This window comes from Eleutherodactylus coqui, chromosome 5 (assembly GCF_035609145.1).
Source record: "Eleutherodactylus coqui strain aEleCoq1 chromosome 5, aEleCoq1.hap1, whole genome shotgun sequence".
Classification (NCBI taxonomy): domain Eukaryota; kingdom Metazoa; phylum Chordata; class Amphibia; order Anura; family Eleutherodactylidae; genus Eleutherodactylus; species Eleutherodactylus coqui.
This window is the reverse complement of record NC_089841.1, coordinates 238,118,399-238,386,550: the sequence shown is the minus strand read 5'-3', so window position 1 is coordinate 238,386,550 and position 268,152 is coordinate 238,118,399. Positions and strand designations below refer to the sequence as shown.

Genomic DNA, 268,152 nt, shown 5'->3' with positions numbered 1-268,152 from the left:
TAGGTAGATATAAGATAGATAGAAGATGATAGATGGATAGATAGATATGAGATAGATAGATAGATAGATAGATAGATATGAGATAGAAGGATAGATAGATAGATATGAGATAGATAGATATGAGATAGATAGATAGATAGATATGAGATAGATAGATAGATAGATAGATAGATAGATAGATAGATAGATAGATATGAGATAGATAGATAGATAGATAGATAGATAGATAGATAGATATGAGATAGATAGATAAGAGATAGATAGATAGATAGATAGATAGATAGATAGATAGATAGATATGAGATAGATAGATAGATAGATAGATATGAGATAGATAGATAGATAGATAGATAGATATGAGATAGATAGATAGATATGAGATAGATAGATAGATAGATAGATATGAGATAGATATGAGATAGATAGATATGAGATAGATAGATTTGAGATAGATATGAGATTGATGGATAGATATGAGATAGAAAGATAGATAGATAGATAGATAGATATGAGATATATAGATAGATATGAGATAGATAGATAGATAGATAGATATGAGATAGATAGAAGATGATAGATGGATAAATAGATAGGTAGATATGAGATAGATAGAAGGTGATAGATGGATAGATAGATATGAGATAGATAGATTGATAGATAGATATGAGATAGAAAGATAGATAGATAGATAGATATGAGATAGATAGATAGATAGATATGAGATAGATAAATAGATAGATATGAGATAGATAGATAGATAGATAGATAGATAGATATGAAATAGATAGATAGATAGATAGATAGATACATAGATGCATAGATACATAGATATGAAATAGATAAATATGAGAGACAGAGATAGATATGAAATAAATAGATAGATAGATTGATATGAGATACATAGATATGAGATAGATAGATAGATAGATATGAAATAGATAGATAGATAGATAGATAGATAGATAGATAGATAGATAGATAGATAGATAGATAGGAGAGAGAGATAGTTTAAAACTGATACAAAAACCTATTATCATAGTAGTGCTGGAAGTGCATATATATACTGAAAACTGTATACATTCACCAATTTGTAAGAGATTATTGAAACCAGTTTTCATAAGGGCTCACTCACATGGGCGTATCTGAGCTATGTATTATGTAGATATTTTCCACATACATAATATGCAGGACACAGTAAGGCTATTTTTACATGGGCGAGAGTGAAATCGGGTCATAAAACATGGCCCAATATCGCGTTCACCAGTAAGCGATTTCACTGCAGATGCAAGTCTTGTATTACTTTGAGGAAGTAGTCATCCTTTGCCATTTTCAATGGAGAAACCTTGCATTGCATGCATCTAGCACATAGTGCGATGCTGTCGCCAACCCCATAGAAAATAATGGCCAATGTAATGCGAGGATATGCCCAAAGATACACATGTAACATGTATATTTAGTGTGTGTTTTAAACACCCATAAATTACATGGGCAGCTTAAGACGAATATCAGTGCAAAAACCCTTGCGATAGCATGACTGTTTGCGCTGCAAAGGTCGCGGAGAATATGCAATATTTAGTGTATTTTCGACTGAAATATGCATAAACCCATGTAAATGCACCCTAATCTATATAATGTACTTATAAATATATATTTATAAAAATAAAATGTTACTAATGTGTATTATTCATGTTAAGGCCAAAAGAAAATAAAGCAAAATATTTAATGAAATATCTGCAGTTTTCTGTTAATGTGTACCACCCTATCACAACTTCACTTACTGTTTTAGCGCTCATCTGGACCAAGACGTAGGACTTCAATGTGATGTGGATTCATTCTCTCGACTAATTGGAACATATGTTGTAGTTGTCATTGGTAATGGAGCAACTAGAGATGAGCGAATGTACTCGTCCGAGCTTGATACTCGTTCTAGTATTAGCGTGTTCGAGATGCTCGTTACTCGTAACGAGCACCACGCGATGTTCGGGTTACTTTCAATTTCATCTCTGAGACGTTAGCGCGCTTTTCTGGCCAATAGAAAGACAGGGAAGGCATTACAACTTCCCCCTGCGACGTTCAAGCCCTATACCACCCCCCTGCAGTGAGTGGCTGGCGAGATCAGGTGTCACCCGAGTATAAAAATCGGCCCCTCCCGCGGCTCACCTCAGATGCGTTCTGACATAGCTGAGGGACAGTGGTATCGTGTTGGAGCAGCTATCGGGAGAGTGTTAGGAGTTATTGTAGGCTTCAAGAACCCCAACGGTCCTTCTTAGGGCCACATCTGACCGTGTGCAGTACTGTGGAGGCTGCTTTTTGCAGTGTTGCACATTTTTTTTTTTTTTTGGTATATCGGCTGTGCAGAGCATTGCGCCCTGCAGTAATTAGACATAGTGCAGGGCCAGTAGTGGTGAGGCAGAGACAGAAGACATATATTGTGAGGCAGGGACAGAACACATATATTGTGAGGCAGGGACAGAAGACATATATTGTGAGGCAGGGACAGAAGACATATATTGTGAGGCAGGGACAGAACACATATATTGTGAGGCAGGGACAGAAGACATATTGATTGAATATAGGCAGTGGGCCTTTGCAAAAAAATTTGTGGGAAAAAATCTATTTGGGCTGCCTGTGACCGTCCTCAGTGTACTGGGTCTGTGCTGGGTGTAGTAGTTCTACAAATTCATACGCAGCTAGCTAAGTGTTACAACAGGCTTGCGCAAAATTATTTCCTGGCGTTCCGTAAGCGAAGTCAGCCTCCAACCACAGGCCAATAAGCGGCACATTTAATTACAGCGTTCTGTTTCTGCACTACTGGTAATACAGCATGCTGAGGGGTAGGGGTAGGCCTAGAGGACGTGGACGCGGCCGAGGACGCGGAGGCCCAAGTCAGGGTGTGGGCACAGGCCGAGCCAGTGCGGTGGCCAGGGGTAGAGGCAGGGCCAGACCGAATAATCCACCAACTGTTTCCCAAAGCGCCCCCTCGCGCAATGCCACCCTGCAGAGGTCATGGTGCTCTACGGTGTGGCAGTTTTTCACAGAGACGCCTGACGACCGACGAACAGTGGTGTGCAACAATTTTTTGTCGCGCCAAGATCAGCCGGGGAGGCACCACCACCAGCATGGGCAGGCATATGATGGCCAAGCACCCCACAAGGTGGGACGATGCCCGTTCACCGCCTCCGGTTTGCACCACTGCCTCTCCCCCTGTGCCCCAACCTGCCACTGAGATCCAACCCCCCTCTGAGGACACAGGCACTACCGTCTCCTGGACTGCACCCACACCCTCACCTCCGCTGTCCTCGGCCCCATCCAGCAATGTCTCTCAGCGCAGCGTCCAGACGTCGCTAGCGCCACTGTTTGAGCGCAAGCGCAAGTACGCCGCCACACACCCGCACGCTCAAGCGTTAAACGTGCACATTGCCAAATTGATCAGCCTGGAGATGCTGCCATATAAGCTTGTGGAAACGGAGGCTTTCAAAAGCATGATGGCGGCGGCGGCCCCGCGCTACTCGGTTCCCAGTCGCCACTACTTTTCCCGATGTGCCGTCCCAGGCCTGCACGACCACGTCTCCCGCAACATTGTACGCGCCCTCACCAACGCGGTTACTGCCAAGGTCCACTTAACAACAGACACGTGGACAAGCACAGGCGGGCAGGGCCACTATATCTCCCTGACGGCACATTGGGTGAATTTAGTGGAGGCTGGGACAGAGTCAGAGCCTGGGACCGCTCACGTCCTACCCACCCCCCGAATTGCGTGCCCCAGCTCAGTGGTGGTATCTGCGGCGATGTATGCTTCCTCCACTAAACCACCCTCCTCCTACGCAACCTCTGTCTCGCAATCAAGATGTGTCAGCAGCAGCACGTCGCCAGCAGTTGCTGTCGCACGGCGTGGCAGCACAGCGGTGGCCAAGTGTCAGCAGGCCGTGCTGAAACTACTCAGCTTAGGAGAGAAGAGTCAGACGGCCCACGAACTGCTTCAGGGTCTGACAGAGCAGACCGACCGCTGGCTTGCGCCGCTGAGCCTCCAACCGGGCAGGCCGTAACCTGGTGGCGGCTCTGCAGCTCGGCAGCCTCACGCACGTGCCATGCCTGGCCCATGTCTTTAATTTGGTGGTTCAGCGCTTTCTGAAAAGCTACCAACACTTGTCATGCCTGCTCGGAAAGGTGCGCCAGGTCAGCGCACATTTCCGCAACTCCAAGACGGACGCTGCCATCCTGCGGACCCTGCAACATCGGTTTAATCTGCCAGTGCACCGATTGCTGTGCGACGTGCCCACACAGTGGAACTCTACGCTCCACATGTTGGCCAGGCTCTATGAGCAGCGGAGAGCTATTGCGGAATACCAACTCCAACATGGGCGGTGTAGTGGGAGTCAGCCTCCTCAATTATTTACAGAAGAGTGGGCCTGGTTGGCAGCCATCTGCCAGGTCCTTGGAAACTTTGAGGAGTCTACCCAGATGCTGAGCGGGGATGCTGCAATCATTAGCGTCACCATTCCTCTGCTATGCCTCTTGAGAAGTTCCCTGCAAAGCATAAAGGCAGATGCTTTGCACTCGGAAACGGAGGCGGGGGAAGACAGTATGTCGCTGGATAGTCAGAGCACCCTCATGTCTATATCTCAGTGCGTTGAGGAGGAGGAGGAGGGGGAGGAGCATGAGGAGGAGGGGGAAGAGACAGCTTGGCCCACTGCTGAGGGTACAGATGCTGCTTGCCTGTCATCCTTTCAGCGTGTATGGCCTGAGGAGGAGGAGGAGGAGGAGGAGGATCTTGAAAGTGATCTTCCGAGTGAGGACAGCCATGTGTTGCATACAGGTACCCTGGCACACATGGCTGACTTCATGTTAGGATGCCTTTCTCGTGACCCTCGCGTTACACGCATTCTGGCCACTACGGATTACTGGGTGTACACACTGCTCGACCCACGGTATAAGGAGGGCCTTTCCACTCTCATTCCCGAAGAGGAAAGGGATTTGAGAATGATGCTATACCACAGGGCGCTGGTGGACAAACTGATGGTAAACTTCCCATCCGACAGCGCTAGTGGCCGAAGGCGCATTTCCGCGGCCCAGGTAGCAGGGGAGGCGCAGAGATCAGGCAGCATGTACAGCGCAGGCAGGGGACCATTCTCCAAGGCCTTTGCCAGAAAGCTCCCCAGCAAGACTGTGTCACCGGTCCCCAGTCAAGGCTGAGTTGGCGGGAGCACTGTAGAAGGATGGTGAGGGAGTACGTAGCCGATCGCACGACCGTCCTCGGTGACGCCTCTGCCCCCTACAACTACTGGGTGTCGAAGCTGGACACGTGGCCTGAACTCGCGCTGTATGCCCTGGAGGTGCATGCTTGTCCTGCCGCTAGCGTCTTGTCAGAGAGTGTGTTCAGTGTGGCTGGGGGAATCATCACGGATAAGCGTACCCACCTGTCAACCGACAGTGCCGACAGGCTTACACTCATCAAGATGAACAAAGCCTGGATTTCCCCAGACTTCTCTTCTCCACCAGCGGACAGCAGCGATACCTAAACAATACGTAGGCTGCACCCGCGGATGGAAGCATCGTTCTCTATCACCATCCAAAACGGGGACCTTTTTGCTTCATCAATCTGTGTATAATATTCCTCCTCCTCCTGCTCCTCCTCCTGAAACCTCACATAATCACGCCGAACTGGCAATTTTTCTTAGGCCCACAAGGCTCAGTCATATAATTTTTCTAAACAATTTTTATACGTTTTAATGCTCATTAAACCGTTGAAACTTTCACCTCAACCAATTTTTAGTTTTACTGGGCTGCCTCCAGGCCTAGTTACCAATTAAGCCACATTAACCAAAGCGATTAATGGGTTTCACCTGCCCTCTTGGTTGGGCATGGGCAATTTTTCTCAGGTACATTAGTACTGTTGGTACACCAATTTTTGGGGGCCCTCGCCTACACTGTAATCCAATTAATTTTTAGCCCACCTGGATTACAGCTGACGTTACATCAGCTGTGTTGGGCACTGCAATGGGATATATTTATGTACCGCCGGTGGGTTCCAGGGAGCCACCCATGCTGTGGGTCCACAGGGAGTTGTAACTACATGTGTCCACTTCTAAGGAACCCCTGTCTGACTGGGGCACGCAGTGTGGGCCGAAGCCCACCTGCATTAAACATGACATTACCTCAGCTGTGATGGGCAATGCAATGGGATATATTTATGTACCGCCGGTGGCTTCCTGGCACCCACCCATGCTGTGGGTCCACAGGGAGTTGTAACTACATATGTCCACTTCTAAAGAACCACAGTCTGACTGGGGCATGCAGTGTGGGCCGAAGCCCACCTGCATTAAACCTGACATTACCTCAGCTGTGATGGGCAATGCAATGGGATATATTTATGTACCGCCGGTGGCTTCCTGGCACCCACCCATGCTGTCGGTCCACAGGGACTTCACAATAGGGAGTTGTACCTGCCTGTGTCTATGAATTAAAAAGCCCGGTCAGGTTGGGGCATGCAGTGTGGGCCGAAGCCAACCTGCATTTAATCGGATGTTACTTAAGCTGTGATGGGCACTGCAATGGGATACATTAATGTACAGCCGGTGGGTTCCAGGGAGCCACCCATGCTGTGGGTGCACACGGAATTCCCATTGCAGAGTTGTACCTGCCTGTGACTATTTATAAAAAAATGCGGTCTGACTGGGGCATGCAGACACCTTGACAGAATGAATAGTGTGTGGCACATAGGTTCCCCATTGCTATGCCCACGTGTGCAGCTCCTGATGGCGGTGGCACAGGATTATATTTCTCATTGCTAATGTACAGCATTGTGGGCTATCGCCCCGCCCCTTTTAAAGAGGGTCGCTGCCTAGCCGTGCCAACCCTCTGCAGTGTGTGCCTGCGGTTCCTCCTCATGGCAAACGCACTTATAAATAGACATGAGGGTGGCGTGGCATGAGGGCAGCTGAAGGCTGGGCAGGGACAGTTTGGTGTGCGCTGTGGACACTGGGTCGTGGGGGGGGGGGGTTGGGCAGCATGTAACCCAGGAGAAGTGGCAGCGGAATGTCATGCAGGCAGTGATTGTGCTTTGTTGGAGGTAGTGTGGTGCTTAGCTAAGGTATGCATTGCTAATGAGGGCTTTTCAGAAGTAAAAGTTGTTGGGAGGGGGGGGGGGGGGCACTCTTGCCGCTATTGTGGCTTAATAGTGGGACCTGGGAACTTGAGATGTAGCCCAACATGTAGCTCCTCGCCTGCCCTATCCGTTGCTGTGTCGTTCCCATCACTTTCTTGAATTGCCCAGATTTTCACAAACGAAAACCTTAGCGAGCATCGGCGATATACAAAAATGCTCGGGTCGCCCATTGACTTCAATGGGGTTCGTTACTCGAAACGAACCCTGGAGCATCGCGAAAAGTTCGTCTCGAGTAACGAGCACCCGAGCATTTTGGTGCTCGCTCATCTCTAGGAGCAACATAACTATAGTCATCAATGAAATATCCAGGTTAGGTTGGAATCAGGAGAACTTTCAGGAACAATCTGGGTCACAAATCAAAGGTCAAGCCTCTAGTGTTTCTGTAAGCTTTGAGTTGCTAGTCAGGTAGCAGGTAGCACTAGCAGGTTTAAATAATGTAGACTTTCCCTGCCTGGCCTCCTGGTTGGCACTACTTCCTAATGCAGAAAAGCTGCACCAACACAAAGCAAGTGCCTTTTTTATGGAAATAAGCCCTATTACTTAGCCCAAGAACCCTAGCATGTTAGCGATCTTCCTTGTAATTATTAGCCACAGGACTATGTGTAGTGACCGAGAAGGTCCTACAGGGCAGTCCTAAGGTTAATAGGTCCGAACGACCTCGCTATGAGACCTTATGGGGACATAGGAGGCACCTTTTATGGGAAAACCCTGTTCTCCCTGTCAATAGGGTTAAATAAGATCTGCCTAGCAACAGTGCCCTTTGTGATTGGCTGCCTGCAGATAATTTTCCAGTTGGTCAGCCTTTCCTTATGGTAGGTTTTAGGTGACTGTGGGAAACTGTCATGTGACTTAGAAGAGAAACTCTTAAAGCCCTGGTGATAGGAGGAGTGGGGGGAGTCAAAGAAACCAAGAGAGATGGAACTGATGGTGGGATGTGAAGAGAGAAGCAAGTGTTGGAGAGTGCAGAAGCCTTGGGCGGGCAGAGGTGAGAACCCTGAGCAGGAGAGGAGCCCGTTTCAACCCCTGTCAGGAGGCACCTGAGCCAGGGAAGACCCTCGTGTATGCCGGAAAGATACTGCACACCGCAATTGTGAGTTTCAGATGTCCCTGCACAGTCAGGAATTTTCTTCCCCTTAGGAGAGCCTGCACCAAACCCCACATCTCCCCAAAGGCATTCAGCACACCAAGCTAACCCATTCCTTACAGTGCTAATCTCAGTTAGGAGAACAATCCCAGAGTCCAGCATGTGTCCTACATTAGATTAAGGCACTAGCGTCACGAAAAACCTACACCAGTTTCATTAGCCAAAAACCCATTGATAATCCTGCCAGCAGCTCAAGCTACCCTCATAGGCCAGGTAGCCACTACTGTGACCTTGCCACCCAACTCAAGCTACTCCCCATCAACTCCTGTTTGCTGCATATACACAACAAATTCATACTGTACTCTACATCCTGTCCATGTATAAGAGCACTTGGGACTAAAACTCTTAAGCTAGGGGAATGGCTCCAACAAATCCCAGGAACAATATCTAAGTACACTATCCAGAACAGTGCAATACTAGGAACAAGCAAGATTCGGCATAGAACCCTCAAGCTCCCAGGCCCATGGTAGAGGACCGAAGATTGTGGAAGACACATATCACCCATAGGGGTGAGAAAAATAATGAAATATATATATATATATATATATATATATATATATATAATAGCTACTCTGAGAAAATATCAAGATATCTCATACTTCTTATATCTCAAACAGAGAAATCCTGAATCGGATAAGATCCGATATAATGACTGGAGGGCAAGATGACTGGGCTCAGGCTCACAGAGGACAAGATGACCAAGCTCAGGCTCACAGAGGACAAGATGACCGGGCTCAGGCTCACAGAGGACAAGATGACCGGGCTCAGGCTCACGTGTTTTGGCCATGTAATGCGAGCAGAGTTTCTAGAAAAATCTATACTGCTTCGACAGATCAGTGGCAAAAGAAGACCCGGCCGCCAAAGGACACGATGGCTGATACTGTCAAAGCGAATATTGGCATGGATATCAGACAACTGATAGAAGTACGGTAGTATAAAACTGAAAAACATGGAGGGAGCTCACCTTTAGGGTTGTGAATGACTAAACGGTTAACAACAATAACAACACTAGAGTTTCTTGGTAATACATTAGTTTTATATGGAGCAGCTCAACTAACCATTGCACAATAACTACTGAGGGCGTAACTTGTCTATTCTGACTTCTGAGTTTAGTGAAATATCCATTTAAACTTGCACTCGACCTTGCATTTGTACATTATAAGACACTTTAGTTGTTTTTCTGGGTTTATGTTGGTGCTCATTCATTGCATAAAGTAATACATTCCAATTGTTGTTCTGTAATGCTGTATAACAGATGAAATATTCTTCTTCTAGTCTACAAAATATTCTAATTTTTCACTTAATCTTCAAGATAGATTAAATTTCCACTAAGGCAATAATTCCAGATGTGTGATTCTCTCATGTAACTTTCAGATCATTCTCACAGTCTTCTCAATTCCCTGTTGTGTATATTGAATGCAAGACATTTAATTCAAAATGGCTGGGAGAACAAGTGAGTGTCACAGATGCCAGTAACTGTTTGTTTCTAAACATTCAGATAACATCTTGGCTAAAACCACATTTTCCAAATTTTGAGAAACTGATTTCATATATTTCCATAGTTACATAATAACATAGAATTAGAATGGTCATAATGCTAGAAAAAAAATAACGGATTTGTGATATCTGACTGAATCTATTCAACACAAAACATAATTATTCCAGTAAAATGGAAAAGAACCAGGAAAACCATTCTTGGTCATGAAATTACGATTGGGTCTGTTAACTGCTGCTAAACTAATTTTATACAGTGCATGAAATTATCATAAAATTGTTTTTTTGCCAACACCATTCCGGATGGTAATGACCTTTACATAATCATTTGAGTTGGCACAATGCATTCCCTTAGTACCCTGTACTCACATTATAAAATCCCTCCTTATAAAACTTACATTCCAATTTTCTAGTCAGTGTTGAACTGCTAATTATTTGACTAGACAACATCCATCAAAGATATAATTGCAATGACAGTTATCTGTAAACAGTCCATGTGCTGTATCTGATATTTCAGTTTGTTACAATTGACATGGAGAGAATCCCTGGGTCATGGCCCCCAGAATAGTCACCAGTAGGCAGCCAGGTACAGCAGCCATAATGGGAATGAATGACGGTTGGACTGGAGTGAAGCCACAAACTGGTGAGTAAACTCTAGCTAAAAAGTGAAACAGGCTTGCAGTAATCTTACAAGTACGAGGCAGCTGGAGGCTGTACAGGGGGTAGACACAGGAAGTAACTGTGCTGCCTCTTGGGCAAGGAGTGAATGATTGAGATAGGTATAGGGGGTGGATAAAATATGGAAACACCATACAAAATGCATGCCTTAAAATCAATCTTTACATGTCTTATTAAAATATGATTTATAATCACATGTAACTTAAGTACTGGTAATATGACACAGATGCTACCAGGCAGATGTGAACATCTGCCTGAACAACACGGTCAGGGGTTCTAGACACTCAGTTGCTGTAACCAGCTGGCTCCCGAAACCACCCAGAGCAGGGCAAGAGGTGAAGTAAACACAAATGTGTCTGGAAAGCTCTCAGCCAAGCAAGGGTCAAAAGAGCAGCTCACTGCTAATGATTAAAATCCAATGCATTTCGTATGGTGTTTCCATATTTTTGTTCACCCCCTGTATATACAGGGTGTCCACAGAAATACCTATCTGGGGGACAAAAGAGATCTTCCCAGCTTTGCACAAGGGTGTGTCCGTGGAGCATGCCTGTTCTAGTGCTAAAATAACCAAAGCGAATTAATATAAGACAAATTAGCATAAGAATGCATTTATTTATCAGTGGCAATTAAAAAATATACCACAAATGAATTAATGCTATCAGTGAAACAAAATGAATCAGTCAACTAAAAGGCCCGCAAAAAGGAGGAGCTATGCATAAGAACCAATCAGATTTTAGTTTACATCTCCACTGTCCCGATCAACTTAAGCCGGGCTCACACAAATGGTATAGTATAATCTGCAAGGGGGTTTTGGCCGAGGAATACGCTGTACCAATCCCCTACAGGTGGCATGTTGCCACTCACACAAATTGCGTGAATTACGTGTTCTATATTGGCACGTATTACGTGTGCATACACGCCAAGATAGTACATGGCGATTGGTGGCACGCAGCCAGTATGCAATGTCATTGTGTACTGGCTGCGTGCCACGTGCGTATCTCGAATAGGAAGATATAGCTACTTTCTTCCCAAAACTCATCTTTGGCTTTGTCTGGCACTGTGATCATGGCACCTGCGTCCCATGGAAAAGCGTTGCAATGTTTGTGGAAGAAAACAACTATGTTGTTCCACTCTTTTATCCCTTTTACATCACTGCTCAGAGTGTTTGTATTAGCTGAAGTATCTTTCTGTTCATTTTAGGAGATTTTATCTCTAAAACGGTCAATATAACTTTGCATTCTAAGAAACAAGATGACGGATCTTCCAATACATTTTGTTTCCAGGCTCAATGACATGTTTGCTGGGGTTAAGTTACCCTTTAAATATTTGCAGTATTATCCCGGAGTGTTTTATGATGGCCTGTTTATTTGTGGAGGAAACAGCTTGAGATCTAATTATATTGAGTAATGCTGGACCTCATTACCAATAGCTTAACTCCATGATTAACATGGAGAGTGGAGAATATACCGGTATTACATACAATCCACAAGTAGGCTGTGGGGATGTGTGAAGAACAGCTCTAATTATCTAAACAAAGCCAAATATTTAGATTGAGATCTCGGGAGATTCTATATCTCCAAAATGTAAATGCTTGGCTTTGAAGAAAATAATATGCATGCTACGTTGTATAAGATCTTTCCTCTTATATGCGCTTTAATGTGAATGTCCTAAAAAAAATAATTAGAATTGACTATATGGGGGCACTTGTATCTGATGGGTTACTTCTTGGCTATTGATCTATGCAGAGAAAGTCCACATATGAAGTCATGTGCATAAATTGCCAGTTTTTACACCCATTTTACTCTGTATACTTTCATGGAACCACTGGCTCTTAGGACTCAAGCCAAACATTCCATGACCAAGATATACAACAGTGGCGATAATGGGCTTCTCTGTTTGGTCCCACTGCAAATACTGAACAGGACTGGTGTTTGTAATAGGAAGGGAACTCTTACGGAATATCCTTAGTTAAATGTTTTCTACCCTTGGGTTGGGAATGTAAAGGCATTATATACGTAAATTGTCGCTGATCATGGTCTCAGAGATTGTTCTAAACGTTCACCACTAGAGATGAGCGAATGTGCTCGTTTAGAGCAATTACTCGATCGAGCATCGCTTTTTTTTCGAGTAACTGCCTACTCGGGTGAAAAAATTTGGGGGCGGGAGGGTTGAGCCGGGGTTAGCAGGGGGGAACAGGGGGGAGCTCTCTCTCTCTCTTCCCCCCCCCCCCCACTCCCCACTGCAACACCCTCGCTCACCCCCGGCGCCCCCCAAATCTTTTCACCCGATTAGGCAGTTACTCGAAAAAAATCGATGCTCGATCGAGTAATTGCTCTAAACGAGCACGTTCGCTCATCTCTATTCACCACTTTTTTAACTGAACTCATAAGAAAGAAGCTGTAATTTTTCACTCGCGAAATATCTCCAGTGAACTAGTTTACTGACTGATAATCTCAGGTCGAAAAGTTTGGCTAAATCATTGAAAGTAAAGGAATTTTTATAGGTTTAGACTCCAGGAAAATCAGTTTGTTAGCTAGACTGCATTATCTGCAATATTTAGCAATATCTTCTGAACTACTTCTTTTTCAAATGAGATCCTCTTAAAACATATGTCAATGTTCCTTATTGAACAAGATGGCCCGTAGAGTCATTTTTGTGCATCTAGACAAAATCTACTACAGTGACCGACTACACAAGCATTTGCAATACTCCTCTAAGGATGTGCAGTAATCTACTGAAGGTTAGGTATGTGTATTTATGGTGTCTGCTGGTCTTCAGAAAAGGGCATTTTCACACCTTCTCCTTTGGTCTTTATTCTTAAAATCAGACAGAAGTCACATAAAAGTCACCCGTTCCTTTATATGTTTTGAACATCAACTACACAGTTTCTTTGCTGGTGCGATCTTCACATGAACACTTGGTTTGCCTTTTCCAGCATGCTTTTGGTCGTTGGCCACAAAAGAGTAATTAGCTAGAATATTTTAATGCTGGATCAAGAGGTTGTTTGTAATGTGCAGCTTCATCAAATTATATATTTTATATAATACTGTTTTTATGCAACTTTATGTGTGTTTCTATGCAACACCTTGTTAAATATATATTTTTTGTAGAAAGTAAGAAGTATGAACACTGTTTTCTGTTTTCTGACTTAACTCTTTATTCTAGGAGGATAAAGAGGGAATTGAGAGAACTTATTAACAGGATGTAAAATCCTCCGGAATTCGACTAGATGAATTTGGAAAATATTAATTATATACATTGAATGGCAGAGACAACTTTCCTGAAGATTGGTCAAGGTTTGTGTCCATTGTGCAGTAATGCACTAATGCTTTGCAGTGTTGTGGTCCCAGGTTCAAATCTGAACAAGGACAACATCTGCATGGAGATTGTATGCTTAACCCTGTTTTTGTGAGCATTTCTTCATATTAACAATCACCTTTATTTATATAGGACATACATTTATTAAGAAGGAGGAGAAGGAGGAAAAGAAGAAAAAAAATGACATATTTAATGGGTTTGGCCAAGATAAACCACCTAAGGTTCGGGTTTACACTGAACCAAACTTTTAGCAAAGTTCAACCCAAAATAGGGTTTGACAGTTTCAGTTCACTCAACACTAACGCTAGTACATGTAATATTCCATGTACAGGAACTGTGCATATCAGCTATATTTTAGGTGGAATTTTTAGTAACCTTTTCAATATTATAAAGATATTTCCATTCCTATCATTGCAAAAACATTACAATTCTGGAATCTGCTTAACGTAGTCCTTGCATCCCTATGCCAACAAGTTTCTGGCTTAATTACAAGAAGTTGTTACTTTCTTTGTTGTTCGGTGACTTAAAGGGACAGTAAAATTAGGCTAGGTAGGATTTTATTTTATTTTGCTATATATCAGCCATTTTTCATATTACCGTATATACTCGAGTATGTCGAGTTTTTCAGCACAAAAAAAATGTGCAGGAAAAGCCCCCTCGGCTTATGCTTCAGTGAGGTAAAGAAAAAAACAACAAAAAACTGTAATACTCACCTCTCAGTGGGTGTCTGTGTCCCGGCGCGATGCTCTCCCCAGCAGTGCCGCAAGCTGCTTCGGGCCTCTCCCCTCTGTCATTTCCCTGGCTCAATGTTGAATTCCCTCACCACCAGCATTGTGTAACTAAATGCTGGATCATTCACAGCCATTCAGTGATTGACATCACTTAATGGCTGTGATTGGTTTATCAAGCGCTGGCTGCGATTGGCTGGCGCACGATCCAATTACTTTGTTACACAGTGCTGACGGCGGAGGAATTCAAAGCCGAGCCAGGGAGATGACTGCAGGGAGGAGTATGAAGCAGAGTGCCGCACCGCCGGGGAGACCATCGTGCCAGGGATACAGACACTGGCTGGGAGGTGAGTATTGCAGTTTTTTTTTTCTTACCTAGTATTTACTCGAGTATAGCTAGGCTTATACTCAAGTCAATAAGTTTTACCAGTTTTTTGTGGTAAAACCTATTGACATGGCTTATACTCAAGTATATACGGTACTTTAAAGGGGTTGTCTGAGCTAATTTTTTCCTGCTCCCATATCTTAAAAAAATAAAACGTCCTTTTTTACTCACCTCTCCTGGTTCCCTGCACCTTCAGCACCATGGCTCAATTCTTTGCGCCGGGTTAGTGTTCACAGGCTGTAGTCAGCCTGTTTACAGGATATCACAGACTGCTGCAGCCAGTCATAAACCTCAGCGGTCAAGTGCTGCAGCAGCCTGTGATTTCCCACAGTCAGACTGACTGCAGCCTAGAAACCCAGAGTCACAGGACGAATTGGAGGTGAGATACTAAAGCTGCAGGGAGTCAGGAGATGTGAATATAGGATCATTTATTATCTTCAGCCATGGGGAGCAGGGATTAAAAAAAGTAACTCAGACAACCCCTTCAAACTACTGTACTGTAATCATATATATTATGATCAGTTTGTTGTGTGCTATATATTTCCATTCTAATGCCTACTATCCTACAAACATGGGATTTCTATTATTATAAAAAAAAGCCGGGAAGAGGATCCTGTTTGCTTTTGTCAGCCTGACATTTCAGTAAGTAATTCACTATCTCCGTCACCAGAGGATAAGTATTTTTGAATATCCTGTTTGACCCCTTTCACAGAAAAGTGTAGGAAGCGACGTCTAAGGCACACATTTTTAAATGAAATTAGAAATATCCCCCTCTACCACATATATGGTTAGAACTTCACATATAATGACGTATGCTATGGATTCCAAGTTCTAAGTTCATAATGGACAATGTTTAGAAATAGTCTTAAAGGAGAATTGAGATAATGGCGCACTAGGCCAAATTTTTGAGCACAGGCCACCCCACAATGTTTTTATATGCCATGACCCTGTAGCGATCCATGTGTGTCAGTTTCATTTGTCATGTGTGGCATGCTTTTTGGTAAACCATCAGCACTCATAAAAAGTACTATAAGGCTAGTTTCACATGGGCAATCACGATATCACCGCAAGAAAATCACGGCAAAATTGCGACTTTTTTCCCTGCGATTTATGAGCGTCAGTGCTGCTTTTTCTCACAAAAACATTGCTGCCACTTGCAATTCTCCCCCGATTTTTTTAGCAACCACCAACTCAGGCACCCTCCATGGAGGAGAAAGCCTGGTATAGCCAAGGGTACCACATGACTGGCAGGGAATAAATTTGTAAGCTGCAATTTGTAAGAGCGTGTGCCGAAGAGAAATGCAGGATGTGTGGTGCGGCCACCACGAGCGGTAAATTGGTGCCACGGATGCAATCTATTACATTACCCTTATTGCAAGAAGCGGTTTACTGAAAAATACTAATGTGGTAACAAGGAATAAAACATCATTACTTTCATTATCTGATTTTCTGGTTTTCAAGGTCTCTGTTTGCCGTCAGTTAAAGGGAACCTTGGTTGTAACGTCAAGGGGAAAGAGTTTGTCCTGCTGATGTGATGATCACAAACACTGTGTAGCAAGATTTTGTTTAAGTGGATTTTTTTTTTGTTTCTGATTCATTAGGTCACCAAACCATGAAAAAATCCAACATTTTATCTGTGAGATCGTTTTTAGAGTCAGGAGATCGACTTTTCCAAATGTGAGAAAATTCCTTTATTTTCCCAGTTCAAATTGGATTGTGGTGTTGTATAAAAATATTTACTGACAATAAAATTGCCAAAACTTTCTTGAACATGTAAAATATGCATCCGTGCATGAAAAATCACTTAAGGGTACTTAAATGTCATTAAACACATAATAATAACCTCTAAAAATGCAGTTTCCTCCTCTTCCTCTTGTGGGTTAGGTCACTTTCTCTAATAATTCCCAGGATATAGTCACCAAACATTCGCTCATTATACTCTTCTTGGTACCTCCTTTCAAACTCTTTAATGTCTTGGTGGAACCTTCCCCCGTTCCTCTGAATATGCGCCCACTTTGACTTGAGTGACTTTCTACATCCCATCTTGTGGTAGTTGTTAAGAAGATTCTGAACCACATTTTTATAACTCTTCACCTTGTGATTGCCCAAAAACCATCTACATCATTAATGAAGCTCTTCCATGCTTTCCTTTCAATTGGTAGAAACCTCTTCATGAATTTGTCATCATGCATTAATTTCCTCACCTGTAGGCCCCCTCAAAATTCCACCTCTGATCTTCGCTTCTGAAATTTGTGGAAAAACAGTCTTTAGGTATTGGAAAGCTTCAGAATTAGGGTCATATGCTTTGACAAATTGTTTAATGAGCCCCAGTTTTATGTGAAGAGGAGGTATTAATACCTTCTCTTGCTTCACAAGTGGTTCACACTTTATGTTGTTCTCACCAACCACAAAATCATTCCTCGTTGGCCACTCAACAGTTTCATAGTGCCTGGCAGTCTCCCTACTATCCCATAAACACAAGAAACATGGATACTTTGTATATCCACCTTGCAATCCCACCAAGAATGTGATCATTTTGAAGTCACCTATAACATCCCATTAATATTCTTCGTACTGTAACACCTAAAGGATGTATTGGACATTTCTATAGTCGTCTTTGAGATGTGCTGAGTGAGCAGTTAGTATAGAGGGATACTGATAGCCATTATGAAGGAGAACTGCTTTTAAACTTTTGCTAGAACTGTTGATAAAGAGTCACCAGTCCTTTGGATCATAAGGAAATCCAAATTCTCCAAATGAGCTCCTTACACTTTGGCAGTAGCACAGTTGATCTTTAAGAATAAACCACTGAGAGAATGTTTGATGACGTTTTCCTTGCAGCTTTTATCCAACAGATTCCATTCCTTTAGCCTTGATGTTAAAATCTCTGTGTTTGATTTTGTTAGTTCAAGTTCTCGGATTAAATCATTTAAGTCTCCTTGATTTGGGAAATAAGGTTTGGAATCTGCATCTTCAGAGAAATCCTCATCTTGCACATTTTCACAATCTGATGAGTCACTATCACTGTCATTCTCTCTTGGAGTAGAAGGAACAGGAATCTTGTCGCTGTGTGCAACAGGCTTTAAGGATGATGGAATGTCTGGATAGTCGAACACGCCTGTTCGGTGATGAGACACATCAATGATACAATAAGAGCAGTTTTTGAGATGATCTGTTGGTTCGCGCCGGATATGAGGCACCTCGAACTTCATCTGTTGACTCTCTCCTCTATACCATGCCTCAAGAGTGGCCCTGCAACTACCATAAACTACATGGGGAGCCCATTTCTTCTCTTTATTTCCCACTGGCATACCAAAATAGGCCTTGTAGGCTGTACAGAAGTCGTTGGCACCTTTGATTCTATGCTTCACTACTCTGGCACACAGAAAGACACCACAGACGTAGCAAAAGGAGTCTGGATCATGTTTGCATTTTGGAAAAGTTGCCATGATTGAATTAATGAACTCTTAAATGACTGCTACGAATCTTAACTTCACGAACTTTCTATAAAACAAAGAAAAGAAAGAAACTGTTATCTATGTATACAAAAGATTCTGTGCTGTTTTCATATACCAATAAAATATGTGAATCGAACCTCGCAGTGAGAAAAATGTTTTGACGCAGGAGTGAATGCTCAATAAATCTTAGTTGAGACCAGATTAACGCGATAAAACAAAAAATTCACTTAAACAAATCAAAAGGTTTTTTTGTTGCACAGTGTAATTAAAGTGACTACTAAATATTTACAAGAGAAAGAATTACATTGGCTTTAGGGTAAGTCTCACACAAATGGAATCAGTTATTGGACCAGGATGAGTTTCCGGTTGTACGACATGAGGAAACATAAAGCTGGTTCACTGAGGACAGACAACAGGAGGAGGAAATCCTCTTAAATATTGATGTTTTTACAGATTTGTACAGAATTACAATTACTTCAGCCAATTATTCACACAAGAGCTAAAAGAAGCTTGTGAGTATTTGTATACGTTGAGCATTTCTGATAGATAACAGAACTAAATCAAATCTGGACGGATGTTGGACATCTCATTAGAGTTCTAAAACTTGGCTAAGCTTTACTGGGGGTTCATATGCTCCTTGCTCTTGCTTTATCACTGGAAAGTTGGCAAATAATACATGTCTTATCATTATCAACAGCTCATTGCAAACTAATGAATTATAATTAATAACTGTGTTACATAAAATATTTTTTTCCCCTCTGGACTAAACTTTTGTGCTTCTTAGAGTTTTGTGTGCTGATTCTAAATTGTGACGGTCAGGAACAGATTTACAGACAATAACCTTAACAGTAGAATAAAGAAGTGTAGATATAATTGCTATTAACTGTTTTATAAATGTACTTATAAACAGTAAATCCTGAATAAGGTAACATACAGTTATAAGAAGTACATAATGTAGTGACCTGAAGTGAGGCATTACAGTAAAGCCCTTAACCTCAAGTCAAGACCAACTGTCCTAATTACTGCTAATTTAGAAAGGTCAGGGATGCTGGGTTTCAGTTTAATAAGATATGTGGCTATAATAGGGAATTAATGGGTTAATTTAGCGTAGTTATTTTACTTTAGGGCAATAGTTTGAAGACCTGGCAGAAAAGTGAGTATGCAGCAAAAAGGGTCTTCAGCTGCCATTGGTGAACATGAACCAGCAGAAGAAAGAAGCTCTCGCATTGGTCGAGGGGCAGAGCTAACCGCATCCGAGTTGAAATAAGAGTCTTGGTTGGAGGTGACTGGGGAAATTCCCTTAGCCCTGAGAAGCAGCAAAGAAGGAGAGAGTAGAGTTAGAAGGAGGGGAAGGAGGAGGTCTGCAGTTAGAACCGTGCAAGAAAAGATATCCTTCCTGCTGGCATCCTCCCTGCTCTGACACAGAAGAAGATGACTGACCTCACCATGGACCCCTTTATTCAGATGTTCATCCACCCCCATGCTGAGAGAAGCCTGTGTTTGTCTTCAGAGCTGGAAACCCTGCCCAGCTGTGCATTACCTCCGAGCTTCCACCAAATAGCCAGAAAGATACGGAACCACAAGTTGCCAAGTCCAGAAAGTTCTACTACCGACCGGCTAAGTGAGTACTGTAGATTTGGCTTGTGTATCAGGCTGGTTATAATACTGTAAGTTGGGTCAAAGGGGTTCCGTCCTAGTAAGTCTCTTACAAGTTTTTCCTTATCTCAGGTGTTTCCTCCCCAGGGCTTATTTGTCAGAAAATCAAATGTCAAAGTTTGTATATGCAGGTTCCACTGTTTATGATTCCTTTAGGCTACCAAGTTTAAAAGTAAAGTGTATGCCTTAATTTTACTTAAATTCATGTGTTAGTCTCAATGCATAGCATCATTAATCCAGGTCAGGCACTGGCGTCACGACTATCTAATTCCACCTGTATGCAATATTGTTTAGAGAGAGCTGCACTCATTGTCACCGTGACACGGCTTCTTAGCCACCCCTTAGAAACTGCTCTGAATGCGCAGGCCTCTTCCTGCTTGTTGCAGGTTGCAATAAGATCACCAATGGCAAATGTGAAATAACAAAGAACTTCCATAACTGGCATGAAAAGATATGGGAAGTTAGATGCAATGTTTGCAGAAGTCATTTATTTGTTTTATACACCAGTAATCAGCCTGCACCGCTGCCATCAACTTTATTTCAAACTTTTCATTTGCACGTATGTCCTGGTGAAACCTTTCTCCATGCTCATCTGATAAGTCACTGCATCTCTCTGGGAAGTAGTCAAGGTGTGAGTGCATGAAATTTTGCATCCCAAATCTTTGTAGAATTTGAAAATGGTAGTCACAATTTGTTCAAAGTCGTTTGATCTTGTTTTCCCCAGAAATTTGTCTATCACATTCAGGCTTATTTTTTTTATCTCTTGTTGAGCATTAATTGAATCTATTGTCATGTTAAGTGTCATGTTTTCTGATCTACGAACCCATAAAAACACCCTTTTTTATCTTTAATTCTGAAAGATGGGTAAATTTGGTCTTGAGATAGACAAATCCTCTGCCATTTTTATCGATTGCCTTGATGAACAGTTTCATAAGGCATAATTTAATATGCAACGGAGGAAGCAGGATGTCTTCAGGGGACACAAGACTTTCCCTATTGAACATTTTTACCCCCAACTCTCCAAATTCTGGCTGGCCAGTCCATCCTTATGTAGTAAAAATTGCTTGTCATGGCTATCCCACTCACACAGAAATCGGGCATACTTTGTGAACCCTGTCTGCATTCCCAGTATGACAGCAATGACCTTTAAGTCTCCACAGATCTTCCAGCTATGTCCAGCCACTAACGTCATTACAAAAATCTCGGGTCCTATCACAAGTGAAGAAATGCACAAGATTAAGTTCTCTGCATATATAAATGATTACACTTGTTTCGGATTGTAGAAGATTCCATTCTTGCAAGCTGGAGCCTAGAAGCTGGGCCTTCCTTTTAGGCTGCATTCAGACGAACGTATATCGGCTCGGTTTTCACGCCGAGCCGATATATGTTGTCCTCGTGTGCAGGGGGGGGGGGGGAGAATGGAAGAGCCAGGAGCAGGAACTGAGCGCCCGCCCCCTCTCTAACTCCTCTCCGCCCCTCTGTACTATTTGCAATGAGAGGAGGCGGGTCGGGGGCGTAGCTAAGGTCCGCAAATTAGCCCCACCCCTGTCCCACCTCTCCCCATTGCAAATAGTGCAGAGGGGTGGAGAGGAGGCAGAGAGGGGGCGGGAGCTCAGTTCCTGCTCCTGGCTCTTCCATCCTCCCCCCCCCCCCTGCACACGAGGACAACGTATATCGGCTCGGCGTGAAAACCAAGCCGATATATGTTCGTCTGAATGCAGCCTTACTTAGGAATTAATCACAGACTAAATCATTAAAATTGGCCTTTTGTTAAGAAGTGTGGATGTCCTGTAGCTATAAATGTAGGATCATTTCTTTCACTGCTTGATGTAAATTGATTCTCCTGAATTGTCTCATCATCATCTTCAGTTTCTTCACTTGAAGATGGTAAGGGGACAGGAATAGTCTCAGAGTGCGGTACAGGCCTCATTGCAGACAGCTAGTTGGGATATACAATATAACTTTTAGATTCTCTGTTTGTGAAGCCTTGACGTTTGTTAGACAGAAGTAACAGTCTGTCACATGGTCCTTTTATTCTCTCCATATCGTAGGTATCCCAGATGACATTGATGTGCGTGAACCTTTACATCTCTTTATTAATATCATCTACCAAGTGGCACACCAGAACCATGCAGCCCAAGCCTTGTCCTGATCTCTGATTTCACATCCAAAGTAATGCTTGTAGGCCTTCCATATTACAGATGACATCTTCTTCTTATGTATCCCAAATGTTAACTCACCACATACATAGTAATAGCTGTCTTGTTTGTTTTGGCGGGTACGAGATGCCATATTGTTTCACTAGGAAAATACAGGGCCTCATTTATCAAAACTGTCTAACAGTAGAACTGTCTTTGATGCCCATAGCAACCAATGAATATGCAGCTTTCATTTTACCACAGCAGTTTCAGAAATTAAAGCTGAACCGTGATTGGTTGCTATGGGCAACAAAGACAATTTTCCTGTTAGAGAGTTTTGATAAATGAGGCCCATGATTTTAATGGTCAATATATTGTAATGAAATACATTGGTACCTTGGGTTAAGAGTTTAAAGGGGTTGTCCCGCGCCGAAACGGGTTTTTTTTTTTTCAATGGCCCCCCCGTTCGGCGCGAGACAAACCCGATGCAGGCATAAAAAAAACAAACCGTCCAGTACTTACCCGAATCTCCGCGCTCCGGCGACTTCTGACTTACCTTGTGAAGATGGCCTCCGGGATCTTCACCCTCGGTGGACCGCAGGTCTTCTGTGCGGTCCATTGCCGATTCCAGCCTCCTGATTGGCTGGAATCGGCACGTGACGGGGCGGAGCTACGAGGAGCCGCTCTCCGGCACGAGCGGCCCCATTCAGAAGGGAGAAGACCGGACTGCGCAAGCGCGTTTAATCGGGCGATTAGACGCTGAAGATTAGACGGCACCATGGAGACGAGGACGCTAGCAACGGAACAGGTAAGTGAATAACTTCTGTATGGCTCATAATTAATGCACAATGTACATTACAAAGTGCATTAATATGGCCATACAGAAGTGTATACCCCCACTTTGTTTCGCGGGACAACCCCTTTAACTCGTTTCATGATGGAGCTCTTAACCCAAAACACTCGTAAGTCAAATCAATTTTCCCTATTGAAATAAATGGAAAAGCCATTAATCCGTTCCAGATCGTGAAGCTCTCCCATTGATTTCAATGGGGATGCCGTTGCCCCATTGAAAGCAATAGGATGCCGGCACCCCCTCAGTGATTTTTCGGGGAGGGGCTTTAAATATAAGCCCTTCCCTGAAAAATCATCCCTAGCTGTAGTAAAAAAATAAAAAATATATATACTCACCTGTCTGCTGCTGTCAGGACTCAGGCGCATCTAGCTACCACTTGTTCTGCCTGCACTGCTCTGAAGCTTTTCAGCAGGTGGGGATTAAAAATCCCAGCCTGCTGAAAGGGTTGCGTCTGATTGGCTGAGAGCTCAGCCAATCGGCTGAGAGCTCAGCCAATCACTTGCAGCGCTCAGTCATTCATTGAATAACAGCTGAGTGCTGCCTGTGATTGGTCACAGCCTCAGCCAATCACAGGCAGCGCATTGAATTCAATGAATGACAGAGCGCTGCCTGTGATTGGCTTGCACTCAGCCAATCAGACGCAGCCCTTTCAGCAGGCAGGGATTTTAAATCCCCACTTGCTGAAAAGTTTCCAAGCAGTGCAGGGAGAACAAGTGGTGGCTAGATGCGTCTGAACCCCGGCAGCTGTGGACAGGTGAGTATATATTTTTTATACACAGCTAAACATGATTTTCAGGGAAGGGCTTATATTTTAAGCCCTTCCCCGAAAATCACTGCAGGGGTTGCCGGCAGGCCATGGCGGTCCCGTTGAGAGCAAGGCTTGTAACCCAAGTTTTTGCTCTTAAATCAGAGCAAAAATTCGGGAGAGAGCCTGTTCTCAAGTCAAAAACCTTGCAAGCTGAGGCACTCTTAACCCGAGGTATCACTGTAGTACAATATTGAATATCAAACTTTCTTATGATATCTATAGCGTCATTATCTTGCCTGATGGACTATGTTGGTTGCCATATTTAGATTCAGCACCTTGAATATAGGTAAGAACACTGATTTGCACACAGGAAAATGTACCCTTGTATTACAGGGTTATCTTTGTAAATCATTTTTCTCTTACCTGTTTGCATGTTACTTCTTGCCAAATGTGTTCTTATATATTGGAAGAAAGGGAATGAGCTGCTGCCGGCCATCTGTGACAGATTTAGATCTTGTGGCAACAAGGGATCCGGTGTTAAAATTCAACATGCCCGACCCTTCTTTACCCCTAAATCTGCCATAGGTGGGTGGTCTCTACATTAAATCATTAGAGGCTTTGGTTTTATCTAATGTGGATAAGTACTTTAGGACTCCTTGAAATCCAGATATCTGCTATTGGCTTTTACTAGTAGTAGATTTTAGTTATTCTGCATTCTACTTAAGTCTTAGATCTGCAGTGGAATAATTTATCAGCATAATAAAAATTCTTCACATTCCCCAACCAGAATAATTGGTACATATTAAAAGTAGTGAGGGCTAAATTCAGCAATGGTGTGGAGTGTCGTGCTGCATCTAGTATTACACAACACAACAATAAATATGGAAATTACTGCTTTGTCCTGCAATGCAGATCATTGGTTACAAAAGTCTGCATCACAGCTTCCAGTATCGGGTCCGCAGCGGTATCCAATCAGAAAATGTAAGCTTTGGGGGTATAGGGTAAGTCGCGCTTTACATCTTAAGGCACTGAGTAGGTTTACCCAAGAATTGGTCAAGTTACAAAAGTGAAGTTTAAATAAAGTAGTTCAAAATATATTTTTTGCCCTTGGAAAATTGGAATTCCTGTTGTTCGTCTTACCACCCACTTAGGAGCCTTTACATGAGGTTTGATTATAAAACTACAAGTTAAACATTTGCTCCATTATCACTGAACTACTCTGTCTATATTACCAGAGCTGTAGAGTGTGTATGATTAGTGCTTCAAGAACATTTTGTTGAATGCCAAATCTTAAGGAGCTCATAGATTTACTGTAAGAAACTATTTAAAAAGAGCAAAAAAAAAACGTGGACACTTGGAAGCCATTGGCTACATTTATTGGAAAATAGCTGAGACACGCTTAGCAGGCTGCCCTGAGAACAGATATGGTCACCTATGTGATCTTCACGTCTCATAACTCACAAGCTGTTTAAGCCAAACAGGTTTCCATGTGTAAAGTAACATAGTGTGTTAGGCGCAAAACAGTCTATTCCCCTTCAAAGTTGATCAAGAGGAAGGAAAAAGAAAAAGACTCCAATGAGGTAGAAGCCAATTTTCCTCATTTAGGTAAAAAAAAATTCCTTCCCGACTCCAATCAGGCAGTCAGAATTAAACAGATGCTGGTAGAGATCTCTGTATTGTCCTGATATATTTATACATAGTTATTAGGTTCCCCCTCAGCCGTCTTTTTTTCGAAACCAAATAATCACAGTTTTGATGACCTTTCTGGGTATTCTAGTCCGCCCGCATTTGTACCCGCTCAACTTCTGATATGTCCTTCTTGAGTAACGGTGCCCAAAACTGTGCACAATATTCCATGTGTGGTCTGACCAGTGACTTGTAAAGAGGAAGAACAATGTTCTCATCATGTGCCCCTAGACCTCTTTTGATGCACCCCATGATCCTATTTGCCTTGGCAGCAGCTGCCCGACACTGGTTGCTCCAGTTAAGCTGACAGTTAACTAAAACCCCCAAGTCCTTTTCCATGTCAGTGTTCCCAATTGGTTTCCCATTTAGTGTGTAACGGTGACATGTATTTCCTGCCCATGTGCAGAACCTTACATTTATCAGTGTTACACCTCATTTGCCACTTTTCTGCCCCCAACTTATCCACTTGCCACTGTATACTGTCCTCTCTTCTGTTAATTACTTTACATATTTGCAGATGATACAAAAGTATGGATATTTTACTGGGCAATTCTTCTACCAGGTAATTAATAAATATATTAAAAAGAACAGGGCCCAGTACTTCCCCTGTAGTAACCCCTCCAATATTGCCCCCTGTGGTACTCCACTAGTAAGGTTGACCCAATTAGAGTATGTACCATTTATAACCCCCCTCTGCTTTCTATCACTAACCAGTTACTTACCGACTTACACACATTCTCACCCAGACAAATCATTCTCATTTTATATAACAACCTTGTATGCGGCCCAGTATCAAACACTTTGGAAAAGTCCACATACAAAAGATCCAATGACTCTCCCCGATCCAGTATAGAACTTACCACTTTGTAGAGGCTGATCATATTTGTTTGGCAGGAGCGATCTCTCATAAATCTGTGCTGATATGAAGTTATACAGCGGTTTTCCTTGAGGTCCTCCAGGATAACATCTCTTAGAAACCCTTTAAATATTTTACCCACAGTAGAAGTCAGACTTACCGGTCTGTAGTTTCCAGTTTCACTTTTTGACCCCTTTTTCAATACCGGCACCACATTGGCTATATACCAATCCAGTGCAACAGACCGCATCAGTATAGAGTCCTTACATACAAGAAACAAGGATCTGTGTATCACATTACTTAATTCCCTTAAAAACCAGGGGTGTATGCCATCTATTTGTCTATTTTAATCTTTTTAATGTGGGTCTGCACTGATTAATGTCTGAGTCGTTTCTTGGTACATTTAGTGATACAGTTAGGAATTTCCAATCTATGTGAGATTAAGCATCCTGACATACTTAATACGGCATTCATACATTTTAGGATTCTATCTTAATGTAACATTAGAAGTCTCCATTTGTTTGTCACTAAGTTTATTAATTGCCCCAAAGGGCATTAAAATGTATTAATTCCATTTTATACTGTGTCAGCAATTATTATGACACACTGCCATCACTATAATGCCGATGCTGGCATGGATTCAAAGCAAACACTATAGAAGCAGCACTAGATTGCCAGAATGAAAACATTTTGAACAATACAAACATCTGGAAGTAATCTAATAAAGTAGTTGAGACTTTGCCTCACAGGCACATGATATAAAGAGAGTTTGTTTGTTTAAGATGGATGCTCTTTTATCAGTGGCCAAGTTCACAAAGTTGATGAGTGTGAACGTCAGAACTATATTAAAGTTTAGAGCCGTCAATCTTTTAGATAAACTCACAAGTTCAAACACCAACATACGGTATACGGTGACGGTTCACAACATTTTATCACAGAGGAAACCCGAGAAGAAAAAATGTATCTTAAGGATCCCCCATTACTCTCCTAAAAGGGGTGCCACCATGGAAAAAGTTTCAGCAAACCCACAACAAAGTTCTTGCAAAACCTGCATGTGCTACGGACCACTCACACTAAGATTTAAGCATCCGTGAATCATATATGGGGACTAAAGAAAAAATAGATTAAGTTTAAAAAAGTTTTACTAATTATTAATAAAAAAGGTAATGAAAGTTTAAAAACGAAAAAAACCTTTTGCCATATTTATAATAAAAGAATCCAAATGCCTGACGTCACACAAAAATTGAGCCATTGCACAACTATGTTGTTGGAAAAATAAAAAAAAATGTTTTTTTTTCAATTTCACTCAAACTGAGATTTTTTAAAAAGTTTTTCAGTACATTAAATAGTACCATTAAAAATTACATCTCTTCCCGCAAAAAACAAACCCCCAGACATCTACATCGATGTATGAATAAAAGAGTTAGGATTTTTTTTTAAAAGGGGGGAGGAAAACACGAAAATGGAAAAAAAAAGAGCCATGTCCTTGAGGGGTTAAAAAGATCACATGGCACTTGCATGCAATATGATGTGAACGCGCGTGTGATGTGAGGTTTCCTATTGAAATCAATGGGAAACACTTGTGATCCTCTGACGCGTGTGAAACACGTGTCTAAGGATCGCAATTTCACAAAAGTGATGCGAGACATTGTTGCATGAAAAAAGCCTCGAATCAGAGTGCAAAACGCACATTGGAGTCTGTTTCTCAGACCAATATCACACTCGCCTGTGTAAATAGGAAGGAGGTCATATGGCGCAGAGTGTTAAGGCGGTTGAAATGCATTTCTAAGCTCACGACCTGAAGGATGCGAGTTAAATCCCCGCATGGTTCAAGCAGCCGGCTGAAGGTTGAGTCAGGTTTCAATTCTTCCGAGGTCGATAAAATGAGTACCCAGCTTGTTGGGGGGCACAAGATGACTGGGGAAGGCAATGGCAAACCACCCCGCAAAAACAGTCTGCCAAGAAAACGTCACCCTAGGCCAAGGGACTTTACTAGAGATAAGCAAGCATACTCGTCCGAGCTTGATGCTCGTTCGAGTATTATGGTGCTTGAGATGCTCATTACTCGAGACGAGCACCATGCGGTACTCGTCTCGATTAAACGAGCACTGACCATTGAATTCAATGGAGCCGGCTATACAGCCGGCTCCATTGAAAGCAATGGGCTGCCGGCGAGCGCGGGATGAATTTTCGGGAAGGGCTTAAAAATATAAGCCCTTCCCTGAAATTCATCCAGAAATGTGTAAAAAGTAAAAAAAAAAAATACTCACCTTGTCCCGGCAGACGGAGTTCAGCCGCGGCCGGCCATTCTCCTGAACTGCTCTCTGTAGTATTCAGCAGCCGGGGATTTAAAATCGCCGCCTGCTGAATGAGCTGCCTCTGATTGGTCACAGCCTCACCAATCAGAGGCAGCTCTCACTCACCCATTCATGAATGGGTGAGTGAGTGCTGCCTCTGATTGGCTCAGCGCAGGGACCAATCAGGGGCAGCTCTCAGTCATATAAAAAAATGCAGAGCACCAGTCATATACAAAAATGCTCGAGTCGCCCATTGACTTCAATGGGGTTCGTTACTCGAAACGAACTCTCAAGCATCACTGAAAGTTCGACTTGAGTAACGAGCACTCGAGCATTTTGGTGCTCGCTCATCTCTAGACTTTACCTTTACCATGCAATATATCATTCTTTGCTGGAATTGACTAGCAAAAACATTGAAAGTGTCAGTTTTGCTCTATCTTTATTCATTTAGGAGTTAGGTGACGGCAAAGTTTCACAAATTGCTTTTATTGACGTGTTTGATGTGTCCACTAGAGATGAGCGAGCCTACTCGGTTAGGCAGTTACTCTCTTCCCCCCGCAACCCCCCGAGCCTGCTCGGATCACTAAGCAGTTACTCAAGAAGAGGGATGCTCACTAGAGTAACTGCCTTACCAAGTAGGCTCGCTCATTTCTAGTGTCCACCATTCTGCTGGATGCACACGGTTAAATGTTCAATCCAGTCTTCATGAACATGTTGAAGAACTGCAGGAGATAGTTCTTCATGGCACTTAGGATTAGTCATTGCGTATCTTTCCCACATACAAAAGAGACTTTACACATATCTCTGGGGCTAGTTAGAGGTCCAGTAGAATAGCCACTAAGGTTGGTGGACTAAACCCCTTTGGATTTTTATTGGAACTCATCTGTACTTGCATTTCTCAGAAACCACTAATTCTTGGACCATGGGCGAATCAGTGCTGGCGGTGTAGAAACATACCATATTAACACAGGATATGGTAACACACAGTTGTCATCTATTCATACATTTCCAGGAGGAATTGCACAGGAATGATAAAATACAGAACTCTAAAAGGTACCTTTACAGGGACGGTTATGGCACATAAGCACCTGATAGCCATCACACTGATTATTATTCCCGTGCTTTCACACAGAAGTAATGGTCATTCAGAGAATAGAGGCAGAGAGGATGGAGATCTTTACTGGACGCCCACCTCCATTCACCGCAAACAGATGAACAACTGCCTATTTACATAGGTCAGTAGTCGCTTGGTTTGTAGGTGAGCTAAAAGCCAAGTGATTCTGACAGGCGAGCCAATTCTCACTCAATGCCCACGAGATGGCGAGCACCCGAATTTGCGGTTCACAGCGATTATTTGGGCGATAATTGCTCCATGTAAAGGTACCTTAGGCAAAGATGTTCCAGACCTTTTTTGCTTTTTTCCTTGTTGGTTGTTTGTCAATATATCGTATTAAGAATAAAACACCCTTTTTGCCCATTTACTACTGGATTGGCTTTACTTTTGGCTTAAAGGGGTTGTCCCGCGCCGAAACGGGTTTTTTTTTTTCCAATAGCCCCCCCGTTCGGCGCGAGACAAACCCGATGCATGTGTTGAAAAAAAAAAAAGGATAGTACTTACCCGAATCCCTGCGCTCCAGTGACTTCTTACTTACCTTGCGAAGATGGCCGCCGGGATCTTCACCCTCGGTGGACCGCAGGTCTTCTGTGCGGTCCATTGCCGATTCCAGCCTTCTGATTGGCTGGAATCGGCACACGTGACGGGGCGGAGCTACGAGGAGCAGCTCTCCAGCACGAGCAGCCCCATTCAACACGGAGACCGGACTGCGCAAGCGCGTCTAATCGGGCGATTAGACGCTGAAAATTAGACGGCACCATGGAAACGGTGCCAACTTTGTTTCGCGGGACAACCCCTTTAAGACCTTAATACACTGCCATCTTGGATCTACAAGGGCTTCAATATCCTCATTTTACCGCCTTTTCCAAAAAAAGTGTTTTTCCTCTAATTACCTCATTATTGATATTTAGGCGAACTCCTCGAGCGCAGAAGCTTTCTAATTTACACATTTTGTATATACGTCTGTTATTAAGGACTCCTGGAGATTTCTTGGATCCTCCCTGGTCACGCTCTTATTTATGGATGTCTGTTTGATGAAGTGTCCCGTCTGTTCCAGTGCTGGGCCTTTCTTTGGCTAAGCCAGTGTTTCCCAACTCCAGTCTTTATGGACTCCCAACAGGTCATGTTTTCAGGATATCCTATAGTAAGAACACCTGTGGCAATGTCTGAGGCACCGGCAATAATTACATCACCTGTGCAACACTGAGGAGATCCAGAAAACATGACCTGTTGGGGGTCCGAGGACTGGAGTTGGGAAACACTGAGTTAAGCTGTCTTCACCACATTAGTCCTCCATATTTTAGATCTCATTTCCATCCTTTTTTCCGAGGCGCTGTCCTTTCTAACAAAAAGCATTTACCTAACAGATATGTCAGGAGGCGACAGATCCTCTTTAAAGAACTTAGACTAAGTACATAATAGTATTTATAAAGTCAAATTCATGTCAAACCGATGCTTTATTCTTTTTTATTCTATTGCTTACAAAGTAAACATGAAATTTTGAAAAATTGTAAAGTCAAAAATATTTCTTAAGTGCTACAGGTCAGAGTTAAATATAAACCACACTGAGTTACACATTGAACATGAAGACACACTATTCCTATTTACCCCCCTTAATACACACAGAACTGTGTAAGTGTACATTGTCACAGGTTTCTCTTAGGGCAGAGTCCCTCATTGTGGTAAACCGCATGTAGTCAAACCCTGTCCACCTGCGGTGGCCTATGGCCGAAAGACTTCCCCAGTAAGGGTTCCTTCATTCGGGTGTATGCATTTTTGGACACACCTCAGCAGAACATATTTGCACCCTAAACTAGGCTTTTTTGCGTATTATGAGCACATTTGCACACCCCCCCACTGGTTTCTGTGGGCACCTTTGGTGTGCAAATAAGTAGTGCATGCTGTGTTTTTTACGTGCGGACAAAAAAATATATATATATTGCGAACGACCCCATTAAAATTAATGGGTTCTATTTACTGCTTATTGTGTGTACGAATATGCCCATGTGAAGGAGACCTAAAAGAGCAGAATCGCAGGTAGAATTGTGCAAATACTGTCCCAGCCAAATGTGGCAGCTGTAGAGTGGAACCCTACACTTATCCTTTTTGGCTTCTGGGTTCTTAGGATTGGTTCCTACAGGTTCCAAATAATGGCTAATTCATTGTAGAATCTATTACAACAAGCCTTTGATATCAATTAACATACAGATAGGCATCTATAAATCAAACAAACCTATAAATACTGCCAAGTAAAACTACATTTACACGGAATGATGATCACTCAAAATTCACTCAAATGACAGTTTCAGTGACAGTTCTGAGCGATCATTTTAGCATAACTCCAAGTAGCTAATTAGCTACTTAAGAGTTATGCAGGCAGTGCGGGATACCACTGTGATAGCTTTGAGAACAAAGCAGCTATGTTGTATATGCAAACAGCTGCATTGTTCTTGCCTGTGGGATACCAGCTAAAAGAATACAATCAGCACCGCCTGCTGAGAAAATCAGCGTGCAGTGCTGATAACAGTCATTGGTGTTTTCCAGCTTGCTAGAAATCAACAATGAATGAATAGTGCACAATGGCCGCGCTTTTAGACGCAACGATTACTTAACAGACAGCTTTTGACCGAATTTTGAGCGATAATCGTTGTGTCTAAATGGGCCCTAACCCTTTTACGACGACGACTGCTACTGGATGTAGTTAGACCAAAAAGATACTAACATATTATTGGTCACAAGTATCAAAAAGTTTCTGAGAGATAAAGTGTCCAACAAGAAAACGACGCCACGCTAATTTATATTTTTAAAAAGTGAGTTTGCTGATGTAAGAGTGGCTTTTATACTACTAACATTTGTAATATGTGATGCCCATGGTTTCTTACTGGCACAGCTTGAGGACCAAAAAAAAAAAAGGAAATAGTAGACTAGTTCCTTGTACGAAACAAAGGCTACTGAAAGGAGTAGAAAGTAAGAAAAGAGACACAAAGTGAAAGATTCTTTTTGACTTTGTACCTGCCAACCAAGAGTTTCTACCCATAAAACTACAGAATTGTACATTTACGATTCACATCTGTACGGTACACCATCGATTTGTAAGCCATCAGCCTACATCCATCAGTATCATGTACTGTCACATTTAGGCTGTTTCCACCCACGTTACATCTGCAAACTTTCCATAGATCACTTCCCACTTCCTCTCAATTATTCAGAGAAGCACCTGTTCCATCGGCGCCTTCACATGTATTCACCAACATTCGCGAATAATCCAAAAAGTAAACGTCATTTTACAGGTTTTAAATAGGACCTGACACCGGAGAGCTGGTAGGAGTCCTAGAAATACCGAATTAGTAGGCATTATGCAGACTTATTATTGGTCTTCTAATCATCCAAAAGACTAATCTGAATGGTTTATGTTCTCTAGTTTCTAAAGAGTTCAAAGGACTGCTGATAAATGTATCAAGTGGGCCAGTCTTATGGAGAAAACTCCCCTTCCATGTGCCCTATTAGCGCATATGGATGGCATATAGGGGGTCATCCCTCCTCTGTGTGTCAGAATGGAGAGCCGCTTTCTAAGTGTTGCTCCCAATATGGAGGGCTTTAGTTGCCCTTGTATTAAACAAGCAGTCAATTATCTGAATCCTAGCCATAGAATGCTACATTTCCATGTAACTTTATAGTCACTAACACTGCATTATAGAAAGGGACTTTATATTTTTGAACAGTTTTCATTGTAATACGAAACAAGACCGAGCAAAAGAAAGATTTATAATATAGGAGAAAATGTTGGAATTTTTTGTGTTTAAAAGATTTTTAAGATTATCCAAGTACTTGCTGTCAGGCACCAGAAGACATGAGAAGACCACATGAATCACAGAATGGTAGAGTTGGGAGGGACCTCCAGGGTCATCGGGTCTGACCTCCTGCTCAACGCAGGATCACTAAGTCATCCCAGACAGATGTCTGTCCAGCCTCTGTTTCAAGACTTCAATTTACGGAGAACTCCCCACCTCCCGTGGCATCCTGTTCCACTCATTGATCCCCCTCACTGTCTAATATCTAATCTGTGTCTCCTACCTTTCAGTTTCATCCCATTGCTTCTAGTCTTCCCTAGTACAAATCAGAATAGCTCTGATCCCTCTGCGTTGTGACAGCCCTTCAGATATTTTGCATGTTTGGCAATAACGATTATAGCAGAAACAGAAGATATTTAATTATATATTTTTTAATTAAATAACTTTCCTTTAACAGCAAAGTATGCAAAATGTTCTTTAATTACCCAAGCAAGTGTGTCATATTTATACAAGGGACCTTATTTGTCCCTGCTCTCCTCTTGCTTGCATGCTTATAATCCCATCAGCATTGTATTCATGTATATCATACCGTACGACAGAAAGGGAAAAAAAAAGCCATGCCGTGATCAACCACATTTTATCTGCAAACCTTTCATAGGTCACTTCCTACTTCCTCTAAATTATTCATAAACCTCCTGTAGAGCCTCTACATATATCCACCAACATTCTCCGACAAGTCAAAAAGCAACTTTAAATCCTCATTACACGTTATATGATGCTTTCAATCCATTTTATTTTATTTTTTTCCATTGCAGTTTTTGGTGCAAGTTTTTGGCGAAAACTAGAAGTGGATGCAGCAGGAAGGAGAAGTCCATTCATATTTTCAAGTCCTTTTAAACCCACTTCTGGCTTTGGTTAAAATAAACTGCATGAAGAACAGCCACAAAAAATTGAAGTTTTTGCTGATAAACACCAAGTTTGAAACCACCCTATAGTCCTGGAGAAATAAAAATGGCTGAACCGATTCTCTGACTGCCCGATACACACTGCATTAGTATGCATCGGTCGTATAAGACACTAAATGCTGCTCCGACCGGCCGTGTGAGCAGCACCTGTCCATAAAAACAGCAAGTAGTGTATTTGATTGATGATGGATAATAGTGTACAGTTTGCATCAGGTAGTCAGAGAAGTGGTGCGGCCATTACTAGAACAGAACCCTCCCTATGAGGTCTTACAAATGGTGGACTAGTAGGTATAATGGTACCTTCTTAATGGCCTCCCAATGGTGCATGTTAATTTAGTTTCCAATGAGTTTATTGCAGATTGTACCAGAATTTCAAGTTGTCCCCTTTCCGCAGGATAGGAGATAAATTGCTGATCGGTGGGGTCCCACTGATGAGACCCCCACCAACTCATCTCTCTTGTCCCCCTGACTGCAGGTTTATTGCACCCCCAGAGATAGGAGGAGAATGAATGAAGTGTTGGATGTGCAAGTGCACCTTAACTCTATTCACTTTCAATGGGACTGCCGAGAAACCCTGAACAGCACCCGCGTGGGTATTTCCGTCAGACCCATTGTAATAAATGGAGTGCTGACCTTTTAAAGTGACGTCACGGTGGTTAGAGAAGTGACCTCTGCAGGGACAGGAAAGCGGGACATGGGAGTCCCATTCTCGAGATCAGCGGGGGTCTCAGTGGTGAGACCCTCACTCATCAGCAAGTTATACCCTGTCCTGTGAATAAGTGATAACTTGAAATTCTGATACAACCTCTTTATTTTTTAAATGAAATTCTCTTTAAAAACAAAGTTTCTTTAAAGTACATGAAATGTTCTGTAATTTCCCAAGTGCATCGTAGCTACATAACAGATTTAATTTGTCCGTTTTTTCTTGTGTTTGCATGCTTAGAATCACGTTGGCATTTCATTCAAGTCCAAGAAAGGAGAAAAAAAGCCACAAAACATTATATAAAAAGACACAAAGCAAACCACATCATGTTTGTTTTCTCACTAGAAGGCCTCTTTCACACGTGATAAAACGCCGCCCGAAAATCCCAACCATCTGAAGCATTGAACTCCAATGAACTCCATTCAGATGGGCGATCTTCCGATGCATAAAATTGGCCATCCAGAAAAGCTAGCGCATACGGTTATTATACAATAACCATCACAGTACATTAGACACTCCCTTTAACTCCTTCACATTGCTAGTGCAATCGTGTGATCAATAATCACTTGGTTCCCTTTTGACCAAATATGGCAATTCCAAAATGACCTCATTCAATAGAAATGAATTCAAAAACATCCTATACAATATCAGTCATGAAAAAAACAGCGTTTAATGCAAATCCTTACGATGAAGACATCCGTTAGCATATGCTATACTTTGATTAATATATATTACTGGCCACTATGGGATAGAAAATCAAAAGGGAACACGCCAGGTACTTTATGTTGTCCTCACGGAGGGCAGCACATTGTAGTGTCAGGCATGCTGATTCCAGCGGTGTGTCACTTTTGGGGTAATGTGTAGGGATTTTGGAGAACTTATGACTAGTTTCTGAAGCTCCCAGCAAAAGGCGAGTCCAGCTTATTCATAAGGACCTAGTAGACTGGCAATTTTCTTAGTATACAGTGTAATGGCTAGGAGACTGTCAGTAAGGACAATAGGGTGGGGTCTACCAGGTCCTCATGAATGAGCTGGACTGTGTCTGTCACTCAGTGAGCACATCATAAAGTACCCGACCGATTCCCTCCATCAGTCTGTTCCTAAGAAAACGATGAAGTGGTAATATACATGCAAACAACTGTAGTTTATATATTTGGTGTGATTGCTCTTAGCAAGAGAAACTAAGTAATCTTGTAGATATGATAGCTTTTAATAGCTAACAAAAATACATAATGTTATTGCAAGCTTTTGAACCTCTCAGGGTCTTTCTTGCCTGAAGAAGGATTCTGAGAAGATCTGAAAGCTTGCTATAACATCATGTATTTTTGATAGTCATTAAAAGGTATCATATCTACAAGATTACTTGGTTTCTCTTACGGAGAACAATCACACTTTGCTCTACGGGCTAACATGGTATCAAATTCTTCTTTTATATATTAAGTTGAGGTTTGGATAAGTCTACTGCCGAAATTGGGTAAAAAGACTCAGAAGAATGTATTCTTTAGCAAACTGGGTTTGCACATAAAAACTTAAAGAAAGTATGTCATAAATTGATATGAGCAAATGGTCCTGATGATGACAATCATTGCCTCAACATACATAGAAAATTTCCTTGATCTGATCAGCACTGAGTTAATAGTCAGGGACCTCCACATTATAAGAAATACCTTTATTTTGCATAGATTGGTAAATTATGTCAGACTGACTTTTGGGGGTGAAAAGGCGTCTTCCTACAAATATTTATATAAAAAATTTGAAAAAAGAATCAATCTAAGTCTTGCAAAAATCCCAAAACAAATGCCTTTTCTAAAACGCCCCAAAATCTGTTAATTAGGTTTTAATTTTCTTTACACAATACTGTGGGGGACATTTGATGCTGGGCATAGTACACATTTCCCTGCTGCACTTAATACATGAAGAGCTGCATGCCTCTTCGTACGTTAACCATATCCTCAGCACCTCCATGCACTAAGAAATGTATACCAGGTCCAACCTGCTGTACCCTTATGGTATAATTTCCACCAATTTTTGGTGTAAATTATACATAAATCTGTCGATCCAGATGGCCAACCTTCCCAATGAGCCCCTCACACTTTTGAAAAATGTGCTGAAAGAAGAAAGGTCGAAAATATTTGCGCAAATACCGGCTTGTGCAAAACGTTGCAACCTTTTTACGCCACAAATGTGTCCCTTTCAGCTTTAGTTTTTATTGCGTTTACAAGAGGCTATGAGCTAGCCATATTTAGACATATAATACGTAAGATAGCCTAAGAGGATCCAATACTTTTTCGCTCCGCCATTTCAATTTTCCAGGATAAGAAGAAGTGGCCTAAGGTTGGCTTGCTATTGGCCACAAGCATAACCTGAAGATCCTGTACTCTGATGCACAGTCTGTAACAGGACCACCCAACTAGGACACGTATTTATAGTATCGGTCTCCTTACATGGGCAGAAGGATCTTTCGAGGTCTGGGCTTAGCACTCAGATCAGCACTCCACAGAACTATGGAAATAAGATTAGAAATAGACACAATCGATAAATTCACTAAAAGGGTTTTGCCATGACTTAAAATTACTTCACAACCACTCTGTTCTTCCTGGTTGCTGCTGAGCAGGACACGTGACTGCTTCAGCCAATCACTAAGCTAAGCAAAGACCTTCATTGGACAGTGATTGGCTGCAGCAGTCACATGTCCTGCTCAGCAGCAACCAGGAAGAACAGAGTGGTTGTGAAGTAATTTTAAGTCATAGGAACACCCCTGTAAGAAAATACTGACGCCATGACATTCTTTGGCAAACATATTGGAAGATAACTATATGGGTATAGTTAGATTTTAACCCATCAGATAGCCACATAGTAGTACAGTCCCTCAAAAAACATGATGTTGATATATACCCAAGAACGATCATGTGTGCCGCACGCGTAGCAAATACACAATGGCATACATACTTGCTGCGTGTGACCAATCCCCATGCGCTATCTTGGCATATATGAGCATCGTGTGTCGCACGTGATGAGAACACGCCCCTTTCGAGATCAGCCTAATTTAACATCGTTGGACTACAGTTCCCATTACCACATCAACACACCATTCCTGGCTACTGAGAATCCGGTTTATTGGTCTAGAGGTTATGACAGGCTTTGTGCATTTCTTAAAAAAAAAAAAAAAATCATACAAATGCCTCATCTAGGAAAAAAAAAATGTAAAAAATAAAATAACAAAATTATATATTTCTAAATTAAATCCTGTAACAGAGATACGCTACACACAACAACTAGCACAATGCTGTAGTTTATATTAGAAAAATATCTATTTTCTCCTTTTTTTTCTTCCCTTTAAGGCAGTGCAGCTATACAAATGTTAACAAACCACTCCAAAACCGTGTCCATCACAGGCATGCTGATGGGACTAAAAAATGCAGGTTTTATTTCATGGATTATATTGGTTTTTATTATTATTTGTTTTGTAATAAACTAGTTTTCTACGGAAATGGCAGTTTAAAATGTGTTAAAGTTCATAAAGGTAAATCTATGTAGGTGAGCCGCTATGGTGTAGCATTAGACATTCACTGGTTAAGGTTGGAGTTAGCCCGCTTTATGGGGGATAGTAATACAATGGGTTTCTGTCCCTATGCCGGCTCGGCAGCATTCAGCAGGGAGGCATGCACTCCAATATGGCCTACATGGTCCCGACGCTTGACCCGCTCTGTCCCAAGTTCACACAACTGAATGGTCGTTACTGTGCACACCGGCTAATATGGTATGGTTGAGCGAGGATGCCGATCTGTCGGATCCCTCTTGGGGACCATTTGTGTTTTCCGTTCTCTGGCAGCACAGGATCTGTTTGAATGTGGCGCTCATTTCCTTGTCCCGATAGGAGTAAATTATGGGATTCATGGCAGAGTTGAATTCAGCCAGTAGTAGGAAAAACTTCTCATAGTCCAGAATGTTACACTGCGGACAACATACGTCAAGTAGTAGGAGAACCAGGCCGGGGGTCCAACAAATAATAAAGGCTCCTGCAATGGAAAGAAAATAAAAAGTTGGTTAAATATGCAGCTTACTTAAAAAACTGAGAACCTATTTACACCTGCGTTCCTGCAATCAAGCAGGAGCAGGTTGCGTGCTGCCGAGGACCCGGAGGAGAAGGCAGAAGCATTTTTCAAATTGACCATATACAGGCTTAACAAAACTAAACTTCCTCAACTCAGAGGCCTCTGCAGGGCGCTCTACTGCTCCAAATGAGAAGAAATTCAGACAAAGGTCGTTACAGACAATACATTCTCTATTTAGGAGAAAAAAAGTGTTAGTAAAATAGTCGCCGAGAGGTGGCAGATCTATATTTTAATATCTACGGCTGCCCCTATGAAAGGGGGTGAAATGTTAATTGTTACTTCTCCTGTTATTGCAATTGTCCTGTTCTATATAGCGTTTAAGACTATATCCCCAAGCGTTAATAAGGGCAACCCGTGCCTGGCGCAACTTTGCAATTTTTCCCGGTTACCCTGGTAACCAGGGTGTGGTATATAAGCAAGGGCAGGCCAGAAGAGCTGGAGAACAAAAGCTGGACTAATGATGTGAACACAAAGTTTCCCCCGACGACCACATTAGTGTGCTTTTACATCTGTGTTGCAACCTCCCTTAGGAGGTTCCGTCGCAGATCCGGCAATACTAGTAGACAAGCGCTGCATGCAAGGCAGCAGAGCAAATTACAGCTTCTGCTCATCTAAGAGCTCGTGTTCATCTCATCATTTCTATAATATACTTCCATTAAAAATGTTGTTGCTTTACTAATGTAAATCATATTTGAAGAGGCTGCTAATAGGGGTCTCCCTTCCAGCTTCTCTGCCATCCACTCTGTACAGAGCTTTCTCAGTTACAAGGACATAGAGACATTTCCTTATTAATGGGGGAGCAGTTATCACAGGTGGCTCCTGTGTACTCAGAGGCTATAGGTTGACAGATCTGCAGACATTGTGATAATCTCCACAATCTCTGCCTCTCCTGTGATTACAGTATCTGTGTGAGTGTGTCTGTGCATACTAACCATTGGGTATACTAACCATTTGACCAGAATGTGTTTGAATGCCTAAATCATTCTGGGAAAGCAAAGGGGGATGGGCATTCAGAGATACTGACTCCCTGGTGATTGGACTAGAGACAGTGAAATGCAGCATAGGAATTCAGGGCAAGTAAGTGCAGGACAGTGAACTCCTGGCAAAATGTTAGGCTTGCTATATTACATGCCCCCTCCCCAATAGTGGATTACAAACAACAGAGCAGACGAAAAGTGGAGAAGACCACCTGAAAATCATAACTTAGACATGAAACGGGGTACAAACAACAGCAAATGACAAGGTAAAGAGAACTTGTGATATTTTAGAAAACTCAGATATGATTTACAAGTATAAGTCCTATTAGAAGATCTTTAACAATAGTTAACAATAACTCCATTCATTTTCCGAACTTGGTTGCAGTACAAACATTAAAGCACGATGAAAATGCAAGACTGAAACGTCTCCTGAAAAAACTATTCCGTCATTATGCACGCCTGAATTTATTAGCAATGCACGACAGATCCAGCAGAGAACACTTATACAAGAAGTATGTAAAGTCATGGATATGATTCATTTTCATACAAGGTCAAGCAATTTGGGCAGGAAAGCACTAATTGAAAATGATTTTCGAAGACATTTTGGTTCTCGTCTTCTTTCCTGGGGAAAATGTGTGACACAATCCAGATCATGCACGACGCTCGGCAAACACTTGCTTTACATTACTCACACAGTCTACAGATTTGTGTGTTTATCTGGGCATGTTAATCACATCTGAAATATGTTGGCTCATGCTTACAAGAGTCAGTACAATCTACAGTCTAGAGAGTGGAGATCAGGATACAGCGCACAAACCAATGGAAGTAGGCCCATTTGGCGTGGATACCAATAAGGGTTTGTGTAGGTTATGCCAAACTATTTAATAAGTTCATGATGCACTTAGCCTCTTTACATAAACAGATTTTACTAGCTGAAGTGGTTCGACCACCAATTCACTAGGAACCAGCAACAGCATTGTGCATGCAGGGGCAAAATAGAACTCATCAGATTCACCGGCATGCTCCTAGTCCATTTAACAGATTGGACTGCATAAGCTATTAAGTAGAAGTAAGGGTGTTTTCACATCTGCATCCGGAGTTCCCCCTTCCTGCTCAAATCGGGGAGCAGGAAGGGGAATCCCCAGGGCCAAATGGCTCAGTCTCAGGACGAAACCGAACAGCACCAAATGGACCCCATTGAGTAGAATTGGGTCTGCTTGGTTTCCGGACAGTTGCCCGGCTTTTAGAGGGATGAAATAGAGCAGCATACTGTGCTTTTTCTTCCGGTATTTTGAGTTGGATTTGCGGTGGAACATCCAACTGAAGGTCCCAACGCAGATGTGAAACCACCCTAAAACAGGTTATTAGAAGAGGAAAAAAAGTAAAAAGCTCTGTTCACGTATCCATCCTAGTTTGTGTTTGTATCAGAAACCACAATGCATTGCTGGATCCGTCTCATGTTAAATGGGTTGTACCCGAATCACAAATGATCCCCTATGTACAAGATAGGGAATAACTTGCCGATTAGTAAGGGTTTCACCGCTGAGACCCCCATTAGATGTTGCGTAGGGGGGTCTTGTCTCCCTCTCTGCCTGTCACTGTGGGGTTGGTTAACCCCCCGTAGCAACGTCAGAATTAATGGAGCTCTGAACAAGAATGTGCGGCAGCCCCTCCATTCATTTCATTGGGGCACTGAAAGTCCCACTGAAAGCGGATGGAGAGACAGTGAACGTGCTCAACCAACGCTCTATTCTGCCCCCTCATTACTCCAAGATTGACGTAAGCCCGCAATAAGGACAACGGGGGGGGGGATCCCCGTTCTCAGGATAGTAGGGGTCCCACTGATCAGCAATCCCCTATCCTTTAACTTATCATGGGGCCCATTGCTGTATTCAGCGTTATTGCTGCCAGGAGAGTCAATGGGGGCCTCCGAGCAACTCTGACTGCATGAGGAACATAACCAAAGAAGAAAGTGATAACCACAATAAGATCATGCGTAATATCTCAAGTGCTCGTCGCTAGGAAGCCTCCAGATCCTTTAGCTGTCTGGTTCTTTAGAATTTGTCTGGTCGAGCGCTTATCACATAACAGGTGCCCCAAGGCGGAGGTCATCAGGATAAGTGGCTGTCAAGTCTTCAGCTCCCCTGCAGCAACGCAAAGAACATCAGTGCCACAACAGCTGCAGCAGCTCTCCACTCGAGTGCTCCGCGGACGGAGTTATCAGCTGGAGAAGTGCCCTCCATTACATCCACTAAGGAAAGCGTATCAGTAGATAAGCTTTGCTGAACTTACATTCCATTCATTTATATTGGGGAACTAGATTTTATACTACATCGCGAATACCCCAATAACCACTCATATGCTGCGGCAGGGGGCAGTGCAGTAAGGCTTTGGTCATCACACATTTCCGCATGTCAGTAACGTTGATGATTGATTCCTTACTGACATAATTGGTTAATTTAGCTGTAAGATCTAAAAAAGAACATCTATTAAATCGCCAGATCGCACCAGGCCGGCTGCTCGGACTTTGCTATAACCAACTGGGAGGCTTCAACAACAGGTCTGCTGCGACCCATTCATTTTCGGGCACTGTAATGGTCCCAGGACTTGTTCAAACGGCCGTATTTGTACTGCGTATTATGCGCGTGACGTTTGCGTGCGTACTATGCAAACAATAGGGTCTATTGATTTCAATGGATTCATTCACACAAGCGCATTTTTCATGCAATGAATCTTGGTCGCATTTGCGCAGCGCATATCCCAGTGAAATCAATGGGCTTACAAATTTGCGCGACATATGCAAAAAAACCTGCATATTCATGCCGCATAAAAAAATCTATTAGAGTGCGGGAAAATGTTGTGTATTTTCCCCCACAAATACACACTGCAGCTGGCAAAATACACGGGTGTAAGTGCATTTCGGTTGCGCAAACATGCAGCATATTAGCGTGTCAGAAAAGCACTTACACCCATGTGAGCCAGTGATAAAATTTGCATGCGTAATATGCGATGAATAGAGCCCATTTAATTCACATAAGCAAATTTTTTCACACTATCGCGCAAAAAAAATGAGATATTTGCGCAGTGCAAGAGCCCACTGAAGTCAATGGGCATGACATATGCAGAAAACGTGTATTCGCAGTGCACATAGTGAACATGATGTTGCGTGTATTTATTTGTATTCACAAACTTGCGATGTATTCGCGTACAGAAATAAATGTGGAGCGAGCAAAATACACAAACATAAGCGCATTTCGGACACACAAACACGCGACACATTTCTCTTTGCCCCTCCGAGCACTGGATGTCCGTAAGCATCTATGTTTAAATTGCAAGCGGCCTTCACTTAATATACATGCAAGGAGTTTCCAGAATCCACTTAATGAGCAGTAAAATGGTTTTATTAGGCAATATTAGAATCCGCGATGACGCTTAGGACCAAGGTCAACGTAACCCTTGTGCGGTCGACTCCAGACATCTTATTATGGATTTTAATATTGCCTAATAGAAGAAAGCTCATTAAGTGGATTCTAGAAGCTCTTTGTATACTATATCCAGTAGTGCTGATCCCGTATCGTGGACTACAGCAATAGGTGAGCAGCACTTGTCTATGTGTTGCCTTCATTAGATGGCCCAGGGTTATATGTGAATGAGGTCATGCAAGAGCAGCCGGAGGAAACTAGGAATAACCTGGACAGGAAAGCATTTCCTTCCTCCGTTGAGCAATCACCCAGAGACTCTAACCACCAATAATATCGGCAATTCTGCATCCATAGAATGGATGGAACTTCATTAGAATCACTCAATTCATACCATTTCAAGAGGTTCTCCTACAACATGTCATGACTAATAGACCAACAACTCAAGACCAAGAAACTAAGCTTTAGTTCTGCGTGCTATGGTTTGGCATGGACGGTCTCTACGTTAGATATGGATGGGGGTTTTGGAGGTTATCGATTGCTTTTCATTGAGAAGACCTAAACTATGCCTATGAAGAAAACTTTTTTTTAAGGAACCTTCCACTTCTGAACCGCAATTTACTACATGGGGTCTTCAAGAACTTCTTGGGTCAAAGCGTTTTATTCTCCACTCATGTCGAGAGTTAACGTGAATTCAGAGTTCTTCATACTAGAATGCAATGCATTGTCTGATGACTGTTAGAACTTAGTAGATGGATGTAGGAAAATGAAATGGAGCCAAGAATGTATTTGAGACGAACGAGGAGATTTTGGAAAGCAAGTGCAGTAAACCACAGTATATTCAAAGTTGCACATTCTGTAAAGGCTCAGTTACATATATAAGGGTGCATTCACACGGGTTATTTTCGCGTGTGAGTTCCGTCCGATAGCGATAGAATTCCATTTAGTCGGGAATACGTGGGACCTGTTCTCATGATCGAAAAGGGTTCAAGGTAATTGGACACCTGAGCAAGAACCAAAAGTAGTATTTATTTCCATATGTTAATACTTAGTGGGGCTCCTCTGGCCTTGATGACTTTGGATACTCTGTGTCATACTTTCTACCAACATCTCATATAGTTCAGCTGGTATTTCTCTCCATTTATACAGCAAACATCTGGCGAGTTCTCTCAAAGAAGATGGACAATATTCATATTTCTTAACTCAACTTTCCAGTTCATCCCAAAGATGTCCATTCAGTAGGGAGCAGGTCGGGACTCTGTGCAGCCAGTCCAACAGTGGAACATCAATAGCCTCAAACCAACATAAAACAGCATTGGATTTGTGAAAATGCACGTTGTCTTCTTGGAAGTATGGTCACATTGTTGGCAAAACATTATTGTCTAGGATGTCAAGGTACACCTCCATGTTCTTGGTTCTTGCCAATACAGTACAAGCAACGGACCGAGACCATGCCACGTAAACCATCCCAGATGCAACCTCCACCATACGTAACTATTGGCACTACACATGCAGGCAAAAGGCATTCCCCAAGCTCCTCCCCACCCAGGTACATCCATCTGATTTGAATATGGAGTAGATTGATTCTTCAATCAATAAAACGTTCTTCCATTGCTCAACTGTCCAATGGCGACGCTCCTTGCACCATAGTAGGCCACTGTATTCTGCTTTGTGATGGATAGCTTGTGTGCAACGGCATAACCCCTATATTCAAGGGTGTGCAGTTCCAGTCATAAACTACGGCTGACACCACCTATGTAGTATGGTTTAGTATTCGTGGCATGCTAATAAGATCGAATCCATTCGATTGATTGGGGAGTCCGACTACTTTTGGTAGGACAGTGTACAGTGCCTTGTTGTAACATCATTTAAGTGTTGCACTTTTCTCTGTCAATCATTCGGTACATGCCTGATGAAGGAGCCTCTGTGCTCTTTAAGCTTGCAAATAGAATTTTTCCGGTTAGCCAATAAAGGAGTCACTTCTAAAATATTTTTGTCCTTTTTATGCAAATATATTTAACATCCCATAAATCAGGTAGTAGAAGATGAAGTCATAGGGGAATGTTGGAAACCTCTTGGCATGGCCTAAATACATGCCGATTAAATAATATTGGAATATGGAGATTTGGAGTATTACCATGCTGGCTCAGCAGGGCAGTAACTAGACAGAGGGAAAAAAATGCCTCCGGCAAATGAAGAGTCTGTATAGTATCAGTCTAGGAAGAGTGAGTGACATAAGGATCTGTGTCAGGAAGGAGACGCGTCCTCTGTATGATAAGCTACTGTTAGAAGCATCCTCTCATGTATATCTGTTGACGAGACAGAAGACGTTTGGACATCTCTAAACACAGAAAAGGATGTTTTATTAAGGAAATGCATGATTTATCAGCAACTGGAAGTATCAGACTTGACAATACTATGAGACTTGGTGACATCGTAGGGTTAAACTAAAAAGTGTATTTCTTCCCAAATCTAAAGAAATGCCGTAAATTAAAAAGAATAGTGAAAGTGCATTAATTAGGCTTTCTTAATTATATATTTCTGTTTGGATTCAATGGTCAATTTTTCAAAAAATGACATGAGGCTTTGCAGCCATATCAGTTGCCAATGTAGATAGTCAACTGATGGTGAAGAGATGCTTGTTAGTCCCCGAGTAACTATTCAAAAGTGACAACACAAAGATATGGATCCTTATGCAGTCAATGACTCAATGTAACCAAGAATGTCTTCACTCATCTAGAGCAAGTAGAGATGGTGAAGAATTGAAATAGAAGTAGAATGGTAGCGTTGGAAGGGACCTCCAGGGTCATCGGGTCCAACCCCCTGCTCAGTGCAGGTTTCACTAAATCATCCCAGACAGATGTCTGTCCAGCCTTTGTTTTAAGACTTCCATTGAAGAACTCACCACCTTCCATGGCAACTGGTTCCACTCATTGATCACCCTCACTGTCTAATATCTCCTCCCTTTCAGCTTCATCCCATTGCTTCTAGTCTTTCCTTGTGCAGATGACAATAGGGCTGATCCCTCTGCACTGTGACAACCCTTCAGATATTTGTAGACAGCCATTAAGTCTCCTCTCAGCCTTCTAGTTTGCTAGCTAAACATTCCCAGATACTTTAGCCATTCCTCATAGGACATGGTTTGCAGACCACCCACCATGGTGGTAGCGCTTCTCTGAAGTTGATCCAGTTTGTTGATGTCTTTCTTAAATTGAGGTGCCCAATATTGGACACAGTATTCCAGATGAGGCCTGACTAGGGAAGAGTAGAGGAAGATAATTACCTCACATGCTCTAGAATCCATACTTCTCTTAATACATCCCAGAATTACGTTTGCCTTTTTTGCTGCTGCATCACATTGTTGACTCGTGTTCAGTCTGTGAGTAAACCCAAGTATTTTTTTTTTTTAACACATGCTGCTGCTTAGCCCAATTCCTCCCATTCTGTATGTGCTTTTTACATTTTTCTTGCCAGATGTAGGATTTTGCATTTCCCCCTCTTAAATACCATTCTGTTAGTAACTGCCCACTCTTCAAGCTTGTCTAGATCTTTTTGAATCCTCTGTCTTCTCAAGCGTTCTCTATCCCGACTAGCTTTGTGTTGTCAGCAAATTTGGTCAATTTCCCCTCAATCCCCTCCACTAGATGATTTATAAAAATTCTGAACACCACCTGGTCCAGAACAGAGCCTTGCGGTACCCCACTTGAGACATTCTTCCAATTGGATGTGCAGCCATTTATGACCACTCTTTGAGTACGATCACCCCGCGAGTTGTGAATCCACCTAACAGTTGCCTTGTTGATCCCATATTTGGTCAGAGGATCGACAAAACAGACTGTATCTCATTGGTTTCCATTCAACACTTCCCATTGTGGTGCACTGAAAACCCTTGAACAGGTCAGTACTCTAAAATGCAGCCCTATACTTCTTCATTTACGATTCGTGATGCACATGCCAAGGTTAAGTCCTAATGGGAAACTTATTTCATTCATCCGTTCAGCCTTTACCTCAGTCTTATTTACATCGGCATCTCATCTCGCCTGTAACTTTATATACAGCAACGTTTCCAAATGGAGAGGGAAGTCCCTAGAGTTTCCAGTCAGCAGTGCTCATAAAAGGCTCTTTACGGGAAAAAAGCCTATGTTACTCAGGAAGAGAAACTTTCTGCATCCACACAGCAAACACTTTCATTGTGTGCAAGTAGTCCCCCCTCCCAATTTCCATATTCCTAGATCATCGCCACATTTTTACTTTAAAGCCTTTATACAGATACAGTTACGGCACCAAAGCAAGACGCGTCTCCAGCTGAGAGTAGTAGTTTAAAGGGACATCACAGAACTAAGCCGTACTTTGAAGTCTACACTACACTCTCGCTCTGCAGTTATAGCAATGTAGGTCTGCTAGAGACATCTGAAAAGGTGCTTTATTGAAATGTTCTCTAATATGTTGCCACTGGGGGCGCCGTTTCCTTAACATTGTACAACGCAGAAAAGAAAGCGCTCATTGTTTTCTGGCAGCGACATCTTTTTAATATCTTCTTGAAAGAGTAGCTGATCTTCGTACAGGACTAGTGTTCTAGGAGAAGGCGTGTGGCACAGTGCTCATTAGTAAACTAGGTTCTCATGTAGAGCAGAACTACAAGCAACGACAGCTCAATGCGGAAGGACATCAAGGCACTACAACAGTCCACGTTCGCGTCCCCCTTCATTTTATGGGCGATCTGTCAAATACGCTGTAATAAGTATTTTATTTCCTCGTTTTCAGCACCTTCAGCTGGGTTACTACCCATCATTTACAGACTAAGACAATAGCTAATCTACCGAGTTACAATGCTACACCCCCTGTTCCGGTGGCACTGCCTAGCACGGACACTTGTCATTTAGGGGTCAAGGTAAGGTGGGCGACAGCAAGCTCTAATAGTGCTATATTGGTTGTCAACGAGCTTTACTAGACACAAATACATTATCTCCTTAAAGACCAGAGTATTTCAGTCTTAAAGGGCAACACACTCTTTAGTGATTTTACTTATTTGGTGGCTTTTATGGTCCTATTTTTTTTTCCTGGCCTGACAAAATTATTTTTGCTGTGTTTTTTTTTCTCATAACAAAGAGAGCTATTTTTTAAACACTTTTTTTTCACTGAAATTTTTCCTTTTTTTTTGTTAGGTTGAAAAAAAAAATTTTTTTCTTCTAAATTTATAGTTTTTTTACTTTTTAAATTATATTTATGGTAAAATAAAGTAAAAGAAATGGTTTCACCATTTTGTTTTGAATATCTTGATATATAATTTGTGTATACAGGGTGGATATGGCGACAGTTAAGGTTGGAGTTGCGATGGATTTTTTTTTTTTACACTTATTTTTGTAATTTTTTATTTATTTTTAACAGCTATATCCTCCAAGACCTCTGGGGGGATATTCACACTATTTTTTGTAATTTCACACTCTTCCCCTTTAATTGGAGCATCCATAAGAGCCCCATTTCCCTAGTGTGACAGCAGTCACTGTCAGAGCTGGTTAGGGGTCTGCTAAGACCCTGCAGCTCTGATATGGCGGGGGTTGCTGGTGATCACATGATCGCTGGGTCCCATGTAGGAAGCAGCATGTCACTGAGTGCTATGTAGCCTGTCAAAAAGAAATGTCAGAAGTAGTTAGAAACTTCTACTGTCTTCTCCTTCAGGTCCTTGGCTGTGTCTGACAGCCGAGAACCCGACTTTTTCCTGCTACACTGCAGGAGCTTTAATCCCGCACTGTAGATTTACTATCGGCTGCGACAAAAGCCCAAGACTAAGCCATGTACATATACGGCGCTTCCTTAATGGGTTAAAGAAGTTGTCCACCTCTACATTATGGATGACATCCTCAGAATAGTTCACAAAAGGAACTTCATGTAGCATCATAGGCGCAAAAGAAACTCATTTTTAATTTCTCCATTAAGCAACCTGGTGGGGTTTACCATGGTGCACCAGGTCGAAACATTGGATAAAGGAGGAACAAAAAGTTGCTTGTGCCCAAGATGCTGGATGGTTTCTTTTGAGGACAGATTGATTCCCGAGGACTCGAGGATTGTGATGACTGTCCATGTATCCCACATATTACTGCTATGAATTGTGCTGCCTACAATTTTTTGATTTTCTCTCCTCAGAATAGGTCAACAATAGTTGATCTTTGCGAGTCCACAACTTTGGACAATGGCCAATCAGCTGTTCTCCCAGCAGTTATCACTGTGTATGGATAAGGAAACAGATGGTTCTACACACATACAGTGGCCCAGGTCAATTTTCTGCGCTGTATACACCGACACTGAGAGATTGGTCTAGGCCCAGAGCGGTGGACCCCTGCCAATCAAGTATTGATGGCCTATCTTAAGGATTGCTCATCAATAGTGTAGAGGTGGGCAACCCCTTTAAATATCTGCAGAGTATTTAACGGTTTACTTTAGTCAAGAAAAAAGGCCAACACTCTACCGGGCTCACATGACAAGGTTGCATTTTGCGAGCAGATATCTACAGCAGAAGACCTACGTATGATCGTGGAAGCGAATCGCTTCGGGTTGTGTATGCGTGCGGACAATACCCGGTCACTAAATGTACATCCACGGTGAAGAACAAACACAAGCAGTGAATGTCATCAGAAAGTGGGCCAACCCCCTGGAAACACCCTTCTATCATTCCGGCTACATTTGTGGTCGTGGTGAGCGCTGCTCTGAGAGCCTTCAGAATGGGATACTGCTCTCTTAGCCTGGCTGGTTTATACTACGTATTTTGAAAGTAGTATAAACCACTTTTAAAAAATCCATTTATTCTTGTGGAGGAAGAGCCCAGAAGAATAAGCGGAGGTTGCAGACAGCAGTCTGGATGGTGTGTTGCTCCTCAGACTTCATTCTGCATTGTCTGCCCACAAATTCTTGCTTACTTTATATCATTTGTTATCTGGTCTGTTAGCAACTTGAGTACGAATCTGCGTCCATACACAATTTAATTGTGTATGTAGTGCAGATCAAACGCATCCATAGAGATCAATGGAGCTAATACATGTGGAATCTGCAGTACCAAAGAGCATGCTGCGATATTTCCTCTGCTTTCGGAATCTGCAATTCCTACCCACAAGTGTGAGCGAACCAGCAAAGCCAATGCTTTTCAATGCCCGCATATCAGACGTAAAACGGCGATTGCGGAATCCGCCATTCAAATCCGTTCGTCTGAGACTAGCTTAAGTTTCTTGATAATTTAGTGGGCTATACAGAAATACAATTTATATATATTGATATTGACAGGAGCACATGCTGGCCGTTGACACATTTACAATTTACGTAAATTTACTACGGTAGTACATTTAAAGGCAGGTAGTTTCAATCTGGTTATTTTGCTGCTTTGGTACGTTTGTATTTTCTTGAACTATTCTGAAGACTTGATGATGACAAACCGGACTGATGTGTTTAAGGGGTCTGGACTAGAGATGAGCGAGCGTACTCGCTAAGGCAAATTACTCGAGTATTGCTATTTTCGAGTACATGCCCGCTCGTCTCAAAAGATTCGGGGGCCGCGCGCGGGGGGGGGGGGGGGGGGGGGAGTTCGGAGGGGGGAGATCTCTCTCCTCCCGGCTCCCCCATGCTCACTCCCACAACTCACCGCTCACCCTTGCCAGCCCCCGAAACTTTAGAAACGAGCAGGCATATACTCGAAAATGGCAATACTCGCTCGAGTAATTTGCCTTAGCGAGTACGCTCTCTCATCTCTACCTTCTTTTGGCTTCTACCTCATTGCGGTTATTTTTCCCTTCCTCTGGATCAACATTGAGGGTAATAGGCTGAACTGGATGGACAGATGTCTTTTTTCAGTCTATGTATGTTATTATTTGAACCTTTTATTTTTAATAAATCACCAATTCACCAAGACACCTAGAGAGCCGGCCTCTCTCCTTCTAGATAATCACCGTATTGGGCGTTTGGATAAAACTCCATCTGTGCACTCGAGGCTTATCCTTCCGGGCATTGTGGTGAGCAGTCTACTATTTTATATCGCATTATATTAGAGGTCAGTCCTTTCAAGAATATAATGTTAGTAAATGGCAAACTATTAGGAAACAATGTATTCACCGTAATGGTCATAGTCCACTAATAAACAGACTCATTCCAGGCAACGACTGTTTAACAAATGGGAGTTTTCTTAGATAAGGAATGATTCTAGGTCTACTCATGGGTCACTTGCTTTATACAAGGAGAGTCAGCCAAGTATGAGAACTACATAGTCTCTTACTACACCGCAGGCTGGTTTGGCCCACGGCAAAAGGAAGCCACAAATTTGGAAAAAACAGCATAAGTAGCATGCGAGCTATGAATATCCTCTGTAGTAAAACAGTATATTTAGTAGATTCCGAAAAATAGCAATAGACAAATGTCAAGAATGTGTATTTAATGATAAAGATACGACACGCCTGGCACAAGGGTGCTTCATACTCCAAGCCATGACATCACCGGCATGGGGCATTTCTCTAGTATAGGTGAAGCATTTCGGCACGGTCTACAGCGCACACCCCTCGCTCCTCTCTGAGGCTCCAGTAGGATTGGTCATCCTGCAGGAGAATAGCGTATCCCAATACTTTCCAGAGCGGGTAGATTTACCATCACCCATCTATACGGACGAGGGGTTTGCCTATACATACATGAGCAGTACAAACTCCGTGTGCGCGGATCACGTCCCTCTAAGAAGGAACGATTATCATTCCCGGAAATCGTCCAAACGTGTGAAAATGAACAATAATTGTTCGGTATAAACACAACCAACGACTCAAAATTGTTTGCTTTTCGTTCATGCAGGTATAAAAAAAATCATCGTTGGCTCATTCACTAATCATTCGATTCAAATAGAGAGAGTTCAGTCATTCCTATTCACTTAAACAGTGAATGGGAACAACTTAACGAGCCAACGACGTATCTTCCGGTATAAACAGGCTGCCCGAGCGCACTCTGACATTGTTTGCTCGTTAAAACAACAAATCGGCAGGTCTAAATGGACCTTTACAGTTACTCTTACACCTAGTGCCCACGGCCGTGACGGGCTCCACAAGCGGAATTCCGCAGCGGAGTCCATCACGGCGCCCCCCCCAATGACCCTTTGCTCCCCTCCGGATCCACTGCCCGGCATCCCGTATCCCGTGCTGGCGCGCATGCACAGTACAGCACATGATGCGCCGGCATCATAACACGCCCACAGCAGCACATGACGCACTGGCCGCGTCATATGACGTGGGCGTCGGTGGGCGGGGAAGTGTGTTCACGCTATCTACCGCTGTGCTACAGCGGAAGATATTGTGACAGACGGCTTCCATTGACTGCAATGGAAGCCGTCCACAAGTACGTCCGTGGCAAATAGAACATGCCACGGGTGATTACAGGTTTTTCATGGGGCGGAATTCCACCATGAGCATTGTGCTATTAGCTTCAATAAATACTAATAGCTGCAGGCAACGCCGCGGATTTCTGCCGCGTGATATGCGGCGGAAATCCGCCTGTGGGAATTAGGCCTTAAAGGGGTTCTGTCATTAAAAAAAAACAAACACTTCCCTATTCCTTCCCGTCAGTCTTCTTACCGCACCTTCTCCTCGCCGATCTTCTTCTGGCTCCTGCAATCCCCCGCGTCACCTCACCTCCAGCCGGCTGATTCTTACCTCACCTCCAGCCGGCTGATTCTTCTTCCGGTGACAAAGTGACCATTCTCAGCATTCTCCTTCCTGCAAGTCAGTGTACTAGTGTCACTAGTGACGTAGCATTCACAGCCTAGCAGGGAGTGCTGAGCTATTGCAGAGACTGAGCATGGGTGGTGTCTCTCTGCAACAGTATAGGAACACTCGCGGCGAGACAGTGTGCATGCGCAGCCTCGACAATGGATCGGCATTCCTTGCTAGGCAGCGAACGCCACGTCACTAGTGATGTAACCCACACTGACCCGCCGGAAGAAGAATGAAGAGAATGGACGCTCCAAAATATGAGGAAGAGGATTCGGCTGGCTGAAGGTGAGGTGACCGGGTGGACTGCAGGAGCCAGGAGAAGATGCTGTAAGTAGACTGATGGGGGAGGAATAGGTAAGTATCATTTTTTTTTTCTAATGACAAAACCGTTTAACAGATAAGCTTATCTGGCACACCACACGCAGTCCTGCGACAGCTGTATGACTAAGGAGGAACTCACAGGAGTGCAAGATTGCCACATATTACACACGCAGTGTCCGCACATGTGATACGCGGTAATTTGCAGGAAATCAAGCACATTGCCTTACACCATTTTGCTCACATTTATGTGTAAGCATTGCAGAATACTCAAGCGCAAAAAAGAATGCAGCATGTTCTACTTTGCAATGAATTACCTGCGAAAGAGCCCATCGTTCTCTATGGGCGCATAATTCATACTGCCCATATACGATTACATTGCATATAGGCCGCGTATTTATGCACCATTGAAAAGCGAATGGCTGGGAAATTTTAACTGGAAGACTGAGTATAGTAACATAGTAGGATAGGCTGAATGAAGACAATGTCCATCTAGTTCAGCTGGTTTCAACCACTCCCCACCCTTATTGGTCAAGAGGAAGGCAAAAAACACCCCTATGCAGTCATTTTGCTCATTTGGAGGAAAAATTCCATCCCAACTCCATAAGGGCAGCCAGAGTAATCCCTGGATCAACATTTGAGATTAACAACCCCCCCAACATGACCACAATATCGCTGCCATTCATGCCAATAGGCCAACTCACCGCTGGCAAGACCGTGGAGTGTGAAACCAGCCTAATTCTAGTCCCGATATTATCCCACCTGCCATACTTTTACCTCTTCTGTCAACCTATGGCATTTTAACTTAAAATATTACGTATCTACTCTACCATTACATACAGTACATCCAACTATCTATGACACTTCTAGTGATCGGTATTTCTGCTTCCTCCATAGCTCAACCGCTGGATTATTGTTAGGACATTCCAAAGATAAATCTAGTTAATGCAATGCAGCAGCAGAATCAATTGTGGAATCAATTCTCTATTAGTGACCATTAGGTAGGATCGGCTGACCACCTAATGTCTACAGCAGCAGTCCTGGGTATGAAAATTGTAATGGTCCAGTTGTGCAAATGACCATTGATTGAAAGCCATCCATAAAACTGTCCAGAGACATTTGATACCTGTCAACCCAACAGGGAGCTTCTTATCTCGGATGGAGATCTAAAAGAATGGCTCTTCAGATCCTTGTATTCTATGACAGCAGACACTTAGGACTGTCTAAAGGACCCATGGACAATACAAGTAGGTGGAGAATGTAGAAGAAAATGTCATGTGCATGGCCAATTTACATCTGAGAGAAGCATTTAATATGAAGAACAGTAGTCTACTGGAAGCCATAACATTTACCTTTGGACTTCAAACTCAAGATCAAGACTTCCATTTGCCTTATCATCGAAGATTCTGTCTAAACTGTCAGAGAATAGCTAATTGTTGGGAGGAGCAGCTCTCCTGATGTGACTGCTTAGTAATTTCTTTTATTCCCCTTGCCAACAGGGTGGGTCCGAAGATAGTCTGATAACATCAGCACTGCTTGGCCAATGTCCGAATGCGAGTAGAGATGCTCCAAGAGTTATTTCATGGGAGTACAAGTATTTCTCCATCTGTGATAGGGGAGTTGACAAGATCCTCATTAGTATCTAAATAATGGAGTGGTGTCATACAGAATGACAGCATAGGGCTGAAAACTGTATTAGGGCGCTTGGAAAATGTGCAGAATCTGAGTCATCGAGCTAAAATCCAAAAACATGGATTGCACACAGGCTTCGGTTGTACATGGGATAGAACGGTGCCAACAAATCCCAGCAGCTCATTGAACGGTCTTAGGTCATTCTTGGAACTGCTAGATAGATGACGCCTGGTGCCTAATCCCAGTTTCTCCGCTGAGCTTGCTGGGGTCATCTTATTCAACAGCACAACAATCCTCCCTGTTACGAATACGGCCATGGTGGGAGCTGAACAAAGGCCGGCATTTACTGAATAGGATTCTTTCCCGGTGTGTATGAAAGAAATCAGCTCGGAATTCATCCATGAAAAACGTGTGAACGTCAAATTAAATCTAGATTCTGATTATTCTGCATTTTTCTTTTATTTTCTTTTACTCTCCAAAGTATAAATTAGCAGTATTGACGGCTTTAACCCCTTAGTGACCAGCCTATTTGGTGCCATAAGGATCAACAGATTTTCATTGTCACGTTGCAAAAGACTTATCTCGTTTTTTTTTTTGTTTTTTTTTTGTTTTTTATTTATTTATTTTTTTTGAGGGGGGGGTATGGGGTGGGTGGAAGAGTTGTGGTTTCTCTTGGTACCAGGTTGAGGTACATGTGACTTTTATGCTGGGTTCACACACACCGGAATCTCGGCGGAAATCTCGGGGTTCGGCCGCAGCGAAAAACCGCGAGCTTTCCGGTCGGAAAAGCGCTGCTTTAAAACCCGCAGCACAGGTTTTGAAGCGGCTAGGCCGCTCGCTTTTCCACTGCGGCCGGCGCTCCCATAGAGGAAAGCGCAGCCGCAGCTGAAGAAGAAAAAAAATGAACATGCTGCGGCCGGCGAGTCTGCGCTGCAGTGCCGGCTTCTGCCGGCCTTGCCGCGGCGGACTCACCGTCCCGTTTGGACGAGATTTCTGACAAATCTCATCCACATGGCTGGCCAAGTGTAGGACTAGCGGCCGCAGGCGGATTCGCCACGGCAAATCCGCCCAGTGTGAACCCAGCCTTAGATTGCTTTTTAAGTGCATTTTTTGGGAGACAAAAGAAAAAAATAACTCCAGCGTTCCTTTGTTAAACTATCTTTATGGCGTTCACCATGCGAGATAAATAACGAAATCTTTTCATTGTCTGTGTCGTTACGAATAAGGTAATACCTACTATGTGTTGCTGTTTTAAACATTTAGTTTCGTATTTAATCCATTTAAAACTTTTTATTTTTGTGGAGAAAATGTATGTTTTAACAGTTTTTTTTCTTAAAATTAAACTTTATTGATTTTTTTACGCTATTTTTTAGCCCTTCAGGAGGACTTGAATATGCAATTGTTTAATTGCTATATTAGTACACTGCATTACTTATGTAGTGCATTCTACTGAGCCTATAACTGCAGCCTATTAGACTCCACAGGAGGCGGGGCCTAATAGACTGAGTTGCACTGCAGACATGGAGGCCTTTGTCAGGCTTCCACCTGCCATGGAAGCCCATTGGTACTTTGTTATCGCATTTCAGGATGCCGATGGGTGATAGAAGGAGCCCCCTTTCTCCCTTTCATCTGTTTATATGCTGGCTGCAGTTGCTATTGTGACATATTAAAGGTTAAACTGCCAGGATCTGAAGTTTCTACACTACTGGCGGTTTGAGCAGGAGCCTGGCTGTCAGTATTCAGCCAAGCCTTAAAAAGATGTATATGCAGGTTTAAAGCCCATTAGAGCGGTCAGTAAAAAGCGTATTGTGGTCTCTAATGGGGTTAAAACCATCTTCTTCCGAAAGACCACGTTCTCCAGTTCAGTTTTTAACTTATCCCTTGTTTCTTTGGGTGCTCAGTAGAAATAGCACTTCCGTCATAGCACAGTCCATAGTTGTGGAAAGTTGCTATGTAGCCACAGCTAAGGTGCATCAATAACAATAAGGGCACGTCGACAGAGTATTTTTGGCAGATCCGAATTACATTTTTCCAGCATGGATCCGCCACTCTAATCTACAACAGTAATCTGACACGGAGCCTTGGAGCTCTGCCACAGATTTGAATGCAGATTTGGCCCCAGCCAATGAGGCAAATCCACGAGCGGCCGCAAGACATGGAAGCTGTGTCAAGGATTGACATTTCAATTCTTCTCTCTCCTCAATGTAGATTTCAAACTCTGCACCATATGAATTATGGGACGGATTTCCATAACATTTAACTGAAAGGTAACATGGCGCTGATTCAGACTTGGGAGTATTCTGAAGATTCTGCATGGAAATCCATGTGAACAGGACCTAAAACTGCTCAGAAATAATATGTAATGTACAATGATGGTTTTAGCTTGTCACAAGTTATACGGATACATACATAGAGGTAAGGTATATACATTCGGTTTCATTAATTAGTATGGCCGGAAGAAAATTATACAGAAATGTGGCTTCCTGCAGATGTTCAGGAAATAAGGCAATAGGTCATACTTGTCATGTAGTACCGGGCCATGTCATACACTTAGCGCCAAAGTAAAAGCGAATATTGTAGAGTTTATTTCCTAGTTTAAGAAAACCAGTAAACTATTTTTGTGTGTTTTTTGTTCTTTAGGATTATACCTTGTATACCGGTGGCTGCATCAACAATAGTATCAAGAGAAATCTGTAAATCAGGCTATGGAGGGTGGGGTTAGATCACGGCGCATGAATATCGGGGACTAAGGAGCATCACAGAGTAGGCCTCCTTCGTAGTTCATATGGGGCTTACTGGTATCAAATGAAAGGGGTTTTCCAAGGAAATACTACTGATGGGGATAGTTGATCGGCTAGGGTCCAACATTTGGAACCCTAGCCGATCATCGGATCGGGCGCCTGCTGTCAGCGTCGCAATACACAGGAGTAGGAAGCGGAAGCTGCTGGTGTAATTTGTTAGCGCAAAATTCGCTATCTCGATATACTGTGCGTTTCCAAATTAAGATAATATGTGTACAGGCCTGGAGAGCCTTTCAAAGACCACACGGCCTACATCATGTGTTCCCAAAAAGAGTCTGTCTTTATTCTGCGCGCGTTGAAACTTAAATAAGTTTCCACCCAGGAAGTATACAGTTACAATTATTTAGCGTGCTGATTGGTTCTTCTAAGAGGGAGGTATTTGTGAGGTAGCTTGTGGTGTCATCCATCTGGGAGGAACTTCAGTGAGCACGCTCAGTTCATTCTTGAATATGTCCTCGTGAGAAGAACATCCTGTGTTTCTCCTCTCTGCTGTCCAAGAACACCTAAAAAGGTTTGGCCAGTTAGAACTGGTTTTACCAGTTCTTGGGACAATAGGCACTGCTCCTTAAATTCTTGTGGAAGGGGGGGGGGGGGTGATGTTTCTTCCCTTAGAGGTTTAAACCATTATTGACAAAATACAGTATATTCACAGTTGACAAAAATACAGAAAATACATATAGGATATCTCCCACAATTCCCTCCTTTGTTGTGCGTATTTTCATTCTCCTGGATGGTTTTTCCTTCCTATTTGTGTTCTCGGGCCTTTCCCTACCGCCTACAGGGGACCCTAGCTGTCACCTTCCTTATCCCTGCCTACTGCTGGGTGATATCCAGGATAAGGAAAATACCTCACAACACGTTACAGTTTCCCAACGGTATTCTAGGTAGATGGCTCCTGAAAGATTGATCTTTATTTCACGTTTTCTGCATAAGCCACCTTGTTCATAGTTTAAATGACATACAACATGTTGAATGTGACTGGCTTTCCAAATGTGATCTCAGGTTATATTGTTTGTTACATGTTAACATTGGTCTGATTACACAATATGGCTGAAACATTGGTACACTTACTGCTACCTTATTGTATCTGTTAACATTTTTGTACTATTTTATACACTAAAACTTGCTTAGTCATACCCAAGCTTTGTAAACCAAGATGTTATCAGTCTGAGACCCCCACCATCTGAAGGAGCCAGTTTCATTGATCAAAGGTTCAGAATCAACAACTCAATTCCCTAGACAATGCTGATGGTATCACAGGATTAACAAGACAATAGATTCGTGGCCATACAATGTATATGGACAGAGCTCAAACAAACCTATACAAATGGAACTGTAGTTAATGAAGTTAGCATTGTTCTGTCACATTTCACAGTTACATCAAAGCTTCCTACACCAAACAGGGTTGAAGGCCACATGAATGTTCATAGCTATTCGTATGTAAGATACAAAATGGAGAATAAAAGAAAATACAAAATGGAGGATGAAGGACAAAATGGAGGGCTACAAATAGGCAATTATATTTGCACCACAACGCAATATTCCTAGATTTGTCATAATCCTCTTCATCAGTAGTTATGTATTTACCACATCCCTTATGAGGAAGAAGAGAAATGACAGCCCAATGACCGCAGGGGTCCTACATATAACAAAGGATTATGGGCCACATTTGTCTCCTTCCTTGATAATCTTTATTCAATGTCTGACATGAACCCAAATTAGCTTTTTTCAAGTTTCACTGTGATCGTAGTGGTTAACAGCACTTGAAAGAATTCTTTGCATTTTGATCTGGAAACACGGAGAATACACATTTATGAGTGACAGATGATATAACTCCTGATATAAGGCACTCACATGGGAGGTGAGACCCTCCTTTTTGGCCTGGAATAAGCGTAGGCCTATTACAGCAGCATTACCAAACAAAACCTTCAGAGGGCCTCAACTTAGTCTTATATTTAGGCGTGGTTCTAACCAAGTAGATGACTAATAAAATGTTTACCTTTATTATTTACTATGACTTCTGGTGTACCTAAATATTCAAAATTACTTTCATAAAACATATTTTTAGGTCATATTTTTGGCGTGTTAAAAATTATTATTTTTTTTATTTTTTTTTTTTCAATCAAGCCATGCCTCCAAATAACATGAAAAGAGGTCTATGCAAACCAACAACTCTAAACACCTACCTGTGGTAGCTGTATGCTATCATCCTGCAGTCACTGATACAGATAGTCTGGCTCGCACCGAGAAGGTACCTTGACCAATTGGCCTGGATTGTAACGGGCGCATATTATGCATCCCTGTACAAACCCTATTGCAGCAGTGTTGAACCCTGGGGTAAGCCAAGCAGAAGACACCATACCACACATTACCTCCTTGGATGAATGGGTTAGCTCAGGGATCAGATGTGACATCATGGAGTACAGCGTGCAGGGGAGGCACAGGCATTTACCTTTCTGCCAGACCCCAGTAGCATTCCGTTCGCTTTTCCACTCCTCCTTTTTCTTCTTTTGAGGCCTGTTCCTGTAATTCAAGCAACAGAGAAATATCTACACCTATTTCAGGTGCAAGCAGGTTACCAGCCGTTACCTCATTCTATGGAAGTCAGGCTGCTGCGGTGCCTGCTCTCTGGTTCTTTCCAGCCTCAGTGGTTGTCTCTGTGGCATAAGCCTGGACTCTGATGATAAGTCACCTGTGCGGAAAGAGCTAAAACCTTGTAGAACAAAAGACACTGCTTCTGCGTTCTGGATTGGCTTACTCGAGGACCCCATGAAACTTCCACTGTGCCCCATAAGATGTGAAATCGTGTACGATTCCCAATGTGTACCTTAAGTCGGTGCAGACACAAACAGCCTTACCTGCAGCCAGCTTACATATTTCAGTGAGCGCCATCACCTCTATTTCCTGAGTAACTGAGTCTCTCAGGAGGAAAAGAGTGGTTTTTGTATAATTACCTCTTTCTGTCGGTTACCACTGCATAGCCTGTTTTACTTGTCCATTTCACCGATATTTGGAATCATCTATGGGTAAAACTCAAGATTTACATTAATCATGGCAGTTACAACATTATTGTTAGGACATCCAGTTTTCTGTTTTCATTAATCTTCCGACAATCATTATCATGTGCCTGCTATTTAATGTCATGGTCTGCACCTGCTGCCCCTCCTCTCAACCTTCTGAATTCAGTAAAAGACATGAAACGGCATTTGGAACTATACCCCACTGGATTGGAATATGTGAGGGTGCTAGCAGGGCAGTCTCATACATAGATAGTCTGGAAGCTGAAAGATGTTTATTTTGCACTCTATACAGTATTTTATTACCCCTTGAGGGAGCATCACGTTAAGGGGCCCCACACCATCTCCGGTACCTGCACTAAAACATACTGCAAACAGGAGAGGAAATATTGTTATTACAATCTGCAACCATGACAACTGCACCAATGATGGTTAACTACTGGTTTACTAAGGGACTAGTATCCCTGATACCATTTGGGATATACTCAAATTCTGTCATTCAAAATTTTCTTATTTTTCAAATGTAACTATCTTCATGTTAAATACTGTTGTTAATTGAAAATGAGATACACTCTAAAATAGAACTTTTGTTATTAATTTGACTAAAGTACTTATCAGGTGTTTCAAGTACACAATTATCTCATTTTAGTATCTTAATTGAATAATATTCAAATTAACACGACTCAATATTTTTAAATTCTCCACATACTCAAAGAACCTATATATATATATATAAATATACTGTGGTAATCCTGGGCTATTATCTCACACAACTACCCTCAGAAATAAATTAGATGCCCCTCCTTTGGCCACCTACATTTGTTCAAGTGAGAGACTTAACATGGAGTCTAAGAGTGACCTTCCCTCTATACATTACCACAATATACATATATATACCAACATCCACTTAAAATGGAGACATGCTTCTCTCCTAGGCTGGTCTGTGTGGAGGGTGGAGCAAGACCTCTTCCTATTGTTCTTCCCTCCCATCTCCTTACATCACCTAGCTCCACCCCCTGTGGTCTGGCTCAGCGTTTGGTCTTTCTTGCCTCATTTCATTTCTAGCCTCCGAACAGTATATACCATATAACACAATCTAACTCTCATACGGGCCCTTCATTTATACACACAAATTCACACTCACTGGGGTTTTAACTCACTCGTATACAGACTGATATGTATCTCATATGAAGTAGAAACTGGGATTGTATTTACTGTTCATAGAACTTCCCATATTGAACAAAGTATATAGTTATAAGAAAAACTCTTATGTACCGCGGTTTTTACATATTTTGTTCAGAATAGGCTATCCAATGACAAACATAATACAACTTATGCCCATTTCCACCCACATACTTATATTCACCACTCCAGATAGCAGCCATTATCACCGTTCATTGTTAAACCTTCTACCTTTCCTTAACTCATTGACTTGCTTTTTCCTTCACCCATTTTTGTGTGTCCAGTTATGTTTACAAACATCATCTCACCGAATTTGCTTGCGAGTCATATTTACGATTTTTCCCACAACTCACAACACAGGTCTGGCTTATCTTTTAATAAGCACTTACAATTTCACCCCTGCCCATCTTGTTGTAATTGGAAAAATCCTTAATTAATTGAGATTCTCTACTCCAGCACCTCATGGCACAGATCTGCACTTTTGGCACCACATTGTGGAACCTCAACAGTCCGTTTGGCCTGCCATAATCGGAGCAGAATCTCTGGCTAGCCCACATCTTTACTCCAAGCCCAAATTCCCTTGAGTTGATGTATGCAGACATGGCAAATGCAAGCATGCCATGTGCACCCCTCCCCCCACATAACAAAGGGAGACCTCTTCAGCCACATGTTGCACAATGGAAACTCTGACCGCATGGACACTCTACTGTTTTTAACCCTTGAGCTAACTTTGCTTATATCAACTTTCCTTTTTGCTTTTCTTTTAACAAGTTATACTGCACTTTCTTTGTTCCTTATTAACCTGCACAGTCTGTTCACACCATTTACTTCTACAGAGAATATATAAACCCCCATAGCTCACACCTTCTTTCACTCAGGACATTTTCTTTACAGACAACATAAAAACAACACAGTATATCTATTTCATAGTTCTTTAGATACAGACTTATCATATTTCAACTCACCCGGCCTGGGGCGGATCATAGCAGAGAGGGAGAGATGGGACAGGTACAAGAATAACTTATTACCTTGTTTGAGCTCATTATCTGTCCGTCTCTGCTTCGAAGTCCCCTTGTGTCCGGATAACGATGAAATATCTTCATATCTCTGTATCTTCATTATCTCAGCAGTGCCTCCAAATTTGTTAGCGCAAAATTCGCTATCTCGATATACTGTGCGTTTCCAAATTAAGATAATATGTGTACAGGCCTGGAGAGCCTTTCAAAGACCACACGGCCTACATCATGTGTTCCCAAAAAGAGTCTGTCTTTATTCTGCGCGCGTTGAAACTTAAATAAGTTTCCACCCAGGAAGTATACAGTTACAATTATTTAGCGTGCTGATTGGTTCTTCTAAGAGGGAGGTATTTGTGAGGTAGCTTGTGGTGTCATCCATCTGGGAGGAACTTCAGTGAGCACGCTCAGTTCATTCTTGAATATGTCCTCGTGAGAAGAACATCCTGTGTTTCTCCTCTCTGCTGTCCAAGAACACCTAAAAAGGTTTGGCCAGTTAGAACTGGTTTTACCAGTTCTTGGGACAATAGGCACTGCTCCTTAAATTCTTGTGGAAGGGGGGGGGGGGTGATGTTTCTTCCCTTAGAGGTTTAAACCATTATTGACAAAATACAGTATATTCACAGTTGACAAAAATACAGAAAATACATATAGGATATCTCCCACAGACCCCTGTGTAGTGACTGGAGCTGGTCACTGCAGGTGCAGCGCTCATTAAAATCAATTACAGCTGTGCCACCAGTTACAAACGCCATCCGCTACAAAGGGGTTGGAGCAACAGCTTCAACCCTTGTGTATTATGGTGCCGACAGCAGATGCCCGATCAGCTGGTCGTCCAGGGTCCCAGGCGATGGATCCAGCCAATAAACTATTGATTACTAGAGTTGAGCGAACGTACTCTGCAGAGCTTGATGCTCGTTCGAGTATTAGCGTACTCGATGGTGCTTGGTACTCGAACAAGCATCACACCGTGTTCCACCCCGCCCCAGTTTTTGCCCCACCCAAGGGAGCATGAGAGAGAGAGAAGAGGGAGGAAAAGCGGAGGAGAGGGAGGAGAGGGAGGAAAAGCGGAGGAGAGGGAGGAGAGGGAGGAGAGGGAGGAAAAGCGGAGGAGAGGGAGGAAAAGCGGAGGAGAGGGAGGAAAAGCGGAGGAGAGGGAGGAAAAGCGGAGGAGAGGGAGGAAAAGCGGAGGAGAGGGAGGAAAAGCGGAGGAGAGGGAGGAAAAGCGGAGGAGAGGGAGGAAAAGCGGAGGAGAGGGAGGAAAAGCGGAGGAGAGGGAGGAAAAGCGGAGGAGAGGGAGGAAAAGCGGAGGAGAGGGAGGAAAAGCGGAGGAGAGGGAGGAGAGGGAGGAGAGGGAGGAGAGGGAGGAGAGGGAGGAGAGGGAGGAAAAGCGGAGGAAAAGCGGAGGAAAAGCGGAGGAAAAGCGGAGGAAAAGCGGAGGAAAAGCGGAGGAAAAGCGGAGGAAAAGCGGAGGAGAGGGAGGAGAGGGAGGAGAGGGAGGAGAGGGAGGAGAGGGAGGAGAGGGAGGAGAGGGAGGAGAGGGAGGAGAGGGAGGAGAGGGAGGAGAGGGAGGAGAGGGAGGAGAGGGAGGAGAGGGAGGAGAGGGAGGAGAGGGAGGAGAGGGAGGAGAGGGAGGAGAGGGAGGAGAGAGAGGAAAAAAAAAAAAAGTTTGGCACCCGGCGTCCCACATACAAAAATGCTCGAGTCTCCCAATGTAGTGAATGGGGTTCGTTACTCGAGTAGAGCTCTCGAATTTTACGAAAAGCTTGACTCGAATAACGTGGACTCCAGCATTTGGGTGCTCGCTCATCTCTATTGATGACCTATCCTGAGGGGAACCCCTTTAAGGACTTTTGATGATCAAGAATTTTTTGATATTGTACAAAGAAATTTTCTATAAGTTGGAACTCTATGCATCGTCCTGACCCTTCCATTTTCTCAAATGCTATATAGACTGGCAACTCATGTAGGTTTGAATACAATGTTACTGGTAATGCCTAGATAGGTAGGTAAAGAGAACCGTACATCTTCGTTAACCTTGCAATACCCTTCCATGGTTCCCCACAAGTTTACACTTGGCTACGACTGTCATGTTCGAGCACTGTAAAGTCTAGGCGTTTTGAACCACTCTACATATAATGGGCAACAACGACTAAACATTTTCAGAAGGTTTGAGAAGTACATGTATTACGTAGAAACATGAATAAACTTACCTAAAACAATGACAACGGTTTTCAGAAGACTCATCATAGTATCACGATTTCTCCTGGGACCAGAGCTGTGCCTTGACATCCTCATAGTCCTCTGCCTGACATATACAAATATATGTGCGTAGAGTACTACCATAACCACGAAGGTGACCAAGTTGAAAATAGCCCAGAAGACCAAGTAAGAATCACTGTAGAGTGGAGCCATGTTAGAACAGTGCTCAAGGTCGCAGATACAATTCCATCCAACGCTTGGTATTGCCCCCATCACGATAGCCATAGTCCAGATGACCACTATCACCACGACCACTCTTCTGTTGCTCATCCGGGTGTGCAGCTGCATTCGGAATACTGTAATATGCCTTTCTATGGCGATGGCAAGCAAATTGGCTACAGAGGCGGTCAAGCTAGTGTCAATCAGACCTTGTCGGAGTAGCCATGTGCTTACAGTCAATCTTCTAGTGTTAGGACCCGTGTTAAACATTAGATAAAAGTAAGCTAGTCCTGCAAAGAAGTCCGCAGCGGCTAAATTTGCCATCAAATAATAAATAGGAAAGTGGAATCGCCGGTTCACATAAATAGCCACCATAACTAGCAAGTTGGCTAACATGATGAATATACATACAGTGATGCCAAGTCCCATCACTAGCTTGTTGACAGTATGCCATTCTGTGGCAAGAGGTTTTCCACTCCGGTTGTAGAAAAAAGTTATTGTTTCATTGTAGTAGCACTGGTGCTCACTCACTGAAGAAGTCTGTTAAAAGAAGAAATATGTTGATTTACACATTTTAGAGATAACACGCAAATAGTGTAAAAAAATATTATGCTGAAGAGCTGCACAAATAATGAAACATGGCAATTAGATATCAGTATACTTGGGAATTACATAAAAGAACTCAATGCCGAGGCTGCTCGGAAGCTACAATTCATCACCATTTCTCTCAAAGTGCATTTAAATCCACTTTATTATGAAACATTTTCCATCTCACCAAATTCATTGTTAGCAAATTAATATGTCTTACAGATTAACCAGAAATGTAAGTCCCTCTCAGCAAAACTTTCTAGCAGTGAGGGTGATCAATTAGTGGAACAGGTTACCATGGGAGGTGGTGAGTTCTCCTTCAATGGAAGTCTTCAAACGAAGACTGGACAGACATCTGTCTGGGATGATTTAGTGATCCTGCACTGAGCAGGGGGTTGGACCCGATGACCCTGGAGGTCCCTTCCAACTCTACCATTCTACAAAAATATCTCTTGCAGACACAAAACTACTAGGGTTCACAGAAAAGTCTACTGGCTTTTAAATTTACGAACCTTTATTAGTACTTATTTATACCCTAAGTCGTACCAAACAGCAGTCTAAAGATGAGAAAGCGGAGTAACCGCCTCGAAAATGGCGACTCCACAAAAGGAGCCTACCTTTCCCTTAATAGATAAGAGGGAGGGGAAAATGGGGAGGTAAATAATGTTCAGGGTTAGGAAAAAAAAAAACTAGATCTAATCTGCATGATGGACCAAAACAGAATAATTCTTATTTTTGGTCGTGTATGCATCTAGTACGTCCTACCACCAAGATGTCCTTTAAAGATAGAAAATATTTTTAAAGCGATACCCATGACACCGCTTTCACAGCTTTAGACTAGTGTTTGGGTCGGCTTAAGGTGCAATTAGGTTTAGGGTTTTTTTTTAAATAATTTTTTATGAAAGGACAGTACACTTGTCTGTGAACCCTAGCAAATAAATATGGCAGTATGATTTTGGACTGTGGAGCAAAACCAGAGGGTACTGCCGTAGGGCAAGCGAAGTTATCTTAAAGGCTATAATGTATCTGTTCAGAAAAAAAACATTCGGTTCCGTTAGTGATGGGCTACTGCTGAAAAAGAACTATCACCGAGGGATCACTAAAATATAACTTTTATTAAATAAAATTTAAAAATGTATCTAAGGCATGATCCTTTAATTCTGTTAAACTCCCAATGGAGAAATTGGCATTCTACAAGTTGGTAAGTCCATACATATATTATGTGTTAATGCCCAAATTGTGATGCACTGAGGTATGGTACCACAACTACCGTGAGCTGGCGTATATAGTTTGTATGTAACCAGGAATCAACACTGTAGTTATATACAGCTCCACATATATCAGTCACTGCTTGGGCTATCCATGCCCGATATGAGTAGCAGTGGTTTTATATTTATGTTGGAGCTGACAAGAAAATCTAGCACTATTAGATACAGGGCAGTAATAGAGCACACTTGAAGCGTGATCCCTATCAGGTATAGTGCTCGATTTAAAGCATATACTGTATATCAGTGCCCAGGATATGTGGCATCAATGTCAATGTGGTATACCAGCTGATATACCCTAAATTGTGATGCACTGAGGTATGGTACCACAACTACCGTGACCTGGCGTATATAGTTTGTATGTAACCAGGAATCAACACAGTAGTTGTATACAGCTCCACATATATCAGTCACTGCTCGGGCTATCCATGCTATCACTATCACCATCATTCTTATACAGCCGGTCAGGCTGTTCGGTTCTATATTATACACTCACCATCCTGATGATGCGGTCACCTCACCAATGACCGCTGAAACGCGTTGATGGTGTCAGCTAGTTCATGATAGCCTTGCTGATTTGTGGGACATGCAATAGATGTCCACATTATCTTTCATCTGGCTATTCACGCGCTGATGGTGGTAGTGACAGTTACTGACAGTGGGAGCTCAGTGCATATCATATTGAACTCTCCCAAGTTCAACTGCGTATTGCTGCTAGTAACTATAAAATGTCACTAATAGCGCCATTCATCTAAATGGAAGCAGTTATCAGATTTTTACTTATCGGCTGCATATAGCAGTGTAAAGTCCATATTAGCGGGTCATCTTCTCTGCTGACCCTCGCCTGAGACTTTCCGCTGTATTTATTAGTAATGGTCGTGGGGTTAAACCACATGGAGTTTTAGTGTTGCACTATATCTATACACTACTTAACAATGTACCTCTGACCATTCAGCGGTGAAGTCTGTTTGCTAGCTCCACTACATAACATAGAACATCAAGACTGTCATTAGTCCCGTTAGTCAATATAAACGTGTAATAGTGACCGTGTAGATTGGAGCTGCATACCATACTAGGCTATAGCTAACTACATGAGCTGGTATACCACACTGACATCGATGCCACATATCCTGGGCACGGATATACAGTATATGCTCTAAATCGAGACTATACCAGACAGGGATCACGCTTCAAGTGTGCTCTATTACTGCCCTGTATCTAATAGTGCTATATTTTCTTGTCAGCTCCAACATAAATATAAAACCACTGCTACTCATATCGGGCATGGATAGCCCAAGCAGTGACTGATATATGTGGAGCTGTATACAACTACAGTGTTGATTCCTGGTTACATACAAACTATATACGCCAGGTCACGGTAGTTGTGGTACCATACCTCAGTGCATCGCAATTTGGGCATTAACATATAATATATGTATGGACTTACCAACTTGTAGAATGCCAATTTCTCCATTGGGAGTTTAACAGAATTAAAGGATCACGCCTTAGATACATTTTTAAATTTTATTTAATAAAAGTTATATTTTAGTGATTCCCTCGGTGATAGTTCTTTTTGGCTCTTCAAAGGGTTCCCTTTTCTGTCACGGTGACAAATACTGCTGAAAAAGCTCTAAAATCTTTAAAGTTATTCCAAACCAGAAATGTTGAACTCTGAAGTGATTATTTAACTGCCAATTACTCCTGTATAGTATTACAAATTGACCCATCCTCTACCACCTCAGTATTCTATTCGGCAAGGAAATTATGTGGCCATGCTCTGTGCCTATGGAAAACAACGGGCGCCGTATTTTACTTTTTGGAAATTATGTGAGAAAGTATAGGGAGCGCCTTCCGAGTCTGAGCTACACTACTAAATAAACAATGGCACCACCAAAGTTGATGAAAGCCTTCTGTTTAGTGTAAAGCGACACTTCCCGAATTGTAAACATCTCTCAACACCCCCTTTGTTACAACACCTGGGATTTTCCGCCCAAAGCATTACAGGAGGTCTGTCAGCTTATAGAAGAGAAATAAACAGTCTAAGACCTGAAGAATTCGAAGGCTGCTTCCACACCTGCGTTAGACTCGGTTCGGGGTTCCCGTCTCTCAGAAGAGAAATTCATAAAACAGAAAGAAAAATGGATAGTTTTTCCCCCCAATGATTTCAACGGGGTTTATATGAAAAGAAAAAAAAAAAAAAAAAACAAATGGAAAGGCCACCGTCCGGGTTTCTTTTTTTGCTGCAGGCCGTACTATTCTTCTATTTAAAAAAAAAAAAAAAAAAAAATAACAAAAACGAAAGCAAATGAAAGTCTTTCCGTTTTTTTGAAACCCATTGAAATCAATGGGCGGAAAAAAAAATGGATGTGTTTTTTCAGTTTTTCTCCTCCAGGGTTTCCGTTTCTGTTCAGTTTTTTGAATGGAGCCCTAATGCAGGTGTAAAAGTAGCCCAAGGTCAGAGTCACATGATCGGATTTAAGTTGCGGATTCCACGATTTTATGAGCCGCCATAATACGCTGCTCAATCAACAGAAGGTATAGAGGAATTCCCCAAAACAAGCGAGTCCACACATGCCATTTGCTGATGGGAATAGATTTCCAACAATTCCCTAATATATAGGTAAATGCGCAGATTTCCGAATATAGGGCTACTAGTAGAAAAAAAATAAACACTATCTATTAGGCCACAGGAAAGTTCAAATACTGAACCCAAAAATACTATTTCAGGAAGTTGCTTTGGATCATGTGATCTCATTGTGACCGCCTGGAAGCATATTTGGTATTTCAGCCACACTTCAGTAGCAGTAAGCGATTCCAGCGACCTGATTGGTTCTTGGGTATACACCCCCCTTTGGAGATGTGCACGAGTGGCCGGCCCGTTAAATAAGCAGCAGGGCCGTAGGAGGGTCGGCAAGTAACCCTAACCCTAAACCCTAACCCCCCCGCGGGTCTCGTGAAGTAGCACTCGTGTAGATCTCCAAAGGGGGGTGTGTACCCAACAACCAATGAGGTCGCTGGAATCGCTCACCGCTACTGAAGTGCGGCTGAAATACAATATATGCCGCCTGGAATTTACTTGCTTCTCTGAAGGAGTCACTATTTTAGTCAGCAGAACTTCCTGTGAGATGAAACTACATGGACTGTTCCACATAGGCTCTTCAGAGGGGGGACTAAAACTCCTATTACAGGTGCGGATTTTATTAGAGGCTCCTGTCACATAGTTATAATGAAGAATATGGCAGTTCATCCTCCCCGACCATAGACTTATGGTATTTAGGGTATTTAAGAAATAAGACATTAATGATATTTACACAGTCCTCCCAGATGGAAGAGATGGTACTGGTTCTAGTTGGTGATGTGAACCTGTGCTGAAGCATCATAGGATTGATAGTACAACAAAGGGGAAGAGAAAGCAGGGATAAATCTAAAAATCAAGATGGTATCTGATATGTATCAGACAGGTGGCTACACTGTAAGGATATGAGTGCAATATACATAGGAGACCTCCAGCTTGTGACAGACAAGCAGGTGAGGGGTACAGGAATGGAAAAAGGTGTGCTCTCCGGAGTGGCCCTTTAATATTTTGTAACATATATATAAATTGTTAGTAGAACAATTCAACCCACAGCGAAGATGCCATCTTTTTGTATGTTATTGGCCCCGTTGACAGCCGATTACTCCTTCCACCTCCTCTGGTCATAGCCAGGAACATTCCCCTCCTATCATGTGCAGCAGATATTGCACCACATAGTCTATCAGCGCTCGTCACTGCCGTGAACAGGGTGTGCACCTTGTAAAGGAGCGGTGAGTGCACCCAACCTTCCTTCCCTGGCCAATCCAGATGTGCTCCTGGCTATTGAAGGCACCCTCCTCCATTGCAGGCTGCCTGCGCAATTATGATTTTGCAACGGTGCTACTGTATTCTGACCAGCCCCTGTCAATGTCTTTGCCTATTTCTCCGATGCCACGCTACAGCGCTGTCTGTCAGCTGCCACTGAACTAAAACTACTATTCACGCAACTGCCTAGGGGCCCTTGCAGCTATACCAGACTCCAATTGGAGGTGTTAAAGGAAGAAAATAAGGGGACCCCTAGCTGTTGCCCTCTGGAGCAGCCAAAAGTAAAATCGGTCAGTGGCAAAGTGGGTCCGCACCCACTGTCTAGAGGAGACTACTTTATACATCTGCAAACAATTTTCTTGATCGAGTGATAAGTTTTTAAATATCTCTATGAATGGAGCCAACAGACTTAGCCATTTTTATCATGTAGATGCAGCAATGGATGCCGTGATCCAACATTGTTAGATCATTCCAACAACCATTACATGTGAACCAAGCTGGGATGTTCCTAGATGCCCATTTGACTAGATATGATGGTTTTAGTTTTAACAGCAGTATACATCATTAATAGGATTTGATAGAAAGACGAGGTGCCCATACATCTTCGGTAGCTGTCAAACTGTTGTTTCTTCTGACTCCCCTATACAGAAGAATGTTCGGTTTGGCCAAATGTTTAAGTGTTCTGAATGGGGAGAACTCTGGTGTTGGCTTATATCTAGCCGGCAAATTCAATCTGCCTAATCCTTCTTGCCCTCAACATCATCTGTTGAGGGAAAAGTCTAGAGGCCTCCATACGCACTCAACAGTTTATTGGTCCTACCAAAATCAGAGAATTTGGACAACTGTTATCAAATGAGTACGAGATCCTACTGAGGACAGTGAATACAAAAGGTTTTCAGCTAAGGCCAAGTCCACACTAACGTGATTGCGAGTTGCAGCCAATGGACTCGGAAACAACTCACATCAGACATCAATTGGACACTTACCTGTGTGCCGTCTGAACTACATAGATGATGCACACTCAGGGGCACAGCATATGATATTTTGTGTCTGTGGTAAGGACAGGAACAGGAACTGCGATGAGTTTTTTCACATAAACCATGGGTCCGTGTGAAAAAAAAAAACCATGAACATAACCTCATAAGGCAAGAATGAGGCCATGTGCTATCCATGGAGTTACACAGAGAGCACACGGCCCAAGAATATGGCCAAGTGTACCTGGCATAAGAGTGAAGGAGATTCCTTGTTCCCCACTAACCTAAATCGTGACACAAACATCTAAAAAAAAAATGTTGACTCCCCGAGTCCATTTTGTTTGGGCTTGTGTTCTTCATGCAAAGTGAAGAACCAAATGCTCTAATTTAGCACCAAGCATCCGCTGTGATCAAAGATGATCCGTGGGGGACTCTAAAACGGTCTCTTTAATAAAAGGCTAGCAGGCAGAAAATACACAGAACTGAAAATGTGAAGACTAAAAATATACAGGCAAGGAAGGTAAAAACCGCAGGAGACCAGAATACTATGGGAAGCAGTCATTAACTTTTCCACAAGCGTTCAACATAAACCAAAAAAAAGGGAGTTGACCTTTTTTTTAGGCACATTAATTGTTAACATGTAGTAAAAATAAATCGAGACGAGATCTACTGGACAAGTGTCATTTCAGAAGATGGCTGGAAGAGTCGGAAATAGTCCAGCACACAGTACATACAGGGGCATACTAAAGCTTGAGGACAGAGTAAAGTTGGCTATAGGCACACAGATATGATCAAGAGGGGTCACCCTTCAGATATGGAAACATTTATTAAAAAAAAAACTCTGTCTTCTTCATCATTTGCATTGCTCCATGTGAAAAAGTTTTGATGGGATCAGTAATGATCTAAAGTTTGTGGGAGCAGCCCGACAGTCCCTCAAGTGCAGACATTGATGGAAAGATGATGAAGTCAAACATGAACCATGTCCAATTCTTTGGTCCCTCTGGAGACAAGCGCTGACAGCAACTTCCTCCTCTTGACCCATTCAAATCAGGAATGAGCTTTTGGATCAACAGGCCATCAATGTGTGATCAGTGGGGATCCAACCCAGGGTAATGTTTATCCAGACACTCTGGCTCTCCCATACAAGAGAATCTGCCCGGTACTACAGCTGCTCAGAGAGGAGAAAGGGAATTCTTTACATTTTGCTTTTCAAACAAAATAGCAAAACCGGTTAATAATCCTTAGCTGACATTCCTCCTACTGTAATGTGGCAATCTCAAGTTAGTGAAGGTATGCCAAGTATTCCGAGATATTGTAAACACATCCAGGCAGAGACACTGATAGGACACAGAAGTTATAATAAGGGCACCATCTTAAAATACTACTTATTAGGGCGTTGCGATTTTTTTCCCAAAAATGAGAATCTCAAAAAGATTCGGGGTCAGCGGGGGAGAGCGGGGAGATCCCCCGGCTCCCCACTGCTCACCGCCACAACTCACCTGTCACCCGCGTCAGCAGCCGAATCTTTACAGACGAGCGGGAGGATACTCGGCTAAGGCACTACTCGCTCGAGTAGATAGCCTTAGCGAATATACTTGCTCATCTCTAGTTCGAGGACTGGAGTTTGGGAAACACTGTTCTAGAGTAGGTAAGTAGAAAAGCCTTTGAGATCTTTAGAGTGTAGACCGGGCGAGATGTTGAGGATACCCTTGGAAAGAATTGAACTCTTGAACTTCTGCTCCATGATCGGACTTGGTTGTACCGATTTAGCAATAAAATGGTCAAAAACGTGAGACTATTTCTCTTACAACTTCAATAGTTGGCATCTGTATTTCAGACTTCCAGTAAGGAGTCACGTTCCAGTTTTCCATGATGCCCACTGTTTTGATGATCTAGTTTTTATTCCTTCTTTTTAGGATGCTTGAAGACCAGACTTCAGTTTTCCAAAACAAAGGATGAGACGTTTACTGCCGACTCCTTTCATCGGACTAGTGATAAATATACATGTGGTATCCATCAACTGTTGACTTAGTAATAGATTCTTTCTAAACACTGGAGAACAAAGGCCGAGAGGCCCTGAAAGCTCAATTACAAAAACTATCTACTATGGAAGCTCATGAGTCCTTCCTGTAGCTTCCAATCACTGCTGCTTTGGAGGAACAGATCTGAAATTACACTTAAAGTTCTTCGCAAGTAACCAACTGCAAGAAATTATGAAACCAAAAGGAAAGACAAAAACTACACGGATGTATTATTCTTACTCTATACTTTACTTTTTTATCAACATGTGATCTTCACTAAATGGGAGTTTTTCCCCACTGTATGCTAGGTAGGGCTCCGACTGCTGAGACCCTACTTCTGCCACTTCAAAAATAGGTCTCCTGAGCCCTCTGTTATCCGTCAGCAAGCTGGTAGAAGAGTGGAGGATAGCATAGAGCCAACTCATGTGTGGTTTCTGTTCATTCTCCTCTAACAATAACCAGTATATCCATCCCTACACAGAGGCATAACTTGAAGCTTCTGGGCCCCAATGTAAAATCTGCAATGGGCCCCCAACTATAATGCTGTAGTCATGGTACTGGGCTCCCTATATGGAAAAGATAAACTTTATGGGCCCCCTAAGGTTTGTGGGCCCAGGTGCAACCGCATTCCCTGTAGTTACGCCCTGACCCCCATATATAATATACACATTGGCTGATGTCAGTCAAGCCATGGAACATCTATAAATAAGTTTATGGCATTCCAAAATACCAAAAAGTTTAATCGCCAATGAATAAGACCTTAAAAAGTGGACATCGATACACAGTATATAAACAGGAAAAAACCCACAATGGTATCCACATGTAGAACATGGAAAGAGTACAGCATACAAAGCAAAAATGATACTACAAAAAGGTATATATACCCTAATATGACACTTCTAAAGAATAATACCGCTAGTTAGAACCCGGTTCTGTACGGATGTGGAGCAGGAGACCAGAAACTGCTTGTCTACAGATGGTTGCTCTTCCTCTTGGCGCAGTCTCCGATTTGGCTGACATGAACTAATTTGCATATTTTTTTCAATGGAGCATTGCCTAAAATTAAGCCTCCATACACACCGCTGGGTCCCCTTAAGGAGAACAAATGCTCCCTCCTCAACTATTCTATAAACACAGAAAAGCTACAAAGCGAGGTCATGCAATCAAAATAGCTGCATCTGATCAATTGTACTATAATCATGCAGTATGTGGCTTACTCCAACGCCAGATGGGAATGTGCGGGGGAGAAGAGGCCAATGAGGACGCTGTAAGCAATGAAATCTGTTAGTAAATAAACACTCAAGCAGTGATGTAAAAGCTCCACATGACATCTAACAGGCACCGACTCAAGGGGGCTGGAAGTGGTTATCACCAAAAAAGTAACCAATGGGGCATAATGAAAGGTCTTGTTCATGCCAGGCCTGGAACTGCTCAAAGATTCCACACATCAGAAGTGTCTGCGTAGAACATACCAGGACTAGTAGAAACTCACAGATGACTCTCTTGGCTAGAAAAGATGAAATAAACTACAAACATATTTAAAACAAAAGAAACTGCTAAAAAAGTAACAACTTTTTCCTTCACACTCATGGAAACGAATTGCGATTTGGACGAGCAGAAGGGGAAAAACAAAAATGAAAAAAAAAATTTGCATGTTCTATTTTTGGGCGGACTCAATAGTAGCCATACATACCATGGCCCACCCGCAGTTGACATTGCAAATAGGCCATGGGTACCCGCTCCATCACCTAGTGACAGGCAAGGGAAATACAAAAATGTTTTTAAAAAAAAGCTCCACTGCGCCTTACCGACGGGTGAGCGTCGGATTCTGCTGCAGGCTCCCGCATGTGGAATCCAGATCGCCCGTGTGCAGCCGGCCTAAGTGGAAGAACTGTCTGCATGCGTTTCTGAATAGTTCATTCATTTCATTGGCTTTCCAAAAAAGGGAAATGTTTCCATTTGGTCCCATTGTGTTTTATTTCCATCTCCAAAATGGAAAAAAAAGTGCCGACTATTTTTGAAAACCCTTGAAATCAATGGGGGGGGGGGGGGAATATATTTAATTCAGTTTGATTTCATGGCAATGACATGGTTACTTTTGTTGTAGCAGAATAATAAAACTTTTATGCCTAATGGAGGATCCATACAAGACAACTTCACAGAAGAGGAGAAATGCTGTTGTATAGGACAGTAAGGCTTGCTGATGTATACAGAAACGACTACTCACTGCAAACATTAAAGGTTCATTATGATCCGGCTGCAGCTGAACCGTCGTATGACCTTTGTCTTACAGGCAGAACTCCAGATCCACAAATGTATAACTTGGTAACACTTCATTTTTTAACTTGGCTTAAAAGGCTAAGAAAAGAAAAAAAGGAAAAACAGCCATGCGAGTCACAATAACATAATCCGCAGTACAAGTACTGCCCTAATGCTTCCTTTTAAAGCATGTTAAGCTAAGCCCAGTTTCACACGGGCTATCCAGAGTTCGCATGCAGGAGCACACAGCAAACGCCGACTCTGACCCCGACCAGCAGACCCTCTAATCGTAGGCTGTGGATGACCGCGGGCTGTGGTTCGGAAACTTTCTATTGACTTCAATGGAAGTCGTCCGTGTGGACTCAGCAGAGAAATAGCACATGCTGTGATTTTAAATCCTTACGGAAATCGCAACCGTTACCGCTCATTCTATTTTTTCAATGGGTGCAGAAGATCACGCATCGTCCGCGGTCGTGTGAGACCGGCCTAACTGATGAAGGTTGGAGCAGCTCTTCCTAGACAGATTTCCTTCTTAATACAAAGTTATTGGCCTGAGACTTATAATTAAAGGGCTGTATGTGACCTCAGGGATTTTTCTATCAAAGACCTTTCCTGCTGGGAATCAGACGGTTGGGGACAATCCTGAGCGGCGGACCTCTACCCATTATCTACTGATGACCTATCCTCAAAATAGGTCATCAATAGAAGAAAAAAAATACCCGAGGTCCCCGACAACCCCTTTAAGCTGGGATCTTACTGCAGTTTTGGTTTACATTTAGCATCTACACCAGCAAAGCTTCCACCATAAATGTGTCCATAGCTTTCGACAAAGTATCTTCTTCGGCCTCCAATTTGTCGATATGCGTCAAGATAACGCAAAATCATGAAGGACCCGTCCAAAAAGTGCAGGGTCCCAAAAATGTGCAACAAATACGCCAGGAGTGAACATGGCCTTTGCTTTCTTAGTAACCAAATTCTGGAAACTGTAGTTCAACGAGGTAGGAATTGAAATACATATAGAACCATCTAACAAAGCCGAAGTATTTCAGGTCCGCCCCCCCCCCCCCCCCCCGCAGTCTAGAATATATGACACAATATCCAGTCACGAGAAGGGATTCAAGGGCTTTTGTTTAGTCTGAAATCACCAGTCATCAACATGGGAAGGCACTAAACACAAGAATGTAACAGAACAGCCTTGTACTCCGTTACACAATTCATTAAATCACATATTGTGTTCCAAACAAGGGCCATCACATCACTCCACAAGACAAGTCTAGCAGACAGCGCCCCGATGACACAAGCAGGGTCTCACCGATCAAACAAGTTCTTCCCATAGTATGTAAACTTTTCTAAATAATTTGAAGAAACGTCCCAACAGAGAAACAAGACCCCCCCATCAGTCCCCTCCCCTTCACTAAGGCTTCAATCAATCAGTGCAGAGTTGGAATTTGAGTAGTACAAATTGAATAAACGCTACAGTGTTTCCCCCCAAAATTAGACCCTGTCTTAATACTAATTTTTGCCCCAAGAAAAGCACAGGTTCTTATCTTATACTCACCTAGGAGGCGCTGTCCGGGTCGCTCCTGCTGGTCTCCGGAACTCTGGAATGCTTCCGTGCAGTCCTCAGCCACGCCTCCAGCAAGTGATTGCTCTGATTAGTTCTCGAGTGCCGCAGCTCAGCCAATCGGAGCTGGCGCTCAATGAACCAATCACAGCCATTCAATGCAATGCTGTGATCGGTTCATCGAGTGCCATCTCCGATTGCTTCTCAAGCATCACAGGTCAGCCAATAAGAGCAATCGTTTGCTGGAGGCTGGGTTTACAAACCCCGTTACCAGCAAGCGATGCTCTGTTGGCACTAAGGACTGCACAGAAGCCTGTTGGAGCCCCGGAGACCAGCAGGAGGGACCCTGACAGCACCTGCTAGGGGAGTATTGCATTTTTTATTTTTTTTAAAAAGCTAGGGCTTATTTTCAAGGTAGGGCTTATACTTCAAACCCTCCGTTCCGAAAATCAGGCTACGGCTTATTTTTGGGGAAACCCGGTACTTATGACATTTAAAACGTAAATGTTCTAATTGATATTTAGGAGAACCTACACTAATGGGTTCAAGTAACAAATTGTCAAAATGTACCACTGCACAGGCAGCAATAAAACTTAAAGGGGTATTCCAGCGTTTCAAAGTGGATGTTATATGCTCATAAGATGATAACATGTAATTATGCGATATAATGTTATAACTTGTTTTACAAAGCTGCACAGATCTGGCTTTCCTTCTCCCCCCCCCCCCCCCCCTGCCCCTTAGTTCTCCACTGGTATCCCATGGTTACGTCCTGTAAGCTCCGATGTGTTACTGGTCGGGCATGCTCAGTGCCTTCACCTTCTGTAACGACGACACAGTTTGTATAGTTGCAATCGCACACTTGTTAGTAACTGGTAATGGGGCATTGTGGGAGATTTAGGTTTTGCATTCCCTGGAGGTCATTTTAACCCCTTAAAGACCAGAGTGTTTTGTTCCTAAAAGGCCACACAATTTTACCAGATTTTACCCATGTCGTGGTTTTATGGCCCTAATTTTTTTATATTAGGAGTAATGTGTACAAAAAGTGAAAAAAAAAACACTTTTTTTTAGAATAATGTATTTACATTAAGTACAGGAATGGGTTTGTCATTTTGTTCAGGACGTTTGAGTATATAATTTGCATAATCTCGGATTACAGCGCAGATATGACGATAGCTTAGGTTGGCAGCGGGTAGTTTTCTTTTTGTATCTATATTTTTTATTTTATTCTGGGGTTTTTTCTACTTATTTTTGTAGCTTTTTTGTTAACCTCTCCCAGTGACGTCACTGTTAAAAACTGCTTCTGCCTTCTCCAAGTCTTCGGCCAAAAACCCAACCTGCTCCTTCTAGATTGCAAGAGCTTTAATCCTGCACTGTAAATTTGCTATCAGCCGGGATTAAAGCCAGGACCAAGTGCCCTATATTTATGGCGCTTGGTCCTTAATGGGTTAAATCAGAAGTTAGCTAGAAAGCAGCGATTCCGCAGGTTGGCAAAAAAAGAAAAAGTACTGAAGTTCAGTTTCATGACTTAGATGGTCATTTTGAAAAATTTCACCCAGTCTCCGGAATACCCCTTTAAATTGCATAAAACACCCCCACCTGGTTGGCATTTACGACGGGGGCAGAGAACATCTTCCATCTGGCTATACACAAACACTCAACTGTCTTTGTGCAATGCTGCCCACGGGCCACACAGGTTAGTGATTTCTATAAATGACAGTTCATTAATATTCTGCTATTAGAAAAAGTTTATTTTTCCAAAAAGTAAGGAATCTAATAATCCTAAGCAGCGCAGAACTGAAATTCTCCGTATCGGCCCCGTGAATCTAGCAGATGAACTCAGACAATTTACTGTACCTTGGATGCCACTTACAGATAGAAGACAAAGTTGGTAGTAAAGTTTATGGCTGCTGGCAACAAAGTCTTCTCAGGACTATCGCCAGGCTCCCTTGTCTATAATGGAAGTCTGTCCAATACCAGCAGTGCAGGAGAGCAGCGCTAGTCAAGCAAAGGTAAGCTTAATGACACAATGTAACCAATAGACAAAGCAGAAAGGAGGCGGCAGTAACCTCTGCTAACACCCCGATACAATGTATCCCTTCAATAGAAGTTCTCAAGTAAGGAAGAGCCGGACAGATTCTGCTGAACTGAAACATTGTGAAAGGCTGTAATAAAGAGGATTTTCTTCCCTAAGGAAGCGCTGCTTCTGCTTCATCCATGTAATGTGAAGGAGTCACGCATCGGGCTTTTTGTAGAGCTGGAAACCCATATTGCATACATAAGGGCAGATTCAGTTTTCGCTGTTTGACACAACATGGAAAATATACAGTATAACACACCACTTGTATATCCTTCTGCTTCAGAACATAATTAACACTAAAGAGGGTCTCATTAAGTAACACTAAGAAGGCAGGAGATTTTCCTTATTTGTTGTTTTTTCCCCCTTCCTTTGGGTTCCATCACATCATCAGTGCTGTGAAGAACCCAGTTCTGTAGCTTGTCCCCTCCTGGTTATATATTCTGTACTTTTCTCCTGGCCTCCAGGTCACATGACCAGCACTCTGACTACACTCTGTGTACTGCAGTTTATGTTAACTGTCATAAAGAAAAACTATCTTCCTTGTCCACAGCAACCAATCACAGAACAGCTCTCATTTCCTATCTCGTACCTAAAAAATGAAAGCTGCTCTGACTGGTTGATGTAGGTCAGAAAGTCAGTTGTAAGAAATCTGCTTCCTTAACTGCAGGACACAAAGCGTGGGCAGAGTACTGGTCATGTGACCTAGAGGCCAAAAGAGCAAGTGCAGAATACATACATATCCTGGATGGGACAAGCTACAGAACTGGATTCTTCACAGCAGACACAGATATTGTGATGGATTTCCCCAAACTAAAATAAAAGCCTTTCTGCTGGAAGTCAGGGGAGCGCAGTGTCACCTTCCAAACCCCTGACATCAGGGCTCACATCCTGGGCACCATAACACTAGGAGTTTGGGACGGGTATCACTGCAGCCGCTGATTGGCTGCAGCGGTCACCTAACTTCGGCTGGACATACATGTCGGCAGAAGCCACTCAGCCATGTCACAAGGGGGTTAAAAACAACAGGTGAGTATAGGCTCTTTTTTTTATTATTTTATGCCGTGCACGTCTGTCCGCTGTATTTTTTTACTTTTTTTTTAAATTCATTTTCATAGTGGGAAAACCCCTTTAAGCAAAAAGCAGGGAAACTAATTTATAGATATAATTCTAAAATTATAAAACACAGGACACCAATATCCATTCCAGGGAGTTTCTATGATCCAAACTAGCCTACCCTAAGAGGATATTGGGCAGTACCCTCTATAACTACTCTGTGCAGTTGGAGTTTTCACGTCGGTGTAGTATAACTTTATATTATAGGAACATGACTTGTTATCAGAGGATAATCCCGCAGCCTCACCGGTGCAGTGAACCGTGAGCAGTATGCTATGAGCGGGCGTCAATGGCACAGCTGTTCTCCAGCTCAGCCAGGCTACGGCAGGCCAGTTTGTTGACTTTGTCTAAATGAGGCGGCAGATCATGGGTGGTCAATCCACTAAATAAAAGGTCCTACTAAAGTCAAGGGTCATGTTGTACACTGGATGACTGAGAGGCTCTCTGTGCTGCAACTTCACAAACAGGAGAGAAATATTGGACATTTTCAGGTTAACCCATGAGGGATTGTGTGAGGTTATGAGATGAGTCAATGCCACTGCATAGGGAGTCAAATTCCCAAGAACTGACAGGTATTCTGTTTTTTCTTCTTGCCCTTTATCTCACTAACAAAAAGCGTTATGTCATATATTACTTAGCTTAAAATAATCCAGGTTTCTTAGAAATTCCTACATGCATTAGCAATTACTTAAAAAAGCAGCTCTTTAATAGAGATGAGCGAATGTACTCGTTTCGAGTAATTACTCGATCGAGTACCGCTATTTTCGAGTACTTCAGTACTCGGGTGAAAAGATTCGGGGGGCGCCGGGGGGCGGCGTGGCGGTGCGGGGGGGTAGCAGTGGGGAACAGGGGGGAGCCCTCTCTCTCTCCCTCTCCCCCCCACTCCCCGCTGCAACCCCCCACTCACCCACGGCGCCCCCCGAATCTTTTCGCCCGAGTACGGAAGTACTCGAAAATCGCGGTACTCGGGCGAAAAAGGGGCGTGGCCGAGTACGCTTGCTCATCTCTACTCTTTAACCCTTTAAAGACCTGCTTTGTGTCTTAACCCTTTCCAATCCACTGTCTGACGTCTAAAGACATTCTGTTTGAAGGCTGTATAGCTCCGATGTCAGAAGACATCCGGTAGGGTATTCTTACTCTAGATTACTGGCTGTCTGTTGTCGGGGCCTCTCCAGCATGTCCCATACTGCAGTACTGGCTCTAGCCAGCAGATGGCACTATTGTATAATGGCAGAAAGAGAAAGCCCCCTAGGAAACCCTGAATCCAAAATTGGATTGCAAAGGGTTAAAGGAGTTTTCCAGTCAAAGATACTATTGATGCCCACACTGGGTTGAAACGCTTCCTTTGCTCTGATATTTGTTGGCACGAAGGATTAATAAAAGCATGTTCTTTTTTTACGAGTAGCGAACTTCAATCTTTATCTTTTCCTGCCTATTAACAGGATAGGTCATCAATAGTTGATCGGCCGGGGTCCGCCGCTCGGGACCCCGACCGATCAGCTGTGCGGGCTCAAGCCGTCAGCGCCGCACATACACAGAGGTCGGAGCAGAAGTCTCCACGCCGACCTCTGTGTAGTAACGGACACTGGTCAGCTCTTGTTGAAATCAAGGAGAGCCATGCGCGCAGTTACCAGCACCGGCCACTACATGGGAGGTCGGCACGGAAGCTTCCACTCTGATCTGTTATTGCAGCGCTGACAGCATGCTCAGCTGATCAGTCGCGGTCGGCGGACCTCGGCCGATTAACTATTGATCACCTATCCTGATGATAGTTCATCAATAGTATTTTTGACCGGAAAACCCCTTTAAGGACCAAGTGTTTTTTTATCATTGCAGTGCAAGAGCCATAACTTATCGACACCCATACAAGGGCTTGTTTTTTGGGGGGGTATAAGTTGTAATTTTCAACGGCATCTTTCTGGGATACATAAAATAGGCTGTAGAATTTTTAATAAACTTTTTTCTTTTTTTTTTTTGGGGGGGGGGGGGGGTAGTGGGGGAGAAAAAATGTCCAGAAATTCCAGCATTGTTTTTGGGCTTTGTTTTTTGCAAGAAGAGGTGTAGTTTTTGTTGGAATCATTTTGAGGTAAATGTGATTACTTTTTATTACATTCTTTGGGAGACGAAGAAACAATTCTGGCATCACTTTTTAAACATTTTCAAGTGCTCGCCACATGAAATAAGTAACAGAATATTTTCATTGTCTTGGTTGTTACAAAACACAGTAATACCCATTATCTGCTGCCTTGAAAAGACGTAGGTGCAAATTTAAAACCATTAGCGAGGTCAGTAAAAAGGCGCATTGGCCATCACTAAGGGGTTAATATAATTATTTGATTAGAGAGATCAAATTTTCTGGCTTTAGCTAACGGAAAATTTCAATAAACATTCACAACGCAGTCAAAAGGAACTTGGGTGTAACAATGTAATCCGTCCTCATACAACACCAGTCAGTTGTAGGAATGAAGCAATAGCAATTGCATACCAGGGTCCCATGGCTTAATGCAACCTTTGAGTTGTACCGAGCTGTAATGCAGCAGCCTTCATGGCCTTTGCTCATGTGTCATAATCATATGATTGCTGTACACAGACGTGCCAAAAGTAATGGGACGGGAACTTATATAATGTATGACTCACTCCAGCCTGGAGAAGAAGTACGGTGGCTAGACATGGGATTGATTCTACAAGTGGGCAGAAGACGTCTGGAGGGATGTTGAGTCTGGATAGGCACCCACAGCTCTGTGGTATTAGTAGGTGCATATGGACCTCTCTACCACAGCCATAGATGCTAAGTTGGGCTCATGTTGGGGGAACGTGTAGACCACACAGTTGTAGGAGCTCTCCAGTATGCTCCTCAAACCAATACTGGCCAACTTGTGTCTGATGGCCCGATGCATGATCCTACTGGAATATCTCATCGTTGTGGGGGTGCGGGAAGTTCACAAAGGGCTGAAAACAGTCACCAAGCAGTGAAACGTAGTGGGCACTGGTCAACGTGTTTAGACAGGCCAATGGACTCAACTTATGCCATGAAAACACCCCACACCAGTATGGAAAGATCACCAGCCTGCAAAGTGCCTTGTTGACAACTAGAGTCCATGGCTTAATAGGGACTGTATACACACAAACCCTATCATTTGCCCAAAACAATCGGTACCACGACTCACAGGACCACGCCATGTTCCTCTAGGGTCCAGTTAGGAACCACACGGGCCTAGGTGAGACGCTATGTCCGGTGTTGTGGTGTTACCGGAGGCATTTTGATGGGTCTTCTGCTCCCATATCCAATGGAAGCTAAAGAACACTGCACTGATCTGAGAGATTTATATGTGGGCCCTTCTATACTGAATACGGATGGGATTTCTGCCGGAGTCACTTGTATGCTAGCAAGGACAATTCTTGCCAGACACCGCTGGTTGCACCTGTAAGAGGTAATGCCCTTAATGACATATTCCCAGTACACACTTGACACTGTTGACCAAAGAATGATAAATGCCCACATAACTTTGGAAATGGAATGTCCCATCCGTCTGGCGCCTCATTCCAACTCCAATAATTCACATCACCTACTTATACAGGTGTGCGTGTTCCCAAGCGGTCACCTGAGGTAACACCACTTTATAGTCAGTTTACATACTGCTATCCCATGACTTTAGGCAAGTCCATACATTTTTCCAGCCGTAGAGTTACCAAAGACCTCTTTAACTCAATGTCCACAACAAAAAGCAACAGCAACAAGACTGACAGCATTCAGCAAGGCCTATTTCATCCTAAATAGCATTTCCCCACTATAGTCTTATCATGGGAATCACTCTTCTAGGAGGATAACTCTACTAATAGGGCAGAGAAGTTGTGGAAAGTCCGAAGTCCTAGCAGCGACCATGGCCGTCCATCAGCAGACACGAGCTGTTATATGATACTCTGTGCCTGCGGCTCGGCTATAAACTGCAATCTAAGTTCAGATATCTATTACAGTGGAGGGGCACCATGAACCCCTCCCCTAAAAATGTCAGCTTAGTACCAATTACATTTATAGAACCAATAGGTCCGATAAAACAAATATACTGGGTAATTATCTCATCCCATTTATTACTTGATTAGGTTTGATCACCTTGCAAGAAGTTGTTTAGTGCTGCTGGCTTTAAGTGGACCAACATTACTCCCATTGATAACCATGTCCCTCCAGCACTAGATGGAATTTAGCTAATCTACCACCTCTTAAAGGGCCAGTACTCATAACCAGCTTCCCAGGCCCCTACCAATTCTAGTGACTATTTTAAGCACCCTCCCCACTTGACGTAAAGTTCTAAAAAGGTGCTGAGGTTTTTCTACTGACTTTTGGTTTGACTCGCAAATATTCACCCAGCTTTTCCTTTTTCTCCTGTCCTGACCTTAGCTTGTATCTTGACCATCTGATTGCAGTCTGCACCGGCTCTCTGCCAATCTATCCATTTATGAAAGAACTTCACCTCTCCTCACTGAGCGATTCTCGTTTGAATGAGTCAACGATGTATCTGCCTGTCTAAACAGGCTGCATGGGAGCGAACGAACTAGTGATGACATCACTCACTTGTTCAAACGAGAATTGGCTCGTCTAAAAGGGCGCTAAGAAAAGATTTCAAAACAAATGTGGTTAGAAGAGAAATATGTGATTTGTGGTTCAAAATTTATACTGACAGATCAGCAAGGGCTCTTTTAGAGGAACCGATTCTCATGTAAACGAGCGAGTGACGTCACTGCTAACTTCTTCGCTCAAATGCAGAGTTTCTAAACAGGCAGATGGATCGTTGGCTCATTCAAACGAGATTTGTTCAAAACTGTTCAGTCACATCCGTTGTATAAGTGTTTGGCTCCACCCTTTTTTTCCTGATTAGACGCCCTATATAAGCCTGGCCTGGTGTCTCCTTCATTGCATGATTATCGTTCTCCCAGTCTGTAATCAATCTCCTCTTCTTGCTGCACCTATGTCTACAAATAGCTCATCTGTATACTGTCCTCTTGCTTCCCCCTGCTCCTCTTGTACTGCGAACAGATACTATCTGTGTATGGACCTCTGCCTTCCACTGACTCCGCTTCCCGCCCTTTCTTGTACTGCAGACTGAAACTACCCATGTACTGACTTCCGGCTTACCCTGACTACACTACCTGTCTGCTCCTCTGTACTACAACATATATTACCCGTGTACCAACTTCTGGCTTCAACTGACTGTGCTACCTGCCTACTCCTCTTGTACTGCGAACTGATACTACCTGTGTACCAACTTCTGGCTTCCCATGACTACACTACCTGTCTGCTCCTCTGTACTACAACAGATATTACCCATGTACCAACTTCTGGCTTCTACTGACTATGCTACCCGCAACTCCTCTTGTACTGCGAACTCATGCTACCCATGTACCGACCTCTGGCTTCCACTGACTATGCTTCCCGCCAACTCCTCTTGCACTGCGAACTCATGCTACCCATGTATCAACCTCTCGTTTCCACTGACTACGCTACCCGCCTGCTCTTCTTGTACTGTGAACTGACACTACCCGTGTACTGACCTCTGGCTTTCCCTAGCCACGCTACCGATCCGCACCTGTTACGACAAAGAGACTTTAACTCTGAACCGGATGGTTACAGAATGAGAGGGACTAAACGAGCAGTTTAAACCAAATGATAAACGAATGAGGCAACGATGATTTTTCTGCCTGCGTAAAACGAAAGACAAACAAAAAGCGAACGATTCTTGTTCAGTCGTTAACTTTCGCTCATTTGAAGAATAATCATTCCATCTAAAAGCACCCGAAGACATTACAAGAAAACACTGAGTGTAAATAAGTAGCTAGTCGCTGCATGCAGTTTGATAGACTTTAATACCCCCTTGTTTGGACAGAGCTTAAACCTTAAAGTGATGGAGCTGTCTAGAGCCTGGAAAGTCGTGAATCTGTAAGAAAAACTCTTTTCCATGGAGTTGGCCATGAGATGTTTCTGTATTACCGTAGCTGTGCTAACCCACCGACATGTTGATTCTGGAAGTCCTTCTAACAAATAAGACTCCTTGCAAACAGAGACCTACACAAGAGGGTCCTGTGGTCCTTCATAGGCTGGAAGGTGCTGTTATTAGGCAACAAATGGATTCCTGAATGACTCTTTTTGTTAAAAACACAAATATAAGAAGTTACCTGAGAGGGAGAGATCATGCCAATCGGATCGGTAACATATTCAGAAAGTGTAGCCATCTCGGGGCAGCAGGAGGGATCTTATCACACTCAACCAAATCAGGTCAAACCTCAGTCATACTGGCAAGAGACTCTGGAAGAACAAGAACAAATACGACATTTATTCACGTGAAGCACATAATGAGTTTTTCTCGGTAAATTAACTTTACTTCGCTAAAACAGGAAAAACTTCATTCAAGAAACTTTACAGGTCAAAAGTGGAAAATCACTTAAGGGTTCCGGAAACCTCCGACAGTGAAAAACTGAATTTAAAATGTTTTAGTGAATTGAGAAATGAAAACTGCACTCAGTGTCAGGCTGCCATCTCCATTTTTTAATTCATTTTTAGCGCCCCCTAAGGCTGGATTCACACCAACATATTTTCATTATGTGGACTTGTTATTTATATAGCACCAACTTACATAGCAGCACTTTTAGGTAATTTATTTATTATCCCCCAGCAAGCTGGGTACTCCTTATACCGACCTCGGAAGGATGGAAGGCTGAGACAACCTTGAGTCAGCTACCTGAACCATGCGGGGATTGAACCCGCAACCTTCAGGTCATGAGCGAGAGCTTCGGACTGCATACTGCTGCCTTAACAGTCTACGCCCTATGCATATATTTAATGTGTATTTTAAGCACGTAAGGCCACATGTGAGAGCCTGCAGCGCAATCCAACCTTGTGCCCAGCCGGCATCTGCACATACCTGTATCATTTCCTTCTTTCTGTACTGCGGATGGTCCGCACGGCTCGCCATCAGACATGTAGTACAGATTTTTTTTTTAACTCCTGCTTTTCCTGCGGAATCCAATGTCAATTACGGAGGGCCGCGGGTCGGACGGTTTCCATTGACTTCAATGAAAGCTGTCCGTGTGTAATCCGCAGGAAAATGGCGTGTGCTGCAATTTTTCATCCGCGAGCGGACACCGCAATTGGTTGTGTGCATGAAGAATCATTTTTGAATTGCATGCTATGGGCGGTATTTGCAGTGGAATTTGGTCGACACTCCAATAGAACATGCTGGATGTGAGTCCTGGCTGCTGCTGCCTTCACTAGCTCCCCAATCAGTTTCATTCCTGGCCTGGCTGCCCCTACAGCCCACCAGGGACCCCTTCTCCCTTGTGACCCTTCATCAGAGCAGTGCGGAATCCCTCCTCTTGTCTGCCGCGAGTTCTCTGCTCTTACGACACTTGTACAGCCTATAGGATCCCCCCCCCCCCCCTTCGGATTGTTGAGCGCTTTCCATCTGCAGTTTGTATTATCTGCAGTCTACATCAACAACTTAGAAGACTGCTGCAGCCGATGGAACACAAGTCCAGGAAGACGAAACAATAGAGATAAGATCTGTCATCCAGCACATGAGCACAGGGCGAGCGACCACAGAGCGGGCAGCGCCAACCACTGCCAGGAGGGCAGAGAATTGGGCAATAATCCAATGAAATATCCTGCAGACACAAAACTATTATCACAGTAATGACATCTGAAACTAGGATTTCATAATCGCATTTATATACAAAGTGTAACAGGTAAGTGCCAGCTAGAAGGCTGTATACTAGTCAGTGTCACAGGTAAGTGCCAGCTAGAGGGCTGGATACTAGTCAGTGTCACAGGTAAGTGGCAGCTAGAAGGCTGTATACTAGTCAGTGTCACAGGTAAGTGGCAGCTAGAAGGCTGTATACTAGTCAGTGTCACAGGTAAGTGGCAGCTAGAAGGCTGTATACTAGTCAGTGTCACAGGTAAGTGCCAGCTAGAGGGCTGGATACTAGTCAGTGTCACAGGTAAGTGGCAGCTAGAAGGCTGTATACTAGTCAGTGTCACAGGTAAGTGCCAGCTAGAGGGCTGGATACTAGTCAGTGTCACAGGTAAGTGGCAGCTAGAAGGCTGTATACTAGTCAGTGTCACAGGTAAGTGCCAGCTGGAGGGCTGGATACTGGGGAGTGGCACAGGTAAGTGCCAGCTAGAATGCTGGATACTAGTCAATGTCACAGGTAAGTGGCAGCTAGAAGGGTGTATACTAGTCAGTGTGACAGGTAAGTGCCAGCTAGAAGGCTGGATACAGGTGTCACAGGTAAGTGCCAGCTAGAAGGCTGGTTACTAGTCAATGTCACAGGTGTCAGCTAGAATGCTGGATACTAGTCAATGTCACGGGTAAGTGCCAGCTAGAAGGGTGTATACTAGTCAGTGTGACAGGTAAGTGCCAGCTAGAAGGCTGGATACAGGTGTCACAGGTAAGTGCCAGCTAGAAGGGTGTATACTAGTCAGTGTCACAGGTAAATGCCAGCTAGAATGCTGGATACTAGTCAATATCACAGGTAAGTGCCAGCTAAAATGCTGGATACTAGTCAGTGTCACAGGTAAGTACCAGCTAGAAGGGTGTATACTAGTCAGTGTGACAGGTAAGTGCCAGCTAAAAGGCTGGATACTAGTCAGTGTGACAGGTAAGTGCCAGCTAGAAGGCTGGATACTAGACAATGTCACAGGTAAATGCCAGCTAGAAGGCTGTATACTAGTCAGTGTGACAGGTAAATGCCAGCTAGAAGGGTGTATACTAGTCAGTGTCACAGGTAAGTGCCAGCTAGAAGGCTGTATACTAGTCAGTGTCACAGGTAAGTGGCAGCTAGAAGGCTGGATACTAGACAATGTCACAGGTAAATGCCAGCTAGAAGGCTGTATACTAGTCAGTGTGACAGGTAAATGCCAGCTAGAAGGGTGTATACTAGTCAGTGTCACAGGTAAGTGCCAGCTAGAGGGCTGGATACAGGTGTCACAGGTAAGTGGCAGCTAGAAGGCAACATACTGGTGTCACAGGTAAGTGGTAGCTAGAAGGCTGTCTACTGATGTCACAGGTAAGTGCTAGCTAGAAGGCTGTCTACTGATGTCACAGGTAAGTGCTAGCTAGAAGGCTGGATACAGGTGTCACAGCTAAGTGCCAGCTAGAAGGGTGGATACTAGTCAGCGTCACAGGTAAGTGCCAGCTAGAAGGCTGGATACAGGTGTCACAGGTAAGTGCCAGCTAGAAGGCTGGATACTAGTCAGTGCCACCGGTAAGTGCCAGCTAGAAGGCTGTATACTAGTCAGTGTCACAGGTAAGTGCCAGCTAGAAGGCTGTATACTAGTCAGTGTCACCGGTAAGTGCCAGCTAGAAGGCTGGATACAGGTGTCACAGGTAAGTGCCAGCTAGAAGGCTGGATACTAGTCAGTGCCACCGGTAAGTGCCAGCTAGAAGGCTGTATACTAGTCAGTGTCACAGGTAAGTGCCAGCTAGAAGGCTGGATACTAGTCAGTGTCACCGGTAAGTGCCAGCTAGAAGGCTGGATACTAGTCAGTGTCACAGGTAAGTGCCAGCTAGAAGGCTGGATACTAGTCAGTGTCACCGGTAAGTGCCAGCTAGAAGGCTGTATACTAGTCAGTGTCACAGGTAAGTGCCAGCTAGAAGGCTGGATACTAGTCAGTGTCACAGGTAAGTGCCAGCTAGAGGGCTGGATACAGGTGTCACAGGTAAGTGGCAGCTAGAAGGCAACATACTGGTGTCACAGGTAAGTGGTAGCTAGAAGGCTGTCTACTGATGTCACAGGTAAGTGCTAGCTAGAAGGCTGTCTACTGATGTCACAGGTAAGTGCTAGCTAGAAGGCTGGATACAGGTGTCACAGCTAAGTGCCAGCTAGAAGGGTGGATACTAGTCAGCGTCACAGGTAAGTGCCAGCTAGAAGGCTGGATACAGGTGTCACAGGTAAGTGCCAGCTAGAAGGCTGGATACTAGTCAGTGCCACCGGTAAGTGCCAGCTAGAAGGCTGTATACTAGTCAGTGTCACCGGTAAGTGCCAGCTAGAAGGCTGGATACAGGTGTCACAGGTAAGTGCCAGCTAGAAGGCTGGATACTAGTCAGTGCCACCGGTAAGTGCCAGCTAGAAGGCTGTATACTAGTCAGTGTCACAGGTAAGTGCCAGCTAGAAGGCTGGATACTAGTCAGTGTCACCGGTAAGTGCCAGCTAGAAGGCTGGATACTAGTCAGTGTCACCGGTAAGTGCCAGCTAGAAGGCTGTATACTAGTCAGTGTCACAGGTAAGTGCCAGCTAGAAGGCTGGATACTAGTCAGTGTCACAGGTAAGTGCCAGCTAGAGGGCTGGATACAAGTCAGTGTCACAGGTAAGTGGCAGCTAGAAGGCTGTATACTAGTCAGTGTCACAGGTAAGTGCCAGCTAGAGGGCTGGATACTAGTCAGTGTCACAGGTAAGTGGCAGCTAGAAGGCTGTATACTAGTCAGTGTCACAGGTAAGTGCCAGCTAGAGGGCTGGATACTAGTCAGTGTCACAGGTAAGTGGCAGCTAGAAGGCTGTATACTAGTCAGTGTCACAGGTAAGTGCCAGCTGGAGGGCTGGATACTGGGGAGTGGCACAGGTAAGTGCCAGCTAGAATGCTGGATACTAGTCAATGTCACAGGTAAGTGGCAGCTAGAAGGGTGTATACTAGTCAGTGTGACAGGTAAGTGCCAGCTAGAAGGCTGGATACAGGTGTCACAGGTAAGTGCCAGCTAGAAGGCTGGTTACTAGTCAATGTCACAGGTGTCAGCTAGAATGCTGGATACTGGTCAATGTCACGGGTAAGTGCCAGCTAGAAGGGTGTATACTAGTCAGTGTGACAGGTAAGTGCCAGCTAGAAGGCTGGATACAGGTGTCACAGGTAAGTGCCAGCTAGAAGGGTGTATACTAGTCAGTGTCACAGGTAAATGCCAGCTAGAATGCTGGATACTAGTCAATATCACAGGTAAGTGCCAGCTAAAATGCTGGATACTAGTCAGTGTCACAGGTAAGTACCAGCTAGAAGGGTGTATACTAGTCAGTGTGACAGGTAAGTGCCAGCTAAAAGGCTGGATACTAGTCAGTGTGACAGGTAAGTGCCAGCTAGAAGGCTGGATACTAGACAATGTCACAGGTAAATGCCAGCTAGAAGGCTGTATACTAGTCAGTGTGACAGGTAAATGCCAGCTAGAAGGGTGTATACTAGTCAGTGTCACAGGTAAGTGGCAGCTAGAAGGCTGTATACTAGTCAGTGTCACAGGTAAGTGGCAGCTAGAAGGCTGGATACTAGACAATGTCACAGGTAAATGCCAGCTAGAAGGCTGTATACTAGTCAGTGTGACAGGTAAATGCCAGCTAGAAGGGTGTATACTAGTCAGTGTCACAGGTAAGTGCCAGCTAGAGGGCTGGATACAGGTGTCACAGGTAAGTGGCAGCTAGAAGGCAACATACTGGTGTCACAGGTAAGTGGTAGCTAGAAGGCTGTCTACTGATGTCACAGGTAAGTGCTAGCTAGAAGGCTGTCTACTGATGTCACAGGTAAGTGCTAGCTAGAAGGCTGGATACAGGTGTCACAGCTAAGTGCCAGCTAGAAGGGTGGATACTAGTCAGCGTCACAGGTAAGTGCCAGCTAGAAGGCTGGATACAGGTGTCACAGGTAAGTGCCAGCTAGAAGGCTGGATACTAGTCAGTGCCACCGGTAAGTGCCAGCTAGAAGGCTGTATACTAGTCAGTGTCACAGGTAAGTGCCAGCTAGAAGGCTGTATACTAGTCAGTGTCACCGGTAAGTGCCAGCTAGAAGGCTGGATACAGGTGTCACAGGTAAGTGCCAGCTAGAAGGCTGGATACTAGTCAGTGCCACCGGTAAGTGCCAGCTAGAAGGCTGTATACTAGTCAGTGTCACAGGTAAGTGCCAGCTAGAAGGCTGGATACTAGTCAGTGTCACCGGTAAGTGCCAGCTAGAAGGCTGGATACTAGTCAGTGTCACAGGTAAGTGCCAGCTAGAAGGCTGGATACTAGTCAGTGTCACCGGTAAGTGCCAGCTAGAAGGCTGGATACAGGTGTCACAGGTAAGTGCCAGCTAGAAGGCTGGATACTAGTCAGTGCCACCGGTAAGTGCCAGCTAGAAGGCTGTATACTAGTCAGTGTCACAGGTAAGTGCCAGCTAGAAGGCTGGATACTAGTCAGTGTCACAGGTAAGTGCCAGCTAGAAGGCTGTATACTAGTCAATGTCACAGCTAAGTACCAGCTAGAAGGGTGTATACTAGTCAGTGTCACAGGTAAGTGGCAGCTAGAAGGCAACATACTGGTGTCACAGGTAAGTGGCAGCTAGAAGGCTGGATACAGGTGTCACAGGTAAGTGCCAGCTAGAAGGCTGGATACTAGTCAGTGCCACCGGTAAGTGCCAGCTAGAAGGCTGGATACTAGTCAGTGTCACAGGTAAGTGTCAGCTAGAAGGCTGTATACTAGTCAGTGTCACAGGTAAGTGTCAGCTAGAAGGCTGTATACTAGTCAGTGTCACAGGTAAGTGTCAGCTAGAAGGCTGTATACTAGTCAGTGTCACAGGTAAGTGTCAGCTAGAAGGCTGTATACTAGTCAGTGTCACAGGTAAGTGTCAGCTAGAAGGCTGTATACTAGTCAGTGTCACAGGTAAGTGTCAGCTAGAAGGCTGTATACTAGTCAGTGTCACAGGTAAGTGCCAGCTAGAAGGCTGTATACTAGTCAGTGTCACAGGTAAGTGCCAGCTAGAAGGCTGTATACTAGTCAGTGTCACAGGTAAGTGCCAGCTAGAAGGCTGTATACTAGTCAGTGTCACAGGTAAGTGTCAGCTAGAAGGCTGGATACTAGTCAGTGTCACAGGTAAGTGCCAGCTAGAAGGCTGGATACTAGTCAGTGTCACCGGTAAGTGCCAGCTAGAAGGCTGTATACTAGTCAGTGTCACAGGTAAGTGCCAGCTAGAAGGCTGGATACTAGTCAGTGTCACAGGTAAGTGCCAGCTAGAAGGCTGTATACTAGTCAATGTCACAGCTAAGTACCAGCTAGAAGGGTGTATACTAGTCAGTGTCACAGGTAAGTGGCAGCTAGAAGGCAACATACTGGTGTCACAGGTAAGTGGCAGCTAGAAGGCTGTCTACTGATGTCACAGGTAAGTGCTAGCTAGAAGGTTGGATACAGGTGTCACAGGTAAGTGCCAGCTAGAAGGCTGGATACTAGTCAGTGCCACCGGTAAGTGCCAGCTAGAAGGCTGGATACTAGTCAGTGTCACAGGTAAGTGTCAGCTAGAAGGCTGTATACTAGTCAGTGTCACAGGTAAGTGTCAGCTAGAAGGCTGTATACTAGTCAGTGTCACAGGTAAGTGTCAGCTAGAAGGCTGTATACTAGTCAGTGTCACAGGTAAGTGTCAGCTAGAAGGCTGTATACTAGTCAGTGTCACAGGTAAGTGTCAGCTAGAAGGCTGTATACTAGTCAGTGTCACAGGTAAGTGTCAGCTAGAAGGCTGTATACTAGTCAGTGTCACAGGTAAGTGCCAGCTAGAAGGCTGGATACTAGTCAGTGTCACCGGTAAGTGCCAGCTAGAAGGCTGTATACTAGTCAGTGTCACAGGTAAGTGCCAGCTAGAAGGCTGTATACTAGTCAGTGTCACAGGTAAGTGCCAGCTAGAAGGCTGTATACTAGTCAGTGTCACAGGTAAGTGTCAGCTAGAAGGCTGGATACTAGTCAGTGTCACAGGTAAGTGCCAGCTAGAAGGCTGGATACTAGTCAGTGTCACCGGTAAGTGCCAGCTAGAAGGCTGTATACTAGTCAGTGTCACAGGTAAGTGCCAGCTAGAAGGCTGGATACTAGTCAGTGTCACAGGTAAGTGCCAGCTAGAAGGCTGTATACTAGTCAATGTCACAGCTAAGTACCAGCTAGAAGGGTGTATACTAGTCAGTGTCACAGGTAAGTGGCAGCTAGAAGGCAACATACTGGTGTCACAGGTAAGTGGCAGCTAGAAGGCTGTCTACTGATGTCACAGGTAAGTGCTAGCTAGAAGGTTGGATACAGGTGTCACAGGTAAGTGCCAGCTAGAAGGCTGGATACTAGTCAGTGCCACCGGTAAGTGCCAGCTAGAAGGCTGGATACTAGTCAGTGTCACAGGTAAGTGTCAGCTAGAAGGCTGTATACTAGTCAGTGTCACAGGTAAGTGTCAGCTAGAAGGCTGTATACTAGTCAGTGTCACAGGTAAGTGTCAGCTAGAAGGCTGTATACTAGTCAGTGTCACAGGTAAGTGTCAGCTAGAAGGCTGTATACTAGTCAGTGTCACAGGTAAGTGTCAGCTAGAAGGCTGTATACTAGTCAGTGTCACAGGTAAGTGTCAGCTAGAAGGCTGTATACTAGTCAGTGTCACAGGTAAGTGCCAGCTAGAAGGCTGTATACTAGTCAGTGTCACAGCTAAGTGCCAGCTAGAAGGCTGTATACTAGTCAGTGTCACAGGTAAGTGCCAGCTAGAAGGCTGTATACTAGTCAGTGTCACAGGTAAGTGTCAGCTAGAAGGCTGGATACTGGAGAGTGTCACAGGTATGTGCCAGCTAGAAGGCTGTATACTAGTCAGTGTCACAGGTAAGTGTCAGCTAGAAGGCTAGATAGCCGTGAGTGTCACAGGTAAGTCCCAGCTAGAAGGCTGTATACTGGTGACTGTGATAGGCAAGTGCCAGCTAGAAGGCTGTATACCAGTGAGTGTCACAGGCAAGTCCCAGTTTGAAGGCAATACACTGGTGAGTGTCACGTGTAAGTAGTAGCTAGAAGGCTATATACTGGTGATCAGTCTCAGATAGCCTCAGATAATCTATAATATTATATGTACAGTAGAACCAATAATCCCACAGCAGACTGTATACTGCCTGTAGTGTTACATAGTGTCAACAGTCCCGGCCGGTCTGTATACTGGTGATCAGCCCTATAGTGTCACAGTCCCAGCCGGTCTGTATACTGGTTATCAGCTCTATAGTGTCACAGTCCCGGCCGGTCTGTATACTGGTGATCCGCTCTATAGTGTCACAGTCCCGGCCGGTCTGTATACTGGTGATCAGCCCTATAGTGTCACAGTTCCGGCCGGTCTGTATACTGGTGATCAGCTCTATAGTGTCACAGTCCCGGCCGGTCTGTATACTGGTGATCAGCCCTATAGTGTCACAGTCCCAGCCGGTCTGTATACTGGTGATCAGCCCTATAGTGTCACAGTCCCGGCCGGTCTGTATACTGGTTATCAGCTCTATAGTGTCACAGTCTCGGCCGGTCTGTATACCGGTGATTAGCCCTACAGTGTCCCAGTCCCGGACGGTCTGTATACTGGTGATCAGCCCTGTAGTGTTACATAGTGCCACAGTCCCGGATGGTCTGTATACCAGTGATCAACCCTACAGTGTCCCAGTCCCAGCCGGTCTATATACTGGTGATTAGCCTGTAGCGTTACATAGTGTCACAGTCCTGGCTGGTCTGTATACTGGTGGTCAACCCTGTAGTGTTACATAATGTCACAGTCCCTGCCGGTCTGTATAGTCCCTGTAGTGTTACATAGTGTCACAGTCCCTGCTGGTCTGTATAGTCCCTGTAGTGTTACATAATGTCACAGTCCCTGACGGTCTGTTTAGTCCCTTTAGTGTTACATAGTGTCACAGTCCCTGCCAGTCTGTATAGTCCCTGTAGTGTTACATAGTGTCACAGTCCCTGCCGGTCTGTATAGTCCCTGTAGTGTTACATAGTTTCACAGTCCCTGCCAGTCTGTATAGTCCCTGTAGTGTTACATAGTTTCACAGTCCCTGCCAGTCTGTATAGTCCCTGTAGTGTTACATAGTGTCACAGTCCCTGCAAGTCTGTATAGTCCCTGTAGTGTTACATAGTGTCACAGTCCCTGCCAGTCTGTATAGTCCCTGTAGTGTTACATAGTGTCACAGTCCCTGCCAGTCTGTATAGTCCCTGTAGTGTTACATAGTGTCACAGTCCCTGCCGGTCTGTATAGTCCCTGTAGTGTTACATAGTGTCACAGTTTCTGCCGGTCTGTATAGTCCCTGTAGTGTTACATAGTGTCACAGTCCCTGTAGTGTTACATAGTGTCACAGTCCCTGCCGGTCTGCATAGTCCCTGTAGTGTTACATAGTGTCACAGTCCCTGCCAGTCTGTAAAATCCCTGTAGTGTTACATAGTGTCACAGTCCCTGCCGGTTTGTATGGTCCCTGTAGTGTTACATTGTGTCATAGTCCCTGCTAGTCTGTATAGTCCCTGTAGGGTTACATAGTGTCACAGTCCCTGTAGTGTTACATAGCGTCACAGTCCCTGCCGGTCTGTATAGTCCCTGTAGTGTTACATAGTGTCACAGTCCCGGCCGGTCTGCATAGTCCCTGTAGTGTTACATAGTGTCACAGTCCCTGCCAGTCTGTATAATCCCTGTAGTGTTACATAGTGTCACAGTCCCTGCCGGTTTGTATGGTCCCTGTAGTGTTACATTGTTTTATAGTCCCTGCTAGTCTGTATAGTCCCTGCAGGGTTACATAGTGTCACAGTCCCTGTAGTGTTACATAGCGCCACAGTCCCTGCTGGTCTGTATAGTCCCTGTAGTGTTACATAGTGTCACAGTCCCGGCCGGTCTGTATAGTCCCTGTAGTGTTACATAGTGTCACAGTCCCGGCAGGTCTGTATGGTCCCTGTAGTGTTACATAGTGTCACAGTCCCTGTAGTGTTACATAGTGTCACAGTCCCTGTAGTGTTACATAGTGTCACAGTCCCTGCCGGTCTGTATTGTCCCTGTAGTGTTACATAGTGTCACAGTCCCTGCCGGTCTGTATAGTCCCTGTAGTGTTACATAGTGTCACAGTCCCTGCCGGTCTGTATAGTCCCTGTAGTGTTACATAGTGTCACAGTCCCTGCCGGTCTGTATAGTCCCTGTAGTGTTACATAGTGTCACAGTCCCTGCCGGTCTGTATAGTCCCTGTAGTGTTACATAGTGTCATAGTCCCTGCCGGTCTGTATAGTCCCTGTAGTGTTACATAGTGTCACAGTCCCTGTAGTGTTACATATTGTCACAGTCCCGCTGGTCTGTATAGTCCCTGTAGTGTTACATAGTGTCACAGTCCCGGCTGGTCTGCATAGTCCCTGTAGTGTTACATAGTGTCACAGTCCCTGCCGGTCTGTATAGTCCCTGTAGTGTTACATAGTGTCACAGTCCCGGCTGGTCTGCATGGTCCCTGTAGTGTTACATAGTGTCACAGTCCCTGCCGGTCTGTATAGTCCCTGTAGTGTTACATAGTGTCACAGTCCAGGCCGGTCTGTATGGTCCCTGTAGTGTTACATAGTGTCACAGTCCCTGCCGGTCTGTATAGTCCCTGTAGTGTTACATAGTGTCACAGTCCCTGTAGTGTTACATGAAAGTACCCAAAATGCCCCTTAATACTAATAGTGGCCCCAAGTGCCCCCTTAATAGTAATAATGCCCTCGAGCATCTATTTAGCCCTTTCCAATTCAATTCCCTGGCACCCACACACTCCCCAGCTCTTATTTATTTTCAGTGGGAAAGTGCATTGTGGATTCTTTGGAATTACTTAACAGAAACATAGTGTCATAGTCCCGGCTGGTCTGTATAGTCCCTGTAGTGTTACATAGTGTCATAGTCCCGGCTGGTCTGTATAGTCCCTGTAGTGTTACATAGTGTCATAGTCCCTGCTGGTCTGTATAGTCCCTGTAGTGTTACATAGTGTCATAGTCCCGGTCGGTTATAGTCCCTGTAGTGTTACATAGTGTCACAGTCCCTGCCGGTCTGTATAGTCCCTGTAGTGTTACATAGTGTCACAGTCCCTGACGGTCTGTACAGTCCCTGTAGTGTTACATAGTGTCACAGTCCCGGCTGGTCTGTATAGTCCCTGTAGTGTTACATAGTGTCACAGTCCCGGCTGGTCTGTATAGTCCATGTAGTGTTACATAGTGTTACAGTCCCTGCCAGTCTGTATAGTCCCTGTAGTGTTGCATAGTGTCACAGTCCCTGCCGGTCTGTATAGTCCCTGTAGTGTTGCATAGTGTCACAGTCCCTGTAGTGTTACATAGTGTCATAGTCCCGGCTGGTCTGTATAGTCCCTGTAGTGTTGCATAGTGTCACAGTCCCTGTAGTGTTACATAGTGTCATAGTCCCTGCCGGTCTGTATAGTCCCTGTCGTGTTACATAGTGTCATAGTCCCTGCCAGTCTGTATAGTCCCTGTAGTGTTACATAGTGTCACAGTCCCTGCCGGTCTGTATGGTCCCTGTAGTGTTACATAGTGTCATAGTCCCTGCCGGTGTGTATGGTCCCTGTAGTGTTACATAGTGTCACAGTCCCTGTAGTGTTACATAGTGTCACAGTCCCTGCTGGTCTGTATAGTCCCTGTAGTGTTATATAGTGTCACAGTCCCTGTAGTGTTACATAGTGTCATAGTCCCTGCCGGTCTGTATAGTCCCTGTAGTGTTACATTGTGTCACAGTCCCGGCTGGTCTGTATACTTTGATTAGTCCCAGTCGGTCTGTACAGCGCTGTACACGTACCCCAGTCATCCGGATGTCCAGCTGTCTTCTCATCTCGCCCGCAGGATGAAGGTTCTCAGTGCAGGGAGCAGGAAGAGCTCCGGAGCCCGCAGGGAGGGAGCGCCCCATGCCACTGGCTGTCCGGAGCCGGCGGCTCTCATAACTCGGCTGCCGGCCAGCTCCGGCACTACAACACAACTTTCAGAGTACACGTGGTACAGGTGGGTGGGGCTACTGGCGAGCCTCTCCCACTGACCAATAGGGAGCGCCGATCTCTGCCCACTAGGCGGCGCACACGCCTCTCCAGTGCGGAGGAGCTCTGCTGGCGGAGAGGGGAGGTGGCAGGGGGAGGACGGAGCGGCACCGGGGACAGAGATGTGATGTGTAGCCGGCTTGTCCCACCGAGGATGGAGGGAAGGCGGCGGGTACATCCTGCGGGTGGCCTGGCAGAGTCAACCCTTACGGCCCGGCAGAGTCATCCCCACGGCCGCTACCGGGCGGCAATAGATGATATCCTGGTGGATACGACCGGTATGCCGGGCATGACCTGGGTATAATATACGGGTTATTCCCAACCGTTAGGGTATGTTCACACGTAGCAGAAATGGCGCTGATTATCCATCGCGGAGGACTGCGCCATTTTTGTATAAAAACGCATCAGAATCTTCACCATCGCTGCGGATTTTGACCAGGAATCATCTATATATCCGCAGTTGATTGCAGCAGCTACGGCGCTGCCCCTTATCTTCCGTGCAGCGCCCCCGGCAGTCGCGAGTGAGCGCCGCAGCTGCTGGAATCAGCGACAGATACGCAGTTTATATGTAGTCAAAATCCGAACGGCTGGTGCAGATTGTTACACGTTTGTTTCCCGCCCGCCCGCGGTTATCTTACATCACGTGATCCTCAGCGATAATCCGCACATGGATCACGCATGAGATGCTTTCCATAGGATGCTTATGGAAAACGCAGCCCGCCGTCCACGAGCGGAAGTCCATTGCGATTTTCCACTCGCATAATAAAAATCACGGCATGCCACGATTTTCTACGAATGTAGGCGGCGAAGCTTCCAATGAAGTCAGTCCTGCGATAAAACGCAATGACTTTTAATGTTCTTCCGAAGTGGAAATACACTTGTGAAATCCGACACCCCCCCCCCCCCCCCCCCCCGTGGGCAGGCGGCCTTATCCTTACAGTCGGGGCAGGGGGCTCGCGTCCGTCGTGGCAGGGGGCTCGCGTCCGTCGTGGCAGGGGGCTCGCGTCCGTCGGGGCAGGGGGCTCGCGTCCGTCGGGGCAGGGGGCTCGCGTCCGTCGGGGCAGGGGGCTCGCGTCCGTCGTGGCAGGGGGCTCGCGTCCGTCAGGGCAGGGGGCTCGCGTCCATCGGGGCAGGGGCTTGCGGATGCCAGGACATCAACATACATCCTTTGGGGCATTGGGCTCTTAACCCCCTCGACAGGGACGTATGAACATCGGGACAGGGGCTGCTGACCACAAGGACAGGGATGCCTGAATGTCAGAGCAGGGGTTGTTGACCACTGGGGCAGGTGCTCATGTCTGCTGGGGCAGGGGCTTGTGACCACCGGGGCAGGGGCTCATGTCTGCTGGGGCAGGGGCTTGTGACCACCGGGGCAGGGGCTCATGTCTGCTGGGGCTGGGGCTTGTGACCACCGGGGCAGGGGCTCATGTCTGCTGGGGCTGGGGCTTGTGACCACCGGGGCAGGGGCTCATGTCTGCTGGGGCAGGGGCTTGTGACCACCGGGGCAGGGGCTTGTGACCACCGGGGCAGGGGCTCATGTCTGCTGGGGCAGGGGCTTGTGACCACCGGGGCAGGGGCTCATGTCTGCTGGGGCAGGGGCTTGTGACCACCGGGGCAGGGGCTCATGTCTGCTGGAGTAGAGATGCGTGACCACCAGAGCAGGGGCTCATGATCCCCGGGCCAGGTGCTCATGTCTGTTGGAGCAGGGGATCGTGACCTCCGGAGCAGGTGTTCATGTCTGCTGGGGCTGAGATGCGTGACCACCAGAGCAAGGGTTTGTGACCACCGAGGCAGGGACACCTGACAGTGATGGCAGGGGCACCTTTGCATTTATTACAATTTACTAAATTTTTTAGTGTCTCGAAAAACGTTTCACCCAATCAGAGCCCTGCTTTTTTTATTCCACTATACATGGGAAAGTAAAAGGGGTCTGATTGGCTATAATTATCGGGAATTCATAATTCTCCCTAGTCTTACATGTAACTCCATGCCGGTGGCATATTAATTGTACCCAGGAGCCCGGTCAATGAACTCTGCCTAAAATCTGTGCATCTGTCTACATGAGGGGTGCCTAACCTGCACCCGGGGCCACATGCCGCCCACGATGCCATGCTGTGTGGCTCCCAATCATCTAGATGAAGAAATGCCGCTCACATGTAGCTTCTGTATCAGAGAATAGAGGAGAGCGTACAGCTGCGGAGCAGGTAGGTACTCTGTATACTGGCCATCGCTGGGTCCCCTGTGTTCCAGGAGAACGGGGTCCCTTGTTTGGCCCCCCAGAAATATGTATATGAGTTAGAGGCGGCCATCTATGTGCAGCTCTCTGTTGTAGCTTATAGGGGCTTAAAAACACCAGTCTGTTACCACAACACCCAACGGTAAGAGCCGCCTGTAGACATAGAAGGATCCCCACTTCTGGAGAGTGCTGGTTAGGGGAGAGGGGCCCCAATTGTCCTGGTGGGAGTCCAAGTTAAGTATCTATCCGGCCCTTGGGAGCGGTTTAACATAACGATTCAGACCTCGGACCGCAAGAGGTTGTACAGCCCTGGGCCCCATCATGGTTTGTCAGTGGCCCGCACTCTTTACTGTAAGTGTAGTATCACCAGTCGTGTATTGTACTTGTAGACAATGCAGTAGTTGTGGCTCCAGCTGTTTGCACTTTATTACTAAAGTATCACTCATGTTATTGAGTGTGAATTACATGATCTGTGTTGGCCGTCCTCTTAGTAACCGCCAGATTTACAACAACTTGTGAAAAAGAGAACAAGACAGAACTATTGATGCTGAAGTATCACTTAAAGGGGTTGTACACTAGTCAGACACCGAGGCATGTGATAGAGCAGGATGCCCAAAATATACACTGCCCCGTATTATCCCCCCCGAGCACTGCTCATAGGGCAGTAACTAAGTGACACTATGACATTTGATGGACATGCCACAATCTCTTCTATGAAGTAGACCTAAAGAAATCTTCCACTGAAATCCCATCGTAGAAATGTAGAGTAAGGCCCTATAGAAGTCTTATGGGCACTGTATAACTGCGCCGCACGACTTGGACATTGTATACAGCCATAACGCATTTAGGGACCTTTCGCGTGGGATGTAGTAGGACCACGGTGAATTCCACACCACCATCTGCCGGCGACCTGTGGATTTTGATGCAGAATCAAAAAAGGCTACAAACTAGCCTGCAATTCCGTATCAAAATACGCCGTTAAGGCAGTTTCACATCTTCGCTTGGGGTTCCACTTTCCTGCTTTGGGGAACAGGAAAGGGGAATCCCCGCAGCCAAACGGCTACATCTCAGGACAGAACCAGACTGCCGAATTTTTCTTCTTGTACTTTGAACCGGATCTGCGGCAGAACTTCCAACAAGAGGCTCCACCATAGATGTGAAACCATCGTTGGACATGAGGATTTTGGTATGGAGTTCCAAAGCTGTGGATTTGTCTCCGTCCTGCAGCGTAATTCTGTCCCATGTGAATGGTCCCTGAGCTGAGCTGCATTTAACATGACTTAAAAATGCTCCAAAAATGTCTATATGAGTATAATTCCACAAAAATCGCCGCCGCATGCTACATTTTGTGAAATACAATAAAGCCACAGCCTACAAAACCTCTTGAGCACAACGCATTGTACGACTCCGGCCTCGTCCGTCTGTCATTCCAAGCTGCAGATACTAATGCAAGCGTGAAGATATGTTGGGGCATGGATACATTTTGTTGGCTTGCTAAGAGCTTCGTGAGAATGTCCCATGATTCTACAGGTCATTACCCTTCATATTTTGGCTTTTGCTATTAAGTTAATGTAAATTGTTGAGGGAAAAGACAATCCGATCTCATCAATGTCTCTCATCTCCTCGTTTGTCTCTCGTTTCTTAATCCTTAATGAATTCAAGATGTAAGGCTGATCATTACGTCCTCCAGCAGGCCGTTCTCTTTCGACTGTTTCCATTCATGGTATGGGGCGGATAGCGGTATAATAAGTGGAGACCGCGGCTTTTACATGTATCCTTTCTTTACGTCTTCCATCCAGACAAAGACCTCCAAGGCTCATTTGAAACTGGTTTTTGGGAGGGACCCGTTCTCTCATTGTTAGACCAAGGAAAAGGACTCGGTCGGAAGGTTTGAAAGGCTGAAGGTTGAAGGCCGCTTATGTGATCTGTTCCCATTTTTTTTAATTGAGCCTAACGAGTATACAATTAAAATGTACGTTAACGAATATGATTAAAGGGGATTTCCAGTAAGGAGTTTCTCTATTGTAACTCACAATTAAGACGTTCTTTAGATGTAAACTGATGATTTCATGGGTCTACTAGGCACTTCCTGAATGTGTTTGAGCAGTTAAAGGGAACCCATCATGTCCCATAAACAGCACAAACTAATCTGACAGGACAGGTCCCAAGGTGGGATACGTTTTATACTTGCCAAGCCCCCCCACCTTGTGCTGCCAACGAGGAAATTCAGCAGTCAGTCAGTTAGTTTGACTCTCTTGTTCAGTCACATGCACAGTCTCATAAAGAGAATGGAGGCTAATTTACTAGTTTAGACTACCTATTAGTTGGCTTAGTTTACGCCAAAAAATGCACCAAAATTTTGGTGCAATTGGTGGCTATTTGGCACAATTTTTCCTGTAATTCAGGCCACTCCCCTTTTTTGTACAAGTTAGAAAATTTTCCGAAAGTGTCTAAAAATATACTAAATCTGGGGCAACGCATTAAAGACAGTTTTCTGGCGTAATTTGTGCCAGAAAACTGTTGTATTTTGAATAGTAAATAAGCCCCCGTGTGCACAGTGACTGAAGAAAAAGTGAAACTGATTGACAGATTGCTGACTTCTACTGGTGACGGTGCAAGAACGGGGAGCCGGGTAAGTATAAAAAGCACATCCCCAGACTCGTCATTCCCTGTCCTATCAGCACCATAACTCAGTTTATGGTGCTTGGAGATGTGATAGGTGCCTGTAGTGATCAGGTTCCGGATTGAAGTCCCTAGTCATAACCAGTACAGGCGGGTAGCGTAGTCAGGCAAGCTAAAGGTCAGTACAGGGGAAGTATTAAGTGCAGTACAGATGAGCCGGTAGATAGCGTAGTCAGGGGAAGCCAGAGGTCCATACACAGGTAATATCTGTTGGAGTGCAGAGGAGCAGGCTGGTAGCATAGTCAGGGGAAGCCAGAAGCTGGTATACAGGTAATGTCTATTGCAGTGCAGAGGAGCAGGCAGGTAGTGAAGTCAGGGGAAGCCAAAGGTCGGTAAACGGGAGCAATTGTCTTTTGTAAGATGAGAAGGTAAGTGGAGGTCAGTACATGGGAAAGCCAAAGGTCAGTACATGGGAAATATCAAGTGCAGTACAGATGAGTCAGTAGATAGCGTAGTCAGGGGAAGCCAGAGGTCCATACACTGGTAATATCTGTTGGAGTGCAGAGGAGCAGGCAGGTAGCATAGTCAGGGGAAGCCAGAAGTTAATATACAGGTAATGTCTATTGCAGTGCAGAAGAGCAGGCAGGTAGTGTAGTCAGGGGAAGCCAAAGGTCGGTAAATGGGAGCAATTATCTTTTTTAAGATGAGCAGGTAAGTGGAGGAGCTTGACTAGAGGCTGGAAGCACAATAATCACGCAAGGAGAGGGACAGGGGAAGGCTTATAGAGGGAGACTAATTGGGGAAAACACAGGGTGGAGCCAGTCAGGGAAACACAGGAACAAGGGCAAGGGTTGCATGGGAGCTATCCAGAGGACTCATGGCTCGATCACAAGTGACACTGCCTGGAGCACGGGAGCTCCCAGGTTCAAGTCCTAACAGTGCCTCTCAATTAGCGAAGGACCCTGTAGTCAGTGAGTGACAATGCTGGATCTTCTAGCTCCAGAGTAGAGCTGTGTACCTACCTACCAGTCTGCAGCAGCATTCCTAGGATGTGTTGATATCATGCCTTCAGTAAATATGACGCAGAATAGAATGATATAAAGTACGGGTTTTTTTTGGTAAATCTGGCCTATTTAGTTATGCCAATAAAGCTTCTTTGAATATGCTTATTTTATTTTTTCTAAAATTATTGTATTTGCAACCTTTTTTTTCAATATGTTCCAGAATAGCAACAATTTTCTCACTTAAACCATTTGCAAACTGAAAGAAAATAAGCTATAAGGATCAAAGACTATAGAAGCCAATGGGTCAGGGCGTTATAGGACAGGACTAGACATAGTGTGTGAAGTGCTCCATCCTGTCCCTGGGGTGCTGGCTTTAAAGAAACCTAGTGCAGGCTGAACCTTCTATTCAGACGAAATCATCTCACAAGGAGTTACGTAGAAAACCTCATAACAACCAAGATCTGTAATCCTGAAGAGCATCTGGTAATGAATGACTGCAAACCAGTGAGTCCGACCACCCACAGCAGGCGCAGGGCCGCTCTTCTGCTAAGGTTAGGATCTGCTGCTTCCTACTAGAGGTTCCATGGGCTGATACTTTGTATCTTCCTGTTAGTGCAGTTCTGCTACGTCAGTCTTATTTTCTTTCGGGTGTTGTCTCTTCAGCAGCTGCTCCCATCTCATCATTTCCAACATTACACAAAATTGATGTTTTAAATTGGAAGGAAAACAACGCTGTCTTGCGACATTGAGCGAAATCCAGAGATCAGCCGAACCCTCCACTGTTTGTCTGTACCGTTTAAGTAATTATTTATTTAAGGTTATAAATATTATTTTTGGGGATTGAACTTCAAAATGTGTCTGTTTGCGAAAATCGACATTTACGGATCGGTGTCTTATCCACAGCCAGATGTTCAAGCAATTATCGTAAGCAAGACACATCATCAACAGAACTAACAGAAGATTCGTCATGTCTGAATGTAATCTGGTATAAACATCACTTGTGTAATATACGCTGAATGGCCACTTTATTAGACTCCCATCCAGTTGGCGTGGTAGAGATTCCTTAGGTCTTCAGAACCACAATATTTCATCATGGGGTTCAGAGGATGCAGGATGGGCCAAAACTAGAGATGAGCGAGCGTACTCGGAAAAGCACCACTCGCTCGAGTAATTTGCTTTATCCGAGTATCGCTGTGCTCGGGTCTGAAGATTCGGGTGCCGGCACGGAGCGGGGAGCTGCAGGGGAGAGCGGGGAGGAACGGAGGTAAGATCTTTCTCTCCCTCTCTTCCGCCCGCTCTCCCCTGCTCCCCAGCACCCGAATCTTCAGGGACGAGCACAGCGATACTCGGATAAAGCAAATTACTCGAGCGAGTAGTGCTTTTCCGAGTACGCTCGCTCATCTCTAGCCAAAACACATTCCCAATAACATTACTTGGACACCAGATAGGAAGGGTTCACCGATACATGCTGCATGTGCCAAATACTGACCCTCCTATAGGCATAATGTAACAAATTGGGTTTTTAGATGGATTTTCAGCAAAGTTTCTGATGGAGCCTCTGATAGAGATGTGGACAGAGCTTTAGACAGCAATGGCACTTGAACTCGTGGTCTGCTCTTATAGCCCATCCATGTTAAAAGGGTTGACCCACCCTAAAGCACTTAAGCCCAAGTACTTTATGTAGCACATCCTACAATTTCAATCAATGCATGATGCTTGCCAATTTTTCCCCATGATGGAGATTTCACAATTGGTCACGTGACCCCTCTCAAGTCCTGTGTACCCGTCAGCACTGTGGGGTTACTGTACCCCCACAGTGAGGAGGAGACGGAATGGAGCACTGATTGTGCAAGAACACTAATGCTGTGTTCCAGAGGCATAACTTGAAGCTGCTGGGCCCAGTGCAAAATCTGGAACTCGGCCCCCAACTATAAAGCTTCATTGATAGTATTGGTTTGCAATATGGGGAAGAGAGACTTTATGGGCTCCTGGACCCATGTGCGACCGCACCATCTGCACCCCCTATAGTTATGCCACTGTTCTGTTCAATCTCAGTGGGACTACAGAGAGGGGTTTTGGTTCTGGTTTTCCCATCAGCCTCATATAAATGAATAGAGCACTGATGGCACATGCTCGGCCAGCACTCCATGCACTCTAATGTCCCTGTGGGGGAAGACGTGAGCCTCACAGTGACAACGATGCACAAAGTCCCATTCCTAAGATCAGTGGGGGTCTTAGCGGTGAGACCCCCATCAATCAGCAAGTTATTCTGATAGACTAGAAGATAACTTCTAGTCTTGGTACAACCCCTTTAACCCATAGAAGTATGATCAACTTGCCTGAGCGCTAGACAATAAGCATCTACTAAGGGATACAGCTGTGCTGGAGCATGGAAGAAGAAGATGAGGATGCCCAACTACATATTATTGTAGCCATGGACTTATCATACTGTAGTGTATGACCACCGGAACAAATCCTTCTTTTCTTCCAACTTCATTTATCGGCGTAACGATACAAGAACATCATAGTCTCAAAACTCAATAAATAGGGTGAGGTTATTAAATATCTTCAAAAGCTACTAAATTACTACTCGCTGTTTTTGGATAGATAGGAGAGACCTTTAACACGTAATTCTGAGAATACACAGCTACATAAGGGAAGTTGATTAGAAGCAGAGGTGTAGGTCATCGGTATTGGCCAATTCACGCACATCAAGTAAAGGTTCTTCGGTGACCTTTCATTCTCACACAAATACACTATGAGCTGCATTTACTGCTGGGGAAATGTCATTATGTTTTTTAACGGGATTGTACCAAGTTTGACTTTTATCCCTTATCCTGTGCTAAAAGTCTAATCGATGAAGGTGTCACTGCTGAAACCCCCACCGATCCCGAGAGCTGGGGCTCATGTCCCCTTCCTCCTCACTGCAGGCTCTCTGCATCCCACGGACAAGGCTCTCACATGACTTAGTGTGTTGCGAAACTCACAAAACTCACACAAATCTGCATTTTATTTATTTTTTTCTCTTGGAACTCCTTGCCTATTGTTTTCAATGGGACCTTCATAGACCTCACATGGCACTCGCATGCCGTGCAATATGCATGCGATGTTTCCCAATCAATGGCAAACACTTGCGATCCTCTAACGCACTTGAGAACTGCAATAAAACAAGTGATACGAGGCATTTTTGAATTAAAAACGTCTTGCACCCAAGTGCAAAATGCATGCTGGTAAACGTGATTGGGCCGAGTTTCTCAACCCAACATCGTGCTCGCCCATCTGAATCCAGCCTAAGGAGGAGATTGAATGGAGTGGCAGTCGCTCATGCATGGCGCTACTCCATTCATGTTCAGTGGGACTGCCAGAGACAGCCGATCACTTGCACTCAGCTGTGTCCATTGTCCTCATTGAGGCGATTGAAGTGTTGCCGCGTATGTGTGACCTCTGCTCCATCCAATCTGATGTCACTGCAGGTGGGTGCAGCAAGCCCACAGTGACAGAAGAGGGAGACACAGGACCTCTTTCTTGGGGTCAAAGAGGGTCTTACTGGGGAGACTCCACCAATCAGACTTCTATCACCTATCCTGTGGTCACTTGATAAAAGTTAATCTCCGTTCAACCCCTTTTAGGGTACAAATAAAAGTTGTATTTAAAACGACCCTCCGGGGTTAGGAAAAAATTCTGTCCTGGGACCAGAGGAGGTGTGTGTGTGTGTGTGTGTGTGGGGGGGGGGGGGGTTGGGTAAATTACCTGCAGTTGTTCTCTGCTACCCTCCGATCCGCCGGCTCCGGGCCCTATTTTCAACCACCCTAAATGACTTGAGCAATTTTCTAACTAAGGCGCCCTGTACTCTGCTCTCTGATTGGCCGGTGCTGGTCATGTATTAGTTGTTTTGCATACAAATCTGTATTATACCCGGCAGCACTTTGGTTGGTACTTATTATCTATTCTTGTAACGTTAGTATCTAAACCTAGTATACCAGTAATAGCTCATTATCTCATGGGAATATATCACTATTTCACATATACCAGTAGGCGTTATAGCGTACCTTCTTTGTTCGCATCTCCCCCATTACTTGTATAATGTATATGCCGTATGTTGAATAAATGCATTACATGTATGTACAATCACTGTGTATTATAGCCGGGAGAGCTATGACTGGTAATTAAAGGGGTTTTTCAGGCAGCGCCGGCTGTCAGTTTTGGGATACGCAGGTTGGAGCGGCAGCCTCTTGTGCAGTGGATGGCGCTCGTAACTGCAGGCGCAGCTCTCATTGTAATCAGCAGGCGCCACCTGATAAACCCCTTTAAGGCAGCACAGCACATGGCAGTGTTATGGGGGCAGTATGACTTGGCCTGTCATGTCACATGCTACTGCTAGACGTATATGAAAAAATCAAGGAAGTGTATGAAAAAAACAAAAAACATTGCATACTATACCAGATCTACGGCGTTGGCAGTCTACTAGCGGAGTGTTAAAAGCTGGGAGTGGGGCAGACCTTTAGTGGTATAGTTGCCTTTTATCATCCATTACACTGCGGTCCCACGGGGTGCGGGCGCTGCACGTTTTTTGTAGTGAAAAATCTATAGCAAATCTGCTGAAAATCTGCCTTTTTCTCAAGGATTTCATTGCAGAAATATCACCTATTTCGGCCTTTGCATTGTGAGCGGTGAAATCCGTGCCAAACCTCTGCAGCATCGGTTGAGTGCTGCGGCTGTAAAATCCCCATCATGTCAATTTCCACATGAAATCCGTGCAGATTTTTTTCTCCGCATGCGGATAGGATGTTTTTTTTTAAGAGTCGCCTAAAAATATATCACAGGCAAATCTGCCACAAAATCTGCACGGCTTATGTGTGGATTTGGGTGTGGAATGTCCACGGAATTGCTGCAGATTATGCCTTTTACATTGGAAAGAGCGGAATCTGCACCATTTCCATGTAAAACATGCAACTTTTGTGATGTCAATTTAAGCCCCATGTTAATCCACCCTAAATCTCATCCGAAGTGCCTCACTACCCCCGAAAATAGTGCAGGTGTTCTGCATGGGAAGGAATCCTAGAGCCCATGGAATCATACCCGTAGTATAAGGCCTTACAGTAGCCTCGTCCGTCACATCTTCTCAATGATTCTTAACATGTTTGCACTCCGCTTATTATTAGTTATTCCCCGAATAGCCTCCGGTGTGCAGGAAGTAGTCTTATACTGTATGATGACGTCAATGAGAGATAACATACCACAAGATCCTAGAGATTGAGCGTATTGAACTTCCAAGAAATGCAGCAAGCCCTCAACCAATAGTACATTGCTGCCTATATGTGAAGGGGACACTACTCAACTATTAGTGACTGGAACATCTGAAATGTCAAACTGCCTAAAGATACCCTATATGAGCTCAGCTCAATGAACCCCCCCAAAAAAGAATGCTTTACAGACCCCATTGACTAAGGCTACATTCACACTGGCAAACATGGTATCAGCATAAGTATCTTGCCAACTTGCAATTTTTCACTGTGAAGCGGTATGTTTTTGCTTAAGCGCCGGGTGTGAAAAAAAGGCAAATGCTTCCCATTGACTTCAATGGGAAGTATCGCACACGCATGCACATGCGATTTCTTTCAAGGTTCCATAGAAAACAATGGCTGATACATTCCGAGGGAACGCCCAAATAATAAATCCATTAAAAAAAATAGACTTCACATTCGTGCGAGTTTTTTGCGTCTCACATCGCACAAAACTTGTGCGAGAAGATCGTTCGCGTAAACAAGCCCTTATAATGAGGTTGGTTGAGGCTTCCATCTGGTTGACATCTAGAAGATTTCTGCATGCTGCTCTATCTTGATGAGAAACTTGATGGAACCCAGACGGAAGAACTAAGTGTGGATGTGAACGTAGATGGCATGTAACACCATATAGTAAGATGAAGAATCCAATCTGCCGATCGTACCATAAACCTCGGAGCCACTTGTGACTTATTAGACTTCTACTGCATATTGGTATATCAGATCAAAATTCTCCCAACTTCCTTGTACAAGATGTTGGCAAATTATTGGCCGCCAATCAGGAAAAACTTTGGAAATTGTCCCTTCAGTGGCCCTTTATCTCGTGCCTATGCTGAGCATTCCATAGTTTTCTCCATTCTAACCAGCTCCCAGTGTTTCCTTGTGTTTGTCGCGAACCACACAATGGCAGAAGGGGTAATGCTCCCTTGACAGTCTGGATTGTGCTGATAAAACTCCAAGGCCCAGAAAGTTCATTGCGAAGCGTCTGTTTCCCAGGGAGTTCTTTCCTATTGTCTCCGATCTGAGCTTTGGTTTATGATCTGGATGTGAACGGCAAAGCGTGAATGAGTTATGTTAAGGCGCATTGAAGTAGTTCGCAGCGCACACAACAGTGGGGGAGTTTAAGGAGCTTTTTGTACACCACATCAAAGGATTTCTCACCCTTAGCTAAAAAGAACTCTTTCGCATCCCATACAATTGATCATGTACAGATGTAGCAGAGCCGACTACGTTATTTACCTCTGGGATGTTATCAGACCGCGTTGTTAATGTGTTATAATGGTGATGTGTCTTAAAGTATTGCCTTAGGCTTAACTTGCCTGCAAAACCAAAGATAACAGATCACGGTATCAAAATGATTTCAGTCCTATTGATATAAAAGTTTGGTAGTTTAATTCTCAGTAAAAGAAACACAATAATATTCTTTGCAGATGTGTAGAATGGCTAACAACAATAAAAGGAAATGAGGTTAAACAGCAAGCTTTCCAGAATACTTGGGTCTCCTCTTCAGTCATGAAGAAGCACAAGTAGTCTCTAAAGCTTGCTGTTTAACATAATTTCTTTTATTATTATATGACCATTCAGTTGTAAGCTGGAAATCCAGGTAAACGTTATCTGCCATGTTTTTCCTTCCAGCTAATTCCAAAATGAAGGAGCCACTGTGATAGAAGTGTTTGAACAATACCGAAGTATTCAAAGGCTAGTACTGCCTTGTTCAGTTATTCCTTTCTATCTGAAACTCCTGGAGTTCTCCTCAGGTGGTCATGTGATCTCATTCTGACCCCCTGAGAATTACTTGGCATTATGGGGGACATTTACTAACAGGTCTACACCAGGATTTAGGCGTACAAAAGTAAAATTTTTGCTCAAGCCCAGTTTACACCACCAACTAGCTTCAATTATGACAGAAATGTATGTCTGCCTGATCGGGACATTTTCAGAAGTCGCATGACCCTGACAGGAAAGTACTGAATGCATAAAGAATAGAGATGAGCGTACCTACTCGTTTCGAGTAATTACTTGATCGAGCATCGCGATTTTCGAGCACTTCAGTACTCAGGTGAAAAGATTCGGGGGGCGCCGGGGGGCGGGAGGAGGCGTGGCGGCGCGGGGGGTAGCAGCGGGGAACAGGGGGGAGCTCTCTCTCTCTCCCTCTCCCCCCCACTCCCCGCTGCAACCCCCCACTCACCCACGGCGCCCCCCGAATCTTTTCGCCCGAGTACGGAAGTACTCGAAAATCGCGGTACTTGGGCGTGGCCAAGTAGGTTCGCTCATCTATATATATAAAATTGAATGTATGTCTGTCTGCGTGCGTGTCTGCGTGCGTGCGTGCGTGCGTGTCTGTTTGTCCTTTATGCGCTACTACACCATTCATCCGATCGCCATGAAACTTTGGGAAGTTGCTGAGTACACTCCTGGGAAGATTATAGGCATAGTACAAATATCCTACGATAAATGGCGCGCGAGCGTCGTCGAAAGTTACGCCCCCCCCCCCCCCACGTAGATCGAATAAGTAAGCCACCTGCTATTGTGATGTCATCACTGATGTCATCAACATCGGACGCCCTTGAACATGCCCCAACATGTTCTATAAAGCTGCATTGTGATGTCATTAAGGCTCTATTATGACACGTCAGCTTGGAACCACTAGAGCACGCCAGCCAATTACCATTGGAGTTGGAAGTGGGTAAACAAGTACTAGGATATCTTCCTAAGAAGCCACAGCAGCCGGATAAATTGTATGTTCCACCCAACGGCTATTTTATTCAGCCCGCAAGGGGGAAGCAGCGGCCTACAAAATCTAATTCTCTCATTTCCTGATGTCATAGATAGATAGACTGTATGCAATAACCCTGATAGATAGATAGATAGATAGACTGTATGCAATAACCCTGATAGATAGATAGATAAATAGATAGATAGATAGATAGATAGATAGATAGATAGATAGATAGATAGATAGACTGTATGCAATAACCCTGATAGATAGATAGATAGATAGATAGACTGTATGCAATGACACGTACAGCTTGAAACCATAAATACTAGAGCACGCCAGCCATTTACAGTCAGTCTCCATTGGAGTTGGAAGTGGGCAAACATGTACTAGGCCAGTGATGGCGAACCTTTTAGGGACCGAGTGCCCAAACTACAAATGTATCGCAAAGTGCCAACACGTCAGGGGGCGGGGCTTATCACAACATATGATTTTACCCCCGTCGTTCTAAAAAGGACAAGGCTGTTTCAGATTAGACCGGGTGCAGATTCTGACTGCTTTTTGGACGCGGAAATACTGCAGAATGTCCTCAGCGGAGATTTCTGTGGAAAATTCTGCAGCATTTCCGCATCTAAAAAGCAGTCAAAATCTGCACCCGGTCTATTCTGAAAGAGCCCTGCCCATTTCTGCCACATGTACACATACCCCAGCGGTAATAGTGACACCTTCACCCCAGCGATAATAGTGACATCCCACAGCAGTAATAATAGTGACACTCCCCCCATTAGTAATAAGAGTGACATACCCCAGCGGTCCCCCAGCAGTAATAATGCCCGCTCCCCCCCCCCCCAGCGGTTCCCCCAGCAGTCATAATACCCCCCCCCAGTGGTCCACCAGCAGTCACAATGCCACCCCCAGCTGTCCGCCAGCAATAATAATGCCCCCCTCCCCCCAAGCGGTTCCCCCAGCAGTCATAATGGCTCCCCCCCAGCGGTTCTCCTGGCAGTCATCATGCCCCCCTTCCCCCACAGAGATTTTCTTGGCAGTCACCATGCCCCCCCTCCCCCCAACGATTCTCCCAGCAGTCATGCCTCCGCTCCCCCACCAGCGATTCTCCCAGCAGTCAGAATGTCTCCCCCCCCCAGCGATTCTCCCAGCAGTCAGAATGTCTCCCATCCCCCCCCCCAGCGATTCTCCCAGCAGTCAGAATGTCTCCCATCCCCCCCAGCGATTATCCCAGCAGTCAGAATGTCTCCCACCCCCCCCCCCCCAGCAATTCTCCCAGCAGTAAGAATGTCTCCCCCTCCCCCCCCAGCAATTCTCCCAGCAGTAAGAATGTCTCCCCCCCCCAGCGATTCTCACACAACGGCTATTTTATTCAGCCTGGAAGGGGGAAGCAGCGGCCTACAAAACCTCAGTGGTCGCTGCTGCCGTCATCTAGATATATAAAAACGAAGTATGTATGTATGTCTGTCTTCGCAGCAACGCGCAGGTAGGTAGGTTCAGTTCTTGGAGGTTGGGGAATGCTTATGGGCAAGGCCTTATGTCTCATCCCAACTTAATTCTCTCACTTCCCAATGTCATAGAAACTTGAAATTTGGCACGAGCATTGATTATGTCATAAATAGGAAAAGTTAATGGGTCCCAACTCGATTATTCAATTCAAAGCGCCAAAGAATTAGCGTTCAAATTTTACGTACGGAATCTAATTCTCTCATTTCCTGATGTCATAGATAGATAGATAGACTGTATGCAATAACCCTGATAGATAGATAGATAGATAGATAGATAGATAGATAGATAGATAGATAGATAGATAGATAGACTGTATGCAATAACCCTGATAGATAGATAGATAGATAGATAGATAGATAGACTGTATGCAATGACACGTACAGCTTGAAACCATAAATACTAGAGCACGCCAGCCATTTACAGTCAGTCTCCATTGGAGTTGGAAGTGGGCAAACATGTACTAGGCTATCTTCCCAAGAAGCCACAGCAGCCGGATAAATTGGATGTTCCACACAACGGCTATTTTATTCAGCCTGCAAGGGGGAAGCAGCGGCCTACAAAACCTCAGTGGTCGCTGCTGCCGTCATCTAGATATATAAAAACGAATGTATGTATGTATGTCTGTCTTCGCAGCAACGCGCGACGGGTACGCTAGTCTCTAATAAAGAAGTATGCCCCATTGAAAGCAATGGAAGAACTCCCTGATTCTCTGCAGTGGCTGTCACTTGGAATCCTTTCAGCCCTGTGGGGAATCCCTTCAGATGCGGTGGGGAATCCCTTTAGATGCGGTGGGGAAATCCCTTCACTCGTGGCGGAGGTGAAGGGATTTACCACAGGGGTAAAGGGATTCAAGGCTGTTTTAACATGAAAATGCCTCCCATCCAGGGGTGTCATATGGATTGTGAGAGCAATATCGGGCCGTGAATAATGGCCTGGTACGACCCTTGCCATTGTGAAGCAGCCCTAAGTAGGGTGATATAAATTGTCAGAATGTTGTTTCCAACTCTGGTGCCCAATATGATACAAATAGTATAGCCAAGCACTGGATATGGGCCAAGGCATGCTTCACATGAATTTACAGTTTGGAGCCCTATGGCTAATTCTGCAATCTGTATCCACAGTAGTTTGCTATAACGACACATTACCATACAATAGCCTTTAATTATGTTTTCCAATTAACTGCAGTTTTAGGCTGACAGCACTTGGCTGAACATAGAGGAAAGCATCTTCAAAGAGGAAATGTGCCCCATACTTGACCTAGTTCACCTGTAATACGCCCTGTTCTCTTGTGGCGAGCTACAGGCTATGAGAGTTAATGGAATCTGTATGAATCTCCCTTTTACTTTTCCAGACAATATCAACATGAAAATAATGTTCATACACACTTATGTATTTCACTGATCCTGTCCAGAACCCCCTCTTATATGGAGAGGTGGCTACTTATATGCAGTCACTCTCCATTACAGTGAATGCAACATATGAGTGAGTGGTCAGACTTGAACCAATCAGTTTTGTACTGTTTGCCATATCCAGTCAATATATCAGGATTGCTATGGATGAAAAAACATTTACCTGCATCCCAGTTAAATAACGCACAATATTTAACTTCCTTCAGTTTCAGAGGTTTGTGCTCCACAGCTGCTCCTCCTACTGTAAATGAGAATTCCAATTCTACCCATTCCATCATGTCCGACTCTTGGATACTCTGTAGGGTAGTCTTCTCCATGCTTCTCTATTTTCTATGGCTGCTTTAAATTGCCTGATGTCCATTCCTGTGTCCTTCTTGATGGTGTCCAGCCAACATGGCTTTTGTCTTGAGTTTCCTTTTACCACCGACTATTCCAGATAGCATCTCCTTCTCCATCGAATTCGCACTCATCATATGTCCAAAGTAAGTCAGTCTCTGCCTGGTGATCTAGCCTTCCAAAGACACTTCTAGGTTGATATGGTCTAGGCCAGCTTTGTTGGTGATGCTAGCTTTCCAGAGGATTTGTAAACATTTTCTCCAACACCACAGCTCGAAAGTTTCAATTTTTCTTCTGTCTGCTATCCTCAATGTCCATGACTCACAGCCGTATGTTGTAATCAGGAAGATGATGGCTGTGATTAACCTTTGTTTGATGGTGACTGAGACATCCTTGCACTTCCATATTGGGTCAATGCTCACCAGGGCCATATGCTTTAACTCAACTGTCAAGCTGCCACTATGATTCAATGAGGGACCCAAGGAGTACAAAGCTATTAACCAATTAAGCCCTATTTACACGCAAAGGTTATCACTCAAAATTCGTTCAAACTATGGCTTTTAAGCATTAATCATTGCATGTAAATGCATCCATCTTTCACTCTTCAGCTGACCGATCATTTTTAGGTGAGCATAAAATCCATTGTTCAGCCGGAGAGAGATAGCAGGGACCACGTGCTATGTTCTCCATGGGATCAGCTGATTACATTGTATTCAGCTGACAGCCCGCAGTAGCCCATGCAAATGCAATGCAGCTGAGTGCAAAGTCCAGACCACATGCTGGGATTTGTAAACAGCTGCTGGAGCCTCATTTGCATGCAAATGAAGCTGATAAAGTACTAAAGGACATTAGTGCCCATTGGTACTTTATGCAAAACGGTCACTAAAACTGTCAATTTTTCAGTCATTTGAAAGATTGTCTTTGCGTGTAAATGAGCCTTAAGATGTCCTCCTTTATGTAGACTTAGATTTTCGCTGATTGGATCTTTCATGCAGATCTAAAAATCATCATTCATCTGCTTCAAATTCTTTCATGTAAAGAGGCGCTATAACGATTTTCTGAATAGAAGGAAATGGCAGAAGGGTTGACTAGAGTCATGATCCAATGAACAATCAAATCTACCCAATTATAATTACGTGTACACGTATGCCAAGCAACGGATATACAATCACTACTTTTCCGTTGCTCGCATGTTCTTGCAATGTAAAAGGTTGCTTACACTGTAAACCGCTGCTTGTAATAGTAACCCGCTAGTCAACATTCTTGCTGTTAAATTCTTTTGCTGGAGTTTTACTGTAGTCTGAAAAAAGAACTAACTCCTCCTAATATATGGTATTTGTCTTGTGATACTTATCTATAGAACATAAGGGTCTGAAAAAACAAGTCTATGGTAACCCATATACACTATTACAGTCATAACCTGGTGAATCAGCCAATGATTGTAATCATTCTGGAAGTCACATTCTGTCAAGTCAGCACAACCCTGCTCCAAATTTCCACTGATGGAATGAATTGTGCATATCCTGTGCCGTTCTCCAGAAGAATCAAGAATTCTTTCCAACTTAGAGAACCTCTTGTCGATACAATATAACAGCACAAAGTCTGCGCTGACCGGTAACCAAGCAGTAAGCTGCGCTGCAGACACAAGATACGTATTTGGTTTTCCTTTTAGTTTTTGAATTTCTATCCGATAGTTGCATTCAGCTGCCAAGAAACACTTGAAGTTGCCCTGGAATGTGTATTTTATTTTAGAACAAGAGAATTGTACAACGTCTTGAAATGTGATGGCCTCTGGGTATACATCATTACACTTGGCCATTTTCCTTTGCTTCGAACACTCAACTCAGTTTTGTCAATTCTGTACCCCAAAAAGTTGTAATGTCCTTCACCGGGATTATCTCCTCATAGGCAACCTTTTTAATCCTAGAGAGGCTGTACAAAGAAGCTGACACTTGAGACCCCCTGATTTTGCTGGTTGACGCCACGACCAGCTACACATTTATGGGGCCTCGTGTGGCGCAGAGTTTTAAGGCAGCAGTATGCAGATCATCGGGGGGGGGGGGGACACAGACACCGGCTGCGAGGTGAGCATATACCCCCCACCCCCCAAAGATAAGACACTGTGCCTCTTTGGGGGCAAAATTTAATACAAGACAGTGTCTTATTTTGGGGGAAACACTGTATCTATCTCACATCTATCTTACTATCTCTCTCACTATCTCATTTCTATCTTCCCCGTTTCTCTGAAAAAAAGACCTACCCTGAAAATAAGCCCTACACAGATTTTTTGGGATATTTGGGAAGGCTTGAACTATAAGCCATACGCCAAAAATAAGTGCTAGTTGCATTACATTAAAAAGAAAAAAGGGAATACATTTCCTAGCAGGTTCGGTAGAGGTCCCTCATGCTGCTTCGGCGTGCTTCTTGCAGTCCTCGACTGCCCACAATCAATGCCATGGCTCAGCCAATTCATAAATCTCACCCCTGCAACGCGATGACTGTGATTGGTTCTTTGACCCCTGCTCAGCCAATCAATGCAGCGGTCCAAGAACCAATCACAGCCGTTGCATTGGTTCATTGAGCACTGCAATGATTGGTTCTCAAGCGTGCTCAGCCAATCAGAGACATTGCTTCCTGGAGGCGGGATTTATGAATCCCGTAACCAGGAAGTGATCTTCTGTTGGTGCCCGAAGGACTGCAAGAAGGGCGTCGGAGCTCTGGAGAGCAGCAGGAGGAACATGGACCGAGCCTGCTAGGTTAGTATAATAAGACATCCCCCGAAAATAAGATCTGTTGCCTCTTTTGGAGCAAAAATTAATATTAGACGGGGTCTTATTTTCGGGGAAACACGGTATCTATCTATCAACATCGGAATTCTCTTCTGCATACTGAAATATACATCTACGGAAGAGAACTCCGATGTCGGACCTCTCGTCTGCTTAGTCTTAGAAACATGTGTCGGACCTCGCAGACACGGGAGCTATATAGGGAAACCTCAATGTTCGAGAAGGTCCAACACTGCATTGGAAAGGGTTAAAAGGACATGTGATGGAATACCGCTATAATATGCCACTGCTTCATGCTCAGTGGAGCTTCAGCCTCTGGGACCCGCTTCATTCTAAGGAAACGGGGGCTGACCTGCCAGTCAGACCACAACATATTTCGAAGCAATAGGATTTTCAATTTTTTGAAAATGCTGCATCTTTGGGTGCCGGATTAAGAAACATTCTGTAATAGCAGTTATAGCAGGTAAATGAAATTTATGTAAAAGCGGTAAAAAATGTAGTGTCTACAAATTCCACAGTTCTATGTTGGTTAACAAGAACCAGATTATCAGCTTGGATTATGAAATACCAAATTAAAGGGATTGTGTTGTAACTTTTTTTTTATAAATGATCTATTTCTACTGCATTTCTTTCAATGTGGGAAAGTAATATCTTGTCTCATGTGCTCAGAGACATCGCAATAATCTCATGACTATATACTGATAAGTAAGATCTTTCCTTCGGCATAAACTCCTATAGCATTCTTATTTGGCTTCCTCTTATACAGTGGAGGTTTCCTGAGGCCCCTTTCTTTCCTCCGTCATGCCATAGATACAAGTTGGTCTATTGTACACCATGCACCAAACGTATTGTCTGCTACTAACCCCATATATATGTTCCCGTATTCCTCAGTTTAATGTTCCTATTATATTAAATGGGAAGTATTGCAAAAAAACAAATCTGGTGTCCGTTGCAACACGAACAATATTTTGCCGGGAACCCGGGACGACCATTTTCTCAACTATTTCCTGAGTTTCCATAAAGACATAAATCCTATCAGACTCTCTGCTTATGGAATAAAGACAGGAAAGACTAATTGTATCATGGCAAGAACTATTAGTTTTCGAGTGCAAATATTACTTTCCGTTTTGTCTTGATTATATAAGGAACAGGATTATACATTGTTTGAGCTGTTTTTCTTAAAGTACACTTAATAAGGAACTGGAAACACTGAAGCACCTTTTGTCCGCTGTCTGTATGGAAGAAAATGTTTAATTTGGCGCAAATCGTTCCAATTATTTCAAAATGGTGCCAACTACATAAAACACTGATTCCACTCACGACATAATAGACACAATTATCCCATCTCACTGCATTTGTATGTGAACACCTAAAAAGTCACAAGCCAAAAATAACCCCCTTGTAGAGTTAATTAGCCACTCCTTTTTTTTTTTAACTCTGTTAATTGTTTTAGAACAAGACTGGGGATGTCCTACATACTCTGTAAAATCTCATTAGAGTTTACAATCTGCCTATTTAAGTTGGTGATTTGATGGCGGATTACTTGTAAAGGACCCTTGACGTGGGTAGCGAGCTTACCAAATTTGGCCAAACTACTAATGCCTTGAATTTATCTGTATTCATCATTGTTTTTGCAGTAAGCTATCTGACTCTAGATGTTGGGGAAGCCCTGGATATCTGTCCAGTGTGGTTCACTTTGAGGTACAGGGCAACCTACCGGACTGAATTGTATGTCACATCATTAATAGGTTATAAGCCTGCATGGTGCACTACACTTATCAGTGGAACTTGGCACCCTTTGTATACCTTATCTATGTGCAAGTATAATACTAAGCAGTCACTCCCCCCATTTTGTGGTAGGTATAAGTGGTTGTTCATCAGTATCTTGCATTCTTGGGTAATGCTCCTCCGCATAGCAATCCACCTTTCTGTATTCTGCTGGGCAGTGGGGTTTGTACTTGCTCTTGAGCATCTTTGTATTAGTATACAGGTAAATATGGCTACTGCATGTCGCCACCCCATTCATTTCAATGACAGAGCCGTAGATTGCCAAATGCAAGTGCTCAGCATCGTTCAGCACTGCCATTCAAATGAATGGAACAATGATGTGAATGCGCATACCTCACTCTATTCATGCGGAGATCTTTGGGACCCCTGTTCATACCCCATCGACCATAAAGTTATCCCCTGTGAATAGGGGATAACTTTAGATTTGGGTACATCCCCTTTAATAGAACACTGCGATTCTGTAGACCAGGCTGTTGTGACAGTAAGTTGACCTTTCTGATGTAGCTTAAAAAGGGAAATACGGTAAAAATGTTTGTTACTGAACTGGCAAAAATAATGTAAATGTAAGCGCCAGCTTCCCAAAATTAAAAGTAAGCACTTTTCTCCTTTATACAAAAATAATAAAATTTAGGGAAAAAAAGCAAAATTAAGCAAAGCTCCTCCCCTTCCAGTGCTGCCACACATTTATCATACATTTGGGATAACAAGCACATACAAATACATGCAGGATTTCCAAATAAAGGGTATGTCTTTAATGAACAACTGTTTGGCTTTATACTCCTTGCGGGTATTTTTTGTGCTCCTATTCAGGATAACCTAGATGTCCTATCAGAATGCCACAATCCTACATGCACAACGGAAACTTCCCAAACCACAAAAAATAGTCCTTCTTCTCCATTTATGCACTTACTGCCTCCTTATCTGCTCTTAGACTTGAAAGAAGCCTGTCCAATGCCTTAAGGCTTCACATCTGCGCTACAGATTCCATTTTCCTGCCCTCCTGGATGGATGAATGAATTTGTCCCATAGCAGAACTAAACTGAGCTCAACGGACCCCGTTGACTATAATGCCCTCCGCTCGGTTCCTGCACCTGTCTAGTATTATTGCCAGACCAAAAAAATCCTGCATGCATGACCTTCTAGTCTAGCATTACATGCCGAGTCTGAACGGAGCCCCAGCTGCCCTGGCTGTGTCACTTATGTCCATCTCTACAGGGTTGGGGTTTTTAAAAACTCACATTTGCAAGTATTTACCGCGCAGCTAGAAATGAGTCAGACATTCATATATGGGAGCTCCCTGGCCCGACTCTCCATCCCCTGATTAAACAGTCTCATTAATGCTATGGGGCTTGCAGCATATGTTATCCACACTAATTTTGGTATATGAGCTCTGGTATGGACAGTCCATCAGGACTACATATGATTCATAGTCCTGAATGTGACCTATTACAACATAGATTATAGAAAAATGTTCCGCTATCTCAGCATCCGGCAAACGATAGTTTTGCTATTGTCATTAAAAAAAATTGCTAACTTTAAAAGAAAAAGAAAACTGCTCAACAATAAAGTCAAATGCATAAAAACTGAGACATTTCTGAGTCACCAGTGTAAAAGATAAAGTGTAAGACCATCAATGACCACAGAAAGTGCAGTAAGGCTGCTTTGGCACCTGTGTAGGATTCTCCATTCGCAGGTTCTATCGCAAATCCGGCACCAAATACTGGAAAAAAAAGCGCAGCGTGCCAGACTTTTTCAACCGGGAAAATGCTGAGCGGACTCCGATATAGTCAATGGGGTTCATTCAGTTCCATCATAAGACGGCCAGGGGATTCCCCTTTCCTGTTCCCTTAATGGAGCAGAAAAGCGGAATCCTGAACGCAGATGTGAAAGCAGACTACTGTTTACACGAGGCGGCGATGTCCCGCACAGCTGACTCTTCACGTCATATTTTCTCAAGAAAAAAGTCTAGAACTAACTACTGTTATTCCTGTTATGCAGTTGTGTGGTTTCATTTCCTAATTCCATTCTGTACATTAAGGGGGAAGTGTCATCCGAAGACGAACTGTTGTAGAAATCAGGCTCTTATGTTGAATGTACTTTTAAAGAAAACTATTAATGTTGCTCGTCATGATCGGCCTGGCGATAAAATCCACCCAATTTCCTCCAAATCGGATTGATGAGTCCGGCTCCAGTATTGATGAAAATTTGCTGGAAAATTGACTTTCCCATTATGTCAGCTACAGAGGTCGGTGTGCTACCGCTCAGCAGCCTTGATGATGCCACCGAATGTGACCTCCACCTTACATATGTGCAGCACATGACCCAACCAGATATAACATAGGCACTGTGTTATCAGTAGACACTTTAAAGCCCAACACAGGACAGAGAGGCTGCAAGCTAGTGTGGGGAACATTGAAGCTACATCAAGTTGATGTGTCTATAGAAAACATGCTCTATAGAAATCTCTATATAGATAGTCTGCAGAGAATATATTGCTGCTGGTGTGAAAAGCTGTATACAGCAGAGGTATTGGAGGGACCAGAGAAGCTGCATGAAGGGTATATGTCTATACCACACATGCTGTGGGATTTGGGAGAAAGAGTCTGCAGAGCATATATTTCTGCTGCTGTCACTGTATATAGCAGCAGAGAGGCAAAGTACATGGTATCGCAGGCACCATAGAACTTTATAAGCCTATAGAAAACATGTTCAGAACTGTAGGAGAGATGCTCTGCAGAGTGTATATTTCTGCTGATGTCACCATATATAGCAGCAGAGAGACAAACTACACCATTGTGTGGGGAATACTGCAGTTCTCTATTTGTGGCCTTACTGATTTTTCAAAGTCACAAGTCTGGCCAATAGAAATATACCTGCAAACGTTATGCAAGGGGCAGGGGGGGAACATGTCAGTAGTCATGATAGTAGAGGCCGGCCCAAGTGGGCACTTCAAGAAGCTCCACTGAAGCAATGGCTTCACGTTCTGCAGGAGGCGAGGCAAGCCCGCTGCCATTCCTTAGAAGTGGTTCAGTCCATGTGTTACATCTGCAGCAGGCAGAACAGGTCGTAGAGTGAATGACACAGCATGCCTCAACTACCACCACTGCCTCTTCCTTTGTAGGCACACAGTCAGTCTACACCAGTTGGCTATGAGCCTCCCCTATACTTCACCCCTTGCCAAATCCCCCACACCCTCCGAAGAAGTCCTCCTGGATCCGTCTGAAGTAAGAGATGTACACCTCTTACTAAATTCAGCATTTCTCTCACCAGTTGGTGCACCAGAACATAGATACGCACTATAATTTCTGCATACTTTATAGTTACTTTCTTGGCCTGTGGGAGTCTATACCACATTTATAAGGCCCCACTTACTTTAGGAAATTGGCTACAAAGCATCTAAATATCAAAGTTACAAATTCGACTTGCGTAAAAATTTGCACTTTACTTTTGCGCCAGAAAAAAAATTGCCGTAAGTCATTCCATAAACGACCCCCCACGGATTCTGTATTTTTCTGAGCCAACTACAGGCCTGGCCAAGGATCTTGAGTCAAAATGTTATCACTGCGTTTACGGTCTATGAAAATCAAATCTAACTTCTAAAGCTAATTTCTGCTATCTACCTCATACTTTCACTGTTTTTGTTTGTTTTCGGGCTTTTTGCATAAACTTTAATCATTCGTAATGTTCTACAGCCAAAAAATGTCATTCGGCCTCCAACACTCCTTGGAAATCATCAAACATCAGTACAGGTGTCTCTTGTAAAGAGTGGAGCCGGGATTTATTAGCCCCTCATCCCTCCAAGGTGGAGTCATTCAAAAAGAATGTCAACATTTACTTTATGGATGAGCTATCTTTATGAGATAATGATGTGTCATAGTCCAAACCATTAAAGGGGTTATCCAGAGAGCCGAAACACATTTTAATAATGTCAGAACACCCAGCTCACTAATATATGTTTATCATCCAGAACCCCCCGTTGTGTGTCTGCGACCCTCCACCACATGACACAGGAAGTTGTGAAGTTACTTTTTGTGGTGACACAACAGGATCCCGGACCACATGCCTGACGGTTGCATCTCTCTGTGAATTAGTACAGACAGCTCACAGCCCCAAATACACTAGGGCAGTGGTGGCGAACTTATGGCACGCGTGCCAGAGGCGGCACGCAGAGCCCTCCCTGCTGGCACGCAGAGCCGTCGGTCGCTCACCACGATAGTGAATACCAGCAGGGATGCCGCAGCTCCCCTGCAGGTACTCACTTAGTGCTGCTAATGGCACTGATCCCGGCGCACACTGTAACATCAGTGTGCAGCCGGGATCCTCCTCCCCCCTCCCCTAACATCTCCTCTTGGGTTCTGTGAGAGCAGAAGAGGAGGCATTCGGCAGTACACTGACGTCACAGTGTGCACCTGGGATCTGCACTGCTACCGTTTCCCTGAAAATAAGACATACCCTGAAAATAAGACATAGCATGATTTTCCAGAATTTTTGAGGATGCAAAAAGATTTTTCAGGCTTTTTGAGGATGCTTTAAATATAAGCCCTACTCCAAAATTAAGCCCTGCTAACAGTTAATTTAAAAAGTCAATTTAAATAGTGTCCAGGCAGCTATACATGTAAAAAAGTTAAACCTTTTAAAACAAAAATTAATATAAGACACTGTCTTATTTTTGGGAAAACACGGTAGCAGCCCCAAGCAAAGCAGCAGCGGCGCTTCCACGATGAGGAAGGAGTAAGTACCTTATGTGGGTCATAGGGGGGCACCATTACTACTGTGGGATGTCACTATTACTAGTGGGGGCCGCCGTGGGATGTCACTATTACTAGTGGGGGCCGCCGTGGGATGTCACTATTACTAGTGGGGGCCGCCGTGGGATGTCACTATTACTAGTGGGGGCCGCCGTGCGATGTCCCTAATACCAGGGAAACAGCCCCGTCCTTTTTATAGCGACTGAGGTAAAATCATGCGTCATGATAAGCCCCGCTCCCTGACGTGTTGGCACTTTGTGATAAATAAGTGAGTTTTGGGTTGCAGTTTGGGCACTCGGTCTCTTAAAGGTTTGCCATCACTGCACTAGGGGGTCTTACAAGACCAACAACACTTTGTTCTATTAGCTAACTTAAAGTTTTTGCCAAACTTTTTTCTTTTTCCATAAGATTCCCACACCCTTAAGTTAGAATCCACAATTACATTTCTTTGTGGCCCATCTAATGTAACATCGACTGTACTTCCTGCTGGCTCAGTGAGCAAGAGCGCCTGTGAATCTATCAGATCCATCTTATAAAAGCATCAGTGTTTATTTGTCTTATAGTAGAGTGCCATTACATAGTAGAAAATGTAACTTACATCCAGAGGTGCCACGTTGGTCTTGTATGGATCACCACTGTGCTTTCTGGTAACTTCTAAAGCTCTCGCCCTGAAACATAAAAGCGGTAAAGAATCAATTTTCTATATTCATCTACTTGCATCACAATATATGTTTCATAGTGAAATCCTGTTATATTAATATGCCAGCTGGCTCTCATGCTATTGGTCAAGTGGAGTACAAAAATCGTAACAAGCAATGTAAGTTTTTTCTTTCTAGTATTCAGAGTAGCGAGTTTACAACACAACTGTGTGATAAGAGAAAACAGCTGGAAGATACAGCGCTGTGTCATCTCTCTGGCTTTCTGTAAGAAAAGAAGAAACTATTTGGCTTAAATCAAGCAGTCCTGTTTTATGTTAAAAAGCCAACAGAATACGAAGAAGAAAACAAATCACAAACAAATCAACTGGATCTCCTGATTCTGCAATAAACAAGCATTGATTCAGTAAAGATACACGCAAATGCCAAAAGTCATGGGATGGTGTAAATTGATTATGAACTAGCATTACCTCAGGTGATGGCTTGTAAATGCCCACACTTGTATAAGTTGTAAAGCATTCTCTTGTAATAATGAAAGCTGTGCCTGCAATTACCAGCGTTGGCCACTAAACAGGTATTGGCGTGTTCTGATTCTGCTCTGTACCTCGTGTGTTTTGCCATTGACAGTGGGCAACCAAACAGATGATCGGTTGGGGTCGACCCCAGCCAATCAGCCATTCATGACCTATCGTGAGGATAGACTTACTTAGATTTAGGTCCCCTCACACCTTTCGGTGCATCGGTTGACAAAAAAAGGCCAAAGTTGGCCATCAAAAGCAACCTTTCTGGCCTCATCCTATGAAAGTTCGACAGAACACAAGTTCTCTATAAATGTATGTCGCCAGGTAATCTTTTGCCTTCCCCACTGCCGCATTCCATTTTTTGGATTCCATGAGATAGCCATTCTTGTCAGTCTTGTCTCAGGGAGGCGTAGAATGTGTCTGCTATTGCCCGTCCCATGCCAGGATGAGAATAGAGAAGGGTTGGGCATGGGGTCAAGGAGCAGCAATGAGCAAAGTTTTATGATGGTGAAAGACCAAAGTCGCCAAACAACTGCTTGTTGATTGAGATATAGTGCCCCCTAGGTCATCAATAAAAATAGCCTGGAAACCCCCCACCTTTTCCTATCCAATGAAATTTTCAGACCTGCCCATTCAAATTTTTTGCCAAAAATGTTGACGCATGTTTTTGAATATAAAGAACAAATACAATAAGAAAGAAAAATTCCATATTTTGTTGTATAATGAAAAATCTTGAAAAATTTTTTAAAAAAGGACTGGAATTGAGTTTTTACAATGGCAAGGACCACGGGGCATAGGATAGCTTTAAATGCCAGTATAGAGTCATTTAAACTCATGCTCATGTCCCACTTCTTCATTTCTTACCCTTTACTATGACAGTAGCATATTTCCCAGCTCTGTAAAGCAGCCCTGACGACAGTTTCTGTCCCCTGTGGGACCCGACATGTAACTTCCTTGTTTAAACCACAAGATTCTCTTTAACACCAACTATATAGGAAGCCAATCAGCCTGAGGCTCCTCGCACATGTTAGTATAATGGATCTGTGCAGAAGCCTTATATTAGCTTCAGATACAGAATTCAATCCCATCCTGTGCATTCAGGAAAATCTTCACGGGATTCGTATGAAATCCCACATAAATGAAACCTGCGAATGCCTCCATAGGAAGGTACAGAGGAGACCCTATGCTCAAGAACGGAAGCCCTACTGCAGTACAGTAATGTGGCCTTCTAGATGAAGCCGAAAGCTATACTCAAAGTCATTGTTAAAATAATAATGATAGCAATAGTCAAAACTTTATATAGAAGATTGAATGGTCCCCAAAGGCTAAAGGAAGCATCAGTTGACGCAAAACGTCCGTCATTTGCTTGCACTGCGGCCTTCCAGGTGTACCTCCACTTATGTGAAACTAGCTGATATACCCGGCTTCGCCCGAGTTAATTTGGTACTGGTGTTTATCTGGTGTTCACACGGAAAATCTTATGAAGTCGTGGTTACTTTAGAGATACTGAGGAAAAAGATATGTTCACTATTTTGCATGGTTCTTTGCGTTACCCAGGAAACAAACATGCGACATTCCCTTTATATAAAATGACATCAGGAAGTGAATTAGATTACGTACGTAAAATTTGGACGCTAATTCTTTTGCGCATAGAATTGAATAATCGAGTTGGGACCCATTAACTTTTCCTATTTATGAAACAATCAATGCTTGTGCCAAATTTTAAGTTTCTATGACACCGGGAAGTGAGGGAATTAGATTACGTACGTAAAATTTGGACGCTAATTATTTTGCGCTTAGAATTGAATAATCGAGTTGGAACCCATTAACTTTTCCTATTTTGGACATAATCTATGCTTGTGCCAAATTTCATGTTTCTACGACATCGGGAAGTTGGAGAATTAGTGGCGAGTCAGTCAGTGAGTCAGTCAGTGAGTCAGTCAGTCACTCAGTGAGGGCTTTCGTCTATATATATATATATATGTATAAGATGCTGCATTTTTAAAGCGCTTTTGGTGAGTGCCGCCTCATGCCATCTTAAAAAAAGTTTTCGCCTTTAGGGCACATGTCTACGACCGCGTGTTCACCATGTATTATGCGTGCGTTGCATCAATGTGTGATACACAGTGAATGGAGCCAATGTAAGTGAATGGACTTTCATCGATCCATGCATATGTGTATGTAGACACTGCATATCAATACGCAGGAGAAATACATGGCAGCATGCTCTATTTCTCTGCATACCACGCAGCATGAGCCTTATGTATTTTTATAGGCAGCGTATGATACGCTGTACATACACAATACAGAATATTTTAAGAAGTCATACTGTGCATGTCCGTGTGCATGTCATACGCCGGCATACGCAGTGTCATACGCAACCATATACAATCTCTGCCAGCAAAGTATGCCTGCAAATTGGGTAAAATACTGCAGGGAGACCCACAGCATTTTATGCATATGCCCATGGGCATGAGCCCTTACCATTCTGGCTGAGCACCACTAGTCACTACAAAAAAGCCGCGGTCTATTATACTGACATCCATTAAAGGAAGTGCCGTCTGCTCTTTGCATTTCAATAAAAGTAGTGGTACTTACCTGTCCTCACCCCTGTAGATTCAGTGCTGAAGCCCGCGTCCTTCCAGTCTTAGTTTTGAAGCGGCTACTACTGACTGCTGTAGCCAATCAGAGGCCACAGCAGTCAGGTGTCATTCTCCTGTCATCATGGTTCCAGCATTGAGCGGTGACGCCAAGAGAATGTCACATGACCCCTGCGGCCTTTGATTGGCTGCAGTGGTTAAGTCGTAGCCATTCCAAAGCTAAAAACCTTTTTACAAGTATGATGTTGGTCCAGTTTTCTCAGACCATTACCACCCTCGCCCACGTAAATACGGCCTTGGCTTTGTCTTGACCGATCATGCATGCTTCTTCTCTGGAGTAGATGATTGGCGGCCTCCAGGGTCACATCGGACCTCTACTGCCTAATGTTTTTATGCATTCCAAAATTGTAGAAATGAAGATGTTTCCATGAGCTACATGTCCACAGTAGCCACAATACCCACCCGCTTAATTCAGCATGATGCAAGTATTGATTATGTAATCCTTATAACCAAGGTGCGAAGAAAGATAAAAGCCTGCAAAGGGAAGTGTGGAGAGCCAGCCTATTGTTCAGATGTCCCATCCATCAAGTGCGGAATCCTTTGTAGGAAAATGGCAGCGTATCAAAGAGATTCCAAACTGGTGCCATAGAAATTGTTGTTTTTCTCGGGTATCAAATGAAGGTGATATAAAGTTAGGTGGCATTTGATGAAATAATATTTATTGGAAGTCACTGTGCAAAAAACAAGCTAATGAAAGGAAAAAGTAGAAAGAAAAGTAGCTATGCCTTCAAAGGGAATTCGAGGATGTTACAGTGATGGCCTAGGACATTTCTGATCCCATGCCCCTCCATCTGCTGCCATGCTATGGACGGCAGAACCACCTGGAAGCTAGACATAACTTCACCAACCTAGAAGATGGCGAATTTATGATGGAACGTGTAGACAGAAGTTTCAACTGAGCCTAAACTGTCGGAGTTGGAGTTGGAGTTCTGGCAGCCACCCATGTCATACATGGTTGTCATGGGTTGGAAAAGGGTTAAATGGGATCCGAAAATGCAATAGGATAGATTTACTTGCCATAGATTGCTGTAGAGATGTAGAGGCAACACTTCCAAGAATGTAATTACCTGTAGAGGCATTGTGCCAAAAGGAATGCTGCGTGACGATTTCAGCTGTGAAGCCTATAAAATGATGCATGCAACTCTGGACTTTAATACAAGCGGTCCTCAGGAATACTGGAAGGCAAGTGAAGCGATGTAAAACAGTATGAAGGAGCGTTTTGACAGAACAAGTATAGTTCATGCAAATGAAAGTGAGCGAATCGTTTCAATGTGAGCCAACGGCTGAACGGGGAATCGTCCGCTTCTCGTTCATCGTTCAGTCTCATTGTTGACTCATTCACTTTACATACTCTCTGAATGGGTGTTTTACATGGGAAATGTGAAACACGGAATGAGAAGTGAACGATTCTCATTGAACATGTCAACAACGAATCTGCCTGTTTAAACAGGTTGCGAAGGCACGAACAGGCTGGTGATGACATCATCAGATCATTCGCTCGTGCAAAGGACAATCGTGCCGTCTTAAAGCAGCATAAGCCTCTGTTCACATTTAGGTTGGAGCCAACGCACTGGTTGGTCTTGCAGCTGCCCATATCCTTCATCTATATTAATAGCAGGTCAGTTTGGCCCACTGATTGTGGATTTCGAGAAGATGGTTGCCTGCCAGATAAGTTTTAGGCCAACTGTTATTTTATGTCCACGGCAGGCTCTACTGAGTAGGGTACCATGCAAAGACACTTACATATAAGACAGAGATGATGGTATGGTCGAGATATAAGCCTCGTGGCTCAATAGCGGTAAGATTCCGTCATTCTAATTCATGTTAGTTCTACATTTTGCAGAGTTTTCGAGCTCGAAGTCGCTCAATGTAGAATAGTCGTGTTTTTTAAAAATAATTAAGCAAAAATATTCTGCTTTATGACCTGTTTTAAGTACGCAATGTCCCAAGGAGATGATTAGCTGAAAGAGTTGTAAGCATGGCATGTACTGAAATGTAACCTAGAGAATGACTGCCATTATTTATGGGCAGATAGTTGAGGGACGTACTGGCATGAACTCAGCAGGGTCTATTTAAGTCTGTAGAAAAATAGTATGTTCAGACAATTAACAGGAAGATGCAGGGAAAGTGAAAACACAGGGTTTTAAAAGTGGCTCGACTCACTGACGCCGTGAAACATGGAAAATATGACAATAGGTGAAAGGAGATTATAGTGCTGATGACCAGCAACTGATGGAAAACTTCACTGAGGTCAACGGCATCTTCCATGGGAGGAAGACTATTCTTTCCTTTTGAAAATAATATATACGGTTCTTTAAAAGACAAGTCAAGAATAACAAGTGGCAATGTCATATGTTATATAAAGGTTCCTATGTCACCGATCACTTATATCATTCATCTGTGTCACATTGTAGTAATGGTGGTGGTGAAGGTTGATGTGATTATAGTGAGAGTGCGAATGTGAAGAACGATTGTCTTCCACCACTTGGGTCCTTGCATCCAAAAAAAGGATAGCATCTGCGTGGAGTTTGTATGATCTGGTGTAACTTGGCTTCCTATGAAATTAGCCTTAAGACTTAGGTATTTCTCGAACAACACATGGACCCCTTATAGCCTATGAAGCTACTCACATTGGTGAGTTGAAAAAAATCGCGGCATTTCTTAGGGTTGTTTCATACTTGCACTGGGGATTCTGCCTTCCTGCTCTGTTTGGGGAACAGGAATCCTCACAGCCGAATAGTTTTATCTCTGGACAAACTGAACAGCGCCGGGCGGCCCCATTGACTATAATGGGGTCCGCCCTCTTTCCGCCCAGTAGGCTGTTTTTTGGGGCATGTGAATCATCCGAGGAGCAGGCCCTCAGCCAGAGAGACAGCGGGGTAGAGAAATAACCTTGTCATGGGGCTCTACCATCTCCTCAATATGGGTGGCGAGGAACCCGACCTCTTTATCACAGGGGGAGACCAAGAATTAGTCCTGTTTTTCACTCGTGATGACAATGTTCCCTCTTCTGCGGCGCATCACTCAGATGCAATAAAGTAGTCCACACACACAGAGAGTATTTTCTGAACGAGAACCGTGAACATTCGGTCCTGTCCTTGAATGGCTGGATTCTGGCATGAGCAGCAGACCATCTCTATACTTCCTCCATCTCTCTACTTCCTCCATCTCTCTACTTCCTCCATCTCTCCTCTCCAACAACCAACTCTAGGCCACCACCAACTTACTCTCCACAACTCTTCTCTTCAACTTACTTACTAATCTTTTTGCACCTTTCTCTCCACACATGCATCACATGGACACAGACCAATCAACAGCTAGACATACAGATAGATACATTTTAACCCTTTCATGCCTGAAAACTTCATAACACATAAAACTGATGCATTCCACATTTATGACAGTAATACAAGACAAACATAAAGGTGCTGGAGGGGACCGCTAACCCATGGCGACTACACATGCAGCGCTTTTTCTTCCGGTATTTGCAGTAGGATCTGTGGCAGAACCGCTGGACGGAGGTTCCGACGCAGATGTGAAAACGGCCTTATTCTGGTCTATATCATGGATGACATGTAATATGCACTGTTTATAGTAACATACTATGTTAGGCCGAAAAAGATATCCATCCATCCACTTCAGCTTATTTATCCCCCAATGTTGATCCAGAGGAAGGTAAAAAAAAAAATAGGAGTAGAAGCCTATTTTCCCCATTTAAGGGAAAAAATTCCTTCCTGACTCCAATCTGCCAATTGGAATAATGCCCGGATGACCGACCCTTCTCAAGTAATCACTGAATGTAATATAGAAAATTATTACACTCAAGAAAGACGTCCAGGCCCCTCAGCCGTCTTTTTTCTAAACTAAATACCCCCACGTCCTCAGGTTCTATAGTCTCACTGCTCTTACAGTAAAGAACCCCCTTTTATGTTAGAGTAGAAACCTTCTTTCCTCTAGACATAGAGGGCGCCCCCTTGTTATAGTCCCAGTCCTGGGTATAATTAGAGGATAGGAGATCTCTGTATTGTCCCCTGATATATCTATACACAGTTATTAGATCACCCCTTAGCCATCTTTTTTCTAAACTAAATAACCCCAATTTTGATAACCTCTCTGGGTCTTGTAGTCCGCCCATTCCGTTTATTACTTTAGTTGCCGACTTTTGTACCTGCTCAAGTTCTGATATGTTCTTCTTAAGTACTGATGCCCAAAACTGTCCACAATATTCCATGTGTGGTCTGACCAGTGACTTGTAAAGAGGAAGAACAATGTTCTCGTCATGTGCCCCTAGACCTCTTTTGATGCACCCCATAATCCTATTTGCCTTGGCAGCAGCTGCCTGACACTGGTTGCTCTAGTTAACTGAAATCCCTAAGTCCTTTTCCATATCATTGTTCCCCAGTGGTTTCCCATTTAGTGTGTAATGGTGACATGTATTCCCTCTTCCCATGTGCAGAACCTTACATTTATCAGTGTTACACCACATTTGCACTTTTTTGCCCCCAACTTATCCCGATCCTCTTGTAACCACATTGTGTCCTCTCTTATATTTGTGTGTAAATGTGTTCCACTTTCTTATATAACTAACCTGATAACATCTGATTACTTCTTGTTTCTCATAGAAGGGTTATTTCAGCACACTGTCTGAATGTTCCCATTCTCTACAGAACATTTCTTTCGGTACATGGCTGTTAGTACATATAGGCGGTGATGTTCCTGTTACATACAGCGCTGTGAAGAAGGATTCGTCACACTCAGTGTTTCAGATCGTCCAGCTACTTGGAATATTAGACACAGATAACCGGAGTAACACATAATGCTGTTTAAGAGGTTTTATTAGGCCGGTGACACACCAGCATATTGTGGCCACATATGAAGTTGAGGTCAGGAGACCCGCGGTCAGCCGAGGACACGCATACGTATTATGGACGCATGGAGTGTCACCGGCCTCATGGAGGGAAAAATGCTGCTGTCTCCATGTGAAGCTGAAACAATCAGTAAGGGCCTATTCACCGCGCCATTTTTTTCCAAATTTTTTGCACATACAAATATGCACTCAGATACGTTTGTGTGACTCTAGCCTTAGGCACCAAAATCACCCATACAAATATATGGCAGTCTGAAAAATCTGCAGTGAATACACCTGATACATGCGTATTCACACAAGAAGGCAGGAGAAATCCATCGGTGCTTCTTGCATTTTTTTTTTTTTTACATGGCACAGTAATTACACGTGCAAAAAACACAGCAAGAACCAAATACGCCAGCAGTTTCAGCCCGTGAAAACGTTGCATGTTTCCATATGCCTATATGAGTGAGCCATAGGTGAGCAAACACACACAGAACTTGGACCCATTAGAATGACCAGAATCAGATATGCAAAGCGGGTATCCGATTGCATGCAGACGTGTCCATGCCCTATCCGATGCGAGTCCCATCCGAGAATCTCAGGCACATTAAAGTGATGGCATATATTCACAATATACCATCATGATCTGACATCAGAATAAACCCTTTAAAAGGGTTGTCCAAGTTATTAGTGGCAATAGGAGGATGCAGTGGACATAATAAAATAAACACAATACACACCTCACACTGCCACTGCCACAATGCCACCCCACTGTGTACAACTGCTGCACTGATTACATGACCACTGCAGCCAATAGAAAGTCCGAAAGGGCCATCACTGACGACACCCCATAAAACCAGGCTTTCTGATGTCACCTGTCAGATGCTGTGGGGCTTTACAGCTGGAATGGCATACCGGCCCCATGGTGAGTATATTTATTTTATATAGCTTTGGGCATGGAGGGGGGTGGAGGAGCTCAATGTGGCTCAAAGGAAGGAACGGGCAGTCAAGGAGCTGTTGTGTTTCATGCTCACTCTTTGCAGATGACTCTATGGACAATGGGAGAGCGCATGCACAGAGCCATCTAGAAAGAGTCATGAAGTGTGCGCATGCCAACTTCATGGGGCCGAGTACATGGTGAGTATGAAACACAGCTCCCTGGGCCCCCTGTTTCCTCACCTTTGAACCCCATAAAAAAGTTTTTGGGGCTCAAAGTTGTTGATAAGTTCCCTCATACCCACGGCCGTGACGGACACCACCAGCAGAATATTGCAGCAAAGTCTGCCACGGCGCCCCCCAAAACCCCCATACTTACCACTCCGGATCCGCTGTACACGTCCCGCATGGCAGGCTGGCGCGCAGTGCAGCGCATGATGCGTCGGCAGTGCTGGATAATGCAGCCAGTGGTGGGCAGGTACGCATATTCACGCGATACTTCTGCTGTGCTACAGCGGAAGTATGGTGTGATGGCTGGCTTCGATTGACTACAATGGAAGCCGACCACGACCATTCACGCGGCAAATAGAGCATGCCACGTTTTCTTTCACACTGCGGAATTCCGCTGTGGCATTCCGCAGCGTGAACATTGAGCTATTAGGTTCAACAGAACCTAATAGCTGTGGGACAACGCCGCGGATTTCTGCCATGTTAAACGTGGCAGAAATCCGTCCGTGCACATTAGCCTTTAAGAAATGCAGCAAGTTACCTAATTTAAAGTATATCTAATGCAGGAATTGTTTGGATAATCCAGTAGCCTACAAGGTTGCGGGGAATTACATGTGTTTCACTATTTACTGTAATTTGCCATCATCCAAATACAACACCGGTACCAATGTGCTGCTCGTGGCCGCCACCTGTCCGCGTCCGGCAAAGTGTCTCCTAGCGAATACCACAGTACTGCTTAAGCTTCATACCGATTCACGACTTGAAGACTAAACACAACAGGAAATGTTTCTAAAGTTTGATGCTTCCTAATGGGAATCAGGAGGATGTAGGTATCTCCAAGATAACATCTAAAGTACATATCCCCGGGGATGTGAAAGAATTGAATCTTAGTCCGGATACTCAAGAAGACCACAATAAAACATATTTTGGAGACATAGTTGCAAGTTTTGGCCAACACATATTTGAAGGAGGCTGCTAATTATGGCAGTAAAATGAGTCTGGAGTATTATTATTCTAATGAGTCACTCAGACAGCCAGACGTAAATGTTTTACTTCATCTTTCATTTTTCACTTGACTTTTGGGCACACACATTCGTAGGCATGTATAGCGCTTTTACAAGGAACCTAAAGCTTATGGACTTATAAATGTGTCTAAATAAGACCAGCTGTCCTCAGCCAGCGAGCATATCCAAACTTCCAGGTATGTGAGCTGATTCCATGCCTCTACTGTCTTACAAGGAAAATTCGATATCTGCAGACTTAGGGTCTTATTTAGGGTGGCTTCACATCTGCGCCCGGGGTTCTGTTTGGCGAGCAGTAAAAGGCGAATCCCCATGGCCGAACGGCTCCATCTCAGGAAGGAACCGGACAGCCCAGAACAGACCCCATTGACTAGACTTCCGGTATTTTGAGCCGAATCTGCAATGGAGCCTCCAACTGGAGGTTCCAACGCAGATGTGAGCCCGGCCTCAGAAACTGAAAATACATCTCTGCTGCTCATTTCCCTATTTCTGTTGACACAAAGACGGGTTTTATTGGAATTTCCAGGATATGTTGACAGTAAAACATCCTTCATATTGTCACTTCCCACCATGCTAGGACTCTTGTCCGCTTTATCATTCTGCTTAACCTAAAGGCAGGTTATGGTTGTCTGCAAGTAAAGGTCCATGAATATATTGTAACAAATTAACTACCTCTAACTCTCTGATCCGTCCTCCAATAATGGAAACATTTCTAGTCTTCATACAATACGGCTATTTTGGTATTTACTTCCATATTGTCTCAACATGTCTCACGTAAGTACCGGAGAGTCATCCAGCGAGTCGTCCCACTTAGTGGATGGAGGCCCACCTCCAATTACAGCACACAGGCCGTCATTCATAGATGTTTATACGGGACGATCGTTGGTTCATTCTTATGCCTGCAGTAACTGAACCACAAATGAATTATCATTCGTCATTACTTTGCTGCCACATTTACATTGAATGTGAGTCTGACCCATGACCAACCCTTAGCCATGATAATGACATTATATCACTGCGGCAAAAGGGCACTTGGGAAAGTCTATTTAATTTCCAAGGCATTAGAATAAAATTAGTCATTCTCAGCAGTTGTATCAGGCTGAGGAAAGGCTAAAGTTACCTTTAGGGCGCCCACCCACTGGCGATTTTTTTTTCTTTGCGTTTTGCGTTTTTTCTCAAGAGCAATTAGAATTGAATGTACTCCTGTCCACTGGCGTTTTTTTTTGCGTTGCGTTTTTTAACATAGGAACTGTCAGTTGCATATGTGTCCTTATTTTTCTCCTAATGCACCCATGAAAGTCAATGGAAATTAATGGAAAAGCCGCGAAAACGCGGCAAAAAACGCCGCGAAAACGCTGCGTTTTTCACGCACGAAAATCGCAAACACCAGTGGGTGGGCGCCCTTAGGCTGGGTTCACATGGGGCGGATTTGCCGCGGAAATTGCATGCAGAATTTCACTGCGGCAAATCCGCATGTGGCTGCTAATCTCGGGATTAGCCAGCCATGTGGATGAGATTTCTCAGAAATCTCGTCCACACAGAATGGCAAATCTGCCGCAGCTAAGCCGGCAGCATGTCCATTTTTTTTTCCCACTGCGGCCACGCTCTCCTCTATGGGAGTGCCGGGCGCAGCAGAAGAGCGAGCGGCCGGGCCGCTTCAAAGCCGCCACGAGTTTTGCAGCAGAGGTTCTCCCGGCTGAAATCTCGTTTTTTTTGCTGCGACCAAACCGCGAGCTTTCCGCCAAGAATCCGCCCTGTGAGAACCCAGCCTTAGGCCGGCTGTCCACGGCCGCGACGGAATATCGTTAGCGATATTCCACCGCGGAGGAGAAGGGTGTAGCACTAAAAGGTCTCTGCGATGAGCCTATGTCAGTGATAGGCTCACCGCGGAGAATTGTGGCAAATCACGGCATGCCGCAATTTTAATCACGCGACTTGCAAATCACTATGATCTTCTGCTCGTGTGCAGTAGGCTGCGCTTTCCATATTTAAACTATGGAAAGCAGGTCATGCGAGCTCCGCGTGCGAATTATCGACACAGATCTCGCAACGACACCTTGCCCGTGGACAGGTAGCCCTAGGACTCTTCCACACTTGCGCTTTTCTTGTGCGTTTTTTTTCACGTCATATCGGTGTGTTTTTTAAACACGAATGTCAATTGGATTTTCTAATGTTAAAAACTAATCGCACAAAAATCGCGAAGCACCAACTTGCGATTTTTGTGTGATGCGTTTTTAACATTACAAAGTCCTATTGACATTCGCGTACAAAAAGGCAGCGATAACACGTGAAAAAAACACGCAAGAAAACCACAAGTGTGGAAGAGCCCTGATGCTCAGAAATCGCAGGGAATAAAGATGTGATTTTGCCATGATTTTCTCGTGGCTAAATCGCGATTGCCTTTGTGGAATTAGCCTAAAACAGGGCAGTTATCACCCGAATAATTGCTTGAATTAGCGATTTTCAGTGTTAATCATCCCGTATACACACGGCCACCGTCAGGGGGAGAAACCGCTCAGTACTCGCATTATTTCAGCTCCCCGAAACTAAGTAAATACCGAGCGACTTCAGGCTAAACAGGAGGCGTTCAATCTTCGAACAGTAGCCTAGTTGCAATGGAGGAGATACCTGGCCGCCTCCATTTACCTAAGGACTTTTGCTCCTAGTCGCCGGGACAGTTGTGGGGCGCTCATACACCTGATTGCTTTTCCGTGTAAAGGTACCTTAATAAATGTTTGTGCATTGGGTTACTGATGGATATTAAGAAAAATATGTGACCCCCCCCCCCCCTGATATCAGTTTGATAAGGTGCATCTACACGAAATGATGATCATGTCAAAAATTGTTCAAGCAAATGGAAGCGAACGATGACCATTCAGTTTAGACGCAGCCAACGACGACGAGAATTGTACACTTCTCATTCATGGTTTAGTTTAAAAATCACCATTAGCTCGTTGCCTTCTCGTTGCGTTTAAACACCGATCTTCAGCATTTCACATAGAAATGCAAGTAAAGAAGATGGAACACTACCTCTGCAGCGCCACCTATTGGATGGCGGCATTCCTGCAAATCAATGTACAACTCTTTAAACAAGTGTGTAAAACAATGATTGGGAATGCAAAAACACTGAATGAGAAGTTCACGATTCCCAATGATGGCTGCCCAAGCGTGAAACTCTAGTTCCGACAGCCTCAGGAAGCGTCTACACGCAGATCTGTCAATGATATCGGCCGCCCTACTAGACGGATATGAGATATTAGCGCGGCTGCGGTCATGCCACAGATTCTGTATTCTCATAAATTCGAAAGCTCCTGCCCTATGCTAAATGGCGAAAGGTATGACATACCTCTGTTTGCATGCATCCAGCTGCTGAATCACGCCATTAACCCCTTCAACCCCAGCAGCAGGGAATGCTTTACAAAATGAATCACCTTGAGAGATGAAGAACAAATATTTGAGCAGCTAATTTAAACACATTCTTCTCTTTTGTGTTTCATTTGCCTAAATAATTGCATCTAATGATTGACTCCAAATTATACAGCGAGCGTAGAAAAGCCGGTGATTTTAGGACGAGGCAGAGTTATATTATTGAGAGTAGACTTATATAAATTATATGAATAGCGGATAGTCTTCATCCGTGTAGAAATGAATATAGCATTGGCGCAATTAAATGGACCGGGCAAACATACGTTCTGTACAATCCTCACACGTGCTGCAGAAACGGGTCACAAATCAGAACTTTTCATATAATAAAAGTGTGTACAGAAAGTCTGGGTATTGTATGGGGCCCTACAGTTCGATAATCTGGAGCCGCAGACGCCATGTGGTGTCATTGGTGGAATTCATATGGTTTCACTCATAAAAGCTAACCTCGGCACACATATGAAAGTAGTCATGCGACGCTAAAGTAGGGCGCTATAGACTTCTATAAGCCCTATATTACTCTGAGCCATAGTACAGTAGTGTTAAGAGTTCTTAAAGGGGTTGGAGCACAACAGACTTTTATCACCTATCCACAGGATAGGTGAAAAAAGTGATGGGTGGAGGTCTCACCGCTGACACCCCACTGATCCCCTGCAGTGAGGAGGAGACTGAATGACGTAGTGATCATGCATGTGCGGTGCCGCTCCATTCATCTTCAACAGGGCTGCAGGCGATAGAAGAATGCTTGTGATCAGCTATTTCTATCAGCCCTATTGAAATGAATAGAGCAGTGCCAGGCATGTGCGACCATCAGTGATGAGACCCCCACCAGTCAGACTTTTCTCACTATGGATAGTCTAATGTGGTACAGGTACTTCTGTAAGTTCATAAAGTTTGACTCGGAGTTGAGCTATGAGTCATGGAGGTGGGCCACGCCGGCCTCTCCCCACCCACAGCATGCGGAGTGGCAGCTTTCTCCCTATGCACAAAAGGGGCGAGAGCCATCAGTCTGTATGATGTGGGTGGAAAGAAGTCGGCATGGCTCTGCTTCAAGTCAAACTTCATGAACATCATGGCAGAACCCCTTTAAAGATTCTTTACACTACCTCCGTATATGAAATTTTCTCACACGCAACACACAATGCCTCTAGTCCATTGATTTCTATTTGGTGATTCACACCTGCGTTGGTCTTTGCACAAGTATTACCCGCATGAAATAAGTTGCGCCACATCCTATCTTGGCACGTATTACGCACACAAACATGCCAGGATAGTGTGTAGGGATTGGCGGCATGCAGCAGGCATGTCATTACATACTTGCTGCATGCTTGTGCGCAATGGACACACATGCGGCACGCAGCTACTTACGACCGTGTGAGACGGCCTTAGGGCTCCTTCACACAAGCATTTTATCGTGGCTATCTTGCCATGATAAAATGACGGTCGAAAATCGCGACCATCTGAAGCATTGGATTCCAAGGCACTTGTTCAGATGGGCGATTATTTGATGCGTAAAATTGAATGGCAGGAAAATATAGTACACATCGGGCGCATACTGGATGGACGCTTTTATGCCGACCGGAAAAGATAGGTCTTCACCAATGTTTTGTCGGAATACGCCCACCAGTCCCATAGACTCCTATGGATGCTTATGAGAGCTGCCAGAAAAGGAGGGTGGGAGGGAGTTTAGCAGAGCCGTTGGCAAAGGGAGGAGGCAGGAGATTAGCAAACTAGTTCTGCTAAGCTCCCCCCTTGCCGATAGCCATCAAGGAGTGAAGAGGGTCCGGGAGTTTAACACATTAGCTCCCGCCTCATCCTATCCCCTCCCTTTGCTGTCAGCCGGCAAGGGGCGGAGAGGGGGAGGGAGTTTAGCAGAGCTGAACTCTCTCCCCACACCTGATAGTATTCTGGGTAGCGGCGTATACACGCAGCAGCCAGCCTTCTGAATGGGCGTTTAAATGGGAGATGCAGCTGCGACTTGGTCATGGCTGCCACTCGTTTATGAGTTCTTTGGCACGATGCGGTCTCAACGTGTGCGGCCAAAAATCGCCGTGCCCATGTGAATAAAGCCTTACTGTGTGAAACGCTCTCACTTGTTTCTGCAGCATATGTGGGGATTTTTATTAAACCCTTCCTAGATATATGAAACAGTTAAAGAAATGTGCGCAACAAATCGTCCACCTGTTACCTTACCCTAACAGGTCTAAATAATGAAACCTCTGCCCTGCCAATACTATAGATTAGGACTACTGTACGCCGTATTCTATTACAACTCTGGGCAGCCATAATGTATTCTGAAGAGTGGTCTGATGCATCATGTGCCACCCGTGTCATCAGGTTCGAGGCTGATCAATATCACTTCCAACAATTACACCTCGCTGTTTCCTTTCTTGTTTAAATGGACGGATGTGCCCTGCAGCTATTACTGAGTGCAACTTTGTGGCTCTGAAGACAAAGCTATTAGACGCATTGTACTGTACTTACTAGAGCTAAATTGGTGTAATTAACCGTGACTGTGTTTAGAATTCCTCAGGGGATTTTCACCCTCTTCCAATTTTCATGGTTCATTCATTCTCTCCAAATCTACTGTAAAACGACAGCATTTATATGCTGCTAATAAGCCTAATGCCTCCATATACTGACAGCAGGCACACGCACGGCGCCACCGAATGTGTATTAATACATCGTCATTGGCTCTGGTATTTAAAGCTGTAGCAATGTTTGACAAACTTTTACATTTTGCTGATCATTTCTGGATATACTAACATATAATAAGTCTTTTAGGTTTGTAGTACCTCTGTTGGCCAACATCTACCAGTCCCGATGCCCTCATTAGCTGAGTATATTTGTTATCCCAATGGGGGGGGGGGGGGGAGGGGGAGTATAAGTGGCTGCCGGGTTAGGGGAAACAATAGTTTCAGATAGGTAAAAATCCAACATATCCTTGTTTCCTGGATGACAGACATTTGGCTGACACTATAGGCTTACATTGGAAATTATGTCATTGATTGTTTCAGTTTTCCGGAAATAAGGAATTTACATTGTGATCCTTATGGTGACTCGGCCTACTGGAAGTTAATGTATTTTCTACATAGTGTTGTAGAATTATTTGTCCCCATGGAAATCATTGATGGATGAATTATTAATCAATTATGTCTACTAAATACATATGGCTACTTGATGTCAACGTCTGGGACTTAAAGGGGTTGTCTAGTTGTAAACTATTGATAGATAATCATTAGGATAGACCATCAATAGTAAATCGGAGGGGGCGATCCCCAATGATCAGTTGGTAGTTGGGCCGGTGCACTAATGCTGATTTTCGGGAAACAGACAGCTTCAAGCCCATTCCAGTGGCCAGGCTTGGTATTACAGGCCAAGTTCCTATTCACTTCACTTCCATTGAAACTTTGCCCGAAATACCAAGCCTAGTCACTGCAGTGGGAACCCCTTTATTTTATAAGGCCTTCATATTTTTACAATAACCAAGAATGGAGAAGCAGAAGACATGATTTTATTCCTAGGCACTTCAGCCTCCAACAAGGGATAAAGACTGGGATTGCTACTGGCAGCTAAGCTAGGAAAGAGGCACTGATGATTGGGGCTACGGTGCAGTAATTGACTAAAAGCATCCAGTACCTTATGGAGAACTTTTTATTTAAGATGGTTGTCAGTTTGAGTGGTTATGGGCACACAAGCACTGGCTGGTCTCCCAAACCATCTGAGTTGTCTACTTCCTGCAGAAGTCAACTCAGTGCACTACCATACCAGCCTGGCCTACAGCTGATTGGTGGGAGTCCTGGGCAATAAACCCTCTGCTGATGTACTACTAATTGCCCTTTCTGCAATAGGCCATCAGTATTTTACAACTCGACAACTCCTTTAAACAGATTAACATGGTTGCCTTAAAAAGGAAAAGCAGGTTAGCAAATTTACTCCATATGTTGTGACTGTAAGGTGCGGTCTTGAAATTCCATGTTAGGGTAACCCATATAGCCTGTGGCAAGGGGGTTAGTCGCCTGCGGATCGCTGATCTCAACATCAGTAAAATGGCACCACGTGTAGAAAGGCTCCAGGAGACTTAATTCTTTTAAATATCTGGCACCTGACAACATTTATTCACAGCACACAGCAGAGCAATGGTTAATAGCATGCAATAAAGTCCGGTGTTCACAACCCACTGGGTTATGGTCATTACCCCGCCCGGGCGTCCTCCTCTGTCAGATACGTGACGGTCCCACACTAGTCCACATCGGACCTCAGGCTCCGAGTCCCTGAAGCGGCTCCTTCATACCGCCTCTCACTGGTCTGCATAGGACCATGGGACCTCAGGCCAGCAGCCCTTCAGCTTTGCTAAGCTGTCTCTTCCCCTTTGAGCCTGGCAGGATCTGCTCCTTTTATCCAGTTCCTGCCACACCCACCAGGTGTTAACCCTCTCTATTTATTTTTGCATGTATCGGAATGCCTGTCTAGCACCCTCTGCAGGCCCTTCTGAATACTGCACTATTACAAGCCATAGAAGAAATTTGCTCTTTAACTTTCTGGTTCATTGTCAAGTTAATTTTGATGTAGAACTGAAAATGTTACTACATCACAAACAGCTTATATTTATCCATATAGTCACATACTTTGCAAACAAACATTTTATAAAGTACTTCTGAGGTTTTATGCCATTTTGGTTTGTTTCATTCCAAAGCTATTTAATGGGGATTTAGATCAGGGCTCTCTGTGCAGGCCACTCAAATTCTTACATATCACTTGGCAAATAATTTAATGAACTACATGAATGATGTAACAGGGATATTTAATCTGCATCATTGATGGAGATTTCCCTTTACTCAAACCAGTTGGCCAAGTCCAAACCATGAAACACAACCACTGACCCAGCCTCCTCTAACAAATTTTACAGTTGTCACTACACATTCACCCCGAAAGAGTTCTTCTGGCATCTGCCAAAACCTGACTCATTCATTAGACTGTCAGAGAGTGAAGAGTAATGTGGAGACTGTGTTTCCACTGCTCCATAGTCCCGTAGTGGTGAGTTTAAACCCCACCGGCTGTGGCTTAGAGGATGGTGATCTCAGGCTTGTGTGTGACTGCCCCGAGACCTCTTCAGCATGTGACCATTTGAGTAAAGTCCCTTTTACACAGTCCAATGATTGGGCAAGGACACGTGTAGGAACGTTTGTCTGCCCAATCATCAGGATATGTGAATATTACCCTGATCAGCCACTAAATGAGCAAGTACTCATTTGTTGGCTGATCAGCTCGTTTGTGGTGTAGTAGCAATCATCGTTCTTGGCAGTGCATCTCCCCATGTGGCCATGTCCATTGGGGGTATGCTACTGACAGCAATGAAAGGGTATGGGGACAGCCAATCATATGAATGAACATTCATTCCCTATACAGTCATGGGCAAATGTAAAGGCCATTTAAACAAGTGGCGATCTCATTGATCTGTGCTAGTCAAACGACAAGAATCGACTAGGGAAAAGGGTCCTAATTGAACAGCTGCCATCTGTTCTTCTGGTAATATTTGTCTATGGAGAGTGTCTGTTTCTGACATGTATTGTATCATACACAAAGATGGATTATAATGATGGTGATTTGGGAGGCCACCCAGTGCCTGAGGCTCTTGTGGACCTATAGCCACTCAAACTGACCACCAACTTGAATAAAAGGTTCTTCACAAGATACCAGATGCTTTGTGTTAATTACTGCCCTGTAGCCACAGTCAGCAATCCTTCTTTTCTAGCTTGGCTGCCAGTAGCAGTCCCAGTCCTTATCCCTCCCTGGAGGCTGAGGTCCTTACATTGCTTATAGTTCCCCAGGAATTATATGACAAGTCTTTGATTTATCCATTCTTCGTTATTATAAAATTATGAGGGCCATATAAAAAGTTCTCCATAAGGTACCAGATGCTTTTTGTCAATTATCATTCCCCCGTAGCCCAAATCAGCAGTGCCCCTTTCCTAGCTTGGCTGCCAGTAGCAGTCCCAGCCCTTATCCCTCCCTGGAGGCTGAAGTACCTACACTTGCTTATGGTTGCCCAGAAATGAAATGATGTCTTCTGCTTCTCCATTCTTGGTTATTGTAAACCTATGAGGGCCATATAAAATAAAGTGGTCTTCCCACCAAAATTATTTATCACCTATCAATAGGATAGGTAATAAATGTCTCATTGCTGGGATCTGACAACTGGAACCCCCATGTATTATGAGAATGCTGCACCCCAAGGACCAGCAGTGTACATGTGTAACCAGCAGTCCATTCACTTCTATGGACTAGTGAAAATAGTTGAACATATCGCTCAATAATTCTATAGACTGTGAATGGAATGGTGGTTGCAAATGTGCAGTGCTTCTCTATTCACGAAGGAAGACTCAAGATGTGCCGTTCTTGTCATCCATGAGGTTTCCAAAAGGGGTCTCCAGTGACCAAACATGGGGGCATATAGCATATGTCAAGACTAGGAGAAAGTCCCCTCGAGGACGGCGCCTGTAATCTATATATATAAATCTCCAAGATCAGGAATCTATTCAGTGGAATTAGGAATAATAGTTATAATGCAAAGGTGTCAGCTATTTACATGAAGTACCTAGGACAACCCAACGTGGAGTCCCCTCATTGTCTCATCCGCTCTGCTTGCACATCTCAGAGCTCCTTCTTTCACTATTATATATTCAAGGGCGTACCGTGATTTCACAGGACTTAAGTTATAAATTTGCTACTCAAGATTTGGCCACTTTGTGAAACCATCATCATGGAACTTCAGCAGATGATGGGTGAAAAAGTGTACATTTAACCATGTAGGCTTGTGTGCGTGATTGAGAGAGGTAGCTTCATGTCGATAGTGTGGATGTAGAGGATGTGAGACATGAACTGTGTTGTAGATGCTATGGTGATGATGAGTGAGCGTGAGACATAGCATGCAGTGGTACATAATGCACACACATAAGGTAGAGTTGTTTTGTAAAAAAAGCGCACCACATCAGGCCCAATGCCCACGGACGGATTATCACAACGGAATGCGCGCCCAGAAACCCACCGCAGATTCCACTGCAATAGCCGTCCATAGACATGCTGTACTAAATGATTCTCCAGTGTCCACGAGCGGAAATCAGCTGCGATTTTCCGCTCGCGGGGGAGAATCAGAGCATGTTCTATTTTGCACAGAAAAATGCGCGGACGGCTTCCATTGCAGTCAATGGAAGCAGTCCGCCCCACGATACTTCCGTGATGATCACAGTGGAAGTATTGCAGGAATATGCATGACCACCCAGCACTGGCGTGTCATACGCTGCCCTGCACATGTACGCCAGGCCGCCAGACAGAACTCTCGCAGTGGATCTGCAGAGGTGAGTATGGGGTCTATGGGGGGCGCCGGGTCTAATTCAGGTGCAATACTCCGCTGGCGAAATCCGACACGGCCTTAGGCATGAGGCCTAAGATCTATATACAGTATGTTAGATTGAGAGTGAAGACAAGACGGCATATTGAAGTGTTAGCATGCTACTGAGTTATAGTGGCATGGCTCTGCTATTTCAAAATTAATGGCAACAGTCATGCTATGCAGATAGTGTAGCGGTGTGTCCTGCTCCCTGCAAGTTACGTAGAGCGCCTGATTTCTAGATCCGTGCTGCTACATCAGTATATTTACATTTATACATCTATATACTACCATAGTGGATACGGCCATGGCATGTACTTGATGCTTTGTAAAGCCTACCCCTTCCAACAGCCAAGCTAGAACAATCTCAGTGCTCAGTATGGAACCCCTTCAAATGTTCCTTGATTATTGTGCCGAGACGGTAAAAAGTCTTCTGCTGTTTAAGAACATGTATCTGAGTATTAGCCAACCTCGAACATAGTTACATGCCAAGTGACAGCAGTAGTAACATCAAAACCTACTAATAATACAACCAAACAATAGGCTCTTTCAGGCGGAGGCTTTCAGTAAACTTTGCACCTGAATTTGGCAAAGAGCTGTCATAAATTTACAAGGATAATGGTTCCAACTTGTTGGGGGAAAATACAAATGTCCTCTAGAGAAAAATGTTAAATGTGTGTTGTTTATTATGGCTTTATTTCTAAACTCCTGTATATAAGGTCTATTTTAAGGGCTTGTTCACATCAGTGTTAGAAAAGAGTTATGTGTATAAATATATATATATATATATATATATATATATATATATATATATATATATATATATATACATATATATACACATATATAGTTATGTGTACACATAACATAGCATATACACTCGAGTATAAGCCTAGTTTTTCAGCACATTTTTTATGCTAAAAAGCCCCCCTCGGCTTATACGCGAGTGAGGTAAAAAAACAACAAAAACCTGCAATACCCACCTCCCAGCCTGCGTCTGTGTCCCCGGAGCGATGGTCTCCTCAGCGGTGCAGCAAGCTGCTTAAGAATTCTCCCTGCTGTCATCTCCCTGCTCAGCTTTGAATTCCCCCGCCGTCAGCACTGTGTAGGTAAGCACTGTGATTGGATCGAGCGCCAGCCAATCACAGCCGGTGCTCGATCATTCACAGCCATTCAGTGAATGACATCACTGAATGGCTGTGATTGGCTGGCGCTCGATCCAATCACAGCGCTTACTTACACAGCGGGGAGAGCATCTGGCCGGGGACACAGACGCCGGCTTGGAGGTAAGTATTGCATTTTTTTCTTTACCTAGTATATATTTGAGTATAGCTCGGCTTATACTTGAGTCAATATGTTTTACCAGTTTTTTGTGGTAAAACTTATTGACTCGGCTTATACTTGGGTCGGCTAATACTCGAGTATATACAGTATGTTAGTCTATCTTCTAACATATCCTGCCCCACTTCAAGTTTTTACTCAACTCAAAAAACTCCTTTAAGAAGATGTAGAAATAGATTAGAAGTGGAAACATACTGTATTAGGGAATTGCAGATAATGTATTCTCCAGATTAATCATAAATGAGTGTAAAGACTTTAACATCTGCGGAGTAAAGAAGAAATGGTCCTTATTATAGCTTTAGAACAAAAGTGGTTAAACTGTCCTAGGGCAAGAGCTCTGGCGAGCCGGGCGCAGAGGAAGTCTGGATAGAAGCGGAGAGCAATTGGAAACCTGATACCTGCTTTAGGAGAAACTTCTCTCTGATCAATGCCTATTTCAACTTGTGGAAGGTTTTTCTACAAGGATTGCACTTACATATTTTACAGCCTTTCTTTGTTAGTCATTGATTTATCTTATTATGCATTTTGGCAATACGAAGGCCTGAACATAAGGAAATGCGATATTAGCATAAAATAGCAGCTTTTTCCCCTAACTTCTTACAGTTCCCACATTACGGTGGAGTAATGCTCGGCCTGCTGAAGTTCATTAATACCTCTTAAATAATGGGTGATTATTGCCTAAAGTTTTTCTGAACAACTAAAACCTTGATGCTATTGCTCCACAAATGTCTGATATTGCACATGTAGTCTGGATAATGAAGTTTTTATATCATACTACGTAACTTCTTGGGGTCTATAGAAGTACTCTACACTGTGCTAAGAGCTTCTACATGGGTTGGCTGGCAAACTTTAGCCTGGGCGGGCAAGCACACAGCACTGGCCCATCAGTGACACGCAGGGCAGTTGGCAGCACAAAGTCAAACCATGTTCGGCAACTGTGGCCAATGGTCTCATTCATTACTACCAACTATATGGCCAATGGCCACCGTGGACGTACAGCCAGCCACACCATGTGCTTCTACACTTAACCGTTAATCTATTTAACATAAATATGACACCAGAACCAATCCCATTATATACATAAATCACCAAAACCAATTTCATAAAATAAATACAGTACCAGAACAAACTCATACCATAAAACAGTACCAGAACCAAGCTCATAACATAAATACAGCACCAGAACCAAGATTATACCATAAATACAACACCAAAACCAATTTCATAACATAAATACAGCAGCAGAACCAAGCTTATACTATAAAAACTGTACCAGGACAAACTCATACCATAAAACAGTACCAGAACCAAGCTCATAACATAAATACAACACCCAAACCAAGCTCAGTACTTAAATATAGCACCAGAAAGAAGAATGATATTTTTGCACTATATGGCCACCTTTGTACAAGTCTAATATGGATGCATTTGTTGTGTTCCGGCCTGACCCTTAGTCTACTGACCTGAACTCTCAGCATTATAAATGGCATATTTTAATCACAGTTGTTATACAAAGACTGACATTACCACATACAGCGACCATGGAGTGATAAATGTCAGTTCTATACAGGTGCTCTGCAGGCCGAATAAGGGATTACAGTACAGTTACAGTTATAGACTCTCTGGAGTTGTTCACTTTTCCAATCTTTTCTATAGACATTGACATTTTTGGCTCCTCGTTTTTCCAACATCCCACTAACCCCTTTCTGACCTACAGTAAATGAACTTTGCTGCTTATTCAGTTGTGTGCCTGTTTTTTCCCTAGCTACATGATTACTGTACCTGCTGTGTGGCATAGTGCCTGCAAACAGTAACTCATGATGTCCCACAAAAGGGAATCGTGCACTACAGGGGTGTAATTATAGAGGATGCAGGGGATGCGGTTGCACCCGGGCCCAGGAGCCTTATGGAGCCCATAAGGCCTCACTTCTCCATATAGATAGTCCAATACTATGAAAAAAGCATTATAGTTGGGGCCCTGTTACAGGTTTTGCCTTGGGGCCCAGGAGCTTCAAGTTACGTCTCTGGTGCACTACATTGTAAAAGTGCCACCTTTTGTGCTCCAAACAGCAATGACTCCTTTTAGTGCCCCACACAGTAATAATACCACTGTTGTGTCCCCACATAGTAGTAATACCACCACTGTGACCCTTACAAATTATTAATGCCCTCTTAAAATTAACTGTGCCTCCAAGTGCCGCAAATTGCCCACTTAGTAGTAGTTATGCCCCCATGTGCCTCTTTAATTTTAAAGGGATTCTGTCATTTGCAGGTGGGACCAGTTGTACATTGCCCCATGTATGTTTTATTCTGAAACGCTGCAGGCTTTGAAGTTTAACTCAGGAATGGAGCTTTAAGTAAGGGACGCAGGCTGCGCCAAGCTTTCTCCGCCCGCTACATGTAGATTGACGATTTCTTCCCTTTTGTGTATAGGACAGAGGTGTCAGTCTACATGTTGCAGGCAGGGAGAGGCTGGCCCAGCCCGGCCCGGCCCTGTGACTCGGTGCTCCCTTCCCGAGTTAAACTTTAAAGTACATTTTTTCTGAAATGTCATAGCATTTCAGAATACAACATACATGCGGCAATGTGCATATCTGTCCTGGGTTCATGTTGCCCATGGTTTGGGCAGCGTGATCCTGATGACAGAATGCCTTTAATAGTATCCCTAAATAACCCCCTCACTAATAACTGTGTGCCTTAATGGTAAAAGCCCATTTAGACACAACGATTATCAATCAAAATTCACTCAAAATCCATCTTTCGAGCGATAATCGTTCCGTCTAAACACGCAGCCATCGTCTACTGTTCGTTCATCAGTGATTTCTAGCAAGCTAGAAATCACCGATGACTGTTATCAGCGCTGCACTTCCCAGCAGGATACCAGCTGAAAGCTTTGAGAACAAAGCAGCTGTCAGCGCTCCTGCTGTTTTTCTGAGCTATCAGCTCAGTGGGACACTGCTGATAACTGAGAGAACAAAGCAGCTGTTTGCATATACAAAACAGCTGCTTTTCTCTGAGTTATCAGCAGTGTCCGGCTCCGCCTGCATTTAACTCTTTAAGTAGCTAATTAGCTACTTAAGAGTTATGCAAAAATGATCACTCAAAACTTCCACTCAAACTGTCATGTCAGCGATTTTTGAGCGATCATCTTTCAGAGTAAATGCACCTTAATAGTGACCCCAATTGCACCCTAAATGATAACTGTGCTTCCAGGTGCTTTTAATATTAATTGAACCCCCAAGTGTCCCCTTAGCGGAAACTGTGCTCCTGAGATGATGTTTAATATTACAGTATATCTAAGTGCCCCTCAATGCCAATAAAAACACTATACTTACCTAATCATTACAGTGCAGAGACCTCTTCTGGCCCAATGTAGGTGGCGCGATAGCTGCCCCCGCATTCTGAGTTATGCTATGGCACAAGTCAGAATACCGGTATCTTCCCCCCCCCCCCCCCAGGATAGCCCGCCTCTACTGAGCGCTTATGCAGAGCACCCAGTTACTGCTCTGCACCCCTTCCACCCAAATCAAACAGAAGTGTAATACATAACCCATAGAAGTTTATGGGATTCTACTGTGAGATCCAAATAAACCAGCGGCATAATAAAGTATGTTGCCAATTCCTTTGGAATTTCACAGCAGATGTAACACCTGGCATAGCAGATGTGAAGTTATGGGGGTACCAGGGCTTGTGCCTCACATACTGGGTGCCAGGGGAGTGCCGAAAAGGCACTTTGTCTTGGCCAAGATATTTACACTGAGAGCAATGAACTGAACGTTTGCAGAGGAGGAAACCAGCCAAATCGTAACCCATTTCCAGTGCAGGAAAACTAATTTTGTTTTAGCATTCTAGAAATTTTTGACATTTGGGAGTGGAGGCTATTGTATAACCAAGGATGGCACGGCTGAGAATATATTACTAAGTATTGCCAGCATGATAAAGAATTGGATACATGATATGCAATGCTGCCATTACATTATGCATATGGTGAAGCCCCTTAAAGGCAAGAAATAGGTTATTTTCAGGTGAAATAAGCACACTTTTTGGGAAATATACTCTGTATGTTCATGATAATGTATAAACATCTTGACTGGCATGAAGCTATGGAGGTGACATTGGACAAGTGAAGTGAAAATGCTACAGAAGAAGAATTGATTGTAGATGCTTCAGGCTATAAGAAGCTTTGGACAACTCGGCCTTAACCTAACATGCAGGCAACGGGACGTCACTATCTGAGAAAGTGACATTGTGTGTAGGAAGAGAAGGGGAAGTACAAGAGCAATAGGTTACACTTTGATGCTTGGCATAAAACACAAAGTAGACTGTTAATGCCATATGAATAACTCTAATGGCATAGATTAATCTGCATAAGATGGGAAGCACTTGGTTAGATTGCCCAACTGACCACTATGGAAGGACATCTCAGGTTGGGTTCACACAGCATTTTCCATCTAAAGGGTCCATCTGAATAGCTGAAAATGACATTGAGACATAAGACAGGATGAAACCATAGGCTTTTATTAGTCAAATGGAGACCATTATGATTTCTGCTTGGCCTGGCTTCTGTTCGTTCCAGAACTTTTGCTGGAGAGAATAATGTAGTCAACTATGCTATTCTATCCAGAAGAAATAATGGAGTTGGAGAGAAACCTGGTCAAAGGGAAAGGATTCTGTCTGAATGCAGTTTTTAGCTATTGAGCTCGAACCCCAGTATTGAATGGCTGGTGCACACACAAATGTGGTGTCAAACGCCTAAATTTAAAGGGGATGACAAGTTAAGTTAAACACTTCTGTATGGCCATATTAATGTACTTTGTAATATACATCGTGCATGAAATATGTGCCATACAGAAGTTATATACTCACCTTCCCTGCGCTGGCATCCCCGTCTCCATGGTGCCGTCTAATTTCAGCATCTAATCGCCCGATTAGATGCGCTTGCGCAGAAGGGTCTTCTCCCTTCTGGTCCATCCGGGCACGAGCGGCGTTGTGGCTCCGCCCCCTTCTACACGGCATCGCGTAGCTCCGCACCATCACGTGTGCCGATTCCAGCCAATCAGGAGGCTGGAATCGGCAATGGACCGCACAGAGCCCACGGTGCACCATGGGAGAAGACCCGCGGTGCATCGTGGGTGAAGATCCCGGCGGCCATCTTGGAGGAAAAGAAGGAAGAAGTTGTAGAGAGGGGATTCGGGTAAGTAACATTTTTTTTTTTATTTCAACACATCCCTTAGGTTTGTCCTGCGCTGAACGGGGGCCTATGTAAAAAAAAAAAAAACGTTTCAGCGCGGGGCAACCCCTTATCAAATGCAATGCATTGCCCATGAGGTACAAGATGATGCACAGTCATATCTCATCAGACTTGACCATCACCAGGCTGCTTTATCCAATGACTGATGAAAAAGATGAAAACACAGAGAGGCTAAAAACCAAGAAAAACTGCATTACTTATAGATAGGTCACACTGAATGACGACCTTTAGATGGGTTTTCATAGTTTATATAAATAATGATTATCCATTGAACAAGAAAAGATTTGACAACTTTCTTGTATTCCTCGCAGTTTCCAAGATGTCTGCTTGCTGAGAGTTAATCCAAATGGTCCATGTTAACAATTGTGGCTGAAAGTTGCTCAAAGTGGTGAAGAGAGAGAAGTTTCCTTCACCTGAGACAAAAGTTCAGCTTGCTCTGGCTCTGTATTTAAATAACCATGCCAAGACAAAGTACTTGCTGGCACCACAATATCCCCCTCCCCCACAGCACTCAGCAACTTGGGAACACACGTCCGCTGTAGCCCCCACTCCCACCCCACTATACTCCTGGGTGCAGGGGGGTTTAAGACTCTTCTAACCACATCTACTTTTGGAAAATGATTGCTCATGTTGAAAGTAGCTTGAAAAGACTTGGCACCCACATTTTTCAGGTGGTCTTCAACTAGTTTGCAGCCCTAATGCTTTTTATATATGACCTGCAGTATCTTAAAGGGGTCTTCCAGGCAGAGCCGTCTGTCAGTGATGGGGTACGCCGAACTCGGAGTAGAAGCTCATAATTGCAGGTGCAGCTCTCATTGAAATCAAGTATGAGTGCCGACCAATACGCAGGGGTCGAAGCAGAGGTTTCCAACCCAGCTATAGCCCGGCAATGACAGCTGGCGCTGCCTGGAAAATCCCTTAAAGCACCTTTACATGGGATGACTATCGCTCTTGTGCTTTCACATAGTCGTTCAGTGCATGAAGGCAGAGCGTGTCAGAGATCTCTTCATCCACCTCCATTCAGTGTAAACAGGCAGTTGTTCATAGATAAATGACTGCCTGTTCACATGGGCTGATAGTCACTTGGTTATTAGTTAAGTTTAAAGCCAAGCAACTCTGACAAGTGAGTCATTTCTTGCTCCGTGCCCTGTCGGTGGCCGTGTATACACAAGATGACTATTGCAAAAAAATTGCTGTTTCCACCTATTATTTGGGCAATAATCGCCCGATGTAAAGATATCTTTACACAAGAAGATATTCTTTACATTGATACTTTTTGTGAAATAAGAAGTACCCTACTAGTTAAAGCTCAATTTTACAATAGTAATTAATACAAATATTACACCAGGTTGCTATTGTCTTTGCATTGTTGAGTTAAATCTGTTGTATCTAGTCTTTTATTCGATCAAGGTAATGCATTCACTACATGGTAGATGTACTAATCAAACTGACTGCCCAGATTAGTAGAATGAATAGCTGCAGGGTTTTCAATTGGCAAGTAGGTGGCACCAGTAGTGACACGCTGCCGCCTCTCTGCACACATCTGGAGGGAGGTGGTTAAGCAGTAGTGGGAAACAGGCAACCACTACAAAGCCAAGGCAATGAACGTGTGGTGAAGCTTGAGGCTGCCTCTATTCAAACTGCGGAGAGATGCAAATAAAATTGTTCAAGATGCAGCAGACAGACATCAAAGACCACACTACATCAAAGTCAACACACTGAAAGCATTAGCAGCAAATCACAGCCAAGAGATGAGGAACCTTGAAGTTTCCTTTGCAAATCAGACTTTTCCAATCCTCCCCAAGAACCCCGGAAAGGTTGTGTTTTAATTGATTTAATTGATTCTGCATAGGTAACCTCAACCCAACTCAGCAGATTCTTGAAAAAGGCAGAACTTCTTAAAGATCCAATAGTTGCTTCATATAATTGATAATTGTTAAAGAAGTTTTTTGAGACTTCGAACAATGTGGCTAAGGGCATGGATGGGGACAAAATAATAAGCTGTGCAGTATTCAGTGGTCCAGCGCAGCCGCTCCAGTCCTAGAAGTTCTTGCCGAGCGCTGTTCATCGTTCACATGACCGCTGAAGCCAATCTCTGGCCTCAGCAGTCACGTGCCAATCATGCGCACATAACCAAGAAGGGCTGTGATTGGCTGCAGCATGGCACGTAATCGCTGCAGGAGCTTCCAGAACCAGAGCGGTGGGGATTGACTGCTGCTCTAGATCAGCAAGACATCTAGTTGGTCATTACTATAGTTTTTCTTAGTCCTATTCTCTAACACTTTTTTGAGCATTTCAGAAGACCCATTTAGCTGTATGCTGAGCTGTACAAGATGGGAGAATCAATATATTGGACTGATCGGCATCAATAAGTAATTTTGAAATATGTGTCCAACTATGGAAAAATCAGCCCACCAAAATTGAGGTTCTTCACAATGTGGGTGGAAAAGCTTCTTGGAGAACGAAAAGTGACAAATCTTTATTTTTTTCTAGTAGTCTTTCATATTTGCTAATAGTTATTATTGATAAATTGTATCTCCTTGTTTATAAACATCAATATACTCAAAAGATAAGGAGGAGCGACCACTGTCCTCAGTCAAATGTTGCCCCTGCAGATCAGATGATTAAAGGCCATCTATAGGTACAAGTGACCGTCAAAATAGGTTACATACTGTAAGATACATAGAAATCCAAGTGCAACAAAGCATCACAAGACCCAGAACTACATCCTCTCAATGTACTTTTCATGCACCGTTGTGGAATGAGTGAGGAGGGAATCTGCCTCTAAAGCTTGAGTGGCTACATAATGCTTTTATTAGAATGTTTAGAAGGATATCCTAAGTTGTGTGCATTAAGCTGTCCATCAGCCTAACAATGTCTCACCTGACATAAAGATACACAATTATGATTGTTACATCTTGCCAAAATGTTGCCAAAGGTTTCATTTCCAACCAATAGAAATGTATTACACTCCACAGAACTTTTTTTTGGACTACTACTGCTGCAGAATCCCCATGGATTACTATATATATATATATATATATATATATATATATATATATATATATATATATATAGAACTCTATCGTCAAAGTACTTTTCCTAGGATTAAACAGTTACACTGTAGCAATAGTTTAAAGCCATCATCCTTCTTCTGGAGCTCTGAGTTAATGAGATGCAGACATAATAGATCATAAGATAATTAAGAGCCTGTCAACTTCAAAACGCTCACAATCCAACTTCTATGAAGGCTTAGTAAACTCCTAACGTTTTAGAATGACGAATGTCAGACATGTAGCATTGACTTGCGGACTAATAAAAAGTTAATGTCTTTACCTGTTCTTGCTCTCTGCTTAGGGATCCACGTTGCAATATTTCAACCCAGGATTGAAGCCAGAAAGTAAAACCTCAGAAGATCTTTTTTTCCCCTTCTCCAAGTCCCTCCAGACAAACTGTCTCCCAATTCCGTCACTGCGAAACAGATCCACAAACTATTTGGAACATCATTGTAGAGTATGCAACAGAGTTGAACAAGAAGAGAATAGTTAATAGTGATGTAGATTCTCCAAATTCTAGGTCACTACTGACTGGTAATAGGACTGCCAAGTGTGATTATCTGGGCAAGGAGGGGTGAAGGACAAGATGAGACCCAACTTCTTTCTTCTTTGCTTCTTTATTTGAGAATGATATTACTTGCACTCCAGGTTTAGCTGAGGTTGGCTGCCAACCCCAGGGCTGGTATTAGGTGGGAGTGTAGGATGATAGCACAGAGACTGCCTGTGCTGTAATGTCTGGGGTGTGTGAAAAGCGGAGTGCTGAATGCTTCAGACTCCCAATGCCAGTCCCACCTATGTCACTCCCACTCTCTGCTAGTTTTCCTGTTTGTACTCCCAGGCACTGCCTCCATCTCTTGGAACTCTTATGAATGAACAGGCTCTTAGCATTTGTTATCGCCGGCCCAGGGGCTATTTAAATAGTGGTGGCACTTTTGAAACACAACACAGCAAGCCTCCAAGTACTAAACCGCTAGATCTGTTGTGCAGAGGACTTAATATCCTTCATCCTGTCACTGTTGGGTTGCTAAACAATGTATCACTGTTTCATTATTTGTAAACAGTGCTTTCACATTATGTTAAGTGCATCCATAGGCCCCTATTCAATCGGCGGAGGCCAAAAGTGTTCTTTTGACCTCCGTCAGGTTGGTATTTGCTGGTATTCCTTTTTTTTGCTGTGTTACTCCATACAGGGTATTCAATTTAAGAAAATGCATAATGTGCTGTATGCGGGTTTTTTTTAACACGGGAGCCTATGAGCTGCATTGATTTAAAAAAAATTCAAAATTGCAAAATAAATCCTCCAACAATGAACAATAGCTCACTGTTGTCACTTTTGGTCCCACAAGACTGGTGGCAAGGGGTTAAAGCGGGGAAACAAATGTGCTACAAATATGGCTTATGTCAATGCAGCACTTTTTTATATGTAGAAGACTTAACCTATGCAATTGTAACACATGCAAAGGATTACAAAACAAATGGACGGGCCCATACATATATATAGTCTTAAAGGGAGTGTCTGGTTTAGAAGAACAATTCTACCAAATTCCTTGGTAGACAATTCAGAATCACTAGGAAGGGCCCTCATCCAGAGTTCTGTTAGCCAGAATTGAGAACTGCTGCCTATAGTAGAGTGTCTGTCTCTCTGGAGGTCCCTATATCTTGTGCATAAGAGGGTTTTCCCATGTATTGAATGGCACTTTCTTTATGATGCATGGCCAATTGCTACTTTGCAAAACGGTGTGAATTGTTGTGGTTTTGCAATGCAGTTTTTGGTTGCGCAGCTTCTACACGTGTAACAAGTGCCTTAGCTTGGCACATTTACTAAAGCGCACTAAAAGTTCACAACATACAGTTGCAGTCAAAATTATTTAACCCGCATTGCAAATTAGGTTTATTTGCAAAATTTACAAAATTTCAGCTGTTTGCAAAAAACAATTAAAGAAGAACAATTAAAAAAGCGGTGCGGGCATCCGCCTCTGGACTCTGTAACAATAGCCCTCCATGGTATGCTATGGAAAGATGATTCTTCAGGCACACATCCACAGTACAGGAGAAAAAAGACATGGATAGGTACGCAGTGTCGCCAGCCGTGGATTCCATGCGGGATCCCTGCGTGCCGTGGACATAAGGGCCTAACTTGTGGTTACTTCAAAGTCAACAAAAAATGCCACTGTTAATGACCACTATAATCTCACAATAGTTCAACACTAAAATATAGAATCCCTCATAAGAGTATACATTTGCAACTCAAGTGTTGTCTCAAGCACACCTGGTGCAAGCAATCAAGGACTTCATTAGTAGCCTCAGGTGTGCTTGAGATAAAACACATCAAATATCTGTACTCGCTAGGACTATGTTGAATAGGGCATTTGATTGCATGCTAGAAATAATAAAGAGGTTGTCCGAGTTGTAATATCTTGGTACAACCCCTTCTCCATGCAGTAACATAAGAAATAGTCATATACTCACCTCTTCCCGCTGTGTCCCACGCCGGTGCTCGGTCCCCAGCTCTAGTTTGTGTCTACAGCTGCAGTTCCGCCTGGGTTACGGGATGTCACAGAGGCTACAGCCAATAGCTCAGCAATCCTTTTGCTCTGATATTATAATCACTTACTTATATTAATGTTTCAATCACACAGAGAAAGTTTCATCCATCCGACCACTTCTTCTAGGGCAGGGACGTTACTGACAATGAGTGTATATATTGTGATGTCCAGCTAATTATGCAAGGTTTAATTACTCGTACCCTCCTATGGGGCGAAAACACTTATTAACCCTTTTGTTCAGTAAAATATTTTTTCCTGAAAAATATATTGCCTCCGCCTCCATCTGTCATCGCCGCGCCATCGTACCATCGACCGCGATGTGTTACACTGTTGTACTGTAAGTCCTGTGGGTATGAGTACTGAAAGACACAGTTAGTCCCCAGTAAAGGTGCTACTGAGGCTTTGGCAACAGCGTTTTTACGTTTTCATGCACGCTCCGTATAAGCACCCGAAAGAGCATTTTTCCGTGAGCACGGGCAGCGTTTTCTCGTCCATTCACATGATCGTGAGCGGCGTTATCAGCGAAAAAGGGCATAGAGGCACCTATAAGCTTTTCACAGCGTTGGACACTGCAAAAATGCCTCCCCCTCCCTTCTCTTTCTCTGCTCCTATAGAAATCTATAGGACCAGCCAGAGTATATTGACCAAAAGATAGTTCCAGAACTATCTTTTGTCTGAGCGTATATGCGCTGGCCACGTATAATTTCTATTTTTCACACTGCCGGCGTATTTGCGGGCCGTATATTCGCCCATGTGAACGACTGCATTGAAAATCAATGGCTCTCATGGGCACATATATACGCCCGGGCATAAAAATGCGCCATTTATGCACGCGTGTGAAAGAAGCCTAAAGGTGTAGCCGAGCTCTGCCATGTAGTATCCAGCCAGCATCTTTATGGCCAAGAACGTATGTATTATGCTCCAACTTTACATGTCTGCTGCAGGTAGAATTTAAGGACTGGGGAGCTTAGATCATAGCTGCCAAATGACATCAAAATAATACAAACATCTGCGGTCCAATATTATAAAGGAGTGAGCAGACGAACAGCTGACCTTAGAGAACAGGGAATAAATATGAACACAGTTTGACACGGTCTGAAAACTACAGGAGATGCAATTCCACAATTAAAGTCTGCAAAAAAGAACAGAAGAAATTCGCCAAGACGTTCGGCAGAACACATTCGGCAGTTAAAACTGCAACAAATTGTGCACTAATTGACCAAATTCACTGCAGACAATTCCATCCTGTGTGAGAGCACCTTCACTCAGCAGGAAGGAAACTCCTCCAAGTCAGATGAGGAACGTCATTTTGGCCTACCGACACCTTAATAGCTGTGGGCTAGGCAGCAATGCCTTGTGGAAATGTAAGGCTCGGTTCACACGGGACGGATTTGCTGCAGAAATTCCGTCGGGAGTTTCTGTGTGGCAAATCCGCCCGTGGCTCCTAATCGTGGGATTAGTCAGCCATGTAGATGAGATTTTGCAAAAATCTCGTCCACATGGGGCCGCCAATCCATCGCGGCAAAGCTGGGTGGAACCAGCGTTGTGACACAGAAGTGACAGCCCCTTCATGTCAGGTCTTTTTCTTCTTCTCCTGAGGCCTCACTCCTCTCTATGCCACGGGTTTTGAAGCTGCGTCTCTCCCATGGAAATCTTGCGGCTTTTCAGTGCAGCCAAGCCGCAAGATTTGCACGGGATTTCCATCCCATGGGAACCCAGCCTAAGTCTTACTTTGTGCAGCACTTACATTTGTAGTTTGGGCCTCCTGATCTTTTTTGCAGCAACAACTTCAATCAAGATTAAATCAATGCAGAAAACATACCAGTTTTTATTTCCGGTTACAGCCAGTGGGAACTTGGAACTTTCCTCAGATCAAGTTGTCCAGTCAGTGATAACCATGTAATCATGTCTAAACAAGTTGTGGAGAATCTACTGCTTACATAAAGCCTTTAATTTATGAATGTAAATGCCGGAGTGGAAACTCGAGCTGACACAATGTGTGTCTGTGCTAAATTATTGTCCGGGGAGGGAGGTAATGTTTCTCCTTGTGGAGAGCACCCCAAGGTGTAGGGGGTCTTATAGATCATGCAATGCTTTCTGGGAAAAAAGCCATGCAAATGAGTGATGGAATAACAATCCACAGCACCACCTATTGGAATGGTAGCTACCCTATCATCAACATCCAACCTTTTAACAGGCCTTGCACTATGACTAGGAATGTAAGCCAAGACAGAATATCCATGTACATACAGCTGTATTGGGGTTATTGCCCCTAATCAGTGTACCGTAGGATTCTGGTTGGGTAAGAGGCCATCAATATGAGTCAGGGTGGGAGCGGACGAATTGTTATGTCCCCCAAATTTGGGAATTGAACCATTATCTAATTGCTATTCTGCTATTATCATACGCCTATGTGAGAGTGACCTTATGTTAAGACATCTTCTGTTTGTTAAAGTATCATTGTTTCACCTGCTGTGTTGTTTATATACAGAAGGTGGACAAAAACCTGGAAACACTGTATGAAATGAATAGGATTTTAATCACTACCGCTTGGCTGAGAGCTTTCCCACCAAATTTGTGTTTACTTCACCTCTTGCCCTGCTCTGGGTGGTTTTGGTAGCCAGCTGCTAACAGCAGCTAAGTGGCTCATATTCCTGACCAATAGAACCTTGTTACTTTGGCAGATGTTCACATGTACACTTAAAATTGGTCTCTACATGTCTTATTTATAATCTTATATAACTTAAGACATGCATTTCATACGGTGTTTCCATATTTTTGTCCACCCCCTGTACATAAGAACTTTGCCTGAAATATACTTCACTGGATTCTTCATACATGCCTCCTCAGCTAAGTCTGCACTGTTTGACAACATTTCTTGGGTGCATGCTGTCTGATATAGAATAGGAATTGTGAGATTCTTTAAGTGCCTAACATTTGCAGCCAAGTCATGGAGTCAGAATAGTAATGATTCTCCTTGTGGAGAGCAACACAATGGTATGGGAAGTTTTATATGGGCCATGCAATGCTTCCTGGGAAAAAAAACATGCAAATGAGTAATGGAATAATCCTCCATAGCACCACCTATAGGACGGTACGGTAGCTGCCCTAAAGAGTCAGATTCTCGTGCACTAGTGGATCGAGGGAGCGGTTGAGTATAAAAAATAGATCATCAGGGCCCCTGGTGCTGTGGGGATATGTCGGGTTCCCTTTAAGGGGTTAGTAATTTCGCTGTTGATACAACGAGCTGCAAATATACTGTACAATAGATACACAAACACACCGTGTGAGCAGTATACAGGAAAGTGGTTGAGCTTATAGTCCAGTTACGGTTGCGGGAGGAAGGTTACATTTTGTTTTAAAGAACGTGATAGATGAAAAGAAATCCTGAGTGAAGGAGGTGGAAGCACAATCTTGTTCTGATTAGGTTTTCTGTACAGCGCCTTTTTCCATTTGCTCTCTCCACATGGGTTTCATTAAGGAGCTATTATGTATTCACTGTGGTGGACATATATATTTTTTCTTTCTCTCTCTTTGTACTGACTGGCTTCCTCAGCAGCAGACCCCTCTCAATATCATTTTAAGCAAATGAGACTTTCCTACAAATTGTCAGATTCTCAAAAGTTGAGCAAAACTTTTTTTTGCTTCCATCTCCTCCAGATGTGAATCCCAAGGTGGCTCTGCTAACAATACGTGAGGTGTCTGGTGTGCTGCATTGTGAGTGCTAATCTGCACGCTCAAGCTGAAACCTGCGGATCTCATGAAGGTAACAAGTTTCTGTCAATAGCTAAAGAGAATTACCTTGCCCAATTTGTACAGGACCCAACTAGATGGACGGCCATTTTGGACTTATACTAATGAACAGACCTGACAGAATAACAGGGGCGCAGTTTGAGGGGCACCTGGGAAATAGTGACCATAATATAATACATTTCAACTTTTCTTTCAAGAGAGAGTTATATTGGAACTGCAAAAATATTAAACTTTAGGAGGGCAAAGTTCTTTCAGCTTAGAGATGCCCTTAACCTTATTGACTGGGACAATGATCTCATAAATAAGAGTACAGACTGATGTGCAAATGTTTAAAAAAATCTTAAATACTAACTGTGAGCAGTTCATACAGGAATAAGAGGGTCAGGGATAGGAGAAACCCCAGTGTGGTTCAATAAAGATGTAAAGGGGACAATAAACAGCAAAAAGAAAGCGTTTTAACTAGAGATGAGCGAGCGTACTCGGATAAGCGGTACTCGCTCGAGTAATTGGCTTTATCCGAGTACCGCTGTGCTCGGGGCTAAAGATTCGGGTGCCGGCACGGAGCGGGGAGCTGCAGGGGAGAGCGGGGAGGAACGGAGGGGAGATCTTTCTCTCCCACCCGCTCTCCCTTGCTCCCCGCTGTGACTCACCTGTCAGCCGCAGCGGCACCCGAATCTTCAGGGACGAGCACAGCGATACTCGGATAAAGCAAATTACTCGAGCGAGTACCGCTTATCCGAGTAGGCTCGCTCATCTCTAGTTTTAACTACTAAAACAAGAAGGCAGCGAAGATGCGCTATACACCTATAAGGAAAAAACAAATTATGCAAAAATCAGATAAAAGTAGCAAAAATGGAGTCAGAGAGACTTATTGCCACAGAGAGTAAAACTAACCCAAAACTCTTCACCTATATAAATAGTAAAAAGATATTGAATAGATGGTTAGCAGAAGTCCAATCATTTCTGAACTTAAAGTAAACCTCTCACTTTGAAAATGCTGTCCAATCAATGGGGAGCCTGTTATAGAGTAGGAGGAGCAGAGCAGGTTGATATATAGTTGTATGAGAATAGATTTAGCATGGGGCCATCCGTTTTAGTCACTCGTTAAGTATATGGATTTTAATACAAAACTAAAAGAGTATTAAAACATATTGCTTGACATAACCAGAGGCACAAAAGTGTATCATTTTGAATACGATTGTGTTCATTTTTCTTGTGAGATAGAAGGGTATAAACACCATGCTTTTCTGTCTCAGAAAAACATATTTTTGACATATACTTTTCTAGCTACATTGCAGTCAATAAGAAATGTATAGAAATGTAAGGCCGCCTGCAGACGGGCAGGTCGGATCCGGCAGCGAGAATTCTCGCTGCGGGACCCGACCCCAGCGCCTGCAGGGAGGAGCGCGTACTCACCCGCGCCTGGCGGCCCCGGCTCTTTCATGTGCCGGCTGCCGGGTAGCCGACGCATGTGCAGACCAGAGCCGGCGGCCGGGTGAGTGACGTGGTTTGTTTGCCGTGCGACATTTCACGCAGCCAAACCACGGCCGTCTGCATAGGAGTGCGTATTGTAATGCACTCCTATGCAGGCTTTCAGTGGCGGAAATCCCGCGGATAATCCCGCCGCGGGATTTGCGCCCGTGTGCAGGCGGCCTAAGGCTTTTCTTTTCCATACATTTTATGGATATGCTTTTTTTCTCTCAAATGTCTTTTTAAAAAGTGTTGAACTAAAAGACTTTATTAAAAATAAAGGATTTACACTGAAAAACATATATGTTTTTAATGTATAAATGGACACAAACAAATGGAAACGTGGTTAATACATCTATGTGTGTGCTAAAAAAAAGTACCGTATTTTCTGGCGTATAAGGCGACTCGGTGTATAAGATTACCCCCCAACTGTTGACTTATACGGCGGGAATACGGTGTAGGGAAAAAAAAACAATACCCACTTCCTGCGGCGATCTGTGGTGCTGCTGCAGGCTGTTGCTCCCTCCTCCTCGCCAACAGAGCATTGCTTTCTGGATGCGGGGCTTGAAATCCCCGCCTCCAGAAAGCTAATGCTCTGATTGGCTAACTCAGGGGCGTCAGCCAATGAAAGCTGGCACTGCGTTAGCCAATCACAGCCATTCAATGACATCAGTGAATAGCTGTGATTGGCTAACGCAGCGCCAACTTTCATTGGCTGACGCCGCCTGAGTTTATGTATTTGAATAACTTTGTTTTCCTCTTCTTGGGGTATTTTCACACGGCAGATTTTGGCATGGATTCTGTAACAAATCCACGACCAATCAGTGTCCAATCTATTCCAATGGGAATCCATGTTGCTGAGTTCACAATGCAGATTTTATATTGCAGAGTTGAAATCCGCTTTGTAGGAAAACAGAAATGACTTCATAACGTGGATCTGTGTGCAAATTCTATAAGTGGCTTTTACCCATTTACACCCACATGTGGATCCACAGCTATATATACAGCATAAATCTATGGCTTTAGCCAATTACTTTGGGTGTGGACTCTTAAGCAACAGCATTGACAATTTAGCATATCAGGATTAGGGGGGGGGGGGGAGCTCTCTTTTTGGATTTATTTTAAGTATTATCTTGTAACCCTTGGAGCTCCAAAACTTATGTTATCCTTTTGGTTTGTCGCCGAGATTCATTTCGGATGTCCCACTGGCACTCTCCCCTGTTGGATGTCCTAAGCGTTGAGGGGTCCATTTAACTTATTTGGCTGATTGAACTGCTGGGCTACCCTGGACCTCGGGTGTGACGACTCTTTTCCAGGTAGACCGGTCATACCCAATGAGCCACCACTAATTTAGAGATTTGCTTATTTATTTGATTCTCTACCCCTGGAGCGCTGCCCTTGTTCTAATCACTTGTCTCTTTAATTGAAGCACTTTTTGTCAATTAGCTCTTGGATAAGTCATTACCACAGAGCTTCACTTATTGTTTGTCCCTGCACTTTGGATATTTAGTCAATCTGCTCAATAAAAGACATGGACAGTGCAACTGTTATTGTGTTATTAGTTAGAATTGTGTTTGTCTGCAAATGTGACTTAGAATCAACAATCAGAACACATATTATTAGTAATCAGTGCAGAAATCCAGGTAATTCCAAAGGGTTCACTTACTTTTTCTTGCAAATGCAGGTGTGCTATTGCAGCTTGTTTAAATACTTAAAACAGTGGTCCCCAACCTTTTTTGCACCAGGGACCGGCTTCACACAAGACCATTTTTCCATGGCCCAGCAGTGCAGGGTGGGGCAGGGGCAGGTCTTTGGTCATATGGGGGCATGGTTTCAGTGGCTTAAGTAGTAATGCTATTACTACTGGGGCTGATATAGGGGACACTATTAATTATAGTATCCCCTATATCAGCCCCAGTAGTAATAGCGCCCCCCCCCAAGAACCATATACTTACCCCTTCCTCCTTGTGCAAGACGCTGCCACTCCTCTGCTCGGCACTGCTAGCGGCGCCAATCCTGGTGCACACTGTGACGTCAGTATGCTGTCGGACACCTCCTCCCTCTGCTCTCACGGAACCAAGTAGTAGGAGACATCAGGGAATGGGGGAGGAGGATCCTGGCTGCACACTGACGTCACAGTGTGCGCCGGCATCAGCGCCGCTAGTAGCGCTGCCTAGTAAATATCGTCAGGGTGGTGAGCGGCTGACAGCGGCACCACAGACCAGCAAAAACCCCCCAATGGCCCGGTCCTGGTCCGCGGACCAGTGTTTGAGGACCCCTGACTTAGAGGATACACTAACATTAACATGAGCTGCCTATAAATTATTAACTCTTTCTTCTACCATAGACCACCAAAGCTAGTGGCATTAACTCCTTCCTTGCCTTAGACCAGTGATGGCGAACCTTTTAGAGACCGAGTGCCCAAACTGCAATCTAAAACCCATTTATCACAACACGTCAGGGGGCGGGGCTTATCACAGCGTATGATTTTACCCCCGTCGTTCTAAAAAGTACAGGGCTGTTTCGAAATAGACCGGGTGCAGATTTTGACTGCTTTTTGGATGCGGAAATACTGCAGAATGTACTCAGCAGAAATTTCTGTGGAAAATTGTGCAGCATTTCCGCATCCAAAAAGCAGTCAAAATCTGCACCCGGTCTATTTTGAAACAGCCCTGCCCATTTCTGCCACATGTAAACATACTCCAGCAGTAATAGTGACCCCCCAGTGGCCCCAGCGGTAATAGTGACCCCCAGTGGCCCCAGCGATAATAGTGACCCCACACAGCAGCCCCCAGTATAATAGTAACCCCCCACAGCGGCCCCCTGTATAACAGTGACATCCCACAGCACCCCCAGTGTAAAAGTGACCCCCTCTCAGTGGCCCCCAGTATAATAGTGACATCCCACAGCGGCCCCCAGTATAAGAGTGGCATCCAACAGCAGCCTCCAGTATAATAGTGACATCCTACAGCAGCCCCCAGTGTAATAGTGACACCTCACAGTGGCCCCAGTGTAATAGTGACATCCCGCAGCGCCCCCCCCCCCTCCCACCCCGAGCCCCACATACTTACCTCCTCCTCCTCGTGGAAGCTCCGCTGCTTGGTGATGATCCTGGTCCACACTGTGACATCAGTGTGCTGCCGGACGCCTCCTCCCCCTGCTCTCGCGGAACCTAAGAGAAGACATCAGGGGAGGAGGATCCCAGCTGCGCACTGACATCACAGTGTGGGCCAGGATCAGTGCTGCTAGCAGCGCAGTGAGTGAATGTCGGCAGGGGAGCCGGGGCCCCTGCTAGTATTCACTAAAGTGGTGAGCGGCCAATGGCGGTGGGTGCCAGCAGGGAGTACTCTGCGTGCCGCCTCTGGGATGCGTGCCATAGGTTCGTCACTACTGCCTTAGACCATCAAGGAAGTTGTAATTAGCAGGAAGTATTTTCTTCGTATTTTGTTTTCTAAACCTGGGGTGCCTCTTATAGTCCGAAGAATACAGTATATACAACATATACATTCATTTTATTATTGCTGTAATCATCATATCACATCATTTTAAACATTAAAAGCAGATGGATTCTAACATTAACCCATAAGTATAACCAAGCATTTGTCATTTTCATTATGATCATCTCTTCTTTCCTTGCCCCATTTTTGTGCTGGATGCTTATATGTGTTTCAATGCATTTATGTTTTCACTTAGCAACTATCCAGCGCTGTGGAAAACTAGCTTTCAACTGGCAGGAAGCATCAAATGAGTAGTAAACTAGTTAAAAAAGATCAAATATCCTGAGAGGGGGAGAGAAACCGTGTCGGTGGCGTAGAGCAATGAATAAGCACATTCATTGCTGTACTTTGCATCGGGACAGTAAAGGTATACTGCTATGATCAGCCTCAGTATGCGGTACTGATACATTTACAAATGACAGACACACGCAACATTTGTAGCCATTTACACCCCATATAATGAATATAGATATGTCAAGTTTAAACACTTTATCACCTACATTTTTTACTAAAACTAGATAGTGAAATATTTTTCATTTTTCTAATCTGTTTTTATTTTCTGTTTGCAGATTTCTTTTTATTCTGTTGTCTGTACATGACTATGAGGGCGACCATCTCACCTGAGCTGCAGCTTTTAGAGATATGCTTTGCAGCAGCCTCATAGGCCATTCACACAATAAACAGGAGGGAACCCATTGATTTCTATGGGAGATTGTTCTAGGCGTGCTCTGTGTGCTCATGGTGCAGGGAAGGGGAGTAGATGAGCTGTGATCATCACCCATTATGAATGGTGGATCCTGTGTTATCTACGTATAGGTAAAACGAAAAAAAGGTTTGCCAGGCACTTCTTGAGGCCAATGGGGTTGCCTCTGAATCGTTGTTACAACTCACAAGATTCATCCTCACACACAAATGTTTCTCCTTTGGCAAAGAGATATTCCTGTAACTCACCGGAACCACCATGGGCAGTTAAATGGCACTGCAATATGCCAACCTTTTCATGAGAAAACTGGAGAGTGACTTTCTGGCCTCCTGCCCCAAAAAACCATTGGCCTAATTCCACTACATTGATGACATCATAATCATCTGGACCCACACTGAACAAGAACTAATAAAATTCCATGAGAGATTCAATGCATTCCACCCACCATAAACCTGACATTAAACTACTCGTATACCGAAATCAACTTTTTGCACACCACTGTAAAAGTTTCAAACAACTCAATACAGACATCCCTGTACCGAAAACCGATTGATCGGCCCACATACCTCAGATTTGACAGTTCCCATCCTAAACACATCAAAAAGTCCATCGTCTACAGCCAGGCCATCAGATACAACTGGGTCTGCTCCAACCCAACAGACAGAGAGGAACATTTACACAATCTTGAAAAGACATTTATAAATCAGGGCTACCATCCCGCCTCAATTGATGACCAAATCACCAGAGCCACCAGGATACCCAGAAATCAACTACTCCAACACACAGAGGAGAAAGGAAACAATCGTGTACCTCTAGTAGTGACCTACAATCCGCAACTAGAGATACTAAGGAAAACCGCAAAGAAACTCCATCATACCTACACAAGGATGACCGTCTGAAAACCATATTCCCGGACCCTCCGCCTCTGTGTTACAGGCAACCTCCTAATCTGAGGAACTTTATAATCAGGAGTGTATTACCCTCTGACACACAAAAAGGAATTTATCCATGCAAGATAAGGAGCTGCAACACCTGCTGGCATGTACTGACCATGGACAGGATACAAATCCCCAACACACAGCAGGACTATAAGATCCCAGGGACATTCACATGTTCCACATCCAATGTTGTGTACCTGATCATGTGCAGTAAATATCTTGTTGGGGGCCTTTATGTCAGAGAAACAGGACAGAAACTGAAAGCAAGGATGAGATCTCATCGCCATACACTTAAAGAGCGAAAGGCAGAATTACCTGTGGCCGAGGACTTCTCTAGTTATGGACACAACATACAACATATGAGAGTTATCATCCTTAAAGGCTATTTTAAGTCCCAATGTCATAGAAGTTGTTAAACCCCCTTTAAGTGAACATTTTGAGTCAAGCAGAGGTTTGTGGCATTGGTCCAAAGTTTCACTTTTTGCTCTTATTCTAAGTATCACAGCTAAATGTTCATCCCTAGTTCCCTTGAGCTATGTAACTAGTTTTACAAGCATGAAGAATCAGTTAAGTGGATATCATACAGTAGAATCAGATTCTGTGTGCGATCAGTAAAACAAAGGGTCTGTGATGTTCTCTGAAACCCACTGGCCCCGTCACTACAGTTGCAGACACAGTGCCATTGTTTTGTGGGTGGCTGCGTACAGTTTGACTGTTTCACCAGATATAAAGTGTTTGAGGCTGGGATTTGAGGCTGAGAATGCAGTACCAAGTACATCCAAGTGCAGGACAGTGGCACTATTTCAGCACAGTACTGTACGGATGTAGAGGAGCACATTCACTTCTCCACACACACTGACTCAGTGGCCGAGACCCTCCGATAGTAGCCCCTCCGGCCAGTGAAGTGGCATGTGGAGAGAAGGAGAGCAGTGCAGCAGGAGTGCAGAGAGGTTGCTTGAGGGAGTGGTGATAGCAGCGCCAAGTGTGACACAGCAGGAAGAAGACTCTACAACAGTTTCTTAAAGTGGCGGAGGCCGACCACCATGGAAACTATGTATAGCTGTATCCCCATGCTGGGGTCACCCAGGGAGCCACAAGCAGAGGAACCTGCGAAAAGTCTATGAAACAGCCACTGTGCAGGAAAAAAATAAAGGCCTGCTCTAGTGGTTGCTCCAGCAGGGGAAGAGATGGCCACCTTGAATGGAAGCACAGTTGGACCATCAGTCCAAGCACCTCCAGCACATGTGAGGAGTCTCATTCCCCACCATAACCTAGAGGAAGAGGCAGAGCGGGTACTGGGAAAGTCTGAGCAGTGGATGCTGCACAGATAAAAGTAGAAATGGAGGGCTACGGAGATGGATCTTGCTGCCAAAAGTATTCCCAAGGGCTACTGTGAATGTACTAATCCTCTGGGAGTGATGTGTCAAATCACTGGTCAGGGTGGGGATATTAGGCCTTATAGGACTACATAAAAGGATTAATGCTAGCGAGCAAGGTTAATTATGGTGCCATATTTAGTGTAACGCCTTGCATAAAGTGGATTACGATAAGTAAATGGCTTGTATAGTCGTTTGACTGGATGATGTGCTGTTCCATGTCTATGATTGTTGTGGCCCAGCAAGGCCCCCGCTGTATACCTGCATCAGCAAGGCTTGATGTCTCCAATCTGAATCGGACATAAATGGGAGGAACATGTCAGATGGGAATTCATTTCTTCCAACTGTTGGCTTTATCAGAGGCTCATGCTTCTGTTGGTGGGTGGATGCCAGTTATCTGTTGTTACCTCCAACGTAGAAGGTGCAAAATTCTTTCCAAATATCAAATGCCATCATTTTCAAGATTTAAAATTTTGGCAAAAAGGGTCCGGTTTATTATGCTAAATGAGCCGGATTCTAGTTCAATTTGCATCAGAAAATTGCTGCACATGCTGTACACATTTGTTATATATTTTAGACACTTTTTATGCCTCACTCAACAAAGGAGCATGGCTTAGAAAGAAAAATGGATGGTTCATTGGAGGAGAGCGTGGCTTAAAGGCTACAAAGTTTTGGCCAAAATATTGGCGTAAATTAATCTAAACATGCATCACATTTAGCGTACAGCATAAGCCACTGTGATAAATTTGGCGCTTTTTCAGACTGTTTAGTCTAAGTTTACATTGTCTAAGTATTAGACCAGATTAGTTAATCTGCAAGAATGTGCTTAAAAGTCCGGGTTGTCCCAAGTTATTTCATCTGCTTTGTATTACATTATATGCAGCTGAGGTTTAGGTGATTAGTTCCTTCTGCCGCAAAAGCTGTTTAAGGACACAGGGATGTAGTAGAGGTAAGGGGGACAGAAAGTGACTTTATGTATAAATCAAGTTTATATTTCAACCTATTTCTAAAGAACTTTTTGTGACTTTTAAAATGTATTTTTTTATATCACAATCTTTATTTTAAAAAAATCTTAAAATCCTGCAGTTTTCACACTTAGGGCTATTTCAGATGACCATATATCGGCTCGGTTTTCACGCCGAGCCGATATACGGTGTCCTTGTCTGCAGGGGGGGGGATGGAAGAGCCAGGAGCAAGAACTGAACTCCCGCCCCTTCCCTGCCCCTTGCCACTATTTGCAATGGGAGGGGCCGGACGGTGGCGGAGCTAAGCGCCGGCACTTAGCTCCGCCCCCATCTCGCCCCCTCCTATTGCAAATAGTGGAGAGAGGCAGAGAGGGGGCGGGAGCTCAGTTCCTGCTCCTGGCTCTTCCATCCTCCTCCCCCTGCAGACAAGGACACCATATATCGTCTCAGCATGAAAACCCAGCCGATATATGGTCATCTGAAATAGCCCTTAATAATAGTTTGAGACTTCTTGTTCTGTAGAGAAAACTTTTCAGCTGTCATCTCATTATCGTAATTGGTAGGATCTCAATGAATGGTAACAGCCATATATATAAGGTGCACTCAAGTTCTAAGTTCTACTATTTTTTTCCCTAAAAAAACTACTACCCCCAAAAGCTGAAAACATTGTCACTTCTCCCTCTTAAAGTATACATTTTTCACAACATTGAAGCCATTATTGCATGGCCACTGCAAATGCTTCTTTAGGGGTCAACTCCTATTCCAGTGGGTCTGGAATAACTTTTGCAGCACCCACTTAGAGAAAACAGGATCCAGCATAGCTGATCATCAAAGCTTATTTAATCCACCTTCCTGCACAATGAGCTCTGCACAGGTCGTAGAGCATGCCTAGAATAGTCTCCCATAGAGGTCAATGGAGCAGCTCCTGTCCACTTTGTGAATGTTTCATGAGTTCTGTGGTAAAGCATCTTTAAATGCGATTAAATGTATCTCAAGCAAGATGGCAGCTCCCATAGTCATGTAGAGACAATAGACAAAAAAAAATTGTTTCTGGAAGAAAGCAACCATGCTTTTCTAATCCTGGATAGTGATAAGCGATTAGTGGAACAATTGGTTTGTGTTGGTATCAAGCCTATTTCATGGAACTCATCCTGAATCGGGACAATTCCAAATCCCATTAAATAGGAGTAAAAATGACTCAGATGGGAGTGAAGGACAGGGATAACTTTTTAGGCAAAGAAATGGCAGCTAGGCATCTGGTACTGTGGGTTAGCATGGAGCATCCCATTGCAGAAAGTATCTGTGTCCACTAGCCTGGAGGGCAGCATTTCCATTGCAAGCAGCTGTGCAGTGCTTGTGTTCAGGCTCTGAGCTCATGGATGGCTGGGGTACTATTTTTTATGCTCCCAAAGCTGGGGGATGAAGGACTGCGTGCTAACCTGGGACACGCTGGAATATGGGGTAAATGTCAATGTCGGTTAAGGTGGTGGTGATTTTGGCGGCTCAACTTCTGCTCTCCATTTCTTACTCCTGGCTCTGAAACCTGCAGTCAGGTCGTTAATTGAGGAGGAGAGGTCTGAAGTAAGCATGCTCCTACACAAAACTGCCTCTCTGTGCTCAGAGGCTCCTGCATGAACAGGGAGGGAGATGGAGGAAAAGGAAGAGGAAGTAGGATGAAGCTGACTCTTTGCTCTCTGACCCAGCTGGGCTCTCCAAGGCAGCGGGTGGTGGGAATACATACAGGTTGTGTTGAGGTTGCTTACATTCTTGCCACACATTTGTCATCACCTGTGGTTTCAAAGAATGCCGACGCTGCACAAGGCCTGTGAGCAGACATAGCTGTGAGCCTGATGTCGGTGCTGCTGCGACTAGTATTAGTTGATGGTGATGGTACAGTTCTTATATTTGTCTGCAACACCTACTGTCTTAGCATGGTACTGTCCCACAACGGCTGCCTTGTCCTCCTCCACCTGTTAGCTGCTATCATGACTCTCCCTGTATGTCCATGTTGGGTCAAGCACCTCATCATCTTCCTCTTCATCATCCTTTTCCCCTTGAGTAGACTCAATGTCATATTGAGCACTGGGAGATGGCATCTCTGTTTCCACATTGTCTGTGGAGGGTTGGCCTTGCACACTCATCCACCCTCATCTTCCTCTTCGGAGGAAAAAAATAGTTGGCCATCAGTGTCTTAGTCTTCTCCCTCTAGTTGTATGGACTGCACAGTTGACATCCATGATACTGAATTATCAAACAGCTCCTCAGACTGACCCATGTGGACTGCTATGGAGGGTGTGGGGAAATTGGCATGGGGTAAAGTAGAGGGGGGAATGCTGATGGCTGACCAGTGCAGACTGGCTGCTGTGTGCCTGCGATTGGGAGGAAGAAGAATTAGTGGTACTTGAGGCATGCTGTGTCATCCCCGTTCTGAGTGCAGGAAAAGGAAATTCCTGTGGCCGAACGGCTCCATCTTTGGACGGAACCGAACAGCGGGATCCATTCAGCACTTTTTTTCCAGAATTTTATGCCAGATCTGCAGCGAAACCTCCGGCCAAAGGTACCAACGCACATGTGAACCCACTCTGACCAAGTCCTTTGCCTTAAACCAAACTTTGAAGCATTTAACACTTCTTATTGCCTCAAATTAAAAAGCATTTTCCATAATTGCTCCTCCTTCACACATGATATAACCAAAATGCCTATATATGCCCTTATCATGCGCCAGTTGGATTATTGCAACACCCTCGTATATGGCCTGCCCTGCACATAGAAAGAAAACTTGGTTTAGTGCTCCTTCACAGTCTTTTTTTCTGGCATCTTAAAGTGCATTTTTGAAACACCATTTTAAATGCAATATTTGGGAGTTTTTGCCATTTTTATTGATCAAGTCCTATGGGAAAAACAGAAAAAAATGCTATAGCAAGAAAAAGATAATACTGACCCCAAAATGCTCTCAAAGATGCCTCAAACCAAAACGCTTTGTATTTAATGTGCTTCATATTTGTGAATTTAATGTAACATCTGACACAGATTGTTTTTGCAAAAAAAGCATAAAAAAAATCATGAAAAGCACCAAGAAAAACAACATTTGTCAACAAAATGTCACATCTGAAACCACCAGAGTTGCTTATGGTAGGGCATATAGTTCAAGCATCTGAAAAGATACGAGCACCCAAACGACGCAGGAGCGGGACTCATGAGGATATTAGAACTGCTTTTGCTTATGTGTTGATAGCTTTTAAATTGCCTTTTCTAGCCATTTTCTGTTCCATTATTCTTCCCTCACCCACGTCTGGCCAGGCACACTTCCGGCAGGGCTCTGTTCGAACATCTGCAACTGCTTCATATGGTTTTTGTTTGTTAAATCCTCCAAGTCAGGGTTTCATTTTTCTTTCTCCTTCCTTCAGTTGAGTGCTCCAGGTATCCACCAACACATCTGAACATCTGAGGAATGGCCATTTTAGTAGCTTTTAATAAAATTTACGTCTGCTATAAGGAAAAAAGATTGAAAGCTAATGGCAGAATTCCCAAGGGATAGAAAGAGACTTTTTACGGTAAGCTAGATGAAGACTGTATGAGTGCAGCTCTCAGGAATAAAGGCAGAATATAGTTAATAGTTTAAAATCATAGACATATTAAACATGAAGTAGACAGAAAGTTAGAAGGAAGTGATACCCCAGCACTTTAGAGGGGGTTTCCGGAACAAAAACATCTTTTTAGGTTAACAACGTGACTTGCACTTTTGCTAGTTATCACATTGGCTATCACATAAGCACTTGTGTTAAAATTGCAGAACTAAATTAAAGGGCCTAGATGTTATGTATTAAAAGTAATGCAATAGATATTGACTGGTATTAGGGGTGTAGCTAAAGGCTCATGGGCCCAGGTGCAAAAGTTTATCTTGGGGCCCCCCAACTTCTCTTAAACCCTTAACCGCAGAGAACTTGAAGCTCCTGGGCCCCAATGCAAAACCTGTAACAGGGCCTCCAACTATAATGCTTTATTCATAGTACTGGGAGAAGGGAGGCCTTATGGGCCCCCTAAGGCTCCTGGGCCCAGGTGCAACCGCATCCTCTATAGTTACGCCAGTGACTGGTATCAATTACCACTCCCAGGTGCTCTTCAATGCCGATGCTAACATCAGGACCCTGTATGCAATGATGGCTAGAGGTGATTAGGGTGATTCAGTATGGGGTCTGTATTTTGGGTGGGAGGGGGTGTCTCCTCTGCATTTATTTAACAGTCTAGTTGGGGATCTAAATTTACTGAAGGGTCTTGTCTGGGATCTGGGCTCATTTTGAGGTCTAGTCCTGGAGTGCAGATTAATTTTGAGGTCTGTTCTGGCATATTAACTTCTGATTTGGTGTCTGAATTAATTTTGGCCTCTCATATGGGGTATGGATTTATTTAGGAGTCAGGAATGGGGTCTGAATTAATTGTGGCTTCTGGTTAAATTTTGGGTTAGGTCTAGGGTGTGAATTCTCTTTGATATCTGGTTTGAGCCCTGCAATGATTTGGGTCCTGGGATCTGAATTTTATTTTTGATTGACCATCAGAAAATAAAAACAGATTGCAGAATGTGTCAATATCTAGATTTAATTAGTGAAAAAATATTATAGGGGATACATTTCCTTTAAGCCAAGAGGTAATACAGCTACTGGTACAGTGATAAATGTAGGATGGGCGTAGCTCATAGCAGCTGTAGATTTACATTTCTGGCATAAGGGCTGCTCAAGATATGCCAGATCTATTAAGGGCCATCCACATCTTAGTACAGTTAGTGCATTTCACTCTGATGATCCTCATTTTAAAGTCAATGGAAACCTTCTGACCCTCGGCCCGTCTGTGGGAAAAGCAGGAGTTAAAAAAAAATCTTTACTGCGTATGTCTGGCGGCGAGCCATGTGGACCATCCACAGTACAGAAAGAAGAAAATGAAAGAAGGTACCTGCAGAAGCTGCTTCTGCAAGGACTTGATTCCGCAGTGGCTCAAGTCCCTGCAGAAAAAAAATGCACCTGTCTGTTTTGCATCGAGTTTTCCTTTTCAAGCATTCAGAAAGCATCGTACTTGGTTTGAAGGCTAGCTCTTCTACATTTAAGTTTCTGAGTAGAGGAGCGGGGAATTCCCAGCAGTGAACAGCTCCCTTCTCATGAATGCACGCAAGCTCAGCTCACTTGCCCTCTCCTATTTCATAAATACACCCACTCAATAACACACACTATCTCTCCATCTATATCATCGTCTCTTTGAGTAGCTGCTTGTGGTTCCCCAAAACCGATGATAAAAGTAGATGATTCACTTGGAGTGAATTACAGCCCTCTGTAATAGTAGCTTTCTCTGTTCTGATCTGCACCATTCCCACCAGTCATACAACTCTCTGTAATAGTGGTTTTATCTGTTCTCTGTCCTTCTGATCACCTCCACTCCTCTCAACAGTGTTTTACAGCCCCCTCTATAATAGCTCAATGGACATGCAGTGAATGTACAACAGGGGACAGGCTAGGGGAATCAGTTAGGTTATGCCAACTGACAGAATCTGCAAAGATTTTAGTCTTCCGGATGGCAATACCTTGGAAAACCATGCAAGCATACAAAACAAACAACCAAAAATTTTTAATGAAAACAAATGACAGAAAGTCGTTATTTCCAAAAATACATTGATTAAAAGGCAAAAAAAAAACTAAGGCTTACATAGCCTTTCATGAAAAGGAAGCAGGTGAAAGTGCTTAGTATAAAGCTTAGTGAAATACAGCCAAAGGAAGGGCTGAAGAGAGAAGACGAGCCGTTTAGTTCTTGTTGTTTAACTATGTACCATAAAGTCTAACTAAAAGTTCAGTATTACAAAGTTTTGGTAGCAGCGGCCACTGTGAACCTATAGTTATCTGGAATACCATTATCGGAGCTTATATGGGGATGGTTATCACTGACCACACTGGTATTCCAAAATATACAATTTACATCCCACAATAGCATATCAGTCTGCCACACGTTTGACAAGTGGTTAACCAAAGGACTTTCGGTTTGGTTACATCTTTTCAGGGGGGAAAAATAAAAACAGATTCCCTAGTTTTGAAGAATGAACTACAATTTAATTTAGTGCAATGTAACGACGTTTGTAAGTCTGATTTATCTCTAGCTGCAGCATAATATATCTTCAGGTGTCTTAAAAACCAGCCTTCATTATTACTGAGTGAACTGCAGTTAATTATCTGACATGTAGGAAAATACCATTATTGCCATTAGTGTGATATGCCTGGGCTTCTTACTGCGTTCCCTGGCATCTGGTTTCCATCAAACACCCCCCCCCCCTCCTGCATTCACTCACTAGTTTTATTCCCCAACTTTGAGCCTCCATTTTTCTTCGCTGTTCTGTTCCTAGAACAATGTTTCATTATCCACAAGTTCTGTAAAGACATGTTTTAAGTTTAGTATAGGGCAGCCTCGGAATAGAGGCACTGACGTAAGGCTAGGCACGTTTATACAATTAATGTGCCTTCTTTGTTACATTTCCTCAAACGCATTCATGTTCGAAGCAGTTCTCTCTGGTAAACACCATCATACCTGTAATTATTGGTGTAAATTCCTCAATCCTGGTTAATGGACACTTATGCTGTTTTCTTTATATAACTGAACATTACTTTAGGGTCAATTAAGCAGCATTGTTAAAATACAGTAAACCGCATGCCGTTACTACAGATCATCCGCAGCGTGTACAGACACCGTAAAGGTAGTATTGTAGTAATAATAATATAAATGTGCTTCTTAAAGCAGCATAGGCAGATGTGTGTGTGTATATATATATATATATATATATATATATATATATATATATATAGTGAGGGATTAGCGTTTAGGGGCAGTAGCAGCGTGGGCATCCGTGGCCAGAGACAGTGACACCGGGCAACAACGTTCTTTAGTCCAGGCTTTGCCTGGGTTTATTTCATCATACAAAACCAAAACGGAACGTAAATACAGGCCTTAACTTCAGGCCAACATAAAATAATCACCTGCTCGTCTGAGCGCTTACTACACAGAGTCCGGCCCTGACTACTCACTTCAAAATACTTCTTGCTTGCTGCACACAGCCAGTCCGGTCCTCAGACCTGTGGAGGTCTCACCACACCCTCCTGGGTGTTGAGGTTAGGGGCGTCACCCTGTCAACCTCGCCTTTTGGCTCTCTCAGCCCACACGCTGGGCTAGCCGGGCTCCTTGCTCCACAGAGCCCTCTCTCTGGCTCTCAGCCAGACGCTTTCTCTCTGGCTCTCAGCCAGACGCTTTCTCTCTCTGACCTGCAGGCCCAGGCTTTATAAGGCCTGGTACCAGCCTCACCTGGTACGTGGGAGTGGCCATCCCACCCTTCGCTTTGACCACTCCAGGAAAAGCCGGCCCGGACTATGCAGCTTGGAGCCACTTACAAAACTACAATGTGTCAGTAACATAGCGTTACTGACACAGAAATGCTGGCTTCCTCCACCGAGCCCAGGCTGCTCGGTGGCACGTATCCACCCTCCAGCACTTTGTCAGTCACTGTCTCACTATTTCTTATCTCATCCCTTGGATTCCTTAGTCCAGGCAGAGATATTGATAGTCTATTCTAGTTGCGTTTCCTAGAAATTACGTGTTTACATAGCAACATACACCTGGGGCGTAAACATATGTTAATAATCAGCGTCGTTACATACTAGGCCAATCATGCGTTGTTATGATGTTGGGAGGGGTATGCATGTAATTGGTGGGTCATATTCAGTATAACTGTATTGTACAGTTCCTTACAATAAACCAGAAGGGTATGGGGGTTTACGGGCAGTACCCCTGAGTTCAAATACATATATATTCATGCATGAAGCCTCTCATTATAACCAATCTGGGGCAAACCAGTGAAATCTTCTGGAATATGATTTATTCCCCTAACAGTAGTGATAAATTTGCTTAATTTTTTGACAGAAGGAAATGGCGGGACTTTTAATTGTTTTGTTTACAAAATTATTTTATGTATTTTTTTCAGTTAAATAATCTGATCTTTATGTGCTGTTTGCAGAAAACTGAAATAATAATGTGTTCATTTATTCACATGACTGTAGTAACTACAAATGCCTTCAGCCTGCTATTTGTTCAGTTTCTATTGTATTTGGTTGGTAGAATGTCCTGATATGCTATGCAGTAAAAAATCTTAGAATCATAGAATGGTAGAGTTGGAAGGGGCCTCCAGGGTCATGGGGTCCAACTCCCTGCTCAATGCAGGATTCACTAAATCATTCCAGACAGATATTTGTCCAGCCTTTGTTTGAACACTTGCATTGAAGGATAACTCACCACCTCCTGTGGCATCCTGTTCCACTTATTGATCACCCTCACTGTCTAATATCTAATCTGTGTCTTCTCCCTTTCAGTTTCATCCCATTGCTTCTAGTCTTTCCTTGTACAAATGATAATAGGGCTGATCCCTCTGCACTGTGACAGCCCTTCAGATATTTGTAGACCGCTATTAAGTCCCCTCTCAGATTTCCTTTTTGCAAGCTAAACATTCCCAGATCCTTTAACCGTTCCTCATAGGTCATGATTTGCAGACCGCTCACCATCCTAGTAACTCTTCTCTGAACTTGCTCCAGTTTGTTACATTTTTTTTTAAATCGGGATACCCAAAATTGGACACAGTATTCTAGATGAGGTCTGACTAAGAACGAATTTGCAGACCGCTCACCATCTTGGTAACTCTTCTCTGAACTTGGCTGTAATTGTATAGTTGTTAGTACTTTGCATTGTAAGAGCCTTGTGTGGTGCAGAATGCTAGGGCAGCTCATGACCTGAAGGATGTGGGTTCAATCCCCACATGGTCAGGTAGCCGGCTCAAGGTTGACTCAGCCTTCCATCCTTTCAAGGTTGGTAAAATGAGTGCCCAGCTTACTGGGGGTAAAAGATGACTTGGGAAGTCAATGGCAAACCACCCCGCAAGGACAGTCAGCCAAAAAAGGCCACAAAGCTGAGCCTTCTCTTTTGCAAAGTAAACTTTCCCAGATCCTTTAACCGTTCCTCATAGAACATGATTTGCAGACCACACACCATCCTAGTAGCTCTTCTCTCAACTTGCTCCAGTTTGTTGACATCTTTTTTAAATTGGGGTACCCAGAACTGGACACAGTATTCCAGATGAGGTCTGACTAAGAAAGAATCGGGGTATAATTACCTAATATGATTTAGACTCCATGCTTCTCTTTATACATCCCAGAATTGTGTTTACCTTTTTTGCTGCTGCATCACATTGTAGACTCATGTTCAGTCTATGATCTATTAGTATACCCAAGTTTTTTTTCACATGTGCTGCTGCTTAGCTCAATTTCTCCCATTCTGTATGTGCCTTTTTCATTCTTCTTGCCCAGATGTGGGACTTTGCATTTCTCCCTGTTAAAAAGCATCCTGTTAGTCGTCGCCCACTGTTCAAGCTTGTCTAGGTCTTTATGAATACTCTCTCTTCCCTGGTGTTAGCTATCCCTCCTAGCTTTGTGTCATCTGCAAATTTATTTAGTTTCCAATCAGTTTAATTCTCCTGATCATTTATAAAAATATTGGACAGATCCCATTACATTCACTTGCATTGGTTAGGATGAACTCACCTCTATGATGTCCATATGATCTAATATACAGTAGAACATAGACTGATGACTTCAAACACTGCGAGAAAGAAGAGAACAGCAGTAACTCAGAGTGGGAATGACGGGAGGAAGGTGAGCAAAGCGTTACACAGATGAATTTACTATTCTGCTTCTATTTGTTGGAAGAAGTATTTCTCCACGTTTTGCCTCTCCCATTCTTGCAACCTAGAAACTAAAACAAGAATAGCAAAAATTTGTGTATTTAGTAATAAGTTATTGGGGTTTGTTTTAGAATGTTTCAGTAAAAATAAATATATAAATTAGTTTTTCCTTTGTATTTCAGCCAAAATGTCTGATGCAATGTAGAGAAAATAAAAGGTACGATGATTTTCCCATTGATGATGACAGTTGCATCCTGAATAGGAGACACAATTGTTAACCCATCTGGAAGAATATTATTTTCATGCTATTTACTTACATATGTTTTCTTACTTCTAACCACGTCTTATTGCGCAAGATCAGATTTTATGAGTGAGTTGATCTCTCATGGGCCCCAGCTGACACAGGACACTCCAGATGTCTTTTTTTGGTTGCTCTATGGAATAACTGTAAAGCAATAATGATAAATGTCCTCTATACAAAGCATGTCTTATACACTCTGAAATGCGGGTCCAGAACACAGGCAAGACAAGCGGACAATTGCACTGGGGGTCTCTAACATTTCCAATTTATAAATCAGTCAAACAACTAAACATTATCAGCTCTTACAGTTTAAACTATACTATAATCCCACTAAGATGATATTGAGACTTTTTATGTATTCTTCTTGCTCAAATTACTAGTAAAGGCCTGTAGATAGAGTCTGTTACGTCTGCAAAGGACGTGCTGGACCAGCACCTGCAGACATGCACAATAATTGCTCACAGTGCGGTGGCCAAAACAAACTAACAAATAATTAATGGGAAGTCTTTCCCTAAATACATAACGAACGAGGGAGAGAGCCCTGCCTGATACGGCAGACTGATCGCGTCGATAGATGCGGGCGTGCACTCCTTCCTGGGACCTAAGTAATCCTTCTTGGCCAAACTGATAAAGGACAAAACAAAGTAAAACTCAGCTCTTAGCTTTAGTAGAATAATCTTCAGCACCCAGAGCTGTCCGGAGTAAGAAACAGTGGACACCACGCTGTCCACGGGAGCCACTAACTGCCAGCTTAGACAGTGGGCAACTGACTATTTACAGCACCTTAGCTTCCCATCCATCCCAGCTAAATAGCCAGCTAATTACCCACAGATGTGAGCACATTGCATCACACCTACTAAGCTAGAAGGTGCACAACCATGTCTAAAACCCACACCGGACTCCGTCAACCCGACAGTGATTCCAGCACTGCTGCAACAGAGTCTATCTCCAGCTCAGCCACTTCCTAACCTCGTCAGCTCTACTTTGTCTCAAATTCTTTTTCTTGAAGTTGATGGTCTACATCAGCAGAAGACCACATGTATTTCTACTCCTGTGATGAAGAGCAGTCAACTGAGGCTACATTTATCACAGTCTCACCAAAAGTGGACAAATGAGGAAGGGAAAAAAATTCATCAGGTGTTAAGAATCTTGGAGATAGTTGAATAAGAATTTATTGCAAACCACGAGAAACCTTCCTGCCTTAATAGTTCATGCTAGCGGTGGTGCTGTAATAGCCCTTTACTGCCCATCGAGGATCGTTTGCATTCCACAGCCTATCGGAATGTGAGGACTGTACCTGATCATGTATGTGCTAGCCTTTATGAACACTGCCTACCCATCATTAATGAGTACTTTATGATTGGTTAACACTGTATGTGCCGAACACACTGCAATTCAAACTATTTTTATCAACATATCGATGAGTCCAATTTACCCCAATGGCCGGCACAGTAACGAGTAATAATCCATATCTTCATGGAAATGCTGTGTTTGAGATTCTTAATATAAAAGTCAATCTGACGGATCTGCAGCAAATTTATTAACATGAACCAGGATATTTAAAGAATATTGTTGAGACCTTCCATGCCATTAAACTGGCAAATGAAACATTTTCCTGGCCAGGACAAAGCAGCTGCTAAATGTTACTTAACAGAAGGACTTTAGAAAAATTTGCCAAAGAACCTCCTTTCTGTTAAATATGAAAGGTTATCTCTACCCAACATCCAAAGTTCTTGAGTTTTTTTCAAATTACATTTGGTTTACTTGCGCCAAAGTATTCATGTGATCTACATAGTGTTTTTATAGATATGTTTATCTTTTACAGCAATTGTTGTATCTCAGAAATTGGTTAACCCTTTGCAATCCAATTTTGGATTCAGGGTTTCCTAGAGGGCTTTCTCTTTCTGTCATTATACAATGGCGCCATCTGCTGGCTAGAGCCAGTACTGCGGTATGGGACATGCTGGAGAGGCCCCCGACAACAGAGCGGCCAGTAATCTACAGTAAGAATACCTTGTCGGACGTCGTCCAACATCGGAGCTGTACAACCTTCAATTAGAATGTCTTCAGATGTCAGACAGTGGATTGGAAATGGTTAAATTTCACCAGAATCTGTCACCAATGTCCAATCAAGGCGATCCAGACAATCATTGGAAATAAGGCAGGAGTGACAATTTTTAGGTCACATTCACACAGGCATATTTGCGCATACAGAATTTGCAATACGCGAAGAATAGGACCCAGTGATTTCAATGGGTTTGTTCACATGCACAAAGTTTTCCTGTGCATTTCGGTCGTGCAAAACATCAGCAGCATTCTCTATTTTCTTGGGCATTTGTGCACCAAATGTCCCCGTAGGAGTCAATGGGGAGGCACAAATGCTCGCAAAATACGCCAGAAGATGCATGAAACACTGCGTAATTGCGCAGGAAAAAAAGCACATTAGGAACTCACTAGGCTAATTAGCCATTTCAAATGGTGCATATTTTTTTTGCCGCGTGCTAATGCACAGATGTTGCCCACAGGAAAATTACAGTGGAATACGCCAATATGTGCGCAAAAAAGTGTGGTTTGTCTTGCAAAATGCTGCGCTCATGCACGCACGAGTATGCATACGCTCGTGTGAATCTGGTCTGACGCCTGCTTGGCTTTTTTTGTCCTGTCAGGTAAAAAACAGCTGACAGAAAATTGAGTGTCATGACTCTTTCTAAGCTCTACTATCTTCTACCAATTAATGAAGGATGGATATTGGTGGTATGATGATGATTAACCATTCTGGCGCTGCCAAATCTAGGTCACCCTATCGATCAACTCTCACCATTTTTATCTATCAAGTAAAGCTTCTTTTTGGACTTTTGTAGATGAGCGTAAGTGCAAGTCAACAAGTCTTTTTGTGCTTGTAAAGGGGCATTTAGATGACCGTATATTGGCCGGGTATTCACGCCGGCCGATATACGGCGTCTCTCTGCAGGGGGAGGAGGCTGGAAGAGCCGGGAGGAGTTCACTGAGCTCCCGCCCCCTCTCTGCCTCCTCTCCACCCCCTGCACTATTTTTAATGAGGAGAGGTGGGGCAGGGCGGGGCTAATTACCGGGAACTTAGCCCCGCCCCACCTCCTCTCATTGCAAGTAGTGCAGAGGGGCAGAGAAGAGGCAGAGAGGGGGTGGGAGCTCAGAGCACTGCTCCCAGCTCTTCCAGCCTCCTCCCCCTGCAGAGAGAGGCACCGTATATCAGCCAGCGTGAATACCCGGCGGATATACGGTTGTCTGAATGCGCCCTAACGGCGTATATTTATCTGTCTTTTTCTGCTCGCCATAGCTGCACATTTGCGAGTGCATAAAAACACGCCAGTAATATGTCATGCTGTCATCATTGACCCGCCCCCTATAGTTACCCATAAATAGTGATGCCATCCTGCGGTGCTTCCAGTACTTTCTGGGTTTGCGAAGGTGTAGCTGAGGTTGGAGACGTCTTCTGATGACGAGGATGTCCTTTTGGCTTGGTTGCTGTCGCACAGCTTTGGGCAGTCATGGGAGATGGCGGAGGATGTTCCTAGAAGGAGGAGTCAGTGGTTCGGAGTTCAACCTCCGGTATCCCAGAGTGCCAGCCTGTGATCAACTAAATTGATGGATATCTCCATCTAAACACGGTTGAGCATATTACGTAGACAGGAGAAGAGAGGAGAAGGGATGATTATTCACGGATCGACTATTCCAAGCGCACTTGCCACTATCAACTGTTACGGCAGAGACTCAATCGATCACTTGAGAGATGGGTGGGATTCTTACTAGCTCTGGGAAATCATTATTCACCATTTTCAGTTATATCTCCACACGAGGTCCTCTGATCTGGAAGATATGCCTAACATATTTATAGTCCTGATTTTATCTATTTACTGATTGCGTCGGTCATACCTAGGTATGGGGATACTGAGTTTGTAACGCAACACGTGCAGATGCGTTTTGTTCAGCTGGACCGCCCAATACTAAAAACATAATTCATATTGGGCTGGGACCTTCATACATCCCAGAATCTTTAATGACAAATTTCCCTCTGATGGGGCCTAATTGGCTGGGAAATTGAGCCGTAGATAAATGAGCTTTTTGAGACTTCATTAACAGGTAAATGGCTGGATGCTTAAATCATAGCCATTCATTGGAGCATGCAGCACTGGCTGTGATTGGCTGAGCGGGCTGTCACTCAGCATTGCTCAGCCAATCAGAGCAATCTCTTGCGGGAGGCAGGGATTCTAATCTCCAGCGCTAGCAAAAGATTCTCTGCCGGCTTGAAAGTGCTCGGCAGCCTGCACAGAGGTCTGGAGAGTCCCCGACAGCACCTGCCAGGTGAGTATGGATTTTTTTTCTTAGGTAGTGTAGCTATGGCGTTTAGCGCTGCCCAAAACATGGCACCAAGTTGTGCTGCATTTTTGGCAGCGCTGAAATCGCTGCCCATTCATTTCAATAGGCGACGTAGGGCCAAATACGGTCAAAGATAGAAGATGCATCGCTGTCAGAGAGCAAGGTTGGAAACGCTGTGTTTTGACACTTGCGTGTACAGCCCCATTGCAATGAATGGGAGCGTAGTACAGCGTGTAGCGCTGCACTGAAAAGGCAGCACTAAATGCTGTAAAACAGCGTCTGTGTGAGGGAGGCCCAACTTGTGGTCGGATATCTTATATTGCAGCTATACCTGGTATAGAAAATTACACTTTACACTATTCCTTTCTATGAAACATAATTGCAGCTCCGCTTCCATCAGGCTGACTACCAACGTATTTGTAAGGTCGTGCAGCTCCAACAAAACCCGAAAAGTTCACAAACTGTAAACTCATTATCATGATTAGAAAAGCACTCTGGGAATATTTATTTTCTGAGTCTCCATTTGGAAAGTACATCAGGTAAAAGATACCGTGGAGAATTCTCTGCCTGCTGGCGGGTCTGGCAGAATTCTCAGCTCTGGCTGTCCTCATACCGCACAATCCCAAACTCCGACCAACTGAACCCTACAGCGTTTGCTGTGTGAACCAGAAATTAGTATCTCTGTGCAAGTCTATCTGCCGCACATGGAGGCTTTCATAGGCTTGGGTGGTGTGGGATTCAGGAGTCAGTGTTTTTTTTTAGTATACAGGATAAATAGTGTGTTCCATTTATTCTAAAGGTTACAGATACGGTGATACCAAATGTGTGGGTTTTTAATTTTTTATATATACTTTTATTTTATATATATATATATATATATATATATATATATATATATATATATATATATATGTTAACATTTTTTGTGTCCTTGTACAGGACTCGAACCATAAAAGCTATGGTTGCTATGATAATGCAGACTTGCACATCTCTCCCACTTCTTTGGGGCCTTTGCCGCGCAAAACAAAGGAAAATAAAGCAGGTCCTATTTTTTTTTCTGCGGGCGCAAAATGCGCTCATGAGGATGAAGCCATTGAAATCAATGGGTTCTATTCTCTATGTTTTGTGTGCACAGATTTTGCGTGATCAAATAAATACACAAACACGGTCGTGTGAAGAAGCCCCTAGGGCTCTTTCACATGAGCGCATAAATGTCAACGTTTTTACGCCCGGCCGATTTACCAACCATCTGAGGCATTGGTTTCCACTGCATCCGTTCACATGGGCAAATATACGGGGCGTAAAAATGTTGAACAGTGAAAATGGAAAATGGAAAATACAGGCCAACGCATATACATTGGGCAAAAAGATAGTTCTGGAACTATCTTCTGGCCAATATATGCCAGCGGGTCCCATAGACTTCTATGGGAGCAGAGGAAAAAAGGGAAGGGGAGGCATTTTTGCAGCAGCCAACGCAGTGAACAGCTTACAGGTGCCTCTATGTTGGCATTAGACGTCATTCAGAGGACTCAAGCCAAGTGAGGGTTTTCCAGGGTGCTCACGGTCATGTGAATGGGTGAGAAAACACTAATTACCCTGGTGTAAAAAAGTCTTTCACGCTATATTACGGCGCCGGTGAGAAAACGTAAAAACGCCTACGCTCATGTACATGAGCCCTTAGGCTGTATTTATACAGGTCAGTGCAATGTGGATCAAAGGAAATTGGATCTGTATCCTAATTGTATTTTCTGGGATTGTTCAGAAATTGCGCTGTTGTTGTAATAGTTAAAATGGAAAAAACTGCATCACTCCCGCAAATTGTGTGGCTAGAGAGGACGATGCAATTTGTTTCACACACCCATAGAAAATAATGGGCTATTCTTCAACAAGAATCACCCAAAAAATGGATACAATTTTTCTATCTTGGACTCTCGGTTCGAAAAAAAAAAAAAATGGCCCGTGTGTATAAACGCCTTAAAATAATGGGTTCGTGTGAGTTCTGTCCGTATCGCCTTGGACATAACTTGCGTGAGTTTCTCGTCTGCGTAAATCTAACCTAAAGTATTACACATCGTGTTCTTCTATATGAAGCCTGTCTTAATGTTCCGGGATATCACAGGTTGTATCATCTGCTGCTCACAAGGAGCTGCTCCAACTTGGGGAGTAATCACCGAAGTCAGAAGAGACGATGCAGACGCCATCTGCAAATGTGATTGTAAGACTCGGCTTTGATGCTGAGCCGTATGTTCCATGATTCAGCGAGTGCCCTGCGCTGCACCTCATCACTTGGGCTGGGGATTGTCTGCTTAGGATCATTCTCACCACTTACACTGCTACATACTAGCTGCGGGCTTATTGCAGCAGAAATCGCCCCAGAAATACTGGAAATCAGATTTTGACCCAGAAGAAACCATGAATGCAAACGGCTGATGAATTGATTTATTGACTGTCAACATTTCTGTAGCAATATTGTGAACTTTTATGGTTTTTCATGTATAATTATATCTATTTACCATCATTAGAAACCTTGAAAAAGATCACAGAACACACTGAAAACATGACTGATTTCACAGCTCCATGTGCGTACTCTTCCATACAAGTCTAAAAATCACAACAAATGGCCATATACTTACCAATGTACTGATACAAAAGGGCAGGTATAGACACCACATCTCTCAACATGCAGACAGCCAGACTGCTATATGGAGGAGCATTACACAAGGGCAAGGTACTGATGAACAACCACTCACACCCTCCTTATACTGAGGGGGGCGGCTGCTTAGTACTATTCTTGCTCATAGATAAAGCATATATAAGGTATCAGGCCACATAGTACATGCAGTACAGCATGCAGGCTTACAACCTATTAGTGACGCCATATTTCAATCCACTGGGCTGCCCTGCACCTCATAGGTGAATCACACTGACACTGGCACCCTGGGTTCCCCCACCGTTCAAAGCTGCACTGCATGTTGCTGATATGTACCAACAAATATTGATAAATACAAGGTATTGGTTAATTTTGTAGCTAAAATGTACAAAGCCCTACCAAGCCACTGTTGCACTGTGGGGCGTCCTTATCAGGGCGAATACCCCACAGATAAGTTGGGGTCTGAATAGTGGACAGAATAGTGATACCTTTGATATGTCCCGGCATCTGATTTTTCCTTTCAACATATCATTCCCATATTGTTATGCATCAGTATATGATGGTTTTATGGTTCATAGTATCTTCATATGAGATCCTGGTAGGCTGTCCTGTTCTTGTGACCTTGGCTATTGTATATCGCATCCTTTTTTCCATTTATGTATCTGTCTTTTTTCTTTGGGTTTTAATAATTATAATAAACTATTGTTTTTATTGTAAGGGGGTAATTAGTAATAGTGCCTTGGGTTTTTATTTGTGTTGTTGTAGCTATTTCTATTGTATAGCAGAACTACTTTTATACCACATTGCAGGAATTAAGTATCAGCCATATAGCAGAACTATTTATATACCGTGTGATAGAATTACATAATGGGGCCAACTGTGCCTCTGTCACCCAAGGGCACACGTAAACCAAGAGCTGGCCTCGCCGTCGAAGGTGTCTTATGCTAAGTTCACATGGGCATAACAGTATTTGTACACACAAGAGTGCAGCGTTTTTGCAGAACGAACAGTGCTGTTTTGCATGCGCATCGCTGTATTTTACTGTACTTTTTCAGCGCACAAGGCATGTTCATTGCTGCGCAGCAAGCAAAGAGGCACTGATTGAAATGACTAATTAGTCTTAATGAGTTCCAGTTGTGCTCTTTTTCCAGTGAAATTATGCAGTGTTTCACACACCTCTTGTGTATTGTGCACACATTTGTGCACTGCCATTGACTTCTATGGGAATCTTTGGTGCGCAAATATGCAGAAAAATCGAGCATGCTCTTTTTTTTTTTTGTTTGATGGAAATGTGCTTGAAAAGTACGGAAATGTTCTATTCTGTGTTTATTACGTGTGCAAATACATGCATATATTCACCTGTGTGACCTTAGCCTTATCCTGCATCGCAGGAATTATGTATGTGCCATATAGCAGAATTGTTTATATATCATGTGATAAAAGTATATAAGGGGGGCCACATGAACCAAGAGCTGGCCTTGCTGTCGAAGACTAGGTGTGTCTTTGGGCTTAGGCTAGTTTCACACGGGCAGGCGAGATATCAGGACATGAAACTCGGCCCAATTTCGCACTTGGAGACTTTTCGGTGGCAAGAACTCCTCACTTCACTTAAGGGATGTAGAATCGGCAAGCATTTTCCATTGTTTACTATGGGAAATCTTTTTTTGCACTCTCTTGCACCTCGCACGCTGTGCAATGTTTTTGATGGACCATTGATAACAATGGGCGAGGCATTTGGAGGGAACACCCAAACGTAGGACATGCTGCCATGTTTTTCCGCACTGCAATGCGAGGCAGGAAAAAAATCATTAATTTATACGACCCCAATAAAAAGAATGGGGCGCATATTTATGCGTCTCCCAATGCACAAATCTGGCGTGATTTTCTCGGCTGTGTGGAAGTGGCCTTAAACCGACTGTGTTTGCGGAATGATTTGCGGACGTGAAAATCACGCCCACAAAACATGATGAAGCGAATGGATTGCAATGGTTTCATTCTCACAACTGTGTTTCTCACGCGAGAAGAGATAGGCCTTGCCCCATCTTTATGCTTTTGCGCGTACAATAGTATTTCAGTTTGAACTGCAAAAAAAAAATGCGCTGTTAGTGGCGAGCATGTTTGCTCATGCTCTCATCTGTTTAGGCCCTCATACTCAGGAAGTTGTGCCTATCGTGAGAAATAGGAAAAAACTCGCTAATGCGCTCCGTCGGTTTTCATCAGTATAAAGAAAGATCTTACTTGATTAGGGGTGCCTGGATTCCTGGCACCCCTTGCATCCAAGAAAGCAGGAAATCCAATGGGGCAGGCGTGTTCCTTATAGGTCAATTTATTTAGGTAAAACAAAATGGTACTGCAACGCGTTTCGGCTTGTACTAAGCCTTTTTCAAGCATGAGAGACAAGTGACAAGCTGCCTCCATTTATAGCAGACCTGTGCTTATGAGGGAGGGAAGGGGAGGGGAAGGGGGAGGGAAGAGGAAGTATAAGCATTCTACCTCAAAGGAAGCATAATTTTTTAAAAAGAAGTGCATATGTAATAAAACATGGTCCTATCCCTATGATGTCTTGCTGATATTGCATAATGTGAATTAATTTAAATACACTAAACAGTGTCCATATAATAGTACGGCACTGTGTATTGACATCCGTGGAGTCATGTGATGACCCAGCATGAAGGGGGAAAAGGAAAGAAAGGGAAAGAAGGCGTTCCTTAAGACAAGGATGCAAATGATTTGCGACCTTTAACATGAGTACAGGGCGTGCTTAAATTGCAACACTGTTAGGAGACGCCTGGTAGAGCAGACGTTCTTTATGTAAAAAAAATATAGCCTTGGTTACCAATAGGGGGCGTGGTGACATTACGTCACTACTGGGAGATCCCCTTCGGTGACATAGACTTACAACGTCCTAACGTCTATACGTGATGACGTAACGTCACATGACCGCACGATCACGGCCATATGAAAAAGAGGAATTCCTCCCTCAAAAGCACAGGTCTGCTATAAATGGAGGCAGCTTGTCACTTGTCTCTCATGCTTGAAAAAGGCTTAGTACAAGCCGAAACGCGTTGCAGTACCATTTTGTTTTACCTAAATAAATTGACCTATAAGGAACACGCCTGCCCCATTGGATTTCCTGCTTTCTTGGATGCAAGGGGTGCCAGGAATCCAGGCACCCCTAATCAAGTAAGATCTTTCTTTATACTGATGAAAACCGACGGAGCGCATTAGCGAGTTTTTTCCTATTTCTCACAATATTTTCCTCTTTAAACATTCTTGTTTGGAGTTGCTTGCTGCTGCTCTCCCTCCAGGGATGTCCTAGGACCGTCAACCTTCATCTTACCTATACTGATTGGAGAAGCTCACTCGGACAACATACTGACCGGTTCCTCCAGCGTAGGGCCGGTTCAGTTGCGGTGAGTTCTTTTTCCGCACCAACCCTGTCTCTTTCTAGATTTCCATACACCATTGGAGCGCCGCTTCTGACTAACACAGGAAGTTGTGCCTAGTGATGGTCATCGGTAACTTCCTTCGCTTCTGCAGAACTATTAGGAAGTTAAGGGCGTTATACGTTGGGCACCGAGGTCAGAACCATCATTTGGCGCGGGTTCATACTCTGAACAGGTTGGGTGACAGTTTTATAGGGAAATCTTGGACATGGAGTTCCATGCAGCAATGAAAAAAGACTTCGGCAGCATCCAGGGTGCAAATTGATATCCAAAGTTTTATTCCCCCATCACAGAAAAACAGGCAACGTTTCGGTCATGTTGGCCTTTGTCAAGGGCTTGACAAAGGCCAACATGGCCGAAACGTTGCCTGTTTTTCTGTGATGGGGGAATAAAACTTTGGATATCAATTTGCACCCTGGATGCTGCCGAAGTCTTTTTTCATTGCTGCATGTGATTTTGGTGATAAGGATCCATTCACCTGTTTCTTTGGCTACTGCATGATCTATGCCCAGCCCTTGGAGGGATATACAATTCGTGCTGCTGGCGACCTGCTTTCTTTGGACATGGAGTTCCAATGTTTAGATATAAAAGTAAGACCAATTGCTGCAACAGATGTAGCGATGAATTAGGATTTCATATAATAGATCACTTGGTTTACAAACTTTTCTTGTGGTGAAGACTGAAAGTGCCATTAAGTTGGCAGATGGATCTCACATTCTGGTAAAGCCTACAGATGGAAGAGCATCGCCTAATGATTTATAGGATATTTCGTTTGTCTGGGAACAGGATAGGCTGACTTGTACTTTGCTACAGTGTGTCACCAGCTGCGCTCACAGAGGCTAAAAGCATAAAACAGCACAAACATGTTAAAAAACAACAATACACAAGAGACTGGAGAAACTAATGGGTGCAATGGAGACAGTCTGTCTGCACAAAGGACCAAGAAACGCAATTAAAAATCTTACATTTCCTGTTGATGAACAACATTAATGATGGGATATCAAATGGCTCAAAAGTAATATGTTTTCGAAGTAGCAGATCTGCTGTTTACATCGCACTGATTTTGTGGTGCTACAAAGTCACACGACTGTATACCACCACCTGCAAGGATTTTTGGGCGAGGGGGGCTTGAAATGTAAGCCATACCTGGAAAATAAGCCCTAGCTGCAGTAAAAAATAAAATGAATACATCACCTAAGAAGCGCTGTTATCTCTGGCACGGGGCTCCTCTTCACCCCCGCACTTGTCTTCAGTCTTCTTCCAGCGCCTCCTTGATTGGAGGATCAAAATCCCTGCCTCCAGGAAGGGCTGGCTGTGATTAGTTCACAAGCACCCTACCTCAGCCAATCATTGCTGGCACTTAAGGCACCAATCACTGCCATTCATTCATTCATTGAAGGGCTGTGATTGGTTCATTGAGCACTGGCTCTGATTGGCTGAGGCACAGAGCTCATGAACCAAGCCCTTTTTGGAGGCAAGGATTTTGATCCTCCAATCCAGGAAGGGCTGGCAGAAGACTTCAAGCAAGTACCGGGGAGCTTCAGGGGAGACCCGCGCCGGAGATTACAGCACCTCTTTGGTGATGTATTTTTTTCCCTGCAGCCAGGGCTTAATTTCGGGCTTTGACAGTAGGATCTCCCGCTGTCAAAGTTGCATTGCTCCGGGAAACATGGGCTACAAAACCTCACAAGTGGCGTACATATCGTGAAACCCACAAGGCTTTTGACTCGCAATGTCGCATGCTACAAAACACGCAAATGTAAAGGAACCCAAAGTAAAGCATGGGCTTCACATACATGCAACCTGTAGCGCTGCTGCAACACATGAGAACAGGGGCGTAACTAAAGGCTCAGGGGCCCTGATGCAAAACGTGAGCTGGGGCCCCCCCTCTATCTGTATCTGTACCCGTACCCATACCTAAACCATGCTACACAGAGACATAACTTGAAGCTCCTGGGCCCCAATGCAAAACCTGTAACAGGGCCCCCAACTATAATGCTTTATTCATAGTACTGGGCTCCTATATGGAGAAGAGAGGCCTTATGGGCTCCCTAAGGCTCCTGGGCCCGGGTGCAACCGCATCCCCTGCACCCTCTATAGTTACGCCCCTTCATGTGAAAATCGTGCAACTTTGTCACATGTGTGAAAGAGGCATTAATGTTAATGCTGTGAAAGGGCAAAGAGTGCGGTAGGCTTCACCTTGTTGCTGATGTGTAGTGCTTAAAAACCATATGGAAATCAGGGTGAAAACTAATTTAACCCCTTAAAAACGCCCCCCCCCCCCCTGTTTTTAAAATTTCTGTTTTCGCCTTGCCACTCTTAAAAAATCCCAACTCTTTTATTTACCCATCAACGTCGCTATCTGAGGGTTGTCTATTGTGGGATGAGATGTATTTTTTAATGTTACTATTTACTGTACCATATAATGTACTGAAAAACATTACAAATCTTAGGTGGAGTGTAATGGGAGAAAAAACTAAATTCCACCATCTTTGGGGGACTTGTTTCTACGGCGTACACACTGCAGAAAAAATAGCCTGATAACCTTATTCTATGCGACAGTACGAGTACTACGATATCAGATTTGTATAGTTTTTTTTGCTGTACTACTTTTAAAATATAAACTATATACATTTTCTGCCTCCATCTGCTTATATTTTTTCTTGAAGACGACCAAAAAAAGCACAGTTCTGACGTTGTCTATCACCATGCGCGGTAAATATTGGATTACCGTACTTTGATTGATCTGACTTTTATGGATGTGGCAATACCATAAAAAAAAATTTATTTTGGTGGGGGGGGGGGGGTGATTTTTTTAAAATTAGAAATATGGGAAAAGTGGAGATTTCAAAACGTTTATTACTTTTTATTTTTTTAAATAATATAGCTTTTTAAACTGATTTTTACATTTTTTTTAGTCCCCATAGAGGGCTTGAACGTGCAATGGTTTGTTGGGCCTCGTGTGGCAGACTGTTAAGGCAACAGCATGCAGTCTCGCTCACAACCTGAAGACCTAAAGAGTTCAATCTCCACATGGTCCAGGTAGCCAGCTCAAGTTTGACTCAGCCTTCCATCATTCTGAGGTAGGTAAAATGAGCACCCAGCTTGGTGGGGGGTAATAAAAAAAATTACCTGAAAGCTGTGGAATATGTTAGCGCTACACAAATAGCAAGTGACTTCCCATCATACCATGGTCTATCAAGTGATCTCATTGGCAGGGGATGTTTAAATCCCAACATGCTATCCTACAGTTGCAATGCACAGCTGTAAGTGAAGAACGCATTGGTACTCATCTGCAATTAATTCATTAGTGTCAATTGTCCAACTGCACTCATTATAACAGTGTGATGACCTTGTTCACAGGTGTGATCTGGTGAACAAGCTGAAAGTATGTCCTACAAAACTTTGCAAGGGGGTATTTCTTCAATAAAAGCCTTATCTTGCTGCAGATATCGTTCTTCATTAGGGTTTTCCTCATAAAGGACTAGACTGATTAACTGTTGGCCAAGCATGACTACCATAGCCAGACATTAATGGTGAACTGTCACTGGTTGCAACATGCCCTAACATGTCTTGCTTAAATATCTTGCTTATGCATCTTGAATTTGGACTCATCAGTCCATATAATGAAGGCTGTAAAATCTGGATCTTCTGCTGCCTTCCAGTCATAGTAGACAATGTGATGCTCCACATCTCCTGGATAAAGTTGTGCTGTGGGGTTTTATAATGTGGATAAAGTTTGTTCCTCTTCAGCATCTGATGCACTTTGGATTTTGGTAAACCCATGTGTTGTGTGGTTGCCCGAATGTTGGATGTGGGATTTTGCTTGAAGGAAATAAAAACTGCTGCCTCTGCAACTGTACAGCCATGTTGTTACCATCACAATCTTGGGAGGCTTCCAGCATGACACAGAGCAACTTGTTCTTTAAGGTTGACTTTTCAGATAAGTTGGTTGATAAACAACATCCATGATATTCTCCTGGTATTTTTCTCCAAAACTTGTAGTGCTCTTTTGGAATCTCACCACATTCACCATAAATTATTAGGTGATCACATAATCCTGTGTTTGTATACAGCATTGTTTACTGCTTGTCCCAGCATCGGCCACTCCATCAGACAACAGAGCATTTACCCCAAAAAGGGCAGTCCTGTCAGGATGTTTCGGAGGAGTATTCACCCACCGATGATCAGGGCTGGAGGAACACAGATAACAGAGGACAACAGAAAGCACAAACTAGGAGCAAGAACAGGCATGAGCACCCCTGCCAACCGGTATGTACCAAAAAGGATGTGAAAAAAACTGGCATGGAGGCGCAACCCTCTAAGCTACTGGAATAGTGCTGTTAAGTGTTCTTAAAGCACTTCTGTCTCTCCTATCCTCCTGCACACACAGGACCTCCGACACATCCAAAACATCTTTGGAATTGTGTCACCCCCAGGCATCCTGTTGTCCTATCCAGCCGAACTGACGAAGGGGTTCATCCCCGAAACGCGTATTCTATTGCTGGTTTTTAGAAGTGCTTTTACCATCACATAATGGACCTTTATCTTCATCTTCCAGTAGCTTAGAGGGTTGCGCCTCCATACCAGTCTTTTTCACATCCTTTTCGCTACACTCACGCCCACACTGGTGGAGCGTCATCTGGTTGGCAGCACCTCCACCATTCGAAATACTCCATCATTGGAAACACTTTGTACTCCAGAAATCTTCCACCATCCTCACTGGGTCTTGCTCCACCCTCCTTCTTCATTTCTTTTACTCACCACCAATATGTACGTCCAGTGAAAGTCAGGTGACCACTATAGCCAATCAGAGGTCACAACATCACTTCTTTTACTTCTTTTGTTACTTTATGCCATGCCTAGCTGTTAAAATTGTGGAACATCCACAGCATTTACACCAGAAGAACAAATTTTGAAAAATCTCACCCACATGCTGCTCGAAAATCTACTCAAAATGCACGTGGAAATTGATTTGCTGCATGTAGTCCAACACTTCACTAGCATTCACACACGCCAACTAGATAATGCTATGTAAATATACAGTTTACTATGTTTAGCCATGATAACATTTAACTTTTCCGACTCCCCCTACTTCTGCAACATATGAATTCCTAAAACTCTTGGCTGCAGATGACTTGTGGACAACATTCATTTCACTTTTTTGAACATTACATTTTTCCAACAGAGGCATAGCTTAAACCTCCCGGGCCCCAATGGAAAATCTCTAACATTGCCTTCCAAGTACAATGTGCCATTTATGATGCTGGTGTCTTCTTATGTTGCCAAGAGGCCTGTAGTCTTCCTCGGGCACTAGGAAGTGATTGGTACTGCTACCTCCACACACCTGTAGCTAAGCCCCTCTTTCCTTCATTTGGGTTGACAATTAGGAAAATGTATCCAGTTGGAGAATCACGTTCTTTTAGCAGATCCGGTTGACTAGATATTTACTGTAGCCAGTAAGCACACTGTAACTATATTCAACCTCATTTTCTAAATTCTGTAACTATCCAGGTAGTTTATCCAGATTTTAATTTTATCCCAATAAAGTTACAAAAGACATTTTACCTCCAGGCTTTATTTACCCAAATCGAATTTTCCGATATTGTGATCTACGCAATCAGAGCAACCTGTCTCATTTTCATTTTATGGCTTACAATGGAAAACAAAGCATTGGCAGTCAAAGAAGCTCCTCTGGTTCTCACAAACTCCCTCTCTCCTCCAGATGTGTTTGCATCAGCATCTGGATCACTTCAGCAGAGGAAATAAAAAATAGAACTCTACAGAACTTTGTGCCAAGCCTGGCAAACATATTCTTTATATTACGTGTTCACTGAAATAAAAGAGGTTTCTATTCCCTTCAGAAGATCAAAGAGAATCTTATTTTTTTTGCTGTGAGCCATGTTCCTCAAGAAGAACCTACCTTCTTGATTTTACCCACCGGGTGGATATCTTTCTGATTCATGTGAGCCAACACTGAATTTTTAAGTGGGTGAAGTAATGCTTCAGACGATTGGTTGGGCAACTCTTTATACTCACCGCCCAACTTTCTTATTAAAATTCAAGGAGAAACCTTTCTCCTTCCGCAGGAAAATACCGAGACATGTTTTTACTTAGTCACACTTCATTAGGAGATGGGAAATTTTGCAAAACTTACTCTAGAGAACTTTTTATTATTGGGAAAGAACAGAGCTTACCGTTGTGCTGATCAGGCTTTTGATAGTCTAATGAATTATACATATACTGCCAATGTGAAATGATTAGAGATCCTAACCCCCACACATACGCAACCAAAGCTGTTTGTACACTTCCTTTATGGGATTTGTAACATCTGGCTTTATGAAATTAGTTGGGGCGTTACTGGCATGGAGTTAGATGATTAGGAAAACATTGGGTCTGATCTACTGTACTTTTCTGCTTCAGTTTCCTCCTTCCAATAATAGATGGAATTCTTGCTTTAACTTTCTTTGTATTCTCTTCATTATTATTACAATTCATTTTGAATGTGTTTTATGATGGCATTTATATTTATTAGGGAAAATAAATGATTCATTCCCTACCATTTCATAATCTTAATTCCAGAATCCTACTGAAGCCACCCAACATGAGAGAGGATATTTCCTCCCCCTCAGATTGGCCCATTCAGCCTCTATGTCAGCGTTTCCCAACTCAATCATCAGGTCATGTTTTCAGGATATCCTATAGTAAGAACACCCGTGACAATGTCTGAGGCACCGACAATAATTACATCACTTGTGTAATACTAAGAAAATCCTGAAAACATGACTTATTGGGGTGCCTTAAGGACAGGAGTCAGAAAATACTGCCAGTAGTCATAGTTTGTAAAGATTTGTTGGCATATTATTTTTTGGCAACTTCTTCCAAGGAAAAGTTTCCACTCTCCACATAACGCCCATCGTGGTCATGTTGCTATTATGTGTTTTGTTATATTATCTTATAAGTAAGGAGTCAATAGGACTATAAGGAGTCTATTGAGACTATTCTGGACCCCTAAAAACTCTTTTTGCCTCAGGTATAAAGACCTATCCACCCAGATGATCATGGCACCAAAGCTATTGACCTTGCACATTGAAAAGACTGTGAACACCCAACCTTCCCCCAAACAACTCTGAATTAACAAACTAGATTTCATATGGAAGTAGAGAAGAGTGAGCATACTCGCTAAGGGCAATTGCTCAAGCGAGCATTGTCCTTAGCGAGTACCTGCCCGCTGGGAAGAAAAGGTTCGGGTGCCGGCGGGGGGCGAGGAGCGGCAGGGGAGAGCAGGGAGGAACGGAGGGGAGATCTCTCTCTCCCTCTCTCCCCCCCCCTCCGCTGCCCCCTGCTGACTCCCGCAACTCACCGCTCACCCGCGCCGGCACCCGAACCTATTCTTCCGAGCGGGCAGATACTCGCTAAGGACAATGCTCGCTCGAGTAATTACCCTTAGTGAGTATGCTCGCTCATCTCTATATGGAAAAATTAACACCCTGGGAAAATGGACAACATGCTAAATTGAAGCAAGTCTGGGCCCTCAGCTGTCCTTTCAATAATCTAAGAACTCTGATTCCTGTGCGAATGCAAAGCCTACATCGTAGTGGTTTGGAGATTACTCCTACACACCTTGTATTGAGTTATTACTGGTTTTCCCCCAATTGACATGGCTGGTGTGATGTGAGTGAGTCATTAATCTAATGCCCATGATTTATTTTTACTCACAATACCAGAACATAAGAAAACTTTATAATGACCAAATTCCCCTCTTCTTTTTACATTGTACCACACATTCAGCCAATCTTACAGTTGATCCTTTTTGCATTTGTGCATCAAAAGATGTTTACTTGGCTTACCAGTACTAAATTCCTATCACTTCATTGTACAATGTGATTATTTGTTCTCTTGTTGTTCACAAATGAAGATTTGCAAAAAATTTAAGCTTATCCATTACGTAATAAAATCGTATGCTGTTTTCTAATATATTATATATCACTGTGTGCTATACCTCAAGATCTCAGCTGGCAGACAATCAGTGGGGACCTTCATTGATTACTTTTAGCGAATAAGAATCTATGCTGCTCATGTAATGGACACACTTGCAGGATTTAAGCACCGCACCCCTTTCAATCAGTTGATTAGTGGGGATGCTAGAGGCCAGGACCCTACTTATCTGATGTTGATGGCCTATCCTAGGGATAGTGAAAGGCACGAAGTTGGTCAACGCCACCTAAGGAAGTTAAATAAATGGGTAGGTGCTAATATACGGTGACCGAAGTGCAAAAGCAAACAATTTCCATGATGCAGCAGCACCTTGTGAGTACTACGATGTGTGCAAACATAATAATCTTTATTGTGTTATTGCAATATTTTCTATACTTAAAAATTTGTAGTTGTTAGCAAACACTTTGATCAAATTGTGCCCATTCTGAGCTGGCTTACCCATTACTAGCTGCGATCTTCCTGCTCTGACTGGACATCTCATCTCTTTATCAGGTGTTTATTGCACTCTGATGGTATTGGGTAGAGGCATTCCACCGAACTCCACAGCTTTTATTAGCATCAGGTTCTTTGATTGGGTTTTCCCTTTTTGGGTGGGAGGTAGGAACTAGATGGATTGAGACCCGGGTCCTTTTGGGTTCTCTATCTGTTCTTGGCATCCTCTCCTTGGACACTCACATATGTATCCATAGGGATACCCTATATTTGTGTGCATATTTCCATATGTCCCATAGCCCTCTATATTAGATATTTTTGAGAAAAAAAATTATATTTTAAAGGTGGTCTTTTTTTGTAAAGGGATTCTGAAAAAAAAGACCTATATCCATCCAGTTCATCCTAGTTTTGCATCATCTGAAAATATTGATATTTTACTGTACAATCTCTTCAAGGTCATTAATAAATATATTTAAAAGTAGATCCAATACTGACCCCTGTGGTACTTTCCCACTTACAAACATTCTCACCCAGACCAAGCATTCTAATTTTATATACCAACCTTTTAGGCGGCACAGTATCAAACACTTTGGAAAAGTCCAGATATACAAGATCCAGGGACTCCCCGATCCAGACTAGAACCTACCTCCTCGTAGATGCTGATCAGATTAGTTTGACAGGACTAATCCCTAACAAATTTCTGCTGATATAGAGATATACAGCTATTTTCATTCAGGTCCTCCAGGATAGCATCTCTTAGAAACCCTTCAAACATTTTATTCACAACAGAAGTTAAAGGGGTTGTCCCGCGAAACAAAGTTGGGGTATACACTTCTGTATGGCCATATTAATGCACTTTGTAATGTACATTGTGCATTAATTATGAGCCATACAGAAGTTATTCACTTACCTGTTCCGTTGCTGGCGTCCTCGTCTCCATGGTGCCGTCTAATTTTCAGCGTCTAATCGCCCGATTAGACACGCTTGCGCAGTCCGGTCTTCTCCCTTCTGAATGGGGCCGCTCGTGCCAGAGAGCGGCTCCTCGTAGCTCCGTCCCGTCATGTGTGCCGATTCCAGCCAATCAGGAGGCTGGAATCGGCAATGGACCGCACAGAAGACCTGCGGACCACCGAGGGTGAAGATCCCGGCGGCCATCTTCACAAGGTAAGTAAGAAGTCACCGGAGCGCGGGGATTCGGGTAAGTACTATCCGGTTTCATTTTTAAACCCCTGCATCGGGTTTGTCTCGCGCCGAACGGGGGGGCTATTGAAAAAAACCCGTTTCGGCGCGGGACAACCCCTTTAAACTTACCGCCCTGTAATTTCCAGGTGCACCTTTTACCCTTTTTAAATATTGGCAGTATATTTTCTAGCTACCAATCTGATGGAACAGATCCCATCACTGTAGAGTCCTTAAATATAAGAAACAACAGTCTATCTATAACATTACTTCATTCCCTTAGAACCAGGGGGTGTATGCCATGGGGACCCAGCAATTTGTCTATTTTAATCTATTTAGGGTGGCTCTGCATTTCTTCTTAGGTTAGACTGGTGAGAGTTTACTTTTTCCCTCTGTTTTCCACCTGACATTTCATTTTCGTCTTTGAATACAGTAGAGAAAAAACTATTTATTTGATAGATTTGCTTTGTTGTCATTACACTTTACAATTCTTCCCTCATTAATTTTTAAAGAGCCATCATGCCCTTGAACCAGCTATGCATGTGTATGGAGGAATCAGACAGAATACCTTTTGGCTGAATTTGTATTGGCCACCAGCAAACTGATGTGTATGACCAGCCTATGAACAGTTCAAGATGGGCAGACAAACATTTTCATAGTTCTACTGTTGCAGCTTGTTGGTCATGACGGTGTTGTGGCACATTAACCATGAAGTGGAAGCTGACTAGTTACTCTGCTCCTATACAGGTTGCTGTCTGGGGGTCGCCTGCTACTATGTATATCTGTATAGTTACATGATGGTATTTCCCTCAGAGTCCCCACCTCTAAGTGAGGTTTTATTAGGTTAGGTTTCTTCTCTGGTCTACCTATTAGCAGGTAGGGAGGGCTTTATATTCCTACACCTCCCTTAGCTCATTGATGCTTATTGCAGTTCAGTTGGTGGTGGTGGTTGGAGCGGTGTCCAAGTCCTCCTGAAGTTAGCTGTGCATCTTTCAGTTAAGTTGCGGTTTATTTCTCTCACTCTTGGTTATTTGTACTATGGTTTGGTCTTCTCCCTTGCTCCCTTTTAACTGCAGCATTGCGTTCCCCATTTGTCCGGTGTTGACACAGTCTTGCGTCTGTCCTGGGCAAGGTGTGCATTTCACCCGGGTCAAACGTACCACTTACAAGTCTGAAACCCTGCATCTGTACATTATGTATGAGAAGCTTTGCAGCCCTACTATTGCATCCTCACACCACTCAAATGTCCTATAACCCAACAAGAGAGTATGCCAAAAAGAACAGGAACAGCGCTGCTGTCCATTAGGAGCAGAGGCAGAATATAGTGAGAAGCAAGCTTTTATCAGGCTACACATTACAGACCCAAACTGACTCCTTCATCAGATGTAGTTCTATAACACTAAGGGTGGTTTCACACAGGTGATAAAATTGCACGATTTTTGCGCACTGCGAAAGTGAGTAAAAAAGCAGATTTATGAAACCCATGATTGTCAATGGTTTGCATCCCATTAGCAATGTTTTCAGTGATGTAATGTTACAAGAACTAAAATCGCAGCATGCCCTATCTTTCTGCGATGTGTGATATTTTATCTCTCATGTCTCCCTATGGAGCCTACTTTTTATTGTATCGCACAAACTTGCATTGCGATGCGATTTAAACCTCTTAGTGACCAAGCCTGTTTGTGCCTTAATGACCAGGTCAAGTTTTGGAAATCTGACATGTGTCACTTTAACATAAAATAACTCCGTAAAGGTTTTGCATATCCAAGTAAATCTGACATTGTTGTTTTGCCATGTATTGTACTTCATTTAGGGCTCATGCCCACGGCAATGATGGGCTCTGCAAATGGAATACCGCAGCGGAGTCCGTCACGGCGTACCCCCAAAGACCCCATGCTCACCTCCGAATTCACTGTATAGCTCCCGCACGCCAGCATTGTCACATAACGCGCCGGCGGTGGGCGGGGCACATATTCAGTCTATACTTCCACTGTGCTACAGCGGAAATATAGCATGATGTGCGACTTCCATTGACTACAATGGAAGCCGCCTGCGCTTATTCCAATGGCAAAAAAGACATGCCGCAGGTAATTTCACGCTGCGCAATTCCGCTGTGGAATTCCGTAGCATGAACATTGAGCTATTATGTTCAGTAGAACCTAATAGCTGTGGTGAAACGCCGCGGATTCACGTGGCGAAAATCCAGCCGTGGGCATGAACCCTCTAGGTGGTAAAAATAGACTGATAGAATTTGTGTATATTTATTAAAAGTGCCAAAACTGGGAAAATAGAAGCTGTCCGTGCGGAATCCGCACAGAAATAGAGCCTGCTGCGCTTTTTCCTCCGCAAGCGGAAAATTGCAGTTGGTTTCCGCTCGTGTAGAGGAAGATGCGTTTTGCTATTGCATGCTATGGGCGATATTTGCTGCAGAATCCGAAGGTGGATGCCCACTCTGGATCCTGCAATGCAAATTCCCCCGTGTGCAGGCGGCCTTACTGTCAAGTTTCCTCACAAATTACAGATGATCATTGGGGCTCCCGGAATACGGACACTTTGTGATCAGTTACTGTAAATGAAGTCTGATAACAAGTATTGATTGTCCAAAGCTGAAACTCATTTACCAGAGTTCTTCACTACTGTGTAGCTATGAGGTGGTAAGCAGTTGTTACTAATCAAATTGCCCACAGGGTGCATGGTCCATCCTACTGCCCTTAGTTCCTTTGGGCTTGGTCACTCTGTTGAATGTCATTGATTCTAGACATACAAACCATCTGGTTTTGATATTGCCTCTCCAGCTCCTAATCGTGGGTGGCTTAAGGACCTCTTGAATTAGGCATGACTTTACCTAAAGATGACTTAATCTGGCTGTTTTATATGTACAATGAAAAAAAATGTATTTTCATTACTTTGCATTCATGGATCTTCTAGCAATGCTAACAGCGTGCAGATAATGTTCTGCCTTTTAGTTCAGATGGAATTCCTGAAAGAATTTCTGCTCTGTTATCTCAGTTGTATTTATTTGGACTATATTCTCCTACCCTAAGGCATCACCTTTTGACCTTCACTGTGAGTTTCACTCTTCCCACTTCTTGAATGCAGTCATTAAATGTATCAGCAAGGATGTACGCTACCAAGCTATCCCACAAACAGGCCGTTATTGTCTGGATCGTGCTTAAGGAATCATTAAAAATTATCCAGCACCTCTGGAATAGGAAATGCATAAAAATGTAACAGCAGATCATATCGCTATTATATATTTCAAGAGGTTTTATGAATTTTAATATTAATGGCCAGGGGTGTAGCTAAAGGCTCATGGGCCCAAGTGCAAAAATGTATCTTGGGGCCTACCAACTTCTCTTAACCTCTTAACGCAGAAGCGTAAATGAAGCTCCTGGGCCCCAATGCAAAATCTGTAACAGAGCCCCCAACTATAATGCTTTATTCATAGTACTGGGCTCCCTATATGGAGAAGAGAGGCCTTATGGGCCCCCTAAGGCTCCTGGGCCTGGATACAACCGCATTCCCTGCATTCCCTATAGTTACACCAGTACACCAGTGTTAACAGGGATGTGTGCACGGGGCTTGGATGAGATGGGCATTGTGTTTGTTAATGGCTGCAGCACTGAAGAGAAGCTACAACAACACAGGAACAGCATGAACTATAATCCAGCCCGCCCCTGAGGAGCAAGCAGCAGAGCCACTTATAGGCACTTGTCTCTTGTAAATGCCAATTATGTCTTTAAAATTTTTGTATGAACTTGGACACCAAAAATTCCTTTAGTCTGGCTTACAAGACTAAAGATTTACTAGAACTTCATCAGCTGGCAGATTTTACAGAGATGTGTGTGCTATATAAAGGATTACAGAGGTCTTAATCTAGATCCATATTTCAGCCATCATTGTTTTATTAGAGGGAAATTCCAACTCTGTAATAGGAAATTCATTGGTTTTCGAAATGGTAGTAATAATAATAATCTTCATTTATATAGCACCAACATATTCTGCATCCCTTTACAAGTTAGAGGGTCCATGCACAGGCAAAATCAGACTTTACATATAGTATAAAACTAATTACCAAATTGAAGAAGGGCTCCCAAGTGCTTACAATCTATGAGGAAATTGGTCTGGCCATCTTATATAAATAGGGTAGTATACATAAAGCTTTATGAGCCAGTCACCAACCAATATCTACATATATAATAATGCATTAGGATGTATGGGGTGAGGGGGACACTATGATCAGGTTTGACTGGAGAGTGAAGACATGGGATAATGGGGAAGAGTTAGATGAGGGGATATTATATATCTCCCTAAATAGATGTGTTTTAGGGCACTCTTAAAATTGTGGATGTTAGGGATTAACATCATTGTCCAACGTAGTGCATTCCAAGGAACTGGAGCAGCTTGGGAAAAGTCTTAGAGACAGTGTGAGCTTTGGACTACAGTAGCACTTAGTATAATGACATTAGCCATGTAGGATGGTAGACAGAGGGAAGGAGGAGATATAGGGCAGTGCAGTACGGAGGAGAGCTTTATGGATTAGTGTGATGAGTTTAAATTGTATTTTACAGTGGACGGGCAACCAGTCCAGTGACTGGCAAGAGTGGAGGCATTAGTTTATTGTCTGGATAAAAAGATAAGCCTGGATGCTACATTCAAGATAGATTGGAGAGCAGAGAAGTTAGTGAGGGAAAGACCAATCAAAAGTGAGTTACAGTAGTCAAAACAAAAATGGAACAATGCAACAATAAGTGTTTTTGCTGTTTCTACAGTAAGAAAAGAAAGAATTCTGCAGATGTTCTTAAAGGAGATGTCCCGAGGCAGCAAGTGGGTCTATACACTTCTGTATGGCCATAATAATGCACTTTGTAATATACATTGTGCATTAATTATGAGCCATACAGAAGTTATAAAAAGTTTTTTACTTACCTGCTCCGTTGCTAGCGTCCTCGTTCCCATGGAGCCGACTAATTTTTGGCCTCCGATGGCCAAATTAGCCGCGCTTGCGCAGTCCGGGTCTTCAGCAGTCTTCTATGGAGCCGCTCGTGCCAGAGAGCGGCTCCGTGTAGCTCCGCCCCGTCACGTGCCGATTCCAGCCAATCAGGAGGCTGGAATCGGCAGTGGACCGCACAGAAGAGCTGCGGTCCACGGAGGCAGAGGATCCCGGCGGCCATCTTCAGAAGGTGAGTATGAAGACGCCGGACCGCCGGGATTCAGGTAAGCGCTGTGCGGGTGGTTTTTTTAACCCCTGCATCGGGGTTGTCTCGCGCCGAACGGGGGGGGGGTTTAAAAAAAAAAAAACCCGTTTCGGCGCGGGACATCTCCTTTAAGGTGCTGGTGACATGAGCATGCAAGTAATTGGATATAGGGAATGAAGGAAAGCTCAGAGCTAAATATGACCCCAAAACACTTGGCTTTCTGCCTAGGAGTTATGGTAGCACCACACACTGAAATGAAAATATCATAGGTAGGTTAGCAGATGGTAGAAACACAAGAAGTTCAGTTTTTGGAAGATTCTGTTTTCGATAGAGAGAGGACATGATGTTAGAGACAGCAGACAGGCAACCCCTGGTATTTTTTTTAGTAGTGAAGGAGTGATGTCTCAGGAAGAAGTGTAAAATTGGGTACCATCAACGTAGAGATGGTACTGTAAGCCACATCTACTGATAGCTTGTTCAATAAGGGAGGACTAGAACCAAACCTTGACAAACCGTAAGAGCAGGGGAGAGGAGAAGAAGTAGAGTCGGCAAATTATGTGCTGAACAAGTAGTTAGAGAGGTAAGTGGAAAAAGCAGGAAGGAGCAGTATCTTTAAGGCTTTTAGAGTAGAGAATGTTGAAGTAAAGTTGGTGATCTATAGTGTCAAATGCTGCAAAGACATCCAGAAGAATCTGTAGACACAAGCTAACATTAGCTTTGGCTGTCAGGAGATCATTTGACACTTTCATAAGGGCAGGTTCTATAGAATGTAGCGTACTAAAACCAGTTTGTAAGGGGTCAAAAAGAGAATTCAGAAAGAGATAGTGGATTAGACGAGAGAAGAACAAACATTTCAAAAGTTTGAAGAAGAAAGGGAAATTAAAGCTGAGTCGGTAGTTGGCAGCAAATGATAGTTTCAGGAGATTTTTTTGCTGAGTAATGGAGAAATGGCAGCATATTTGAAGGTGGGGGGAGAGATATTAGAAAAAAAAAACGAATAACAATTGTAGTGAGGTAACTAGTGACAGCCAGGGGGAGAATGAATGTTGTGTAATGGATTAGGGTCACTAATGCAGGTAGTGAAATGAATCTTCAGCATTTTCTAATTTCCAGAAGCCGGTAGATGCCAGGTTATGAGATATTCAGAATTTTTAGAAAATGTATATAAGACTAACTTTGTAGAGAATCTTCAGCAAGAAAGCGCAAACTAAAATATTTAGGTCAAATCTGTTCCTATAACCTTTGTCTTTTAACAAAGGATTTGTATTGGTTATCAAAAAGCAGTCACCTACTTCTATGGTTTCACATCATATTGAAGTGGTGCACTGGAAACTGGATCAACGCTGGTAGAGACCTGTGGGGGAAAAAAATTGAAGGGGACTCCTGCTATATAATGCCAGGCCTGTACACCTTGGCAGTAGGTAGGGGCCAAAATTAAAACCTCTTGGAGTCGTAGATAGGTTTTTAGCAGATCACTTTCTCAGTAAGCCACTAAAAACGGATTGGATGCTAATGAATAGATATGAGCATGGACCTCAGTTGGTTCATGCTGCTATTTAGACCCAGAATGTGTATGCATTTTTCCCCCTGCTGCTCTACATATTCTCAGGGACCTAAGAGCCCAATCAGAATCACATAAAACCTTTTACCCTGCAATGCACTTACTGCAGCACAGACACATGGCTCCAAATACTGTAGGACAGGTTAGAAGATTCTGCGGCACCACCGCTTCCGGGGCCTATATGACCTTCTCTGACTTTAGTGAAGGTCATGTGACTGGCCACACACTGCGCATGACTGTCATTTACTGAAGGTCCTTTACCCTGCACGGTCATTAGTATAGGTTTTACCAATAGCAGTGGCTAGAGTGACATGACTGTGCCACGAACTGTGACATGACTATGATGTCAAAAACCTAGCGACTAACCTCTTGATATCATAGTCATATCACAGTCCGCCGGCTGCCAAACATCCTCTGTCGGGCTGCATATCGTATGCATAGCATACAATCTAATATGTATGAGAGCAGCCTGACTGTCCCAAGTCAGGGAGAAAACAGCTGCTATATCGTATTTTTATGTGCCCAATTTTTTTGTGCCTTGGAGGAATTTAGAGAAATGGATGTCTGGCAGCTCCTTATCATATTCCACCTGTAGCAGTAAACATCAATGCTCACTAGACATGAGCGAGTATACGCGCTAGGGCACATTACTCGAGCGAGTAGTGCCTTAGCCGAGTATCTCCCTGCTCGTCTCTAAAGATTCGGGTGCCTGCGGGGGGCAGGGAGCGGCGGGGGAGGGCGGGGAGAAACAGAGGGGAGATCTCTCTCTCCCCCCGCTCCCCGCCGCAACTCACCTGTCACCGGCGCCCGAATCTTTAGAGACGAGCGGGGAGATACTCGGCTAAGGCACTACTCGCTCGAGTAATGTGCCTTAGCGAGTATACTCGCTCATCTCTAGTGCTCACCCCCTGGATTTATAGTTAACAGTATTTGCGTATTTGGAGTTTCAAACATCTGCCCTTCTTCCCGAAAGTATCTAAAAAGCACTTGCGCTAAATGGGAAGCATCTAAGCAAGTGCCTTTATTTCTCTTTATCCTAATTTAGCCCTTAGAGATGTTGCTCTGTTTGTCCCTTATTTAATAGAACAAAAAAATGGCCCCTTTATAGAAAATCATTTATTTAGCTTTAATGCAAAAAAAGCAGCTCTATAATCCCATAATAACAATCAAACTTTTAAAGCAACAAATTATGCATTTTCTAAGGTCGCTCGGGGTAATCTATAGATGTTCATGAAAATAGAAAGGTATACAAAGCAGATCCTTTTTACAACTGACTGTACTGTCTCCTTAGAACATCCACTGGCTTATTTGTGAAGTATCTCTCCGTATGATCTTAGCAGCTACAGTAGTACATTATTTATTTACAACATACACATCTTAAAGATTAGTTCCTCTGCTAACGAGATGTGATATATGAAGTGTTCCAGAAGGCTCACATTATAACACAGCTATATTGCTTGTTGGCCATTAATTGAGCCGATGGAAGATTAAGAGGAGAAAATCTGTGTATTTATGAGCAGTTTTCCAGGCCTGCAGTCACACATTCACAGGATGTAGTTCAGGCAATTCCCAGCTTTCTCACTCAATAAATATACAAATCATAGTTTTATTGCATTTGACCCTCATTACACCTCAGCTGGGCATACGTCATGGAACGCTGTCTGCATGACAAGGCCAAATCTTGAGTTGAGAGATGTCTTACTTTAATGGACACTCATCTACCTTACAGTATTACAGTATGTTGACAGCAAACTATCGTTCTTTCTATATATGTTATCTCTGGTTTTACAAACATAATATGTATCGAAGACAACATCTGCGAATGGAATACGTGTTTTTGCTATTACACTGTATACCGATGTTAGTTGAGCTACAACATAACGCTTTTATATAGGCATTTTTCAATCAATACAATAAGTTCCATTGTCAAGTCCTTGCTTCCCTTTAGGTGAGCAGAGAGGAGACAAAGCATTGTTGTGACGGACTGGGGATCTCTGCATTCCCTTTGCAGAATACCATAATGAATAAGAATTCTCTGGCAGGCCCTGTGGGTTTTGAGGCACCGAGGTGCGACAAGCAGGTTGTATTGGAAGCAGGCACTTAGAATGGCAGGATAACCGCCAATGTAACACACTGCCAAAGCTCCAATCCAAGGTGGGATTATGCAGACAAAGCCAGGGTAGGCCTAGTAACAGGGTACTGGTGGATCTCGGAAGAACTAGCAAAGAAATCTTCTCTGAGTGGAGAGTGCATCTTTTCAGATTCAGCGGCTCTGTGATAAACTGGATGGTTTCATAAAAGGTATGTACACTCACAGTTGTCACCGACAGAGGTCTATCCCGTCATTGGGTGGGAATTTGGTAGTTGTTCACCAAGCTCTGATGCATGAAATTCCCTGCTGAACCAGAATTCAGAAAGGCAGAATCAAGGAAGTGCGTACTGGAGATGGACAATGTCACAAACCTGGAGAGGACTGGTTTTTACCTAGGGTAGCCACTCCTACTTACCCTAGGCTCGAGAGTTTTCCTGATTTATGAGGACCGGTACCAACAGTACTTGCACAGCTTTTTAGAGCATCTGCACATGGGCTCTTAAGTTAATTTGAGCCGATCAATCTGCATGGGCTCAGGATCACTAGACATGAAGGTAGTAGGCAGAAGAAAAAGCAGTCTCTGGTACTTGGGTGCCAGGAAGATCGACTTCTTTTGGTTAGCCTCTTTGGTCCTCTACCGGAACTGGAGATCAATATTCATGGCCAGGAAGATCAAGGTGTCCAGGGAAGTCAATACCTCATGACCAGCCAACTTGTCTTTGATGTGACCTGCCAAGCCCTCCCAGAATGCCACTACCATGGCCTAAATGTTCCAACCCAACTCCGAGGCCAGGGTTCTAAACTTAATGGTGTATTGCCCCATGGTGAGACTACCGTGGCGTAGACGGAGCAGGGGGGAAGCCAAAATAGTACAACCAGGCTCATCAAACACCCTCTGAAATGTCTCCACAAATATACTTAGGTCATTAACCATAGGATCATCCCTTTCCCAGAGAGGGTTCACCCAGGCTAACATCTGACCGGAAAGGTGTGACATCATAAAAACCACTTTAGCGCAGTCAGTAGGGAACTGGTGAGACAACAGCTCGAAGTGTAGTGAACACTGATTAATAAACCCACAGCATTGTCTAGGATCTCCCTTGTAACATGGGGGGGGGGCAGATAATCAAGGACCTGATCCAGCCGCAGAAACTGACTGTGGAAATGAAGCCAGAGTTTTGTCTGCTGCGGAAGACTGCGGTACCACTACGTCAGTAGATATGGAGTTTATGACAAGATCTGTTCTTGGTGATCTCTGCTGGACCAATTCTGGGAACAAATCTGAGATTCCCCTGCAGGCGGGATCAGTGGAATCCATGGCCTCAGCATACTGTTAGGGACTCTGAGTGTGGATCCACTGTGCTAACCAACCTAGTCTGGCTTTTGGACCACACCAGGTGGGAAGACCTCTGCCTAAAAGCAGGGTCAGCATCCTGATAAGAACGTCCCCACACTGGAACCTTGGGGCTAATTATCCCTGACAGATCACAGGAATGAAGAACTGAATATAGGGCACACAGAACACAGAACAAGACTAACTTACCACAGAGGGGGGAATGATGCACAGACTGGAAGGAAACGGACAAACTCACACAGGCAAAAACACAAGACAAAGAACATACAGAATAAACAGATACAGCAACAGGATCAAACAGTCAAAACAGTCCTGAGACAGGTGACCTGGATGTGCTGAATGTCCGAGACAAACACACATCAATACTGAGGCAAAGAGGAAGTGCATCCGCCCAGCTTAAATAGGAGTGTAATGCCTATTAACCCTGCAGCTGGGCTGAGAGCAAAGGAATTGGTTAACTCCCTTGTGCTGGTAGGAGATAGAAGAAACAAGTATATTTATACAGAAAGAGCAGAGTGATGCTCGAGTCCACCCTGAACAGCAAGAGGGCAGCAGACATGGGTAGCAGACCAAACAGAAAACCAAATGAATGACATCTCTCTGCAGAATGCTATGACAGCCATGCTGGTTAAGTGTGCCTTGAAATTTTAATAAGTTGACAACAATATCACTAGCAAAACAACCCCACACCATCACATCTCTCCTCCATGGTTCACAGTGAACCATCGCATGTAGAAACCTAAAATCCTGTTGGAAACTAAAATCTCAAAATTTGACTCATCAGACCAAAGTACGGATTTCCACTGTTCTAGTGTCCATTCCCTGTGTCTCTTGGCCCAAGCAATTCTCTTCTTCTTATTGATGTTCCTCAGTAGTGGCTTCTTTGCAGCAATTTGACCATAAAAGGCTGATTCTCACAGTCTCTTCTGAAGAATTGATGTTGAGATATGTCTGCTATTTGATCTCTGTGAAACATTTATGTGGTCTCTAATCTGAGTTATTGTGAATTTGAGGTTTCTGAAGTTGCTGACTCAAGTAACTTATCATCTGCAGCATAGGTAAGTCTTTCTTTCCTTGGGTGGTCCTCCTAAGAGCCAGTTTCATCATAGCGTTTGAGAGTTTTCATGACTGGACTTGAGGAAACCTTCAAAGTTCTTAAAGTTTACTGGACTGACTGACCTTCATGTCTTAAAATAAGGATGGACTGTCATTTCTAGTGAATGGTTCTTGACATAATGTGAAATAGAACTAAATAGGACCAAACACTGTGTGGGGCTATGTACCAACCCAACCACTGCACAACACAAGTGATGGTTTCAAACACATTAAGAAGGCAAGACATTCACAAAACTAGCTCTTGACAAGACATACCTGTTAATTAAGAACCATTCCAGGTAATTACCTTACGTAGCTGACTGAGAGAATTCCAAGAGTGTGCTAAGCTGTCATCACAGCAAATAAGGCAACTCTGGAAAATCTTAACTATTAAACATATTCTGCCGTTGTAACTTTTTTTGTTTACTACTTAACTCCATATGTGTTCCTTCATGGTTCTTGTGCCTTCAATGTAAATCTACAATATGAAGAAAAACCATGGAATGAAAATGTGTGTCCAAACCTTTGACTGGCACTATGTTTTTGAAAATATGTCAGTAAATATGTATCCAATAGCTGTTAGAGCGTGATCTAAATGTGTTTCTTTAAGTTTCTTTTCTATAAGTTGTTTTTATCTTTAAATGTACATACATTGTAAAGACTTATGCGTTATTGTAAGGCTTATGCCTTAAAGACTAGAATGTCTTGGAATGTATCATGTGGTTTAAGTGGCCAGAGAACACAGAATTACTATTCATATATAGTAATCTATAATATAACAAATGCCATATTTTATTTAGCAGCCACTAGCTTTGGTGGTCTCGCTTTGATTCTTTTAATTAAAGTAACTTTAATCAGTACGTGGCTGGCTGTTACTTATATGGTATTCTGAAAATTATACAGTAGCATGCTAAGTATAGGATAGCTAAGTACATCGGATGTCTATCTAGCACTGTTGGGGATTGTGTCCTCAGATAAAGGTAATGGGAATTACATAATAGGAATCATTTCAAAAGCTACTAAGTATCTATTTATGGTTTCATAGATTATAGTACGGTATAGATTTTACTGAGAGCTATGTAGCAGGGTTTAACCAAGTTCCAAAAACTAGTGACCTATCCTGAGGATATGCTATCAATATATAGTTTTTGGCTGTCTGACTCTGCAACCCTGCAGATCAGCTGTTGGAAGTGGCCGTGAGGCTTGTGTGAGCACCTGCTCATCTTCAGAATGCCATACTTTTTATAACAGCTATTCTGAGGGTGTGTTAAAGGGAATGGATGCAGTACTCAAAACAGCCACTATGAAAAGTATGGTGTACTGAGTATGGGTATTGAAACCCCTACTGATTGCTGAAACAAAGGTGCGAAAGCTCTAATTGTGCTGTGATTGGCTCTGCTTGGCTATCTTCCGTTTCCTCATTGACTATTCCTAAAGATACAGTTGGAAGCATAGTTTCCAAGTTTGAGGTTAAAGGAACACTGGATACACTACCTGGATGTGGCAGAAAGAGGAAGCTATCACCAGCTGCCACCAGATTCCTCAGGAGGTAGGTGATCAAAAACATAAGACCAACACCAAGATTTAGTGGCAGCTGGCAATGAGGATTCTGTTTGCACAGTAAGACAATTATTAAATGCTGAAGGTCTTCATGCCCAAACACCAAGACGTACAAAAACCCAACTCCAATTTGTTCAAAACCACATACAGACATTTTGTGATTCTGTTCTATGGAGCGATGAAACAAAACTGGAACTTTTTTGGCCTATGGATCAGCGGTATGTCTGCAGGAGGAAGAGTGAAGCATATGGGGAAAAGAACATCCTGCCCACAGGGTGAAGCTTGGCGGTGGCTCGCTGATGCACTGGGGCTGCTTTACTTTCTTTGTCTTTGGAAACCTGCAGCTTGTGAAGGGCAAGATGGATTCAATCAACTTTCAAGAAATCCTGGTAGAAAATATCATGTCTTCTGTGAGGAAGCTGAAGTTTGGGCATTATTGGACCTTTCAACAGAATAATAACCCCAAGCATACCTCAAAGTCCATCGAGGTTTGGTTTCATATGAAGTCCTGGAAGATTCTTACTTGAACCCCATAGAAAATCTTTGGTAGGGTTTGAAAAAAGTGGTTGCCGCGCACTAACCAAAGAATATTAGTGAACTGGAGTCCATTGGCCATCAGAAATGTGCTAAGATTCCTCTGAAATGCTGTCAGAAGTTGGTGTCTAGTTGTGCATCAGGTTTGCAGCAGGTCAGAACAGCAAAAGGGGCTTTAATGAGAACTAAGGCCTCATGTCCAGGGGGTTAAAATCCGCAGCGTTTTTCCCGCACGCGGATCCGCGCCCCATAGGGATGCATTGGACACCCGCGGGCAGTTAAATACCTGCGGATGTCATTTTTCCCTTCAGGCGCAGATCCGCGTGCGGGAAAAAATCTGGACATGCTCCATTTTAGTGCAGGTCTCCTGCGGGGACGGCTCCTGCAGGCTTCTATTGAAGCCTATGGAAGCCGTCCGGATCCGCGGAACACCCGTACCATAATTAAAACTCACCTGTCCTAGAAGCTGCAGGTCTCCCTTCCTTCCCGGCCGGATCTTCTTTCTTCGGCCCGGCGGATGTGCCCGGCGCATTCGCGCGGCACGCTGCCCACGTGCCAAGTACATCCGCCGGGCCGAAGAAAGAAGATCTGGCCGGGAAGGAAGGAAGAACCGCAGTGTCCGGAGAGGTGCGTTTATCTTATATTTTGGCCTCATGTCCGCAGGGCAGGAGGGACCCGCTACGGATTCTCCATGAAGAATCCGCGGCGGGCCTGATTTTCCCCGTGGACATGAGGCCTAAAGGAGCTTGTCATGAATCAGATGAAAAATTCTGAGATTATAGAGTAGTAGTAATTTAGTAAAATTAGTTTTATTGCTACATTAGTTGTTTTGAGCTACTTAAATTGTTCATGTTTGATGAACAGCTGAAAGTTGGGGAAAACACCTAATTTCCAATAGGGGTTGAATAATGTTGATTGTGACTGTAACTGTTCACTTTTCATGTTGGCTTCTGGAAGCAGCTTCACTATTTCTTTCTGAGCTCCACTATTGAACCTTATATGCGCCACAATGAAGTTCCCCTTTGGTGTCACTAAGGAAGCCTAGAGGATGCATACAATGGAATTTCCCTAAAATCATAGAAATGGTGGAGCATTTATCTTTTCCACTTCTGCAAATAGGAATTTAGACTAGTTCAAGGGGCATAGCTGTAGGAGGTGCAGGGGACTTGGAGGCTGTGGAGGACCCAAGATGTTCCTCTGCCCATATGAGAAGTCATACTACAAAAAGCATTTGATAGGAGGCCCAGTTACAGATTTCGCATTGCAGTCCAAAGACTCCAAGTTACAGAGTCATATTGGATTAGTAAGAGCCATAGAATTAAGTGCAAGGATGTACAATTTTTCTTCTCTGAGGGCCACATTGTATTACTGAACCATTTTCAAGGGCTGCAATAAAACTTAAAGGAGTATTGCCATTTGAGACATTTATGACATACCAAAAGTATATGCTATTTCCATGTCTCCCACCTATGCGGATAGTAATGTTCCCTTCTCCCCTAGTCAGCAGTCTAGAGAGGAAGAGTCCACACATGCAGGTGACTCTCTTCCTCATAAATTATGGGTGTTGTGGTAACCTCCTAGCATTTCACATCTCCCATGAACTAGAGAGATAGATGCATAGATAAAACTTAAACTCATAACTCCTTTCTGCAGTGTCAAAAAGTCAAAAATCCCCATCTTCTGATATGAATTGGAAAGTATAGAGTTTTTCCTTAGGGAGAGCACCTAGTGAGGAGACGTAAAGCCACCCATGCTCCTCTGGGAAATTTATGCAAATGGAGAAATGGTAAAATGTCTTTGCAGCACCACCTATTGGAATGCAGAATTCTTACAAGCCAATGTCACACCTCCTAACAAACCTTGTAACAATAACTGCGAATATAAGCCAAAGCCAGAATCTTCTCCAGATGGGGAGCAAAAAGCCCGAAACAGCTGTCTGTGCATGGTTTATCTTTTCCTCTTAGAGAAGACTCTGACTTTGTCTTATATTTCCAGTCACTGTCTCAAGGCCTGTTAAAAGGTCTGACATTGACTTGCAGGAATGTTGCCTTCCAATAGGTGACATTGTAGAGAAATTGTTCCATCTTCCCATTTGCATGAATTTCCTGATATATGAGGATCCCAGAGACGGCTACACAGTCCACCATGTGCAGTTACTGTGATTCCTGCTTTGGAGCTATGTGACTTCTCTAAACAAGGGGCTTGCTTGTGTGGCTCCTCTACATGTAGTTTCTGTCTGCAGATAGTTGACTGCCATGCAGAATGGCATTGCTTGGCGCAGGTTGAGCACCCCTGAATTAGTGGAATAGAGGAATTGTCTCAGTTATGCAATATTATGATCTTAATGAGCCTGACAACTGCAGATGGACAGAACTCGCACGGAAAATGAACCCATGGCTGTGTGAATGTGACCTAAAGGTTATATTGCTAATAAAGCTGTATATTATTTACCAGTAAACAACTTGTTTTCTCATTAGGAATGAAGAACAGTTTACAAATGTGTTGTTACCATTATGTGTTGTAGTTATAGGGATATACTATTCTTATATCACATAGGGATTCTACTCATATAAATAGGGCATAAAAACCAAAGTACCTACCTAAAAATGGTTATGTCTATGTATCAATTTATAACATAAAATGTATTATTTTAAACAATTTCACCAAAGCCCGTAATGGCTACTTTATATTCCAGCAAATGCTGATATTAACAACATTGAATAAAAATGTCCCTAAGGAGCATTGTGGAAATAAGAGGATGGAACGTGCTAAAGTCAATTACCATAAATTGTGTTCAGCCACTGAACCCCCAGCAGATACAATTATAATTGTAATGTCCTTTTATAGCCTTATTCTATTCATATAATTGTCCCTTAAAAGTGATTGCAGAGGAGATAAACAGTATTTACCAGGAGCTCCATGTACTAATATAGCCATTAAGCCACCATTACTTAATAAAACCTTGTAAATTAAGGCAATTGTTAAATTAAACCTTTTGGAAATTATCTGAAGCTGCGTGAATTTAGTTGCGCAAGAGAAGCTTCTGATATTAAAAGAATAAAAAACCTACAATGCTGTCAGCATCAAGAGAACCAGCCAAAAACACATAACCCACAGCAAGCATGTTATACTTAGGTCACAAAACACAGGCAATAAATATATAAATATACAAATCATTATTGAAATGTACCGTTTATATACACTTTGTAAAAGCAATCAAGCACCTAGAAGACGTTGTCGTTTTGCTGCAAAGCCCGGCATGCAGTTCCATCTCAGGCAGATCTGTAAATGAGGTTTGTGGCTTAATTAGATGAACAGTCTTGCCACCAGAGGCCCTAAAAGTGGTTCCCCCTTGGCCTATAAGAGGCTCTCGGAGGCTCCTTGTGTGCAGTGACCTCTTCTTCCGCTTGTGTAGAGCTTGTTGACCAACAGACGCCTCTACGGCGCAGAGAAGAGATTTCGCCCCGTTACAAGAGTCTGAGAGGGCGCATTTTTGGGATGTGAGAAGCTGGATGGTCGTATCGATGAATTGTCCCCCACCTGGGTGTGGGGGCACACACACAAGGCGACCGGGCTCAGAACACCCTTGACAGACCACCAGTAAGGAAGATCATGTGATCGTCCAACAAGCACAAGCAGCTCCAAGTTTTTCGTTGTCTGCCATCCAGAGACTGTTGGCGCCATCGTTACACTGCTGTGCCTGTTTGACACATTTCCAGATGCTTGGCTGAAGGAAATTTTTTTTCTAAGAAAGCCCATTACATGCACTGCCTTTAACACCCACGCACCATTGCCTCTGTTTCCAATGGTGTCATGAACAATGAAACCAGACTGCTACAGAGTAGAATTGGGCTGTCTTCAGCCATGAATCCAGGTTTAGTTTGGCGCTGACATTGCCCATGATCGTGTCTGGAGACTTCGGGGCGAGCACCTCAATGCTGCCTTTGCTGTGGAGCGGCACAATGCCCCCTACTGGTATGATGGTCTGAGGGGGCTATCACATATGACAGTCAATCACCTCTAGTAATGGTACGAGGGACAACGACAGCTCAGCGATATGTTCAGGACATCCTGCAGTCACATGTGTTCCTCACATGGCGGCTTCCAAGAGGCAGCAGGATAATGCTCAGCCGCACACACAAGGGAGTCACAGGAACCTCCACAGCATTGTCACACTTCCGTGGCTGCCCGGTCACCATATTTATCACCAATAAACATGAATGGACCATATGGGACACCAACTTCAACACTCTGTAAACAAAAAAAACACAAACAACTAAATAAACTGCAATCCCTGGGCAGCACATTATGTAAGAACTGAAGGCCACACAGTACAGCTTTTATAGTTGTGAACAGTCCCTGTTTGGCACAGCGTATTGAACTTCCCTTATCCTACCACTGGCTGCATACAGCCTATAAATAAAAATGCTGGGCTCACAAATGTGAACATCTGAGGCTACAAACACTGAGCTTCAATGTTCCTCAGGCCAAAGCTTAGTTTCTCTATCTGCTTTGCTGCTATATTTTCTTTGCCAGAAGCAGAACTATATCTTCTCCCAATCTACAGACCATTTCAGATAGGCATATAAACACAATGCAACTTCTTTCTCTGCTCCCTCCTATAGAACCCCGTCTCAATTCTCTACTGGTATATGAGCTTTTACACCCAGCAAGAATATATTCTCTGTAGAGTATCTGTCCCTAACAACAGACCACACTTTTTGGGCATATAAATGTGATGCAGCTTCTTTCTCTTGTCCCTCCAATATAACCCTGGTAAACAAGCTTTCAGACCACCAGCAATTTACCCTCTGTAGAATATCTGTCCCTAACAACAGACCACGTGTTACATATGCATATAAACATGTTGCATCCTCTCTGTTCTGTGCTCAGCTCTAAAATAGTCGATGGTTACATTGTGTCTATATTATATATGATTAGATCATGTGAAGTTGGAAACTAATGAAACTGCTGTCCATATGCAAGATGGAGGACATATCTGTTGACATCGTCAAGGCACCCTGAATGCTGATTGGCTGCATACTGACCTCTGTAGCAGGTATTATGGGAAATATGATTTTCCCCTTGAATCAGACCCACCCAATTCGATGTTGTTAAAATCATGGCAATTTTATTGCATGCCCAGTCAAGATGAGGAACACTGTCCCTAAGGACACATCTCTTGTGGCCCTTACTGGGTTTCCAGGAATTGCATAAAATGGTTGCTGTTAATGCAGCCATCCTAGGATGGAAGAATTCATGTGCGGAACAAAGACATGGCTGCTGATGGGGTAAAGCCTAACCCTTCAGTATTCGGAACAGTGTAGCATTAGGCTCCTCCCACAGAGGCTCCACCTCCAGCCCGACCCCGTCAAATGATCAGAATTCATATGCCGACTAGACAGTGTAGCGTTGGGCTCTATGCCCCCCCGTCCCTCATGGTTTGCACATTAATTCTCTTGTCCTAGGATGGATACCACATTCTGCACCAACCTCAGCCATTTTATGCAATTTCTGGACAAAGTCTTTTGACGACACAGACATTTTTTTCCCATTTTCATCCCTGTATTCTACATACCATAACATTTTAATTTTTCTGTTGACATAGCTGGAGGAGGGAATGGTTTTTGCAAGAAGACTGTATTTTTCAATGCTGCAATTTTGGGGTTCATAAAACTTTTTGAATAACTTGTAGTAAATCTTTCTGGCACGAATAGAAAAAAAAAGCAGTAATTCTGCCATTGTTTTTGTGCTTTACATTTTGAAGCATTCACAGAGTGGCATAAATAACGTAACCTCTGTAGCGCAGCTCAGTGAGATTACAGCGATACCAAATATATAGAGTATTTGTAAATATAGTTTTGCTACTTTTAACCAATCAAAACACTTTAATTTTTAATTCCAAGATTCATAACATTTTTATTTTCCCATCAGTGGACCTTTATGAGGATTTGTTATTTACAAGAAAAGCTGTAGTTTTTATTGGGGCACTTACTACTTTTTTAGCACTTTTTTATTGCACCTTTTTAGATGCTGATTAAATAATAAACAGCAATCCAGGTATTGTTTTTAGGTTTTTTTCACAACGTTCACCATGTGGGTTAAATCACATATTACCTTTTAGTTTAGTAGTTGCAGCAATACCAATTATGTATACTTTAACAGCTTTTTATTCTTTACACAACAAGAATGGTTCACATGAGCGTATGGTCACAGTATATTACGTACACAGGTACCAACCTCCCTAGGCTGCTATGTTGCTGCTCACACAAATTGTGGGAAATACACATGCCAAAAAAATCGTAGCATGTTCTATCGTGGTGCATATTACATGTGCATACATGCCAAGATAGTGCATGGCGATTGGTAGCATGCAGCTAGTATGCAATGTCATTGGGTGCTTTCTGCGTTCCATGCATGTGTGTCTTGTGGGCGGCATGCAGCGAATTACAGCTGTCTAAGCCCAGCTTAAAGGGGTTCTGTCACTAAAAAAGAAAAATGCTATACTTATCTATTTCTCCCCCATCATTCTTCTTACCAGATCTTCACCTCCCTTATCTTCTCCTGTCTCCTGCAGTCCAGGCGGTCACTTCACCTCCAGCTGCCTGATTCTTCTCCTTCCTGTGAGGTTACCTACATTTGGTTGGCAGTCTTCCAATGTACGTTACATCACAGCTCACAGGCCAGCAGGAGGACTGCCTATCTTCTTCAGAGATTGCTCATGCAAGCTGTCTCTGAAATAGATTACAATTCCTTTCTAGGCAGTGAAGCTACAGCACAGGGATGTGACCTTCACTGACCCAGCCGGAAGGAATTTGTGATAAGCAGCCCTCATAACAAGCTGGGCCCAGCCTGCAGTGAGCTGACCTGGGGCACTGGAGAAGCTCAACCAGGAGAAGATGTGATAAGGAGACTGACAGGGAAGGGATAGGTAAGTTTAGATTTTTTTTTTATGACAAAACCCCTTTAAAGCATTTTTATGAAAGAGCAAGTTTTGTTGGGGGTTTTTAAAATTATTTTAAAATATTTTATTTTAATTTCTTTACATTTTTGCTCTCACTAGAGGGCTCGACCATTCAATTACTTGAACACTCATATACTGCACCGAAATACTTCTTTATTGCTGTGTATTATGATTGTCATTGCAATACACAAAGGCACCCTTTTAGACTGTTCCTCTGGTTGGAGTGCAAAGATGTTAGATCTGGGGGCCTTAGGTCATTAGGCCTCATGTCCACAGGCATAATTGAATTGCAGAATCCACGTGGGTCACCTGCGCAGATTATCTGTATTTCAATATGCCCATAGACTATTATTGGGCATCCGCAGCTATTTAAATACCTGCGGATGTAATTTTTTTTCCCCGACGTGCAGATTGCACGCATGGAAAAAAAAAAGCAGCATGCTTTATATTTCTGCATATTTTGCAGGGACGGCTTCCATTGAAGTCATTGGAAGCTATCTGATCCGTGGCACAGCCACAGCTGACACTGCGGACGTGCCATAGATCTGTGGGAAAGCAGGATGAAGGAGAGGAAAGAAGATCCTGCTGTGACGGAGGAGACACGCACCGCATCCGGACAGGTAAGTTAAATGTCTTTTTTGCCTCATGTCTGTGGGCACAGGTGGAATCTGCTGCGGGATTCCACATTCAGAATCCGTGCGTGCCCATGAGGCCTTAGGCACCTGCTTTCCATTGAGTGACAGAGGAAACCCCCTCCCTCTGTCTAACCACTTAGATGCCATTCCGTCGTTTGCAAGTGGGTGTCAGTTGTGTTACAGCTGGCACCCTCTGCTGATGGCACAGGCTCAGCTCTTGCAACTAGACTTTTAATATGTAACTTTGTCACTGTGTTAGCCCACTCTGAGCTTTGTTACAGGACTGTATGATTTCGGTGTACACCTCTGATTGCCGTCTGATGTGACATTCATACCTCCCAGTATCACTGCCGAACAAAAGGTTACCTTTAAAATGTCAAGACCTAACAACCTCAGATCACAAAGTCTAAAAACATAAAATGTATCCAATTACAGCAGAAGCCATAACACATAAATGATATACAAACTATGAATGAGCGGACTAGAAATACAGTCCAAAAACTGCAAGAAACCTAATTTACAAATACTTATAGCAAAAGTTACTTTGTAACACAAATCTAAAATAAATACATAACATCATAACATAACTTTGTCCCTCCTGAAACCATCATAATGTTTGTTCTTTAGTTTTGCATTCCAGTGTTTAATAACCAATACATGCTTCTCCTGAAGGCCACCCAGGAAGCCTTTTGAAGCCACTTAAGGCTCATGCTATGTGGCATGTTACTGGAACACTCAGTCAAAAGTAAATCCTTGTCTTTAGGTCTGCACAAAGAAAAACCTAAAAATTTGGATTATGTTCTCAAATACGTCATTCTTGACAAGCGGGACAAGGAGCAGCGAAGAATGAACAGAGAACAGCGCTTAGAAAAGTGTTGTTCTTAGATGCAACCAATTGTGAGAAAATGAAATCAGTTTGGCAAGATGTAAAGACAAGACTGATTTACATGCAGAATGAAAGACACATTCTGCAAGTCTGAGGGCATTAGCATTCCAGGCTGTATTACTGTATTGTACGAGCTAGAGCTTCTTCATTGTACCCGTGTCAAAGGTCTCCTCAAGAAATGCAGATGCTTTTTCACAGTTTTACACGTTAACGGCCAAGAAAAAGCAGGAATGACGGAGCAACAAACTGTTGGGAAATGCTGATTTATGTTATCAAAGGAACAGTCCAGGCGAAAAACTATATAGTGTTATAGCCAGTGCATAGCAGTGAATCCGCCGGCCGGGCACTAGGCGTAATACACTCTATACACTTAGTTAACGTTACCTAATGTGTTCCCTAAAAAGAAAAAAAGGATTCTCACATTGACTGTATGTAGAACATGAAGTATCCTGAGTTTGTGAAATGTCCGGATATAGAAGAAGTGGACAAGAATGTACAGATAGAGAATTCAGGCTGTTTAATAAAAATAAGGTTAGTATGGAAGAAGGGGTTAAACTTGGTATTAGTATGTAAGGCCGAAAAAAGAGGCCTATGTCCATCCAGTGGGATTCTAGAGCAGCTTCAGACAACCGTATGCACAACTGCGCATGGTTCAGCAAAACATATTTGTGCAGAGAACAAAGTTTGATGAGGCAGATTTGGCCGGCTATCAGCGCATAGTCCTGTACATTTTGCGCACACGGTCAGTTGACATGCGTGGGACGCACCCCTTCCATGATTTAAAAGGCTTCTTAGCCTAATGATATTCAGATGTATTGTTTTTCCTGCAGAATTGTGTATGCATTTGTGCACCTCGCATAGACTTCTATGGGGCCCTTGGTGCACAAATATGTAAGGAAATAGAGGAGGTCTGATTCTCTGAGTCCTATTCTCTGCGCATGGTGCACATATATTTTGTGTCAACTTGCAGAAATAGTCATTTAAAGAAGCCCTTGGACTTATTTTATAATGCCCCTCCAGTGATATTGAGATCCATATATCCCGCCAGAAGTAACAGAAAGATGCAACCTGCAGAGCAAGAGGTCCCGGCAACTACATAATGCTGGAAGCGTTTTTAGGAAAGCCACGTCTATTATAAGCAGAGGAGTCGCCATGAGCAGCATTTACCGATCATGCTATTGATAACGAGATTCTTAAAGTGGAATGATTGGTCAACATCAAATTAAACAATAGTATTATTGGTTCTCACACTGGCCAATTATCATTTTGAATGTTTGGAAACAAACAGAGGCTGACGGTTGGGTAGTATAAAGGGGTCTTAAAGGGATTGCCCTAAATATATATTTTTTTAATAAAACCCAGCTCCTCTGCCATAAAACAACAAAGAGTCATATGTTCACCTCTCCCGGCTCCCTTTTGTGTCGTGCACCACCCATCCAGGTCTCCACCGTGGCGTCACTTTTACAGGCTGCCCCAGCCTGTTTACAGTATGTCACAGTCTTCTGCAGCCAATGACAGAGCTCAGGGATCAAGTTGTGAGCTCTGTCATTGGCTGCAGCAGCCTGTAACATCACATAAACAGGCTGGACTGCATCCTGTAAATAGACAACAGAAGTGAAGACTGAGTGGTGCCATGGGACACAGCATGGAGGGGGAGAGGGGAGTATATGTCTATGTGTTGTTTATGGCAGGGGGAGCTGGGTTTTACTAAAAAAAAAAAAAAAAAAAGATCTTGGAAACCCCTTTCAGTTATCCAGAACTCCTGTATTTGATTGAAATGATAACATTGGCAGCAAAGGGGTTTTCTTATGTAACCAATCTGATTAGGTTTTAATATATCGGATCTTAACTGGCCCTGGATAAGTAGCGGGATACGGTATATAAAGTAGGACTTTCTCTAAAGCATTTGACATTGTTTAACATAAAAGTTTGGCACTTAAAATGAAAAAGATGGGAATTGGGGAGATATCTGCACATGAGTACAGTTTTGTGCACTGGTACTCAAGAAGGAGAGATCAGAGCTTGAGCGATTTCAAAGGCGGGCAACAAAATTTTTTGGTTCCTGACATGGGGCCCCCTCAGCAACGCGATTGGCCCGCTGATAGATAGGGTTTTCTCATATAGTAGGTTTAGGGTCAGATTCCCTGTTTGATGTCTATTCATATACACACATTGTCAAAAAAAGTTGTCAGAATCGAATGAAACTTTCTCTATGTGATTGTAACGCTGATATAAATGATTACAGTAACAGAACGCAAAGATGAATGTGGAAAACTAAATACTTAAAGGGAGGCTCTAGTACCCTGTTGTACCGCTTGTAGCTTGTGTACAAGATATGATACGGGCAGGCATGGAGGCTCTAGTACCCTGTTGTACCGCTTGTAGCTTGTATACAAGATATGATACGGGCAGGCATGGAGGCTCTAGTACCCTGTTGTACCGCTTGTAGCTTGTGTACAAGATATGATACGGGGGCATGGAGGCTCTAGTACCCTGTTGTACCGCTTGTAGCTTGTGTACAAGATATGATACGGGTGGGCATGGAGGCTCTAGTACCCTGTTATACCGCCTCTAGCTTGGATACAAGATGGGATACAGGTGGGCATGGAGGCTCTGGTACCCTATTGGGCCACCTGTAGCTTGGATACAAGATGTGATACAGTCAGACATGGGGGCTCTAGTACCCTCTTGTACCACCTGTAGTTAGGATACAAGATGTGATATGGGGGGCATGGAGGTTCTAGTACCCTGCTGTACCGCAACTGGCTTGGATACAAGATATGATACAGGTGGGCATGAGGCTCTAGTAACCTACTGGGCCACCTCTAGCTTGGATGCAAGATGTGATACTGGCAGACATGTAAGCTCTAGTACCCTGTTGGACCGCCTCTAGTTTGGATGCAAGACGTGATAGAGGTGGGCATGGATGCTCCAGTACCCTGTTGGCCCGCCTACAAGATGTAATACAGACAAGCATTGAGGCATTTAGGTTCCATATGATATCTTATGTCATATTGGTACACATTTGCTTTAACTGAGCCTCCAGATCATGCAAATTCATAGGTTGTCGAAGTTGGCATCCTAGATGATCCCATACATATTCTATTGGTGAAAAGTCTGGTGACCAGGCAGCCACAGAAGTGTGACAATGTTGTGTGGACATTCCTGTGACCCCCTTGTGTGTGCGGCCGAGCATTATCCTGCTGGAAGCCGCCATGAGAGGAACACATGTGGCTGCAGGATGTCCTGAACATATCGCTGAGCTGTCATTGTCCCTCATACCACCACTAGGGGTGACCGTCTGTTGTATACAATAGCCCACCAGACCATCACTCCAGCAGGGGCCACACTAAAAGCAGTATTAAGGTGCTCACCCCGTAGTCTCCAGACACAAACAACGTCGTTGTCAATGCCCAAACTAAACTTAGATTCGTCTCTGAAGACAACCCAGTTCCACTCCATACCAGTCCAGTTTCATCATTCACGACAGTGAGTCAGACAAATTACAGACAAGTTGTGATTATATAGTCAAACCTACTCCTTTCTTATATGCTACACAATCGAAAGAAGTGTTCATATTGACATTGTGGAGGCTCTTCCATTTGCAATCTAAAATTCTAACAACCCTACAACAAATTCCCTGAGATTCTTCTATAATATGATATCTGCTAAAGCTGTAATGCAATGTACACGACTCTGCTATATACAGTAATGGAAACATGGGTTACAAAACACTTTATTAATTACCTGATTAGAAGCGAAGCATAAAAAAGTGCTAAACTGACATTAGGAACTATTTATTTCATACTTGTAGTGTGGCCTTCTTGAAAGCTCTGCGAGTCTACAGATCTTAGGAACTGACTAAGACGTGTGCATGGCAGCAGCTGCTCCGGCCATATCCAGGCATGTGTCAGATACATCCAGTGGTCACAGAACCTCCACAGCAGGGTCAGTCACAGAGGCATTCCAAGGAAGATTCCATACATTGTCATACTTCACCAAATAGCAGGAAGCGCTGAGAACAGATGGGCCGTAATAAAAGCGCAGCACATGGTCTCTCCAACCAAGACGTCTTCTGCATTTCAAAGGCAGCAGAAATCTGGTGTTTTGCGAATCTGTTTATGTAGATCATCTGGGATAAGTCTATAATTTCAGCCTTTGATCTGAGGATTTATGTAGTTTGTGTTACTCTAACTAGCTGCTCTTCAGTTTTCCAACTGTTCCTCTATACATTGTGTGAGCTATTCAGTTTCATATAAACAGTTGTTTTAATTAATTCGCTATAACAAACTTTACGGACAGATGATGTGGTGTGGAGTGACCTCAGTGGAGTCGGGTGCAGTGGTGGTGAATAGGCCCTTGTCCTAATTAGGTAGCTTGATGGTGAAGTAGCAAGAGAGGTACATGCGTGGGGTGCCTGAGGCAACCAACCCAGAAAACGCTCAACCTGTGGGTTGACATATGTAGAACGGAATGGTATGGACCCAAAAGATAGGAATAAGGTCCAACCCTTTGGTACTGGTGTATCTTGACGCCACCAGGAAGCTAGGGGTTTTACAGGGCTTCTATGGAGGAACACCCCTGTCACTGCCCTAGCTTCCCATTGGCTGCATAGTTCTATGGGCAGCAGAGCTCCGGATGAGTGAAGACGGTGGGGGTGCCTGACACCCAGGCTGGAAGAGACGGAGGCATCGGCGGTGGATGCAGAGGCAGAAGACATCAGGGGAAAGTAGACACGGTGGATACAGGGTCAAGACAGCGGGGGAAAGTATACAGCACGACATGAGACCTGGCGGGGGATGGAGGTGAGCCAGCGGGGAACAGCATGTATGCAACACTTACATAGGGGAGGCCGGCGGCAGCACTCAGCGGCGGACCCTGCGTGGACACATGGCAGGCCCCCGGCCCACTATGACAGTGCGTCTGTTAGCACAGAAACTGCAGCTGTGGGGGCGGCACATGGTACAGGCAGGCGCACACTTACACACTGGCCAAGCGAGGGGAGATGGCAGCAGGACACTGACAGCTGCGGGGTCCGGAGGGGAGATGGAGCACGTGCAGGAGGTGAGGGGGCCGTTGGGGGTCACTGTCACTGACCTGCAGCCAGGAAACTGCGGCTATGCAGACTAAGGGGCTGTCACTGCCACAGTCGCTCGGCCGAAGCATGCATGCCAGCGGAGATTCTACAGCTCCGGGGATTAAGCGGAGATCAGCCAGCACCGCCCACAGGGGACGTCAGCCAATCATCAAGGGGGGGGGGGGGGCGTGACCTGGCTGTCAAACAGCTTAAGCCTGGTCTCCACCCATCAGTTCCGGTGGCGTCAAGATACAGCAGTACCCAACCCTTTTATAGACATTACACAGATGTTGTCATTAAATTTCTCAGTTTTTATTTGGTAGAACCAGCTTAAAAAAAGTGTTTCAAAGCAATGCAATGCTTCTTCTTCAGTATTGCTGTGGACACACTATACATATATATGTAACCTAAGACTCCCTCATAAGAGAGTGGGGGTACATGAGTTAAAAAAAAAAAGGAGAGAAGTTTTAATGGCAACATCTGTGTATGTGCATGTTTATTAAAGGGTTGCACCTAATTCCGAAACTTTATGGACAGTATCCGGATATCTATATTATGATTTAGGTGGATAAGGCTGGTTATGAATAGTGGGCTTGGCTTAAGCAGCTCATTGATGAAGGGCTCAAAGAAGGCAGATTTCAGTTTCAGGACTCGTGACCTTTTGACGGGACATAGTAAACTATGATGAACCTTCCTGCTGAGAACTAATGACATGGTCCTAATGAATTATTCACAGTACATACAAAACAAGTACTAGATAATGTATGAATTATTGTTATATAGTGACTAGATGAGCGAACGCGTTCGTCCGAGCTTGATATTCGTGCGAATATTAGGGTGTTCGGGATGTTCGTTATTCGTAACGAACACCATGCGGTGTTCTGGTTACTTTCACTTCCTTCCCTGAGACGTTAGCGTGCTTTTCTGGCCAATTGAAAGACAGGGAAGGCATTACAACTTCCCCCTGCAACGTTTAAGCCCTATACCACCCCCCTGCTGTGAGTGGCTGGCGAGATCAGGTGTTCGCCTAATATAAAAGTCGGCCCCTCCCGCGGCTCGCCTCAGATGCCTGGTGAGTTAGATGAGGGACAGTGCTGTTTATACCGGAGCTGCTGTAGGGAAAGAATTGGTAGTTAGTGTAGGCTTCAAGACCCCCCAAAGGTCCTTATTAGGGCCACTGATAGCTGTGTGTTGGCTGCTGTTAGCAGTGGCATTTTTTTTTTCTCAAAATCGGCTCTGCAGAGCGTTGCACCTGGCATTAGGGACAGAAGTGCTGCATAGGCAGGGAGAGTGTTAGGAGTGAGTGTAGCCTTCAAGAACCTCAACGGTCCTTTCTAGGGCCATATTTATCCGTGTGCAGTACTGTCCAGGCTGCTGTTAGCTGTGCTGCATTTTTTTTGGGCTTCTCAAAATCGCCTCTGCAGAGCATTCCACCCTCCATTGATACTGCAGGGAAAGAATTGTATAGGCAGGGCCACAACACAGTTATTATTCATTGAATATACGCAGTGCTGCCTTTTGGTGGGAAAACAAGTGAAAACAAATCTATTTGTCCAGCCTCTGTCCGTCCTTACGGGCGGTGGACACGTGTGAGCTGCGTGAAAAACATTGCTAAATCATACGCACCCAGCTACGCTTTACTGCTGGCTTCGCCATTTGCTTTCCTTAATTGGGAAAAAAAATACCTGCTCTGCCAGAGTTATAATAACTCTGCTACCCTCACGTTCTGTGACACATTAGCAGGGACACAGCACAGTTATTAAACTTCTCATGTTCATTGAATATACGCAGTGCTGCCTTTTGGTGGAAAAACAAGTGAAAACAAATCTATTTGTCCAGCCTCTGTCCGTCCTTACGGGCGGTGGACACGTGTGAGCTGCGTGAAAAACATTGCTAAATCATACGCACCCAGCTACGCTTTACTGCTGGCTTCGCCATTTGCTTTCCTTAATTGGGAAAAAAAATACCTGCTCTGCCAGAGTTATAATAACTCTGCTACCCTCACGTTCTGTGACACATTAGCAGGGACACAGCACAGTTATTAAACTTAGATTATTCATTCACTAGAGGCAGTGGGGCCTTTCGTTTTCCAAAAAGGGAAAAAATTATATTTGGCCTGCAGTCTTGCGCCAATTTATTTCCTGCCTGTGAAATCAAATCACTGGTAATACAGCATGCTGAGGGGTAGGGGTAGGCCTAGAGGACGTGGACGCGGCCGAGGATGCGGAGGGCCAAGTCAGGGTGTGGGCACAGGCCGAGCTCCTGATCCCGGTGTGTCGCAGCCGACTGCTGCGCGATTAGGAGAGAGGCACGTTTCTGGCGTCCCCACATTCATCGCCCAATTAATGGGTCCACGCGGGAGACAGTTATTAGAAAATGAGCAGTGTGAGCAGGTCCTGTCCTGGATGGCAGAAAGTGCTTCGAGCAACCTATCGTCAACACGCAGTTCTGCGCCGTCCACTGCTGCAAATCCGAATCCTCTGTCTGCTGCTCCTCCTTCCTCCCAGCCTCCTCACTCCACTACAATGACACCTGCTCAGGAGCGGGAACACTCCCAGGAACTGTTCTCGGGCCCCTGCTTAGATTGGGCAGCAGCGGTTCCTCTCCCACCAGAGGAGTTTATCGTCACTGATGCCCAACCATTCGAAAGTTCCCGGGGTCCGAGGGAAGAGGCTGGGGACTTCCGCCAACTGTCTCAACAACTTTCTGTGGGTGAGGAGGACGATGACGATCAGACACAGTTGTCTTGCAGTGAGGTAGTAGTAAGGGCAGTAAGAACGAGGGAGCAGCGCACAGAGGATTCGGAGGAAGAGCAGCAGGACGATGAGGTGACTGACCCCACCTGGTGTGCAACGCTTACTCAGGAGGACAGGTCTTCAGAGGGGGAGTCAAGGGCATCAGCAGGGCAGGTTGCAAGAGGCAGTGCGGTGGCCAGGACCAGGGGTAGAGGCAGGGCCAGACCGAATAATCCACCAAGTGTTTCCCAAAGCGCCCCCTCGCGCCATGCCACCCTGCAGAGGCCGAGGTGCTCTAAGGTCTGGCAGTTTTTCACAGAGACGCCTGACGACCGACGAACAGTGGTGTGCAACCTTTGTTGCGCAAAGCTCAGCCGGGGAGCCAACACCAACAGCCTCACCACCACCACCATGCGCAAACATATGATGGCCACGCACCCCACAAGGTGGGACGAAGGCCGTTCACCGCCTCCGGTTTGCACCCCTGCCTCTCCCCCTGTGCCCCAACCTGCCACTGAGATGCAACCCCCCTCTCAGGACACAGGCACTACCGCCTCATGGCCTGCACCCACACCCTCATCTCCGCTGTCCTCGGCCCCATCCAGCAGTGTAGTTCAGCGCACCGTTCAGCCGTCGCTTGCGCAAGTGTTCGAGCGCAAGCGCAAGTACGCCGCCACGCACCCGCACGCTCAAACGTTAACCGTCCGCATAGCAAAATTCATCAGCCTTGAGATGCTGCCGTATAGGGTTGTGGAAACTGAGTCCTTCAAAAGTATCATGGAGGCGGCGGCCCCGCGCTACTCAGTTCCCAGTCGCCACTACTTTTCCCGATGTGCCGTCCCAGCCCTGCACGACCACGTCTCCCGCAACATTGTGCGCGCCCTCACCAACGCGGTTACTGCCACGGTCCACTTAACTACGGACACGTGGACAAGCACAGGCGGGCAGGGCCACTACATCTCCCTGACGGCACATTGGGTGAATTTAGTGGAGGCTGGGACAGAGTCAGAGCCTGGGACCGCTCACGTCCTACCCACCCCCAGAATTGCGGGCCCCAGCTCGGTGCTGGTATCTGCGGAGGTGTATGCTTCCTCCACTAAAGCACCCTCCTCCTCCTCCTCTGTCTCGCAATCAAGATGTGTTAGCAGCAGCATGTCGCCAGCAGTCGGTGTCGCGCGGTGTGGCAGCACAGCGATGGGCAAGCGTCAGCAGGCCGTGCTGAAACTACTCAGCTTAGGCGATAAGAGGCACACGGCCCACGAACTGCTGCAGGGTCTGACAGAGCAGACCGACCGCTGGCTTGCGCCGCTGAGCCTCCAACCGGGCATGGTCGTGTGTGACAACGGGCGTAACCTGGTGGCGGCTCTGCAGCTTGGCAGCCTCACGCACGTGCCATGCCTGGCCCACGTCTTTAATTTGGTGGTTCAGCGGTTTCTGAAAAGCTACCCACGCTTGTCAGACCTGCTCGTAAAGGCGCGCCGGCTCTGCGCACATTTCCGCAAGTCCCACACGGACGCTGCCACCCTGCGCACCCTGCAACATCACTTTAAGCTGCCAGTGCACCGACTGCTGTGCGACGTGCCCACACGGTGGAACTCTACGCTCCACATGTTGGCCAGGCTCTATGAACAACGTAGAGCTATAGTCGAATACCAACTCCAACATGGGCGGCGCAGTGGGAGTCAGCCTCCTCAATTCCTTTCAGAAGAGTGGGCCTGGTTGGCAGACATCTGCCATGTCCTTGGTAATTTTGAGGAGTCTACCCAGGTGGTGAGCGGCGATGCTACAATCATTAGCGTCACCATTCCTCTGCTATGCATCTTGAGAAATTCCCTGCAAACCATAAAGGCAGCTGCTTTGCGCTCGGAAACGGGGGCGGGGGAAGACAGTATGCCGCTGGATAGTCAGGGCACCCTCCTGTCTATTTCTCAGCGCGTACAGGAGGAGGAGGAGGAGCATGAGGAGGATGAGGAGGAGGGGGAAGAGACAGCTTGGGCCGCTGCTGACGGTACACCGGCTGATTGCCTGTCATCCTTTCAGCGTGTATGGCCTGAGGAGGAGGAGGAGGAGGAGGAGGATCCTGAAAGTGATCTTCCTAGTGAGGACAGCCATGTGTTGCGTACTGGTACCCTGGCACACATGGCTGACTTCATGTTAGGATGCCTTTCTCGTGACCCTCGCGTTGCACGCATTCTGGCCACGACGGATTACTGGGTGTACACACTGCTCGATCCACGGTATAAGGAGAACCTGCCCACTCTGATTCCCGAAGAGGAAAGGGGTTCGAGAGTGTTGCTATACCACAGGACCCTTGCGGACAAGCTGATGGTAAAATTCCCAGCCGACAGCGCTAGTGGCAGAAGGCGCAGTACCGAGGGCAAGGTAGCAGGGGATGTGCGTAGATCGAGCAGCATGTACATCCCAGGCAGTGCAACAGTCTTTAAGGGCCTGGCCAGCTTTATGGCTCCCCACCTAGACTGTGTCACCGCTCCCCAGTCACGGCTGAGTCGGCGGGAGCACTGTAAAAGGATGGTGAGGGAGTACGTAGCGGATCGCACGACCATCCTTGGTGACGCCTCTGCCCCCTACAACTACTGGGTGTCGAAGCTGGACACGTGGCCTGAACTAGCCCTGTATGCCCTTGAGGTGCTTGCTTGTCCTGCGGCTAGCGTCTTGTCGGAAAGGGTGTTTAGTGCGGCTGGGGGAATCATCACAGATAAGCGTAGCCGCTTGTCAACCGACAGTGCCGACAGGCTAACACTCATCAAGATGAACAAAGGCTGGATTTCCCCAGACTTCTGTTCTCCACCAGCGGACAGCAGCGATACGTAAGCAATACGTAGGCTGCACCCACGGATGGAAGCTACGTTCTCTCTCACCATCCAAAACGGGGACATTTCTGCTTCATCAATCTGTGTCTAATATTCCTCCTCCTCCTCCTCCTGCTCCTCCTCCTGAAACCTCACGTAATCACGCTGAACGGGCAATTTTTCTTAGGGCCACAAGGCTCACTCAAATAATTTTTCAGAACAATTTTTATAAGTTTCAATTAGCTTAAAAGCGTTGGAACTTTAACTTGAACCAATTTTTCGTTACACTGGGCTGCCTCCAGGCCTAGTTACCACTTAAGCCACATTAACCAAAGCGATTCACCTGCCATCTTGGTTGGGCATGGCCAATTTTTACTGAGGTACATTAGTACTGTTGGTACACCAATTTTTTGGGGCCCTCACCTACAGTGTAATCATAGTAATTTCTATGTTCTTCGCCTGCACTCATGGTACAGAAAGGTGTGTGGGGTTGGCCTACACTTTAGCTACATAAATGTCACTTGTGCCTTGGCTATACTAAGGCTACTGAAATGGAACTAAGACTGCGCTCCCGCTATACTGCTGCTTCGGAATTGTTACTGGGGCCTGTCTTGAGTGCTACTATTGCTTACATGGAACGAAGACTGCGCTCCCGCTATACTGCTGCTTCAGAATTGTTACTGGGGCCTGTCTTGAGTGCTACTATTGCTTACATGGAACGAAGACTGCGCTCCCGCTATACTGCTGCTTCAGAATTGTTACTGGGGCCTGTCTTGAGTGCTACTATTGCTTACATGGAACGAAGACTGCGCTCCCGCTATACTGCTGCTTCAGAATTGTTACTGGGGCCTGTCTTGAGTGCTACTATTGCTTACATGGAACGAAGACTGCGCTCCCGCTATACTGCTGCTTCAGAATTGTTACTGGGGCCTGTCTTGAGTGCTACTATTGCTTACATGGAACGAAGACTGCGCTCCCGCTATACTGCTGCTTCAGAATTGTTACTGGGGCCTGTCTTGAGTGCTACTATTGCTTACATGGAACGAAGACTGCGCTCCCGCTATACTGCTGCTTCAGAATTGTTACTGGGGCCTGTCTTGAGTGCTACTATTGCTTACATGGAACGAAGACTGCGCTCCCGCTATACTGCTGCTTCAGAATTGTTACTGGGGCCTGTCTTGAGTGCTACTATTGCTGACATGGAACGGACACGTGGAGAGGACACGTAGTGCCTCAAAAACATCCCCCTCCTCCTCCAACAGGGAAAACATTGTTGGCAAATGCCTTTGCATTGGTTCGTCTGGTGGCAGTCCAAGAATTTCACCTTTACCGACACTACAAGAGAGCCCCCCCACCATCCCCCCGCCACGGCCCACTTAATCCTGGCCACATTCCGAAAACCAACAAAATACAACCGTGCTACTAGGTCCGCAGTCACCACCACATTACCACCAACGCGGTTACTGTTAAGGTGCATATAACCACGGACACGTGGAGAGGACACGTAGTGCCTCAAAAACATCCCCCTCCTCCTCCAACAGGGAAAACATTGTTGGCAAATGCCTTTGCATTGGTTCGTCTGGTGGCAGTCCAAGAATTTCACCTTTACCGACACTACAAGAGAGCCCCCCCACCATCCCCCCGCCACGGCCTACTTAATCCTGGCCACATTCCGAAAACCAACAAAATACAACCGTGCTACTAGGTCCGCAGTCACCACCACATTACCACCAACGCGGTTACTGTTAAGGTGCATATTACCAGTCTGACTGGGGCATGCAGACACCTTGACAGAATGAATAGTGTGTGGCACATAGGTTCCCCATTGCTATGCCCAGGTGTGCAGCTCCTGATGGCGGTGGCACAGGATTATATTTCTCATTGCTTCTGTACAGCATTGTGGGCTATCGCCCCGCCCCTATTAAAGAGGGTCGCTACCTAGCCGTGCCAACCCTGTGCAGTGTGTGCCTGCGGTCCCTCGTCGTGGCAGACGCACTTCTAAATAGACATGAGTGTGGCGTGGCATGAGGGCAGCTGAAGGCTGCGCAGGGACAGTTTGGTGTGCGCTGTGGGGGGGAGGGGGTGCGGTTGGGCAGCATGTAACCCAGGAGAAGTGTCAGTGGTGTGTCATGCAGGCAGTGATTGTGCTTTGTTGGAGGTAGTGTGGTGCTTAGCAAAGGTATGCCATGCTAATGAGGGCTTTTCAGAAGTAAAAGTTGTTGGGGGGGGGGGCCCACTCTTGCCGCTATTGTGGCTTAATAGTGGGACCTGTGAACTTGAGATGCAGCCCAACATGTAGCCCCTCGCCTGCCCTATCCGTCACTGTGTCATTCCCATCACTTTCCTGAATTGCCCAGATTTTCACACATGAAAACCTTAGCGAGCATCGGCGAAATACAAAAATGTTCTGGTCGCCCATTGACTTCAATGGGGTTCGTTGTTCGAAACGAACCCTCGAGCATCACGGGAAGTTCGTTCCGAATAACGAACACCCGAACATTTTGGTGTTCGCTCATCTCTAATAGTGACATTTGTTTAAGCTTTGAGCTACTTAAGAAAGTTTTCCTCTACAAAAAAAAGTTTTTGTAAGACATCATATACACTAAAGTATTACGGCTTTTTACAGATTCCAAGTTGTACAGAGCCATGATACAACTTCCCTAGGAGTCCAATGGGCATTTCTGTACCCATAGGTTATTCTTGGAATCTAACATAGACAAAGCTCCATGGCATGCTCTACTGGATGCTGTATTACATAGGTATTTCCCCTAGAAGCACTCTGTAATTAGTTCCTGTACAGACACTATTGGCAGCACATCCACCCTTATTGTGCCTCCATATAGGCTTTACATACATTGCTTTGTATTACAATAATAATTTAGCGCCAGCATATTGCGCAGCAGTTGGAGGGAATATGTACAGACAAAATCAGGCATTACATACAGTAGTAAACTAATAACACTTTGAATAATAGGAGGGAGGACCATGCTCACAAGAGCTTACAATCTATTGGGAAATAGGGATAACACAAGAGGTAGAAGTGTTTGTTCTATATACAATGGTCCAGTCATTCTTCGATAACTTGGGTACTATAGATAAAGCTACATGAGCCGGTTCCCAGCTAGTATCTGTGCAGTAATTGCCTTAGGCCTCGGTCACACAGGCGTTGTTTCGCGCAATTTGCGGATCGCATGACGGATGCGCATCCGCAAATCGCGAACCGTGGCCGATGATTCGCCAAACAATCTACAGCTAGCAGCGTTTTCGGTGAAACAGCCAAGCGCTGCCCGCTATCCTCTGCCACAGCTGTGGCAGAGGAGAACGATGTTCGCCCATTGAATTCAATGGAGCCGGCTCCATTGAAAGCAATGGGCTACCGGCGAGCGCGGGATGAATTTTCGGGAAGGGCTTAAAAATATAAGCCCTTCCCTGAAAACCATCCTAAAATGTGTAAAAAAAAAAAAGTATACTCACCTTTTTCCTGCAGTTCGAGTTCAGCCGCGTCTGGCCGGCAGTTCTCCTGAACTGCTCTGTGTAGTATTCTATAACTGAGAGCTGCCTCTAATTGGTCCCTGCGCTCAGCCAATCAGAGGCAGCACTCACTCACCCATTCATGAATTCATGAATGGGTGAGTGAGAGCTGCCTCTGATTGGTGAGGGCTGTGACCAATCAGAGGCAGCCCATTCAGCAGGGGGGATTTTAATTACTACACAGAGCAGTTCAGGACAACTGCCGGCCGGCCGCGGCTGAACTCCGGCTGCAGGGAAAAGGTGAGTATAATTTTTTTTATTTTTACACATTTTCAGGATGGTTTTCAGGGAAGGGCTTATATTTTTAAGCCCTTCCCAAAAATTCATCCCGCGCTCGCCGGCAGCCCATTGCTTTCAATGGAGCCGGCTGTATTGACGGCTCCATTGAATTCAATGTTACAGCTGTGGCAGAGGAGAACGATCTTTAGTATATGTTCTCAATGGGGTCGGCCCCATTGAGCACATATATAGAACACAACAAATCACAGAACGCAGATAGGCATGTTCTGCGAATCGTTGTGTCCTATAATTTATCGCACATCCGCATAAAAAGCGGACATGTGACCGATCCCATTGCGAAGCATTGGGTCTATATCTACGCGGATCGCATGCGCATGCTCAAATCGCGGGAAAAAACGCCCGTGAGACCGAGGCCTAAGAGTGCATGGAGTGTGTATTATAAGAAGGGGGAAACCTTCTAGCAGAAGCAATGTGTGAGCCACCACAGACTCTTCTGGCTACCTTCTCATCATCTGCTGCATGAAGCTCACCCATTGTAGACACATCGTCTTGATGACCATTACCTTCAACAACCTTCATCCAAAGAAATGCAGTATACTTTAGACTCAAGTTCACAGGGTTAGACTTTACTTAGCTGATAGATTTTAAGAAAACTCCCCTAAGATAGGCTTTTACTGCCCCCCCCCCCCCCCCCCCGAGACTGGTAAGGCAGATCCAATATTCATGTCGAAAGACTCTGGCATTTGAGAGACAACAGTTCTCTATGTATCAGTAATCTGAAGCCAGAATGGATTTAATTTCCCCAGGGGAGCTCCATCAGCAGAGAGTACCAACTGCACTTTTAAGGGGAAGTGATCTGATAGGGTTCTGGGTAAATACTCTACCTGGTCAATTCGAGGAACCATCAAATCATTCCCCAGGACAAGATCTATCCTGGATAGTGAACTGTACATGGAAGACCAATATGAATATTGCCTCTCCCCAGGATGAAGGAGCCGCCAGATATGCCTACTCAGCTCTTGTAACGGGGTACCAAAAGGAGTAAATCAACAGTAGTTACCGGGGTGTATCGCTTCTATGCCTATCCAAATTAGAGTTAGCCATATTGTTATCATTCCCAATCATAAGCAATGGAATAACGAGAACGTTTAGTATCTTTTGAAGAACTTTCCAGAGTAAGGAGGGGTATATACAGTGAGGCAAGAGCAAGCTTTATGCCATAAATACTACACAGTAAACAGACAAACTGACCTTTTTACGTCAACTTCAGCCTGTAAACATTTGAATATGATATTTCTATGAACTAAAATACTCCCACCACTAGAGTATGTAGAAGAAGTGGCATGAAACTCATATCCCATCCAACTTCAAAATAGTAAGTGCACTCTGTTGGACGAAGGGTTGGTCTCCTGTAAACATATTAAGGTGGGTTGGTAAGGCAGTGAGTATTGGAATATAGAGTGTCTTTTTGTAACATCTGCTGTGTTAGGTGTGTGCTTCTGGGACCTGTGGTTCTACAGGTTTCATGAGCACAGCTTCAGGGGTGAGGGTTAATTGGGTTGCCTGGGTGTGGAGTCCCTACCACCAGCCAATCCCCACGGCTCTGCTGCATATATATACCAGTCCCTCTGATAGATAGAGGAAGCTGATATTCCTTCACTCTAGGGTTTGGTTTTCCTGCATGCCTGTGTATCTGTTATGTGTGTGAACAGTGTCTTGTCCAGTGTCTGTGTAGGCGGCCAGACATTAGGTATGGATTATGGAGTAAAGAAAACAGTTCACCTTCTCTTCTTCTTCAGCAGCCGGCCATCTTTATAAATCACTTTTTTAAACCAACTGTGCCGCCAAGCAGGGATGTAAGTAAAGGCTCACGGGCCCTGATGCAAAAGGTGACCTGCCCCCCCCCTCCCTATCTGTATTTGTACCTGTACCCATACCTAAACCATGCTGCACAGAGGCACAACTTGAAGCTTTTGGGCCCCAATGCAAAACCTGTAACAGGGCCCCCAACTATAATGCTTTATTCATGGTACTGGGCTCCTATATGGAGAAGAGAGGCCCCCTGGGCCCAGGTGCAACTGCATCCCCTGCATCCTCTATAGTTACGCCCCTGCCACCAAGTCCCGGTGGGTTTCTTAGAAAAGACTTCACACACGAGGGGAACCCAGTTTCTTGTATAAAGTGGTTCACTTTAATTCCTTATGTGCCATAAAATACAGGGATAGCTGGAGAACGCATTCCAGTCCTTCCAATGGGTATTTGTTCACTCTTCAGTGTGGGCTCAGAGGCAGCTGGAGTGGCCAAATCTATTAAAGTAAACCTGGTGTCCCCAACTAACACAGAGGAAGTTGGTGTAACAGTACCTGCCTCCCACAAGATATCCTCCTCTCCTCCTGACAGATACAAGTCTACCTCTGCAGCTCCCATTGGTGATGTGCATTGGCGTGTCCCAGGCTCTGAGTTCACTGCCTCTCTGTGCAGAGTGTGCGTAAAGCACTGCCAGACCGCGGCATCATCTGGAGATCAGGGCTCACTTCCAATGTGGCCTTGCTTCTCTTTCTGGCGGATTATATCTAAGTACCTGGTCTACATCAAACTAGCGAGATACCTGAAGGTACCAGGAGCAGCTTCTGAGTGTGAGGCAAGGTGAGAATCAGCAATTTCAGGATAAGTGTCTTTTTGTGGTCTTTTTTTTCCCATAGTTGAAGTTTGAATTTAGTCAATTGACTTTCTTCTGCCTGGGAATTCTCTCTACAAACTTCTTATTAGAGATGAGCGAGTAGTGCCTTAGCCGAGTATCTCCCCGCTCGTCTCTAAAGATTCGGGGGCCGGCAGGGGGGCGGGGAGCGGTGAGGGAGAGCGGGGAGGAACGGAGCGGAGATCTCTCTCTCCCTCTCTCCCCCCTACCCCCGCTCACCCCTGCTCCCCGCCGCAACTCACCTGTCACATTTTCAGACTTCATATCTCTATTCTCCTTCACTAACTCCTCCCACTCTATCTCAGAGGATTGTATAAGCAATATTGAGTTTTTCGATCTTCCAGTAGTTTTTGCTGATAAGGTTTATCTCCCACTAGTCTCCTTCAGTGCTATCTCAGCCTGTCTTCAACCATGTGGTCTTGTTGATGACAGCCAGCTTCTCTTCTAATATCTGCTTAGACTTTTTACATGTAGAGAAAGACAGATTTTTTTGCTTTAGCCTATCTCCATTTCATCATGCACCTTGATGAGTTCTTTCTTGAGTTTTCTTCTTTCCTGCATTGTCTCACTGACTTTTTAGGCAGAAGAGCTCCTCTTCCAGAACAATGCATTATTGTTCACCTTCTTTGCCACAGTGGACACTATGGTCTTCAATGACTTTGCTTATTCTTTGCTAGCCTTATTTTTCTATTTCTTCATTCTTGCCTTTTTTTGCCTAAAGCTACAGCAGACCAAATAGTTGACACAATCGCTGACAATAGTTTCACAGGAAATTGTACGGACAACACCGATTTCTTTATCGTCACATAATCTGTGATTATCTTGCTATTCTTAGCTACTGCCTCTGGGGGCACACTTGAGCTAACCCCCTCCTGTTTTGGCTTAGGCTTCTGTTCACGCAAGCTTACATTAACCTTTTCACATAAGTATTGTCTCATCTGCTTCAGACACTAGTGCATGTATCACATTTTTATCATTTAGCCCATCAGAATTTTTAAGCCCCTTCTGCGCACCCTCAGCACACAGCGGTCTCACCACCCGCTGGACTCTTCTCCTTAGAATGCAGCACCTCCAGACACACTTTTAACCCATTCTGGTCGAAATTCAGATGATCATCATTGGGCAGAGTTTTACCGTATTTTAGCAGTATCGGAAGAGGAAAAAGTCCCCTGCAGAGTATTCTGTACAGCTAACCAAGGGGAAAGAGCCAGTTACTCAGGAAAGTCAATGAATTGATGGTGAGTGGAGTCTCAGGCCAGGCTCACACAGGCGGATCCCAATTGCTGAACCCGTGATTGGTACCCGTGCAGAGGATCCACGGCAAAATGCAGGCATTGGGATCTGGAATCTGCATGCGGAATCCGGTCAGCCTTTGCAGGACGGCCTCACTGTTTGATCCTTAAAGACCGGAAGAGTTGATATTAGGGCTCCTGTACTGGACCAGAGGGATATGTAATCAGTATTTTTTTTATTTTTCACCCACTCCATACGAATACATTTTTTTGTACTCTGTGGAAATCTCTTTTGAGAATGTCTGTCATTTCAGTCAAGTTCTCATACATTAATAGTATCATGGAAGGTAACTTTATAATATATCCTATTACAGAGAAAGGCATTTCTCCACTCACCAGCCACTTCTCCCATGACATATAGACTCTGCTGCTGCTTTTAGTAAGTGCTGTACAATCCCACCCCAGAGCTTAATTTGAAGCAAAATTGCTCAATATTGCTGTATAATGTCCTCCGTGCCGCTGCTTCTGAAGGCGTGGTACAGGTTATCTCTATTTTCTATATGTGCTGTGTATGGGAAACATCATGGCAGCTAGTTTCTACCCAGTCTAGAGCTGAACTTATGATTAAAAGACAATTATATTATTATTACATACGTAACGACTAATTATGAAACATCAGCTGAAACAACAGTGTTGCTTTAAGGAAAATTTGTATCTAAAATGTAAAATTGACTTTCATTAATTAATCAGAAATAAGTTTAATTGTCTTTCTTTTTACATTGCTGTAGTTTACCCATATTTACAAATGAGCAACAGGAAGTGCGATCCTATTGGTTGTTGATGGAGCTAATTTCAAGTGCCAAATAAAATGCCTGCACTACTACTTCTTACTTTTGTTAAAAAGGTCCACAATTAGAGATGAGCGAGCGTACTCGTTAAGGCAAACTACTCGAGAGAGTAGTGCCTTATGCGAGTACCTGCCCGCTCGTCTCTAGAGATTCGGATGCTGGTGGGGGGTGGGGAGCAGCGTGGGAGAGCGAGAAAGCGAGGAGGAACAGGGAGGAGATCTTTCTCTCACTCCCCCCCCCCCCCCCGCTCCCGCCTGCTCACTCCCGCAACTCACCGCTCTCCCCCGCCGGCACCTGAATCTTTAGAGACGAGCGGGCAGGTACTCGCATAAGGCACTACTCGCTCGAGTAGTTTGCCTTAGCGAGTACGCTCGCTCATTTCTATCCATAATGCATCAGAAAAATATCAATATCTGTACAAGTCAAAAAGAAAACATACTTTGCTGCAAACTTTTGATTAACTAATATAGAACTTTTTTTTTACATTTGAAATTAAATTGTTTAATAAAAAAAATAATAGTTATTAAAGAATATTTGAAATCAGCTTCCATTTATCTGATCTACGATCTTAAAGATCAGAAACTATTCCGAGTGAGTAATATACTATGAAAAGGGGACTCATTGTATCTTCTGGAGCCGTTCCTGAAACCATGAAGTTTCCTAATTGCTGGCATATTCTACATATCCCAGCTGTTATTGGTGCGCCCCAATGACTGACCAGGAATTATTCACATTGTTGATGAATGGTATCAGGCATCTCAAAAATTTGGATAGGGTGCCTCCACTGATAAGAACAAGGAGCGGCGGTGGACGGAACACAAGACATGGAGCTCAGTTTGTCATGTGTTTATCCAAATACATTCCCTTAATTCTGCTGGTTATTAGTGCAGAAGAGAAACATTGGGTGTTGGGTTAAAGTGTGTTTATAACACAGAGCAAAATGTAAAAAATGTTTTATTTTACTCATTTCTATAGCATATATATTTTCCGCAGTGCTGTATACAGATTGATGTTGGCTCTGTCCCCGTTGGGACTCAGATTCTAAAATCATCTATTACTACGTTTTTGGAGTGTAGGAGGAAACCAGAGTACCTCAAGGCAACCCTGCAAATACAGGAAGAAGATACCAACTCCATGTCAGTGTTGTCCTTGATTGGATGTGAACCCGGGCCCCCAGCGCTCCAAGGCAACACTGCAAACCACTGTACCCTTGGTTTTGGTTGAGCTCCTGTAAGTTGCGGTTCTTTAGTTACATCTACGGTAATCATAGTCTTCTGTCATGTACATAATTTTCTCCCTGACTCAGTATATTCTCATTTATATGTTGCCCCTAAATTATCCCGATAAGGACAACACACCCTAAATATATGACACTTGGTCCTGGCCTCTAATATGGCGTTGGATTAGACTCCTGCCATCAAGTAGGAGGAGATTGGGTTCTCAGCTCTCAGTAAGAACACCAATGTCTCTGGCACTGACAAAAATTACATCACCTGTGCAATACTGAGGAAATCCTGAACACATGACCTGTTGGGTGTCCCTGAGGACTGGACTGGACTGGAAAACACTGGCTTAGAGACATAGAAGATACCTGAGATACACATTACATGGGCCAAGAACCCAGGTTCTAAACTACTTAAAAGAAGGAAGAAATTTAATGTCTATGTTCCTGAGGCATGGACACCTACTCGGAATCTATATTGTTTTCTTGTATGTCACCTGAAAGTGATGGAGGCCAAATTACTGCCCACTAATCTGCCAAATAAAAACTTTATGTGCTTACACCAAGTAGCAGAGCCCAGTTACTACTCTACAAATAGAAACCTCTGCTATCTCCGCTGGCATTAACTAAAGGCATGTTTTCCTGATATGGTAGAAGTCCCCTGCCAAACTAGAACTTCTTGAATTTATATTTGTCTTCGGCTGCCTTCTGGGTGTCTTCTTTGCTTACATTAATGAGTTTTATGAAGACATACAGATGGCCTTCTTTACGAAGTCTTTTCAAAGTGCTGTATATCAACTCCATTCTGTTACTCTTAAAGGGAATCTGTCGCCTATTGTCAGCCCTATGAGCCAAGCTTATGGGCTGAAAGTAGGTGATCCGCTGAGTCCAAGAATCTGTTATTCGTTCCCCCGGTGTCAGCACTGAAAGCTCAATGTATTGGGCATAGCGCTAAGTAGTCCGCCCGGTCTAACTTTATAATGGATGGACTATTTAGCAGCGTTTCTCAATGCATTGAGTGTTGGCTTTCAGCACTGAGCGATAGGGGAGGTAAGTATAACACATATACCCCCGGACTCGGCGGATCATCTACTTTCAACCTATAAGCTTAGCTTATAGTGCTAAATGTTGGTGACCAAGTCGCTTAATGTGCTTGAAATCTGTGCCTTATCCCTAAGCATCCTTTGTTCCTCAATCATAATTACTGAACTCATATTTGGGATATATAGACATTTAGTCATCTGCACGATGTTCCACTGATCGGATGTTTAATGTATCAATTCCTTTGAGAATTAATTAATTGTGACTCATTTCACTTCAGAGGGATCCTACTCTAGATTGAATAATTGGCAATGACGTTTGCAAGCCACCCACTGTGTAATCCAATCTCTTTTATGTAAAAGTTTATTCTTCATATAATGGCTAGAAATTAGGATCATCTGTTAAACTGCCTTCCTCATCACATTTTACTGCTCCTTTTTAAAGACTGGACCTTGGAAAAATTACAATGCAAACCAACTAATTGCATTAACATGCTTTTAGTTTATTAGAAGAACTGAAATAATTCACATAGGAAAAGCCTAGTATAAAATGCCCCTAATCAAAAGTAATGAGTGTTACCTTAAGAGAGCCCCATGAGGTCTTTGGGAGCTGCAGACCTGATTCAAAAGTAGAAAATGCCCCTAATCAAAAGTAATGAGTAATACCTTAAGAGAGCTCCATGCGGTCTTTGTGAGCTGCAGACCTGATTCAACAATCATTAAGACCTGCATTATATTAGACTAGTATGAGTTCTTCAAGTTTAGCTTAGTTTATAAAACTTTAGAAATAGATCATAGGATGACCAGCGTGACTCGGGAACAAACGATTCTCCTTTGTTCCTCCCTCATTTACCCAACAAAGAAAGAAATGTACAACACGGGAGCAGATATGAATGGCCACAGCGGCATCTTTATTGGACCATTTTGAAATATTAACCCTTTCCAATCCAATTTGTATCCTGGATTTCCTAGGGGGCTTACTCTTTTTCTGTCGTTATACAACGGCGCTACATGCTGGCTAAAGCCAGTACTGCATGAGGTGACACGTTGGATAGGCTCCGACAGCAGAGAGCCTGGCAATATACAGTAAGAGAACCCCGATGGTCGTTTTCCAACATCGGAGCTGTACAGCCTTAAATCATAATGTCTTCAGAGGTCAGACAGTGGATTGGAAAGGGTTAAGTATTTTAGTCTTTTCCATTAGAGTAATAACATAAATTCACCAATTGCCACATAAATTACTGTAAGGGGTCCATAGGTCAATCCTTTGACCCACACTGACTAAAGGGGACACTGAAGTCCTGAAATTTTGACCAGCTTTACATGTAGAGCTATTGGGTAGGACCGCCTGTGACAAATCACTAACTGCTAGTATTATGTATTATTTGTGACATTTGTCTATTTTGTATATAATTATTTCATTTCTTGGTAGCAGTTAGGCTCCTTTCTTATTATGTTACTTCTGGCCCCCATGCCCAGGGGACATAGTAACATTGTATGTTAGGCCGAAAAAAGACATATGTCCATCTACATCCACACTGTTTTCTCCCCAAAGTTGATCCAGAAGGAAGCAAAAAAGCAATGAGGTAGAAGCCAATTTTCCAGCGGCTTTCGTTTTAATCTCAGACCCGCTAGAGTATATTGTATACACAAAATATTGTCATTTCTTATGTTTTATTTGTTACTAATTAGTGGTTACCAGTTGTGGGATCTCACATCCGAAGTTACTGGGGTTTCACATGGACTACTGTTCCCCTTCGCCCGTCATGCTGATGCCACACTGATCAGGTTATCAGATGTATTGTCTCCCTAATGTGATAGGTAAGCGTTATGTGGGAAATGTACTAAACCCGGCATTTCCGACACTGGCTTTAGTATCATTTCCCCCAGCACACAATGAATAGATGGAGGGATGCATGTATTAACAGAAATATACACTTGGTCCCATTTCTCTGTAAATCTTTCAATCTGGAACAGCCACCCCCTCCCGACAAGACATGCCCAGTTTCCACAAAAGTGGAAAGGTGGGCCTGAACGTTGGAAAGTTGCTAACTTTTTGCACAAGCAGCCCTTGCACCCAATTTTGCAACTTTACTTCAGTTTTCTGTAAAGTCTTCTTAAATGTCCCACTGAGTATATACAAATATTGATGCCTGATTGTGTTTATGAACCTTGCCTGATAAAAGGGGCTATCTGGACCAAAGTAAAGCACTGCAGTTATATTGTTGGTATTTTCTTCTGGTTTGATACTGCCAATCAAAGTCTATCTGATTGAGACTACATGATTTTAAGTTTAAGAGGGGAGTTTTTTCCCCTTCATTGAGGAAAAATAGCTTCTACCTCATTGGGATTTCTTGCCTTCCTCTGATCAACATTGAGGGAGAGGGGGATGGGGTATTAGGCCAAACTAGATGGACACAAGTCTTTTTCTGCCTAACATACTATGTTATTATGTAGCTGCAAATAAGGAAGATGGAATAATACCTCTATAATGCCGCCTATTGGATGGTAGCATTCCTTCTGATCCATCTATGACTTTTTAACAAGTCTGTAAAGCAATGACTGGGAATACGAAACCAAGCCAGAATCCATACACAGACAGCTGTTTCGGGGAATTTGCCCCTCATCAGTGTGCAGTAGGTTTCTGGCTTGGCTGGTGAGAGGCCTGTGACATGGGTCAAGAGGGGTGCCGTCTCTCCTTAAAGGGAACACCAAAAAGTGTGTGGAGACACCTAGGGGGTGAGTGGGTTCAGGGGGGGGGGGGGGGGCATCGTCTCTCCCCAAGGAGAGCACCCAAAACTGAGAGAGGAAACTTATATGGCCTATGTAACTGTGTGTGGTAAACCGCGGTCATTATTTCAATATTATGTGTTGATGTTACTATTTGTTATAGGCAAATGTGGTAAGAGGGGCTCGGTGTTTTTTAACACACACGGCCTTTGTGGAGTCAGCAAACTCAAGCCCCCTTTTTTTGGATTTCTTCTTGTTGCTTGTTTGGGCTGCACTCCTCTGGTACACATGTATATTTTCTTGTCTCCTTGCCTGGTGTATTATTGATCGATATCGAATGGATCATTGAGTATCACCAAGCATCCTCCGACTTGGATGCCACAAAGTGATGTGAACTGCCCTTATGATTATAGAGTATGATTGAAGATTTCCTTGGCTCTCCGAATATACCGGGTGAGTGTTTCTTTTTCTTTTTCTCATTAACTGTCATCCTCAGTCCATCTCTGTCTCACTTTTTTTGCTATTGATTTTCTTCTGTACACTTTTGAAGGGATTGTGCTCCAAGATGAGTAGTACAGGCATTAGGGTGTACGCCTGGAAGAAGAAAGATCCAAGACTGACCTAGCATTCAGCAATGTTCTGGTTGGCAGGGAACTGACCTGCATTTATTGATAAAAGAAGAAGTCAAAATGAAGTTGTTTCTCCTGCTTGACTGTTACTGTTCGCTCCCTGTTTGAGGAAGGGGGCATTCTCTATTGTGCAAGTGACTCGTTGTGGTTTGTTACATCCTTTGGGGTATACATTTGGAAAAGACGTCTGATGGAGGTTCATATGTACTATTTGCACTTTTTATTCTGTCGAGTGGATACGTGTCTTTATATAAAGGGGAGGGGCATAAGAAAATAACAGGAACCGTAGAAGGGGGCCGAGTACTGTCGCAGGCCACAGCAAGAGCAGGGAGAGATGGGTATATGAGAATTTACATTACTTAATGGTGAAGGGGTTGTACCAAGATGGTACCAAGTTGTACCAAGATGGTACAACTCAGGCAAACCCATTAAGCCATTTATTGATCCACGACCCTAGTTTACCAGTTCCCAGATTGCGAAAGCAAATAAGTGTCAAGTAGAGATGAGCGAGCACCAAAATGCTCGGGTGCTCGTTACTCGAGACGAATTTTTCGCGATGCTCGAGGGTTCGTTTCGAGTAACGAACCCCATTGAAGTCAATGGGCGACTCGAGCATTTTTGTATATCGCCGATGCTCGCTAAGGTTTTCATTTGTGAAAATCGGGGCAATTCAAGAAAGTGATGGGAACGACACAGAAACGGATAGGGCAGGCGAGGGGCTACATGATGGGCTGCATCTCAAGTTCCCAGGTCCCACTATAAAGCCACAATAGCGGCAAGAGTGGGAACCCCCCCTCCCAACAATTTTTAATTCTGAAAAGCCCTCATTAGCAATGCATACCTTAGCTAAGCACCACACTACCTCCAACAAAGCAGAATCACTGCCTGCATGACACTCCGCTGCCACTTCTCCTGGGTTACATGCTGCCAATTCCCCCCCCCCCCCCCCACGACCCAGTGTCCACAGCGCACACCAAACTGTCCCTGCCCAGCCTTCAGCTGCCCTCATGCCACGCCACCCTCATGTCTATTTATAAGTGCGTCTGCCACAGGAAAAGCAGGCACACACTGCAGAGGGTTGGCACGGCTAGGCAGCCCACAATGCTGTACAGAAGCAATGAGAAATCCAATCCTGTGCCACCTCCATCTGGAGCTGCACATGTGGGCATAGCATTGGGGAACCTATGTGCCACACACTATTCATTCTGTCAAGGTGTCTGCATGCCCCAGTCAGACCGCGTTTTTTTATAAATAGTCACAGGCAGGTACAACTCCGCAATGGGAATTCCGTGTGCACCCACAGCATGGGTGGCTCCCTGGAACCCACCGGCGGTACATAAAAATATCCCATTGCAGTGCCCATCACAGCTGAGGTAGTAATGTCATGTTTAATGCAGGTGGGCTTCGGCCCACACTGCATGCCCCAGTCAGACTGGGGTTCTTTAGAAGTGGAAACAGATGCATTTACAACTCCCTGTGGACCCACAGCATGGGTGGCTCCCTGGAACCCACCGGCGGTACATAAATATATCCCATTTCATTGCCCAACACAGCGGATGTAACGTCAGCTGTAATGCAGGTGGGCTAAAAATTCATTTGATTACACTGTAGGCGAGGGCCCCCAAAAATTGCTGTATCAACAGTACTAATGTACATCAGAAAAATTGGCCATGGCCAACCAAGAGGGCAGGTGAAACCCATTAATCGCTTTGGTTAATGTGGCTTAATTGTTAACTAGGCCAGGAGGCAGCCCAGTTAAAATAAAAATGGGTGGAGGTGAAAGTTTCAACGCTTTAATGAGCATTGAAACGTATAAAAATTGTTTAGAAAAATATGACTGAGCCTTGTGGGCCTAAGAAAAATTGCCCGTTCGGCGTGATTATGTGAGGTTTCAGGAGGAGGAGCAGGAGGAGGAGGAGGAATATTATACACAGATTGATGAAGCGAAAAGGTCCCCGTTTTTGATGGGGATACAGAACGGTGCTTCCATCCGCGGGTGCAGCCTACCTATTGCTTAGGTATCGCTGCTGTCCGCTGGTGGAGAAGAGAAGTCTGGGGAAATCCAGGCTTTGTTCATCTTGATGAGTGTTAGCCTGTCGGCACTGTCGGTTGACAGGCGGGTACGCTTATCTGTGATGATTCCCCCAGCCGCACTAAACACCCTCTCCGACAAGACGCTAGCCGCAGGACAAGCAAGCACCTCCAGGGCATACAGCGCTAGTTCAGGCCACGTGTCCAGCTTCGACACCCAGTAGTTGTAGGGGGCAGAGGCGTCACCAAGGATGGTCGTGCGATCGGCTACGTACTCCCTCACCATCCTTTTACAGTGCTCCCGCCGACTCAGCCTTGACTGGGGAGCGGTGACACAGTCTTGCTGGGGAGCCATAAAGCTGTCAAGGGCCTTAAAGAGTGTTGGCCTGCCTGTGCTGTACATGCTGCCTGATCTCCGCGCCTCCCCTGCTACCTGGCCCTCGGAACTGCACCTTCGGCCACTAGCGCTGTCGTATGGGAATTTTACCATCAGTTTGTCCGCCAGGGTCCTGTGGTATAGCAACACTCTCAAACCCCTTTCCTCTTCGGGTATGAGAGTGGAAAGGTTCTCCTTATACCGTGGGTCGAGCAGTGTGTACACCCAGTAATCCGTAGTGGCCAGAATGCGTGTAACGCAGGGTCACGAGAAAGGCATCCTAACATGAAGTCAGCCATGTGTGCCAGGGTACCTGTATGCAACACATGGCTGTCCTCACTAGGAAGATCACTTTCAGGATCCTCCTCCTCCTCCTCCTCCTCCTCAGGCCATACACGCTGAAAGGATGACAGGCCAGCAGCATGTGTACCCTCACCAGTGGGCCAAGCTGTGTCTTCCCCCTCCTCCTCATCTTCCTCCTCCTCCTCCTCACCGCGCTGAGATATAGACAGGAGGGTGCTCTGACTATCCAGCGACATACTGTCTTCCCCCGGCTCTGTTTCCGAGTGCAAAGCGTCTGCCTTTATGCTTTGCAGGGAACTTCTCAAGAGGCATAAAAGAGGAATGGTGACGCTAATGATTGCAGCATTGCCGCTCACCACCTGGGTAGACTCCTCAAAGTTTCGAAGGACCTGGCAGATGTCTGCCAACCAGGCCCACTCTTCTGAAAATAATTGAGGAGGCTGACTCCCACTGCGCCGCCCATGTTGGAGTTGGTATTCCACTATAGCTCTACGCTGCTCATAGAGCCTGGCCAACATGTGGAGCGTAGAGTTCCACCGTGTGGGCACGTCGCACAGCAGTCGGTGCACTGGCAGATTAAACCGATGTTGCAGGGTGCGCAGGGTGGCAGCGTCCGTGTGGGACTTGCGGAAATGTGCGCAGAGCCGGCGCACCTTTCCGAGCAGGTCTGACAAGCCAGGGTAGCTTTTCAGAAAGCGCTGAACCAACAAATTAAAGACGTGGGCCAGGCATGGCACGTGCGTGAGGCTGCCGAGCTGCAGAGCCGCCACCAGGTTACGGCAGTTGTCACACACGACCATGCCCGGTTGGAAGCTCAGCGGCGCAAGCCAGCGGTCGGTCTGCTCTGTCAGACCCTGCAGCAGTTCGTGGGCCGTGTGCCTCCTATCTCCTAAGCTGAGTAGTTTCAGCACGGCCTGCTGACGCTTGCCCACCGCTGTGCTGCCACGACGCGCGACACCGACTGCTGCCGACGTGCTGCTGCTGACACATCTTGATTGCGAGACAGAGGTTGCGTTGGAGGAGGAGGAGGAGAAGGGTGGTTTAGTGGAGGAAGCATACACCGCCGAAGATACCACCACCGAGCTGTGGCCCGCAATTCTGGGGGTGGGTAGGACGTGAGTGGTCCCAGGCTCTGACTCTGTCCCAGCCTCCACTAAATTCACCCAATGTACCGTCAGGGAGATATAGTGGCCCTGCCCGCCTGTGCTTGTCCACGTGTCTGTTGTTAAGTGGACCTTGGCAGTAACCGCGTTGGTGAGGGCGCGTACAATGTTGCGGGAGACGTGGTCGTGCAGGGCTGGGACGGCACATCGGGAAAAGTAGTGGCGACTGGGAACTGAGTAGCACGGGGCCGCCGCCGCCATCATACTTTTGAAGGACTCCGTTTCCACAACCCTATACGGCAGCATCTGCAGGCTGATAAATTTGGCTACGTGCACGTTTAACGCTTGAGCATGCGGGTGAGTGGCGGCGTACTTGCGCTTGCGCTCAAACACTTGCGCTAGCGACGGCTGGACGCTGCGCTGACAGACATTGCTGGATGGGGCAGAGGACAGCGGAGGTGAGGGTGTGGGTGCAGGCCAGGAGACGGTAGTGCCTGTGTCCTCAGAGGGGGGTTGGATCTCAGTGGCAGGTTGGGGCACAGGGGGAGAGGCAACGGTGCAAACCGGAGGCGGTGAACGGCCTTCGTCCCACCTTGTGGGGTGCTTGGCCATCATATGTCTGCGCATGCTGGTGGTGGTGAGGCTGCTGGTGGTGGCTCCCCGGCTGATCTTGGCGCGACAAAGGTTGCACACCACTGTTCGTCGGTCGTCTGCACTCTCAGTGAAAATCTGCCAGACCTTTGAGCACCTCGGCCTCTGCAGGGTGGCATGGCGCGAGGGGGCGCTTTGGGAAACAGTTGGTGGATTATTCGGTCTGGCCCTGCCTCTACCCCTGGACACCGCACTGCCTCTTGCAACCTGCCCTGCTGCTGCCCTTGCCTCCCCCTCTGAAGACCTGTCCTCAGTAGGCGTAGCAAACCAGGTGGGGTCAGTCACCTCATCGTCCTGCTGCTCTTCCTCAGAATCCCTGGTGCGCTCCTCCCTCGGACTTAATGCCCTTACTACTACCTCACTGATAGACAACTGTGTCTCATCGTCATTGGCCTCCTCACCCACTGAAAGGTCTTGAGACAGTTGCCGGAAGTCCCCAGCCTCATCCCCCGGACCCCGGGAACTTTCGAATGGTTGGGCATCAGTCACGATAAACTCCTCTGGTGGGAGAGGAACCACTGCTGCCCAATCTGAGCAGGGGCCCAAGAACAGTTCCTGGGAGTTCCTCAGAATGTCTCATTTTCATGGAGTGAGGAGGCTGGGAGGAAGGAGGAGCAGCAGCCAGAGGATTCTGAGTTGCAGCAGTGTACGGCGCAGAACTCTGGGTGGACGATAGGTTTCTGGAAGCACTTTCTGCCATCCACGACAGGACCTGCTCACACTGCTCATTTTCTAATAAAGGTCTACTGCGTGGACCCATTAAATGTGCTATGAATGTGGGGACGCCAGAAACGTGCCTCTCTCCTAATCCCGCAGCAGTCGGCTGCGATACACCTGGATCAGGAGCTCGGCCTGTGCCCACACCCGGACTAGGGCCTCCGCGTTCTCGGCCGCGCCCACGTCCTCTAGGCCTACCCCTACCCCTCAGCATGCTGTATTACCAGGAATGCAGAAACACAACGCTGTAATTAAATGTGCCGCTTATTGGCCTGTGGTTGGAGGCTGAGTTTGCTTACGGAACGCCAGGAAATAATTTGGCGCAAGCCTGCTGTAACACTTAGCTGGCTGCGTATTTATTTGGAGAAATACCACACCCAGCACACACGGACCCACAACACTGAGCAGAGTGACAGGCAGGCCAAATAGATTTTTTCCAAATATTTTTTTCTAAAGGACCACTGCGTATATTCAATCTATAATATATGTCTTCTGGCCCTGCCTACACAATTCTGTCCCTGGAGTATTACTGCAGGGCGCAATGCTCTGCACGGCCGATATACCAAAAAAAAAAAAATGTGCAACACTGCTAAAAGCAGCCTCCACACTACTGCACACGGTTAGATGTGGCCCTAAGAAGGACCGTTGGGGTTCTTGAAGCCTACACTAACTCCTAACACTCTCCCTATAGCAGCTCCGGCACCAGCAGCACTGTCCCTCAGCTATCTCACAACGCATCTGAGGCGAGCCGCGGGAGGGGCCGATTTTTAATTGGCCAGAAAAGCGCGCTAACGTCTCAGAGAGGAAAGTGAAAGTAACCCGAACATCGCGTGGTACTCGTTACGAGTAACGAGCATCTCGAACACGCTAATACTCGAACGAGTATCAAGCTCGGACGAGTACGTTCGCTCATCTCTAGTGTCAAGCATTGTCAACATCAATAAAGTTCATACATTGTAGACTGTACCTATCCTGGTCATGCCAGATCATTAGCATAAAATCTGCTGACCGCTTATCTAGTAACACCTCTTACATAATACAGTCAGAGCAATACCGATTATCACAAGGCAGGAATGTCTAATACATTTCTGATGGATGAAACAGACTTCAATCAGTCAGAAATGACATTTTCAACCACAAACGGTCAACATAAATGATCTTGTTCAACAATTTCAACTAAAAAGCATCAGTATTAGTTAAAACATTATATTCGGTTTATGGATTTGTGATTATGGATTAGAGAAAGCAGCAGAAAGAGATACAGATATTAATCGCTGCAGAATAAGGTGGAGCTATACGGATAAAGATTATTATTATACTAAAACGTAACATTTAATATGTATGCATTAAAATAAGATCAGCATGAAAACCATGTGCAAACAACATAAAGAACATCCCTCCTGGGGTCACAGACACAGATAGATCTTATCAGGTGGATGAAGTTGATAAGTGAATCCCTCTGCTGTGACAAGGGCAGTGGAGCGATAATCCACACAAAAAGAGCAGATTAGTTAATATCCATGTGGAAGGAAAATCTAATCTGCCCCTGTTGTGCCCTATCTCTTGACAATAACTTTAATCCTTTTTCTTGCCACAGGGCAACCGTCCTGAAAAGGGTGACCCCCATCTGAAGTCTGTCCCTTTAAATGACTATATACATTTTATTATGGCCCTAAGTATTGTCCCGATGCATTTCATCAATTAGTCCATGGAATCATCAAGGGGTATGAATGACATCACCAAAAAGTGTAATAAGACATATGCACAGTATACAAGTGTCATGAAATATATAAACATCTACGATATAGTGAGTCTTCTGATAGCAGGTGCCCTAAGATATACTATATCCTAACATGTTGGGTAAGCTAAAGAATTTTGTTCATGTGTCAGCTAATGGTCCTAAAGGTCTCGCCCAACTCTATGATTCTATTAGGCTGGACAGACATCTGTCTGGAATGATTTAGTGAATCCTGCATTGAGCAGGGGATTGGACCCTTCCAACTCTACCATTCTATTCTATGATACGCCAAATTGCTGAGCACTGACCGGGAGGGGAAAGATGCCTCACATCCCTTTCTATATAGATAGTATATAGACAGCCGTGTTCCCCGCTAGACAACCATTAAAGTTGCTGTCAGCTACAAATGCGGCCGTGTAACTCAAGACTCTAGCGCACCTTGCACTCCCCAACACAGCAATAAATTTAGAAATAAAGGAAGAAAACCTTCCACGATTCCAGGGGAGGTGATAAAATATCTATAGTCTCCAGTTTATCATACGATGTTTTACCGAAAATAAGACACTGCCTTATATTAATTTTTGCCCAAAAAGTGGCACAGTGTCTTATTTTCAGGGGGGGGCTTATACTAACCTGGTCCGCAGCGTCTCAGTGCCTCGCGCTACTGGTCTCTGGCGGCAATGCGTCAGTCTGCAGTGTCCTTTGCGCTGAGATATCCTCTTCTTCAGCCAATCAGTGCTGGCGCTCGATGAACTAATCACAACCATTCAGTGATTTCATTCACTAAATGGCTGTGAATGATCGAGTGCCAGCTCTGTTTGGCTGGCGCTCAATCCAATCACAGCGCTCGCTTTGCTGGAGGTGCGGTATTTAAAGCCCCGTCAGCAGAAAGAAGAGGATATCTTAGCATGGAGGACACAACAGCTTGCGGCAGAGCCGGGGACCATCATGAGGAACTCAGACACCAAAGGACAGGTGAGTATTGATGTTTCTTTTTTTTCATGTATTTTAGCTAGGGATTATTTTTGGGGAGGGCTTATATTTCAAGCCTCCCCAAAAACCCAGGGTAGGGCTTACTTTTGGGAAAAGCTGTAACAATGCTAAGGACAGAATATAACACATAATTTGACTGTAGTTTTACCATGTACACCAATAAGCATAAAAAACCAAACCACCCAGGAGGAGATGGAGGTAAGGAATCAGAGAGGATGATTTACCGGTATGTATCTAGTGATCCAGTACTTTATCAAGTTCATCTGCAGCCGTCCTGGTGGGTCTGATAAGATTTATCTGTGTCTGGGACCCCAGGAGGGATGTTCTTTATGTTGTTTGCATATGGTTTTGATGCTGAGCTTATTTTAATGCACATTTATTAATATCTGTATCCCTTTCTGCGGCTTTCTCTGTATGCTTGAGGGATAAATCATGAAATTGCTTTGGTTGCTGTACTTGTAATTATTCATTAGAGTTATAGTTTGTATAAAGAGAAGGAATATATATATATGTGTGTGTGTGTGTGTTAACAGTGAATATAAAAAGTCTACACACCCGTTATCTGTACAATTTCATTGGAAAACAAACAAATCAGGGTGGAAAGATAAAAAGAACAAAACTAAAATAATGCGGTTGCATAAATATACACACCCTAAAACTGAAACTTTGATGCACCCTTTGACTTTATCACAGCATTTAGTCTTTTCTGGGTCAGTGTCTATCAGCATGGGACATCTTGGCTCTGCAATCTTTGGCCACTCTGCCTTGTAAAAGTGCTCCAAATCTGTCAGATTGTGAGGACATCTCATGTGTAGTGCCCTCTTCAGGTCAACCCATGGATCTACAATGGGACTGAGCCCTGGCAGGGCCATTCCAAAAAGTTTGATCTTCTGGTGAAGCCATTTTTTTGGTGATTCGGAGGTCTGCTTTGGTCGTTGTTTGCTGAAAGGTGAATTTCCTCTTCATCTTCAGCTTTTTAGCCGAGGCCTGGAGGTTTTGTGCCAAAATGGACTGATATTTCGAACTGTTCATAATTGCGTCCACCTTGACTAAAGCCGCAGTTCCAGTCGCAGAAAAACAGCCCAAAAGCATCATGCTTACCTCCATCATCTTCACTGCGAGTTGGTGGTCTTTTGGTGTTGGGCAGTGTTGGCTTTGTGCCAAACATACCTTTTGGAATTATGGCCAAAAAGTTTCCCTTCAGTCTCATCAGACATACAAGGGGGAACTTTTGGGCCATAATTCTCGCGTTCTCCCACAGACTTCTGGCAGACTTGATGTAAGTTTTAGCAAAACATAACTGGGCCTGGATGTTTCTGCTGGATTTTTCATCAATTTTTGATGGCCGTCCAGTTGCTACTATTGTCACTGTTGTGCCAAACTTAATCCACTTCTTGATGACCGTCTTCACTGTGTCCCATGGTGGATGTAATGTCTTGGAGATGTCTTGGTCCCCTTCCCCTGATTGACACCTTTACAACAATCAGATCCCTTTGGGCTCATGTCTCCGACAATGTTTTCACGAACTTTCATTGTTCCATGTACACCAGCGTGTGGACACAGCGTATCGATACAAGAGAAATAAATCACAGCATGCTCTATTTCTCTGCGTAGCCCTTGTATTATAATTGAGAGTGGTGGCTCCATTAGTGATGTTGTATCCAGAACCTGCTTAATAAGCATATGGAAGAGCTGAGATATGAAGAGGAATGCACTTCCCCAGATGTATCGAAATGATATAAAGACCGGCATTATAAGTGCTGATCTTCATAAATTCCCCCCACTGCATATATTTTAGGACCCCTTCACTCGTTCTACACACATGGTGAAGTCCAGTAGTGTCTCCATCCTGGAGACGAGGCGTTGATAGAGTCTCATGATTTATAGTTACTGTTACTCATCTGCTCTCCCTTCCAGGGAACGGACTCCGCAGCTGCTCTGTGGTTATGTAATCACTCACACACCCTTTATTAATCTCATTGGCCTCACAGTTTATTTACAATTATAGACTTTTTTCAACTGTTTGCTTTTCTATGGAAATTATGTGCAGCTCTGTTATTTAAAGGGGTTGTCCCGCGGCAGCAAGTGGGTCTATACACTTCTGTATGGCCATATTAATGCACTTTGTAATATACATTGTGCATTAATTATGAGCCATACAGAAGTTATAAAAAGTTTTTTACTTACCTGCTCCGTTGCTGGCGTCCTCGTTCCCATGGAGCCGACTAATTTTCGCCCTCCGATGGCCAAATTAGCCGCACTTGCGCAGTCCGGGTCTTCTGCTGTTCTCTATGGGGCTCCGTGTAGCTCCGTGTAGCTCCGCCCCGTCACGTGCCGATTCCAGCCAATCAGGAGGCTGGAATCGGCAATGGACCGCACAGAAGAGCTGCGGTCCACGGAGGTAGAGGATCCCGGCGGCCATCTTCACCGGTAAGTATAGAAGTCACCGGAGCGCCGGGATTCAGGTAAGCGCTGTGCTGTTCTTTTTTTCAGTCCCTGCATCGGGGTTGTCTCGCGCCGAGCGGGGGGGGGGGGGGGGGGGTTGGAAAAAAAAAAAAACCCGTTTCGGCGCGGGACAACCCCTTTAACCCTTTAACCCCTTTAGGACAGGGCTTATAAGGATGCAATGATTTTGGGGGGATTTTTATCTCCCCTTTTTCAAAAGCCATGACTTTTTTATTTTTCTGTCAACATGGCCCCATTAGGGCTTGTCTGCTGCCTGGCAAACTGTAATTTTATTGGTACCTTTATTGAGTACGTATGATGTATTGTTTTTGGAGGGCAGGGAAAGAAAACACTTCAACTCTGCCATAGCTTTTTTTGTACAGTGTTGATCATGCAGCAAATGACATGATCATTTTTCGCTGCGGGCTGGTATGATATCGATGATGCCAAAAAAATTTTTCTAGGATTTTCCACTTTTGCACACTGAAAACTCTTTTTTTTTTTTGCTGCACTCAGTCCCATAACATTTTTATTTTTCTATGGACAGAACTTTGGGAGGTCTTGTTTTTGGCGTGACAAGCTGTAGGTTTTAAGCCTCGTTCACAAGTTGCGTGATTTTGTCACGTTGCTACAATGCTACAAATCGCATGTATGAGAAGCCCATGTTTTTCTCTGGGCTACTTCACACATGCGATGTTTCGTAGCATGCTACAAAACGACATAAAAACCTCATGGGTCCCGCTATATGCACGTGACTCATGAAGTTTTGTAGTCCATGTTTCCCTATGGAGCCTTCCTCTCTGTTGCATTGCATCGCATGAAAACAGGATTTTCGTGCATCACGATGCAACTTTGACAGTAGGAAATCCTACTGTCAAAGCCCTAATCTAAGCCCTGGCTGCAAGAAAAAAAAATAATATACATCACCAGTCCTGCTCTGCCAGCCCGGCCGCATCTTCTTCTCGGGTCCCCAGCAGTGATCTTCCCCTCCTCTGGCTGGGGATTCAAAAATCCCCGCCTCCCGGAAGCGCTGGCTGTGATTGGCGGACGCTTAGCCAATCACAGCCATCAGGAGCGTGCTCAAAGGTTGTCAAGTGTGCTAGGTCGTTGCATAACAATCTTGAGTTAGAATGGATTTTGGGGGGTTTGTGTTGTTTGATTTATACAACGTGCTTACAACTTTAAAGGTGAAAAATACTTTTTACAGCGACCCAAACAATGCTGAAGACTTTAATGTGCATAAGAATTCACCCCCTTAAAGCCGATACTTTGCGGAGCCACTTTTTGTTGTCATTTCAGATGTGACTCTCTTTTACGTCATGCTACGGGTTTTCAGTTTGATTGCAGTCCTGGATTTGACCAGGCCATTCCAAAACACTTCAATGTTTCCTTTTAATCCACCCTAGTGTAACTTTAGCAGTATGTTTCGGATTGTTGTCTTACTGGAAGGTGATCCCCCATCCCAATTTTAAATCTCTTGCAGAACAAACAGGGGTTTTCTCAAGAATTGCCCTGTATTTACTGTCATCCTTCTTTCCTTCAGTCCCTGCATATGAAAATCATCCCCAGTGAAGTATTGGAAGTATTGGATTTACGCCACACATAGCGTTTCCCATGATGGCCAAAAAGTTCCATTGTAGCCTCATCTGACCAGAGAACCTTCTTCCATGTGTCAGGGTCTGTCACATGATGTTTTACGAACACCAAATGTATTTTTTTATGTTGTTTTTTTTAGCTACATCTGTTTATGCTCAAGAATTGATTTCCCTAATTTATTGGGAAAGGGGATGGGGGGGGGGGGGGTGAAATCGTCCGTCCTGACTTCCGTTTTAGTTGACTAAAGAAAGAATCTTCACTATGCAAACATCTATCTATCTATCTATCTATCTATCTATCTATCTATCTATCTATCCCAAACATGCTTAAAGGGGTTGTCCCGCGGCAGCAAGTGGGTCTATACACTTCTGTATGGCCATATTAATGCACTTTGTAATGTACATTGTGCATTAATTATGAGCCATACAGAAGTTATCAAAAGTTTTTTACTTACCTGCTCCGCTGCTGGCGTCCTCGTCTCCATGGAGCCCGCCTAATTTTCGCCGTCTAAAATGGTCGAATGGCCAAATTAGACGCGCTTGCGCAGTCCGGGTCTTCTGCTTTCTTCAATGGGGCTCCGTGTAGCTCCGTGTAGCTCCGCCCCGTCACGTGCCGATTCCAGCCAATCAGGAGGCTGGAATCGGCAATGGACCGCACAGAAGAGCTGCGGTCCACGGAGGAAGAGGATCCCGGCGGCCATCTACACCGGTAAGTATAGAAGTCACCGGAGCGCGGGGATTAAGGTAAGCGCTGAGCGGTTTTTTTTTACGTCCCTGCATCGGGGTTGTCTCGCGCCGAACGGGGGGGGGGGGGGTTGAAAAAAAAAAACCCGTTTCGGCGCGGGACAACCCCTTTAATGGAGTTACAGTCTAGTAAGTTTGGGGGCCAAGATAGTGTGGATAATTCATTGTCAAGTTCTTCCAACCACTCCCTGGTAATCCAGACCCAATGACACGGAGTGTTGTCCTGTTAAAAGAGGCAATGTGTTTGGGGAAGGCTTTTTGTAGATATGGGTCCCTGTAACATTCAAGGATTGTGGTATGATGATCAATGGTCCTAGGCCATGCCAAGAAAATGCTCCCCAGACTATGACCACCGGCCTGTTGATCCCCAACAGTACACTTTTATGATATAGCTTCATCCTGTTTACACCAGATGCGGACCTAACCATCTGTATGGTTCAGCAGCAAATGAGACTCATCACTCCAGATGACTTTCTAGCATATGTCCAAGTTCCATTGATCATCTTTTCTGGTCCTTGTGAGGCATTGTTGGCATGAACGCTGGGTCATCAGAGGCTCCCCGTCAGTCTTTGGTTATTGATCCCAGTTAATGCAAGTTGTGCCGCATGGTCATTGTGGAAATTTGTCTAACATCCCCACTGTTGTACAGTTGTTCCACTGTGGCAGATGGTTGTTGAGATACCAGAGGTGCCACCCAACGCTCTCCTCTAGAATCAACCAAACATGGCCTGCCACTATGTGATCTTCTGATGTTGTCTTTAGAATGTTCAACCAATCTTGGTACACTCTGTGGTTCAAGAACAGCCGACAAATGTGACTGTGTCGGAAATACTAGAAAGGAAGGGGGTTGCACAGTAGTGCTCAAATAAATGTTCCCCAAGGTGATGTGGACAGAATGCAAGCCACTATAGCAGGCCAGAGCCAGCCGACCCACTACACTCCAGGAGTGTGCCGGAACTACTGGCACCACACCTCCATGCATAATCAGCCCACGGTCAAAGTCGCTCAAGTCAAAGTTACCCATGACTGCCAAATGTTGCCTTTTACTGTGCAGAGGAGAAGTCAGCACATTATCTGAGAGCAGACTGTGATGCGTCATCACGTCCTACCGCATTACTGATCACAAGATGTCACACTCCAGCTGCTCCTAATGCAGTGATCGTTCAGCGTACAATATCCAGTCTTTGATGTTAGCAGGCTATACAAAGTACTGGAGGTTCACTAGGACAGAGTTGCTGAAAAATGCTTTCCTGTTCTTCTCATACTTTACTGTGAAATCCAAGTATCACGTCTTCTGTCTAACGATGATTAGGAATGTTCCATGGCCAATATAACTGACCCGGAGTTGGTTGAGTTAGAACTTCATCTTGTTTTTAAACTTAAATATACGCTATTAAGATTGTGGCACAAATTTTCGGTTTTAATTAATGGATACTGGCTATAGGCTTATGCCCGCGGCCGGGTCGGATTCCGCCTGTGAAATATCGCAGCGGAATCTGACCCGGTGCCCCGCAGAGACCCTATACTCACCTCTCCGGCACGAGTGTCTCGCTCCTGGCGAGTTGGCGTGCATGCGCAGTGCAACGCATTACACTAGGTGGTGAGGCAGATTCTCGCGGTACTTCTGCTGTGCTCACAGTGGAAGTATCGTGGGACGGACAGCTTCCATTGACTGCAATGGAAGCCGTTCGCGCGAGAAATGAGTATAGGATGTTTTATTATTTTCAGGCATGGAGAGCACTAGAGATGAGGGAGCACCCAAATGCTCTAGTCCACGTTATTCGAGTCAAGCTTTTCGTAAAATTCGAGAGCTCTACTCGAGTAACGAACCCCATTGACTACAATGGGAGACTCGAGCATTTTTGTATGTGGGACGCCGGGTCCCGAGCTTTTTTTATTTTCCTAGGTTCGCCCATCCCTCTCTCTCTCTCTCTCTCTTTCTCCCCTGCCTGACAAAAAATTTGCCAATGACGTGCGCTGCGTCGCGGCGGGGAGGGGCCAAAACAGGCACGTCGCAGCAGGGAGGAGCCAGAAACTGGGGCGGGTCGAGCACGGCTTGATGCTCATTCAAGTAACGAGCACCATCAAGTATGCTAATACTCGAACGAGCATCAAGCTCGGCAGAGTATGTTCGCTCAACTCTAGAGAGCACTAACTAAAAAAGGATACTCATACAACCCCTCTAAATGGCGTATATATATTTTTTCTTTTCTCTTTGAAATAGGATCCACTCCCATTTTTCCCAGCATCTAGAAAGCAATCATATCTGACATATACATATTTCCCACACAAAATCAAAAGTTGAAAAGACACCCATAGGAAGATGCAAAGGGCCACATGAGACTACTTTTTAAAGCTCTTTGATTCTTGTAACCATCCTAGTGTAATTACATTATAATGCAGTATTAATCTACTTTATGCTTTGCTATATTGTATCCTACAATTAAAATCATATGTTTTAGTAGAGATTATATTATAAAAAGTTGAAAGACATCCCAAGGATATTTTAATTTAGTGCCGTCAGTGCTGCTTCTCACCATTTATCATGCAGTGATGTCTGCTGGGACGCTCTGCTTATAGTATTTCATATCCAACCTTACTTCTGTTGAATGCCTGAGCCTTGCGTTTCACCAAATGCATTACAGACAAACATATAAAACACATTTAAAGGAACACGTAATACAAAGTCAGCAGATAATAAAAGTGAAGCTTGTAGGAAGAGCCGTAGTTATAGCATACTGAGCTTTAATGACATAGCTGACCTGTGCGTGTGTTACATATACACTCTTTGGCAAAAAAAAAAAATCAAGCCCCGAAAAGAAATTGCAGTTTTGCTGCAAAACCCGGCATGCAGTTACATCTCATGATTACAGTTGTGGTGTGATTACGTGAACGGTCTTGTCACCTGAGGCCCTAGAAGTGGTAAAAGGCTCTCGGAGGCTCCTTGTGTGTAGTGACCTCTTCTCCCGCTTGTGTAGATCTTGTTGACCACTAGACACCTCTACGACGCAGAGAAGAGATTTCACCCCGTTACCGGAGTCTGAGAGGGGCGCATTATTGGGGTGTGAGAAGGTGGATGGTCGTATCGACGAAGTGTCCCCCACCGGGCCTTTCTGATCAGACTGTTAGGAGGTTTAGGGACCAGTGGATGTGTGAGGGTACACAAGGTGACCGGGCTCAGGATGTCCCCCTACAGACCACCAGTAGAGAAGAGTGTCTGACCAGACTGTTAGGAGGTGTTGGGACCAGTGGATGTGTGAGGGTACACAAGGCGACCGGGCTCAGGACGCCCTCTACAGACCACCAGTAGAGAGGAGTGTCTGACCAGACTGTTAGGAAGTGTTTGGACAGGTGGATGTGTGAGGGCACACAAGGTGACCATACTCAGGACGCCCCCTACAGACCACCAGTGTAGAGGAGCGTCTGACCACACTGTTAGGAGGTGTTGGAACCAGTGGATGTGTGAGGGTACACAAGGCGACCAGGCTCAGGATGCCCCCTACAGACCACCAGTAAAGAGGAGCGTCTGACCAGACTGTTAGGAGGTGTTGGGAGCAGTGGATGTGTGCGGGTACACAAGGTGACCGGTTTCAGGATGCCCCCTACAGACCACCAGTGGAGAGGATCATGGGACAAGCACGAGCAACTCCAACTGTTTCAGTATCCACCATCCAGAGACAGGTAGTGCCATTGTTGCATGTCTGTTGGAACCATTTCCAGGCGCTTGGTTGAAGGACATTTGCTCTCACAGTGTCCATTACAAGCACTGCCTTTGACACCCACCCACCATTGCCTCCGTTTGCAAAGGTGTCATGAATGAGTCTTCAGCAATGAATCCATGTTTAGTTTCGGCACTGATGACAGCCATGTTTGTGTCAGGAGACCAAAGCATTTACCGCCTGAATCCTGCCTTTGCTGTGGAGTGGCATACTGCACCACTGCTGGTGTGATGGTGTAGGGGGCCATTGCATACAACAGATGGTCACCCCTAGTAGTGGTACGAGGGACAATGAAAGTTTAGGGATATGTTCAGGACATCCTGCAGCCACATGTGTTCCTCTCATGATGGCTTCCAAGAGGCTTCCAGCAGGATAATGCACAATGTGCTGAAGGATATCATATGGAAACTGTATGCCTTTATGCCCACCCATTTCACATCTTGCATCCAAGCTAGAGGTGGTACAACAGGGTATTAAAGCCTCCATGCCCACCTGTATCACATCTTAATTTCCAAGCTAGAGGTGGTACAGCAGGGTATTAGAGTCTCCATGCTTGCCCGTATTACATCTTGCATCCAAGCTAGAGGCAGTACAAGAGGGTACTAGAGCCTCCATATCTGCCAGTATCACATCTTTCAGCCAAGCTAGAGGCGGTACAGCAGGGTACTAGAGCCTCCATGCTCCCTGTATCACATCTTATATCCAAGCTAGAGGCAGTACAACAGGGTACTAGAGCCTCCATGTTCGCCCATATTACATCTTGTATCCAAACTAGCAGTGGTACAACAGGGTACTAGAGCCTCCATGCCTGTCCATATCACATCTTGTAACCAAGCTAGAGGTGGTACAACAGGGTACCCATGCCTGCCCGTATCACATCTTGCATCCAAGCTGGAGGCAGTACAGGGTATTAGAGCCTCCATGCCCACCTTCTCATTTACTTATATTACAATTAGCAGACTGTTTCCACTACACTATCTATTCTTATCTGTTTAGTCGGGGAGGCTCTCAGACACTTCATGGATTGGTCCTCTCCACGCAATTCACTTTGGTCATTTGCATGTTGGTGTCGGCTTTGATAAATCCAGCGCGTTCTTTGGTGATGAGGTCTTCTCTTGCTGCTGACCACTCCAAGCATTATCTATGGTTCTAATGAATTAGCTCGTATCATGTGGCCGGAGGATGAGAGTCTCTGATTAGTAGTTTTGCCCTCCAATGAAAACTTTGGTTTAATGCAGTCTAGGACTATTTTGCTTGTGATCTTGGTGGTCCGAGAATTTCGTAGGAGTTTCCTTCACTATACTCCACTTGCACTATACTAAAGATCACTTAGGATTCCTGCATGACCAAAATGTATCCCTAATGGATAACCTTTATATCCCCTAGTGTGGCTGAACCCCATCTGGGAGAGACAAAGGACTGATATGGAATCCATATGAGGAACAGCTAAATTCATTTGAAAAAATCCTACATTACGGAATAATGTAGCGAATGTGTAAATTATTACACTTTGTCTATATTGAGAATTGTCCGTAAATAGTGCAACTGTCTTATCTTAAGAAAACCATATGCTCCTTTGTCCTAAGAATGTTTCCTAGATAATGAATGACACTTATCCCGCAAGTCAATGTGGTTTAGTCAATTTCAGA

At 44.2% G+C, this 268,152-nt stretch overlaps 1 protein-coding gene across 2 annotated transcripts; it reads right to left on the bottom strand.

The window, feature by feature from the left end:
- Positions 1 to 37,820: 37,820 nt before the first annotated feature.
- LPAR1 (lysophosphatidic acid receptor 1) lies at positions 37,821 to 158,806 on the bottom strand. Of its 2 annotated transcripts, XM_066604380.1 has the most exons (5): positions 158,337 to 158,806; positions 127,322 to 127,391; positions 87,668 to 87,797; positions 65,593 to 66,340; positions 37,821 to 39,196 (listed from the first exon to the last, which is right to left on the bottom strand). In XM_066604380.1, the coding sequence occupies exons 3-5, from the start codon at positions 87,722 to 87,724 to the stop codon at positions 38,895 to 38,897; spliced, it is 1,107 nt and encodes a 368-aa protein (XP_066460477.1). In that variant the 5' UTR covers positions 87,725 to 87,797; positions 127,322 to 127,391; positions 158,337 to 158,806; the 3' UTR covers positions 37,821 to 38,894. The 2 variants fall into 2 exon arrangements, with proteins under 2 accessions (XP_066460477.1, XP_066460478.1); XM_066604381.1 differs by lacking the exons at positions 127,322 to 127,391; positions 158,337 to 158,806 and adding an exon at positions 100,050 to 100,204.
- Between the last annotated feature and the right edge of the window lie 109,346 nt (positions 158,807 to 268,152).

What these genes read in the sequence shown, in the direction of transcription:
- LPAR1 (XM_066604380.1), bottom strand. Translation starts at nt 87,724, where the DNA reads ATGGCTACACTTTCTGAATATGTTACCGATCCGATTGGCATGATCTCT. An exon ending in GCATGATCTCTCCCTCTCAG is followed by an intron (nt 66,341 to 87,667) that starts GTAACTTCTTAT and finishes TTCTTTTAACAG; the next exon opens with ACTTCTTCAGTGAGTGAGCA. An exon ending in AACCGTTGTCATTGTTTTAG is followed by an intron (nt 39,197 to 65,592) that starts GTAAGTTTATTC and finishes TTTCCATTGCAG; the next exon opens with GAGCCTTTATTATTTGTTGG.